We start from the raw sequence: 244,971 nt of genomic DNA, 5'->3' as shown, positions 1-244,971 counted from the left end.
GATGAAAAGAGTTCTGTAGACAGATGGTAGTAAGGTTAGCACAACAGTGTGAATATTCTTTCTTTTTTTTTAAGACTTTATTTTTTCTTTTTCTCCCAAAGCCACTGGGCACATAGTTGTGTATTTTTAGTTGTGGATCCTTCCAGTTGTGGCATGTGGGACGCTGCCTCAGCTTGGCTTGATGAGTGGTGCCATGTCCACGCCCAGGATTCGAACCATTGAAACACTGGGCTGCCGTAGTGGAGCATACAAACTTAACCACTTGGCCATGGGGCCGGCCCCAACAGTATGAATATTCTTAATGCCACTAAACTGTACACTTTAAAAATGGCTAATATGGTAAATTTAATGTAATGTTTATTTTACCACAATTCAAAAAGAATAAACAGGCTGTTAAAACAAAGAACGTGAGTAGCTATGGTAACAAAAACCGAGTGTGATATGGTATCTAGTTATATTTCTTAAAATATATCTATTTTCCCTGACACAATAAAGCACTAGTTAACCAAACAGTGACAGTTCATAATAAATAAGACAAAGTACAGTCTAGATACCCTTGCCTTATTTTAAAAATATGGTAAGTAGTGACTAAAGGAAATAAATGTGTATCCAAGGATAGCATGCTTCAAAATAAGATTTAGAAATTTCATGAATGAGAGGTAAAATTCAGATATTTGCCTTTCATATCTCTTTTATGATGTTAAGAGCTCAGAAGCTACTGAATAGCTCTTTTTTATGTTCAAAGGAAGTATACAAAGTCTAAGATTAAAGAATAATGTTGACAGACACCAATTTCTTTATTAAAGTGTTTTATCTGAGTGCAATTTTTTTTTCTGGCATAATGCCTGCCAATATAGTGGAAAGGATATACATGAACTCTTGAGAAGAACAGACTTTCTTTTAAATTTCACTCAACTTACCAACAAAAGGAACTTAGGTATGTGGCTTATCTTCTCTGAGTCTCAAATTTTCTGCTTCAAATAGGTGTAATAAGTTTGGCCTACCAGTGTTATTAGGAGTATTCAAGGCACATTTAAGTTGCACAGTGCTTGACAATAAAGATAGATACTTTTGTAAATATTCCTCAATTTAGCTAAAAACTAAAACCTGAACATCTCAGAAATTATTCCAAGAATGGTAATGATCATGTACTGGAATATTGGAAGAACCTACATATAGAAGATGCATAATCCAAAGGAGATCTCAACCCACATGGATACTGAATGAATTTTCCTATGAGCAACATAACAAGTTATCCTATTAGTACAGTAAGAAGATAATGCATATCTTTGAGTGGAGAAAAAATAGTTTAAGAAGTAACTATTTGGGTTAAAAAAAAATGGATGTTGACATTTTTGATACCTGTCTTAGTAAAGTTTCTTTCAAGTAGATAGAGAGAATTGCAAGACATTTTGAGTCAACCAAGAAGGTGATGAAGGAGGCTCCTGAGTTCATCTCCTCCCTTGGACATGCTGAAGATATAGCTACACGTGGGGCAATTCCCTCCAAAACAGATAAAGAAACTAGCTGAGTGACCCTTCTATATCAGATGAATGAGAAAATACCCACATCAAAACAAGTAGAAAAGGGTGAGACATACTCTCATCATAACTCCCACCCCTGAGAGAGTGTCATGTCGCTGAGTTAACATCTGCACCAAGCTTCCTCAGTTTTATATGGGATGCCACCACAGCATGGCTTGATGAGCAGTGCTAGGTCCATTCCAGGCATCCAAACCTGTGAACCCCAAGCCTGCCTGAGGGCCAGTCTTCTATTTTAGCAAGCATCTAGGGGCTAGCTGCAATCTTCCTCAGAGACCAGGGAAGCTGGTGGGCACCTTGCATGCCTTCTCCCTCCAGCCTACTCCAATAGTAAAACGAAGTCACCAGTATCTCCATGGAAGGAGCTAGTATACATATCTGGCACCCTAGCTTTTGTGTCAGTCACCTGAGGGATGGGTCCCTGGTTTGCTAGTCTCTAATAGCTTATGGGGCTTGCATTCACAAGTCCCTTAGAATTATAGAAAACAAAAACACAGTTCTTAATGGATGTGGGAGCACCCCCTGTAGCTAGAAACCTAGGCCAAGCACAAAGGGAGCAGCCAAAAATGCCCATCCCCCACTTGCTCACAAAAAGAGACTACATACTTGCCTAGTTGCTGCCTGAGGGTCAAACTTTTAGTCAGCCTGCATCTAGGTTCTGACTTCAATTCTGCCCTTCAGTACACTGACAAGTTTTGGCACACCCCCAACTACTGGAAGCCACTAAGAACAAAGAAGGCAGCTTGAACAATCATAAATGTTTTAGAGACAAATAGGAACATGGACTGAGCAGAGTGATAAAGTATATCTCCTACGTAAGACCACTCTATTAAGACTGGGAGAGGTGGCTGTTTTGTCTAATGTGCAGAAACCTATACAGACAGCTAAGGAAAACAAAGAAACAGAGGGATGTACTTCAAACAAAAGAACAAGATAAAACTCGAGAAACAGATCTTAATGAAACAGAGATAAGAAATTTATCTCATAGAGACTTCAAAATAACAATCATAAAAATTTGCACCAAGGTCAGCAGAGCAATGCATGAACAAAGTGAGAATTTCAACAGAAAGAGAGAAAATATAAAAAAGTGCCAAACAAAAATTACGCAGGTGAAGAATACAATAACTGAACTAAAAGTTTCAATAGAGGACTCAACAGGAGACTAGATCAAATGAATAAAGTATCGGAGAATTCAAAGACATGACAGTGAAATCCATTCAATCAGAGAAGCAAAAAGAAAAAAGAATAAAAAAGAGTGAAGGTAGCTTAAAGGACTAATGGGACATCATCAAACAGATCAGTATATACATTATAAAGGTCCCAGAATGAGAAGAGAGAGAGAAAAGGGCAGAAAGACTATTGAAAGAAAGGATGGCTGAAAAATTCCTAACGTGGAGAAAGAAACGGACATCCAGATCCAGGAAGCACAAAGGACTAAATAGGAGGAATCCAAAAAGACCCACACTGAAACAGATTATAATTAAATTGTCAGAAATTAAAGACAAGAAGACAATCTCAAAAGCAGCATGAGAAAAGCAACTTCTTATGGGAAAGGGAACCACTATAAAACCATCAGCATATTTTTCATCATAAACTTTGTAGACCAGAAGGGAGGGGGGTGATATATTCAAAGTGCTGAAAGAAAAAAAAATGTCAAATAAGACTAATTTACCCAGCAAAATTGTCCTTCAGAATTGAAGGAGAGGTAAAGAGTTTTCCAGACAAACAAAGCTGAGGGAGTTCATCACCAGTCGAGCAGCCTTACAGGAAACGTTAAAGAGATTTCTTCAAGCTGAGTTGAAAGGATGCTAATAAGTAACAGGAAAACATATGAAAGAATAAAATTCATAGGTACAGGTAAATGCATAATTAAATTCAGAATACTTTAATGCTGTAATGAATATGGGCAAATCACTTACAACTCTAGTATAAAGGTGAAAAGACAAAAGTATTAAAAATAATTGTAGCTACAATATTTTGTTAATGGATACACAATGTAAAAAGATGCAAATTGTGACATCAAAGACACATAATTTGGGGATGGGCAAATTTTTGTATGTGTTCAAAGTGACGTTATTATCAGCTTAAAATAGACTGTTATAAATATGATGTTTTACATAAGCCTTATGGTAACCTCAAAACAAAAGCCTAAAGTGGATACACAAAATATAAAGAGAAAGGAATTAAAGAATAACACTACAAAAAATCATCAAATCGCAAAGAAAGAGAGCAGAGAAGAAGAAAGGAACAAAGGAATTACAAAACAACCAAAAAACATTAAGAAAATGGCAAAAGTAAGTCAAAACCTACCAATAATAACTTTAAATGTAAATAGACTAAATTCTCCAATCAAAAGATATAGCGAGGCTGAGTGGATTTAAACAAAAGACCTAACTATATGCTGCTTACAAGAGAATCAGCTCAGCTTTAAGGACGCATATAGACTGAAAATGAATTGATATAAAAAGATATCCCATGCAAAAGGAAATTAAAAGAAAGCAAGGGTAGCTATATTTATATCAGGAAAAATAGACTTTAAGTCAAAGATTGTAATGAGACAAGGGAGGTCACTCAGTAATGATAAAGGTGTTAAATCATAATAAAATAAAATAATTGTAAACATTTATGCACCCACCATAGGAGCACCTAAATACATAAAACAAATATTAACAAATCTGAAGGAAAAAATAGTCAACAATATAATAATAGCAAGGAACCTCAATGTCCTACTTTCAACAATGGATAGATCATCCAGACAGAAAAGCAATAAGGAAACAGTGGATTTGAATAACACTATAGACCAAATGGACCTAACAGACATAGACAAACCATTCCATCTACCAGCAGCAGAATACATATTCTTCTCAAGTGCGTATGGAATATTTCCTGGGATAGATCATATGTGAGGCCAGGAAAAATGTTTTAAGAAATGTAAGGAGATTAAATCATATTAGGTGTATTTTCCAACCACAATGGTATAAAACTAGAAATTAATTATGAGAAGATAACGTGTGTATGATAAGGGATTAATAACTAAAAAAAGAAACTTGCACAATTCAATAATATGAAAACAAAGAATGTAATTAAAAAACTGGCAGTGGACCTAAAATGGCATTTTTCCAAAGAAGATATACAAATGGTCAAAAGGTACATGAAAAGGTGCTCAACATCTCTAATCATCAGGAAAATGCAAATCAAAACCGCAATGAAATATCACCTCATATTTGTCAGAATGGGTATTCTAATATATATAAAGATAATATTATATATTATATATTGTAATATTCCATTGTGTGTGTGTCTATGACACAATGGAATATTACTCAGCCTTAGAAAAGAAGGAAGTCCTATTTGCAACCATATAGATAAACCTGGAGGTCATTATTCTAAGTGAAAGACAAATGCCACATTATATTTCTGGAATCTAAAAAAAATAGTACAAATTTTCTGTTATAAGATGAATAAGATCTAAGGATTTAATGTATAAGACGGTGACTATAGTTGACAACACTGTATTGTATAATTGGAATTTGCTAACAGGGTAGAATTTAAATGTTCTTATCCAAAAAGAAAAAAAGAAGTAAATATGTGAGGTGATGGATGTGTTCACTAACTCGATTGGAATCCTTTCACAATGTATGTGTATATCAAATCATCATCACACTGTACACTTCAAATGTCTTCCAACATTTTTGTCAATTAGACCTCAATAAAGCTGGAAAAAATAGAGAGAATTGCATTGATCTATTTTTAGATTTTGTCTACTTTACTCGGAAAGAAACTATACATGGAAAAGCACTCAAATTCTATTTATAAAGTATACTGCATTTAAGTCTATACAAAATGCTTCCTAAAATGGCTATTTTTGTATGCAGTGTAGACGGAAGCATGGTAAAGTGGAAACATTTGTGAAACGGGAACTATGATACTTGAGTTTAGATCTGACAGAAATGAAATCTCAAGAGATTAATTTATCTCTCTGGACATCAGTCTCTTTATGAATAAAACAATAGCTTTAGCAAAATAATGTCTAAACTTCCTTCCTGAGCAGGGATGAAAATTTAGCCTACCCATTTATACAGAGCTCACCTCTAGTCTCTACTTTTTCTCAGATTGACTCTCTGATCTCTATTTGATAGATTTTCCAGGTGAGTACCAACATGATCAAAATAAAGCAGTGGAAAGAAACTGGATTATAGAATATCTCTCCTCCAATAAATAATTGAACAATTCAAAATACTTTAAAAAAAAGGAAAAGAAAACTTCTAGGAGTTTACTAGCTTACCTAATGAGAAAATAGCTTATAATCTCAGGCCATAAACTACAATGGTGATATCTATGGCTAGAAAGAGAAGATGTGTTTGTGGTTAAACTTTTGTTCTCTCAATTTTGCCCCCATCCCACCTCTATCTCCGGAAGAAGTGCAGAGAAAGAATCTAAGTGGATAACATCCTCAGAATTCATAAATATCCTGCAAATGAAAGAGGTTGTCTGAGTTAGTGTGACTGCAATAACTTTCAGTAAGGTTATAGTAAAACTGCTTATCTTAGAAGTCCTTTAAACCACTCCAGGACTTTAGCACAATCAAGGGCCTTAGGGAGCTTGTAGGGTACGGTGCTGGCTACAGGACCAAGTTGAAGAACAAAGGACTTTATAGCTATATTGGGCAGTGACACAGTTCACTTAAAAAGTCTCTAAGAATAGAGAAAATCTTTCACGTCTCCCATCAAGAGATCCTCAAATAGATTAAAGGCAACTCAAGAAAAAGTATTACCCATCTCTTAAACTATATTTCAAAGAGGAAGATAGAATATTCTAGCTAAAGATAAATTGAAATTTATAAGTGTTGCTCACACAATATCAGAGCAATTAACTCAGCTCATATTAAACATGGGCATACTGGAAAAAAGAAGTTATATTCGTTGTAAAAGGATATTATTTTGAAGTAGCAATAATAACATAATCATGATTAAAGTAGCATAGCATCCTATAAAGATGAAAGAATTGATATGCTTCTATAGCAAATTAACGCAAGAAACAGAAGACAAAGTCCTAGCAGAGCTTTATACTACTGAAGAACTTAGTAAGAATGAAAATTCATCAGAAGTACATTTCAATAATAAGTTATAATAAAAAGTTATAGAATGGGAATTTTTAAGTTTATAACTAGGGAAGTAGAACAACATCACAAAGCTAGAATATTACAGTGGTTATTAGCAGACGCTGTGGAATAACACTTCCTGAATTTGAATCTTAATTCTTTCCCTTAATAATGTGTGACCCTGGGAAAATTACATAACCTCTGGGAAACTTCATTTCCCATTTGTGAAATGTGAGTAAAAATACTGTCTTCTGCATTAGGACTTACGTGCTGACTAATATCAGTATTGTCAAATAAATTGCAAAGAACATGGAATAAAACAGACGCAATGGAAAATCAACTTAGAATTAAGAAAAGACTTGAGATAATTTCGGTAAGTTTTGAGAAAAGGGAACAATTAGTAAAATTAAAAGAAAACAATAGACTTTAAGGGTAAGATGTTGGATTGAATATATACTAAGTTCACTCCATTCTAAAATCCCACTACAACAATAGTAAAGATATTCTTTTGACATAAACACCTAAGAAAGGTGGGCACACAAGAAGTGGAAATAGCAATGACTATTAGAAACTAGAAAACATACTGAGGTGTACTAAACATCCAAGTATATTGAAAAGTCTAGTTCATACTCTAACATCCTCAAAAGGTTCAGGAATTTAGAGGGTTCCACCCGTGTCCCACTATCCTCGCACCAGACACTTCTAGGCAAGAAACTGGAAGAGACCTCTTTAAGGAAGCCCATTAACTCTATAGCAAACATCTAAAGATTCTGACCTTAGGTTCATCAAAGAATAGCCTGACTGATTACCATATAGTAAAGCTCAAGTTTGAGAAGCCCGACTATGTACACAAAAAGAACTTCTAATTAGCCTTTTAACAAATCCCTACACAGATACACATCTTAACCATGAACCTCAAAAGTGAGAATTTCAAGACTTCCAAAGAAAGCTTCTCACATGTAACATGGAGACTCAAACAAGAAAATAGAATAAAAAATAATTTGCAGAAAGAAGACAAAATACAGAGAGAAAATTTTTTTTAAAAAATCCACTATTTATATCCTTTGAGAGGCAAGAACAATTTCATTCATGAAACAAGAACAGAATAAAATAAACCAGGAATATTAAGCAGTAAAGAAAAAGCCTTAGAAATTTAAATATGTCAGTAGTTATTTTAAAAATACCCTTCAATTGGGGCTGGCCCAGTTGCCAAGTGGATAAGTTCGGCATGTTCCACTTTGGTGGCCCGTGTTTGGTTCCTGGGCATGGACCTACACCACTCATCAGTGTCCATGCTGTGGTGATGACCCACATACAAAATAGAGGAAGATTGGCACAGATGTTAGCTCAGGGAAAATCTTCCTCAGAAAGAAAAAAATATCCTTCAATTACAGAAGGGTTGAAGAGTAGGGTTGAAGATCCCTTCCCAAAATAGGGCAAAAAGAAAACAGAAGGTAAACGTTAAGAAAACTGGAGAACTGGTCCAGAAGTTCTAATATCTGAAGGGTAAAAGTTCCCTAAGAGAGAGCAACAGGAAAAAAAATGAAGAGGCAACATCATTCAAGAAATTTTCTCACCAATAGCACATCATTGAGAAACTTCGGGATTCCACGAATAAAGGCAATAGATTTAATAAAGTTTTAAAAATGAAGTCAGGAATCAGGAATCAGAATGACTGAATTTTATCAGCACCACTGGAAGCAAGCAAACTCTACCAAAATGAGGGAGTAAACCAAGAACCGGTGTAAAATGGAACAACAGCAACAAAAAGAGAGAGATCCACACAAGAGAAAAAAGAGAATATCTAGGACAGCAACTACGGGAGAACCTAGGAGGACCACTTCGCGCTGTGTGCAGAGGACAATCACTTGAAATTGGAGCAGTGTGACCCAAAAGATAGGCTTCCGGATGCTCTCTGCTTATTGTAGAGTCTTTTGGCCAGACAAGACTACTGCAGAATGGGCCTGGCCAATAGACAGTAATAGACCAATAAAGAGGATGATGTGAGAGCCACTAATTAGGGACATCAAGACAGAGTACAGCGAATGATGACAGCAAAAGAGGTCTCAAGATGTTACTATGCAGCAGTCCTGGAGAGTAACTAATCCAAATAAAAGGATAATTGATGTTTCCAGGAAAGATAGTTTCACTAAAAATATAAAATTATAGGGGCCAGCCTGGTGGTGTAGTGGTTAAGTTCATGTGCTCCACTTCAGCTGCCGGGGGTTCACAGGTTTGGATCCCCAGCGTGGAACTACACATCACTTATCAAGCCGTGCTGTTGTGGTGTCCTACATACAAAATAGAAGAAGATTGGCACAGATGTTAGCTCAGGGCCAATCTTCCTCACCAAAAAAAAAAGTATATATATATATAAAATTATAGTTTAGCTGATATAATTAATATTGGGGTAAATTATAGCGAGAGACTAAGCTGTGAGAAAATATACAGCAACACTTAATATTGGAAGACAGTGGTTTGGTGTCTACCAAGAAATTCATCCAAGAATACTCATCACTCTGAGTGTGGAAAGATAACAGAGAAACTTACTCAAATAAGAAAAATCTCAGGGACTGTAGTACATGTAAGCCCTTTGAAGACAGTTGGGAAGGGGGAGATGATGAAAATCATCCAACTGATAGCCAAATAAAATATAAAGAACACAGGATTGAGAGGCTGATGGAAAACATGAATCCTTTTAACTACATAATCAGCACGAAACAAGTATAGGAATTATGACAATAGAATAGAATGCAAATTTTATAAACACAAATAGAAAAGTAATTTAAAAATACTAAGTGTAAGACTGCTGATGTCCCATCCTTTAATTTCCTTTCATTTTTACTAAGTAAAACTGAATAATGTCACTTAAAAATAACAGGACTTCAATTTCTTAATGTTTTTCATGATCTTTTACCTTTAGACTTCAGAGAAATAATGTCTCTTGCAACAAAAAGAAAAGGAAAAAATGATTGGAGTTGGGAGATTCCAGCTGTTTTTTTTTTTTTTAAAGATTTTATTTTTTCCTTTTTCTCCCCAAAGCCCCCCGGTACATAGTTGTGTATTCTTCGTTGTGGGTTCTTCTAGTTGTGGCATGTGGGACGCTGCCTCAGCGTGGTCTGATGAGCAGTGCCATGTCCGCGCCCAGGATTCGAACTAACGAAACACTGGGCCGCCTGCAGCGGAGTGCGCGAACTTAACCACTCGGCCACGGGGCCAGCCCCTCCAGCTGTTTTATTATAACATTTTTCTTCTGTTAAAAGGAGGTAAACTGATACACAGCACCTTTTATGTTTTAAAAGTATGTGTAGTATCATTTGTTTTTACAAACTTATTCCTATTTCTCCATCCACCCATCTACTTAGGTAGCAAAATTCTCTCTAGAGAATTGTGTTAAGAGTGGTCACTTCTACAAATTTGAGATAATGTATTGCTTTCTTGGTGTTGTTATTTATTGTTTATTACAGGGATCATGGATCATTGTCACAAAACATTAAGGCACTATTTAAAAAAATTGTCTGAGGTTCTACATGAAGAATATAGGGTAAAAAGTGAACTCAAAATTGAAAGAAAACTCTCATGTACTCCTTCTTTGGAACAGTAATAAAGTTGCGTGGTGCATGACAAGCAGCAGACAATACAGAGTTTCAGTGAAACTGATCGCTTGGGAAAAGAAGTGCCTGTCACAAGGGAGGACTGGAGAACAAGGACACAGCATTGGTTAGGATATTAGTTTTTCTCCAAGCATGCTTTTCTGGAGTGTACGTAAAATCTACACCTTGAGTTATGTTTTGAAATATGCAGAGTTTGATGGAAACTAATTTAATAGGTTCCCACTGACATGAGGAGCTGTCAACACAAAAACCTATTCACTCGTGAGGTAGAATATTTTTGACCTTCTCTCTAGAGAATGAAATGTTTCTGGAACGGCAAAAGGGCACCTATTCTTAGAGAAGCCCTGTCAATTAGAGTTCTCCTCTGACAGCATTGAGAATAGGTGAAATTCAACCAACTTCCTCAAGACTTTGTTCTGAGTGTGTCCATATGGTGAGGTCATATCAGCCACACAGATAAGAGTCATAGCTCCTCATTTCCATATGTTCTGTCAGGGAGAGAAATAAAGTTGACCAACAACCACTGGAATGCCTACATGTCCTTAATTTGAAACAAATTCCACTCCAGTTGATAAGTAATAGGAGAAGTTTGATAAATTGCACAACCGTAAGCAGAAATGCATGAGTGTGCCTGACAGGGCATTGTTTCCAGTTATCGATGCATTGTTTATATTGTTGGGATATTGTGACTTAGCTTATTTGCCTAGCTCAGAGTCTGTAAAATAAAATCAGCCTCTACACTCTTTTTCTGCTGTCGTATCGTGTTGCTCAGATAGCATCGTTCCATTCTCCCAACATGAAATCTACCCCTCCTCTCTGCTGCCTATCTAAATCCTTTCTACCTTCAAGGCTCTGCTTAGCTTCTATGCACTTATGCCATTTTGCCAGTTCCAGCTTAGATTGATGCCTTCCCCTCTCTGATCCCACATTACGTCAGCTGTCAGAAGACGGTTCAGGTTATATGGTTGGGCTCTGTAGTCAAGTGGCCTAGATTTGAATCCCAGCATTATACTTATGATCTTTGTGAGCTTCATCAAGTTGTTTAATGTGTTTGTGCTTGTTTCCTCATCTGTAAAATGTAGCCCAGAACTGTCATGATTAAGTGAGATTGTATATGTAAAGCATTGCTGTGGTTACCACCGCTTTTTTATTGAGGTTGTTTTATTGAGGTCATATTGGTTTATAACATTGTGTAATTTCAGGTGTACTCTATTATATATGAGTTTCTGTATAGACTGCATTGTGCTCACCTCCAATAGTCTAGTTTCTATCCGTCACCATACATATGTGCCCCTTTACCCTTTCACCCTCTCCACCACCCCCTTCCCCTCCGGTAATCACTAATTGTTCTTCTTATCTATGTGTTTGTTTATTTTCCACATATGAGTGAAGTCATATGGTAATTGTCTTTCTCTGTCTGGCTTATTTCACTTAACATAATACCGTCAAGGTCCATCCATGTTTTCACAAATGGCACAATTTTGTCTTTTTTATGGCTGAGTAGTATTCCATCGTATGTATATATATATATATATATATATATATATGTGTGTGTGTGTGTGTGTGTGTGTGTGTGTGTGTGTATGTGTGTCTATATATATGTATATATATAGATAGATGATACCTCATTGTAGTTTTGATTTGCATTTCCCTAATAATTAGTGATGTTTAACATCTTTTCATGTGCCTGTTAGCCATCAGTAAATCTTCTTTGGAAAAATGTCTGTTTATATCCTCTGCCCATTTTTTGATCAGGTTGCTTGCTTTTTTGTTATTGAATTGTATGAGTTCTTTATATTTTGGAAATTAAACCGTTGTTGGATATATGATATGCAAACATTTTCTCCCAGTTGATAGGCTGTCTTTTCATTTTGTTCATGGTTTCCTTTACCATGCAGAAGCCCTTTAGTCTGAAGTAGTCACATCCATTTATTTTGTCTTTTGTTTCACTTGCCGGCCTACCATTTTTTAAAATTCAGATATAATTGACATATAGCATGTGTCAGGTTAAAGTGTACAAGGTGTTGATTTGATAGATTTATATATTGCAATATGGTTACTACTGTAGACTTAGCTAACACCAGCATCATGTCACATAATTATCATTTCTTTTTTGTGAGGAGAACAATTAAGATCTCCACTCTTAGCAACTTTGAAGTTTAAGCTAGAGAATTTTTTACCATGATCACTATGCTGTGTATTAGATCTCCAGAATTTGTTTACCTACTAGTTGCAAGTTTGTACCCTTAACCATGTCCCAGATCCCCGACTCCTCCAGCCCTGGTAACCACCATTCTACTCTCTGTGTCTATGAGTTCAGCTCTTTTAGATTCCACAGATAAGAGATCATACGGTACTTGTGTTTCTCTGCCTGACTCATCTCACTTTGCATAATGTCCTCAAGTTCAACCCATATTGTTGCAAACAGTAACTGAATAATTACTGACTCTCATGGCTGAATAATATTCATTGTATGTTTATATCATGTCTTCTTTATTTATTCACCCATTGATGGACATTTAGGTTGTTTCCATATGTTGGCTATTGTGAATATTACTGCAGTAAACATGGAAGTGCAGATATCTTTTCAATATTCCTTCTTTATTTCTTTTGGATAAATACCCAGGAAAGGGATTGCTGGATCATATGGTAGTTCTATTTTTAATTTTTTGAAGAATCTTCATACTGTTTTTCATAGTGGCTACACCAATTTACATTCCCATCAACAGTGCATGAGGGTTCCCCTTTCTCCACATCCTTGCCAACTCTTGTCTTCTTGATGATAGCCATTCTAACAAATGTGCAGTGATATATGGTTTTGATTTGCATTTCCCTGACTATTTGTGATGTCGAGCATAATTGCATGTGTGCTAGCTTAGTTTTCCAAAAAGGACTGCAGACTTCCTGGTGTCAAAGTCATTTCTGATGTCTAGCACAATGATAGGCACCCAGTAGGTATTCAATAAATATTGGTTTATTTATTTCAAGATCATGTTGCAAAAAAAGACTATTGGATGAGAAAAGGGCAAAACAAGACTTATCTTTCCCCTAGATTGTCACCAAGAATCAGTGATCTTGAAAGTCACTACCTTTCTTGGCTTCAGTGTCCTCACTGATAGAGATAAAGGAAGGCTAAATTTTTAAGGTTGTATACATAGCAAGTCACCTATAAAAAACTATATGATGATAGCTTATATACAGAGGAAAAATACGAAAAAGAAGTCCTTTTGTTATCTCTTTCATCTAAATTTAAAACCAAACCTTTCTTTTTCATAGTAAAAGAAACAAAGTAAACAGTTTTTACCTACTTAATAACAAAGAAAAACCTATCCCCCAAAGTCAGCTCTGTCTCATCAAGCAGAGCTGAGTGTAAAAAATTTAACATATGTCAAACACGTCTTGGAGACTGTCCAGTGCCGTCTGTAAAATTCTGTGAGCTTTCAGACTCCAGGCAGCAGCTTCTAACGTGGTGTGTTCTGGCTATGTGCATCTCATGCATTTTTTAAAGCTCTGCTTTAAATGCAGGTTTATCAATAAAAATGCCACCAGAAAACAGCTTTGAAATTTTAATCTCTTCCTGAAATAAAAGGTTTCCTCAAGGCAGGCCTGAAATTGGTTGTGTCTGAACGCCATCCACTTTCATTATACAAGAAATTTTCTTACAGCTGCTAAATCCTAATTTTGCCCAAGTTAAAAAAAATGCAGTGCTGCATCTTTCATCATCAAAAGCAGCATAATTTAAGCCTTTATTGTGTCCGTCATGAATTGTCTCTCCTGTAAGCTCGCAATGTCATAATATTCTTTGAGATTAATGAGGATCCCTACAATTACAGAGGAGAAACCGTCATGGTACACGGGAGAGTCTCTCTAATGGCAGAAATTGCCGTGAATGCTAATGCGTTCGCCAAGAATTACAAGAGAAATTGCTGCTGTCACCAAATCCAAAGGGCCTTACAACAGAAAGATGGACAGCTTTGGCGTCTCTCAAAGTGATTCTGGGTAGAAGGTGAGCTACCACAGGGGATCATTCTGTTCCTTTTTTACATATTGTGTGTAATACCTTAGACGGCCTAGGGAATTAACAAAGAGGCTTTTTACAAAGGTTTTAATGCTCTACAGAATGCACTGTCTTTACTAACTAGCTTGCATATATAAAATCAAAACATGCACGTGATTCTCTTATATAAACTCAGCACAGTTTCTTCATCTCTCAAGTCTGGATAATTGTAGTGCCTGGCACATACTGTATAGATTCTTAGCAGAGAACTAGAACAAGAAATTCTTCTGGGATCTCCCTACTCCAACTCATCTTCCATTTCTGCTTCCTGACAAGGCTACCTTTTAAAAATAAATATGAACTCACTTATGTGTGGAATTCAAAGTCATACTCATAAAAACAGAAAGTAAAATGGTGGTTGCCAGGGCTGGGAGTAGGAGTAATGGAGAGATGTTGGTCAAAAGGTACAAAGGTTTGGTTATACAAGATGACAAAGTTCTGGAGATCCACCGTACAGCATGTTGACTATAGTTAATAATAGTGTATTGTATGTTTGAAATTTGCTGAGAGAGTAGATCTTAAGCGTTTTCACCACACACACAAAAATAGTAACTATGTGAAGAGATGGATGTGTTAATTATCTGGGTTGTGGTAATCATTTCACAACGTATACGTAGATTAAATCAACATGCTGTACCACTGAAACATAGACCATTTTTATTTGTCAATTACGCCTCAACAAAGCTGGAAAAATCAAAATAAATGTGAACCTTTTCTTCCCCTGTTCCATACCTATGGGCACAGTTCAAACTCTCCAGCATGAAAATTGGGTTCTCTAGAAGTTGCTTCTGCAACCTCACTTGTTTTGATGTTGTCTAACATTTCCTCCTTTTCTTTTTGTGTTCACAAATGTTATTTTGATAACTGAATTAATGTGATTGGTATCTGTCAATTTTTCCCTATAGAACTGCTCTGCCCAATGCAGTAGCTTTCAGACACATCTAACAATTTAAATTTAAATTAAGATGAAATGAATTTAAAAATTCAGTTCCTCAGCGGCACTAGCCATATTTCAACTACCCAATAGTCACACAAGGCTAATGGCACCTTAATTGGACAGTGTGGACAGAAAAGATTTCCTTCAACATAGAAAGTTCTATTGGACAATGCCACTTTAGAAGGTGAGAGCAGGAATTATTCTGTGTCTCTTACAATCTGAACAGGAAAACCTGTAGTCGGTTGAATAGTGGCCCCAGAAAATAGGTCCACGTCCTATCTCCCAATACCTGTGAATGTGCCCTTATTGGGAAATAGGGTCTTTGCTGATGTAATTAAGTTAAAGATCATGAGATAAGATCATCCTGGGCTTATGGTAGACCCTTAATCCAATGAAAACCATTCTTATAAGAGAAAGGAGAGGCAGAATTGAGACCGAGGCTCCCTCAGAGCCTGCAGAAGGAACCAACCCTGCTGACTCTTTGGTTTCCAACTTGTGATGCCTTGAACTGTCAGAGAATAAACACTGGTTGTTTTAAACCACCCAGCTTGTGGCAATTTGTTACAGCAGCCCTAGAAAACTAACACATCCACCCAACGGCCCCTCGTAACAAAGGAGCATTTTAAGGACAGTGCTGTTGCAACAGAGGGAATCGAATGCAGGTAATCAATTACACAGATCATAAGAGTCGCTAAGAATAGAACAAGGAGCAGCGAGATAACTGTAGATTAGCCATAGCAGGAAGCTACCACCACATAAGGCTGGAAAGATGAAGGGGAGAGAAAATTACTGAGAGGTTTCTGGAACCTAGGGGCTACAGGCACTGCCTCAAGTGGGTGCACAGCAAGGCTGAAGCCGTGGAGGAGACATGATGACTTTATTAAACTATGACAAACTCTAGAGAAACTTATGTAGTTACACATTATTTCAGTTGACTCAACACAGAACAGATTATCGTTAGTAAAAATTTACAAATACATTTGTTCTTCTCTTTGTCCTTCCTTCTTAATTCCTCAGCAACTGAGGCTAAAGTATCTTCTTCTTTTCCTCTGATTTCTCCAGATACTTTCTTAGGTCAGATCGGAGTACATCCCCTACCACCATAGAATTTTCAGAGTGTGGCATTCACAACATGATATACTTCTGATATTCTTTTCAAACAATTACTCCAAAAGCAAAGAAACAAACATATTTTACTTTCCTGTACACTCAGTCCCTGGTCTGATTTCATGGCTTTGGAACTTGATGTCCATTGACCATCATTGCCTGTCTACAGTCCTCCAGCCCGTATCAAATCACCGTACTTTTTCCACTTCTATGATCCCCTTTAGATTCCTTTGTATTACCATTTTCACACATGAAAAATGCTTTTTATGTTTTTCTGGCAGGAATCTTTGCCTCTGCTCTGAGATTCTCTTCTCATTATTCACTTCCCCTTGCAACTTTAAACTCCCCAATGTTCTTGTTTCCATTTAAAATGGCTTCTGCGACTGTGGATCAGGGCTTCTTTAGGTAAGCACATGTCTAGGGGAGAGAATGTTTTTCTTCCATCCTTCTATCACCCAATCGATCTCCATTGTCTCACTTTGAGGATCATTTGTCTGTGTAAATAAATTTTAAACTCATGGGATCTTGTGAGATCCTTGAATTGTCTCAGTCTAATGACCACAGAAATAAGTGATGAACACATTTATGAAGAATATGGGGTCTGCAGATTTACTGGCCTGGATTCTAATCCAGCTCTGACATTTACCTGTCAGCGGATCATGGGCAACTCATTAAACTCTCTGTCTTCATGTTCTCACCTCTAAATACGGATAACGAAAGTGCTTGTCAAATAGATTGCTTAGATTAAACTAGACAAGATTTGTACAATACATAGAACATAGTAAGTTTAAAGTCATCCATGGTTCTATTATTCCTATTATTAGTAGGAGCTAGGACAAGAACCATGCATGGCGATGAGAAGAGGTAATTTGTAGAAACCTGATCAGGGTTACAATTTGAAAGCTGGAAAAGTCACAAAAGGTGTGATGGGAAATACCCACAGAATACTTTGCTTCTGAGATTTAGACATCAAAGAGGTTTAGGACATTGAACCTAACAATGTGCAAGGCCCTGTACCAGGTTTAAAATACCTTGTCACATGCATTCCTCACTGCAAGCCCTTGAGATAGTTCTTCACACCCTCATGTCACACATGAAGAGACCGAGGTTCAGAAAAAATAAATATGGCACAACGGAAAACATGAGGGCTTTCCATCCAGGCCAACACAAAATTTTAATTCCACCTCCACACTTACCAGTCATTGGTGATGTGGAATTCACAGTACATTTCAGAGCCACAGACTTTTCATTGTAAGATGGTGATGATGCTACCCATACTACAGAGTTTTGTAAGGATTCCAGCAACGTGTATAGGCCCTTGAACAGTGCTTCATGTATTATAGTCTCTCAATAAATGGGAATTATTTTTGCTGTTGTATTAGTATAACCATTAGTACATAAGCTACTTTACCTGGAGTCTTGGCTAAGGTAGATCACCTAATTACATGCTGCCGTAGAATTTGGAACTTCTCCTTCATGGGATCATACTTACAATCATGTTTCTTCCTTGCCAGAAGAAAAGCTCTATGAGAGCAGGAACCATAATCATCCAACTCACTATCATATCTTCAATGCCCACCTTGCACATTCAGGTGCTGAAAAATTATTGCATGGCCAACTTTCAGAGCAGTGTTGTGAGCAGAGAAGAATGTCAGCTGCCATAGGGCTGTAGAATGAGCTAGCACAGAGCGGTGCTCAGTGTAAGCATCAGCGTTTGGGGAACTGCTGTACATCTTCCACCATGAGCAAAATGTAGAGATTTCCGAGGAAGTAACTGTGCACATAAATGTCAAGGAAACTGGAGCTAAAAGATCCATCTGGAAATGTCAGTGTATATTCTAAGATGATTTTTCGAATTGTTTACAGTCCTTGATTTCTTCCATCTTTCTTCTCCGTGTGTAGGTCTAGCTCAATAGTTTATCACTCTCACCACATCATGTTGCTACTCTCAGGGAGGTCTTCTGTTCCCTTAGGTATAATTAGCAATCCCACACAGGAAATATCTGCTACATAACAAATGCCATCTCTTATGTTTGTGTCCGTAGGGAGCTGACTAAGCGCGAACTGAAATTTAGAGCAGACCATATCCAAGCAGGCTCCACTTTCATTACCTAAACAAAGCCTTTGCAATTTTAACCTATGATTCATTAGTTTCCATGTTTACAAGGAAAAGAAGCACTCCTTGTAAGCAGGTGAGCATATGCCCCAGTTTCACTGGGATAGTCCCAGTTACGCCTGTTGCTCTAGAGTAATTATTAACGGTGCCTCTTTTTACTCTTGAATATCCCAGTTAGCGTGATAAAATTTATGGTCCCCCTATTTCTCAAGAAATTCATAACAGGTTCTTCCAAATTCATTCTAATTTATCTCCTCCACACCCTGATATCAGACCCTGTGATTATCCCTTTTCTGACCTCTGACCCAACTTGTGCTCATCCTTAAATGTGCTACTCATTTGCAGACGTTGGAATACCCATTTTCCTCTGCCATGGCTGCACACCTTCTGTTCATCCTTCATTGTCCTTTTTCCTCCAGTCTTTTCCATGTCTCCCCTGTTTCTACTACACTGACTCTCTTTGACAATGTGTTATTATAGCAGTTTTTGCCGGCACCATACAATTTACTTTTGATTACACATGGTTTTTCATTGTTCTCTAATTGTGTCTCCTCAATCAGCTTGCAAATTTCTCAAAAACTCAGAGTGATTCGTACATTTTGATCTCGTTTCTTCCCTTTGTTTGTCCTTATGAGAGTACTGGTTTCTGAACTAGCATCAGTTTAAAAATCAGAAGGATTGGAAAGGCATTTGAGATTATTTAGTCTAGCTCCTTCAACTGAAGAATGAGGAAATCCATTCAAAGATGCTGAGATTAGCTCAAAGTCTTAGAGTTTACCACGGAAAGAGTTTGCCCTAGAACCCTGTTCTCCCAATTTTTCAGTCCAATATTTTTTCCATTTTATAATTTAGTGTTGTTAATTGATGTAATTATCTCATATATGTTTTTAAAGATGAAAATATGTTTGTCTTTTAGTTTCCCAGAAAGAGACTCAGTGAATCAAACCCAATACAAAAGGGACAATCAGACCAGCCTCACAAGCAAATAAAAAATTACATGGTGTGAGGTTAATAGTTTCAGCTCCCTCTGATGCCAGCTCAGCTCAAGGTTGACATAACGGAAGCCATACTGTAGAAAAGAAGCCATATTGTAGCTTTAAATGACCTCTGATTAACTAGCCCAGACACGCTCTGCAGATTTTGTGGCCCCTCCTGGCTGCTTTAAGATGATAACTTTGTTCTTTTGAGTTCTTTGGGAATGTGATGACTCCAGGGCAGAGAGCCTATACTGGTAGCCATTATCAATGACAGCTGAAAGATCAGGGTATAGGGCATTGCTCCATTCTCTGATGCATATCCACTAAAACAAGGACTATCAGGAACTGGGACCAGATGTCTGCCCCACCCAGAGACCAGCCACCTCCCGCACCTGGAGACCAGCCCTGTATATAACTGGCCTGTAGTTTTTGTTCTGGGAGATGGTTCTTTGGGATATGAGTCAGCCATCTTCCCTCTTGCTAGCAAGCTGTAATAAAGAAATGTTTTCTCTCCTACCACCTTGCCTCCTGATTGTTGACATGTCTTGCAGCGAGCAGAGGACCCCCCTTGAGTGGTAACACCTCCACATAGTCCAAGCACATCCTCAATGGCTTCCTGGCACTTAGAATCCTACAATTTAAATAAGCATTCTTTTGATATAAGACTTACTGTTCAACTAAAATACCCATGAGAAAGATAGCTAATTAAACCCTACTCTGTATTTATACATAGTAGTTTTTATTTATTGCATTCTTTACTGAAACTTGGAAGCTTGGAGAAAGAAGAAATCAAGATAATGTTAGGGGTCTGTGAGAGTAGGAAAAAGACTTCCCTAAAGAATGAAGGGAATCTGAGCACATGGATAACAACTCAAGAAATTTATAATGGGGTCCAACTCTGAAGATAATGATCCATGTTATTTAAAGAGAAACTCTATCCCCTTTGCATTGATTTCTAGGTTGTTCTTGTTTCTCTCTTGTTAGAATGGGTTTTCTTATTTTTCTAAATTTCTTCCTAAAAAGGAAGAACGCATTGCATTTGAAGTATCTTTTAGACCAATTTAGAATTAGCAAAGGGATGACCCAATAACAAAATGCCTGAAGTTAAGTAAATAAGCAAAAATTTTGCACTTCCATATTTAGAAAGTCCTGAAAACCAAATGACTTGGGAAATGACTTGGGAAAGATTAATAACTTTGAGAACAGCAGATTTTTGAGAGGCTTAATAACCAGGAAAGACTGTACAAAGCCACAGAATCAGGATGTGGGGAAAAAAATAAGGAGAGAAAGGCTTAAGTAATAGGCAACTTTAGTTTGTAGCTTTCTCCTTCTATGGAACATATTGGGGCTCTATATCATTTTTCTCTTTTCTTCATCTGTTCGGTAGATACTGGTCTCTCTTTAGATAAATACTGGGTACTGCAGGATGCCTACTCAAAACGTTTTCCTTACAAATGAATCCAAATTTTGTTCAAATATTGGTGGCGGGGGGAGGCATTGTGTTCAAGAAAGGTAGACTCAGCTTCAAGGGATGAATATATTTGATCTAAGTCCGTCATGTGAACCCTGTTCCCTTTTGTCGGCTGTGGGTTTAAAGTGGGCATATGGCCGAGTTTTTACCAACGTGACTTGAGAGTGTATGTAATGAAGGTGCTTTGGGAAAGATTTTCTTCCCCAGTGAAAAGAGAAAAGTACGGGAAGAAGTCTTCGCTTCCCGCCTGCCTTCGGAGCTTGGCACGTGGTGATGATGACCATCACCTGGTGCTTTGGTGACCATCGTGTAATGGTGAGGAGCATGCCAATCAGAATTCTTCCTCAAGAATTTTGACTCTGGATAAAGTAATTCTAGCTCAACTTGGCTAGTCTTTGGTTGAAAAAATATAAACCCTGGAACTGCTGAAAACATTAGGCAAATGCTATTTTTCTGCATAAAATCTTCAGTGGTTTCCTAGCTTATCTGGAGTAAAAACCAAAGTTTCACCATGGCTTGAAAGACTCTAAATGATCTAGCCCCAGTTATCTGTCTAACCTCAGCTCTCATGTGCTTTTCCCTTGCTTGCACTAGTTCAACCATACAGAATTCCTTATGGCTCCAGAGAGCAAGCCTCAATGGTTCTATACTCGTGTTACAGATACCTAGATGGCTTGCGTCCTGACTTACTGCAGTTGAGACCTTTCCCTTAATGATCGTGAATAAATAAATAATTACTTTGTTTTCTATTCTCTTATCCTGATACATTTTTCATTCTAAAACTCACCATCAATTGACATCATATATATTTATTTATTTATTTACTGTTTTTCTCCTCATACTAACACATAAAATCCATAAGATTAAGGCCTTTGTACATAGTTATATTTTTCTCAGTGCCTAGAATAATGCAGGGTTAGGAGTAGCTACCAGTATATTTGTTGAATGAATGAATAAATGGATGAATCAATGAGAATTCCTTGGCCACTCACTTGCTGACTTGAGTCCAGAGTTGCCGGACCCCGTTCTCCCACCACTGACTCCTCCTCCAGCAGACTGCAAGCAGATCGGTAAAAATTGTTGCCCATTCCTCATCTCCCTCCTTTCTGTTCTCCACATCTAAAGAGCAGGAGGGAGAGAAAAGAACAATAAAGCCACTTATATTCATGGACCTCAAGTCTCTACATAATTTTACTTTAGATTCTATTTGTGACTAGCCTCTGGGTCAAAGAATCAACTACAAAGAAAATCTGAGGAAATTTAATTGGTGTTTTGAAATTTTACCCTGAAACCATACAGTTACCACTTCTCCAGGGCATGTGTAAGCCCCTTTGAATCACCACTTGGGCTGCTGTGCCACTCCATGGTCCAATCTGTGGACCCAAAATCGCAAGTGTGGATAACACTCCTCAATCATCCTTGTTACAGGGCTGCAAATTTAAGTCTTCAGTGTTACAGAGAAACTTCAATGGGGCAGTTACTTCAGATTTTACTCATATTGTAATGCTTTCCTTTATCCCTTGCCATCATTAGAATGTTTGTGTCCTTTCAAAATTCATACGCTGAAAACCTAATGCCCAAGGTGAGGGTATTAGCAGGTGAGGCTTTTGGGAGGTGAAGTAGGTTGTGAGTGAGGAACCCCTATGAGTGGATTAATGCCTTATGAAAAAGGCTCCATAGAGAGATCCATAGGCTCTCTAGTCCCTTCTGCCATGTGAAGATATGAGAAGTCTGCGAGCAGAAGATGGACCCCACCCAACCATGCTGGCACCCTGATCTCAGGCTTCTAGCCCTCAGAACTGTGAGAAATCTATTTTTGTTGTTTAAAAGTGACCTGGTCTCTAGTATTTGTGATAACAGTCTGGATGGACTAAGACGGCATTCCGAAAAACTCAAGCAAGAGTTTTTGTGAGTTGGGTTGGAAGAAATGAATGAGAGATTCTGGGCTCAATCACCTCAAAATCATCACTACCCTCTGATTCCAACCCTCTTATTAATGAATGAATTCTGATTAACTTGACTCTATCTTCTTTAAGGCTTCTTAGACCCATATATAAAATCTCTCTGTCTAGCCAATCAATCTTATTTCCAAGACATATCTACATAGCTCTGAATGTTAAAATGAGAACAACAGTGACTCTTAAGCAAGGACCCTTCTTGTAAGGATATGTCAACATCTTCTGAATGCTCAATCATTTGCTAGCAAAATATTAGAAACATTTAGAAGTCATTTTAGCTATTTAGAGTCAACTGGATTCCACTAAAGGGGAAAGCTGCCTTGGAAAACTTAATCAGCATATTCAAGAAATGTGTGGTTTGGGTTAGAAGTTTCAGATTAACCAGGGAATTCAAGCTCTGAGAAGTTCTAAAGATGAAATAAATTTCTATCTCATTTTAATCCACGTCTCCCAAATGTACATGACCACAAAGCACTTTTTTCCTGTCACACATGGGAAATACTGAGTTAGTCCATTTTCCTGCTTCTGTAGGGACATCAAAAATAATTTAGGGGCTGGCCCAGTAGTGTAGTTGCTAAGTTCAGTGCTCTGTTTCGATGGCCTGGTGTTTGCAGGTTCACATCCTAGCACCAAGGCTCATCAGGCCATGCTGTGGTAGCATCCTACATAAAATAGAGGAAGATTGGCAACAGATGTTAGCTCAGGGCCAATCTTCCTCACGCACACAAAAATAATTAATAATAATAATAATAATTTAATCTCTCTTTGACAACTAAAGCCTCCTGATTTGTGGATATTGATAATTATACTATTAAAGAGCTACATATTTTAAAGTTTTGGCGAATGAACAGAATCCATACTCACCTCAGGACATGTTATGAATGCTGCTTTTTAAAATAAACACACAAAATTGATTTGCATATTGATATCTTGCTCATTCTATTTAAAATTAAATTATTAAAATAATTATTAGGATAATAATTAGATTACAATTAATCAAGATTACTCTTTAAATGATATCTTAGTATCCTGCCCCACCATATGTAAAGCGAGATGTTAACATGTGTACAAAATAACACTTTTAGAATGGAAGAATACAAAAGGAAAATAAAGTATATTTATAGATCTCCAAGGGAAGACTAACATAACGGAGAGAAATGTCTGAGGCAAGTATCATAGAGGAAACAACACCATATCCTATAGACACTGTATCAGTAATCATTTCAAGAATAGCCAATGAGACCAGTAACAGTGTGCTTTGCTGATTTTTCTCGAATATATCCTGGAAGAAAGTTAAGTTGTCTCCTTCTAAAACTGCCTATTTTCACACACGCTTAGCCCATTGATTCTTCTCCATAGGGTTTAGAAATGCTATTTCAGAAAACCTGATATATATCCCTGGAGCCACTCATTGAAACGTTGCCCACTTGAATGCTGCTGACTGATCTGATCTTGTAAAGTAGAGTGGATAGATAAGCTCCAGAGGGATGTGATAAATGCTGTTCATTATCTAGATAGGCCTGGGCAAAAATCGTTGATTTTGAAATGCCAAGACTTTTTTTCCTGGTATCCCAAGGAAGTCTTCCAGAACCGATAGAAAACTTGTAGGTGGAAATATAAGGTAAAGAGTCTACTCATTTCTGTGAGTCAGATTAGAGTCAAATTTTCAATCCACCTTTGGTAATTATATAGGATTTCCTGGTAATCATTTGGATTATTAAGCTTATTATTTTATTATTATCCTTTTAGCTTTTACCTAAATCTCTTTACCTCTGTGTTCTATCATATTACATGAGTAGTGTTGTCAAGCTTATCACGTCCCTTTTAATATGATTAGGGAAATAAGTACTCTTATTCATACAAGGCTTTGCTCTATTTTGGTTCTTTTATAGTCAAACAACAGACTTTGTATAAGTGACAAATATTTTAATACAAGTGTTTACTTAATGCTTATGATGCATTCACAAGTTATATTTAGTAATAAAACATTTTTAAAAATTCATCCCTGTTTTAAAAAACTTACATTCTCTTTTGAGAGGATAAGACATTTTTTTATATTCAGCTCAGGAAACATTCTTTATAGATCACTGTAGTAGGCAATCGGGAGAAATATTTTCTAAGCTTGTAATGTATATCAGGTATTTGACATGTTTATTTCATTTAGTATTCAGAACAGCACTTGAAGGTGCATAATGTGCTTTACATTTAAAAAATTAGGAAACAAAATCAGAGAAGTTAAATAATTTTCCAAAATTATTTAGCTCACTTCCGGATTTTAAAAAATTTGGATGGGAACTAGGTGTGTGAACCCGTCACCTCGAGCTCTTTCCCTTACATTCACTGATAACAACACAAGGTGTTCTTTCACTAGATGTGACATTATTTTCTATAGCAATCCATAGAAAATAGTGTGGTCTGACATAGTAGGGACAGACTTCATGCAAGGAGGTGGGATTTGAGTTGAGTTTTAAAGGAAGGATGGCAATTGGGTAGGCCAAAAAAAAGTCAAGAGGACTCAAGGTGAGTGGATCTGCAGAGGCAGACACAGGGAACTGGGAATGAACATAGCACGTTCAGTGGTCAGAGAGTGGCCCATCTTAGTGGGGGGAGGGATTCCATTTTAGGGTCTATATAATGGAGACCTATGTTTCCAGGATTATTTTAATACTCTGTTAATGCACCATCAATTGTAAATGACAGAGATGAGTGAAAACAAAAATGACGATAATAGTAATAGTTGCAGTACACTCCTTGCCAATGAGTACACTAAGCACGTTCACAATTTCATGTAATCTTCACAACAATGGCGAAAGATAGTACTATTATGTATGTCTTACAGTTGAGGAATCTAGGTTCACAAATTAACATCTTAATCAGGATCACATGGAGAGCAAGCCCCCATGCTTACCCACCATATAGAACAGCCTCACAACGTGAGCTGAATTTCGAGAACTACGTCAAAGAGATAGAGCGGGACATAAGTGAAATTCTAGGTGTCAAAACACACCAGAGTTTACAGATTTATTAAATAATACTAGTGAAGAGTATTTTAGAGAACTTTGGTAATGATGTATTAAAAACTAATCTCTCTTATAAATACGAAATTGAGACCCAAAGAGCTTAATCATCCATATCATAGGTGAAGCCAAGAATATAATTCTAACCTCTGGGCTTCCAATATTTTTTCATTGTTTTTATGCTGAGTCAAAATACCATTTTAGACATATTTCTGCTTTCCTCTCTCCCTCTTTTTTGTTTTTTGCTGTTTTTCCAGTCTAAAGTTACAAAGTACAGCAGTGTTGCATCGTTCCTTTGTCAAAATCACCTTTACATTCCAACAAAGAAATGATGCCTTTCCCCATACAGTTAATAATACCTTTTGTGATTATCTGTATTTATTAATAAATCACACTAAGATCTTCATGCCCTTTCCCAGAAGAGACAAATTACACAGATTTTAAAATTGAGATATATTTTACTAGTTTGATGCTTAGAATTTTTAATTAAAAATGGTGAGAACTGCCTAGCGAATTTGCCTCAAGTGAGAAAACTAAATTATGGTTGGATGATGTGATTAATAATAATATTTGGACCAGGGGAGGAAATTATGAGGGTCACAACACCTTTTCCCTTTGAAACAGAAGCCCAGTTGCAGAAAATCTTTTTAATTTTCCTCCCCCCAAAGCAGGAATCCAGACAGCTATTTAGAAGAAAACAAAATATAAATTAATAAAAAAAGATATCTCACAAGTAGATGGGTAAAACTAGTATGGGTTAATATCTGGATTTTTAAATAGTGCTTAGGGAAAAGCAAAGCAAGGAGAAGGAGAAAGAGTGAAGAGAAAGGATAAGAGAAAAAAGAAGAAAAATGTTGACTAATATAAATGTCATTTTAACCTTGATTTATAGACATGTTATTTTTTAGGCGGACTATACTTCTTTTATTCCAGGAAAGTGCCTTTTACATATATTATCTTGGGATAGTTATTATAACATCCCACTTAACTCTTCAGAGCTTATTGGTTTGGGGAATGAATTGTGTGGTTGTTCCTCTTATTTTGAGTGAACTCTAGTTAAGCAGATACTAAATAAAGCAAGCACCTAGAATTTCAAAAGCCACCATCCTTGGGACACAGGGAGATAGATAGCATGCGATTAGGAAAGATGAAGAAGGTGGTAAATCTCTAATCCTCAAGGTTCATTTCAGATAGTGTTACCACTCAGGAGGACCACAGCTACTCCTCAGTTACATGGCCCACGTTTCTCTGTTGCCATCGTTGAGATGAAGAGTTTTGTTTTGGGTCCATAAAGTTGGCAATGAGTAGTTTTCATACTTCTATTTTAGGAACCAGAAAGATCTCATCCAGCTTTGGTTGTTGTAACAGGTCAGGGAAATGGTTTCATTATTCTTTAGCAATTGGCCCTCTTCATACTTTCTGAGGGAGAGGAGAGTAAAGTCAAGTTAGGAAAATGGACATGGATTTAAGTAGGGATGAGATTAGGAGAAGAGATAGAGCTCAGGTAAAAGAGCAGAGTAGGCAGATTAAAAGTTAGAGCAAGGAGTTAAGTAAATGCTGTAGGACCCAAGCCAGAGGGGTCAATATTTTAAACATTTACTAAATCAATAGAGTAACGAGTTCGTATGATATGTTACACTGTGAATAAACCATCTAGCATGAGATCTCTACCCTACATAAAAATAGTGGTGCCCTCGGACAGAGTAAAAGCAAATAATGGGGAGAAATGTTGTTGATAAAGAAGGAAAAGCCACATGGAACAATTTTTAGATTTATGTCCTTTTTTTTTATAAGGTGGAGGGATGTTAGCTGTGAACCAGCTAGGGTGGTCCCATTTCAGGATAGCTCTAGAGGTGCCAGTTAATTATAGATCATTACACAAATAAATTCTAACTGGAGGGAGCTTCCATTTCATTTTTGCTCATGTTAACCAAGCCAAATGGCAGGCACAGCTGAGAGGTGACTGTCATCCAGGAGGGATTCTTTTAGTGGCCTTTCAATGCGACCACAGAAGATTGCTCAAGTAACAGTTACTAGCCACTGTTCTAGAAAATTCCTAGACAGAGGTAGATAGTGCCTGATTCTTCCACCTTCTGAGATATGTGCTAGTGGCCTAACTGAATACATTAGAAAGCATGGAATGTTTAAGAGCATGCCCTTCAGAGATAGAGACTCAAGTTCTAACTTCAGCTCTGTTGATTTCTGGCAACTCGAATTTAGGTAAAATTGCATAAGTTCTCAGATTCACCTTCCCCATTTAGGAAATGATTCTAGAGGTATTTTGAATGTGAATTACGTATAAATAGGACTCTTAGCCCAAAGCCTAATATGTAATAAGCACTCAATGATAGCTATCAGTATGAAAACTAACTTTAATTATAATTTTCCATTATATGAGACATTTCAGTAATTTCATACTTGGGAAATATCCAAAATCCTTAATAAATCCCTTTATACCTGGCACCCCACGTACCTATCACTCCAGCATTATATCTTGCCTCTCTTTCCCTCAGTGAGCCATGTTAATTTCCTTTCTGTTTCTTTGGCGTAAGAACTTCTTTCCCTATTTCAGAGCTTTGCACAGGTCTGTTCTTCCCAGATCAATTCTTTTCTGGAGAGCTGATCCTCATCCTTGAACTTTCATCTAAATGTGCTTCTCCATAGGGGTCTCAATTCCCCCTGCCACACTCTCTCATCACACATCATGGTTCTTCTTCACACCATTTATCAGTTTGCAAAAATCCATGTAATATTTATAGTAGGATTTTTAAAAAATATGTTCCTATCCTGCCAGCCTTTAAGTTCCACGAAATCCAGGACTTTGATCTTCTGAGCACCACTGCATACCCAGTGCCAAGCACAGTGCCTGGAATATAGTAGGCCCTCCACAAAGATTTGCTAAATCAACAAACTCACTGACCTAAGTCACTGGAGTGTAATTCAGGGAGACACTTAGTTCTAACCTTTATGGCATGAAAGGATTACCAGTTTCGGAGTGCCTGAGTATATTATGCACACCCCATCCCCCAAAAATGCATCTGCTGGGTTTTGGACAAAGCACATTCCAAAATTATTAAGACTTTGACCACTCTCACTTTTGTGTGTTTAATAAATTTACCAATTTTCTTATGTTACCATTCAAAAAATATTACAAGTATTTTTATTTTTATATGCTTTACTTAATAGTTTTCCTGTTCAAATAAGTATATGTACCCGTGTGTGTGTGTGTGTGTGTGTGTATAGAGAAAGAGAGAGAGACAAAGAGAGAATGTGTGTGTATAGAAAACTCTTAAGAAGTCACAAAAGTAAACAAGAAAGTTAGTGGTACCTATCTCATTTATTATTATTCTAAAGGGCATGGAAATCTCCTTGCTTTTCTACTCTGCTCAAAGCACACTGTGACTCTTTGTAAACACTCTTTATTCAGTCAGTGTGACACACATATGACACATACCAAGCTATAATGCACTTTCATATAACTTCATTTTCTTTGCTTTGTATAAATGCCCCATGTGGTAGGAGGGTGTTCTTATTTTCCATGAGTAAATGTCACATACATTGTAATGAAGAACACCATTTTGAACACAATTCCAAACAGAACCTCCTATTTCATATTTTTTCTCCTGCTTAGTCAAGCTAAATTGCAGACCTAGTTGAACAGTGTCAGTGGTTCTCATTCTAATTCATTAACAGTGGTAAATCAAAGAGGGAGCAAGATACTTTTCCTTTCAAATAGAGCAGAACCATTCCCAAAGGGTAGAGAGGAAGGCAGACAAGGGACTCTGACAGTGCCCATCCAAAGGCATGTTCACTATGGAGTAGAAATTGCACATGTAGGGATGGTGAATAATAAAGAGCATAGAGCAGTGGTTAGTTCAGAGAAGGGAGTTGAACTAAAAGAATGACACTATTTCGAAGTGTTGTCATAGAATTACTCATTGAAGATTGTCAAAGATACTGGCCAAGAACCCAGAGCTCCCAGCCATGGGGTCACTTCTAATCCTTATCAAAACTGAGAAACAAAAAAAACATTGTATTTGGTGCTTCCCCACCCCACTTCAGTACAGTGAATTAATCCTTCCAGTTAAACCAGTTCTTAAAAATACTTTATTTATCCTAAGGAACAAATGACTTAGCAGCTAAAATGTTATTAGGTGTCACTACCTCTATCACTACTATATTACTAGACTCCTAGCACTGTTGCTACTGTTACTTCTGCTACTGGTATTATAGCTACCAAGTAGTGCTATGGACACAAAGGGTGCTCGGTGTATGGGGGTGATACACATGTGCACACACACACACAAATAAGTCTATGTGTATATAACTAACAGTAGTTTTCACTTCCACTTTCTAAAAAGGCATTTATAAGATCCTCGTAACAACTAGTACCAGCATAATGCTTTACAGAATAGCATAATTATCACCTTCTTTGAGGTAATACTTCATGAAGTAGGCAGTGCTGATTTTGTACACCTTTTATAACAAAGGAAACAGAAAGATATGTCCAAAAACAGAACCAACATCTTCTGCCCCCAAGTCCGCTTCTCTTTTTCTCTTCTAACTGATCCCCTCTTTGCAGAGACCCCCTTATGAAGTAGGGAGGAATTGAGCATATAACATAATACCTTCCCCCTACCAAATGCCTATGAAAGTGTAAACTCAAATGCTCTCAAATGTACCCTTTATCTCCTACTCTAAAATGGCAGAAGTAAATGTCAGCCTGAGATCTGTGTTTCCTAAGATATTGTTGACCTTAGTCAGATAACAAGATTAATAGACAGAATAAATAAGAAATTACACTTTCTTAAGTGCTGAGGGAGAAAAAAAACACAAGTAAGACAAAATATGAAGCAAGGAAATATACCCACTCATGTGAAAACTTAATATATAATAGAAGGGAAATTAGGAAGGAGTAAGAAAAAGATGCCTGTTGCTAGGAGAGTTGTGACAATGACAACTTTATTCCTACCTCACACCATACAAAAACTGAAATATAAGTGGAGATAAAACTTAAATGTTGAAAGCAAAGTCGTTCAGTTTGTATCAGAAAATAGACAAAAAATGTTTTTTTCTATTGAATTTCATGAGTAAACAGAGAAATTGTGTTAGTAACCAGAGAAACGCTAATTGAAATATTGAAACACAATTTAGCATTTATCAGAATGGCAAAAATTGAAAATGTTTGAGAAGATACAGAGAAAAGGAAGTCTTACATGCTGATCGTGAGAGTATATATTATTAGTTTGACTTTCTTAGAGAACAATTTTGCAGTATTTAGCATTATTTAGTAAAGTTAACGATGTGAATAACCTTTGATCCTATAATTCTACGTCTTCATATATATCTTAGAGAAAGGTGTATGTATGCACAAAAACATATGCATGAGAGTATCTGCAGCAGCATTCTTATAATAGGAAAAATAACAGAAATAATTTAAAATGTCAAAAATAATTAAAAAATTTCTGTTACATATACACAGTGAAATGCTAAATAAAGTTAAAATGATTGAAACAGAACTACATATATTAATATGAATAATGTCAAAAATATAATGTTGAGTAAAGAAAGCAAACCAAACAAGAATGCATACTGTGCATATGCATTTTTATAAATTTTAAAATTTGTAAACTGAGCCGTGCATTGTATGTGGATACCTATTTATATGGTAGCAGTTTGTAGAAATCTATGACAGTAATGAGCACCAAATTCAATGTGGTCAATATTCGTGAGTAGGGAAGAAATAGATTTATACTGGGTGTACAGGGATCTTCAAATACTTCTGAAATACTTTGTTTCTTAAAAATATCTGGGGCAACCAGAGCAAAACAGTAGAATTTGATAGATCTGAGTAGTGGGTACATAGATGTCATTTTGTTATTCCCATGCTTTTCTTATATATCAAATATCTCCTAATATAAAATGAAACAAAGGTTAAAAATATTATAAAATAAATTGGATTAATATCACAATAAAATAGAATTTTCTTTTATATTATTAAATATTAAAGTACTTAAATTACACTATGCCTGCCCAATCCCTACATGTTTCATAAGGAAATGCATTGTGTAAATGTGAATTACATTAATGTAGGATTATTTTGCTTCTACGGGGAAAAATACAATTAACTTGATGTAGGAACGTCAGCATGCAAATTAAGGATGTATCCACGGCTTACATTACTTCAGACAAAACCTAATTGCCAAAATGGGCTGGGCCAACCAACGTACCACTTATACGCCAAAACTTGAGTTGGTTAATTGGAAACATATAACTATTCAAATAATCACAGTAACCCTTTCTGGACTAAAAGACAAGCCTACAAATCGTATTGTGCTGCTAGTCTCTTCCCAACTCTGAATTTGGATTGCACCCAGGAACTCCAAATTCTTCATCTTTTCTGTGATGTGGATCTCTTTCCTTTCTCCTGAGCCTTGGAAGTGGTGGTCAGCCTGGCCGGTGGCATCCCACATGGGCTGTCTCAGTGTTTCCAAGCATTTTTAATTTTTTAAAAGTTTTCTAAGATAGATCTTGAAGAAGTATAGTCACGGTTCTTCAAAAAGTAGTTTTTATCTATCTCATTAACAATATACTGGTGTTTAGTTTCCAATTTGATCTTTAAGTCATCTTATCTAATCATTCTCTGAGCAGCATTCTTCGTATTTTTATTACTCTCATTTTATAAATGAGAAATCTGTGGCTCAGCTGTATTACGTGACTTGCTGAAGAAATGACAGAATTTTGATTCAAATGCAGATCTTCTAACATTCAATTACCCAGACACTCTCTTATACCAGACTGTTCGCCTTAAGGGTCAGGGATAAACAAACTGTTACATCAATCTGCTTGGGCTTCGAGGAGACTCATATGCCAAACTCATACAATATTATGTGAGGAGAGACTCTGGGAAATAATCTGTCTTAATTGTCTAGTATTTTTATCATCTTACTTTTATAGCTTTACTTTCGGATTGCAAATATTACACAAAGCTTAATTAAATACAGATGTTACATAAACATAACTTGAAAACAAAAGCCTCTGAAAATTCCACTGATCAAAAGTAACCACTCTAAGTAAATTGGTGCTTATAACTACAATGCTTTTCGTAAGTATTAACATATTTATCACTAATATTGCTATCATCCTTACATATGAATCAAAAATATGTTCCTTGTTTTTCAACTTAATTTTTTTCCACCTAATATATCTAGGGCATATTTCACTTCTTCATACATTACCTACCTCATTATTTTAAGGGTTGTGTAGTTTTCGTTATTTAACCAGTTTCATATTGATGTATATTTAGATTGTTGTTGGTTGCTTTACAAAGAAAGCTACAAGAAATTTTCTTGTAGATGTCTCCTCAAGCACTTGTGGGAATTTTGTGTAGAATAAAAACCAAGATCTAGAAATTCTAAATATAAGGGTATAAATATTTTTTGTTTCTATAAATAGTACTAAATTGCTCTAAGAAAAGACTATCCAATCCCATTAATATTATACTTTTAAGTATATTTTAGCATGCTTCAAATCTGTTGAACTTGAACACCAATTATAAAATGGGAATAACAATGTTTGCTAAATGTATTTCACAGCATTGCTATGAAGATCAACTAGAATACTCTGCATGAAAACATTTTGTAAAAGTTTTTATTCAAAGCCAAATATTTTAATTGGAATTGAGTACCTGAATGTGGTAAAAATGTACGCGCGTATGTGTAAACAGTACAAACGAGTTTTATAGTAAAATGTAAATGTCCCTTCCTCACCAGGTGCCTGGTCCATTTCTGTAAAGGCATAGAAATGTTCTATTTAAACACAGCATAATCATGTGTATGTCTAAGCTTGTGTATATATGTATCTCTCTGTTTATGGATGTGTATACACATACGTATATGTAAAACAAATTAGATGATGTTTTTGATGGTGCGGCAGATTGTGTTCAACATCCATTTTAAACTTCTGATGTGCAGATGTGCAGAAGCTAGAAAGCTAAAGCTCATATTCTGTAGAACTCTTTACACTAGCATTCCAGATGTGTTTTATTCCCCAAGAGGATGATGCAGTGGGGTGTGATTTTCAAGGAGAAAATGGGGCAGAGAGGAGACTTGTGCTTTTGCGTTTGCTGCTGAGGAGCAGAGTCATGGAGGCATTTGGTTTTTCTTAGCAATCTTAGCAGATATCCCAATACCAAGTAACCACCTCATAGTTGTCAAGAGTTAGGGCTTGGGTAAATCCACCCTGTTGATGTGGCCTGGTTCTGGAACCATCCTCTTGGCCTTATCCTGATGATGGAGAGGACAGAGAAATATGGGTGCACCACTGAGTACCAGGTTAACAAGCCAATGGAACTTGCCAAGTCCTGTCTTTTCTTTCCACCATGTGCATCACACATAACCCCACTCAGTGTTTAATGTTGCTCACTGTTCTACATGACGTTTCAGTTTTTTGCACAATTTTAATAGCCTAATCTGACAATTTAATCTGCACTGACGTAACTTTTTCTATCCTTTCATTTTTATAGTTATTGAGTCATTCGGTTGTCAAGAATATATTTTTATAAATACGATATCGCTCCCAACGACTTGTTATTTGAATTATACCTGACATTCACATTCTTTTACCTCTCTTGTTCTCCTCTTCTGCCCATATACTGGTTTTACAAATCAACAGTTACGCTTTATTCTAAGATCTCTAAGACTTGCCAATTTCTTTTCATAGCCATATTTTTTTTACCAAATTCTATTCAGTTATTTATATGCTTTATTATATTTGCAATTTCCCCTTATTTCTGTAAAGTTTGTGTTTGCTTGCTTTTTTGTTGTTGCTTTTACTAAAGTATAATTTGCATACAGTAAAATTGTCCCGTTTTAGTGTGCAATTCTGCAAGATTTGATAAACACTTAATCGTGTAAGATACTCATCACCTCAATTAAGACTCTCATCATCTCAAAAAAAATTCTTCCTATTCTCTTTGAAAACAACTCCTATCTTCACTCCTGTTCCCTGCTGACTACTGATAGTTTTGCCTTTGCAAGAATGTCATATAAATGAAATGGCACATATTTAGCCTTTGGAGTCTGGATTCTTTCACTTGGCATAATGCATTTGAGATCTAGCCATGCTTTTGAGTGTATTAGAGGTTTGTTGCTTTTTATTGCTTAGTAACCATTCATTGTGTGGATGTAGTATAGTTTGTTTACTCAATCCCCAGTCCAAGGATATTGGAATTGTTTCTAGCATGGCTAGTATGGTTAAAACTGCTATTAACATTCAGGTGCAGGTGTCGGTGTGAATATAAATCCCAGTTTCTCTAGGGTAAATGCATAGGATTGAGATTGTTGGGTCATATAGTAAGTGTATGTTTAACTTTATAAGAAACATCAAATGTTTCCCAGTGTTTGTGCCATTTTACATCCCATCAACTACATATGAGAGTTCTAGTTGCTCCTCACTGTTATTAGCTCTTGGTAATGTCAGTTTTGTTTTTATTTGTTTTTTCACCATTTCAAAGTACTGGTCTCATTGTGTTCTTAATTTATATTTTCCTAATGACTAACAATATTGAACATCTTTTTATATGCTTATTTATAACCCACATTAATAATGCTTATTTATAACCCACATTAATAATTAACCCATTAATAAATGTTCAAATCTTTTGTTCATTTTATCATTTGGTTGTTTTTTGCCTTAAGTTTTGGAAGTCCTATATATGTTCTGAATACTAGTCTTTTAATTGATATGTGATTTATATATCTGTGATTTGCCTTTTCTATGATGTGTTTTTTAATTATCTTAGCCGAGTCTTTCAAAGAGCAGACATTCATACATTTGACAAAGTTCATATTAGCATTTTATTTTCCTTTTAGTTTCTGCTTTTGATGTCACACGCAAGAAATCTTTGCATAGCCCCAAATCACATGATTTTCTCTTCTGTATCCTTCTAGAAGTTTTCTAGCTTTAGATTTTACATTTAAGTCTATGATCCACTTCAAGTTAATCATTCACATATGATGCCAGGAATGCCCTGAGTATTGGTTTTCTATGGTTATCCAATCTGTCTACCACCAGTTGTTATTCCTTCTTCATTGAACGTGCATTTATTGAAAATCAGACCCTTCCTTCATGTTTTAAAATTCTGTCCTTATTTTCATAGTAAGTCTTTCCTCAGGTGCAAATCATTGTTTTGAGTGAGTTTGGCATTCTCTGTCTTCGTTCCGGGTTTTCATTAATATTTGGTGAATTTTGATTGCATTTCCATCTTTGCAGTTGAGAGCATTCATTAGATTATTGGCTGCCTTGTTGTTACAGCCTTGTTTGGTGAAGCGAGCAGCTCAGCAGCAGGTCTCCTGGCTATCAATGATTCATCTCAGATATTGCCGTCCTCTTTGGGCATATTCTTTTCCTTTTCTCCACCATGAACACTCTCACCTGAAGATAGACAATCTTATCATTGCTGGTCAGTCTCACTTCATGCTCCTACCACGGCTGGCTTTCCCTGGGCCCCCTCTGAATTCTGGCTTCCACCACCTCTATGCATAGGCAACTCTGATGCTGCTCCCACTTCCATGATCCTGTTGTCCTGTGCCCTCATTGCCACACTTTCTCTCTGTGGCAAGAAAGGTTACTCAGTCTATCCTCTTAAAGCAAACTAATACAAATGAATTAAACTTGGAGAATTTCATGAAGTCCCATAGGCTGGTGCAAATTGATGTGTCTCTAAAAGAGGATGAGGGGTAACTACACAGAGAACTGGAAGAATATCTAACACCAGAAACTCATTCTCGCATACCATTAACTGATAATCTAGAAGCCACAAATCCCTTTTGCTTCATAATTCTCTTCTGGTTTTATTTCTCAAATTTGATGGTACTATATGAAAAGCATATAACTCTAATCACTTTAAGTTGCATGTCAATTTATGTAGTAATTATCAGTGCTTACCTCAATAATTAATAACTATTTATCCTGTTATGTTAAATTACTACATAGATGACATACTTTATAAACTAACCTCTAATAATAAGATTACAATTAAGTGCTTATTGATTATGTAATTTTAAGTTCATTGTTAAAAAACATTGTACATACTTATTGTTTCCAATTTCTCATTGTCTCTAAAAAACCTAATCAAATACTTATTTAGTCAGAAGGCAACTCATTTAAGTGTTTGTTAGAAAGAGAATCAACATATGAAGAAATAAAATTAAATAAAACTATGAGTATTTCTTATAAGTATAATATAATCAAAGTAAAATGCTTATGTTCTGAAACCCTAAGAAAATGTTTGAGAAGGAATTCTCTTCCTTATTGCTGATGGGAAAATTAAAAGTGTTCTGGAGTGACTTACTATTCAAGAGTTATTTAGGCAATGGTAAAAGCATGAGGAAGGTTCATCATGTAAGAAAATGTGATTGCTTTCCATACCATTATGATGTCTGTATATATTAAAATAATTAAACACTAAGGAAATTTTAAAATGTAGAGATTTTTATTTCTACATGGAACTAAACCTTTAGCTAAAAGAAGATCTTTGAATACCTGATTTTTGTGGCTGTTATTTACATGAATGGAGAAAAAAAATTTGTTTGAGTTATCATTTAATAGTTCTGTATAGAAAATGGAATTTTCTCTACCTTACAGCACCCAAAAGAAGACAGTTTTGAGATTTCGGTACAGATCTAACTGGACTTGCCAACATTACCAAACCCATGCATTATATCCTGAGGAGAGAGACACATGAAACACTTCACATTTGCTGAGATGCTTAAGAAAGCTTGCAGAACATATATCAGAGTTTCTGAATTTATTTGCAGAATTTTACTTTTCCAGGCAAATTCCAATCACTTGAATCAAGAAACCAAAATAGAGATCAACTAATATCTCTTCCTGAAAGAGCTCAAAAGTCATCAAGTGCTCAAGTGCGAATAAAGAGGGAATCAGCAAGACCTTGACAGCAAGGCATTGAGATAATGATTTCTCTGTTCTAGTCTGAGGTCTTGACCCAGAAAGCCATGTGTCAAGCACCTCATATTCTAAGTAAGAGATGAGAGAATTCCTCCAACACACCACAAAGGATAAACCTGAATTAGCTTCCCAAGTGCAAAGAGTACATATGAGGAACCTGGAAAAAGAACTCCTAGTCTTGAACTGGAGGGAGAAATTATAGATGCTCTTGTTGGTGATGGAAACATCCCAGACCTCCCAGCTTGATTAATTTCATGTCAGCTACATCCATAAGTGTTTCCCACTTACTTTAAAAATATATCTACTCTTTTATGTCAAAGCAAATTTTATCTCAGCAAAATGCTACTTCCACATTGGGACAAGTTCTGATGTTCTCCAATTATTTGAGATAGCTCCATGTTATATAGAAATGGCTGTCTAAAAATATGAATTAAACACTTCAAAAATGTGTCATTCTGATTCTCAGATCCTCCCTTTTGATTTCTTTTGTCCATGCCTCATACAAGATCATACAAGCAGCAGTAGCTATTAACGCTCTTTGTAGTTAGTTTCTAATGGTAACTATTATTAATGCTTACTATCAATTGCTGGTCTCTCTGCAACTACCTCTTCCTTAAACAAAATTGTCTGCTTAAACTCACATTTAGGTTTACATTTTACAAACGAGTAGTTGTTGCGAAACTTTCTCTCAAAAGATTCTTAATTATTGTTACAATGTTTTAAGATGAAGAAAAATATCAGAACAAGCGGCTGGCCTGGTGGCATAGTGGTTAAGTTCATGTGCTCTGCTTTGGCAACCCGGGGTTCACAGGTTCAGATCCCAGGTTCAGAACTACACACTACTCATCAAGCCGTGCTGTAGCGGCATCCCACATACAAAATAGAGCAAGACTGGCACAAACGTTAGCTCAGCAACAATCTTCCTCATGCAAAAATAGGAAGATTGGCACAGATGTTAGCTCACAGCCAATCTTCACACACACAAAAAAATACTAGAACAAAGAAAAATGTGAGGGGGTTTATATCTGACTTTATATTTCAGTGGATTTGAATCTGCTCATAGTTATGCAGAATTTTTCTAAGATAAGAAGCACTTCCCTGACAGACCCAAACAAGATAAGTTACCAGATTCATAGAATTTTAGGAATTGAAGAACTACATGAATAAATTCAGCCAAGTTCCTTATCTGACTGATGAGGAAATGGGAATTAAGAAGTTATTGAATCGCTGAATGACTAAGGTTATACACCTAGCAAAAGACAATGTCTGAATAGAATGTAAGTTTTGTAATGACCAATACAAGGCTCTTTTCATTACATTATGACCACCTTAACAACATTTTTAATCTCTTGAAAACTTATTAAATAGCTTTCAATTTCCTGGTGCCTACATGTATGTGTATGTATATATGTGTATGTGACCGCCTGTGTGTGTGTCATTTACTTCAAATGTCATGCAATCCTGAAACTTTCCTCTACTCTGTAATGTTTCCTTAGTCTTTGTGGCTTCAAGCAAAGAAAAGGTTAGATCCTGGGTAAACTCATGCCTAATTAGTCACCCTCATTAGTCAAAACCTCTTATTCTACGATTGTTTTCTTTACTCATTTTCAAGCATCCCTTTGCTATGTCAGCTGACATTAAACAATTTTTAAGAAGAATTGCCACTCAATGAGACTTTGCAGTTTAAATATTTCATGTTCATTCCATTTGTGTTATCCCAACTTTTGAGTATTTCCAAGAGAAGTCTTAAGGGCCAGTTAAACTTCAATCTGGGGAATGGAAAAAAGAAATTGGTGTATTTTGAAAAGCATGCAATTAAACTAGTACATGGGTGCATCAACAATATCGCATCTCCTGGAAATTTGGGAAGATTTTGTTTGCCTCTGGTTTCTTAACCAGAACTTTAAGATAGAAAAACTGGCATGATTTTCTTTTTAATTTCCCAAGTAATTTTATTGAGATTGTAATGGTTTATAACATTGTATAATTTGGGGTATACAGTATTGTTTATCAATTTTTGAATATACTTCATCATGCTCACCCCCAGTAGTCTACTGACATAATTTTTTATGTGTCTTTATCAGATACAAAACTATTTCATTTAAAATTGTATTTATTGATTTTTTTGCTTGAGGAAGATTCATCCTGAGCTAACAAGTTTGCCAATCTCCCTCTATTTTATATGTGGGATACCTCCACAGCATGGCTGATGAAAGGAGGTCTGAGCCCAGGATCCGAACCCATGAACCTCAGGCTGCCGAAGCAGAGTGCAGAACTTGAACCACTCAGCCATGGGGCTAGACCCTAAAATTGTATTTTAATGTATTACATTTTCATTAAAATCTAAGAAAAAAGTGGAAAAAAATAAGGATAGCCACATGGTGAAAATTATTATTATGATTGACCCATAGAAAATATTTTCCAATGTAAAAAAGATTCATTGAATTCTATTCTTCAGGTAAACAACCCCAAATCTTAGACAAATATAGTTAACCTTTAGAAAATAATAATGAATAATTTATTAGGATGTATTAATAGTTGAATATTAAATTAAAACTATTTTAGAAACTCTTGAAAGTGATACTTAAAGAAAGTAAATGTTGTGGGGAAAAAGAAACAAATCTCAGAGTCATCACAGAATAATCAGTACTGAGAGGACATTTTTAAAATCAAGACTTGGATAAACACAGGCTCTAGCAACACCTAGAGTCGGCTGGGAAATAAAAACAGCGATTGTTCGTAACGGGCAATCTGATTGTTGCAGATGGACCCCAGACTGTATGCCTCTCATAGGAAGGGAAGGAAATATGTTACCCACGTTGACATTGGGTAGCTGTTCTTACTTTGTGAGGACTTGGTTTATCACAGGACAAAGGGAAAGAATGGAAACCCCAAAAGACCCCCAGTTCCCTGTACAAGGGTGAGAAACAACACCTTGGATGAACTTGCAAAAGAAAAAAGCCACTGGTTGGGGATGGATCTGCAGCATCTTTGAGCTCACAGAGAATGTGCAGAGCCCCTGGGCTTCTTGGCTGAGGAAGAGTTTGTTCCTTCCTGGGACCCCAGGTGGGTAGCCCCCCCGTCTGCACAAACTGGATGGGTTTGGCCAGTGGCTGTAGTGCAAAGACCTGCGATTCTCTAATGTTATCAGGACTGTTACAGAAGGACATCAATTGTGTGACCCTGGCAGCCACCCGGAGATGAGGAGATGGCTGCTATGAACTGCTGCAGGGTTCTGCCCTCCTGTTAAATCAGAAAGAAAAATAGATAGAAATTGCCATTCTAGCCATTCCACTTATTAACTCAACATGGAATGACTTTTGTTACTCTCATACTTCAAAACTAACCCCAGTCTAGGGACATAGCTGCTAAAATATTTAAGAGTACATCATTTTATCTTCCTTTTCAATGTCTTTTGTTTGTGTCTCCACTATTTTATGTTAGGGACAAGTGGGCTCTATATTATTATTACTTTCAAAACAGCAGCCTGATTCTTTATTCAAGTTCATCAGCAGATGGATCCTAAAAATATGTTAGTCTCATAGAATTAGAAAGGAACATGTGTTTTCTCTGCATTTCTATAAAATGAGGATGAACGTATTAATTCTTCAAATAACTGCAACAAATGACTTAGAATTAACAGAAAGATGGATATTCATTTTCTAAGATTTAGGCTCCAATTACTGTTATGCATATGCACTGGTAAATGGGTGAAGAGAGAAGATTCACAGTGACAGACCAGGAAGGGGGAATCATCCTATTCATTCAGAAAACATCTGAGTTATTCAGACAACAACAGCCAACATTTAGAAAATGGGTATTAAATTCTTATGGATTTGTCCAGCTCTATCAGAGTGCACATTTTCCTGAAGACATTTTGAACTTGAATTTTAAACTGTAGACTAAGTTTCTCATGAGTCAAATTCTCTTTGCAATAGACAAAATATTTATGTAGATCACATTTTTTTTTCTTTTTTGAGGAAGATTAGCCCTGAGCTAACATCTACCACCAATCCTCCTCTTTTTGCCGAGGAAGAGTGGCCCAGAGCTAAAATCTGTGCCCATCTTCCTCTATTTTATATGTGGGACGCCTGCCACAGCATGGCTTCATAAGCAGTGCATGGGTCCACACCGAGAATCTGAACCGGCGAACCCCAGACCACCAAAGTGGAACGTGCAAGACTAACTCCTATGCCACCAAGCTGGCCCGCTAGATTAGATTTTTAAAAGTAAGTAAGCAATTATAGAACAAAGATCAACTGGTATTAGAACAGCAAGCAGACTCCTCAAAATATTGTTGAACGTGTATTAATTAAAAACCTGTTATGTACTCTCTCTCTTTAAAATTATATTTAAAGCTAGAATTTTTTTCTCAACAATAAACTGGAAGGTTTTGCTATTGTTTGGAATTCCAAAACATTTGAAAATTAATATACACCATGGATCAAATGACTTAACATTTTGATGAATTTTAGGAGAACATTTAATCTCCCGCCTCATGCAGTATTTATCAAAAGACTGCTCACTAGCCATCCACTACCTTACTTACCTGTCCTCTCCACACCAATGTCGAGGTGGGAGGAGCCCCGAGAAGAAAGAGGCTGTTCTAACGTTCTATTTAGGATCTACTTTTGATTAAAGTATTTCATCCATTGCCAGGAAGTCACAAAGCTTTCCAATTTCTTTCCTCTGTCTTTTCTTTTTTGATTTTTTTAGGTCCAGTTTATTCTTAACATCCCTAGCTAGGTTAATTTAGCTGTCCTGAGTGATTAATTACTGTGCTCAGAAGTAAATATCCTGTGCCACATCAAATTTCTTTATATGTACTGTGTGTGGTCCCTCTGCATTCATCTACAGATATGTGTATGTGGTGATTGAGTAAAAACATACTCTCTCCCACCCCCACTTCTCATTATCACACAAAACAATTCCAAGTGTGGACGTATTCCATATTCAGTATAGCTGCAAAAAGGAGATTCAATGTGCAAAAAGCAAAAGCATCACAATTAATGGCTTTTTATATTCTGCAAAAGTATTTTTACGCAAAACTTTCCTTTTGTGTGTTGTCAAAATACCTTAATTAGAAGAAGTTGAAAATCAGAGAATAACCAGGCAGTCTTTCTTCTCTTTTCATATTTTTAGCCAGCCTATGGAACATTCAGTGACTACCCACAGGTATTTTAAACTAATGGGCAGAATTAGTCCATTGCTAAATATTGTCACCAACACAAATATTGGTCATTATAGTAACATCTGTCCAGCTCATGGGACTATGGTAAACTCAGGAGGACGGGATTATCTTAATGATTCTAGATTGACTCAATGGGGAAGGAAATCAGAGATGGTGTCTTGACCGTAAATTATTGTTTATCATAAAATAGAATAAGTTAAAGACATACAGAAATAATTCTCAATGTATCTAGTTATGGGAGCTAATCTTACTGCTGTGGAGATTGAAATGCATCCGTTTTGTTGCATAGAAAGACTTCTTGTTGGACAATAATTGATGTGACAGCAGCAAGAACACTGAGGATCTTAACCGCTGTTGGATTAAAAAAAAATCATAAAAAAATAATGGCGGGTCCAATTTCTCTCCCAAGTCTACCAAAAAAAAAAACCAATCTAGTCTTCATAAAAAAATAGAAAAGATTTGCCATCGAGAAGTGTTAGCCTATATTTGAAATAAGAGATTCGTAAAATATGAATTTAAACACTTTACAGACTGTATAACAAACAAAATGGAGAGATGGAGAAATTATACTGGGCCTGGAAAATTTTAAGGGTGCAGAATAATCTTTATTAGCTGTCCACAAAGATTACATTCAGCGTTTAAAAACTTGAGGCTCCACTTTATTGGTCTGTAGAGATGATTTTCGTCCAACATTCTAGAGACCACATACAGTAAAAGAACTATGGTAGTAAATTATGCTACCGGATGAAGTTTCACAGGAAAGGCAGAGTTTTTTGGCAATCACTGCCTTTGAAGAAAGGCAGTTATATAAGCCTAAACCTTGTATAAAATGAGCATCCTGAAATACTGAGAGATTGATACAACTGCAGGATCCGCCTTAAACTGTTAAAAAATGATCAGTTAATCTGAAAGAGCTAAAACAGAGCTATGAAGTACCAGAGCTCTAGGGAGGTTGGGGGCGGGGGATATGGATAAATGTGGGGAAGAAGTGAGGAGGACAGGAAGAGGACATATTCAAGCAAATGATCAGATGTGACAGGTTAAATCAGATTATTTTACCAGGATGAATCTCTCTACTCAGAAAGATTTGGAAACCAAGAGCCAACAGACACAGATCTTTTGTGAGATTGGGAGCATAGAGCTTGCAGTGGCAATAGCAGGGCTGTCAGCTTAAGACACACTTTTTTTGTTACTTTTTTCATTTGTTTTTTTCTTTGATGATATAGCGTAAACAGTCAAGTACTATCAACCTATTCCAATAGGAGTAACTAGCCACAAAAACTCAACCACAGTAATCACTTGCTTCTTGATATACGCATGCCAATCTCTCTTTTTACATACCTTCTACATGTTGAGAGTAAAAAAGAAGGCATAACAAAATGGCTACTAGTTGAAAGATGAGCTAGTCTCCTCTTTAGTTATAAATTAACCTTTGCATAAACTTTACACTTTACAAGGAGCTGTAGAAAAAGCATATTGGATTTGAGCTTCATAATAACTCTTTAAAATAAGACAGATTTTGTTATTCCTGTTTCACAGATGAGAAAATTAAGAGTCAGCTAAAGTGAAGGTACCCAAGAGAGCGCTAATCAAATATTTGTTTATTTTCCACTTTCCTGCAATGAAGTTGGAGCCTTGTGACCTATTGTGGTCAACAGATTGTGAGCAGAAGCGACAGGTGTTAACTCTGAGATGGGGCAGTTCCCAGGTAACAAGCCTCGTCACTCTCTCACTTCTCTTGCTGCAGAGGCCTCGATGGCTGTGGGTTTCAGATGGACTACCTGCACAATGGAGGAGGCTGTCCCACACACATTGGACAGCATGAGTGTGACAAATACATCTTTATTATATTAATTACTGGGTTTCAGGGTTTGTACTTGTGGCCCCTAGTGACAAATACCTTGACTAAAGTAGAAACTAGTACTTGAAGTTGGATGTTGCTAGAACAAAAATGCAAAATACATATTGTTAGGTTAGTATTCAAATGTGGCTGGTGAAGTCATTGGTATTAGAGAATAAAAAGATGGTGGTTTAGGTTAGGCTAACACAAGATATTGAGTGACAAATGCCACTTATGATCGTACGGCAGGTGAGCCACATGCCTATTGCTTTCGCAACTTAGGAGAAAAGCCTGGAAAATAGTAATGTGTTTTGTGAGTTGGCTACTACTGGTAATATTTAGCAAGATGCTACAGAGGGAAGTAAAGGAAAAAAGTTACCATCTAGCAAGTAGAAATTAAAATGAATAGATGATGTTCAGAAATTCAGCCAAGTAATAGATGAATCAGATCTGGATAGATCTGGACAGATCAGAAAACCAAGTGATTATAAACCCCAAGCAAGCAAATAAACAAACAAATAAATGGAAATCTAAGTTGGAGAGGGGAATGAACCAAGGGATTAAAAAAGTTTTGAGTGGCAAAAGTTCTGTGAAACTTTGACTACCTGGGAAATGCCTTCACTCAATTGGATAAAACAACTCAGGGAAAAGATCACAATTAAGCTGTCTCCTTCCCACCAGAGAGGCTCCAGCTAGCCACTATCTTATCCTAGGCGTTCCTCAAAAGCAGAGCCTAAGCGCAAGGCCTACGAACAAGTAGTCTACTTGGAAAGTGATTTGAGATAGAATGAAGCATAAGAAGTAAGTCATAGAAAAGGAAAACCTGTATAAAAAATGCATTTTGCTGTCGGCCACTGCTATAGACAAATGACATTGAATTTTGCATGCTTTTCTGAGATTTGCAGAATTCGTCAGAACTGTGCATCCAGGCGATAGAACGGGGGAGGACTTTATCCATTAGCCCTCATTCCCCAGTGGCCAATGGTGGATCCATTTACATTCATTTCTCAGCAATTCCACTTCTGGGGTGTATGAATATGAGTGCTGAGCAGTCCCTGAGGATGTCACATGCTGGGACTTCAGAAAACCCCAGAACTAGAAGCAAAAGATACTTGGTCCTGGTCTGTAGAAAGATATTGCCCAGGATGCTTGCAGGAAAGTGGTCAAAGCCTGCATGGAACCAGATGAGCAGCAGTAGTGGGAAAGAAAATGAGGCCAAGGGTTTGAAATAGTGCCTAAGAGAAGTCCAACGGAAACTCAGCTGAGTCGAGAGAAATTGACCTCTAAGCAAAAATGAAAGGGGAGAAAAAAACAGATTAAGAACCGTTTCAAAAAGAACTTTGTGTAGACTTACTGGCCCATTAAACAGACTGGATGCAAATAGATCAGAGACCTACTAAGGTTCTGGGGGGAAAATATACTATTGTCCCTAAGAAATCACAAGCCTTAACATAAATAAATTAATTACGTAATTAACTAATAAAATCCCTCTGACACTTTGAGAATTGAAACAATCCTCAGGCTTGTCGTATTCCGCATAGACGAAGGAGGCTGAGAACATTGCAACTTGCAAAGCTGTCATATTCCCTAGCATCCGTTTCAGATGTTGCCAAGGAGGGTAATGGGAAAGGAAAAGCATCCAGGAGGATACAGACAGGGTTCCCAGAAAGAAATGGACCAGCAAGAGAGCTATTCTCAGACTGAGGAACGGGACATAATCAAGGTATTTCCCACGCCACGGGGAAGGAGTCTTTACAATTGCTGCCCGATGTGACTTCATAATTGCTATGGAGCACGGACAGCTGCACCTCATTCCTCCTCCTTCCCAGTGGGATTTGTTTTTATTGCATATATCTCATTCCTACATCAACATTATATATATGGGATGTGTGCAAGGGGGAGGAGCACAGATACTCTGCCATGTTTCGCCCACGGGCCTCAGGAGCAAAAGGAGCAACATCTGGATATATTGGAGCAGATATAGGACCACCCAGAAATCTTGGACTTGAGCTAATTGCAGTAACTGGATGGGACTTCGGGTCATCCCCCTCGAGAGGGGTGTGTGTGTTCTATGTGTGGGAAGAAAGAGTGAGTGAATATTGAGTGACCAAAGGATAGACTGGCAGAGGCGTTAAGGCTTATGAACATCTCTATGCTTCTCTATATTCCCCAGGCTTTCTGGAAGTTAGGTTGGAAATATGGAAGTAATTCTGGCCAAGGTAATGCGAAGGAAGTAAGTCTGATTTCTGATCCAGACGGTTGAGACACACCCTGTCACTTCCTCTCTACCTTTTCCTGTGGCAGGGAGTGACTTTAGAGGCTACATGTTCTGCATGATGTGGCCTGAGTCCCTTCTTGAGTGAGAACTACTTTTGGGAGTGGCCCCACCGGAATCAAACTCTGAAATGAATGAGAATTAAACTTTTATTGTGTTAAACTGTGGAGATTTGAGGGCCTGTCTCTTGCGTTAATTACCCTGGCTAATATAATAAAGGGACTCAAACCCCCAAATTTTATTTTATATTCCCTAATTTTTTCAAGCATAGCAAAGCATCACACTTCATAATCGAAATTAGAGATTTTGACATCTACCTATCCATTCTTTTAGGTATCTGCGTGTCAGTCCGACCCTATTCAAAAATCGAATTTGTACTATATCCATACAATCGTGGTCAAACCGTGGAGGGCTGGGGAGGGCAGCTCACCTTTCCAGTCCCAGCTCAATGGTGGCCTCGTATATAACTCCATTCCTGACACCTTCCTTCCCTCAGTAGAACTGATCGCTCTGTCTTGAGTTCCGCATTGAACCATTTAGTCTCCAATAAGAGAAACCAACTCTAAATCTATTCTTTTATTCAAAAGAATCGTTTACTTATTAAAGTATATCAGGTCACTTATGAATCCTTTGGGTTTCAGACAACAATTAGAGAGGCAGCACAGCCAAAACCAATGCCCCAAATCACATGGTAGAGCTGGTTCAATAGAAATATCACTGCTGCTACCCTAAGAACAGACTCTTCAGTTTCTACTGCCAACGCTGACCATGTGGGGCTCTTGAAGGTTCTGCTCCACCCTCTGCTACTCTGGAAATTAGAACTGCCACCACCCACACACAATGCCTGATTCTTTGCTTCACTAGCTTCCTCTTCAAAATGTAGCCTGTATCATACAAGTGAGTAAATGGCTTCTCAAGAGATGAGCAGGAATTTCCCAAACACATGAAAAATGTTCGGGGGCTTGGTGGCCAAAGAAATGGCCAGTTTCCACTAGAGCCCTGTACATACCACTCCTGTGGACTGTAACAGAGATGTAATGGACATTTAATAAGTATCTGTAGAATGGATGAAATAATAAGAATGACCAGGATTGGAGCATTCGGTTATTGCTATTCACACGGCATCATTTTAAACGACACAAGAGCGATTGGACTGAATAGCATGGCTGTACAGCTCCCATGAGTTCAACAGAATTATTATTTCAGTCCCATTCAGTTCAATAGCAATCAAAGCCAAAGGTACAGAGAATGAGCTCCAACTGACACACTCAGCCCCATCCGATGGACTAAGAGGAGCTCAGAGCCTAACAGGACACTGAAGAAAACTGACGAGGCCTCCACTGTCAAAGCAAAGTGGAGAATTAGAGCAATTTTCCTGACACTCCAGGCAAAAGTGAGCAGTTTGCCTGGATTATCTGGGTCACTGCTAGAAACTCTCAGATTCATTTGGCCCATAGAGAACTGTCCTGTTAGCTACAGTTAACACAGAGTAACTGACTGAGAAATATGCTCAGGGTAAAAACAGCCTCATTACTAGGCACCTCCTTTCAACTATGCTTAAATGTCTATGATGTTTGGTCATATTGATCCAGGCTGGATTTAAAAGAGCAGCTCTTTGCAGATGGATTTTAAATGCCACACACTCTTAACTTGCTAGTATGTTTAAAGCAGAACGTGTCAAATCAAATGAGAAAAAATTAGGATCCAATTCTCTTTCAAGCTGACTTGCAGGATTCCCCCATGATTATGACAGGAATAAATCCTCCACAATGATATTTAGATTAGTAATGCCATTATAATAAAGTGTGTAATTTAGGCTATTCTCCATTATGTCAAGAGAATTGCCATATACTCACCTTCCTCTCCGACTTCTCAGTTTCGCCCCTGTGGCTCACTCAGGGCACTGTTAATTGACACAATTAAGAGGGAAGAAGGATTTACAGGGCCCAGAGGAGCAGCTGGGAGAGCGAGGTTTATGTATGCGGGAGATGGTTTTATATACTGTGCAATGACTTCCTTCCTGATACCCCAGTTCTTCTCTCAATCAGTGAAAAACCTAGCGCAAGGGGATAACAACGTCAGTGTTACTGAAACTGGTTTCACTCATTTTATTTTATTTATTTTTCTGTGTGTGAGGAAGATTGGCCCTGAGCTAACATCTGTGCCCATCGTCCTCTATATGGGATGCCGCACAGCACGGCTTGATGAGCAATGGGTAGGTCTGCATCTGGGATCCGAACCTGCAAACCCCAGGCTACTGAAGCAGAGGGCCCAGACTCAACCACTATACCACTGGGCCAGCCCCTCACTCATTTTATTTTTATTTGTTTAAATTAGGCACCATTTTAGGCTCTGGTTTCCTTTTAAAGGGAGAGATGTGTTTTTAGCCCAGTTCTCATCCACTTTCCCGTCAGTTTGGTTTTTACCTCATTATATAAATTATAATAAAGTCTCACCAAAAGCCACAATATTTTTGAAAATAATTTTCCCATGCTGAGAAAGGAAAAAGACACAATGGAATAAATAAATTTTCTTCATTATATAAGGAAAGTTCACGTCCCTTCCGAATAAGTGAATTTAGATTTGAGACACATTAGCACTTTGCCTTAAAACTCACTGTTAAAATTCTTATTTACTGAGCAGCCGCTTGATCCATCCAGCTTAACATCTTAACTAGGGAAATCAAAAAAGCCTGGAATTAAGTGGCTGTTTTTCACATGCAGAGTCAGAGAACAAAAACAGGGACCCACATCTGTACTTATTTTAGTTCTGTGAGTCTTGCATCTCTTCTTAGGAGCTCAGCACTAGCAAACTGCTGTTAACGGGGATAATTATACGGTACTCTGAGCAGCAAGCATAATAACACTGTGAGTGTCCAAGGGTTTGAACAATTTGGACTGATTTTGTATAGTGTATAATTTACAGTAAAGATTCAGAATGTCTTCTATTTTTCTTTTAAGAACAGCTTTCGTCTTTTCCTCTAGATCATTATACATGGAGACACGTATTCGCAGTCCAATTTGATACAGATACATCTAAACATCTGCAAAACTAGAATAATTTTATTGGCATTTACACAGTGCTGTCTCGGGCCATTTCTGTCTGGGATCGGCAGAGCCCTGGAAGTTAGCTGAAGCTCACCCACATCTAAAACTATGACTAAAATGGGTAAACTGACATCAAGACCTTAATATAATTTTTAAGAAATTAGATAATAAGAGGGAGAAATTTCATCTTAAAAAATAGTATGTAGAAACAAAGAAATGCTCAAATTTATAAAATAATTAAATGAATAATACATTGAGCTATACGTAGGATGTGATCAGATTGCAGTAACTGCAAGGCAAATGAATATTTTGAAAATATACTTCAACAAGCTTCACTCACTTCTGCATTCATTCAGTCATTCAACAAACAACTGTTTGGGGAAACAGGAAGTACTCTGAAGAGTGCTGGAGACTACATGGCTGAACCAGACACTCTGTCCTCAAGAAGCTCAAAGATTATCTTCCGGGTAAATATATATAAAAAGCAAATATAGTAGTAATCAATATTTTTAGGAAAATATGGAATTTTACCTCTTTCATAGCTAATCAATTTATATTAATTTTTTTATTAAGTAATGATGTTCAAAGAAATCCAAGTCACATAGAAAGTATAGTATACAGATAAAGAAAACATGCTGCCTGCAATTAATTCACGATACCATTGTTTTGAGCTAATTATAGCAACTGTTTTAATGGCCTATCCCACTTCCTAATGAAAAACTAGCTAGCCAAGAATTTAGGCATACTTATAATAAACTTGCTAAATATTTAGTTACTAAAAAAATATTTTTCACACTGGATTTGTCATTTGAAATTCTCAAGATTAACTTCAAAAGTTGATTTCTTAGAATTATTGTTTGGTGCTTTCTGAATCCAAAAATGAATTTCTGAAAATAAAGCATATAAACAACATTGGAAACTGAGATCAATATTTAATGTTTCCTTTTTCCCAAACTGATTTAAAGATTTAGAGCCTTAAGTGGACTATGACATTAGAACAGAAAAGGTGAAATGGATGGCAGCATTGAATGGACATGAAAAACACTGATAGCACAAGAAAAGGATGAGATGAATATATTTTTAAATATTTTATTAAATATTTCAGATAGGCAAAAAAGGCATGAAGAATTACATAATGAATATTTGTGTATCCACAACTGAACTTAAGAAATATTATAGTTGTAGAAACCCCAGGCATAATAGTCTATGATTGCATTTTCATGCCTTCCTACCAATCACTAACATTTATTTACTTTTTGAAATAAATATACTATTTTTACGGCAGTTTTAGGTTCACAGTAAAACTGGGTGGAAAGCACAGAGAGTTCCAGTATAGTCCCTGTCCCCACACGTGCACAGCCTCTTCTATAATCAACCTCGTGCCCCGGAGTGGTACATTTGTTACAATCAACAAACCCACACTAACGCTTCATTGTCACCCGAAGCCTATAATTCACACTACGCTTCATTCTTCGTTGTACATTCTAAGTGTGTTGGCAAATATATGATGACATGTGTCCACCATTGTAGTGTCACATAGTAGTTTCACTGCTCTTACAATCCTCTGTGTTCTGCCGATTCGTCATCCCCCTGCTTAACCCCGGGCAACTACTGATTTTTTAACTGTCTCATAGTATCACCTTTTCCGAAACATCATATAGTTGAAATCACACAATATGTAGCCTTCTCAGTTTGGCTTTTGTCAATTAGCAATGTGCATTTAAGTTTCCTCCATGTCTTATGGATTTTCTACATAGACAATCATGTCATCTGCGAACAAAGTTTTATTTCTTCATTCCCGATCAGCATACTTCTTATTTCCTTTTTGTCTTATTGCATTAACTTCCAGTAGGATGTTGAAAAAAAGCAGTGAGAGAGGGCATCCTTGTCATTTTCTTATCTTAGCAGGAAAGCTTGGCGTTTCTCGCCATTAAGTATGATGTTGGTTGTACGTTTTTGTCGATGTGCTTTTTCAGGTTGAGGAAGTTGCCCTGCATTCCTAGTTTGCTAAGCGTTATTATCATGAATGGGTGTTGGATTATATCAAATACTTTTTCTGTATCAATAGATAGAATCACTGATTTTTCTTCACTAGCCTATTAATGTGATGAATTAAATTAAATTATTTTTGAATGTCGAGCCAGCCTTGCAGATCTGAAGTAAATCCCACGTGGTCATGGTGCTTAATTCTGGTTATACATCTTTGGATTTGATTTGCTAATATCTTGCTGAAGATTTTTACATCAATGTTCACGGGAGGTACTAGTCTGTAGTTTTCTTTTCATCTAATGTCTTTGTCTGGTTTTGGTATCAGGGTAATTCTGGCCTCACAGAATGAGGTAGGAATATTTCCTCTGCCACTATGTTCTGAAAGAGATTGTAGAGAACTGGAATAATTTCTTCCTTAAATGTTTGGTAGAATTCACCAGTGAACCCATACAGGCCTGAATCTTTTTCTTTTTGAAGGTTACTAATTATTGATTCAACTTCTTTAATCGATATAGCCTCATTCAGATTGTCTATTTCTTCTTGGTAGGTTTTGACAGATTGTGTCTTTTCAAGGAATTGGTGCATTTCCTCTAGGTTATCAAATTTGTGAGCATAGAGTTGTTCATAATATTCCTTTATTATCCTTTTAAAACCCATTGGATCTGTAGTGATGTCCCCTCTTCATTTCTAATATTAGTAATTTGTGTCTTCTCTATTTTCTTCTTAGTTGTCCTGGCTAGGGGTTTATTGATTTTATTGATCTTTTTCAAGAAGTAGCTTTGGGTTTTGTTGGTTTTTTCCTATTGATTTCCTGTTTTCAGTTTCATTGATTTCTGTTTGAATTTTTATTATTTCTTTTCTTCTGCTTAATTTGCATTTAGTTTATTCTTTTTCTAATTTCCTAAGGTGGAAGCTTAGATTACTGGTTTTAGATCTCTCTTCTTCTCTAATAAATGCATTCCATGCTTTGAATTTCTGTGTAAGCACTGCTTTTGCTGCATCCCGCAAATTTTAAGTTATATTTTCACTTTCATTCCGTTCAAAATATTTTTAAATTCCTCTTGAGATTTCTTCTTTGTGTTTGAAGTATGTTTTATAATGTCCAAGTATATTGGGATTTTTCTCCCTATCTTTCTGTTATTAATTTCTAGTGTAACTCCATTGTGTTCTGAGAGCAGATTTTCCATGATTTCTGTTTCTTTAAATGCATTAAGGTGTGTTTTATGGCCAAGAACGTCATCTACCTTGGTGAATGTTTGATACAAGCTTGAGAAGAATGTGTATTCTGCTGCTGTTGGATGAAATAGTCTATAGATCTCAGTTATACCCAGTGGATTGATGGGGTGCTGTTGAGTTCAACTTTGTCCTTATAGATTTTCGGCCTTCTAGATCTGTCCATTTCTGCGAGAGAGTTGTTAAAGTCTCCGACTGTAATAGCAGATTCATCTATTTCTCCTTGCAGTTCTTTCAGATTTTGCCTTGCCTATTCTCAGATTTTGCCTTGCCTATTTTGATGCTCTCTTGTTAGGTGCACACGTGTTAAGGGTTGTTATGCCTTCTTGGAGTATTGACTCCTTTATCAATATGTAATAACCTTCTTTATCCCTGATAACATTCCTTGATCTGAAGTTTGCTCTATCTGAAATCGATATAGCTACTCCAGCTTACTTTTGATTAGTGTTAGCATTGTATAATTTTTCCATCTCCTTAACCTATATACGTCTTTATATTTAAAGTGGGTTTCTTTATAGGCAACATGTAGTTGGTTCTTGCTTTTTGATCTGCTCTGACAATCTATTTTAATTGGTATATTTAGACCACTGATATTTCCCTTGTTCTTTGTTCCTATTTTTGTCTTATATACTTTTTCTGTCTTTGTGGTTTTAATTAAGCATTTTATATGATTTTATTTTCCTCCTTTCTTCGCATATCATTTATAATTTTTTTTTCCTTTTTTCAGTGATTCCTCTAGAGTTTACAATATATGTTTATGACCAATTCAATTCCATTTTCAAATAACATTGTATTTCTTAATGGAGTAAACAAAGCATCCGATATAAACACACATGCACACACACATAGGCATACATAGTCTAATACATTGTTATTATCTTGAACAAAATGTAACTATTAGACCAACTAAGAATAAGAAAAATAAAAGTTTCTATTTTATCTTCACTTGTATATTGCTGGCTCTTCTGTCATGAATTAATTGACCATTTACATGTGGGTTTATTTCTGGGGTTTTGTATTCTTTCCCATTGATCTATATGTCTGTTTTTATGCCAATACCATACTGTTCTGATTACTATAGGTTTATAATACAGATTAAAATCAGGGAGCATTATTCCTCCAGCTTTGTCCTTTCTCCAGATTGCTTTGTCTACTTGGGGTCTTATAGTTTTCAGTGTATAAGTCTTTCATCTCTTTGGTTAAATTTATTCCTGAGTATTTTATTCTTTTTGATGCACTTGTAAATGGGATTGTTTCCTTAATTTCTCTTTCTGATAGTTATTAGTGTATAGAAGCACAACAGATTTTTCCATATTGATTTAGTATCCTCAGCTTTGCTGAATTCATTTATTAGTTCTAACAGTTTTGGGTGGAATCTTTAGAGTTTTCTATGTATAATATCATGTCATCTGCAAATAATGACAGTTCTACTTCTTCCTTCCCTATTTGGCTGCCTTTTATTTCCTTTTCTTGCCTAATTGCTCTGACTAGTACCTCCAATACTATGTTGAATAAAAGTGGCAAGAATGAACATCCTTGCCTTGTTTCTCATCTTAGAGGAAAAGCTTTCAGCTTTTCACCACTAAGCATGATGTTAGCTGTGGGTTTGTCATATATGGCCTCTGTTACACTGAGGCACAGTCCCTCTAAACCCACTTTGTTGAGAGTTTTTATCATAAGTGGATGTTGAATTTTGTCAAATTCTTTTTCTGCATCTATGGAGGTGGTCTCATGATTTTATCCTTCATTTTTTTAATGTAGTGTATTACATTAATTGATTGATATTGAACTATCCTTCCATCCCTGGAATAAATCCTACTTGATCATGGTGTATGACCCTTTTAATACATTGTTGAATTTGGTTTGCTAATATATTGTTGAGGATTTTTTCATCTATGTTCATCAGGGATATTGGCCTGTAATTTTCTTTTCTTGTGACATCCTTGTCTGTTTTTGGTATCAGGGTACTGCTGGCCTCGTAAAATGAGTTTGGAAGTGTTCCCTCCTCTTCTGTTTTCTTGGAAGAGTTTGAAAAGGACTTGCATTAACTCTTTTTGAATGTTTGGTAGAATTCTCCAGAGAAGCCATCTAGTCCTGGACTTTTGTTTGTTGGGAGAATTTTGACTACTAATTCGATCTCCTTACCAGCAAATGGTCTGTTTAGACTTTCTATTTCTTCATGATTCAGTCTTGGTAGGTTGTATGTTTCTAGGAATTTATTTGTTTCTTTTACATTGTCCCCTCTGGAGTTTTTAACTCATCAATTTCAGTCTACATTTTCCTACCCCAGCACTTATTCTGAAGGAGGTTTCTGCTCATGGTTTTCTCCTCTGGTAAGTTGTGATTCTCTGTATCTGCCTGTCTGTTTTTTCATTTTGGGGTCAATGATTTTCCCTGTGATCCCACTTCTCAGCTGAATCTACAAAGAGTTGTTGATTTCCAGTTTGCTCAGCTTTTCATTTGTTGTTAGGACAGAGTAGATACTTCTAATCTCCTTACCTGCTGGACCAGAAACTGGAAGTCACTCATTTATTTTTTTAATTCACACACATGTACTTATATTTTACTATATATATATTTGAATTCCTAAATAATTCATAATATTATCTTTCACATTTTACATATTTTATAATTAGTATGATACTCTACACATTTTTCCATTTTTGTTTAATGTTGTGAAATTCATCCAGACTAAGAAATGTAGCTTTAGATCATTCATTTTCACAGTAGCAGTTTTTTCCATTATATGAATAGACTATAATTTATTTATTTTCTAGTTGATAGACATTCAGGTTATTTTCAGTTTTTTTTCTGTTATGATACTGCAACGATCTTTCTCATCTAAGTATTGTCTAAGTATGAAAGTTTTTCTGTGAGCTGGTCTTTAGACTTTGGAAAAGTCACTCTTAGGAATAGACATAATGTCTCCATGAGACATGAGAGCATAAGTACTTTAAATGAAACCAAGTCATTTCAACCTCCACATTATTTTTTTCCTAAAGTGATCTATCTGAGAAGGTGCTTATGGTTGAGGTGTTGTGCTGTTTCTCCTGTCCCATCTTTCCTTTCAAAATTTCAAAAATCTCTCCTTTTCTCATTTTACATAAAACTATTAGAATTACTAAGATAACAATACTGAAAATATCAAGTGCTAGTGAGATGTGGAACACTGGGAATGCTCATAAATTGATGATAAATGCAAAATTGTATAGCCACTCTGGGAAATGGTTTGACAGATTCTTAAAACATTAAGCATGTACTTAAAATATGACCTAGCAATCTCACTCCTATGTGTTTATCTTAGAGAAAGGAAAACTTGTGTTCACACAAAAAGCTACACAGAAGAGTTTATAGCAGTTCTATTCATGATTTCTCCAAACTGGAAACAACACAAATGTCCTTCAATGGATGAACGGATAAATGACTGTGGTATATCCATACAACGGAATTGAATACAATTGAATACTACTCAGCAATGAAAAGAATGAACTTATATAAATCTCAAAGGCATTTGCTAAGTAAAATAAATATCTCAAATGTTGCATACTATATGAATCCACTTGTATAACATTCTGCAAAAGACAGATATGTGGTGATGGAGAGCAGGTCAGTTTTTGCCCAGGATGAGGTGAGGTGTGGGAGGGAGTTGTGACTACAAAGGTGTCAAGGTAGCACAAAGAAGCTTTTTGGGGAGAAGGGGTTGATGCCAACTATTCTGTTGTCTCACTGTCAGGGTATTTACATGAATTCATACTTGTGTTAGAATTCACAGAGCTGTACACACAGAATAATAAATGTTTCTATATATTAATTTAAAGCAAAATGAAAAATAAAATAAAATGAAAACCTGGAGATCCATTCAGAATTTTACTATGGAACATTTCCCCAAAATATAGAAGTACTTTGAGCACCAAAATGACAGTTTGAAACATTGCAGTTTATTTACACTAAGTCAATAACTCTAATAACTACATAATATAACTTTATGCAAGTCAGGTGGCCCATAATGTTTAACTTTCAACAAAATTTTAGTAGGATCTCATCCTTTCATTAGTTAAATTTATGATTAAAAGATATTAGTGAGGGGCCAGGCTGGTGGTGTAGTGGTTAAGTTCATGCACTCTGCTTCAGTGACCCAGGGTTCGTAGGTTTCAATTCCTGGTGTGGACCTACACTCCACTTGTCAGGCCATACCATGGGAGTGTCCCACATACAAAATAGAGGGAGATTGGCACAGATGTTAGCTCAGCAACAATTTTCCTCGAGCACAAAGAGGAAGATTGGCAACGGACGTTAGGTCAGGGCCAATCTTCCTCACCAAAAAAATAAAGAAAGAAGTAAATTTAGTGATAGACCTCTATGTTTTGTTTTTTTGTTCCCCCAGGGGAAGATTCATCTTAAACAAACATCTGTTGCTAATTTCCCTCCTTTGTTTTTTTAATTCCTTTTTCCCTCCCCAAAGCGCCAGGACATCGTTGTGTATAGTTGTAAGTTCTTCTGGTTCTTCTATGTGAGCTGCCACTACACCATGGCTACTGACAGATGAGTGTTGTGGTTCTGTGCCCAGGAACCGAACCCACGCCACCAGAGCAGAGTGCACCAAACTTTAACTGCTAGCCCATCAGGGTCGGCTCAACCTCTATGTGGTTTTCGATATGTAGCAGAGGGAGTTCAAGTAACAAGAGCTACAAGGAAACTTTGTCCATTCTCATCTACTTATTAACAAAGTTTCTCAGCTCTTAGATCTATGAAAACGAAAAAGAAAAAAAAAACCCACATAGGAACAGAATTGATGCTAGACTCTGGCTCAATTAGAACACTTATTCTTGTTTGTTGACGTCTTCTTATATCTGTCTGAAAATTTGTTTTTTTAATTTCCTTCATCCTGTACATCTGTTTTCTCAAAGTTATTTTCTCAGTCTTTTGGTCTACTTACATCTAAAAGTGAGGCATTAATAAGAAGATCAGAAGTTTTGTGTATGTTCATGGAGCTTGATAGTTTTATTGGTATAATAACAGAGAAAAATTAGAGTTCTAATGCCCAGTACCTCACAATATGATCTTATTTGGAGATAGAGTCTTTATAGAAGTAACCAAGTTAAAATGAGGTCCTTATGGGGCTGGCCCCGTGGTCGAGTGGTTAAGTTCGCGCACTCCACTGCAGGCGGCCCAGTGTTTCGTTGGTTCGAATCCTGGGCGCGGACATGGCACTGTTCATCAGACCACGCTGAGGCAGCGTCCCACATGCCACAACTAAAAGGACCCACAACAAAGAATATACAACTATGTACTGGGGGGCTTTGGGGAGAAAAAGGGGAAAAAATAAAATCTTTAAAAAAAAAAAAATGAGGTCCTTATGGCAGGCCCTAATCCAATATGACTGACTTCCTTATAAAAAGGGGAAATATGGGAGTTGGCCCTGTGGTACAGTGGTTAAATTCACCTGCTCTACCTTGGCAGCCTGGGGTTCGCCAGTTTGGATCCTGGGTGTGGACCTACACACTGCTTATCAAGCCATGCTGTGGCAGGCATCCCATATATAAAGTAGAGGAAGATGGGCACAGATGTTAGCTCAGGGCCAATCTTCCTCAGCAAAAAGAGGAGGATTGGTGGTGGATGTTAGCTCAGGGCTAATCTTCCTCAAAAAAAAAGGGGGGTGGGCAGGGAATATGGACACAGGGACTTGCATAGAAGAAAGAGATATGCAAAGCCATGGGGAAAAGATGACCATCTATCTCTAAGCCCAAGGAGAGAGGCCTGGAATAGATCCTTCTCTCACGGCCCTCAGAAGGAACCAACTCTGCCAACACCTTGATTTTGGATTTCTAGACTCCAGAAATGTGAGACAAAACATGTGTTTTTAAGCCACCAGTTTGTGGTAATTTGTTACAGAAGCACCAGAAACCAATACAACTGGAAGTCCTGCATGTTGGTATCTTTACATTGTTCCTCTTTGTCTGGTTATCTTCTATAAAGTCCTTTCAACACCCTTTTGGAAAGTCATGGGCCTGGCTGCCAGCATTCAGAAAGCCGACTAAGGGAACAATGTTGGGTTCTCAGTATCTCGTGTTTCTCAACACATACCCTAATTACACCTGAGCCTGGTGTTTTCCAAACCAGAGATGCTGTTATAACCTCTCTATAATGTAAACTTCTTGCCTGCTTCCCAAGTGTGGGAAAAAGTTTGGGACTTCTAACCGCTTCTCATACAGATTTCAACAAATCTCTGTTTATTCCCAAATTTCCCCCAGTTATGAGATACCTGGAACAGGATTCTGTGGTATAAATAAAGTCATTTCTTGGCTTTCCCCTAGGCCAGCTTAGAATTGAGTTTTTTTTAGGAGCTGCTAATTCCATTATCACAAGGGTAATTCTTCTTGCCTCCGAAATGCTGATGCTGTTGTTTCCTCTCCCATTTTCGTTATCCTAGTGGGTTTATGCCTTCTTTGAAAATTCATTTTTAGCTAGGAGTCTTAAGTTCCATTATTTCATGTGACCTCAGCTATACATCATATAAGATATTTGATATATTTTGGTACATGTTTGGAGTCAGGAGATATTTTTAGCATGACTACTCAGGCACACGGCTGGAAAAGACATATTGTAACTATAATACTTGCTTACGTTGATGAGAAGGTATTAAATCATCTCTGTTCTAGGATCTGTTCTTTTTTAAGAGGCTAGAGTTTACCTAATGATAATTACATGAACTGGGGCTTGCAATCAGATGGGTGCGTTTTACTCCAATGCAGGTTGAATTATTAGATAGGCGCATATACATCCATATGGAGTTACACTGATATTGTAGAATAGTTTATACTTATATCGTTATGAATAGATAGAAACTAAGTCTTGAAATGAGTTTTCTCCTGCAGACTCTGTCATCTACTAGCTGTGTGCTATTGGATATGTGCAATTTATCTAAAGTCTCAGTTTCTTCTTCCACAAGCTCTGTAAATTAGTCACCAGAGAAAACATTCTGCAATTCTGTACTTTTTTTTTTTAAAAGATTTTATTTTTTCCTTTTTCTCCCCAAAGCCCCTCTGGTACATAGTTGTATATTCTTCGTTGTGGGTCCTTGTAGTTGTGGCATGCGGGACGCCACCTCAGCGTGGTTTGATGAGCTGTGCCATGTCCGCACCCAGGATCCAAACCAACGAAACACTGGGCCGCCTGCAGGGGAGAGCGCGAACTTAATCACTCGACCACGGGGCCAGCCCATGCAATTCTGTACTTTTAATTGAAACAATAGCCATTTTTCTTTGTGCTTAAATTATTCTCTAGTATCTAAAATAGAAACCTATCTATCTATGACAATTAGAAAGTAGCTTCCCGTATAATTCTGGTTAAATGGTTCTCTTGTTTATTTTGTTTTAGAAAAAATAAAACACTTTAGCTCAAGATCCCTTCTTGAATAAAGAGATCGCCTCAATTTTCTTTTTATTTTCATTTTGCAAGAAACCCTTTTCTTGTGGTAACATATAGATAACAAAATTTGTGATTTTATCAATTTTAAAGTATACAATTGAGTGACATTAAGCACATTCACGATGTTGTGCGACAATAACCACTATCTAGTTCTAGAACTTTTTCATCACCCAAACAGATGCTCTATATGTATGAAGTGCTTACTTTCGATTTTCTCCTCCCCCAGACCCTGGCAACCACGAATCTGCTTTCTATCTCTATGGGTTTGCCTATTCTGAATATTTCCTATAAATAGAATCATGCAATAGATGTTTTTGCATCTGCCTTCTTCCATTTAACATATATTTTTTTAAGGTTCATTCATGTTATAGTATGCATCAGTACTTCATTTCTTTTTATGGCTGAGTAATATTCCATCACATGGAGATAACACATCTGGTTTGTCCATTCCTCAGTTGACAGACATTTGAGTTATTTCTATCTTTGGCTATTATGAACAGTGCTACCATGAACATTCATGGACAATTTTTTGTTTGAACTCCTGGTTTCAAATTGTTGGAGTATGTACTTAGGTGTGAAACTGGTAGGTCATATTTTAATTCTATGTTTAATTTATTGAGTATCTATAAAACTGTTTTCAGTGTCTACTGCATTTTATATTCCCACCAGCAAAATGTGTGGGCTAGAATTCTCCACATCTTCACCAACACTGGTTATTTTCTGGCTTTTTTATTATGGCCATCCTAGTGGAGGTGAGTGCTATCTAATTGTGGTTTTGATTTGCATTTTCCTGATGACTAAAATGATGTTGAATATCATTACACATGTTTCTTGGCCATTTGTATATCTTCTTCAGAGAAATATCTATTCAAACTTTTTGCCATTTTTTATTTGGGTTGTCTTTTTGCTGTTGAGTTGTAACTGTTCTTTACATATGCTAGATTCTAAGCCTTTATCAGATATATGATTTGTAAATATTTTCTCCCATTTTTAGATTGTCTTTTCACTGTCTTGCCCAAGATTTCTTCTTAATGACCAGAATAAGTTATAACTTGCAATGTATTTGATGAATCTGCATCATTTATTTAACAAGCTTTTTTTTTTAACACTTACTAAATTTCAGGCATTGTGCTAGGTGCTGGGGAGTAAATTACAATAGAAATGTAAAGAGAAGCAATCAGATAGACAGATAGCCATTGACCTTCAGGAGCTCACAATCTAATAGAAATGACAAAAATGTCAAAAGATCATTAAAATACATTTTGATAAAAGCAAGCATATAATAGTGCCCCTTAACCTAAATTTGGAAAGTTGAGGCAGACATTACTGTGGAAGGGACATGTGCTTGTAGATGAGGCTCAGAGAATCAAGTTGATAACAACACACAGGAAGTAGAAACACTATGTGCAAAGAGATATGTGAGGCTATGGTGCATTTGAGGATCTGTAAGTTGTCTACAGGGAAACTGAGAGAAACCTTTGGTAAGGCAAGAAGGAACTGGATTATGAGAGACTTTGTATGCTAATCTATGAAGATTAGACCTGACCTCTACTGGAGCCTTGAGAGGACTTTTAAGCAACAAGTTCAACCAAATAAGATTTGTATTATAGAAAGATTACAGTGTGATTCCAGAGAATGAATTGAGGGGCACTGAGACTACAGACAAAGAAAGCAGTTACGGATTAAAAATGATGAGAGATGATGACAATCAAGACAAGCTGGTGGCGGTCAGGACTGTCCTTCGATCCAGCCAACAGCTCCAGCTCTCCTTTCTCTTTTCTGATGCATTCCTTCCCACAAGGTGGAGTCCCCAGGGACAAGAAGCCATATGCTGGGAGCCCGCACTCTTCCTTCTAGATCAACACTACTGAAATTCCCAGTCCAAACAGCACAGGCAGGCTTTCAGGGTATAACTATGCAATGAATTAATGCAGCTCCATTCCAGATAACTTAATATTTATTCTTGCTCCTCAAACCTCCAACTTTTCCTCCCGCGTCAGAAGATAACCTTGCTTTTCACCCTTTCTCCTATTGAACTCCATTCGCCTTTTATTTCTCACCATTCCACTGAAATTGCTATTTTCAAGATTACAAGCATATCCCATAGTGTTAAACGCAATGGTAACCTCTTGGTCCTCACATTACTCATACTATCCAAGGACTCTAACATAGCTGATAACTTCTTTCTGGAAGCACTCTTCAATTTGTATACAGAACACTCGCACACGTGTTTTTCACTTAGCCTTACTAGCTTCTTTTTCTTTTGCTGCTTCTTCCTCATATTTCTGATCTTAAAAAATGGGAGTTCTCTGATCTCTTCTTTTTGGGGAGAGTCTGCAGTCACTTCCCAGGTGCTCTCTTTCAATCTTATATGTTTAAATAACAGTTATATGTTGTTAAATCCAAAATTATTTTTTTCAGCTTTGACCCTACTCTAAACTACAGTTTTATATCCAACTATCCAGTAGGTCTGTCTTCTTCGATATATAATAAACCATACGCTTAATAAATCAAAAGCTGAAGGCTTATTAATTATCTCCTGCCACCACCATCTCCCACACAGACCCAAGGCTGGCTTCTTGCTCGGTTTACCCCACCTCATTAATTGGCAAGTTCATTACTCTAGTGACAAAGGCCAGAAACTTCAGAGTCAGCGTGAACGCCTCTTACTCTTTCATAATCAGATCAGATTCATCAATCAATCCTATAGTTAAAATATATCCAAGTTAAATATAGCCAAGTTAAAATATATACAAAAATCTCCATTTATGTGAATTTCAAAAATAGGCAAAATTAAAAGAGAAGTCAGAACAGTGATTAGCACCGGAAGTGGGTATTGACGGGAAGGAAGCATAAGGAAACTATCTGGGGTGATATAAATATTCTTTTCTTAATTCTTGATTTGGGTACGAATTACCTCAATGATGCTTCTGCTAAAATTAATTGAACTGTATACTTCAGATCTGTGGAGTTTGCATAACTCACTATATGAACTTTATACTTTATCAATAAAGTAAAACCAAACTGTACACTAACATGTCCACATATACATATACACATATGTGAGTTTCTACCTGTATCCGGAATCTGATTACTTCTCACTTGTCTTGTCCCACGACAGTCAATTCTCTTGTTTTTTCAGCTTTGTTGAGATACAGTTGACAAATAACATTGTGTAGTTTAAGGTGTACAATGTGATGATTTGATACACATATATATTGTGAAATGATTACGTCAATAGAGTTGATTAACACCTCCATTACCTCACATATATACCATGTTTTTCCTGTGGTGAGAATATTTAAATCTACTCTCCTAGCAACTTTCAAGTGTATAATACAGTATTATTAATTATAGTCATCATGCTGCATATTAGATCCCCAGAACTTATTCGTCTTATAACTGGAAGTTTGTACCCTTTGACCAACTTCTCCCCATTTCTCTCACCCCCTAGTCCCTGGCAATCAGCATTCAACTTTTTGTTTCTATGAGTTTGGCTTTTTTAGATTCCACATATGTGAAAGATCATGCAGTATTTGTCTTTTTCTGTCTGTCTTATTTCACATAGCATAATTCTTTCAAGGTCCATTGTATTGTGGCAAAGGGCAGGCTTTCCTTCTTTCTCATGGATAAATAATATTTCATTGTATGTACATATATGTGTGTGTGTGTGTATGCCACATTTTCTTTATGCACTCATCCATCAATGGACACTTAGGTTGTTTCCCTACTTTGTTATTGTGAATAATACTGCTGTAAACGTGGGAAGGTAGATGTCTTTTTGAGTTAGTGTTTTCATTTCCTTTGGATACATACTCAGGAATAGAATTGATGGATTATGCAGTAGTTCCATTTGTAATTTTTGTGGAACCTCCATACTGTTTTCAATAGTGACTGCACCAGTTTACATTCCCATCAACAGTGGACAGGGGTTCTCTTTTCTCGACATCCTCACGTTATCTCTTATCTTTTTAATAATAGCAGTTCTAACAGATGTGTGGTGATATCTCATTTGGTTTTGATTTGCATTTCCAGATGATTAGTGATGTTGAACACGTGCCTATTGGCCATTTATATATCTTCCTTTGAAAAATGTCTCTTCAGACCCACTGCCCACTTTTTAATTGGATTATTTATTTGCTTGTTTTATCCTTGAGGGATATGTTTCTCGTATTTTGGATATTAACCCCTTATGAGATAGATGGTTTGCAAATATTTTCTCCCATTCTATAAGTTGCTTTTTCATTTTGTCAATCATTTCTTTGCTGTGCAAAATATTTTTAGTTTGATGTAGGCCTACTTGTTTATTTTTGTTTTTGTTGCTTGCGCTTTTGGTGTCATATCTCAAAAATCATTGCCGAGACCAACGTTAAGAAGATTTTCTTTACGTTTTCTTGTAAAAGTTTTATGGTTTCAGGTTTATGTTTAAATCTTTAATTCAATTTGAATTAATTTTTGTGAGTAGTATAAGATAGGGATCCAATTTCATTCTTCCGTATGTGATTATCCAGTTTTCCCAACACCACTTATTGAAAAGACTCTCCTTTCCCCATCAAGTATTCTTAGTTCCCTTGTCAAAAATTAACTGACTGTATATGTGAGGGTTCATTTCTGGGCTGTTGATTCTGTTCCATTTGTCTGTATCAACTTTTAAACACTATACTGTTTTGATTACTATAGCTTCGTAAGGTAGTTTGAAATCAGGAAGTGTGATACCTCCAGCTTTGTTCTTTTTCAGGATTGCTTTGGCTATTTGGGATCTTTTGTGGTTCCATATAAATTTTAGGATTGTTTTTCCTATTTCTATGAAAAATGCCATTGGAATTTGATAAGGATTGCATTAAACCTATAGATACCTTTGGTTAGTGTGGACGTTTTAACAGTTTCATTCTTATGACCTATGAGCACAGGCTATCTTTAACTTTATATCTGTCTTCTTCAACTTCTTTCATCAAAGTCTTATTGCCTTCAATGTACAGATATTTCACCTCCTTGGTTAAATATATTTCTAATTACATTTTTGCTTTTAATGTCTTGTAGATGGAATTATTTCCTTTATTTTTTTTTCAGATAATTTGTCATTGGTATATAGAAATGAAGCTGATTTCTTAATGATGATTTTTGTAATGCTAAAATTTAACTAACAGTTTTTTTGGTGGAGTGTTCGAGTTTTCTATGTGACAGATCATTTCATCTACCAATCGATACAACTTTTTCTTCCTTTCTAATTTCGATGACTTTGATTTCTTTTTCTTGCCTGATTGCTCTGGCCAGGACTTCCAAAACATATTATTTTGAATAAGAATGCTAAGAGTGTGAATCCTTGTCTTGTCCTTGATTTTAGAGGAAAAGCTTTCAACTTTTCATTGTTGAGGATGATGTAAACTGCAAGCTTGTCGTGTATGTTCTTTATTATACAGAAGTATGTTCCTTCCATACCAGGTTTGTTGAGTGCTTTTATCATGAAAAGATGTTGAATCTTATCAGATGCTTTCCTGCATATATTGAGATGATCATATGAGGTTTTTATCTTTCATTCTATTAAACTGATGTATCACATTTATCAATTTGTGTGTGTTCAACCATCCTTGCATCTCAGGGATAAGTCCTACTTGATGTATGTGTGATCCTTTTACTGTGCTATTGAATTCAGTTCGCTGGTATTTTGTTGAGAATTTTTGCATCTATATTCATCAGGGACATTGTCCTCTAAGTTTATTTTCTTCTAGTATTGTTGTCTGGTTTTGGTATCAAGGTAATGCTAGCCTTGTAAAATGAGTTTAGAATTGTTTCCTCCTCTTCAAATTTTTGGAGGAGTTTGAGAAAGGAGTGACATTAATTCTTCTGTAAATAGTTGGTGGAATTCATCACTGAAATTCTCTGGTCTTTGACATTTCTTTGTTGGAAGGTGTTTGACTATTGATTCAATCTCCTTACTTGTTATTGATCTTGTTAGAGTTCTATTTATTCACCATTCAGTTTCTGGAGGTTGTATGTATCTAGGTATTTATCTATTTCTTCTGCATTTTCCAGTCGTTGGTGTATAATTGCTCATAGTAGTCTCTTATGATCCTTTGTATTTCTGTAATATCAGTTGTAATGTCTCTTCTTTCATTTATATTTTTATTTTTTTGAGTCCTTTTTCTTTTTGGCTAGTCTAGCTGAAGGTTTTTCAATTTTGTTTATCTTTTCAACTGTTTTGTTAATTTTTTCTGTTGTTTTCCTAGTCTCTATTTCATTTATTTCTGCTCTAATCTTTAATATTTCCTTTTTTCTTCTAATTTTGTGCTTAGTTTGTTCTTGTTTTTCTAGTTCCTTGATGTGTAATGTTAAGCTGTTTGTTTGAGATTTTTTTTTCTTAGTGTATGTTTATAGCTATAAAATTCTCCTAGAATTGATTTTGCTATATCCCATAAATTTTATGTTTTTATTTTCATCTGTCTCAACATATTTTTTATTTCCCTTTTGATTTCTTCTTTGATCCGTTGGTCGTTAAGGAGTATTTTGTTTAATTTCCATGTATTCATGATTTTTCTAGCTTTTCTTCGTTGTTACCTTCTAGTTTCATACCATTGTAGTCAGAAAAGATACTTGATATAATTTCTTTGTCCTTGAATTTCTTTATACTTGTTTTGTGACCCTTTATATGATCTATCTTAGAAAATATTCTGTGAGCACTTGAGAAGAATGTGTATTCTGTTGCCTTTGGATGAAATGTTCATTATATGTCTGTTAAGTCCATTTGGTCTAGAGTCTTTTTCAAATCCATGTTTCCTTTTTTATTCTATTATGTGATCTATCCATTTTGAGAGTGGGGTATTAAAGTCCCTAACAATTACTGTATTGCTGTTTATTTCTCCTTTTTCTTTTGTTAGTATTTCCATTATATATTTAGGTGCTCTGATGTCGGGTGCACAAATACTTACAATCGTTATACTATCTTGACGACTTGACCCATTTATCATTATATAATGAGCTTCTTGGTCTCTTGTGACAATTTGAAAGCTTTAAAAAATTTTAAGCCTTAATAGCTAAATTTCTATTTTGTCTGATATAAGTATATCTACCCCAGCTTTCTTTTGGTTATCATTTACTTGAACTATCTTTTTCCATCCCTTCATTCTTGGCCTACATGTGTCTTAAAGCCAAACTGAGTCTTTTGTAGGTAGCATTCTATCAAATCTTGGGTTTTATTTATTTATTTACTTATTTTGCTAAGGGAGATTAGCCCTGAGCTAACATATGTTGCCTATCTTCCTCTTTTTTTTCTTTGAGGAAGATTAGCTTTGAGGTAACACCTGTGACAATCTTCCTCTATTTTACATATGGGTCACTGCCACAGCAAGGCTGATGAGTGGTATAGGTCCACATCCGGGACCCAAACCCCGAAACCCAGGTCACAGAAGTGGAGCATGCTGAACTTAACCACTAGGGCATGGGGCCAGCCACTTGGTTTTTATGTTTTAAATCCATTCAGGCATTCTATGTCTTTTGATTAGAGAATTTATTATAGTTATGTTTAAAGTAATTATGGGGCCAGCCTGGTGGCACAGCAGTTAAGTTTGCATGTTCCGCTTCACCAGCCTGAGGTTTGCCAGTTCAGATTTTGGGTGCGGACATGGCACCGCTTGGCAAGCCATGCTGTGGTAGGCGTCCCACATATAAAGTAGAGGAAGATGGGCATGGATGTGAGCTCAGGGCCAGTCTTCCTCAGCAAAAAGAGGAGGCTTGGTAGCAGATGTTAGTTCAGGGCTAATCATCCACAAAAAAAAAAAAAAGGTAACTACTGGTAGGTAAGGATTTATTATTTCCATTTTATTAATTGTTTTCTGATGTCTTTGTAGATTCTTTGTTCCTTGCTTTCTCCCTTGATGTCTCCCTTTGTGATCTGATGACTTTTCATGGTGGTTTGTTTTGAAATTTTATCATAATCTCTGTGTGTCTACTATAGGTTTTCCCATCTAAGTACAATGAAGTTTTCACAAAATATCTTATAATTACAGCATCCTATTTTAAGTTGAGAACAATTTACTTCCATAGCACACAGAAACTTTGTACTTCAACTTCTCCTCTTTCAAATTTTTGTATTGTATATCCATTAACAAATTGTTATAACTATAGTTATTTTGTATATGTTTGCTTTTTAACTTTTAAATCAGAGTTGTAAGTTATGTATGCACCACCATTACACCATTAGACAATCTATCTTTGACTACGTATTTACATTACCAGTGGATTTTGCACATTTATGTGTTTTTATGATGTTAATTAGCATCATTTTATTTTAGCTTGAAGAACGTCCTTTAGCATATCTTGTAAGGCAGGTAAAGTGGTGATGAACTCCCTCAGCTTTTGTGTGTTTGGGAAAATCTTTCTCTGTCCTTATTTCTGAAGAACATCTTTGCCAGGTATAGTATTCTTGGGTGACGGTTTTTTATTTTCTATCAATATTTTGAATATTGATGATATTCAAATTGAATGATATATTTTGAATATATCATCCAACTCTTTCCTGGCCTGCAAAGTTTCTCTGGCGAAATCTACTGACAGTTTTATGGAGGTTCCATTGAATATGATGAGTGCTCTTCTCTTGCTGCTTTCAAAATTATCTCTGTGTTTGACTTTTGACAATTTAATTATGTCTTGGTGGAGCCCTTTTCTGTTTGAGCCTAGTTGGGGGTCCTTGAGCCTCTTGAATCTGGATATTCATTTCTGTCTCCAGGTTTTGGAAGTTTTCAGTTGTTATTTCTTTAAATAGACTTTTCACTTTCTCTTGTCTTTCTCCTTCCAGGATTCCCATAATGTGTTTAATTTTTCTGCTTATAGAATCCTGTAAGTCCCATAGGCTTTCTTCACTCTTTTTCATTCCTTTTTTTTAAATTTGCTTCTCTGAATGGTTAACATCATATGACCTGTTTTTGAATTCACTGATTCTTTCTTCTACTTTGTCAAATATGCTTGATGCTTTCTATTGAATTCTTCAGGTCCATCATTGTATTATTCAGCTCTAAGATTTCCAGGGGTTTTTTTGTGGTTTCTATTTCTTTGCTTAACATCTCATTTTGTTCCTGCATTCTTCTCCTAATTTCATTTGGTTGCCTTTCTGTGTGTTCTTGTAGTTTACTGAATTTCATTGAAAGAGTTATCCCAAATTTTTGTCAGACAGTTCATAGATGTCCATTTGGAATCAGAACTTTATTAATTTTTTTTTACTGTGTCATGCTTACCAGATTCTTTGTGATCCTTGACTCCTTGGGTTAGTATCTGCACATTTGAGTAAGAGGTCTCTTCTTCTAGACTTTCATGTTTGTTTTGGCAGCAAATCAGTTCAGCTTGGGTCCCTGGATGGATTGACTGGTAGCTATTGTGGGCAGGCAAGGCTTGCTATCATGGTCTGTAGTTGGGCAAGGCCTCTGACCATGTGTTAGGTGGCGGGGGTGGCACAGGCTGGTATCTGTCGTTTGTTGGGCTTGTTGGCTGGGCTGCACATTCAAGTGGGGCTGTGAGTGGGCTCCTAGTCAAGTAGGGTTGCTGGCCACGTTCCATGATGAGTTGAGACTGCTAGCTGGGATTTGTAATCACTCCTTGTCAGGTGGGTCCTCAGGCTGTGCTCCCTAACCACATAGAGCCCCTGACTGGACTATATGTTCAGCCAGGGCTGCAAACAGGGCTGTGCAATCAGATAGGGCCTCAGGTTGTGCTCTGTGATCAGGTAGGTCCCCAGGCTGTGCTCAGAAGTTGGATAGAACTACAGGCTGAGCTTTGCTATCAGGTAAGGTCATTGGTTGATACTCTCTGATTGAGCAGAGCCTCCAACTGTATCCTACAGCTGAGTGGAGCTGGAGACTGTGCTGTGTGGCTGCACAGGGCTGTTGTCCATGCTCCTTGGTAGCGTGGGGCCACAGGATATGACATGCAATTGGGCATTGTCACTGGCTGGTTTCTCTGCCTGGGTAAAGGGGCAGACTGTCTTCTGCAGTCAGGCAGGGCTATAGGCTTTTCTCAATTGCTGGATAGAGCTATATGATGGACTTCAAGGCTTCCCAGTGCCACTGTTCAGTCTCCCTGGTTATTTGGGATCAGAGGCTATGCTTAACAGTTGGGCAAGGCTTATCTCCCTGTCCATGAAGACCTGTAGGATGGGCTCTGTAGCTGTCTGGGTATTCTAGCCTGGCTTCCTAGTTGGGCAAGACTAGAGACTATGCTAAGGAGTTGAGTAACTGTGCTACCTTGCTTCCCTGCCTTGTTGGGCCATTGGATGCATTCCAGGGCTGCCCAATGTCTCATCCCAGGTTTCCTTGTCAGGCAAAACTGAAGACTATACTTAGCAGTTGGGTGGAGCTGCAATTTTGCTCCTCTGCCCAGGAGGGCCATAGGATGTGCTTTCCAGCTGCTGAGTGTTTGTGGCTATGCTTCCCAGTGGGGTGGAACCAGAGGTTATACTCGTAGTTGGGCAGGGCTTGGAATTTGTCTTCTTGCCTTGAAGTGGCCATAAATGGTCCCATTGTCTGGGGACCCAATTAAGACAGAACTGCCAACCAAGATCTCTGGCCAGGCAGGGCTAACTCTTTGGCTCTGCAGAGGGGCAGAGCTTCTGGTTGGGACCTCTGCTTGGGCACTGCTGCAAGCAGGAATGCAGTCTGCCAAGATCTAAGCATTGGTAGCTATAAGCCCTGGCCCACTTCTCTGTCTTTATCTGATCCCCAGTGGTTGAGCCTGGCAGATTCCCTCAGTGAACACCATGAGTCTTGACTAGAGTGGGCCTTCCAGGAAGCATCCTGCAGTGCCAGGAAAGTTCATGTCCACCTAGGCTGTCTTTTTCCCACTGTATAAACCATAGGCCCAGGGGAGTCTTCTCAATGCGGGGCTGTGACAACCTGGAGAAGGAGCAATGCAGTCAAAGTGAAACAGCTTCTCTTGCCCTTGTGGTACTTCTCAATCTCTGTGGTCCAGAAAGTTGTTTCAGCTTCATTTGTAGGGTTCCAGGATTTTCATCATGGGGTTTTGTCTACAGATAGTTGCCAGGTGGTCTTGTGAGGGAGACTGAAGTCAGGAACAAGCTATGCCACCATCTTTATTTCGCCACTTCTGCCATAGTCAATTCTCACCACCCTTGCATTGCTACATACTTGTTCTGCCATACTGACTCCCACTATGACCTGTTCTTTCACATGGCTCTTTTTACATTATATACATATATTAAAAAAAATCATATAACCTCTCTGCTCAAAATCCTGAACGGCTTTACACATTATCCTGAGTAAAAATCATGGCCCTTGTAACAGTTTATAGGACCATATATGATCTGACCCACACGACTTCTCTGACCTCACTTCCTGTCACTTGCTTTCTTGATCGCTGTGCTCAGGCACACTTGCCTTCTTGATTTTCCAGCCCAGCTTTTGTCTCTTGGGTTCTCTTCCTCCAGATATCCACATGGCTTACTGATGTAATGCCTTCATGTCTCAACCTGGATATCACTTCATCATAGAGGACGTTACTTAACCAACTTATGCTTCTTCCAACTCCCTTCATCCTCTGTTCCTGCTTTATTCTTCTCATAGTACTTATTGTCTCACATAATATTTGTTTGTTATCCATCTACCTCCTTGAGATTGACTAATCCACGAGAGTAGTCTTCAAAATATATGTCTTGAAGGAATGAATGTAGGAATAGAACATTTGGAAAGAAGATGATAGGTTTAGTTTTGATCGTGATGAAATTAGACATGAGCATTTCATATATATTTTTTGTGGAGCTCAGAGGGAACCAGCTTGATACAGATTTAGAAAACATTAACATAGTTGACAGTGACACCATAAATGTGGATATGGAGTACATAGTTTGTCATTAAAAAAACTATTGGCTCAAAGTTAAAGAATCATAGATCCTAAGCAGTAGGACTCCTCTTATTGACATGCCCAATTAACTTGGTCATTGAGAGAAGAGGTGCTACAGGACCCAGAGTCAAGAGCTCCTGAGATCATTGAGATGGAAGCTCACAAAATGCATATCTTCTTAATGTCTAGTATCAATGACAGAAGACATATAAATTAAGAATTCCCAAGAATGCTAAATAAATGCTGTCTTATCTGGTTCCACCTTCCAAATAAGAAAAAAAGAGATTTTTTAAAAAGAAGAATTGGATCTTATATTTCAGAGATTTCGATCATGCAATTATAGCAAAATGCTGAGTAGATCTTTTCCTGTTGCCCCAGAATTAGTGAATGGTGAAAGATGAACATACAGTGGTGATAATTACTCTTACATTCTAAAAGGAGCCAACATTGAAAGGCTCAGGTAGCTCCCTAGGACTTAAACACAGGCAGTCAAAATTATTCTGCTTTCTCAGCCATTTTCCCGTTAATCTTGTCCAACAAAAGTTATAAAATAGGAGCAGATTCAAGGATATATGTGGAGTGGTGGGTTATTGGCTTAGAGACAGAGTCCTATGGCTTGTCTCTCTTTTCCTGTGTGGTAGTAAGATGGGACATGTTTTTGTCTTCTCTCTCTTTTTTTTTAAAGATTGGCCCTGAGCTAACATCTGTTGTCAATCTTCTTTTGTTTTCTTCTTTGCTCCAAAGCACCCCCAGTGCATAGTTGTATGTTCTAGTTCTAGGTCCTTCTGGTTGTGCTGTGTGGGACGCTGCCTCAGCATGGCTTGATGAGCAGTGCCATGTCTGCACCCAGGATCCGTATCAGTGAAACCCTGGGCCGCAGAAACAGAGCACACAAACTTAACCACTCTGCCACGGGGCAGGCCCCTGGCCTCTCTTTACATCCAAGTAAGAATGCTTAAAAAAAAGACTAGTATCTCATTCCTGATTGTTCACCTACTCAGGAAGAGACTTCTGATCTGTCTTCTGTCCTGGTGAATGGAGGATGGGGTAGAGGATGAGGGTAAATGGCTGAGCAGAGAAATGAGGCGACAGTGAAATGATCTGCAATCCTGAAAGTTTTGAGTAGTCAAGTTGAAAGATTTTCTGTGGCTCAAGTAGACGTAAGGCAGTCTTGAGCAGCCTGGCCAAGTCCACACATGAGCAGTCCTATATTATACAAAACCTGAGCAAAGAGGGTTTTCCAAAAGTATGTGACTGTAGATTCTAGGCTAGACAAGGTAGCTGAGGAGATATTGCTGAATGTCAAAAGTGTAGAGTTTTCCCAAGAGCTCACTACAGAACCAGTTGATGAGATGTACCATGAGATGGCTCACAGGCCCCAAGAAATGGTCAGGCCCTGAATACCTGTGGCACAGGCCACCCAGGACAGGACCAGAGTCTAAACACCTTCAACATAGGCCCTATAATATGCTCAGAGGCTGCACACCTGTGTCATGGGCAACCCAAAAAGGACCATGGCAGCACTTGTTAACACAAAGATATTTGATTTGATGCTTTTACTGAATTTTCCCCTTTTCCTTCAACAGCAGAGAAAGGGACGCAGAAAAGAGGAAGAAAAGGAGCGATAGAATAGGCCATGTATACATCCATTCCTAGTTGTGAGCTAAAATTTGACTGACAGGAGTGGAAGGGGAAGACTAAGCATTATTGCCTATAAAATTAAGAACCCGAGTAGATGGAAAAAACTTTTTGAAATGTTGACAGAGTGAAGAGTCATGGTGGTTGGCTGAGACATCTCAAGGTCAATAGGGTAGATTTTTCCAAGCATGGTCGAAAGCAGCGAAGGGGAAAAAATTAAAACATTTCATTTTTGTGTCTAGTTGCACAGGTTTTTCAAATATTACATTATTGTGGGCTTTTTAAACACATTTTTGGTGGTCTTCATTGCTTCCTGAGAATCAGAGTTTCTATCTGGTATCCTTTCCCTTCAATCTGAACAACTTCCTTTGGAACATCATGTAGTGCAGAACTTCTGCTAACAAATTCTCATAGTTTTTTTTTTTTTAATATGGAAGTGTTTTTACTTTTGTCTTTATTCTTGAGAGATGCTGTCACTTTAAAGATAGTATTTCACTAGTGTCAAGACTCCATTCCTTTGAAAATAAATCAGAGATCATTTGAATCATTGCTTCCTTCTATGTAATGTTTTATTATTCTCTGGATTCTTTCAAGATTTTCTCTTTATCTTTGGTTTTTAGTGGTTGACTGGGATTGCCTAGGTATCATTTTCTTTGGATTGATTCTGCTTGGACTCTGCTGATCTTCTTGAATGCTTAAATTTATGGCTTTCAACATATCAATATCAACAATACCAATATACTTCCCTGATGAGCATTGCCCAGTATGAGTTTTAAAAATTTATTCTTTAAAGTATCCTTGAAAACATCTGTGAGAGCATTGGACCAACAGAAGCTACCTGGACATTTTCTTGACTTTTTACATACTGTCAGTATTATAATATTCTCAAGCTATATCCCAAATAACAAATATTTAGAACTCAATACTGGGCCATGCTCAACAGGGATGTGTATTGGTATTGTGCCTAATAAAGATTATTTCAAAGCTCTCCTTTCAAAATAATGATAATTGCTATAACAATAATTAACTCTCATTTTGTGCTTTGATTTGTCATACTGTATTCTAAATGCTTTGGATGTATTAATTTATTGAATCCATAAAAACCATCACAAACAGTGATACACCTTTATTCACTCGATTTTAGAGACGAGAAAACTAAGGAGAGCCCAGGACCAAGATCCCCAGGAAGCAGCAGAGCAGAGATTTGTACTCAGGTAGTCTAGCTATGTTTACAGGCTCTGTATTTAACCAACAGCTCATGTGGCCCTGATGTTTTTCCAGCACGTAATTAAAACCTCAATAAAAGGAAGTTTCGTTTACATGGTTTCCAGCACAATCTGACAGTTTTAAAGATTGTCTCCCTCAACTTCACTGAGAACACTCTAATCTGAGACAAAGAGAAATACAGGCTCTGTGCAAGTGTATATTTTTCTAACGATGGGATAAATGGCTTGTCAAGAGTTACTAAGAAAATCAGAAAGTTTTTATTTTAAGGATCACCTCCATGACCGTGATTTTATTTTACATGAACATTTGTCCACTGATTTATTCTCTCGAGCCAAGAGAAGAACTGCTTGGACCTCAACAAATGTTGTAAGAGAGCTGTTACAGAACAGAGTGTCCCTAGTGTGGGAAGCCAGTGAATGTGATTGTAAATGGTTATGTGATTTTGGTGACTTATTTTGAAACCCATGCAGTGGTGGTAAGGGAACAAGTTAGTAGAACTCTAACAAAATTAAAACACCATCTTTTGAACTATGTTTTCTCAAATAAGAAATTCAGTCTAGAGGGTAACATAAATATAAGGGCTCTAATTTTGCTTGATATTCAACTCTTTTTCAATCTGAGACTCATGGTAAAATAGTTTGCAGAGAAAAGGGGTCTTTATCTTAAGAATGTAGAAAATACTAGTCGTGGTCATACCCTCATTTCTCCAAAGATGAATAGCCACTGATGAAAAGTGAATGTATACCTTAAATAATGACAAAAAGTAGCCTATTTTGCTCTGCTCTGAAATACTTTGAGATTTAGATTCATAGTAATTTGGGAAAGGGCATGTTTTCAAATCATAGAGCTAGAGTGGAACTTGAACATCACTATATTTGATTTTAGAGATGAGGAAATCTTGACCAAAGTCACACTAAGCATTAATCAAACCATTCAACAAAAGTTGACTAAGCTTCAATTATGCACCAGATACATATAATCATTTATGTTAGACTGTGAATATATGGAAAAAGTAAAAAATGAATTAACAGAATAACACAGAGATAGGCGGAGAATTCAGGTCTGTGGGTGTTTAGTCCAATGCTTTCTCCAGAATGAAAGTGGCTGAGCTAAATGAATGGGTATCATAATCTGAAGAATAATACAATTTAATTGCATTTAATTATGAGGAAAAGGGAATTTAACAACGCAAAGTTTTTCATAGAACACAATCTTGTAGGATTTGATTTGCTTATATCATCTCAATTAAACATCAGTATCACCTTTTGAAAGAAATACAGAGAAAGAAAATCATTTGGCTTTTAGTGAATGCTTCTAGGGTTTCAAATATCCTTGGTTCATAAAAAGCAGTTATTCCTCCCATGTAATCCTTTCTTATTACTTCCATAATTCTGGGGACTTGTATTATCACATTTCGTAAAATTGTTTAGGATGCTAATTGTTGTTTTAAAATTGTTGGATAATCGGCAAATACTGTATATACTCTATGGCACAATAAGAAATAACGTTTTTCCACAGACCAAATGAAAGGTGTTAATTTGAATTAAGTGATCAAATCACAAAAGTCAATAGAGGTTAACTCTGCACAGTGTTTTCCAACACCATTTGAAAGGTAATACAAGTTCAAAAGACCAATTTTAACTTGAAAATGTTCCCAAATACTCCATTCTCCAAATATTTGCACAAAGTTATTGAAATCAAAATAATTATAAATGCTGAAACTTTTTTTAAATGTAAGGAGAGTGATTTATATTTTGTTAATTTTTGTTCAATAGAACCTAAGATTCTTTCATTATTCTATTGTGGTTTATGGCTATGACCAAGTAAGAAAACTAACATTTTGCTCAAAGTTGAAAGAATATGAGAGACCAACATTGAGTGATGTTTTACTACAGAAAGAAGGTACAGAAAGTCACATTGTACTCTCTACTCTCTCAAGTCATGAGTTTTATTTCATGCCATTGGTAACTTAACCTGTATTTATTTATCTCTATCTATAAAATATAGAACAAGGTGCTATGGAGGATAAATTGATACTCAAATATAAATATTTTCTTCAAGGTATTTAGAGATTAATATCAAAGATAGAAAACATATGTAAATTAAAATACAAGTATGCTTGAGGCCCCATAACATGTAAACAACAACAAATCAGTGGTAGCAATTCTGTTAGAATGCCGCCAGGAGCTATCGTTCCTGAATATTTAATGGGCTTCCTGGGAGCTGCTGATAGTTTTAAGTCAAGATGACTTTCAGTCGGGGAGAGGGAACTGTTACCATTTTTTAAAAAAGAAACCTTTGTAGAGGAATAAATTTGAGAGAGAGATAGTAAAACTTACTTGATAGCAGTATATTCAGGTAGCCAAGAGGATGTCTGACCTTCCCTTGCCAAGGACTAGTAGCTTTTGAAAATAACCATCGGCCAACTCTGACATAGGTCTGAAGGATGCCACCAGTGATCTCCATTGAAACCCATCATGGGATAATGAAAGAGGACTCTCTCCAGTGAGGTCTCACTCTAGACTGCCTCAATGCTGAAGAATTATTCTGAGCTCTTGGTTAAAGATTTTCCTAGAAGGATTCTTTCTTTAGTACCAAAAACTCCTTGATTGTACTGAGTATTCTATCTCTTCAGTAATTTTTTCCTACTTGTTGAAGATCTTTATGTTAGTAAGGCCGGAAGAGACTCTTGATTAAATAAGGATTCCAGGATACCCCAGAGTAAGTCTACTATGAGTTGCTCTCAGTTAGCAGCTTACTTGAGTTTGAGAAGGACCATCATCTTCACTACCCCAAAGAGAAAAAAAAAAAAAAAACACTTCTCTTGGCATTCTAGAAACTGACCAAATTATGGATATAAACCAGAAGTTTTAACAGGCTATTCTGTCTAGCATTCTTTCTCTAGACTTTCCTCTCAGGATCAATGTCTCTGCAAAGCCCTCCAGACCAGACCAGAAACAGAGCTAGGAATTCATTCATTACTTTATCTCTTCCTTTATCTCTTCTCTTATTATATAAGCATTTACTAGGCAGCACTTCCCAGAGAAGTCAGCTCTTTGGCTGACTTTTGAAGCATGTGAAAAAGGCAGCTAGATTCTGTGGTGAAGGATTTCATATAGGGGATTATTATGTGCAAAGGCATGATAAGTTTAAGAGACCACAGGTAATTTGATATGTTTGAACCATAGCAATGTTGTGTGTGTGTTGGGGGAGGGGGAACTGGCTATAGCAACACCAAGCCCTGAAGGTCCTTAGCTGCTATATTAGAGCTGGGGCTTTCTCTTGAAAGTTAGAGACTTATTGAAAGATATTAACAAGCGAGAGGTATGAACAACCTTCCATTTTAGAAATAATCCCTCTAGAAAAGCCCAGATGATAATTTGTACTCAATAAATAATTTTTGAGTGAATTAATGAATGATGAGGGCCTTAACTAATCCAAGGATAAATAGATAAGACATTTCTAGAGATAGAAAAATGATATACTCGTTAAAACTTGAAAAATGATTGAGTGTGGATTGAAAAAAGGAGAGAAATCAAGAATACACGTGAAAAAAAAAAGAAAGAAACCATGGGCTTCTTATTTAGGGCTTTCCAATCCTATTCACCCACATTGACAGGACTTATTCTGGATACACAAATTCAGGTGCTATCTATCCATAATCAGCACATATTTAAGCTACAGGAAGATAGTAGGTACTGTGGGACCTATTTAACTTAGCCTAGTTAGCCCTCCTACAACTCTTTGGATGGATTTGCCGTTAAATCATGTCCTCAAAATTTCTAGCAAAATTGGCATATTGTCCCAGTCAAAACAGCGGCTGTGATTCAAACAGCTCGTATAAAAAGAAAAAGCAACACAAACTTAGTAACAGCACCAAATTTTTTTTCAAAAGCCACAAACAACCCACAAATGGTAAACAAGGCTCTTTGTCTATTTTTACCATTTGTTTTAATATCAATAGCAACACATTTTTGAAACAAATAATATTCATTTTTTCCTGTTATTTTCAAATGCAAAGCTCTAAAAACACTCTGAGGCAAGCCTTTGAAATCTTTCAACATAATAAACTTCAGCTGCCTTTAAAAAACGTGATTTAATCTTACACTATTTGTTGAACTTCTTCTGGTTTTAGAAGTAATTGAATTAGTCTAGAGTTATATTACAGAAGAAAAGCTCTAGGAAGATTTTTGGAAAGGGAGATTAAATGTTTAAAATTACTTTTAGTTCTCTTGGAGAACAGCCATATAGATTTTGAAACTGTCATAGCATTGAACTCTGAACAAGTAATCTCTCAGTATATTTGCAAACTTGAAAAAAAATTCCTACTGTAATCCATTTTGAGTTTTGGAAGAGATGGAAAACGATTATGTTTAGTTATCGATCAAACTGTTTTTTAAGCACCCTACCTGGAGATATCAAATGTTATATTCCTAGATTCCTTGTGGCTAGGTTTTATCTATTGTAGTGTAGAATATTCTGAGCATGTATATAGAGTGATTTCAACTAATATTTGGTTAGATAGAAATTTATTACTCACTGATGGATTGCCAGGCCCTTCAGTCATCTTCCTTGTACATTTTGTTAATATTTTGCATTTTTAAAAAAGTTTTATTTTGAAATAATTTTAGAATTACTGAAAAGTTGCAAAGATAATACAGGAAGATCCTGTATATCCCTTAACCTGCTTCGCCTTATGTTGAAATCTTATATAGCCATAGTAAAATTGTCAAGAAAAGGAAATTAGTGCCAATACAACATTATTAACTAAGTCACAAATATTATTGAAATTTCACCAATTTTTCCACTAACGTCCTTTTACTGCTCTAGTACCCTAATTCGTATTTGGTTGTAAACATCATCAGTAATATATGTAGACATCATGTATCCCCTGACACGATGTACTGAGAAGGACACAATTTGATTTTTTGTGGTATTTTTGACAAAAATGCATAAGCTCCATCCAATCATAAGAAAACATGAATCTAACCCCAATTGAGGGACATTTGAAAAAATAACTCCTCAGTGCTCTTCACAAGCAGTAAGGTAATGAAATACTGAGCAGTTGTCATAAACTAGATTAAGAAACACAAGGGAGTCTTAACACAGCAAAACCATTGGTGGAGGAGCATGGGATGGGAGCTCCTCACACATTGGCCTTAATGCTTAGGAATTCGTGATCAGGAGGATTTATACCTTTTATAGAACCCAGAGAGTGTTGCTGGTGGCAGAAGGCATAGGCCTCCTAACATCCATTTCCCTGTCCACAGCTGCTAAGGCTATCATGTCAGTTGAGTGCATGTGTGGCATTGAAGGATACAGATTCCATGAGTTACAGTTGTGTGTGAAGGAAAATATAATCATCATGTGCACCACCAATTTTTGTGCTGGGAATCTTAAAAGGGAAGGAGACTTGGCAGTGAGCTTCAGGATCTGAGATCTAGTTTGTTCAAAAGGATGTGAATCAGGTACACTGGGTCTGGCCAGATAAAAGCAAAAACTAGAGAAATTGGAGAAGAAAAGGCAGAATCCAGAGAAATCAGATGTCTGGGATAGATGGAGTCCAGGATACCAGAGAAAACTTCACCAGCATGCATACAAATCTGTTGAAGATTTCTGTTCTCGTCTGTCCTTTGTGTTCTCTAATAAAAAAATCATGCAGGATTCTTCCTAAATCTACATTTTCTATAACACCACCTTTAGAACACACTGTGAGGTAGAATGCCCTAAAACTAAATGGTTTATGTGTAGATTTTTTGGGTGGGTCTTGAAATCTCAGGTATTTTGTGCTCAGTTTTGTGTCTGGGAGAATGTCCATGCTTCTGGATTTTGATGTATAGTGTCCCCAGATTTTCAGTGAACCAAAAAACAAATGAAAAACCATGTGAATTTCCCAAACCTTGATTGGGAAAGGAACAAGAAGTGTTGGGATTTCCTCAGATGTTTTGTCAGTAATGATAATAACTCACAATTAATTTGGCCACAACCATGCACCAAGTGCCAGGAGTTTTGCAACATTATCTGACCTAACTCCTATAAAAGTCTATGAATGGGGGCCAGCCTGGTGGAGTAGTGGTTAAGTTCACATGTGCTTTGGTGTCTCAGGTTTCATGGGTTTGGGTCTTGGTATGGACCTACACACTGCTTATAAAGCCATACTGTGGCAGCGTCCCACATAAAAAGTAGAGAAAGATTGGCATAGATAGCACAGCAAAAATCTTCCTCAAGCAAAAAGAGGAAGATTGGCAACAGATGTTACCTCAGGGCCAATCTTCTTAACCAAAAAAAAAGTCTACGAGTTCTAACTATTTCTAGTTATAACTTTCATAGCTTTTCACTATGAAAAACTGAGATAAAAAGAGATTAATTTCCTTTCTGGACTACAAAGCTAATAAGAGGTAAAGCCAGGATTAGCATCCAGGTCTATAAGATTCCTAGGCCACTGACTTTTGAATTACATCGAGCTACTCTTTGAGACTTAATATTTTATTGCAAATCTACTTAAATAAAAAGAAAACAGCACACCTCATTTAATACTATAAACCTTTTATTTTTCAGTGGTTCTAGTAAATTTTGGGAAGTTGTCTGGTAACTGTGAATAAAACAAAGGTATTTCAACAGCCAGCTTTAGAGGAAATTGGCCAGTTTTACTCATCTGTTTGGGAATAGGCTGCCCAGTTGCTAATGCCACTGAAGCCTGGGCATTCTTTGACCTAGGAAGTGTTGTGTTCCTGAATTCCAGTAAATCATCCTACTGCATCATTTCGAAGTTTATTTACAGTGAATTGCCTTAAAAATTTACATTCCAAAAAATGATCTAAATTTTGAAAAAAGATCGATTCAATGCTAGATGCAAGGACAGAGAAAAACTGGAATTAAGAGTTTGTAAGCAATTCTTATTCCTAACTCAAACTCTCATTCCTTTACCCTAATCCAATATTAGACCCATGATCATATTTTTTAATTAGTAACTTTACTTTTTAGAGTAGTTTTAGGTTCACAGAAAAATTAAGTGCAAAGTAGAGAGATTTCCTGTGCATGCCCCAACACATGCAAACCTCCCCAACTATTGACATCTCGCATCACAGGGGTACGTTTGTTACAACTGATGAACTCACACTGATACATCATTATTACCTAAAGTCCATACTTTCCATTAGGATTCGCTTTTGGTCTTGTACATTCTATGAGTTTGGACAAATGTATAACGAAATGTATCCACCACTGTAGTATCATACAGAATAGTTTCACTTCCCTACAAATCCTCTGTGTTACACCTGTTCATTCTTCCTGTCAACTACTAATAACCAGTCATCTTTTTACTGTCTCCGTAGTTTTGCCTTTTCCAGAATGTCGTATAGTTCGAATCGTACAGTATGTAGCCTTTTCAGATTGGCTTCTTTCACTTTGAAATATGTATTTAAGGTTGCTTCATGTCTTTTCATGGATTGATAGCTCATTTCTTTTTAGTATTGAATGATATTCCATTATCTGGAGGTAGCATAGTTTATTTAGTCACTCTCCTATCGAAGGACATCTTGGTCACTTCTAAGTTTTAATAATTATGAGTACAGATGTTATAAACATCTATGTGTTGGTTTTTGTATGGACATAAGGTTTTAATTCATTTGGGTAAATACTAAGACGCACTATTGCTAGGTCATATGGTGAGAGTATGTTTAGTTTTGTAAGAAATTGCCAAATTGTCTTCCAAAGTGACTGTGCCACCCATGACCGTATTTTGAAAGACCCAAGAGTTCTCTATGATAATTATTTTCTCGTTCTTAAAACAATCTAAAACTTCACTATAAGTTTACCAGTGGTTTTCCTTTAAAACTGTGAGTTTAAAACATATAAACACTCAGCTCCACTCAAAATCATTTGTATCAGAATCTCTGAAGGGTGACATCCAGGTTCTAACATATATATTGGTAGTTCCTTGATTCTACTAGGCAGCTGCGTTTGACAAACTTTGATGTTGATTATCTGGGCAGCCACCTAATAATCCCACGCCACTACATGAATTCATTGCCGCCATTGCATTTGTATTTGTACTTTTATTTGTGACAATTGATGTAGTAACATGATGGTATTTAACTTTTCATGCATTGGTAAGTGTAACTGACTGTCATTAGGCCGCTCTGTTCAATGATTAAAATGACAATTGCACAAAGGCAGCCATTTACTCATGTTGAATTACTTTTCTAGTGGTAAAAAGAAAGTTTCTTTTGCACTAGTCATTCACAACTAAAACATATTTTCAAAGAAACAGCACTGAGTTTAAGAAATGACTTTTTAAAAAATTAGACTTGTAATCACAAGGACAGCATAAAGTAAACACATGTCTCTTTGTTTCTGGCAACTAAGAAAAGAATAGAGAAAGATTTAATATGAAAATGAAGAAATTTTGGCAAGTGAAGGCCAGACGACCTTTGAATGTGTTGTATCAATAATATTTCACAATATATGAAAGTGGTGGGCGAACTGAATCATGGGGCATCACAAAGGTATATAGGCATCTCCAACGGAAAAGATCTTGTTTGTTAGCTGTTAGTATTATCTAACTTGAATATATCACATTCATGTGAGTCAATGGTATACAATGAAGATACTAGTACAGCAGGTTCTTTCCTGAAACATCAAGAATATTCTGATGACTGACTTTAGCTTGATGACTCCCCAGTGGCCTTAACAAAACTTCCTTAGGCTGCCCAGCAGTCTAGAACACTTCCACCCAACCTTCCTTCCGTCCTTCCTTCACAAGGGGTCAGACTTCCTGGCTCTCTCCCCATTCTTTCTCACAGAAGTTTCTCTTAATAAAATTCTTGAATGTTCATCTCGGCGTCTGCTTCTCAGAGGACCCAGACTAACAGATGGGTCAATAAAACCTTCTAGTTTGGCGGTTGAAAATGACAGTTTTTTTTCCTTCAGCAAACATCATTTATCATATTAAATTGATGATAATGTTGATATCAGGTTGTTGATTTTCTTTGTTTATAAGTAACATTTTTTTAAGAACTGTCTACGTCACTGCTAAGAATAAAGAAGGCTTTTGTGTTTTCTTTAAAACTGGTGTGTATGTCATTCAAGTTTGTAAAGCTGCCCTAACTAAACATGAACTTGCTATGGTTCTCTGTAACAGAGAGGGGTTAGGGAGAGTCATTTCCATGAGATTAGTGTTATCATACTGACTCCAAGCAAATTGTATTTCAGTTCAGCTACACTACCTCCAGAGATTAAGCCACGTATCACGTTGAATTCTCTCTCCAAGCGTTATTCTCAGTTGTGCACGCCCGCCCAAAATCAACTGCTAATGTGCGTTTTCACTAAATGCATCAACTCCACCCAGCCTTGCTCATTCACCACAACCCAGTTTTTAAACACTGCTCAGATTCCTGCTTCAACCATTTGTGCCCATTTTGGCTGCCTTCTCCAACAATTTAGGAAAGCCTAGAGGCCAATAAACAAGTAAACTTGGACAGCCACAAACCACAGTGCCCCAAGTCTAAACTACTGAGTTTGCTTACTTAGCATACCTCAAGCAGGAGCAAAGCCATTGCTGCCTTAACTGGAGGCCAGCAATGAACCTCCTGAGAATGCTAAAAATGTACCACATTAACATATGTAAAAAACAGAGTCCCCTATTCAAGCATCCTGCCGTGAACAGAAGACAAAGTTTCTTTTATTGCTCCATAGCTCTATTGTCGTCACTACCATACTTAAACGTTCCTCAGTACCTTTGGGATCTAACCCACTTTTCCTTTTCTAGGACAAATTGGGGGTGGGGAGATGGATAGGAGGAAACACTCGAGATTCTTGGCATTGCTCTCCTTGATACTTACTTTTAGAGTGAGGCTTTCAACAAATAAGTGATCAGAAGCAGAAAGGCAGACACAGTTTCAGTCTTCTCCATCACTCAAACTCTGAGTGAACAGTGTGGAATGTGCCATCAGGGGACCAGGCTTTTTCAACCTTTACATGCTATGGAATCGCCTGGGGAGCAGGAGGGGGACATCTTGCATAACTAGAGGCCTTATAACAACCAGGAAATTGGAACTGATTCAACCCACATCCCAGCCCAATTAAATGAGCATCTCTGGAAGTACCCAAGCATCAGTCACCTCAGGTGACTTCAATTTTAAGCCATGCTTAAGAACAATTACTCCAGGTCTAAGACATTAGTGATCAAGCTTTATCATGCATCAAAATCACCTGGACGCTTGTTAAGACCAGGATTGCTAGGCCTTATGCCCAGTTTCTGATTAAGCAGTCTAGGTAAAGAATTTGTATTTCTAACAGGTAGAGGGATATGTCCATGCTACTAGTCCAGGGACTTTGAGACCCAATACTCTGGGAAATTCTAGATTTCCCAGAAGGTCCACTTATGCAGACTTCTGCTTACATTTCATTGGCAATGACTATGTCACCTGGACATCACTATCCATGAGGGAACTGGAATGTTAACTTTTCATTGGGGACATCACTGCCCCAAACAAAATCAGCATTCTCTTAAGATAAGAAGGAAAGGGAGAAGAGATACCTAGGAGGTCAGTACTTCACAAAATTTTTAATGTCATATGAACATAAAGAGGATATTATTTTTGTGCCACCCTGGAGTCAACTAAAGGTTTTTGGAGCCTGGATGGCAGCCAGCATCTACTGGCACAGGCATTTCAGCCACCGAGGCTCTGTCCATCCACAAGGGGTCTGAGTTCTGTCCATGGAGATGATAAAGAACTCTGGATTGACAACTAGAAGTGTCTGCTGCAGAAATGTATCAAGGTGAGTTACTATTACCTAATTTGTATGAATTAGAATTTCCTAATGTATTTCCATTCTCTACAGAAAAGAAAAAGGTTCATATTCAGCAACTTTAGCAAATGTCAATTTATGTGGGAGCTGGTATGATGAAGAGTTAACTCCACATGGCCAGACCTCCTCTTGCTTCAGCAAACTTCATTCAGAGGGTCACTAGTGAATTGTCTATACATTAGGAGGAGAGACGATACCTTAGAGCTTCAATTTGACCTGGCTTCAATCATTCTTTATCAAATACCATTTGCTTCAGATTTTTTTTTTCCTATGGAGTATCTCACACAATTTCTGGCTCACACCCTATAGCTTTAGAGTTTTAGAACCATTGCCAGTAGGTTAGCTGAGTGACTGAGGGAGCATATACCAGTAAAAAGGGCCCAAGACCCCTAATTCTCCTCTTACCTCCTGCACACTGTGCCCATTTGGAATGATTGCAATGCTTCCCATTTTCATAATGGTTAAATCTGAAAGGGAAGTGGGCCCTGAAATGTCTTAGTGCAGAGCAATTTTAAAAGATTTGAAAGCTTTTCCCTTCAAGCCACAAAATGTTCTGAAAGCTACTGATCACTTGACTCTATTCTATCCCACCCAGAACCGACCAAGCCTCTATTCCATCAGGCCCCAAATGCACTGAAAAATACCTGTCTTTAATCATTAAGACGTCCCTACTGCTTCAAATGACTCTATTGCTGCTATAAAAGCTAAAATTATTTTCACTTGAGAAGGTTCAGGCCTGTGATTTTCTTGGCCAAAAGAATAGAGTTCATCAGTAAAAATTACATAAAAGCAATGCTTTGCATCCAAAATGTGTCTTTTGTATATAAATAAAATGTAAGGACTTCAATGTATACTGGTCTCCTTGGTTTGAAAAGAAAAAGAAGAGCTAGAGTAGTTGGTACAATCTTGGTGACGTTATTGCTGTTACTCTCTGGGTGACAGTAGAATGCTCATTGCTGGGATGATGGACAATCACAGATCACACATTCAACACCCTTTGGGCTGTGGCTACTGCTGCAATTTCCAAGGCCTAGCATAGGGTAAACTCTGCATCTTTGCTTCTCAGGCTGCTTAAATATTTTCTTAAAATTGGCCACCCTTGCTCTGATCGCCGTCCACTGACAGGGGGCTCCTCCAACTGCTCTGGGCTTTTATAGGGTAGGATGGGCTTTTTTTTTTTTTTAAAGCTTTTATTTATGGCCTTTTTCTCCTCAAAACCCCCCAGTACATAGCTGCATATTCTTCGTTGTGGGTCCTTCTAGTTGTGGTATGTGGGACGCCGCCTCAGCATGGCCTGACGAGCAGCGCCATGTCCGCGCCCAGGATTCGAACCAACGAAACACCGCGCCGCCTGCAGCCGAGCGCACGAACTTAACCACTCGGCCACGGGGCCAGCCCCAGGATGGGCTTTTTAGTAAATGTAATCATAATCAGGAATTAGCAGATTCTGTATTTGATGGGATGCTTAGATCTCCACAACCTCACAAAGTTCTTACTTCTACCTTCTCCAACCGCTAATTTTCAGTATTAAAATGATTTAAAAGTATGGACCCCTCATTCTGTTTCTAATTTCATAAAAGTGAAGTTGTAATGTTCTGTTGTTCATGAATCAGCCTAATTTCTTTTATACACATTGATATATTGATGCATTTCATTTAGTTGATAAAGAAAACATCACACCACTTCAATTAGGACTAATTAGAATTACTTCGAGTTAATCCATCCCATAGCCATTCAGCAAGTATTTATTGAGTGCCCACTGCATGTAGACTCTATGCTAATTGTAGGGGATGGAGCAGTGAGCAAAACAGTCAAGTTCCAGTACTCGATGAGCTCAAATTTATCCGGTAAATTGATTTACAAAGTACACATTTAATCATCTAAGTTTCTTAATTAGGCCCTTGCAAATATGGGATGAACTTGTTCCGGGTAGTTTTCTGATAACTGTGATGGGGAAAAGAAAGCAACTGAAAAGAATCTTTTCCTAGCACATCCAGAATGTACTTTTCTTCTGAATCTTCTTTACTTTGTCCTCATTACGCTCCTTCAGCTTCTGATCCTTGGTCCCCAACCCACAAAGGAAGTTAGTAAAATAATTCCTTATTTATGTCTATCCCCTCACTGAATGGTGGGCTCAGTCCTCGAGCACAGAAAAATGACCTTTCGTGCATAGTTCCCACCCATCCCTGACATTTCTCCCCTCTCACACAGCAAATACAGTAGTCCCTGTCACCATGAGAGCTCAAGACGTGTTGGACAAATGGATGGATGTCCAGCTGTGCCCAAGGAGCGTGTCTGTTAGACTGGTACTTCATTGAAGTCACTACCATGGCTTATTGAGTCCATGTGGCTTCCACGTAAGCCCAAACTTGTTTCTTCAGGTTTTGAAAGATTCTGTCAAAGCAGAGTACACAGGGAAGGGAGATCATATTCGGCAAGAAGAGAAACTCTTCACAGAATCTGGGAAGGCATCTCAGGGAAGACCCAGTTCAGTCCCATCATTTACATATGAGAAAAGGAGCCATGAAAGGCGAAATGTTCTACCTGAGGTCACGTTGCTGGTTAGACGAAAAACAATAACTAGAACCCAGGGTTCTTTTCTTCCAGTCCAGGGCTCTTCCCAGTGCACAAACGGACCACATTTGTAAACAAGACAAAATGAGGCAACATCATGGAAGTCTTGGACAATTCACTATAAATATGAATGGACAGATGGTTCACCAGGCCTCCTGGATGCCAGCCAAAGGTCTGGGCAGAAGGACAGGGCACCTTGAATTTATATTTGTTTAAGAGGCTACAGAATGTTCACCCAAAATGTGTAACAGATGCTGCATCTTTCCATCTGCCTTGGTTATGCAGCTGAGACTGAAATTCTGTGTGGCCATGTTTTATGCAGCAATTCAATTGTGTTTAGTTCCCACCAAAAGAAAATTTAAAAAGACAGACAAAAATAACAACTCTGACAAAAACTGGAGGTTTGAGAGCATAAAGATGTTACTGAAATCATGTTAGATGCTCCTTAATTATAAAATAAGTACAAGCTTTAACATAGTGGGGCACTTGGAAAAAAGAGTAATGGTACAGAAGAGCATTGAGAAGAATTATTGCATATGTTAAAGGAATGGTATTCCCTTTATTATCTAAATTAATGGTAAGATTGTATTGGTTTTCATTCACTCAGTGTGTATCACACACAGATGGAATAGTTTGTATGGTTTGAGAGTCAAATAGAAAACTGCTGGCCTCCAAACTAACTTATACAAATTACAGCATAAGAAAATCACTCCCTTGGGCTTAAAAAGCTGGCCTTAAAAGTGCAAATCATTTGGAAGAGTTACATCATAAAATCACATAATTATACCATCAGGAGTTCAGAACTTACTGCACACACCTTTCATGAGATCACACAAAACAAAATTGCCAATTCTCTCATTGGTGGCGTGGACTTCTTGTTGCTCTGGGTCCAACATCCTCAGCTCAGCGCGTTCTGTATTGCATAATACATTGTAACATACCATTCCTGTTCCCAGATAACTCTTAAGATACTTTCAGTTGTAAGTAAAAGGACATCTAAGTCAAACTGGCTTCTTGCCTCTGTATCCATCTCAGAATTTGGCCTTTTTAACTGAAAGGTGAAGAGGGCAAGCAAGCTTCAAGAGTGAATTGATCATTGCTTTCTTTCTTTCTTTGTTATTTGTGTGGAGATTGGCCCCGAGCTAACATCTGTTGCCAATCTTGCTCTTTTTTTTTTTCTCCCCAAATCCCCAATACATAGTTATATATTCTAGTTGTAGATCCTTCTAGCTCTTCCATGTGTGATGCCACCACAGAATAGCTTGAGGAGTGGTGTATAGGTCTGTGCCCAGGATCCAAAACAGCTAACGCTGGGCCACTGAAGTGGAGTGCGAGAACTTAACCACTCAGCCACAGCGCTAGCCCCCATTGCATTATTTCTATATATTCTCACATCGTCTCCCTGTTCTCCATGTTACTGCTTCCTTAAGATGGCCTCCTTATCACAACAGAACGGCCACGGCCATTCCAGGCCTCATATCTAAATATCACATCATAGTAAGAGATGTCATCTTATCCCATGTTCTATCCTGAACAAAGGAATGAGATTCCCTCTTATTGGACCAAATTCCAATACATACCTTTCCCTAAACCAATCACTGCGGCCAGGAAGATGGACCGTTTTGATTGATTAGGACCAATGTGGCCAACATCTAGAATTGAGGTGTTGTAACTGCATGGGACAGAGATAGATGGTTGCTGGGACAACACAGAGAGCACTATACTAGATGTTGTACAGAAATAGTAATTGTCATGGTTATGGGAGAATAGGAGAAAAGATAATAAGTACAGAACATGAGACAGTGCCTGGAGAGGATGGATAGAAGTGAATCCTAAGATGGGAGTTCTGTGGTGCCAGATTAATATAGCTCTCAGAGGCAGAAGAAGGGTAAATGGCTGCTTTTAGCTGAGAGAGTTTCAGGAGAGTGGACAAGGGCATACATTGTCTTTTATTGCACAAATGCAATAATTTACAGATGCTTTCTACAAATCTCTTGTTCAAAGATATCAGTAGTGAATGGCAAGTACCAAAACATTCACATTTCTCCTTACTTCTTTCTTTCCATATGAAAATGCCTCAATTTGAGTAAAAATGGGATTCTACTGGTTATTCACAGCATTGTGGGTAGGAAAAAGGATAAAGAGAAAGAATTAGACTTCCTTCCAACTTACTGACATTCCTCTGATTCCTATTTTTCTCTTCAGATATGACTGTTTAAGATTATAGCTATGATTTTCATTAAAATTAGAGGTTCATTTGCTTGTTTTGTGTACAAAATCTTTAAAGTGCAAAGGTTGAGCCTAAAAATCACTGCTCCTTTGCTTTCCTGTGGTCCTTTAGGGTGACCATGTACTCTCCCTTCTTAAGTCTTTCCCCAATGGGTCTCTGAATATACCATAACGTAATAGCATTTTATGAGGTTTATTTAGTGTAGTAAATGCTGCAGACAGAAATCAGCAGCACAGAATACTAACAAGTGCATTGCATTTGGAAGATGTAAAACCTAGAATTCTACCACTAACTGGTCAAGTCATCCATTGCTCAGGGCTTCAGCAAAGGTTTCTTTCTAAGATGAAAATATTAATACCTTACCTGTCTAAAAGTAGAGAACTGGACAAGATGATCTCTTGATTTTCCCTTAGAAGGAAAATATCTACGATTCTTTGAGAAAAGTCAACAAATGACACTTGCGAATGACATGGTAATAATCCTATGATATTTTGAAATGTTAGTATTAACATAAATGGGCTATTGGTCTATTCATTGAAAGTAAATAAATTACATACCACCGCAATGTAACTTAGCGAAAGGGCAGCTTTCATTTTGAGATTTCATATCCTGTGTCTCAATCAATCATTCTTCTTCAATTTTGAGATCAGTTTTAGTCGTAACCTTTTTGTGATTTGTCAGTGTATAAGATAAAAAATGTGGTCATTACCAGGACCAAAAAATTACTCTAGACTGATGACTTTTCCTCCACTCCATAAATGCAATGGACATTTAAAATTAGTATGTTAAAGGATATTGCTTTTAGCTTGATTACTCTTTCTAGAAAACTGCTTTTGTATTTAGTTATTTCCTTTATTGTCCTAAAACAGGTGTTTGGTGTTAGGACTTGATGTAGTAACCGTGGTTTTAAACTTTTTTTTTTTTTTTAACAAATTGAGTGGAAAGTTATTTGATGGAGAAATGCTGAGGACAAGGGAACTGAACAACAGGGTTCAGAAAGTTGCATGGATTCACTTGTGAAACTTGTGAATTGTTTCGAATTAACACCAAAATGCCGGGACTAAAAGCTAATTTATAACACACATATATATATGTAGATAAACATTCATTCATGAATGCTTTATTCATATACATGGAATACCCATTACATGCCAGGCTCTGTGCTAGGAGCTAGTTATCAAAGAGTGAGTGAACGAAGGCTTCCCCTGGCTTCATGGGACTATGAGCAAATTTCAACAACAGCACAAACCAGGGTGCAAGGACTCTACCTAGAGAAACCTGAAAGGACTTCACAGATCTAGGCGAGCATCCTCCATATATCCATGATAGCTAGGTGACATTTCCCTGGGAAACAGTGCAGAATTGGAAGATAAAAAAAATACAGTCCAGAATGTTTGGGAAAACCTATGTTGTAAGGAGCTGGTAGAAGAGGAGATTTAGTAAAAACAAAAATGCAATCAGAGAGGTACAAGAAGAATCAGGAGACAGAGTCTCTCAGTAATTGGGGTGGAGAAAGTTTCAGGAAGTTGGTCAATTTCAAATAGTGTAGTAAAGTCCAATAGAATGAGTCATAGAAGAGGCCTTAGGGATTAGCATTCAGCTGGGCATTGGTGATGTCTGGGGGCAGCTTCCACAGATCAGCTATTTCAGTGAAGGTTATTCTGGGCAGCTCTCAGGCAAGGAGACCACATTTATGCCATCAAAACATTTTCAAAAATTGTAGTGCTTAATTTCCCATCACCAGTTGATCCTGTCTGTCTATCTGTGTCATGGGGTCTTGACAGCTTGCTCTAGGTGGTGGAACAATATCTATCTTTCTTTTTAATCTCTTGAATCAGTTGTTTTCTTTTGTTATAAGATGCTGAGGGACACTCAAATTCCCTGACAAGGCCTCCCTGAGATTCCTCTTCATCTTGTACAAAAAGGAAACAGATTGCACCAATCTACCTATTTATTTCTTCATAGGCTTGTGGTTGGTAACTTGTAATCTATTTCCTCTCAGTTTCATCAATTTGTGAGAAGACAACTAAAAATATCGGTTACAATGATATCAAAGAGAGTTTTCTCCTCCATCCCCTGCCAAGGAGAATAACTGTGATCTCATATGTTTTCTTAAGGACCTGAGACTGGGTTGGAGGACACATCTCAGTGTGACAAACAGCATCCAGGACCTGGCTTGAGCATCTTGAAATCTCTTCTGCCTACCAGCTTCCCCTTGTCTCCTCCTTTCTCCCTGATTTTTAAGTAGCAGTCACCTTATTGGGTCCTAGGTTTTGACAATTATTTCTGAAGTCATCTTCTCATAGGAGATCAATCAACCCTTAAAACAAATAGGATTCCTGAGGGTCTGCATGCCAGAGAGGCTATAGTTGATAAGAAAATTATGATCTCCATGAAATTTTCATGATCTGTTTTGCTCTGTTTGAAATTAAGTGATGTATAATTAAAATTGGGATCATTTCTAGTTATATCATGATGGGTTTGGTTAGAACCAACTTTATATTCCCAAATAAGTAGGCATCATGTAATTTTCTCTATTAAAACAAGAAAAATTAACAAATTATATTTTTCTTGGCATTTCCTTTCCTCTCTTTCCCTTTACCTCTATTTTGATAGCAAGGTTTTTCTGTGCTTATTGTGTCAGGAAAGGTGTGCATGATGATGGAACAGAGGAAAATGAAAAAAAAAAAAAGGAAATTTTTCCCTGGGTGAATTTCAAAAGCTTCTGCCCATAGGGTAATTAAAATGTCTCATGGCCTAAACATATGTTTTGGGAGGCAAAACGAGCCAGGTTTTTTTTCTTCAACTATACCCTTCCAAGATTAGGAATGAATTGCTCAGGCTGAGAAGAGTAAGACACTCAAAATGGAAGTAAAGAGAGTGAGGAGGTTGGTGGGTACCCAAGGAAGGGGACTGGTGTTTTACCGCTTCCTAGTCTGAACCCTGGGAAGTCAACACATTCTCAGATAGGTTTTGGGATATGAGAAAAGAAAAGAGCTAAGTCTTGCTTTCTGAATAGAGTCCTAAGAGGTGGTTAGAGCACAGAGACAAGAAGTGCTCCCCTCTTTGTCTGTGTGGAATAATCTTCACACAGCTTTGTTGGTATTTCCAGTGCCTCATGTGTGTAAGGATGTCATAGAAGGGACATCAAGAATCACAACTGCATAGACAGTTGACAGAAGGCCAGACACAGCGATGATTGGCTCAGTGGATATCTGTATTGACAGATGAAGGGTGTGCATGGACTAGAAGCCTGGAAGGGGCACCCTTCACTGCCCACCATGTTCCACTGGGGAGCTCAATCACAGGACCGTAGAGAGCTACAATGAGGGCTGGGATATGTAGTTTAGTTCTACCACTAGGTAAGAAGGGGTTAAAAGATATTTTTTTCTAGAAGATAGCGTTCTCCACCACAGGTTGCCCATCTTGTTACCAAATTTGTACGCAAACTTCTTCCCATACATAAAACACCATCAATCCCACTCGAGGGAAATAACTAAAAATTCCACTCACTTACTTTATCCTATTCAAATTCTATATTCTCTAGGTGGTTTTCTGTCCCCTCTCAGGTCTGAACAAGGCTCCCAGTACACAAAAGTTAATTCAGTAAAACTAACATTCAGAAAGTTGAATTATGGAACAAACACAGTAGACGACGAGCGCTACATTTCTAATCCTGAGGAGCAGGAATTGCAAGGAATCTCTGGGCTGGAAGTGATGACTTACTTTCCTCTTGGCCTATTAGTTAGCCTTGGAGAAAATTCTGAAAAACAATAGCTATGTCCTATTGTTTGGTAAAACAAATCATTGGTTTTTCCAACCTTGTGGGACCCCTGATTTTACATTCTATTTTGTTAGATCTCTTTTTGCAAACCAGCTGGTCATTGCCTGAGTTCATCATTCTTATAATTCTTGACATAATCGGCAAAGAATAGATAACACACACTTACAATATGACATAAAGTGCTTCCTTTAGAGCCATGGGTGCTTAGGCATATTGTTCACCTTCCAGGTTATTGCAGGAGAGAATTCCACTGACTATTTTGCCATAGCATCAGAAAGGTGATCACCTTTGTAGGCTGCAATGTGCCTCTGCCCACTGCAGACTGACCACTAAACTAAGGACACGTGTTTGCGTCTTGTAGCATTATTCAATTCAAGCTATTCATTTCTTTGTTAGGATAAGAATTAACCACTCTAACAAAGAGACTCCAAATTAAATCCATAGCCTAAAGAAGGTAGAAGTTTATTTCTCTCACAATAGCCAAAGGAAAAAGTTCTAGGTGGAGAGTAGGTCTGTTCCACATTGTCAGTCAGGGACCCAGGTCCTTTCCATGTTGTTTCTCTGGATGTGAAAGTGTAAACTATAAGTGTAACTCAGTTTGACAAAACTGAGCCTCAGGTATGTCAAGATTCCAATTCATAGGGAGGGAAAAGGGCATACAAAGTATTAAAGAGCAGATCTATAAAATGAAATAACACATTCAATCCAAATCAATCACCAAAAACTTAGTCATATGATGACTTAGAGCTGCAAGGAGTATCCTAGGCTGGGCAACTATGTTCCTGCTACAATTCTATCACTATGGTAGAAGAGAAGAATGGATTTCTGGGGGTAGTTAGCAATCTATCACTATGAAACAAGAGCAGAATAGATTCTAGATTCTAGTGGGCAATTATCAGCCTCTGCCAAAGTATATTTCTTTCTGTTTATACTTTACAGTTGGAGAAACACAAGGAAATAGGTAATTATAATAGTGTGTTAAAGGCTATGACAGCTGTAAACACAGCAAGTTGTTAAGAACAAAGTAGTGAATCCAATCTGTTCTTTAGGGGTCTGGAAGGCTTCTAAGAGGAGGCATATATAAGAAGAGTCCTAAAGGATAAGTAGTAGTTATTTTAGCTGAGGGCAGTCAAGGCCTTTAGGAAAAGAACTCAGCTTTTACAAAGGCCTGAAGACAAAACAGGATGTGGAACTATGGGAAAACCACAAAGAGTACCATATGACTGATACATAAAATTGTATTTAAAGAATGAATTCCTAGATTTTAGAGAGCATGGGGGACGTGGTATGAAATGAGATTGAGAAGCTAGATTTTAAGGGACCTTATAGTACCTATAACCTTATAACCATGCAGTCAGGGTTAAACCCGAGGCCTATAGGGCGGACAGCCTCCATCCAAGAAGGGAACACAATTTCTTTCTTTTACCTCCAGACTATGGCATCATCCTTCAGGTCTCCTACCTCTGATTAGCCTCAGGTAGCATTCCATGCAAGTAAATCATCTTATTTTCATTGGGCCTAAGTAAAAGGAAATCTGCATATTTACAGCCTTACAGCTCCCTGTTGAAGGAGAGCTCCTGTAATATGATTCCAAGTGGAGTTACAATTAAATCCAGTTCTGCTGGAGCTCCACTTTGAATGATAATGACTACATAATATCTCAGTAAAGTGTATTCCTTTTTTACATTGATATAAAGTTGATATTCATAATCTGAGCAATAAGTATCCTTTGTAAATACCCTTGCTTCTAGCTGCACTCTCCTAAAACCCATTTTAATACATTTCCCTAGGGCTATAGGCAAACAATACAACCACTGCTTTTGTTAGTGATAACAAATTATGCTGTACAAAACCAGAGGGCAAAGTGAAAAGCAGTGGGATTAAAATAAATACTCAGCTGTATAACCATCAAGGTGTCTTTGTTTTGTTGTGTTTTAAACTTTTACTTATCTATTTAGAGAAGAGGGCTGAAGTATTAGACTGGCTTATTCTCCTTTACTATCTTTATTAAAGTATAATATATTTTCCGTTTTTATCTTTACACATACTGGTATGGGGAATGTTGAATGTCACCTTGAATTCTGTTTTGTCCTGTAAGGAGAAATAGTCAACTTCCTGTGGAGGTTTTGTGAACATCAAAGTTTATTTTGGTAACCTACCGGTCTTCACAAATCCACACACATGTGATGCTGGATCTCACTATACCTAACTCACTTACACTCCTTCCACATCTTGGGTACACCCCTCACTTCCTTTTGCTTGCCTCTTGGGCTTCCTTCTCATCAGCTAAGTACCCTTTTGAGCTGTAAGTCAGTCCTTTGACTAGTTCAGGTTCAGGGTGAGGTCTTACGCTCTGGTCTCCCCTGGTACCCTAAACTCAACGCCTGCAGAACTGAGTACATCCTTCCATCCACCACTCCCAGCACACAGTCTATCCTGCTCCTCATCTACTGCTATATTTCATCAAGCCTAAGATGCCCAATTTTCTTATTTAGAATCTCTGAAGTCGGAATCTGCCTTACAATGTATGATATCTGAAAATTGCTGCTGCCAGGCAGAAGTCTTAATAAAGTTGACCTACAAATATGAGAATTTAGTCCTCCATGTTCATATTGTTGAAGAGTCTTAACTGCCATAATATCTCTGTATATAATGTAAATATCTTCTTCAAAAACTAACTAAACTTGAGGGTTATATAGCCCCGTTTTCCTATTCATTTATTCAAAAAACAAGGTCACGTTCAATAATATGTCAAAGTCATTCTAAGTATATTTATAATGCAAAGCTAATTTTAAAATTAAATGTTAACATCTCGGAAGAAGTCAGAAGATAAAAATACTAAAACTAAAAATACGATGATCAACAGATGACGAGGTGGAAGTAACACATCCTAAGCTTTCATGATTTGACTTTAGTTTTTCACCTGCTATAAACCATATTTACACTTCCAATTTTAGTAATTATTTTACATTCTTATTTTTCACTATCTGCTATCATTGCCATTTGACTTTCCTCAGACTATTTTGACCCCAATCAATCAATCCATCAATCAGTAAATGTCTTTAAAAAAAATCTCAACAGCTAATCAGGGCATTGCATAAGAGATCTAAGAAATAAATAAATCTAAGAAACTCTGACTACTCCCACACTTAAGATGTATTTTAGGTTCTTGAGAGATAAGTTACAAACACATCAATGTCTAGTATCCCAGCCCACACGTTGCAGATGCTCAATAAATGTCTATTGCATAATAAAAATATTATTGACAGATAATGGCAGCAACAAATTAATACTAACAATAAAATGCATTATATGATAATGTCTCATAAGCAGTGCAGGTCTTAAGAACTGTAGGTTTTCATACAAGGGGGAAATGTCCATAGGCTGACCTTACCTGAGGTTACTGGGGCTTAAATGTGCAGTGGTGTAGACAGCCCATTTTGTGCTCATTTGGAAAAGGCACCCCTTCCTCTAGGCAGATGCCATCCTAACCTGTATGGCCTTCCACATAAAGCATAGGCTGGATTTTAACTCCTTTCTCATACACTTGTTCAGACCTTCTTGTTCAGTAAGCATCCTGAAAACTGTTCGTGGGAGCTCTGGAAAAAAGACAATTTGTGCCCACAAACTTGTATATTTAACACTTTTCCTTGATTATAATCTGTTTTTCCAAATTCTCTTCTAAAGAAAATTCTATTCTAGAAGAGAATAGACTCTTCTAACAATGGCCATAACCCTATTTACTTAAAAACTTTAGTTTCTGCATGCTTAGATCTATCTTACTCATCACCTAGTGATATGATTTAATTGTTATTTCTACTTTGATGTCATCTTTCGCCCCCCTTTTCTGCCTCTTCAATTTAAAAAGTCATTGTTGTCTCTCCAATGAGAATATAAAACCATAGTATAATATATAATGAAGTATTTAATTAGCACCTTACCATTTACTAACTGCTTTGGCATTCATTATCTGCTTTAATCTTCCTAACCACCTGTAAGGGAGCTATGACTGGGAGTCTCATTTTACAAATGAGGAAGTTGAGGACCTGAGAGGTCTTTGGCCTATTAAGGCTTTTGTAGGAGGTAATGGGGACTGGATTTGAATCCTAAGTTTCTGAATCCAAATTCTTAAATTCTGTGAGAATAGACTCTTTGTCCGTCTTCTTCACTTTCGAATTCCTACTTCCTGAAATATTGATAAAATTGATATTCAATAAAACTGCAGTTCATTCAACACTTATTTTTTGAGGACCTACTATTTGGAAGTTCTAATTTTAGACAGTAGGGATATAGCTGTGAGTAAAACCAATAAAAATTCCTAACCCTCATGCAGCTTTTATTCCAATGGGGAAAATGATAAATAAATTCATAAATAAATTATACCAGATGTCAGATGTTGGCACGTGCCATGAAGATAAAGCAGGGAAGAGGGAAAGAGAGTCCAACATGGAGACAGGAGTTTAAATAAAGTGGTCAGGAAGTGCTGAACTAATTGATCAATATTGGAACGATGATCTGAAGGAGCAGAGGGGTGACCAACATCGTGTTAGAGTTTCTCAGGCAGAGAACAACCAGAGCTGAAGTCCTGATGGAGACTGCTTGTTGAGGATTGCATTTTGCATTTTTGAGTAACAACGAGTGAGGTAATTTTCCAAGAAAGCAGTGAGCAGCAAGAAAGAGAGATAGGAGACAAGGTCATGGTGGTAAAAGGAGTGGGCGAGATACAGATTAGATCATTGTTAGGACTTTGCCTGCTATTCCAAGGGCAATGAGAAGCCACTGGAGGTTTGAAGCAAAGCAGTGACAGAATCTTATTTACATTGAAACAGCATCAATCTGGATGTGTTACCAAACCAAACTGGGTTCACTTCTTGGTGAGTTGAAACCAAAGCCTTCACCAGAAGTAGTTGTCACACAAAGTAAATTTTATTTGCAGCAAATAAGGAGACCATGAGGAATCATTTCCAAAGCTGTGACTCCCCAAGCAAGGGAAATCAGTTGCCTTTTATTTTGAATGGCAAATGAATATTCAAAGGGAAAGTTTCATTATTACATGTAAAGGTGGGCATAATCTTGCAGAGGCATAGTTTGAAAACATATGTTCACATACATCACATGTTATGCTAATAAGGCTTAAGGTCCTCCTTGGGTGGAGATCTTAACATTAAAATAAGCCAAAAGTAACTCTTAAGACACTTCTCATCCCCTCTGCACAGATGTCACTCTTGTGGTGGGATTTGGACCGGTTCAGGGCAGTTGTTAACTGCATCTCTTAACATAAGTGAAAAACAACTTTGAGAAAGAGGTAGGTGCTTCCAGAAACTCTTTTGAGTTACTCAGGGCAGTTGGTTGGTGACAGACGCATGTTTAGAATGGATCTTGAAGGTAACAATGGAAACATACAGATAAGTATAGAAGAGTAATAATGATGATGACATAGACACACTTTGGCGGTAGAGCTGGTGGAATTTGCTGATGAATTGGATGTGGAGTGAGAAAGAGAGGGAAATCAAAGATGACTGTTGAATGAGTGTTCAACTGTGCTCTTTTTTTTTTTTTTTTTGTCTGAGGAAGATTAAGATTGGCCTTGAGCTAACATCTACTGCAAATCTTCCTCTTTTTGCTGAGGAAGACTGGCTCTGAGCTAACAGCCATGCCTATCTTCCTCTACTTTATATGTGGGATGCCTACCACAGCATGGCTTGCCCAGTGGTGCCATGTCTGCACCCAGGATCCCAACTGGCTAATCCTGGGCCATGGAAGTGGCACATGAGCACTTAATTGCTGAGCCACCAGGCTGGCCCCTATATATTATTTTATTGAACCATGAAACAGGGCTCTCAATATATGCCAACTCCTCCTACTTGAGGTTTACAAGTTTCTGGCTTTTGATAGGTTGATTTCCTTAACGATGAATCTTATGTAAATAGAAAGAGAGCAGGCCGGCCCCATGGCCTAGTGGTTAAGTTCACGTGCTCCGCTGTGGTGGCCCAGGGTTTTGCCAGTTCAGATCCTGTGCACGGACATGGCACCACTCATTAGGCCACATTGAGATGGCATCCCACGTGCCACAACTAGAAGGACCTGCAACTAAGATATACAACTATGTACCGCGGGGATTTGGGGAGATAAAGCAGGAAAAAAAAAAAAAGATTCCAACAGTTGTTAGCTCAGGTGCCAATCATTAAAAAAAAAAAAAAAAGAAAGAGAGGAATCAAAAATAAAATAGTGAAACCTCAGAAGATTGGTCTGCAGTTAAACATATAATTCAGATATTTCCCATAGTTGAAGAGAAGATTCAAAATTTTATAGATACAAAATTACCCAATGTTTCATTAATTTATGTCATACTTTATATTTTTTGAAAATTTTTAATTTAATGAAGAGCACATGTATTTATCTTAATTTTGCTTTTCTTTCCCCAGAAAGACCTAATAGTGTTTTTTGAGGTCTATGATCAAGTACATTCCTATTTCTTCAAGAAGTTGGCATGCTTGAGTTTGACATTTTATAGTTTTTGACTTACTTTTATGCTCTATATTATTTACTTAGTTTATTTCAATCAATGCTTCTTAGGAAGAGTTACTGTATTTTTAGATTATTACCTAATTTAAGTCCATGAAATTTTGAAAATATTCCTAGAAACATTGACCTAGAAAGAACATTAGTGAATGCCTGATTCAGTATTTCTCAATTATTCTTCAATTATTTTTAATCCACATAATTTTTAACCTTGTGATAATCTTCAATATCACAAGATTGCCTAAGTCATGATTATGTGACTTTGCATGTGCAGATTTTTCAAGAGCAGGCCTAATCGGAATATATAAAAAGTAAGTCTGGCAAACTGGAAGGGGGCTGTATAAAAATTAAAAGAGTTTATACACATAAACTGCTTAAAACAACAACTAACCATAGTCTGCACTGTAAAAACCTTTGCTGTTATTATGATCTTCTGCAGTTTTCCTCTATTCAAAAAGCTTCTTGGAGCATAATTTTCTATGATTCATAAATGAAAACAATATGTTCCTGAATAAGCTTTTTAAAACCATACATGCCCCACTCCATTCGGAATGTCTTCCTATAATTCTAATATGGAGTGATCGACTTATCCTTGTTTTTCTGGAATTTTCCTAGTTCGAGCATTGAAAGTCCCAAGTCCTGAGAACCCTTTCAGTCCCAGGCAAAGTGGGATACTTGGTCGTCCTGCCTCTCAGATCTCCCTCCCCCATCTGCACAATCACTGCTGTAACCAGATTTCTTTGTTTTCAAAGACACAGAATTTACACCAGATGCAAAATTAGACCCTGGCTCCTCTCACTCATATAGTCAAAAAATTTACAGACTCTTAGAGGTAGATGATAGGAATGTTCAATGAATAAACCTTCATGTTGCCCCATCTTACTTTCGTGCCATTTTATGTATGTGTGGTTTATATGCTTGTGAGCATGCAGAGAGTATTTCAATCACTCTTATGTCTGTATATATAATGAAGGCAAAATGGGAGTCTATCACAGTTCATAATGTAAGGAAATCAGTGCTTAAAAAATTCTTAAGGACTGCTAAAGCTGTTACACACATGTCTATTTTACATTGCTTTTTATCCATGTTTCCAGATAAACATATATAAATAAATTCAACCTGGGAATTACAACTGTAGCACTTCCATACAATGGAATATTGGTCAGCAAAGCAAAGGAACTAACTACTAATTACACAATAACTTGGATGAATCTCAAAGACATTATGCTGAGTGAAAGAAGTCAGTCTCAAAGCATACATATTGTTTGATCATACTTATGTGATATTCTCCGAAACTCACGCTATAGGTATGGAAGATGGATCAGTAGTTACCAGGAGTTGGGAATCAGCGAAGAGGCTAATGATAAAGGGGTGGCATAAGGCAATTTGAGGGGCTGATGGAATTGTTTGTATCCTGTTTCTGTTGACAGCTTCATGAACCTTTGCATGTATTAAAATTCATAGAATTCTACTCCAAAGCAAAAAAGTCAATTTTACTGTATGTTAGTTAAAAACAAAATTAAAAACAAATTAAATATGTAAAACTATAAGTTCAGATTTCTAAAAAGAGGGAAAGAACTATGCCTTTAGATTTTCAGAGAGGAAAGATCTAACTTTCCAGTCCTAAATAGAATATATGGAGAGAACATTCGTCGTTCAAGACTATAATTTCAATAACATCTTGACGGTGACATCACATGATGTGCTTATGAAATATCCACATGGTCATCTACATTTCGCAGCCCCTGTATATTTATGTAGGGTCTAGTGGGTCGTTCTTTTCAATGGTGAATGAGTCAAAATTATGTACGACTTCTGACCCAAGGCTGTTAACGGATGGATTAGGGAATACTCTCTGTATTTCTCTCTTTCTTTCGTGGGTCTCTACGTCTCTGTTCTTTCTCTTTCTGACTCTCTGTCTGTCTGTTTCTCCATTTATCATTCACCCCCTGAAGGACATTTGGGATGTTTCCAGTTTGGGGCAACTATGTTGTAGAACTACTAGAAATACTGTATACAGGTTTTTATGTCAACGTAAGTTTCATTTCTCTAAAGCAGATACACAGAAGTGGGATTGATGGGTCATAGAGCAAGTACATGTTTAACTTTATAAGAAACTGCCAAACCATTTTCCAGTGTGTCTGTGCCATTTTGCATTCCCATAGACAATGTAGGAGAGTTCCAGTTGTTCTGCATTCTCTATAGAAATTCATATTGTCTGTACTTATTTTTTAACTTGGTCATTCTAACAGATGTGTAGCAATATCTTATTATGATTTTATTTTAAATTTCTCTAATGGCTAATGATATTGAAAATCGTTTCATGTGCTTGTATCTCAGTTATATTTTCTTTGATGTAGTGTTTTTTCAAGTCTTTTGCCCATTTTTAAATTGGATTGCTTGTTTTCTTATTCTTAACTATGGAAAGTTACTAATATATCCTGAATATTAGGCCTTTGTCAGAAATGTGCCTTGCAAATATTCTCTTCCCATCTGTAGTTTCTCTTTTTTTATTCTCTTAAGAGCATCTTTCAAAAAAGAAATATTTTAATTCTAATGAAGTTTGAGTTATCATGTTTTTTATGGATCATTCTTTTGGTGCCTTACCCCAGGTCACAAAGGTTTTCTTTTATGTTTTTATCTAGAAGCATTATAGTATTACCTTTTACATTTAGATATGAGTCATTTTAATTTTTTTAATAAACTATGAGGTTAAGTCAAGGTAATTTTTGCATATAGATGTCCAATTGTTCAAACATCATTTGTTAAAATGACTGTGCTTTATTCATTGAAATTCTTTTGCACTTTTGTCAAAAATCAATAGCCATATTTGTGCAGGTTTATTTCTGGACTATTCTGTACCATTAATCTGTGTCTATCCCTTCAGCAATACCTCCCTGTCTTGACTATCACAGCTTTGTAGTAAGTGCTAAAATTCAGTGGTATAATTCCACCAACTATATTCCTCTTTTTCAAAATTGTTTGCCTTTCCTTATAAATCTTAAAATCAGCTTGTCTGTATCTATGAAACATCTTTCTGTGTTTAATTTGCTCTTCTGGTTCTATTTTCTTAAATTAGAAACTTAGCATGCTGATTTAAGACCTCTCTTTGTTTGTAATATAAGCATTTAATGTTCCAAATTTCCCTTTCAGCACTGCTTTAGATGCATCCCACAAATTTTAGTATTTTCATTTTAATTCAGTTTGCAATATTTTATAATTTCCCTTGAGACTTCTTCTTTCACCCTTGGATTATTCAGAAGTTTATTACTTAATTTTCATGTGTTTGCAGATTCCCCTGTTACTTTTTTCTTACTGCTTTCTAGTTTAATTCTGATAGAGCATTAGAACATAGTTGGTATGATTTAAATTTCCTTTACATTTCTTAAGTGTTATTTAGTGACCTAAGATGGGTCTATGTTGGTGTGTGCTCCACACATGCAGTTAAAACTATGTATTCTGATATTTGTGAGTAGTGTCTATAAATGTCAGTTAGATCCAATAGGTTGATGGCGTTGTTCGGTTCTGTATTCTTGCTGATTTTCTGTTTATTGGTTCTGTTATTGAGAAAGGAGTGATGAAGTCTGCAACTGTAATTGTGGATTTGTCTATTTCTGTTTTCAGTTTTGTCGGTTTTTGCCTCAGGCATTTGGAAGGTTTCTTAGGTGCAGACACAAGTAGGATTGCTACCTCTTCTTAGAAAATTGACTCTTTAATTGTTATGTAATATCTACTTTTATCTCTAGCAATGGAGAGCCTAGTGAGGAACAAATGCAACCAGTGACAACCTCGGGTCATCCTCTTAAAGCCACAGCTCTACCCAACAAAGAGGAAGGTTCTCCTTCCTCAGAGTTTTGGTTCTTGAGTTTCTTCTAACTATCAATGCCATTGCTGACACAGGTATCAGAGAAAAGAAATAAAGAAGTGGATTTCTTCACTCTTTGTGAGAGAAATCTCCTCTCACATTTCTTAAGTCACAGCAAGAGGGCTTCTCCTGGAGCTCTGTCTGTTTGTACCAGTGTTAACTTCTAGCTTTCCAGTCGCTTTACCTTTAGGCCAGGGACACCAGAGGGAGAAAAATTGGTACACCCACCGATTTGGTTGCCCTTCAAATTCTGGTATTCTTCTCAATCTGCCTGCTGCTGTTTACTTTACACAGCCCTCAAAAAGCTGTTCCATGCATTTAGTCCATGTCTTCTAGTTGCAAACAGTGGATAAGACAGGAAAAGGGGTGCTTATTCCATCTTACCTGGAATCAGAACCCTACATGTTTCCCTTTCATTTATATAATGTGCTCCTGGAAGGCTGGCACCATGTGTTGTCCCCATTTTGTTCTCCTGTTATCTAGGACAGATCCTGGAACATAGTAGTATTCCCTGTAATATATGTTGAATAAAAAAAATAACATTTCATTAATGGCATATGATTGATAGACTAGAACATCAGGCAAATGCCAGCCCAAATTAAATCTTCCTTGTGAAATTAGGATTTCTTTGAAAAGTCCCCAAACCAGCTTACATATACATTCATTTATTCAAAATGTAAAAATAATGCCTCTTACCTAATGAAAAGGAGAATAGGCAGACTTCCCACAATCTTGGAAGATTAGATTGAAGTCTAAATATGGAAAGTCGAATCTAGGAACTAACATGATTTGAAATTCATAGAGTAACGGTTTTGTCCGAAAGGAAAAAAATGTATTATACCAGAAAAGAAAGAGATTTCTTATATCGCTAGCTAGAATGGGAAAGCCGTGTTAAACCAGGTCACCATAAAGTTGAGAGTCTGTTCTTACTAAGTGTTGTAGAGCAGCATATCATTTTAAATGTGAGTTAACTATCGCTTAACCAAATCATTGAGGCTGCAAACTTTCTGATCGCATAAGAAGCTACATAGGTACAGCTGACCAAGATTTGTGATTATTTCTGTTAACCTATAGTCCAGAAAGAAGTTTCATATTGGGTCATTTAGAATTACACTAAAGTTTACTAAATATCACAGTCATATGGGACATATATTTCAAATTGTCTGAAACTAAAGTCTTGACATACTTCGTTAATTCATATTTAGATTGTGCACATTATTATTGTGTGTCTCTGATGACATTTTTGTTTATCTGAATATAAATACTAAGCTTATAGAATAATTCAGAGTACTTTTTTGATTAAAAATAAAACTCAGGGGCTGGCCCAGTGGTGTAGTGGGTAAGTTCGTGCACTCCACTTTGGTGGCCCAGGGTTCACTGGGTCGGATCCTAGTCACAGACCTACACACTGCCCATCAAGCCATGCTGTGGGGGCATCCCGTGTAAACAGACTAGAAGGACTTACAGCTAGGATATGCAGCTATGTGCTGAGGCTTTAGGGGAGAAAAAAAAAGAGGAAGATGAGTAACAGATGTTAGCTCAGGGCCAATCTTCCTTACCAAAATAAACAAATTTATTAATTAAATAAAATTCAACCATTATTCATCTGTGTGCTAACTGAAAGTTCCAGATTGCACTACGAAAAGCCACTAAAATGAATTAAACAGTCCCTGAAATTGTCTATTTACTTATTCATATGCTCAATAATTTCAAGTACCACACATGTACCAAGAAAAGCATGAGGTATATCCCCCCTTGGAATAACAATAAACAAAACCAAAATATGTTCTTGGACTCTTCTTTCAGAGCGTGTGCCACCTTCCCACAAGTGAGGTATGCAGAATGCAAAGCTGTCACATCCCTTCTCCTTAAGAATGATCACCTGGTAAAGGAGACTGGAACAATATCCACAGCAGCTCATTAAACACGGCCTTTGCTCTTCACTGTCTCTCAGATTAAATAACAAGAAAAAGACACACATCTGTGCGTGTGTATGTGTGTGTACATGTGTGCATATGTGCCTGTGTATGCATGTGCACTTCTAACTCTACTGTTATAATAGGTGCCATGTCAAAGATTCGACTTTGTTGTATAGATCTCATTAGCAGACTGCTTCATTTTTTCTTTTCTCAAACCAAATGTAAGAAAGTTTACACGGAAGGGAAATAAGATTAGAGGTGAGGTTTGGTGGTTTGGAGAGTCAGAATTATTATTTTTTGATGCTTATTCGGTCAGAGATTTAACTGCAATTTCAAGTTTAGCTTTAAAGTACAGCGGCATAAAGGACACAACAGAAGTTTCATATGTTAAACGAAACAAATAGAGGAACATACTGATATTGTCACTGCTCAAACTACTTATCTTATATGTGACAAGAAGAGACCTCATCTAGAGATTGGGAGAATACCTCTGAAAATAACCTAACAAAATTAACTCTGGAAAAAAAATTTGCTGAGTCTAAGTGGTTGTGTCAAGTAATGAAAGAGCAACATTAGGAACAGGTTGGGTTTAAATTCCTGCTTTGCTAACTCATCAGCTCTCTCTTCGGTTTCTTCATAGATAAATTGAGGAAAATCATACCTCTGTCAGCTGCCCTTAAGTCATTGCATAGTTTAAATGAGATAGTGCAAATAAAGACATAGTATGTGTCTCATAAGAGCATTAAGTAAATGTTAATTGTCAGGACAGAGTCTAGGAAAAGAGAGAAAGGAGAGGAAAGGAAGATATTGGCAAAAAAGAAACAAACCCAGAATTAAAATATCCTCGTTTTAAGAGGGTGGAGTGTTAGCCATGCCCGTCTCGGACATGTAAGGTGGCTTAGTCCCTTCTGTTTAAAAATAAATGTGGGTTCAGACTCTAAGAAATGCATTGGAAAGCCCAAAAAGAAGCTCTAACCACAAAAATAAAATTTTTCTCTTCAAGTTAGGGGAATAAGTGGGCTGGCACTGGGAAAGACATATTTTGAAAGTCAGCTTTAAGGCTTAGCTGTAGGATTAGCATTCCTATTTGGGAGCAGATTCAAAGAAGAAAATAATAGCATGGATCTCTGCAGACAGGATGGCTGATAGGGATAGTCCCATTTTTCAATCTAGAAACAGAATTGTGAAAGGCATCTAAATTATTCCACTTTAAATTACTAATTTCAGAGATCAAGTCATTGAACTAAATCCACACCCGCCTCAGGAAAGAGATTTCCATTTCAGAAGTGAATATCTACACAACATGATGCCCTAGAACGCTTCCCTCCCTTGAAATGTCTACTCTTCATCTTTCACAACCACAAATTACTAGAAAAGTTGCCAGCTTTTTCTCTGCAAGATTTTTGGAAGAGTTTGCTGGCACGTTGTGTCCTATCTTGAGGTTTGCAGAAAGGGAAAGGACAGTTTGACAAAGCCATGTCAGGGAAATGTTGTTCCACCAGCAAGCCAAAGGTCACACTGTAATTTAAGCAGCAGTTGGCCTGTCAAGGCTAGAACGCTCCCTGCTCTCATCTCACAAGCAGGGAGAAAATCAACCCGTTAGCAGTCTTCAAATGGAAAGTTTAAGTCAGGACAAAAAAGTAAGCTAGTTTTACTTTTTTTTTTTTTTTTCTGGTCAGCAGACAGTTTTGTAATTGTTTTGTTGATGGCATAAGCCTTTTTTTATAATGTTAGTTTTTTATTAATGTCATAACATTAGACATTTAATATTTTTAATATTCTTTTTCTCTCCTTGATCTCAAAATATTTGGAAAACTGAATGTATACTTAGACCCCAGAAAACTCACTAGCAAGGGCAACCTAGATGTTGATTTTTTTTTAATTAATGAATTTTTTTTCAAGTGTACATCATTATATTTTGATTCCTGTGTAGATTACATCATGTTCACCACCCAAAGGCTAGTTGCAATCCATTACCACACACATGAGCCTAATTACCCCTTTGCCCTCCTCCCTCCCCCCTTCCCCTCTGGTAACCACCAATCCAATCTCTGTCTCTGCGTGATTGTTTGTTGTTGTTTTTATCTTCTACTTATGAGTGAGACCATATGGTATTTGACTTTCTCCCTCTGACTTATTTCACTTAGCGTAATAGCCTCAAGGTCCATCCGTGTTGTCAAAAATGGCCAGATTTCCTCATTTCCTATGGCTGAGTAGTAGTCCATTGTGTATATATACCACATCTTCTTTATCCATTTGTCTCTTATTGGCACCTAGGTTGCCTCCAAGTCTTGGCTATTGTGAACAACGCTGCAATGAACACAGGGGTGCATGTATCCAGGTGTTGATTTTAATGACTCCAAAGTTCAAAAACAACCCAAATGATTTGCATACACAAACAAAGTCTACAATTGTTTGCATAAAGATAACTTTATAGCTAACCACTTGATTTAATTAAGAATCCATGGGCCTTGTTGCAGGTTCTTTGGAAAACTCAGCCGTAATTTCAATGTAACACTTTGAAAGAATTAGGGGGAAAAGAGCTTAGTACTCTGAGACCCATTCCCCAGTCCTAGAATTTGAATTGACCTAACTTTCAATTTTAACCTCACTGAAGAGAGCTGTATAGGCAAAGGCCTATCCTTTCATTATTAGAATTCTGTTTTGACTTACGTGTTTTTGCTGTTGTAGTTGGGGCTGTTATTTTAATATGTTATTAACCTGACTTTGCTGGTCAACTTGGTATTTAGCAACGCAATGGCTTAGGTTTTTTGACCTACATTATGGAAATAATCCATTCCTATTGCAAAGGAAATAATCTAACCATACAGAAAAGTCAAATCCCCAATCAGCAAACCTTAGTCATGCTGAATTCAATCTCATTTTAACCCATCTATCATTAGCACCACCGTCTCTGCCATGACTGCCGCCACAGCTTCCTACCTGTCTTCCTGCCTCCTATCATCGCCTGGACTTTCTATTCTTCACATGGCAGCCAGTGATCCTGTTCAAATCTAAGTCAGATCATGCCACTTTCAAGTTCAAAACACTCCCATTGCCTTGAAATGGACTCTCAAGCTCTTCTTATTACCAACCAATTTTTATATAAACAGCCCCTTACCACTCTCTCCTTTCTCACCTTACTCCAGGCCCGCTCACCTCCTTGCATTTCCTTGAGCTCACCCTCCTTTCCTGGCCCACAGTCTTTGCCCTTGCAAGCCCCTTGCCTGGAGGTTCTTCCAGCAGACATCTGCTTCTCCTCTCACTGCATTTCCTGCTCAGAGTCCTGCTTATCTAAATAGCAACCCTGTCACTCCCTATTCTCTTACCTTGCTTACTGTTTTGCTAATAGCACTCATTACAGATACTGTATTTTACACTTGTTTGTTACTTGCCTCCTTACTAGAATATGAATTCTACAAAGGCCAGGACTTGTTTACAAGTATATTCCCAGTTCTGGACTAGACAGCACCTGACAAGAGAAGCTATTAAATATTTACTGAATGAAACAGTCTGCAAATGTAACCACTATTAACACTTTAGTGTGCATCCCTCTAGATATTTCCTACATACATGCAAACTATTTTTCAAAAACAAATTTTTTCAATGATATTGCTTTTGGAATTTCTGTGTGTACGCATGTATATTTTCAAACATTCTCTTTACCTAGAATTCTAGGAACAGAAGTCACCAAGTCCTCTTCTGGCCTTTTCCAACTAAGCCTCTATCTTTGCCCACGATCCAAACTTTCTACTGTCAGCTTCCTTCAGATCTGCTCTATCTCCTTTTGATATTCAACTTTGTCAATATTCATTATCTCTTTTCTATCTATCTGTTGATATGCTTAGGCTTTCCTTTTCTTTCAAGAAAAAAACATATCTTTTCCCTCAAATTATTTCTCCTTTCTGCTAATTTATCACTTTTCTTCCTATAACTACAAGAACTTGAAACAGTGTAGTCTACATTTTTGGTCTCCTCTTTCCTATAGATCAATTACTCCTAAGTCCCCCTAAAATCTGCCTTCTGCCCATAGGATTCTGATAAAACTGTTTTCCAAGCTCACCATTCTTGTGCAGTTGCATACTGTGTATAATTGCCAAACCCACAAGCTTTTCCCACTATAATTTCCTGGATCTCTGATGAGCACCTGAAAATAGTTACGATGACATCCTCCTCTGGCCTCACGGCATTGCACTGTAGAACTGCCATGATTGAATTAGCCTTCTCACACTCCATCTCTTCGAAATGAGTATTCAATTATCTCCAGGCCATTTAACTGTTTTCCTGGGAAAGTAGTAGAATCCAGCTAATCAGTATATCAAAACCATTTTTCCCATAATTCCCTGGAATTTGGAAATAGTTCTAGTTTGTGTTATACCCAAAAGAACAAGTATCAGGTACTTGAGCAAAACCATACAAGCAGCAATTTTCCCATTTCTAATTAAGTAACCCTGCAGTGAAGACCCATCTAATTGACTCCTCCAGTTCACATCTTTAGGGTTCTCGGTGTTTCTCTGCCCCATCCCATAAACACGATGTCCAATAGTAAGCCCTATCTTGTATCCTAGTCACTTGGACCCTTCTTCCTGCTTTGTTCCTATTGGCCCCTGTTTGCTGTGAAACTGGGTTCTATTTCTCTTCCGGTTCTTTCATTTTAGTGGATTTGACAATTGTACACAGCATGAAACTGATTGTTACACTGAGTCCACGTCCACTAACTATTTCCCCAGATTGGATCCCTTTGACCTTGGCTGCCTGTACACATTTGAATCTCCAACCACTCTGCAAGTTTCTTGGGTGCGTGGAGCTTGTCTATCTCACTCATGGTTGTAACCTTTTGTATCACTAATATCTGAGCTTTAGTAGATGTTAAATAGATAGCTCTAGATGAATAATTAAAGGAATGAACACACTAAAGTGAATCTGCCATATTTCTGTTTGAATTTTGTTTCTATTTTTCAGCCTGCTCCTAGAAAGTAGCACCTCATTCTCAATTTCATTGCACTTCTGCTAGTCTCTGGCTTATTTTCCTCTCCTTGTTTCATTTCTATTTTTGTTCCTTATGTGCAACATGGACAGATTCACTCTGTGAAGTCCTCTCACCCTCTTTGAATGCCGCTTCTCTGTGGATAAGACTGGAAACAATTAGGAAGAGTAGTACCTATTGCTACTGGGGATGTCAGGAAAGAAATGTTTTCTTGAATTATGGGGGAAAATGTATAGTGTTACACTTATGGAAAGCAATCTGACAGCATCCATTAAAATTAAAATACATATACCCTCAAACCGGTGGTTTCAATGTGGGAATCTCTGCTATGGAAATAAAAGTGTCAATATATAAGATATTTATATAAAAGGGTATTTATTGCAGCTTGATTTATAATGGTTTAGAAACTGGAAATAAATGTCCATCAAAGGACAACTGATTTCATAACTGATCATATGCCCACATCATGGTACAACCATGAATTCGTGGTATCCTGGGGCACATGAAGGGATTGGTGAATGAGAGAAGAAAGATGTAGAAAAGCTTGCATGTGATGACATGACTTCTGTAAAATGAAACAATTACCAACTATTCCAAATGCATATGCATGTTCTTTATAGAATTATATGTCCAGAGAAAAATACAGATAAACACGTTACATATGAACACTGAAGCATCGGTTTCCTGAGGTATGAATGAAATTGAGGACAGTGGCATTGATTTGAGGACAAGAGGAAAGATAGAGGAAGGAGAGAACCAGGCCTGCCACCTCCTAAAAAACTACTTTTTAAAAAGCACATAAATGTTTATGTTCATCCATTTTTATAAAAAATAACCAACAGATAGTTCTATCTCTGTATCAGGCATTGTTTTAGTGCTGAGTATATTAAATTATTTAAGCTTCCACTGACTCCATAAGGGAGATACTATTATAAACCCCATTTTTACAGATGATGGAACTGAGGCATAGGGAAATTAAGTTACAGACATTCTGGCTCCAGAGACCATATTCTTAACCATATGCTATGCTGCCTCTTAAGGTGTGTGCACTGTTTAAAGAAAATAAATAAAAACTAATTCTCAAAGATGCACACACAATGTGATAATTAAAAGATTAGTATTCCTTTTAAATTATGCGTTTTACTAAACCAGATTAATCTTTTCCTTTATATGGAGCGGATCAAATTTTTTTTAAGTTTTAGATTCAACTCTGATTAATATGGGCTAATATTACTTTTCTGCTCATGATTGCTGTTCTGAAAGGATTAAATCCTCATGGATGGTATCAGTTACACCTAAAATGATCTTGGTCCCCATAGTCATCAAAAACCTAAGTATCAAGGATCTCATTTCAAGAGCTCTTGATAGGAGAGATTAATGACTAGTTGCCGGTACTTGTGAGATATGAGTCTCTAGCTCAGTGAAACATGGATCATCTAAAAGGTCTTTTTGGCCAGAATGAAAGAAAACTCCCATGATTAGTGTGGGGAGACTACAATGTGTTATCCTTCATTTTGTGGGGAAGGACCAAGGTGAAGGAAATATTACTCTGAAATTGAAATTAGTACATATCAACACAAATGACCATCTGAAGAAATGACTGACTTATTACAAGAAAGGAACTTGGATCTTGAGGCCCACGTTCGCACTTGACTCTAGTTTACTAGGCAGAGCCTGAAGTCTTCCCTGGGGGGAGCTGGGCACCAAGTGATACTTCTCTGGTCCTCATTCAGTCAAGCAACCTTCAGAGCTCTAATGTTTTCTATTGAATCCATGTAAGTTTCTTCTTGACCAGAAGAAATGACTGATTTGGCTCATCTTCTGAGACCTGTCCTCCTCTTTCAATGCATACTCTCACATTCTGGTTTTGAAACTCTCACGTTCTGGTTTCCAAATCAGTTTTTTTTGTGATTTTGCTTGGCCTGAATTTGTCCTCCAAAGTTTAATCATTCCTGGGTAAGCTGATAAATAGAGATTCTGGACTTGCAGACACAAGAAAACTTCATTCCTGTGTCACTTCCCAGGCCTTGTCCTGTATCCAGCCTTTCTCCCACAATTTGACATCTGTGAGCTGCAATGCCTCTCAGCGAAAGGCCTCTGACCATGGCCCTGTCTGTCTTTAAAGATACATCTTGATCTTGACATGCATCAAAATGCATATTCAGGCTTTAGAAGAGTGATGCCTAAGGTGATTCTAAATGATGGGATGGAAGAGGGACAAAATGAAAGATTCTTTCATTCTTAAATAGATTGACTATGCATTTGAATGCCTAGAGGGGAACTCTGATTGACAGAGAAGATATATATTGGGACAGAGGTTAAAGGTGGACAGAGAGGTTTCAGAATTGTCAATGTAGTCATTGTCACTAAAGCATTCAGCCAAAAGAGGCCACTAAGAGATGTGGAGAAAGGGAAGGAAGGTAGTGGGTCAAGGACAGACTCTTCTGAAAGAAGAGGAAAGATTTGGTAAGAGAAAGAAGTAGCATCTGTAATGAATGCTATTGCTAAATAAGAAAGAGTGGGATTTGTAGGGTAATTGAAATAATGAGTGGATTGACATTAAGTGAAAATCAATGGCTCTTAATTAATACCACCCCAAAGAATAAGGATAATGGGGGCAGAGAAATGGAAGAATTATACAAAATAAAGTCAATTCTGGTTAGAATAAATTATATTCCTTGTAGATGGTCAGGGACACTGTGCTATTTTTTTCCTCTGAATTTCTAACTATTGAGTTTATGAGTAGGGCAACATAGAGCACAGAACAGGAGCTATTTACGTCAAACCAACAGCCTGCCTTCATAAATAAAGTAAGCTGCCATTACTAAAACATGGAACAATGGAGAGGTGGCCCTTATGCCCATGAGCCAAAGGTCAACTCACTGAAAGGCTCTTCATATCACAGACATTTACTGCAGCCTGGCCCTGTCCCCTCTGTCATTACTTCATTCCGCACATAGGTTTTCTACTACAACTGGAAAGGACAAATCTGAAAATCTCATTTTAGAAATCCATGGAACAAAAACACAGTAAAGATATAAGTTTAAAGAAGAAAAAGCTTTAGCCTATTTAAGAAGAGAATTAACATAGATGTAAGATGTTTTAAAAAACCCCTCACATTCATAATGGGAAGAACGTTAATTAGCTCTTAATGAAAGAAGAGTAGTGAGAGGTATAAGAAATGGAAAAGAAAACTGAGTTTGAACACAAAGAACTACATAAAAGTAGCAATTTAGGCCCTCAGATAGCAGTATAGAGATAGGATAATGAGGTCATCTGAGGGACCACCACTTGACAGAACAAAGAAAGGAGGGGAAAAAGCACGACATTGCCTCCAGATTATCCGGGGTTTTCCTTTTCTGGTCATCAAAAGAGGAGAAAGAGATGCTGAATATTGAACTCCCTAGGAAAGACAAAGTAAGGTAGAAAAGATACACTCTTAGTGTATTTAGCAACTTTTCAGGGTTTGTCAGTTTTGGGGCAAGCTATTTAGGTATGAAAATGAAAATCAGAATTAGATTAACTCGAATGGTAATTGATGACAAGGGAAGCGGTATTTATTTTGTGCCTTATTAATATATTATTTTATAGCTCACCCTTGATTAGCAGTGAGCTAATCAGTATTTTCTTCACTGTAGTAAACAACCTCAAGAAGAATTTTAATATTTCTATTAGCATTTTGGCAATGTAAGACTGGGTAAAAAAGCACATTGCTGAGAAAGAGATTAGGTTTTTTTTTCATAGATTTATGGTTGGGGTTTTATTGATTTTTTGTCTCCATCTCCAGTAGGATTAAGTTCCTACTTTGCTCAACTCCTCTCCTTCCATATCACCCCTACTACCAATCGTACCTGTTTTCCAAATTTTAGGTGTAGATTTTCAGGATGACTTAACCAAATAATGAGGACTATGTCTAGGAATCCCTATTTCAAAACAATAGAAATTAATATTAAAACTATTTGCTGAAAAAAAACAACTGTGCCTTTACCCATCTAGAGTAGACTATTGTTGCAAGAAAACCACAGTATAAACCGCAAGATAAAAAGGGACAACCAGAAGGGCCTGCCCAATGGGGCAGTGGTAAAGTACACATGTTCTGCTCTGGCGGCCGGGGGTTCACCAGTTCGGATCCTGGGTGCGGACATGGCACCACTGGGCAACCCATGCTGTGGTAGGCGTCCCACATATAAGGTAGGGGAAGATGGGCATGGATGTTAACTCAGGGCCAGTCTTCCTCAGCAAAAAGAGGAGGATTGACAGTAGTTAGCTCAGGGCTAATCCTCCTCAAAAAAAAAAAAAAAAAAGGACAACCAGAGAAAATAAATTATCAGTGACTAATGAAGAACTGGAATTTGTTTCTAGTTGGTTTCCTCAGGAAATAGACTTGGGGATCGGATAACAGGCATACTGGGGGATGCAGTCAGGAATAACAGCTATAAGGGAGTGAGGAAAGAAGGATTAGGAAGAAGGAAAAGATAACTATGATGCAGTTGAATCAGAATCCTCATCTGATCCCACAGGGAACATTAAACTCGGGATAGCCCTTTAAAGATGGTCTGAATTGAGGGAGTAGGGACTTCCGACACTTTGATTGATCAGTCATTGGATGTAAAGTATTCCTGGGAGGGACAAGGCTGCTCACTTTGGACCTAAGGCAATTCCTGAGAGGGACTCAAATGTGAACAGTCTGAAGACAACACTCCCAGCAGCTAAGGAATTGTTCCTCAGTTGTGCATTCATTGGCAGACAGCAATGCTCACTTAGTCCATCCCTGTGCCTCTTGGACCAACCTGCTTGCATAAGTTCAGTGCCGCTTGAAATCACTCCTCCCGAATTTACATTAGTCTCCTTTCCTGGAGATTCTTATGAGAGGGAGTTTAGTAGAATTAAACAAAGTACCTGCTGCTACAGTGAGCACACAGCTATAGTTAGTATGCATTATCCCCCTCCTCTATCGCCCGTTCGACATTCTCCTCCTCTGCTGGTCTAAGATTGTTTGCCTTGTAGGTTGACCCAGAATGTCATCCCTGGCAGGTCTATGACTTTCATCACTACGTCCTTCTCAGTGTGGCTGCTGCAGTATCCATTTACTTTCAAAACTGGTCATGGGGGATATGCTGAGATGCTCCCATAGATTACAGTGATGCCAAACTTAGTCTTTCCTGCCCCCCAGCATGTAGCAGCAGCCCTATCTCTTCCTGATGATTGGGGTCAAGTACTCCTGCCAGGGTAGTAGTTCATTCTCTCACCTGCTGGCCTCTCAGCACAAGGGCCCTGAGTGACAGGAGGCAGCCTAACTCAGAGTTTAATGGAACTGTTGATGCAGTTTCTGGTAGAAGTTCCCTCTCTGGGAATCAGGACCTTTCCCGTGGAGCACAACTGCAAGGAAGGGAAGCACAAATCACCTAAGTGGCTCAGTGAGACTGATGAAAGGCAAAGCCACTCCTACTTCCAAGTCTTGGGTCCTAGACCCATATAATCTACTTACTGGGGACACAGCACCATATAATGCTTGTTGATTTAGTTTGTATACTGGGTGCAGATGGCACTCCATTTCCTTAGGGCATCATCTTATCTCAACTTCATGTCCAAATAGCTGTTACTTCACCCTATCAAGCTAGTGGCTTCTAATTAGTGTGGCATATGATAGAACCAGCGGACCCCATGATCATGTGCCCACTGCTCCACTTCCTTTTCTGTAAAGTGGGTTCCTTAGTCCAGTTTAATATTATGTTGTATCCCATACTAATGAAATAAACACTGGGTAAAGGCCTCGAATAGTACTGCTGAGACCCTATGAGTAGTAAATAAAAATGTGTATTTAGAATATATGTCAATTTCAGTCAAGATGAAACACTTCCCCTTCCAAGATGGAAAGGGTCTAGTGTAATCAACTTGCCACCAAGTGGCTGATTGGTCTCCTCAACAGATGATGCCATATTAGGGACTCAAAGTTACTGAAATATGGAACATTCAGCAATAGGATTAACTAGATCAGCCTTAATGAGTGGCAATCCATGCTATTGGGCTCAGGCACAGCCTTGATCTCTGTTGCCCAAAGTACTCTGTTCATGCACTCATGCGCCAGCATTTGCGTAGCCAGTGAGAAAGCTTGGCTAATATCAATTGGCTGAGTCACTTTGTCTACCTGCTCGCATAGTGCCTCTTTAACAGTGGAGGAGCTCTGTTGGGTGTTATCATATGATACAAAGATTTTCACACATCCTGCCCCTCTTTCATAGATTCATGCACATGTCTCTTCCTCAGACATTCTTATCCCTAGTCTTTCGCTTTTGAAGCTTCTGACCAACTGATGAAACTATTTACCATTGCCTATGAATCCATGTATGTGCTTCCCTCATACATACTACTTCTCTTTTTACAAAAAGTGGAGGACTATATAAACTGTTCAAAGCTTTTCTCTTCACCACTGTCTTTCTGGGACACCTCTGAGTGGAGCTTTAGCACAGAAGCTGTCTATTTTTGGCTTGGACCTATATACCAAGTAAATCCATTTGTGACACACCTTGGCCTTCTTCTCCTCCATCATCCGGTTATGAGGGACCCGGCATATGGCTCATAGGTACTAGCTGATGGAGAGGTGCCCATGCAATATTAGGGGATGGTGTGGGAGTATGTGTTACCTGCTCGTGCAGCTTACTTGTACCCACTTTGCCTGCTCACGCCCAAACTTGAATTAGAGCTATCTGTGCTAGGAGATCATAATATCTTCCATATTAGATGGATCGCTGATGGTTCCATCTAATCCTGCGATTTCGTGGATCTAAATGTCCATATTGTAGTTTTCCTAAATGACCTTCCCAGAAACTCAACATGATGTGTTTTCTCCTCCCAGCACCGATGTCTCCAATGCCATAGGGTTTTCTAGATCTTATTGCCCACCTGGTAAGCTGTATATATCATAGCTTGCTCCTGCTGCAGAGCCCTTTCCTACTCTAGGCTCCACTCGACTTGGGAACCTTCTGTGCCACTTGGTAAACTGGTTGGGGAAGTACCCACAAGTGTAAAATATGCTGCCTCTATAACTTGAAGAGGCCTATCAAGCATTATCTTTCCCTCTTGGTTGTGACAAGTGTGATATAAACCTGATAAATACACTATATCCGGCTGGCTGCAAATGGACCAATTTTTGGAGTGGTGTTAGTCCACTGTGATCTTCTGAGATCTTTCAGACTTTTCTAAGGGCCAGAGCAGTGAGTTAAAGGTGGATATGGTAGAGGCAACAGTCTTCAAATCCTTCAGGTCACTAAGTGTGACAATAATCTCTGCTGATACATGATGTGGCTTTATATTTATTAACTTGACTTGGGTGGGCAAAGGGGAATAGTGTTAGAGCTTTAGCTTGGTCTTTCCCACTTTGGCAGCTTTTACTCCACAGACCAAAAATTCAACACAATGGTTCTGCCAACTCCAACTATAAACATGCCTATTATAAATTTGTGTGCTGGGAAAATAAACACTGGGTGTATTTGTGAACCCAGTGAACTCCTGTGACCTGAACATGAGCCAGGATTCCACTTATTACCTAGCCCTCCCCCTTGACCCATAATTCACCATTTCTCAAAATATTGAGGTATTTCCCTTTCCGCTGTGTATTGTTACTTGAGTATATATGGCCATAGGTAACTTAAGGAAGATCTGGAAAAATTGGTACTGTGTTCATAAGCTGAGATTTTGCAGGGCCCCTCTTCCTGGGAATCTGGCCTCTCTTTCAGTTGATGGGCTCTGGATTTAAAAATTGGCTAAGTTATAGAAGGCAAGGGATCTTGACTTTTGATTGGAATGGTTGCCTTCAGTCTCCTGATCATCCTTTCTTTAGTTTCTGGATTGTATATGCTGAGCAATACTCCTGCTGGCTGACCATCTATTTTGCCCTCAGAAAGGCTTTTTCTACTAACCTTCTCTATAGCTTTCCACAGGTCAGTTATCCACGGCTGCCACTCCAGCCTCACTGCTTTTTATGGTAATTGCGTCCACCGTACTGATAATAGTTAAGCACTGCCACCTGGCCTCTTATTTCAGGATTCCGTCATCCACCATTGCTATCGGGAAGCCCACTTCTTTAACAGTATCTCCTATTATACCAGCCCCATGAACAGCCACCACTGGGCTTCTCAATGATGCTGATGTTTCTCTCAGAAGCTCATTTTTTGTGGTTTTGGAACATAGCTCTTCCATGGAACACAGTCAACTGCTGGTTTTCTGGTCTTACATATTACGTACTTTCTAGAACACCCACTATTGTGTGCCTTTTGATCCCTTCTTCTACTCTCTGCCACAGAGGTCCTGGAGCTTTTATTTTACTTCCTTAAATCATCGTTTCTCAAATCTTCTAAAATCCATTCTAGCAGCATGTTTGCACTGTCCCCTGGGACCCCTGTCTCTAGGGAAAGTGCTCACTTTGATCAAATACCCTCAGAATACAATCCTATATGCATCCTTCTGGCTTGTCCTGGTATATGCCAGCTCCATTGTGCAGTTCCTTCTGAGTATGGACCACTTAGCAGATCAGCATTTTCCCAGTCAGGGAACATTTGACTTAGCCCTAGTTAATTGTCTGGTGGCCAAGAGGAACTGTGTGGGCAGATGCTGATGGAGGCACGCCTTGTCTTGAAAGGCAGAAGTCTTTTCATTGTCTTCAAGCAAAAAGGGAGAGGCACTAGTCTTGAACAAGAGGAAATGGGCCACTTCTGCAGGCCCAGGGGATTCAGAAGTATCTAAAGATTCAGGAGTCTGAGTGCATTCACTCATCTGTTCCCATCCCAAGTCTCAGGTTGCTGCTCCCTCCCAGTCAGGGCCCTAACCTTGGCAAAGCAGACCTCTTGGGATTTAAAATACAATTTTCTCTATGACACATTCTTCTAATTGCATCCTGGACCTGATCTTCAGTTTTTTCTGCCTCTTTCTGTGGAAGATGAGAACCTTTTTATATACTGCCAAGGAGGTCCTCTAGCTATCACTCTTTGCCTTAAATTGATTAATCTCCCTCATCCTTGCTTCTTCAGTGCATTGATAGCCCCCAGTTACATCATCTCTTATAATTCCTACCTCCCTGGAACCTCTCAAATACCTGGGATATTTCACATGCTTATACATCCCTTCCACTGGTATCCCATCCCAGTTCACCAGTCAGCATTGGTGAAAGTTTTTATAATACACCACTACTTTTCAGGAATTATTAATATTCTATTTACCTGAACTAATAGAGTCCCTGTTGTCAGCAGGCTGGCCGATGATACAGCTCCACAATCACTTTTAGAGTCTGTTTCCTCAGACCGCTCCTGGCACTAAGTGTCTTAAATTGAGAAACAAACACTGAGATAGAGATTTACATTCAGATGGTTTATTGGGGTGTGCTCTCAGAAACACCCGTAACAGAAAGAGGGAAGTAGGATTGCCCAGAAAGAGATGTTGCACTTAGAAGCAGTTGCCACAGAGGCCTCAGATGATCTCACAGAAAGCTCTGAAGCTGAGACGGTCCTATGGAGATGTTCCTAATGGAGGCAAGGGGGCCCAGAATTTCAGTCCTACATGGACCAGTTGTTGAATGCTGCCTGCCTCTTGAGTGAGGGTGCAATATGAGGCAAGAATGCTTCTTTTGGCTGAGGACAATTCCTGGGATAGGAGACAGCTGTGAACTGTCAGCAGGCACCATTCTCCAGCCACTAGGGAAATGAATGCCTCCTCCCTCAAGAGTGAATCTTGGCAGCGCAGCAGTGTCCACTACGGCATCAAGCAACAGGCTACATTTTGCGGCAAGGAAACCAGGTAACCTATGCTAACTGTGCCTCAGGCCGATAGCTGTAGCCCAAAGGGACTTTCACACTCCAATCCCATATGAGATCCCTTATAGTCAATCAAGCAGGGAAAGCTGCCTTGACCTTCATCTTTTCAAAGGAAAGAGTGCCAAGCTTGCCAGAGCAGGGTATATTTTCTTCTGTAGCAAAGTTCTTCCATAATAATTAGAGTCAGAATGGCATAAATCACCTCCAAACAATGGTTATGAACAAACCTTTATATACTATGAGTAACTACCCAGTATATTGCAGTCCTAGTTAACATCCATGATTCCTCTGATCTGGGAGACATAATGGATTCCAGGGGGTTCTGGTAGAGTTGTAAGCCTTTAGCAAGCCAAATGCTCCACATAATTAAATGTAGACTGGGGAGAGTTCTGCCTGCAAATCAGAGTGAAACAGCATAACATATGGTCCGGGTGTCAAATTTAAAAGGATATTTGTGGAAAGAAGTGTGCCTATCTGGAGGCAATTGGCCATAAAGCCCATGAAAAAGAAAATTCTGGAAGAGTTTCAAGGGTAAAACTCAGTGCTGCATAGAAGCAGAGTATTATCCTGAAATTTCCGTCTTCCTCTTCTATCACCTTTTACTCTTCCTTTGCAAATCTATGTAAGCTTCATATGTCTATTCTGTGAGTTTAAATTTTGAAATTTGGAATGTGTACTCCATAATGAAAGGGGAAGAAGAGCCAAGTTTTCAACTCAAGGTTGAGTATGTGCTTATTTGCAATGCAAAATAACTGATAACAGAAGACAGAGAAGGGAAGAGAAAAACAAAAGTTTCCCACTTAGATTTAGTGCAGATATTTTCACTCATAAAAGTGTGCGTATCATTGATTTGAAAAACACACAAACAATTAGAAAAACAAAAAGGTTCAAAACTTTAAGTGAAAACCCTCAAGAACAAAGGGGTTTTGCTCATTCATTGCAAACAAGGTTAACCCTCTTGCAGTGGAAAATGGGAGACCACTGTCTTCCCAAGCATGAAAACTCTGAATTTCCTACTTCCTTCTTCACTCTCAGAAAATGACATGAAGCTTATACAGAATTTTTCAGGAAAAAAATGAAGCTACTGGCTGGAATTTTCTCAACTTCTTGTCTCTAAACCTTTTTCCCACCTGTTATCACAACGGAGAGTTTCTCCATCCAATAACCAATCTTTCAGCCTGTGGTCCATTTCCCATCCCCTACAAAATTCTCAGAAATTTGGTACTAGTAATTATGCTTTTTCTTTGCTGTGCTCTTGTTTTCCTTCTCTCCCCACTAGAAGCTTTCAATCAGCAAGTGAATGTGTTACTTGCTCTGCACTAGCTGTTTCTATATTTTCATCTTACACTGACTCTCCAGCTTACACCCACATACTTTCCTATCTCAGGGCTGAAAGGGCTCTTGCTGAGATCATCAATAATTTTTATGTTGCTAAATTATCTTTTCTGAGCTTGTAGTAGATTTTTTTCCCTGTTGACTCATCCCTACCTCTTTGATTTTCTTGTCATTAAGAGCTCTTGATCTTTCCCTTTCTTCTTTGGCCACTTATCCTCTACTCAACTTTTTTTTGTTTGTGTGAGGACGATTAGCCCTGAGCTAACATCTGTTGCCAGTCTTCCTCTTTTTGCTTGAGGATGATGGTCCCTGAGCTAACATCCATGCCAATCTTCCTCTACTTTGTATGTGGGACGCTGCCACAGCACGGCTTGATGAGTGGTGCTAGGTCCACGCCCAAGATCCAAACCTGTGAACTCCTGGCCACTAAAGCAGAATGTGCAAACTTAACCACTATGCCACCATGCTGGCCCTCTACTCAACTTTTAAATGTTGTCATTCCTCAAGATTTGACCCTAGTCTCTCTTCCCATCTTCCTTTTTTCCTGTCTCCTTAAGTCAGCTCATTGTTAAGTCTTCGATAGCTATTGCTGCATAAAATATAGCAATGAAATATCAGTGGCATACACATTGCCAGCGCATCTGTAGGTCACTCAGACTCCAGCTAGTCTGGACTGGACTGGACTCGATTTGTCTTCAAGTTGCAAGTTGGCTCCAGGTCTGCTGACATCTTTCATACTCCTTGGAGCAACAGCTCACCAAGATTGGTGAAAGGCTGTAGTGCAATAAGACAAGCCCAATTGCATAAGCTCATTTCAAGCCTCTGACTATGTTGCATATGCTAACATGCCATTGGCCAAAGCAAGTCACATGGCAAGCCCTAAGACTAGGAACCAGGAAGTAATTCCTTTCATGGTGGAGGGGAGGAAGTGGATGTTTTATGAATAGTGATCTAATCTTCTATATTAGTTATATATTTACAACTAATGACTCTCAATATTTATATCTCCATCTTAGAATTTCCTCTTAACTCTTGACCTATATATGCAGTCGTCTACTTGATGTCTCCAATTGTTTTTCACAGATACTTCAACATTAACATATTCAAACTTCATCATCTTCTTTGTCAGATTTCCTCTTCCTTCATGATTCCCTAGCTCAATGAATAACATGACCATTCACCAAGTTGTATGATGCAGCCAGCTAGGAATATCCTCAATATCTTCTTCTCCTTAACTAGGCCCAAGAAAATATGATTAATCAACAATTTACATCCTCTTTAAACCCAAAAATATCTTCTCTTTAATCTCCAGACCCACATACAACTTCAAGCAACCATCATTTCTTGGCTGGATTAGAGCAATTGCCTCCTGACTACTAACCCCACATCAACATTGTTCCAACAAAGCCAAATCCATTCTCAACAATGTGCCCTGACATATCTTCAAACAGGAGCTATTTTCATTGATTCTGCCCACTGACTCTACATACACAGATACACACACACACACACGCAAATCCTTTCAATAACTTCAACAGCCTCCTTTTGCGTCTCTTCCTTTGTTTTACTTTGTGTTCCACTGTACTCATCCTTCTTCTGCTTCTAGAAAAGTTCATGTTTTTTCTTGCTCAGGGCCTTCACCTATGCTGTTCCATCTTTTATTTTATTATTATTTATTTTTGAGGAAGATTTGAGCTAACTACTGCCAATCCTCCTCTTTTTACTGAGGAGCACTGGCCCTGAGCTAACATCCATGCCCATCTTCCTCTACTTTATACATGTGACACCTACCACAGCATGGCTTTTGCCAAGTGGTGCCATGTCCGCACCCAGGATCCGAACCGGCGAAACCCAGGCCGCTGAGAAGTGGAACGTGTGAACTTAACCGCTATGCCACTGGGTCAGCCCTATTTTTTTTTTTATTACTGTTATTTTTTAAGATGGCCTTCAGCTAACAAGTTGCAAATCTTCCTCTTTTTTTCTTTTCTTTTTCTCCCCAAAGCCCCAGTACATAGTTGTACATCATGGTTGCAAGTCATTCTAGTTCTTCCATGTGGGATGCCACCACAGCATGGCCTGGTGATCAGTCTTAGGTCTGCACCAAGAATCCTAACCAGCAAACCCCATGCCACTGAAGTGGAGCATGTGAACTTAACCACTCAGCCACAGGGCCGGCCCCTGTTCCATTTTTTAGAATGACTATTTTCTCCTGTTTCACCAAGCTGTTTGTTTATCCTTCAAAGGTCACCTCATAAGTTATTCTACTTACTGTGTAATCTCATTGCATTCTGCACTTCTTCTAGACTCTTAGGAAAATTGTGACTAAATTATCAATTGTGTTGTTTATTCCACCCCTACCCATCTGCACTCTTCTTCTAGAAATAGAATGCAAGGCTCATGTGAGCAAATACCATGTCTCTCTTGTTCATTCTGTATCTCTAGCACCTGGTGCCTAAAGCAGTTCCTGGTACCTAATAAATAATTGATTAATAGTATTTATTGATTTATTGAACAAATGAATAAATCCTTGATTATCACTGAGCCTTAGTGTTAAAATGATCCTTAAAGGGACCTTGAAGTAATCTCCTGTATTCCTTAGTCTTATGTCTAAATTTTCTCTGGATCCTTCCTCCATGTAATTCTAAGGAAATTAAAGCAATTTCCTGATATTATTAAATCAGCTAGTTTTGGCACAGTTGGAGTCCAGAACTCCTGGTTTATTTATACATGCTATCTATAGAAATTCAAAACCCATGCTTCCTTAGAACTTAAAGGTTAAAATCAACATTATAAATACAAGTCTTTAAGTTCACAATATCCTTAGAGTAAGCAGTATTGTATAAATTAAATGAAAAAGTAATATCATTAAAGGAATCAAAAGACAAGCCACAGACTAGGAGAAAAATATTCCAAAATATGCTACAGATAAAGGAACGTATCCATAATATACAAAGAACTCTTAAAACTCAATAATAAGAAAACAAACAACCCTGTTAAAAAGTGGGCAAAGGACCTGAACAGATACCTCACCAAAAAAGATATACAGATGGAAATAAGTGTATTACAAGATGCTCAACATCATACGTCATCAGGGTTTTGCAAATTAAAATGCCAGTGAGATATCACTACACGCCTATTAGAATGGCCAAAATCCAAAACATTGACAGTAGCGAATGTAGGCAATAATGTGGAACAACAGGAACCCCCATTCATTGCTGCTGGGAGTGCAAAATGCTACAGCCACTTTGGAAAACAGTTGGCATTTTTTTATGGAATTGAACATATGTGTACCATACAATCCAGCAATCATGCTATGTGATATTTAATCAAATGAGTTTAAAACTTATGTCCACACAAGGGCCGGCCCCGTGGCCAAGCGGTTAAGTCCGCACGCTCTGATTCTGCGGCCCAGGGTTTCACCAGTTCAGATCCTGGGCACGAACATAGCACCACTCATCAAGCCATGTTAAGGCAGCATCCCACATGCCACAACTAGAAGGACCCATAATTAAAAATATACAACTATGTACCAGGGGTCTTTGGGGAGAAAAAGGAAAAATAAAATCTTAAAAAAAAAAAAAATGTCCACACAAAAACCTGCGCACAAATGCTTATAGCAGCTTTACTCATAATTGCCAGAATTTGGAAGGTTTCAATTAGTGAATGGATGAACTGTGGCACATCCATAAAATGAAATGTTATTCAGTGATAAAAACATATAACTATCAAGCCACAGAAAAAAATGGAGCAAACTTAAATGGATATTGCTAAGTGAAAAAAGCCAACCGGAAAGCTTACATACTTTATGATTCCAACTATGTGACATTCTGGAAAAGGCAAAACTATGGAGACAGTAAAAAGATGAGTGGTTGCCAGGGATTCTCAGAAAGGGGGAGAGGAATGAATAGGCGAAGCGTAAGGGATTTTTAGGGTGGTGAAATTATTCTGTAGGATACTATAATGGTGGATGTATGCTGTTATACATTTTTCAAAACCTACAGATTGTACAATACTGAGTCAACCCTTTTGTAAATTATGAACTTTAGTTAACAATAATGTATCAGTATTGGCTCATCAATTGTAACGATGTGCCGCATTAGATGTTAATAACAAGGAAAAACCGTGCGGAGGGTGGCAATGAAAGAGAATATTGGAACTCTTTCAGCCCAGTTTTTCTATAAACTTAAAAATGCTCTGAAAAATTGTCTATTAATAACAAAAAAAGACGTAGGAAACACTCATATTGTAAATAGTCTGTAGTTAACACAGGGGGAAGAAAAGAAATTCTTTACCACCTAGCACAGAGGTTGCTGTGGTCCAAATGGGCTTCATAAATTAGCAGCGTATTGAGCTGGAATCACAAACAATGGATGTGGAAGTAGCCTGGAGAAAACAAAGTGTGATAAAAACGGTTGGTTAAAAATAAAAGTAATATAATCATCATTCTCTACGGTTTGTAAATAAATTAAAGATAAGATACTGAGAATTTTGTCATCAATTTACTTTCAAGACGACTGTTCAGTTTCCAAGTGGCGGTCCTTAACTAATTTTTTCTTGCTCTCATTGAATTCTTTTGTAAGACGGTGGACAGATGCTTAGCAGCTGTTGCTGTATGTCAGGAAGCAGCTTTATAACTCTGTCTCCCAATGAAATAAATACAAACTGTAGGTAATAGAAGTTCCAGTTCTCCCGTCAGTGGTATGTACTGGGAATGTTATAATGGCTACCACCTGATATATGTAGAAAGGAAGCAAGTACGAAAATGTTCCATGCACCTCATGCCTTTCTGAAAAATGATCGCTTTCCCCCAAGACATATGGGGGAAACAACTGCTTTCCTGAATGTGTAATGTCTCAGGGTACAGACGAAGCCAGTCGGCTTGACAGATAACAGCAAGGAGAGAAATATATGAACATTTCTCTTTGGGCCAAGAAGCAATAATGTGTCTTACTAGAGTTACTGCCTCTATTAAAACTAGATACATGATATTAATTGTGTTACTACAGGAGAGAGAAACAAGGGCTGGAGCACAGCTCCAAAACAGCATGGCAACTGTCACTTCCCAGTTCAGCCTTTTCTAATTAAGTCCCAATGGGGTCTCCTGTTCTTTTCAGTAATGTGCACTTCTCAGGATAAATGATATTTAAACACGTGGAAATATCCCTGCCTCCAAATTGGTCACCAGTTCAAATTCTTGCTAGATGGTAGTGACGGCAAATTAGTGCACACTTCTCTGAGGTCTGTTTGTTTCCCAGTGAGTGATTGTGAGTTAATAGGTTCTCTCTGCCTCATCAGAGCAGACCATGGCTATAGGTAAGACCCAAGTCAACAGAGGGCAAGACAGAACAACACCAGCCATACGGAGTGACATAGAAAATTCAATCTGGGAGGAACCAACATCACAGCCAGAAGGGTAGCTGTCTGTTTGCCATTTTTGTAGTTTTCAGTTTAGCTGGTTTGAGGGCAAGGGGTTCTCTATACCTTGAAAACCTCCAGCCAAGTCTAATATTTTTTATGCGAGGTCTCAGAATATTGAGAGGGAATATGCGTCTGTCTATTCTGTTGGCTTCCCTCCGTGGCTGTGCCTCTTCGCTCAGCTGTGTCTACCTTGTGTGTTTACAGTTCTTTATTTGCTTCCAGTGTCAATCTAGTCTTCTCAGCCCTAGTACTCAAACACCTTTTAGTACTCATTTCTCTTTTCCTGGACTTTCTCTGAGCTTATTACATTTCCGAAGACAGAAAACAAACAAAATTGTATCTGAAACTGAAAACCACAAAAACTGGTAAAACATATCACAATAGATACTTTCTTTGTACCTTTTTCTCAAGCTTTGAGTTTCTAAAGATAAAAATTGCACTTTTGAAAAGGAAAAGTCTATGAGTTTATAAATATGGAATTAAAGTTAACCAATTAGATTATAAAGAAAAGCTGCCAGTTCCAGCAGAAAACAATCTATGAGGATTGATTTAATAATTGTTATGTCCAATTGGGGACATATCTGATTTGAGCCAGAGGTGAATTGCTGATCTAGAAGGAAAAGCCGCATGCCTCATTCACCTGGCCGTGTTCATTCCCCAGAGCCTTGCTCACTTCCCTGTGCACTGTTAATAAAAGAAGTGAGCCCTGGGAGGACATCTATTTTACTACGCTATTATTCCATAGGGTAGTGTCCTAGGTTAGTTAATAAAGCTTCATTAACAATTGCTAGCAGAGCCCCTCAAGCTTTCCAAGAATTCATTTTACAAGAATGGAAAGAATATCACAATTTCCCCCCATATCCAATTTCAAATACCCTAAAGCAAAGAATAAGAAGTTGGAAACACGAAAAGGTATATGCTGTCTTTTGCAATGTCAAAAACAGTCCTTCTAGGGGGTCACCGTTAGTTACCGAACAACCAGTGTGGGATTAAAAGTGCTGCCATTTGAAAAGTGCGTCTTTGTCCTGTGGAGCACAGCACTCGATCACACAGCTTATGGGAAGCATCCACAGTTTTCGCCCTGGATGTTCTTAATGTCACACAAAGGTAGTAAGGAATTTTTCTTAAAGCCCCTGATATAAGCACAATGGGGTTGTTGTGCCCCACTTTATTGTCGCCATTTATTTAATGCAGGCACCGTATTTGCTAGGGTGAATACAATGCATACTTGCTTGGCACGTGTTTGAAACTTTCATTCAGAGAGGCTGATGATTATTAACACATGTTGTCTCAATAATTAAGAGGTAACTAGGTCATTAAGAACTCATTAATCTTCAGAATTTTTTATCCCACAGGATCATGTGAGAAGGTAGAACAGGAAAAAATATTCTTTACTTTTCCACTGGAAATGAAATAAAAGCCATATGATAATGGATTTGGAAGGTAGACCTATGCTTCATTCAGTTTATATTTCATCTGAAGAGTTCCTTAGTATTTTAGAGTATGGTCTTTCATTTTGTTTATAAAGATGTATCTTCTAACAACCACCCAGATATAAATGTTTCTGTTAAATACGTATTGGAGTTGGCAAAAAAAGTTATAATTTTTTCACTTTAGCTTTGTCTACACTGGAGCGATAAAAACATTAGGTATTCCTTGTCAACTCCGTGTCCTTCTCCCAATGCTCCTCATCCTTGCATGCCTTCTTGCCTCTTTTCCTTTTTACGGATTTCCTTTCCTTCCACCAATCTCTCTCTCTCTCTTTTTTCTCCTGACTATCTCCAACTTCTCCACCAAGATGCAAGGCCATTACACTGCTTTAAAGTATAAGATCTTATTTCCTGAAGCATTGCACAACTGGAAGTCTAAGATTTCTTAGCATCAAGAACAAAGACTTTCATTTTGTAAAATACTTAGTCCTAAGTGATCCTCTCTCTTATTGAGCTGAGAATTTCAGCGTCTTGCTGAAGGCTTAAAGCCGTTCAGACCAGGCAGTGCAGTAGAAAGAAAAATTCACAATATTTTCCTGTAGAAGGTTTTTAATGAAATAATGATCTTCGAAGATGTGAGCCTGACAGCTCGGGAGACAGAGATACTCTCATTAGCCAAAGGGCCAGCATAGCGTGGGTCAGCAGCAGGACACCAGCCTGTACTTCTGGCTTGAGGCAAATCAGCTCCAGTGAAAGTTCAGTCTTGCTCTTCACCCCGTCTGCTGAGCCCAGGCAGCAGAGCCCCGATTAGTACCAGCTGTGAGGGCGAGCTTTCTGATGGAGAGATGGTTCAACTCAAAGCTGAGCTGACTGTCCAGCCTGATGCAACAAAGCATCATTAGGCTATAAAGTCTCCGTGCTCCCACCATCCTAATCAAGCCCCAATCAAAGATACACCCAGTAGCCCATTACTTACTTCTTTGTCATCTCTTTTGCCCAACATCAATAATGAAACTACAAATCAAGTCAGCCCGGTGTGCTATTCTGACGAAGCAAAAAGAAAAAAGCTTGTCCTCTTATACTTCATAGTTCAAATTTGATTTTTGAAGGAGATAGTTTTCTCTAATAAACACATATGATTTTACAAAAGTCATTAAGAAACAAGTGCCTGATGCTTTCTTAGTTCACACATTAGACAGTAGTATTTGGAAAATAATTCACTTTTACAGAAAATTTACTAAAATTCGCTGTATTTCACACCTCTATTTCTGAACTTCCAGGGAAAGCCGATAAAAAGACACACAATGACAGTCAAATAGAAGATCATCATTCTACTACAACGTGGATCACGCCACCTGCACAACCATATGCCTCAGTAGCAGTCAACTTTCCAAAACGAGGCCAAGATTGGTATCACCATTGTTTCCTTAGGCTATTGGTATTAGTGTTAAATAACTAATGAGCATATCTCATTTGGAAGAAAACCTGAGGCTGTGTCAGGATGTCTAGTAGTAACTTCAGTGTACATGAAAGTGATTGCAAACCACATAAATATAGCTCAAGAAATCCACCACAAATGTATTCCTAAATTAACTGCTTATCTAGATCCTTCCAAAATGCTCACAGCCACCTCAGCACCAGCCAACGTGAGGGGAAATGTAGTGGAAGGGGACTCAGAATGGAATATTTCACTTTTCAAATTTTATGACTATATGACCATGTTAAATATCTAAGGTCTTGGAAGGGTCTGATGTAAGAGTAGGCACTAAAGCCTAAGCTTCTTAATTTTATAGCAGATTTGCTTCTGATATTTTGGTATATTTGGAAGCTCTATACTGTGGTCATTCCAGAAATTTCAATTTAAATGTGACAGATCTGTTGACTTTTCAAGTATGCCAAGCATTCTTGTTGATAAGTACTCGTTTCTCATCTCAAAAATTGAAATTTGTGGAGGCACTGATGCCAAGGTTCCAAAAAATAGACTTCTCAGGCCAATTCTAATCCTGTCAGGGGGAATTTGGGAAGCCATGTGTCATTACCATGTAGATAACACCAGACTGACCTGTAACCTCGAAAACTAGCTAGATCTTCTGGGGCGTCTTGTGGGAAAAACTATAGACGGTACATAGAAGGAGGAAGATCTTGCCAGGGGAGATTCATCAACACTTAGAAGCCAGCAGTAGGCAGAAGTCCTCGAAGATGGAATGGTATCCAGGAGGTCTCAGAGGGCCTGGGAGTGAGTTGTCAGTGTCTGGGCAGCACAATAGAGCATGGAATCAGGTGAGTCTTGTAGGAGAACAAAGAATTGGGCACATGAAGTCGGAACTAGTAAACAAGTATGACCTCTGGTCCCCAAAGATTCTCCTCCCAAGACAAGAACTCTGCCACAGGAAAGTAGACAGGACCCTATTAACAGAACTGGAATTACAACACAAACGTGGGACTCGATTTTACTCCGGGTTCAGTCGCTGTCTCCCTATTTGAGTCTCCTATGCCTGAATCTCTGCCGTATGAGCCCACATAGCATCCCATTTCTACAACGCCACTGGACAGGGGTTCTGACCTTTTCCTATTAATTCATTTATTAATCAATAAGGATGTATTTAAATGCTTGTTATGCCAGGCTCAGTTTTAGTTACAAAACCCTAACACTTGGAGTTTATAATCTAGTGAAAAGGCATGAAAATAAGAATAAGATAAATAAATCATTTCAGATGTTGGTAAGTGCTATGAGGAAAATAGCAGTAAAGGCATAAGGTACATCCATGGTGGGGGAATTACTTTCTCTAGGGTGATGACGAGGAAAGATGTCCATGAGGAAGTGAAATTTAAGCCAAGACCTGAGTGATGAGAGTCAGCTACACAATGGTCTGAGGGAAGAGTGTTTCAGACAAGAGAATCAACAAATGCAAAATCTCTGGCCCTTGGCATGTTTCAGAGACAGAAAGACTAAATATATAGCAAACGATGCATAAAGTGATGGGAGATAAGTGTAGAGAAGGAGGCACGGCATCAAATTATCTAGATACCAAGTTAAGAAATAGACACTTTATTTTAACTGACTAGGGAGTCATTGAATGTTTTAAAGCAGGAATGTAATGGAAACCTATTTATTCTTCAAAATGATTGCTCTAACTTCCACAAGAAAAATGTCAACATTCCTCTCTCTATTTCCCATGTCTGGGTGTTCCCCTTGAGTTCTCCTTAAATCCTTCTAGATAACCTCCCTCAACCTGATGAACCCACTCAGCCCAGTTCTCTCTGGTTTGGATTTTGTCCTATTGCAAACCAGGCCCAGTTCTGATACTGTAAAGAAATTCCTGAGTGGCCAGAGAACCAGTAGATGAAGAAGGACCCAGCCCAGTACAGTGCTGGATGGCATCTGTTTTCCACTGAGAATTTTGGCAAACCCAAATTTCTTTGGAGGGAAAATACAGTAATTTCTTGTTTGGATTTCCAAACAAATTTGACATACCCAGAGATCTTTATCTAACACTAAAGTAGGGGGTCACTGGCTGCCATATATAAATTTTTTATTAAAAAATTAAAATGTAACAAAATCCACAGAACACAGCAACTGTAATAAACATCATTTAATATTCTTTATTTTAAGGGATGTCTCAGAATCTTGCAATAGCACATAGTTATAATTATGAACATCACTGTCAACTAAAATAAGACTGGATTCATGGAAACGCATAGAGTTTATAATCTCAGCGATAACAATAATGACGAAAACCCAAAAACTCCCTAGATCTTTGTGTGAATAAATCAAGTTTTTCAAAACTTATTCCTTTGGGATTCATAGGATGTCAAAAGCTCTGTTGATAAGTACAAAGGGAGCAGAAAATGAAGCGTTTTAATCTGCCAATTTCATATGAAAATAAAATAGATTCTGAAACTTTAAAATGCCTAGATTTTTTGGGTAATGATGATGGGGCATGGTTTAGTCTTAACAAATTAATAACAATAATAGAAAAGGAAAAATGACAGTGAATATATATTAACAAGATGTCAAATTTTTTCAGGGTTAGAATATTGAGCTCAAGCCAACAAAAACCCAAAGCCAAATTAGAGGAAGACCAAAAAGGTAAAATGCAGCCTCCCTAAAGCCAGAATGGAGTATTGGGTTGAACAATATGTATAAAGAATTGATGTTTTATACTCTCTGAACAGCAGGCTAATCCTATCAGGAACAAGTATTGATTTACATTTCACATCTAACTTTCTTAGCTTCTGTCAAATTTAATGAATGTTGATGCAGATATTGATTTCCCCAGCAAAAGGAAATTAACAGGACATTGTCCAATTTTGACCTTTACTTAATGAACCATGTATACATCAAAAGCCTTTTAGAACATGTTGTTGATCGGCCACCAAGCTTCAAAAGCAGTGTTAGATACTAAAAAAAAGAAATCAGACTTTTAATGATCCCCCAAACTCATAATTACTATAGAAACAGGGCTCAACAGAAATAAAAAGGAAGCAGTTCCCTTGCCACAATCTAAGCAATGAGAAATCTTCAGTGGCTTGCAGAATGTGGAAAATAGGATATGTCTACTTATAATTCAAATACCATCTTTTACAAGCCCCTAAGGGAAGTTTATTTAATAGCAAGCCTAAATAAAAACTCTGGCTGTGTACCTTTATGTCTAAAAATAAGTTCCAGCACATGTTTGTTTAAATCGGTGCTACTGGAAAAAGCTTGACTTTAATTGCGATGTCCTTTTGGGCAAAAATTCAGCTCCAGGTCATCGAAAGAAATCACATGCATTTCTGTTGAGCTGCTGCTTCTAATTATTTCATTTCTTTGTTCTCCAATGTGCACTTTGTCTTGAGGATCAAAATGCATGGAAATCATCAAATGAATGTCTGGATCCTCTGAATAAATGTCCTTATAATCTAAACTAAGTACAGAAGGTAAAGAGTTGAAATCAAATGTTCCATTTCAGGTCACATCTTGTTAGTATAAACTCCAAGAAGCTTCCAAATTTTGTGGTATATTGTATCATTATAGTTTTTTATATCAAAGTGCTCAAAGCAGTAGCTATTACTAAAGCTTGAATATAAATGAGTGATAATGATATTTGTTGTAACAAGATTCTGATAGCCCAAAGTGTAAGTTGTTGATACAGGACTTTCTATAATTTTTGTTGAATTAATAAACTTTGAAGCTCTTTGCAACTGTCTGCTCGACATCTCCCCTTGTTTAAATTGTGGATTTCTCAAACTGAAGAGGTCCAAGGGCAAATGGAGTTCAGAGGCATTATGAAACTGACCAAAGAAAAGAGAAATAGAAAGTGGTAGAAAGGAGACCAGATCCAAGTGACAGGTCATACGTAATGCAGGGACACATCAAGAGTCATAATAGGACAGAGGCCATTATCTACTTTGCAGAAATGTTCAAATGAGTTCCATGACTACTGAACAACGCTAGTTTCTTTAAAATTTATGAAAAAATATTCAAGTCATATATGGTTTTCAGACATATATCACCTGAAATAATCTATACCTGTAAATTAAATTTGGTGTAAACATGTCCTTTCCCTAAATAAATCTATTTGGTGGGTGTATATATTATTCTGCATCCCAAGCTACAGTAGAAAGTGGCCTAGTGAGACTTTTATAAATATTTCTGATTATACTATAATCCTGACTATAAGAAAATATTGAGGAAATGTCAGCTTTCTTAGGTTCTCTTAAGTATTTTTTTTTCTGCTAATTTTATAGCTTAAGTCCAATCATGACTTTTATTTTTTTGTTTGCTGAGGAAGATTTGCCCTAAGCTATCATCTGTTGCCAATTTTCCTCTTTTTACTTGAAGAAGATTTGCCCTGAGCTAACATTTGTGCCAATCTTCCTCTATTTTGTATTTGGGTCGCTGCCACATCATGGCCACCAAAGAGTAGGGTAGGTCCACGCCTGGGAACCAAACCTGGGCTACAAAGGCAGAGTGTGCCAAACTTAACCACTAGGCCAAGGGGCCAGCCCATATGACTTCTTCTTAAAGTCTGATTTATAATCTAAAATCCATATAATAAATGTAGATACACTTGAAAACAGAAGGGAGGAGATGGATATCTTTTACAACTTCATATAGCAAACAGATTCTTAAAATTTTATCAGAAAATTCTTTTAAATAAAAGATTTATAATCAAGACATTAGCCTGATTTCGGGGTCAAATCCCATCTCTGCCTTCTCCCTTTATCTAATACTTACTTCAGCTGTGTGAAAATAGTTGAGGTCAGTGATTCGTAGCTAAGAAATTCCAGTCTGTATCTTGAACCATATTCCCTTCAATTAGATTCCATTACATTTCCTAAAAAGTAGATAAAAAGAGTATTTCTATGTGGGTGAGAGATATTAAGCAATAGAGACAAATCATCAAATGAAGTTTTGGAATATTTCTCTTTAAAAGTCTTAAAAATAGGTTAGGAAGTCACACGGGATGGTAAAATGGTGGTCTCTCCCAAAGAAAGGAGTGGGCTTCTTGAGATTCTTTCCGGTTAAGTGAGACTATAATTTTATTTCTTAAATGCCCTAGCAATGTGTAAAGACCCTTTAAGAGCTGTGGGGTTGGGAATGATTTTATTTTTATACTAATAATACATTGTAGTCACATGATGTTCTTCCCTCTAAGGATCTTGGAGAGCTTTCTTGACATTTTCTGCTTAGCTTTCCTTGCATTTCTCAGAAGCACGCATAAGGCACATGCTATTATCCACATTGTAGGCACAGCAAAGTAGAGTGCCTAGGGATTAAAAATAAAATGAATGGATTTATACTATAAAGCTTGAATATTCAAATTAACAAAAGATCTGTTGTACTTCTACTAAGGCAGAATTTACACAGAAGGTAGCTGCACATAATCCTAGGTCTTTGAGAGGAAAAGAGAAAAAACTCACATTTTTGGAGAGAGTTGTCTAGAATCTTATATATGGTACTGGCTCACTATGGGTAGCTCATGGATCCCAGGGTGATTCTGAAGGCAGCTTTCAGGGAAAAAACCCAAATCAAAACCCATGGATGGTCCAAGTTCTGTGTAGTATAGATTCCGTTTATCCCAACTAGTTATTTTGTTGTATACATAAAACTGTAATTTTTTAAGTCCCACAAAAATGTATTAAGCAGAAAAGAAGGCATGGAAAAAATATGACTGACAACATAAGGCCAAATTCTGGTGAAGAAGATCTATTTTTGCTTGGATGTGCCACACATTATAACTCAAATGATGCATTACATCCTCACAATGACCCTCATATAGATGTAGAAATTGAGGTTCAAACAGTCAGAGAATTCTACAAAAATCATGAGCATTTATAGACAGAGAAGGTTTTTGCCTAGTTTTCTTTCTCTCTTCCAAATCAAACATAAAATTTTCAAAGTTTGGGGTTTTTTGGGGGGATGGGTAGCATGTAGTCATTAAGAAATATGTGTATTTTTTAGTTATATTCCATCATCTTTTTTAAAATTTGAGGTAAAAATGCCACAAAAAATATAAGGCAAACAGAAAAGCATCCCACTTTTCCATTTCATTTTTTTGTCTAATTTTTAAATTTATTTTTTCTTAAAGAATGGAACAAACTTGTGATCTATTAGGAGGTATATAATAAGCAGCTAAGAATTGTCTGGGCTTACAGCCAATGGAATGACAAATTTTCTATCTAAAATTACAAGAGACTGGATTTTTTATTTGGTGGTAGTGAAAGAGGTGAAAGAGGGAACACACACAGAGCAACTGAGACAGAAAGAAAGAAAGGAAGGAAGGAAGGAAAGAAAGAAAGAAGGAAGGAAAGAAGGAAAGAAAGAAAGAAAGAAAGAAAGAAAGAAAGAAAGAGGGAGGGAGGGAGGGAGGGAAGGAAGGAAGGAAGGAAGGAAGGAAGGAAGGAAGGAAAGAAAGGAAGAAAGAAAGAAAAAAAGAAAGAGAAAGAAAAAGAAAGGAAGAAAGGAAAGAAAGAAAGGAAAAGACGCAGCTGTGAGGGAGGGAAGTTCTACTTCAAGTATAGCCCAATACTTCCTATAAAAGCAACCCAGCTAGAGATAACAACTATAAATTCTGGAAAAAATAGAAATCAACTACTTGAAGGTACCAGAAAGTGAATGAAAAGAGACAGAGAGTGGAGGAGGAACATTTGGAAGAAGAGATTTGTAGTCCGTAGAATTTTTTCCCCCAAAAGGTATATGCAAGTTCTAATCTACAGTAACTGTGAATGTGACCTTATTTGGAAATAGGGTCTATGCAAATATAATCAAGTTCAGATAAGGTCATGCTGCAGTGACTGATTTCCTTGAAAGAATTGGGTAATTTAGACAAGAAGACACATAAGGAGAATGACGTGATGATGGAAGCAGAGTTTGGAGTGATCTGTACAAGCCAAAGATTGCTACATCAAAGATTGCTGGCAACCACCAGAAGCTAGGAAAAGGCAAGGAAGAATCCTCCCTTAGAACCTTCGGAGAGAGCAAGGCCCTACTGACACCTAGATTTCAGACTTCTAGCCTCCAGAACTGTGAGAGAATAAGTGTCTTTTTTAAGCTGCTATGTTCAAGGTAATTTGTATGGCAATACTAAGACACTAATATAGCAATGACGCTGTCTGGGTTTACTATTTTACAGTTTTTATACTGAATGTAGTCCTCCGTATTCAATGTAGGACAGCTAGAATTCCAGTAGAAAAACCTCAACATTGCTGAATTGGTGAATCAGAGCAGAGTTTGGGGCGACCACATCCCTTGGAAAGTGAAGGCATAAATTCCAGAAAGGAAAGAGTCAGAGAAGGGGAGCCTCAGGTTCTATATATACACTCTCCCTGTCTCTGGCTGACATTTGTATGATGCGTGTATGATTCAATATGTGCATCGTGTAAAGCACAGGCAAATCTGACAAGACTAAAAAGACTGAACTCCAAGGGAAACAATACAGAATTTTCAGTTTGAGTTAAGTCAAGTTAACAGCCTACAAAAACAAATACAGAACTCTTCAGAGAAACATTGTCGGCCCAGAGTTTCAATGAGATATCATTCACAATGTCCAGAATACAATCCAAAATGACTCAACATAAGAAGAAATGGGAAAACATAAGTCATTCTATGCAGAAAAGACAATGAGTAGAGCAGAACTCTACTCATGGATGTTGGAATTAGGACATAAACAGTTATTATTAATATGCCTAAAACTATAAAAGAAAATCTGCTCAGTTGACAGAGAATCTCAGCAGAGTAATAGAAATTATAAAAAGGAATCTGATGGACATTACAGAACTGAGAAATATGCTTAAAATAAAACAATTCACTGGATGTGATTAATAGCAGAATGGAGATAGCATAGGAAAGATACCATGAATTTAAATGTAGTTCATTAGAAATGAAAAACATAAAGGAAAAAAAAAGACCCAAAATGAGCAGCACCTCAGGGACCCGTGTGTGATTCAAAAGATCTAATAAATATGTATCTGGAATGCCAGAAGGAGAGGAGAGAAATAGTGGAGCAAAGAATATATTAGAAAAAATAATGGCTGGAAATTTACCAAATTCAATGAAAGACATGAAATTACAGATTCAAAAAGCTCAGCAAACACCAAACAGAATTAACACCAAGAAAATCCCAGACACATCATGGTCAAACTGCTGCATTTATTTTCATATAAATTTGAAAGTAAAACTATCAATTTCTACGAAAAATATCTGCCTGGATTTTGATTGGGGTCACTTTGAATCTTCAGAGAAAATTAAGAAGAAATTAAATTATAACAGTTTTGAGACTCTCAATACACAAAGTACACAACTCCAATTATTTAGATTTTCTTTAATTTCTCTCAACAATATTTTGTAGTTTTCCATGTACAGGTCTTCCGTGTATTTTGTTAAATTTAGTCTTAAATACTTCATGTTTTTGATATATTTAAATGTTTTCATTTTGTTTTGCATTTCCAATTGGACATCACTAGCATTTAGAAATATGGTTTATTTTTGTGTTCTGAACTGATATCCTGTCACCTTGCTGAAATCATATATTACTTCAAGGAAATTTTTTATAGATTCTTTAGGATTTTTCTAATTAGAGAATAATATTTCCACAAACAAAATGTTTTATTTCTCTTTTCCGAACTGAGTGCCTTTTATTTCTTTTTCTTGCTTTGTAGAACTAGCTAAGATCTCGAATACAATGTTGAATACAAATGGTGAGTGATATTTCCTTACTTTGCTCCTGATATTAAGGTGAAAGCTTCTGTCTTTCACCTTTAAGTATGATGTTAGCTCTATATTATCATAGATGCAGTTATTCAAATTAAGGAAGTTCTCTTCTATTTCTTGTCTGCTGAGAGTTATTTTTTTAATCACAAATGTATGTTGAATTTTGTCAAATATTTTTTCTGTGTCTACAGTAATTTTTCTTTTTTAGTCTGTGAATATAATGAATTAAATTGATTGATTTTCGCATGTAGAACTAACTTTGCACTTGTGGGATAAATCCAATTTGGACATAAAGGGTTATCATTTTTATATATGATTTGATAACTCTTTGTTAGAAAACTTTTAATCTTTCTACTTGTGGGATATTGGTCTGTAGTTTTCTTGTAATGTCTTTTTTCTCATTTTGTTATCTGGGTAATTCTAGCCTCATAAAATGAGTTGGAAAGTTTACCACTGTCTTTTATATTCTGGAAAAATTTGTGGGGAACCGTAATTATTTATTCCTTAAATATTCAATAGAAGTCCACAGTAATATTACACAGGTTTCAAATTTTCTTTCTTAAAAAGTTTAAATTACAAATTCAGTTTAGTTAATTGATGTAGAGCTATTTGGGCTATTTCTTCTTAGTAAATATTTTTAGTATGTGTCTTTCAATTAATTTGTCCTTTTCATCTAAATTGTGAAATTTATTAGCAAAATATTGCTTATAATACTCCAGTATCATCCTGTTAATGTTTGTATTTTCTGTAACTATTCCTTTTTTTCCTGATATTGGACGGTTTTGTCTTCTCCTTGTTTTTTTCTTGATTAGTCTGGATAAAGGTTTGCAATTGTATTGATATTTTCAAGGAAACAGCTTTGCTTGCTTTGATTTTTCTCTATTGTTTTTCTGAATTCCATTTCATTGATTTTTTTGCTGTTACCTGTGTTATTGCCTTCCTTCTGCTTATTTTGGATTAATTGTTCTTCCTTTGTTGATTTCTAAAGGTATTATCTTAAGTAATTGTTTTTAAATCTTTCTTCTTTTCTCATGCAAGCACTTAATCCTATAAATTTCCCTCTAATCACTGCTTTAGTTATATTTCACAAATTTGAACATGTTGAATTTTCTTTTGGTTCAAAGCATTTTCTATTTTCCCTTGCGGTGTGATTGTGTCAGTGTATAGCCATGGATTGTTTTAGCATCTTTATGGTTTTGCTTTTAAGTTTTATTTCTCTGAGTTCAAAAAACATGTTTTGTATGATTTCAATCGTTTTCAATTTATTGAGTTTTGTTTTATTTTCCACAAAATGATACCACTTTGTAAATACTCCATTTTATTTAAAATGAATTTGTCTTCACTACTGTTGGGTAGAGTGTTTTATAAATGTTAGAAAGGTCAACTTTGTTGACGGTGTTTTTGAAGTTTACATTCTTGCTGAGTTTTGTTTTCTTATTCCACCAATTACTGAGATATGTTTGTTGAAATCTCTAACCACATTTGAGGATTTTTCTATTTCTTATTTCATTTCTGTTAGATTTTTTTCTGTTTTAAGGCACTTTTGTTAGAAGCATACACACTTTGAATTATTATAACTTCTCAATATTGACGTCTTTATCATTATGTACTGTCCCTTATTAACTGGGTGTTTTTTCTTGTTATTATATCAAATTTTTTGATGTTAATATAGTTACTTCAGTTTTTTTATTAGTAATTATATGGTGTCCTATGCTAAGCCTCCACAGATATCATGAGCTAATTTCTGAAACCAGTACATGTCACTTTATATGGCAAAAATTTTAGAGATGGAATTAAGTTAAGAATCTTGAGAAAAGGAGATATCCTGGATTATCTGAGTGAGTCCTAAATGCAATCACATTTGTCCTTATGAGGGAGAGAGACAGAGGGAGATTTGACACAGACAGAAAAGGTGAAGGCACTATGACCTGGAGGCAGAGATCAGAGTAATGCAGCCACAAATTTCAATGGATGCTGGAAGTCACTAGAGGCTGAAAGAGGCAAGAAGCAGATTCTCCTCTCAAGCTTCTTGAGGGGCTGCACTGATGCTGACGTTAATTCTGGTTCAGTGATACTGACTTAAGACTTGTGGCCTCCAGAACTTTGAGATCATAAATTTCTATTCTTTTAAGCCACCTAGTTTGTGGTAATTTGTTACAGCAGTCACGGGAAGCTAATACACATTGTATCTTTTTTCATTTTATTTGTTATTTATTTCCGTCTTTTTATTTTACCTGGGTTCCCACTGGGTAACATAGAGTACAATCTTTATTATTCATCTATTCCTGCCTATTAATTCTGTTGTTTAGGACATTTATGTTTAATGTAATTGCAAATATAGTTGGTTTAAATCTACCATATGCTGTTTTCTATTTGTCCCACTTATTCCTTATCCTTGTTTTCCTCTCTCATGTCTTCTTTTGGATAGAGTATTTTTATGATTCTATTTTTTTCTACTACTTGTTTATAAACTCTATCCTTTTGCTTCATTGTCTTCAGTAGTTGCTCTAGAAATGTACAATGTATCATTTTAATTTTTTACAAACTAATTTCAAGTAATGTTATTTTATGTTATTTCACATATGATGTCTGACTTCACATATGATGTCTGACCATTACTGACTTCCATTCTTTGTGAGATTGTTGTCACATATTTTAAAAGCTTATAAAGTTTCATTGTTATTAATTTTACCTTGGGTTATTAACTGTCTTTTTAAAAAGATGAAAAATTAGGGGCTGGCCCCATGGCCGAGTGGTTAAGTTCGCACACTCCGCTGCAGGCGGCCCAGTGTTTCGTTGGTTCGAATCCTGGGCGCGAACATGGCACTGTTCATCAAACCACGCTGAGGCAGCGTCCCACATGCCACAACTAGGAGGACCCACAACGAAATATACAACTATGTACTGGGGGGCTTTGGGGAGAAAAAAGGAAAAATAAAAAATCTTAAAAAAAAAGATTAAAAATTAAAACTAATTTATTTATATTTACCCACAGTTTTACTATTTCTAGTGCACTTCAGTTTATTGTGTACACTGAAATTTTCATCTGGATATCATTTTCCTTCTACTGAACAAATTTCTTTAACATTTTTTGTAGATCAAGACTGCTGGTAATGAATCCTCTCAGCTTATGTTTTCCAAAGAGATTTTATTTTGTCCTAAATTATAAAACGTATTTTCTCCAGATATAGTTTATAAGTTGATTTTTTATTTTAGTAATGTTATTATATTGTTCTATTGTATTACAGCTTAAGAAGACTGCTATGATTCCTATCTTTTATATTGTATATGTAATCTCTCTTTTTTCTTTGGCCACTTTCATGATTTTCTCTTTATCTTTGGGCTTTCTTCTTTCCAATTCTCTTCATCTTCTCCCTTTTGCAACTTCAATTTCAAGTCTGTAAGTTTGTTCACTATTCTATAGCTCTTGGAAGCTCTGCTCTATTTTTTTTTTTACCATTCGCTTTTCCTTTGTGTTACAGTTGTTATAATTTCTATTTAACCATCTTCAAGTTCACAGATTTGTTATACTGTACCATCTCCAGTCTACTTGGAAGTTATTTGATGAAATTATTCATCTCTGATATTATGTTTTTCATTTCTAGCATTTCTATTTGACTCCTTTGTACAGTTGTAATCTCTCTGCCAAAATTCCCAATCTGTTGGTGTATGCTGTTTATCTTTTCTACTATATCATTTAACATATTAATTATAGTTAGTTTCACATTTCTGTTCCAACAACTTGGGTCATTTCTAAATCTGTTTCTTTTGATGGCTTTCACCTCTTGACAATGAGTTCTTTTTTTCTTGCCTTTTATTTTTGTTTGTAGTTTTTCATAAGGTCTTGTTGGAAGCTAGATATGGTGTGTAGAACAGTAGCAGTGACTGAGGTAAGTAGTATTTATTCTTGGAAATGGATATGCCTCTTCCATCAAGCCATCAGTGTGCTGGGTTCAATCATTCTAGTCTGTAGTTGGACTGTGTTTGGTTTTATTGTTGCTCTAGTTCCTTTCAGTCTACTATAGATGTCAAATTCCTCCAGTGGTAGACTACTGCTACTTTTGATTACTGTGAGGCCTGAAGTGCTAAAAAATTTTCTTTGTATTCCTGCTCCACCCCCAGATTTCAGCAAGGTCTCTCTCCACACTCTTGCCCTTTCCTTCGGGTATATTTCTGTTTACTTTTACTTGGTGCAGGGCTTCTGGTAGGGGTAGGGTATTTTTCCATTCTTCTGTTCTACTTTTGGTCTTCAGCATGCCATATGCACCTGAGCATTAAAGGAGGAGCTTTCTCAGCATTTCTTTCCTTCTCTACTGGCAAATAACCTCTGCCTTCTGCTCAAATGCAGGATCTAGAAAGTGGCCACTCCACTCCCATCCTAAGTCAGTCAAACTCTGCCCTGTATTGGTGGGAATCTTACTGAGAGTGATTTTCCTGCCCCTCTTCTAGCAACAAAAGATTTCCACATTGTATCAGTGCAGGATCCTGGGTACCAGCTGTTTTCCTGTCCTTTCATAGAAGCAGATGTTTTTGCATCATATCAGTGCACTGTGGAGGTTGGTATCCTACATTTTCCTCAATGACAGAATATATACCTAAAATTGAGGTAGGACTGGGAAGGTAAGAGGACAATCTTTCCCTTCTCCAACAGCAGATGGCATTTTTCTCATGTCCAGGAAGAGTCTAGGGATGGGTAGCAGCAGCTGATCATCATCTTGTAATCATGTAAGGCTTGGAGAATGGGCAAGCTTCTCCAGGTAGTCCCTCCCCTCCTTTAGTATAGGACCTGTACACTTGTGCTACAAAGGATGTTTCTTTCAGGTCTCTTGACTTTATCATCTTTTATATGAGCACCCAGGGGAAGCCGGTACAGATGTCCCTTTTGAGTGGTACTTCTGGAGATTTTAAACTAAACTTTTAACTCATTATCAGTCTTTAATAACTAGTTAATATTTTATTCATAGTTTCCTTGTCCACGTTTATGGCAGCTGCCTCATCTTCCCATGCTTGCCCAAGGTAAATTATTCATGTGACCCATCTCTCCTTGGAGGGTCTTATCACCTTTGAGAATTTAGTTTACTGGTTTCCTTGTGATTTGAGCTCATTATGGATGGACTGAAAAATATGAATGCTTAAGATTAGAGAGATTTTTCTTATCATTAGGATAGAAGTGATGCTCTCTTGTGGCTTTCTATACCCTTGGTGTAAATGGGAATCTGTGTAAATTTTTGACATAACATTTAAACTTATTTATTTTTTTGTTTGCATCAAAATTAATCCATATCTGTATCAGTAAGGATGGGCTATAAACCTCAAATTTCACTGTCTTTAAACAACACTCCCACTACAGGTCCATTTTAGGAGGATAACAGATTTATTTTCACACTGGGATCAAGGCTGGCAGAGCAATTTCATGTGGAATTTTTTGATTTATTGTGATACACAAATTTGAATTGAATGTGAATAGTAAGGTGAACACAATTTTCATCACCAGAGAATGCACTCAATCATTTTTTTAACTCCTGTTATTATCCTCATAAATTTCTAAGTTCTTTTGAGCCTATAGCTGAAATCCATAGTCAAGGTTTTGGTATTTAGAAGGGATTAAACCAGATTAGCACCATTTCTTTTTACAAATTTGGTCTAAAATCAAGACTCATTCTTGTTTGGTTATGTATTATAAACCCAACTATATTTTTGAGTTTACTAATAGAAGTAATGAGCTCTAGATCCAATCAGATGATTTTTTAACCAAATACTTATTTGGCTATGTATTGGGTTCAGTTCTTTTTTGAGGATAAAGTAGAGTGGGGGAATCATAAGAATCAAGAAGATTCTTAGGATGTAAAATAGGACTTATGGAAAAAAAATGTAAATTTTAAATTTATAATTTTACTTGGAAAAGAAAATACTGAGGCCAGACTTAGTAAAAATCACTTCCGGATCAGAAGAGTCTTTATTCACCTTTTTTCCCATTTCTAGGAAGGAAACTACTCTATGGAAAGATAAAATAGGCTGCTAATGAAAAATCAGAAATTTAGGGTAGAAGTAAGAAAAATCTGGCAGCAAAGGCTACTAAACCTTGCAGTGAATCCCCAAAGAAGCATTTGAATCCCATTTCTGAAGTTTTTAATACTAAGATAATGTCTCATCCATTTCAGTTTTTTATAGTATTGTCTGGAGGGGTGGATTCTAACCTTATAAAATTCTCTTCTATTCAAACATTTTATTTTATTACTGGAGAACATTAATAATGCATAGCTTGCTTCTTAATAACACTGTAAACTGTTTTCAAAATTTTTAACATTCATGTTCTGATTCGGTTATTACAAACTCAATCCAAGAGGTCTAGAAGATATTCCTTCTCCCCTTTCACAGATAAGGAAACATAAACACAGAGATTACACAACCAGTAATTGGCATAAATGGGACCAGAATATGCTGTCTTTGAACACTACAACCCTGACTGAATTCTTTACTGTAGTCCTTTTACTGTTTGATGTTAAATTTTGGAAACAAGAATGCTACCTAGATGAAGAAATCTAGTAGAGTATGTGTGTATTTTGAACAAAAGAAATATCACTTATTAGACAGAATTTATACCTTAAGAAATGTGAATCTACAGAATGTTATCCAGATATCCCTCTTTCCATCTCATAGACTCTACTGTGAAATGTATCTCAGATTCTGTGTTCAAGACTCTTCCATTCCAGCCTCACAGATTTCCATCCCAGGCATTTGAATGAAACACTAGACGTTAAACTTGAAAGTTGGACACCACCGTTGCTAATATTTTACTCAAAATTTAATCAGATAATTTTCATGGATCAGGCAGGCCTTGAAAGTCTACAAACTCTTAAAAATTTCAGCGTTTTACTTTAAATTCATCCTGTTATTTATATATTTGCAACCTCCTAAACCAAAATATCCCTGAATTAAACCACAGGAGATCAAGATATGCAGTATTCTGCCAAAAGCATTTTAAGTTTTTTCCATTTTTCCACAGAGTTTACAACTTTCAAAATAGCAACTGCCCCTCCTTTTTTTTTTCTTTACCTATAAACAAGAAACTTACAGCAAAACGCTTGAACATAAGACATCGTGTACTAGCAGTGATTGAGTGTGGTTGGACTGGAAATATTGCCTTTGCTGTTATGGTGTTTGTGTATGGAGTTCCTGGCAGGATAATGCTGGCATTAGAATAAAAGAATTCCATCTATAGAGTATTTTTTTCAGGATTTATCAGTGCCAGGCATGGTTTTAAGTTACATTTTAACAGTGAGGTGGGGAGACATTGCCCCAGATGGTGGATGTAAAATGTGCCATAAATTTTAATGAAGCAAATAAGTCACTAATAACCCTACTGCTAACACTGCTATGGTTGGGACCGACCTTAATAAAGGAAAATTAAAAAGGCACATGCAGCCCTTAAACAAGTGCCTAAGAAGCCTAATATGATTTACTAATTCAGCTATTCACACTCTGAATGCACGGCCCCTGGTCATCTGCTCAAGGACAGCTGCTTCATGTAAAATAAATAAATAAATAAGTAAGTTTATTGACCACCAGATGTCCCAGCCTGTAATGTGTGCTGGTAGATTTCAGGTCACCCAAAGTTCAGGCAGATTTCCTAAATATATATACATTTTTGGTAGCAACATGATCTTGGAAACCATATATGTGTAATTTTTTTCAGCCAGAGCCCGGAAATAACTTTGCGCTCCCTTTAAGTTATAAGATCTCCACCAATGGATTTCATTTTGTGAAGCAAAGTCTAACAGATAGGCTATTGGTTAAGGATTCCAGGAAAGAGCCTATGGGACTTTTTCCACTTTTCATTAAAACCCTGGCAGAAGATTCCTGAGGCTAAGCATCATTAAGTCCTCACCATCCCAAACAATTAACTTGGACATGGTAACTGAGCACCATTTTCTAGTTGAGGTAACTGGTGTCCAGGGAGGTTATATGACTCAGCCAACAACACGTACAGCATAGAAAAGAACCAACAATCAAATGTAAGTCTCTTAGACCAGGTAACGTAATAATGTACATATGTAGTATATGGGTGTAATAATGTATCTATGCATTATTATATGCACACAAAAGTAGAAAAATTTAAAAGGTGAGATAAAAATTAAATGAACTTTTTTTATTGAGGTCATAATAGTTTATAACATTGTGAAATTTCACTTGTGCATTATTATTTGTAGTCAACATATGTATGTGCCCCTTTCCCCTTTATGACCACCCCCAAATCCCTTTCCCTCTGGTAACCACTAGTCTGTTCTCTTTGTCCAGGTGTTTGTGTATCTTACACATATGAGTGAAATCATATGTTATTTGTTTTTGTCTGGCTTATTTCGCTTGACATAATACCCTCAAGGTCCATCCATGTTGTTGTGAATGGGACAATTTTGTCTTTTTTATGGCTGAATAGTATTCCATTATATATATATATATATATATATTATTTTTTCACCTCCTGAAGCAGTTGATGAAGAGCTCACATGAAGTAGATAAGTGCCAGCTCTGCCATCTCTAATATATATATACATATATATACATATATATATACACCACATCTTCTTTATCAATTCATCACTCAATGGACACCTGTCTTGCTTCCACTTCTTGGCTATTGTGAATAATGCTGCAATAAACACGAGGGTACATAAGTCTCTTTGAGTTGTTGATTTCAAGTTCTTTGGATAAATACACAGTAGTGGGATAGCTGGGTTTTATGGTATTTCTATTTTTAATTTTTTGAGAGATCTCCATACTGTTTTCCATAGAGGCTGCAGCAGTTTGCGTTCCTACCAGCAGTGTATGAGGGTTCCCTTTTCTCCACATCCTCTCCAACATTTGTTATTTTTTTTCTTGTTGATTTATAGCCATTCTAACGGGAGTCAGGTGGTATCTTAGTGTAGTTTGGATTTGTATTTCCCTGATGATTAGTGATGTTGAACACATTTTCATGTACCTTTTCATTTATTCTTTGGAAAAATGTCTGTTCAGATCCTCTGCCCACTATTTGATCAGGTCGTTTGTTTTTTTGTTGTTGAATTGTATGAGTTATTTATATGTTTTGGAGATTAATCCCTTGTCATATATATGATTTGCAAATATTTTCTCCCAGTTGCTGGGTTGTCTTTTCATTTTTTCCCTGGTTTCCTTTGCCTTGCAGAAGCTCTTTAGTCTGATGTAGTCCCATTTGGGTATTTTTTCTTTTGTTTCCTTTGTCCAAGTAGACACGGTATTCTAGAAGATCCTTCTAAGACTGATGTCAAAGAGTATACTGCCTGTATTTTCTTCTAGGAGTTTTATGGTTTCAAGTCTTACCTTCAAATATTTAATCCATTCTGAGTTAATTTTTGTGAATGGAGTAAGATAATGGTCTACTTTCATTCTTTTGCATGTGTCTATCCAGTTGAAATGAATAATATTTTAAAGTATATTGCTAAGTGTGATAGTGTCACTATTCTTCGTTGAAATCTCAAGTCAGGATATATAGTTAAAGCAAGGCTCATCATTAACCCACACAAATCTATATTTCAAATAATCTTTTTTCTAATATTAATTCTAGGGCACCAATTTCTCATCAGATCTGATTATATTATTTTTTCACCTCCTGAAGCAGTTGATGAAGAGCTCACATGAAGTAGATAAGTGCCAGCTCTGCCATCTCTAATTGTTTGCTACAGTGACATGATTTGCATAATCTTTGACCCAGACTTATTCCTCAGCACTCTTTTTAAACCACTTGCCCATTTCATAAGGATTTAATGCAGTTAAAAGAAGACAATGTCATTTAAAATCCAAGTTAACTGGGGGCATGCAAATTGCAATATATTGCACAATTTTGAAAGCCGACACCTGTGTGAAGACACCACAGGCGGCCCCACTATGGGGTGGATGTTTCCTCCTGATACCTCACCTACTCTGCAGTACACAGGGTACTCAGCAGATGGATGGAATGAGGGTTCCAGAGTAAATCACTTCATATATTGTGTACATTTCCCTCATTACATCTTCTTCTTTTCTTATTTTTAGATAAAAATGAATATACATACACGTTCTATTTTTTCTCATACCCAACTTTAGAGATTATAATCTCAAATCATAAATTATCTCAAGGTAGAGTTAATATCAAAACAACCACAGTCCTTAACACAATGCCTCAAAACTAATGCCCTGCCTCTTCCAATAAAATATTCTTGTCAACATGGTCCAGTTACTCTCCCAGAATAACCTAAAATTTCATGTGATGTTGAATTGCATATTTCTGAACTACTCGATACAGATTAGAAACCACATGCATCCACGGATAACATGAGCAATATTATGGCAGATTTATATAGAGTTTGGTCATTGATGTAATTTATGTAGCTCTATGTAGACTTTTAAGATTTTAGTCAAATATAATGAAAGAGAAAGCTCAAATGCCTAAATGCATATGTTTGCATGGCTTTTCAACTTGAAAAATTGCATGACAATTATTGGTTATATACCAGGGGACTTCAATAGCATGTTTGTTTGATTTTTAAGCAGGATTTTTTTAAGCCCCTATGATTTGGTATTTTGACTGTAAATTTGTTTATATGTTTAGATTGTTCTTCCTTTGCTTTTGATGCTAAACAAGAAAAAAGATGTCCTTTCATCCGCACAAGAGGACGATCCAAACTGATGGTCTACTCTACCCTTGTCTACCCGCAAACGGAGACTAGAGAAAGCTTGCTTCTGCCAGGGACCAGGAAGAGTTTTAATGCAAAATTATTTAATATTAAAACCATATTTTAATGTTTAGTGAGAACCATGTTGCATGGAACTTAATGTTTCTTGCTTCAGATTTCTGTCAGAGTTATATTGATAAATTAAACCTCAGGGTAGAGAGGGACAAGAAATTTCTATTGTTTGCTAAGTATTTTGTATATTAAGATATTATTTTAAATTATTTACAATCTTTCACATTCTACAACCAGTCTCAAAACTTCTCTTCTCTGAAATCTTTGAGTTAAATTTCACCGAGGCACCTATGTCCCACGATCCTTTCATTTCAATCCTTTAATTAAATGAAAACATTATCTGCTTCGGTTTAGCACGCTGATGAAAATTCAGAACAAACTATTCAGTTTCCTAAAATGTTTCATTTCAAATACGGATGTTTCAGAGGATAATAGACTAAAATTTATGCTACTTCTTCAATGTAAAATTAATTTATACTTTAAAGTTTATTTTTAAATAATTCTTATAAAATTAACTTTAAATCTGAGAGGTTTAAAATAAGGAGATGTGGGAAACATGTTAAAGGGAAAACGCTCCTATTTTGAGATATGAAACTTTCAAGTATATTTCAATAACAAATGATCTGGTCTATCAGTGACTTGTCTTATCCCCCAGTCAAGAAAGTGAGGAATTCAATGTTTTCCTAATAAAAGTGAAAATCCAAATATCACAGGAGATCTAAGTGCAACTGCTATCAGAAGCTTCAGGGATGGAAAATTTTAAATATGATTTAGATATTTTTCTGAATTTGGAGCCAGGTGAAGATGACCCCGCAGAATTCTAGGAGCGCGTGCACTCAGAGTCTTATTCATGGGGGTTTCCCACACCTTCCCTTTAGACATATTTAATTAGCCAGGGCCTGTTGTGTTTATTTGGTAGATTTGGATACAAATGGAAAAAAGGTCTTTTCATCTCTTTTTATCAGTAGTCCCCCAAAGCCAAAGCAGGTGCTGTGGGATTAAACATAATTACAAAGGGAGAGGGGGAGAGAAGAAGGGAGCTAGATAATAATTCCCAACAGAGCTGGAATTTGAGAACAGGAGCAGGTGCTGCAAGAGGCCCCATGTATCCGACTAATTTAAGCCACGATGTTGTGTAAAGGCCCACATATTCATCCTTTCAATGGGGAGGGCACTGGCAGTCTGTGCGGACAAAGACAACCCAGTCGGAGTGATGCCAGCGTGGCCAGCTTCAGCACCACGGCTACCAGGGAAACCAGACCCTGCTTCTCACTGCTGCCTTTGTTGGGTGGCAGCACAGGAACAAAGTGCCACTTCTTAGCATTGTACAGCCACATGCATAATCATCCTCCTTTTGGCTTATCGTCATGAATTAGCAATTACTCCATTATTAGATGGGAGAGCGGCAGCAGGTGACAAAAGGCATCACAACTTCTAGTTTATATTTCTGAGTCCCTTCATTTAGTTTTTCGGTTTTGGATTGACCTCTTCAGCTAGTGTATTCCTATTGTGCAGAAAATTCTATGATCCCATAGAAAAGCGGTTTTCTTTCTCAATTTGGAGGGTCAGACCCATGGTTCAACTGGAGGGGGGGAAGAAAGCACTGAAAGAAATATGGACAAAAAGGTCCTTCTTCCACTCAGAGAACACCTGGACTATACAAAGGAGACACAAACCTTCAAGCTCTCACCCACCCACTGTGCCAAAGCAGCTTCCCATCGCAGGCCGGCTCTTCTAAGCCACTGGGACTCTGTCTGGACTCTTCATTTAAGATCCATTATTTACTGAAAGTTTTACGATAATGCCACTTTTTATCTAGCCATACCCACAGTTCTCTAGTATTTAAAGAATGAGAGGAGAACTGGGGCATTTTAGGTCTTATGACCCTGTGCTTTCTAAAAGCGACGAATGGAGAAGAATTTTAATAGTAACAGATAAATTATTTTGATGAGTCTTGAAAGAAGGCAGTTTTTCGTAGGCCTCAGAAAGAAGAAAGCCCTGTTTTTAAAGCTGGGTTCCAAGTTTTTTTTTCAGTCCTTGGAGGAAAACTTGGATGTCAGTGTTCCAAATTGTCAGAATAAGGCAGAGGGAATAAAAGTTATTTTTCCAACATGTCATAGGGTACCACTTATTTTATAGTGGTGTATATTACTATATTATAGGAATATTTTACATATACAAGTAAAATATCTGCTTTGATATCTTCTGTCCCATTAACTAGGAAAAATGAAATGAAAGGATTGACATTGTCAATATATAAAATTATAAAATGACTTTATGGTCTAATTATACATTTCATGAAGCCATGTACATTTCGTACAGCCTTTTCCGCTCTCTGTGTCGTCAAGTACATTGTAACGTAACTGGAAACACAGTACCTGGGTGCTCCAAGCAGCCAATGGTAATATGTTGGTAAAGTTAGAACTAATAGTCTGATGAACATACATATTTAGGACACCAGAAGAGAATCTTAATCTGGATGGGTTATTAGCACTTTGGTATTTCAAGATATGTCAGGCATGCGAGGGAAAATGAGAATAAATCTTTGAAGAATTGAAGAGCATTTTTTTTTTAGGATAACAAATAAAGGTAGACCAAAGGGAATATGGAGTCAATTAAGGGTATCTTTGCACTTCTGAAACAACAAACTGAATGGAGAAAAAAATTCACTCTGAGGACACTGTTAGAGTGAACTGATTCTATTCAGAGATACTAATTGGATATCGGGGGAAGAAATGGGGACAGAGAGGAGATTATCACCAAGGAAATTGTTTTCCAAATTAGTCCCTGGGGGTTTTGGAACAAGGTTCTAAGAAAGACTCTATGCAATAGAATTAAAATTAGTCAACTGATAGAGCTAAGCAACAACTTGCAGATCTATAAGAAATAGAGTGAAAAGCATCTCTGTTTAGGCCCTGAGAAAACATTGTGATAATGATGGAGAGAGGGCCCTTCTGCTATTTCAGTGATGCCATCACTGGAGGCTGGACCAGGCCATCTGTGATGAGGCTAACAGCAGCAGTGAAGAGAAGGGTGAAATCGGAAGGCAGTGTGACAGGAGGAGCAGCCATGATTGTGAAAGGCCAATCAACAAAATGCCTGGAGAAGCTCCATGAAAAACTCAAGCAGCAACATAGAAGAAAATATCAGAAACCTGGTACAAGGGGACTAGCCACCTTGGGATTCTTTCAGGAAGTGTAGGCTTAAGGTTCCAGCAATTAATCTAGAGGGGCTTGAAGACAGGGCAATTTTTATCATTTCTGTTATTCATTTTACCTCAATTGTACCTACATCCTGGTCGGATCTGAGAAACTCTGGTTACCTATAATTGCAATATACATGGCTTGTTTATGCTTATATAAAGTATGAAATATTTTTGATGCTTTCAAAAAAGAAAAGGAAAACTTTGACAGAATGAGCCCTGTCTTATTCTAGTAGAAATGATTTGATGCTTAATGTTTAAGTATCAGGAACTACGATCATTTTCTTTAGAATCTCTGTAAAGCATTTATCTCAACCTGGAGAATAGAGTGAGGAATCTTCAGAGAGCATCTTGGGGAAGGAGGTGACATTGGTTAAATTATTTCAACCTGATCATGGAGGTGATCTGGGATCTGGGAGTGAGTCTCAGGCTGGAAACAGCTTTGGCAGGTAGCCAAAGAGAAGTATGGACTTTGAAACAAGAGGAGAGGAGGATTTTTAGAGGTATTTAGCTACCCTCAATTCACCCACCTAAATCAGAACCTTGAAGTCAGCAACAATTTCAGGCTTCTTGGCTATGTGGTTACCATGCCTAAGTATGGAAAGCAGAGCAATGACAAGAAGTAGAGAAGAATTACCAGGGGCCAAGGCTGTGGGACTTATCTCTAGGCACACCCTAAAACAAGTCTGTTCATTTGAAGTACCTCAGAGTTCAGGGATCTGGTCATAAATGTGTGCATCTGTGTGCATCTGTGAAGTACGATGGGGCTTGCAGAGACAGCAGAGGAGTGAAGCATATCTGGTCACCAAAAGGGATCATGAAAGGGGATTAATGGAGTGGTGTATGCAAAGGTTTTGTCACTGAATAGTTCCACCTGTATGTTTCTGCAGCCAGGTATCTAGTGGTGGACCTAGGGCTGCCATTACACAGCGAAACTCACAGACAGGAAGATGATCTAGACATGAAACAGAGAACACTGAAGACAAGCTGGGGTCTGCTGTCTACCTCCCACCTGCTCAACACTGAGTATCAATGAAATAACCTCAGTTGAGTAATGGCTGCTTCCAAATCTTGTGTAGCATTCTCTTTTCACTTCTAACCTAGAACCATGCAGGGAAAAGGATTCTGGAAAATGTAGCTCACAGGCAAACCACGTCAACATACCACAATCTGGCAGAGTTCACCTCCTGTCAGCCTGACACCCACACACATCTCTTTTATTCATATTTTACTTACAAATAAAGAGAATTGACAAAACCCATATAACATGTTGTCATCCTAGTATAACCAAAACACATTTACCTTCTACCCAAAAGAGGACAGACAAAGTCAATTTACCCATCTTTGGGTGATGCTTGTTTCTCTTCTAGCTGAGTCACACAACAGATTTGACATTTTGTAAATTAAATATTGAGATCAATATTAATTGCTAACCTACCTTAAATAGTCGTCACTGCTGCCATTGACCACGTGGTCATATTTGGTATTGATGATATTCTTCTTCCAGTCCTCATTCCTTACTCTCTTTGCCTTCGGAAAGTAACTTAGCTAGTCAAGTTTTCTTTGCTGAGTGAGATTGTCTAAATCTTCATTCTTGAAATATCTGGCCGTTTGCAGCACTGCCTGCATTGGGTTGCAGTTTATGATGAAGTTTTATCACACAACATGGTAGTAATAAGAGGTATACTAGAAGGATTTTCCTGTTGCAAACATACTCCTCCCTATGTCTATTGTGTAATAGCAATGGAATTCCCCCTTAACAAGATCGATTGTCTTGCCTCATGCTTCAGGATTTAGTGGTATGAGGAGCCCAAAATATCCAGGTGGCAGATTCAGCTTCGTTTAATGGAAACAGTATACGCCCTCTGGTGAAAGCATTTCTTCCTTGAAAACTAAGACCTCTAAACCAGCAGAGCCCAAAATTGTGGGAACAGGAGGCAAACATTTTGCTAGTGAATAATTAAGGGTAACAGTGAGAGGAATCACTCACATTCCGTTTCTTGATTCCCAGACTTATGCCTACTGGCTATGGTAGAAACAGCGCCATAAATAGGTTGCTGATTCAGAACATCCACTGCAGCCTTGAGGACATTACCCAGAACAGCTGGCACTGCAACTGAGTCTTTAAAAGGTCGTTTCATAATTTTAACTTTTCAGCTGATCTGGTGATGGAAGACATGGTAAAATCGATGCATTCCATCAACATAAACCCATTGCAGCTCTTTAGTATTGTGGCTGGTCAGAGTCAATCTATGTGAAATATGACTGTGAATAAGGTATTCTGGAAGTCCACAAATAGTTGCTTTAGAAGCAGTATTTTGAACAAGAAAGGCAAATCCATACCCAGAGTAAGGTTCTATTCTAGCGAGAATGAATGCTGCCCCTTCCATGATGGAAATCATCCAAAATAACCGACCTGCAAACAGATGGCTGGCTCTTACTCCATGTGCCAGACTGTGGGCTCGGGGTTGATCTTCGCTGTTGGCAGCTGGGAACTCATCAATACCTGTAACCAGAACAGCATTGTTGAATAAATGTTTATGTTGCTGAGTTCATGCATAATCTCCATTCCTGCTTCCATGGCCACTTTTTTCACAAGCTTAGTGTGCAAGAATAGAGGTGACAGGGGAAAGAGGCTGACTGACATTCACAAAATGAGTCATCTTGTGCAAGATGTCCATATATGTTCTGTTGGTGTTTCTATTTATGAGCATTTACAATGGGCATAAATATCTTCACACTGTGTGTCCATATGAAGAGATCTATTCATATACTTTTTCCCTAGACCTCCTTGTTACCTATTTTCCAATCATATTCTTTCCTAATCTTGTTTACCATTCAGCCAAATTGTTAACTACTGCCCATGAATTAACGTAGATCTGTGTATCTGGACATCTGCCCTTACAAGTAAAGTGAGAAACCATGTTCAATGCTAAAAATGTTCCAATTGGAAACATTCATGTGTCCATATTGCTTCAGACACCTACTTTTGGATATTTTCAGCAAATCATGAAGAATCATCTGTAAATCAAGACCCAATATCTTCCTTCCAGTTAATTCATCCCTGGGAGCTATCCATGAGGCCATTGGTCATTGTTGAAAGACATAAAGGAATGAAGCAAGAATAGGAGCCAGGGGAATTTGAATCACTTTCTCATGTAACATATTTGTGCCGTCAGTGACTGCTCAAGCCCCGTTTCACATATACCACTTCAACTTGATGATAGAACACTGCTGGGCACACTCAACTCTATACTTGGTGGGTTACCTAATACCCAGTTCATTATGGATGTCTAGGTTACAGGGAAACTTAAGGACCCATGGACAAATGTTCCTTCTCTACTAGATCGTGGTGATAAGCCAGAAGCTGTTTCTCAAAAAGGCAGTAGTTATTTCTGAAGATGACATGGTTTTGTCCTAAAATCTTAAGTCTGTACAGTGATTCAGCTAAAGGGTTTAACAAGAGCTCCATAAGCATACCTGTCAGCCACAGACACTGAAGAACCATTGAGTCAGCTGGGCGACACAGGCCAAGTGATAGAGCAGCTTGCATGGCAAGTTGGACCTGTGTCAAAGCCCTCTCTTGCTTTAAGTCACATTCAAAACTGGCATTCTTTCATATTCTTCCAAAAATGGGTATACGTGGCTTTCAAAATCCAAAGAGGCTCACCAGGCATTACATTTCTTTCTCGTAATTTGAAGGGTCAGATATAGTAACTTTTCCTTCATCTTGGAAAGGATATTATAATGTGCCCTAGATATTTCACCAAGCTTCTAGGCCGTTGAATTTTAGTGAAATTTATTTCTCAGCTTCTGGCATACATGTTTCTTTCTTTCCAAAATATTCAAGACAGTTGCTGCTTCCTGTTCCTGATTCCTGTGAGCCTGATATCAATGGAGGGTCTGATATGAAGTCTTATTGAACGGAGAGGTGATCAATGCTCCTGTGGATGAGATTATAACAGAGGGCTGGAGTGTTGATATAGCCCTAAGACTGAACAGTAAAAGTATATTTCAGGCTTTGTAAACTAAAAGCAATATGCTTTTTGTGGTCTTTTACTAACATATAAAAAAAATCCAACAAATCGGTAATTAGCAGCCAGATATCAGAGGATATGTTCCTTTGCTCCAGTAAAGAAATCACATCTGGAACAACAGCTGGAATTGGAGTCACAGCTTAATTACATTTAAAACAATCCACTGTAAGTCTCTAAGATCTGTCTGGGTTTTGCTCAAGACAAATAGCTAAGGTTCAATGGGGACATGGTAGGAGTCACGACCTCTGCATTCTTTATCTTTGAAGATAACACCTTTGGGAAAAACATCTCCAAGTCCTGATTTGTAAACTCAAGTTTTGTATCTGCCTTCACACCCTCTACTGCTACCTCTCTTGTGTATACTCATTCTAACACAGCTCATCCATTGCAAATATGCCCCTGATTTCTCTAACCACTGACCCAGCTGCCTGAGCATGACCTTCTGCATACCTCTTGTACTCAGTCTTCTGTGACTCTTCTCAGGGAGCAGAGGATTTAAATTATTACCTTCCAGGTCTACCACCATCTACTATGTATGTAACTTGCTTGAATTTGTTTGGATTGTGTTAGTTTCTCTTAAAAGAAAAATGTTCCTTCTGCAGTATTAAATCTCATTGTGGCACCTGCAACATAATAGATGTTCAATAAATATTTGTTAAATTAAATTACATAGACATTTGTGGAAGGGAAGGATAAGGTGTGTCTGTATTGGGGAAAATTTAGAGAGTAGATCAAAACTCACTGATGGTTGCTCACTTACTAAAACACACTTAGACAGGGTCAGCTCCAGAGACAAGGTCGATGGTTAAAAGCCAAAGAAAGACAAGGCTATATCAGCTTTATGGGCTCCAGCCCCTTTCTATCTGGGTCCTTCCTTCTTGAGGGTACATAGGAGTGACAAAGATGTGAGAAACACAATGAGATCAAGTAGTAAGATAAAACAATATTTTCAGAGATTAACATATCTTCTACTTGTTTCCTCACACACATGTACAGATACACTAAACAACGTAAAAAGTAACGAAGCATGTACAGACTAATATAATTTATTATCAAGACACTTTTAAGAGTGACAGGATATGTTATTAATAATTATGTTGGGACAGCATACATAAACACAGGCTGCCCAGGTAACCAGGACATACAATCATGGGGCAACAGTGACCTGTGATCACCTAGCATTCTCAGAGCTCATCAGGTTATATTTACAGGATAAGCCCTGAGGGCTCAGAGGCAGGAAATAACCATGGGATCCACACACTTACTCACATCCCTGAAGACATACTTGCCTGTATTGTGTCAGAAAATGACACTTTTTTTCCCCCTTACTTTTCTCCATCACTTTCATATGTATCTCCCTTAATTTACTTCTTATTAATTCTCCTTTATTCACTATTGTTTCATTTTGCTTCTCTCACTCCTCTACTTCCACAAACCCAATTTACTCCTCCATCCCTCCTGGTATTCTTTAGAGCTAGGACTGAGAGTCTTGGGCTAGAACTTCTTATCATTTGAAGTATAAATTTGCGTCTTAAAAAGCAAACATAAATTCAGGATCTTTTATTTCCCAAGTAAAAGATTATGAAGAAGTAGAATAAGTTCTCCAGTTATACAAAAAAGAAATATTAAAACTACCAGACATCTTGAGCAAGCTGGGTTTCTTAAGGAAAAATACTTTTAGAGCTAAGATGGTCTTAGAAATCACCTCGTACAGCTTACTTTTTAAAAATTTCACCCGCTTCTGGGATCTTGTCTTGGAAAAGTCATTCAAAAAGGAACCACAATTTAAAAGAACAGCTTTTAACTGCTATATCATCTTTGGAGGAATTGCTGAGCTCTGTAACATGGACTGTTTGCTTCAAGATTGCCTGTTGTTTCATTGCCAACGGCTGGAGATTCAGACCAGACTTGAGCACAAAAAATAGCAGAATCCTACCATGATGGGGAGGCAACCAGTCACTTAAGGGAATGTGCAAAGGTAAAATTTAGTTCAGGGAATCTCTGCATATCAATCACATTCTGCTGTCATTCTGCTACTGAGCCTGGGCTGATCGCTTAATTTTCTAATTGAGAACTAGTAGTGATGCGGCAGTGGCAGAGCTAAATGTAGATGTATGAGCGTGCAAAGCCTCAAAAAATGCATCATTCCATCTTCTCTATTACTGAAAATTTTTCTTGCAGGATATTTTAACAACTCTATGGTATGTAATCATCAATGTCTGAAAGATGCCTTTTATTTTTTTAAAGATTTTATTTTTTCCTTTTTCTCCCCAAAGACCCCCAGTACATAGTTGTATATTTCTCGTTGTGGGTTCTTCTAGTTGTGGCATGTGGGACGCCGCCCCAGCGTGGTCCGACGAGCAGTGCCATGTCCGCGCCCAGGATTCGAACCAACGAAACACTGGGACGCCTGCAGCGGAGCGCGCGAACTCAACCACTCGGCCACAGGGCCAGCCCCTGAAAGATGCCTTTTTAGTTAAAGTCATCACCAAAGACACAAGCAAGCTCCAATTAGTAAAATTCCCTTTTAAAGTAAAGAATATTATAGGTTTTTCCCCAAGTCTTTGTGGATGCCTTTTTTTTGTACTTTTTGGTCAATTTGCTTTATCTATTATGGTTTAAGGTGTTCTATGAATAGGCAAATATTCAATAACCTACTCCATTTGCCTAATCACTCTGATACTCGCAACTATGATAGGTCATTACCTATAAATGTAACATTCAAAATCAGCTTCTGTTTTTCTTGACATATAGATTTTTTTCCACACTTATGGTAATAAAACCAGAAGTTTTTGTGAAGTGTCAGAGCATTTGAATTGGGTTTGATTCTCTGAGATCAATGGATGTCTTTTCATTACTTATAAGTCTCCACTGAAAGCCCTGGCAGAAGTCTTAGCATGCCCCACTATTTCCCAGCTAAGAAATAGAGATGCTGCAATGAACCTCATCCCCGATATTGAAAAATCAACTCACAATACATGTTCTCCTAATATTGTGTTATTGGCACCTTATTCTTCAAGGAGCAGTATGATTCTTCTAAACAGTTGAATCTGCTCCTAGATTTTGTTCTGTTCCATCAATGTAGTCCTATGCCAAAATCATAACCATTTTGATTTACAGTATATTTTTAAATTAGGTTATAAGAAGTATACAATAAATCAAGTATATTATCAAGTTCTATAAGTTCTTATAGATACATGTATTCTTCCATATCTGAAGAAAATTCCTTAGAATCTGCGACTTAACCAGCTATTGTATATAAGATATCAAAACAATCTGATGCTTGGAGTACAGCTAATCTATTGTTCTCTATCATTGTCTTAAAAAATTTTCCCAGCAAAAGAGAAATCTTTAATTTGAAAAGCTATATTGAAAAATAATATTAATTGGTCATAATTTTAGAGCTAAACTAAGTAAACCATTTGAATGTTTAACCATTTAATTGAGACCATACTTTTGAAGAATGTTTTATTATTAAAATTTCAAACATATGCCAAAGTAAATAGAATAGTATAAAGAACTTTCTGGCATACTAAATATCCCATGCTCATATTGTACCACTCCTGCCCCAGCCCGGAAATAAGCCTTTTCTGCAAGGAGCCTGGTTCTTTTTATTTCTTTTATTGTAGAATATAACTTAGAAATCAAGACACTGTGTTTCGTATGCAAATGGGGCTATTTCTAGATGGTCTATTCTGATCCAATGGTTTCTCTGTCTGTTCCTACACCAATACCAAACTGTTTAATTACAGAGGCTTTATTGTGTGTTTTAGCTTCTGTTAGTTCTAGCTGCGCCCCTATCATTAGCTCTTCTTTTTAAAGGTTTCCCCAGATAGTCTTGCTTGTTTGCTTTTCTGAATAAATTTTACAATTAACTTTTCCATCTCCAGAAAATAAGAGTGGCATTTTTATGGACATTACATTCAATTAATTCATTAATTTATACAGAGAAACAGGCATCTCCATTATGTTGTATGTTCCCATATTCCATATATTCCTGTCGTATATATTCTGTTACTCTTATATTTCACATTTATATTGTCATTCCCAAGGCAAGAGTCATGTGGCATCCATAATGTTCTATTTTAATCATATATTGGAAACTTTTCCTTAATTAAATTCTTATTTATAGGTGTTACTTGCCCCCAAGAAGTAATCAATGTCTTGCTAAACTTGGTAATTTAACCTTGTTAAACCCATCTTCATTTTTCTAAGCTTGCATTTTATTTCTATTGCTAGAAATAAAGTTAGTCTTTCCATATTTTGAAAATATTAATGAGGCAAGGTATTGATATTGTTTATGCATGTCTGGCACCAGTGAGCTCTCATTCCTTATTTCTTGGCAGCTCAGCCCTTATATAAACGATAGTTATTTTCTCTTTGACAAGAAAAGCATTTCTATAACAAGAATGGCAAGATCCAAAAGGAAATCAAAACTAAAAAGAGAAATGCATTTTCCTTTATTAAGTTTATTAAAATCTAAGAATGAATCAGCTTTCATCTCCCCTTTTCCATTTTATAGTAAATAATGCCAAAGAACTTTTTGAATTGGGTACATCAGCTGCATGGTTTTTCCTAACTGTCGCCACAAACACAAAGTTTGTTGCTGTTTACTTGTTTCTATAAAATCATCACGTCCTTCTCTATTCCAACGGACCACACATTAGTGTGTGACAAGTAAACTCAATAAGGTCACTACATATTTTATAATTTTGTGATTTGTACCTACCTGTATACAGGAGGTCTCAAGGTGGCCTACAATGGTTACCATATGAAATTGCCAATACTTTACCATGTGAATTTACTATTAGACAATTTTTTTACCTAAAAACATGGAAATTTCATAGGGTTCAGATTAATATAGATAGATAAATAGGTAGATATAAATAGATGGATAGATAGATAGATAGATAGATGAGTTTATAAAATACGTAAAAGGGAACTATGAAGTTATCTGGAAAAGAAGCGAGTTAATTGTTCCAGGAACCAGAGCTAAGTTAATTATTGAAATGGAGTTCCCAGTTTGCCTCTGAACTTCCATGAAGCTAAAGCAAACAGAAAAAAAAAAAAGATTAACCATCCCCCCCAAAAAAACCCTCATTGTGAGAACTCTGAACTACACATTTTCGGACGCCCTTTGCTACACTCATCAGCACAGAAATTTTTCATTAATCAGAATGTTCAGTAAGATGATCTATCTTGTTTAACTCTATTTTTTAACAGAGGAGTGGAAGCGATAAAAAAGTGTTAGTTATTATTCTTGAACATATTTCTAAACCATTTTACCTCCTTGACCTAAAATTAAATACTTTGAAAAATTTAAATCTTTGACAAATTACTGATGGTCCCGTATAAACACCAATTCTCTTTGTAGAGTAATGAGTTTATGGAAAGACTTCTGTCAAAACACTATTTCATCTTTATTATTAAAAAGCATAATTACTACTTGTAAACAAATGTTGCATGAAAATTGCACTTTAATTTTAACCCTCAAAACTAAAACACTATTATTGGGGTCTCCAACATGTGTATCAGTGCAGCTTATAGCGAGTTTATAGGGCTTTGGGGAGTTTCTAGAACGTAAGTGAACCTACAGCAACTTCTTCCAGCATGGTCCACATTGCTGGTTTCATTTACATTTTCTTCCACATCTCACAATATCTCTGTAGTTGAGGTTTCTGATTAATTTATTCTGATTATTTGGTGTCTTAGGAGATATTTCATGAAGATAGGATAATGACTTGTCTTCCTCTAAGTCCTATCTTGCAGTAATTCTTGGCAAACTTATGGTAACAATAGAGCATTCATGTCCATCCCACCCTACATAATAAACTCAGATTAGCTTTTAATTTATGCCAAACACATTTAGTTTTTATGTATGTACATATGCTGCACCATGAGAACATACTGATGAGAAAGCCGCAGTTCCTGCCATAAAAGAGCTTCTTTTCTTCTGGGACAAACAGTCCTATAAACATTAGTCACAATACAAAAGTGTCTGGCATTTTAATAAAAACAACAATAATAGCCTTGCTTCCAGGAGTGAAGCGAACTTCCCAGAGTTGGGGACGTTTGAGCTGTTCTAATAGGATTATTGGAAATTTACGAGGTGGAAAAGCATGGGGAAAGACATTTGAATTGGCAGTAATGGAAAACAAAAAGAAGTGGGGATACGAAAGAGTATGAGTTGGGGTGAACCACAAGCAGTGTGGTTGCTTCTCAGATATGAAGTTTAAGGCAACATGGAAAATGAGTCCCAAAACATCATCATTACGGCCAGTGTTAGCTTTGCACTGTTTTAACTGAACTAGACTGGAACAGCATTTGCTAGAATTCCCCTCTCTGATGGCTGTGGGTTAAGACGGACCACAAGGGAAATGTGCATGAGATTTGAAATGCAAAAGTGAGGAGGAGAACATCACTTTCTGAAGTTGGGCTGGGGTGAGAACTGCTTCAGCGGCCCAAGAGCAAAGTTGCTGATTCGTTTGCTCATCTAACTGCCATGGGGCAGGATCCATGTCTGCAGTTCCCACAAGATCTCCTCTTTTATCCTCAAGCCCTGAAGCAGGCCCATGTGCAAAGGGGATCAGCCTCTTTCTGGAGACCACCTTTGTTGTTGGGCCTGGATGCAGTGAGAAACACATGCAAGTTCCGGTTTCTCTTTGTGAATCCCAGCTTTATCTACCCCAGCTTTTCTTCCACTGCTGGCTCCATTGACCTATAGCAACTTAAGCCCCACCACTGCATGCAGAGGCAACAGCTTTCTATCAACTTCTTCACCAGCTCCCAGCATTATGTCAGATCTAAAATAAATCCTTTATACCACATTGCTCATAGCAATTTTCCCTCCCTGGTTGAACTACAAGTGATACACAGCACTTTCTGTTATTTAAGATTTACAAATAAGGTACAGAACAATCCTTTTTTTTAGGAATAAGTCACATAAATCAGAGTGATTTTTTTTTGGTGTATATTTACCAGTCTGTGGGAGGCAGGGGAAGTAGTGAAGAGAGATCAGAGCTCATTCTAGTTAGGGAAGTAAAGTGTTTGACTACAACTAGGAGAACATTGCCACAAAAAAACTCATTGCTCCTTGAAAAGAAAGCAAAGGGCAACAGCTTGTATTCAGAGTTGTTCACATAGATTTAGGCTGGAAATCCTGTCTTCATTCTGGGGTTAATATGGAATTAATTCTCTTTTCATGGGTATATCTCTTTGCAGGTATAAAATAATAAATAATGCTGTTAATGATGCTGTTAAAGGTTCTTCCCTTGATCCCGTCTTCTGTGAGGTCCCACAATATCCTGCCATACTTGTTGCCTCATTCCAAGTGTAACAAGCAAACTGCTATGCACACAGTTTAATAAATTTGATAAATGAGTTTATCTAATACAGCAGTCACGTATTGAGGATTGGATACCTTTGATATTGACTCAAAACATCTGCCTTTCTGGTACATAAGCTCAGCTAATAGTTCACTTCAAACTCTATCTTTCTATTTCTTTGGTTTACAGTTATGCACCGCGTAAGGACATTTCAGTCAACGACAGCCCGCAAAAACAATGGTGGTCCGGTAAGGTTACTACTATACAGCCTGGGTGTGTAGTAGGCTGTGCCATCTAGGTTTGTGTAAGTACACTCTATGGTGTTCACACAGCAATGAAATTGCCTAATGACACATTTCTCAGAACATGTCCCCCTCGTTAAGTGACACATGCTGCATTTAGACAAAGAGTAAAAGATGAGACACTACTTTAAGATATCTGTTTCAAATCTAGAAAAGTATTTACCCACAGTTGTTCTTTTATATCTTGGAAAATAAATAGCTAGTTGAACTAGGAAAAGACAGAAGATTGGCTAACCATTCCTGATAAGGTCTTCCGATCTTATGTGTGTGTGTCTGTTTCTGTGTGTGTGCGTCTGTGTGTGTGTGTAGGAAAGGGGCAGTGGCTGACAATCTCAGGATGTTGAATTATTTGTCCTTGGCTTGCAAATTGGAGAGGAAGAAACAACTTGTATTGACAATAAGCATACAGACAACCTAGCTATAATGATTCCAATCAAATTTGCTGCCCTATTTTGCTAAGAAAATCAAGAACACAATTAAGAAATCAATGATGATTATTGTGTGACAAAACACAGTCTCTGGCAGAAAAAGAACTCTGAGAAAAGAAAAACTTAATTTAGGAATGGCCATAACTCCCCTAAAGCTAAATAACTTAACAAAATATAATTTTAAGGCTTCTCTTACAAATAACCAGACAATTTCACTCATTCCCAGCAGAATAATAACTCTGCTGTGGAGATAACAACATCTAGCTTCTTTTAAGATAAACATTTCCAAGCAGAAAACAGGGAATTCCAATATTAAATGATGTGCCCAAGACTTTTTTCATCAGCAGTCTATACATTATCCCCCAAATGAATGGGATCCACAACAGATAAGGTTTTGACTCCCAACTATGGGGATAACATTGAACTAATCATGAAACAAAGGAAAGAGAGGTAGAAATATATGTTGAATATGTGAATATATTCCAACATAAGCACATCAAAGCATTTTCTTATTTGTGCTCTCTATGCATAATAGCTTAAATTAAGGAGAGGTTGATGAAGTTGCATTAGAACTAATAGAATGCAGGAATAGTTCTGATCCTTCAAAGTCGACTCCTTGAAGAATATGTGGATGGAGTGCTTTACAAAAGAGATTTATATGAAAGAGGAATCATTTTCTTGAATCACAATAAACATCAAAATATTTAGAAATGTACATTGTTTTTTACTTAAAAATTCCACTTCTAGTTATTTGCCATAAAAATTAGAGATGTAGTTACAAAGATTTCTACTACAAAGTTATTTAGACTATCTAAAAAATTTGACATACAGAAAGATCAACTATGGAGGATTGTTTAAATAAATTATGGCATATCCGTATAAAATTCCAGCCAGATATTAAATTAATATCTGTTACTAATAAAATATTTCCTAAATATATTATTATAGAAAAATACAATCATTTACCAAGTAAACTTTATTTTGTGTGTGTGTATGAGTATGTGTGAGAGATAGAGGGAGAGAAATCTTGTGTTATACACCCCCAAATTGTGGGATTTTTCATTTTCTCCTTTGTAGTCTTTAAAAAATTTTATTATAATAAATGTATTGCTTTCATAATTAGAAATGTTATTCTAGTTGTTTTTAAAACTCCAATGACAAGAATAAAAGATGCAGAATTTTAGATTTGGGAGGAATTTCATATCAACGGTTACCAAAGGCCATCTCAGTGTCCTTTCTTTTAAGAGAATGCCTCCCAGTAATGCCTCCTCAATTTATTTTCCCCTTTCTCCTCTCCATAGCATTCTTCAATTTGTTCATGCCCTGGTATCATGTTTCATAGTGATTATATGCTTCTTATTGTCCCATATAATGATGTGCCTCTGGGATGGATATCTAACAGAATCTAGGCTGGTGCAGACTAGTGACATCTTGGTCAAAAGTAACATGGCCTGACTAGGTGGAAAAAGCAGCTGGTTTAGGTAAGGGGGCTGGGGATGTGGGGTGAAATGGAAAGCAACCACTTGAGGGCTTGGAAAGAAGCAAAACAAGAAAAAGGATACATCTGAAATTTACAAAAAATGAAGGATAGAGGAAACCTGATTTCAAAGAATATCCTCGCTTAGCTCAGCCTCATGCGTACTGGTATTCTGTGTGGCACTCTCATCCATCCAAGAGGGGACGGGGGTTCAAGGAGCAATCAGATTTAAGACAATTGGCTTTCAGCCTTGGCAAGGAGCAAGGACAGAAGGCCCTTTGTTGAATCAGGCAGCCAGAGAGGACCTTGTGCTGAGCAAGATCTGGATTAAGAGCCTGCATGCTCGCTTGTCACAAATGTTTTATTGTGCGTCTGGGCAAGTCATTCTCACTTGTTAAGGAACAGCAAGGGTTTTGTTCTGCATGGGCTTAAAATAAACCAGAAAAATCAGAGGGGCTTAGGGTGGGGGATGCAGGAGGAGGAAGAGTTCATGTTTATGGTTTATTTTTGTTTGGCTAGCTCTTTAGCTTTTTGAATAGGCAACTTCCTGGAGATTTTAAGTCTTGCAGGCTTCATTAGCTCTAATTTTAAAGCGCTTTTTATGCTGATAATTAAAAAACCTAAATTGAAATAAGAAATTTACTTGTTATCGCAGTATAAATGTCATCTGGGTAAACTGCATTATATACAATCAATGTGTCTTAACCCTGGCATACTATATGAGCCGAGTAAATACACCAGGACTAGTGAAGGAGAGTATTTTGAGTGTATTTTTCCTTAGTCTTTTGTTGCCCGTGCCCTCTTTGGAAAATATAAAATCTCACAGACTCCTTTATTTGAAATACCATAAATGCAAGGAAAGCATATCAAAACATTGGGAAAATGTGCTTTTTTTCCCCCAAACTTCATATTCCCCTTCCTCTATTCCTCTATTGTTTTCCTCACATCCACCACCTCCACCCAGGGCTGTGTGATCTCTGCTGAACACTGTTCCCTGTTTGCACATAATCAGAAAACCCGGTTTCCAGCCCCAGCCCTGCTTTAACTTCAGTGTCATGTGTATTTGTGCAAGTTACTTATTTCTCTGGACCCCAATTTCCTCATCTGTCAACTGTGGAAACTATAACCTGCCTTCCTATCTAAAAGCATTACTGAGGTTCAAAGATAATAAATTTTAAGATACTTTGTAAATAAAGAATAAGCAGTAGTAGTTATTATGTAAGGCCTTCAACTTTGTTATTGAAGTTTAGCTAACACACAAAAAAGTGCACATGTCGTAAAAAGATGTCAGGGAGAAGGATTTTTGAAGGTAATTACGTTAGGAGACAACGTTTGCTTTGCTGTGAGTCCACCTCCCATCCCAAGGAGCAGCAGTGGGCAGGTGAGAAGAACATCCGGGAGACAACCCAGAACAACTTAAATGTGTCCATTACTTTTAGGAGAATTACAGAATCTGGTGCCTGGCTTAAGCCTAAGAAAACTAAAGCAGGTTATGGAAGAGGCTAGAGATGAGTGCATTGGATTTAGCAAAAGATGGCCAGGTGTTTGCAATGAACAGATGTAGGTTGGCTGTGAAAGGGAGAAAGACAAGGTTGGCTACTCTTGCTTCCAATATAATAGGACCACTTAGAGGGATGGCATGCAGGAGGATATGCTAAATAACTGAAGGTATATGCTAAATTTCTAGGAGCTGCTGGAAGAACCAAAGGAACCACCAGAATAGAGATGCACTCTCCTAATCGAGGCTCTCCTTGAATTGCAAGGCTCCCAGCAATGACCATCACCAACAACCAAGGAAAGTGCCCCAAGAGGGAAAGGGCCAGTTTTAACCATCTATGAGACCCAGAGAAAAGAAAGCCCACTACCCAAGTAAGATTGCCCTATTCCCATCCCAATTCTCTTACCAAATTTGACACTGGAGGGATCTCTAACTTCTGCCGGCCAGAGCAGAAGAAGGGGAGTGGGAGAGGGAGCAGAAAGCAGAAATCTACCCCAGCGCCTTTTCCAAGGCCAGCCAGCCACCAACAAAAGTTGACAGAGGGGAGAAATATTTTTTTAAAAAATAAAGATTGAAGCATTTATTAAGATTTTGGCCTTGACACATTCCGCTTACTGAAGCAATGCTGTATTTAGTGACCTAACATGAGTATCGATCTATCTACCTAACAGCAAGTAGACAAGTCATAGGCTTTGTCCAAGTTTCCATCCAGGGGCAGTGGATAATCACTTCTCTGCCCATCTCACCTTGAATAAATTTTAAAGGGACAAGGAAGACAAAATAAATTTGTATCAATTATACTTCTAAGTATCTGTATTCAATGTGTTCGTTATAATGTTATCTTCCAGTACATCAAGTACTAATAGTATTTTTTAATAAACTGTGAACCCCAAGAAACTTAGTCTGGGCCAAATATCAACCTCTCAAGCTCAAAACTATTAATAAGCAGTCATTGAGCACGTGTATTATATAAAGAACTCTATTAAATATTGTCAGGAAGCAAGAAAAGAAAGGAGAAGACAAATCCTTTGTCCTTGGATTGGTTCACAACGCAGTTACATTGTTAAAACATATAACAATATTGTAAGTTGTGAACAATTGCACAGTGACTTATTAGTTTTCTCAAAATAATAGAGTTCAGTATATCTGTTGTAAAATCAATCAGTGAAATGAACTTGGTGTACCCTGGAAGGCCCGTATTTGACTTTTCCATCCTCTCCACATCAGAGAATAAGGATCCTGGGGCAGCAGTATATCCACTTTTTATTTGACCCTTTTATTTCAGGCACACTTAACATGCAATCCTGAAACTAAACCCCTGCTTCCCAGGAGTTGTCTCATGCAATTCCCAGAGCTGTTCCAGGAAATGAAGATGGACATCCTGAGAGTCACGAAAGGTAGACAAGTAAGAGCAGGAAAATGGAAAATACAGACCCTCTCTTTGTCAACAGACCTTTTCTAGAATCAGTATCACAATGCGTCTTTGTAAGGAATGCTAGTTAGGCATCTCATACAGAAAGATGGTGTAAATGTTGGACCCACTTAGGACAATGGGGAACCAATTCAAAGAAGAGTTCTCCAGAATTGCCAGTATATCAGAGAAGAAATGATATCCTTGTTAGAGGTTGTATTGTGTCCCACTAAAAATTCCGTATGTTGAAATCCTAACGCCCAGTACCTCAGAATATGACCTTATTTGCAAATAGGGTCATTGAAGATGCAATCAGTTAAGTTAAAATGAGGTCATATTAGAGTAGGATGCCTAATCCAACATGACTGCTATCCTCATTAAAAGGAGAAATCTCGACACAGAGACACATGGTTGGGGAGAATGCCATGAGAAGATTGGAGTTATGCTGCCAGAAGCAGAATTACCAGAAGCTCGGAGAGAGTCCTGCAGCAGATCTTTTCCTGGAGCCTTCAGAGGCAGCACAGCCTTTCCGATGCCTTGGTCTTAGACTCCTTGCCCCCAGAACGGTGACACCACGCATTTCTGTTGTTTAAGCTATCCAGTGTGTGGTACTTTGTTACAGCAGCCCTGACAAACTAATGCACCCTTTCTTAGAATGAGCTCACGAAAAATAATGAAAGTACTCCAACATATACTTTCTAAAGGTATAAAAATAATACCTTACAATAACACGATAATAGAATCTAATCCATAGGAAAAAGGCAGACATATTTAACATATATGAGTACTTTAAACCCAGATGTCAATAGAAACTAAAATAAAAAGGATAAGTGTTCAGCTCTGAAGTCTTTACTTTTGTGCTTATGACATCACATTTTAACATTCTACTCACATAACTGTCTTCCCCACTAGTCTGAATGTGCCTTAATAGGAACTCTGCCTTATTTATCTTTACAATCTTTGTACCTTGCACAGCACCCAAAATGGTTCCTTGAGAATTGAACTAAAGAGCATCATCATTATCAGGAACCTGACCAACAAGAAGGAATGATTATTTCAGTCCTTCTGTGACCCTAAACCATGCCTGTGTATGTATTTCCTTGTTGTTATTTAAATTCTAAACATGTGTGATGGGTATGGATTTTACTCTACCACGCTCAGGTGCAGAAAGATTATCACATTATTTTCTAAGTAAATTTATTTTTGACTCTAAGACCTTGTTTCAGTGGTGGAGAGAAATTCAATCACATTCAGATTGGAAGAATGCTTCCTCTGTCCTAGGATCACCAAAGATGGGGCTGAGTGTTGCCCTACAAAGAGCAAGAACCCCCTGGCATCTGTCTGTTATGGTTGACTTTGTGCTCCTCATTGCCTCTCCCTAAGGTTTTCTTAGAAGAGGGCAGCTCTGCATCAGTGTCAGTGTCGAAAACCAGAAAACTGTCAGGCTGGGAGTCCAGAGGCTTGGGATCCAATCTCCAGGAGTGTATCCCAAACATCCCCTGTCTGGGGGGCCTGAGCAGGAGCAGGGTGCCAGGCTTCCTTATATGTCCCTGTCAGAAAAACCCTCCTCAGTCTTCAGCACTCTCCCTTCCTCCAGGGCTGGGCAGCTGCCTCTGCTCCCACCGCCAAGCACTTTCCCATCTTTGCCCTAAATAGACAATCCCACAGAATCTCTCTCCCAGACTCATAAAAGCTGAACCAAGGTCAGACTCACTTTCTCTCAGAGGGAAATCAGAAGGAAAGACTGGGTCTCACCAATTAGTCTCATCTGAATTCATCCAGTGACATACTTTGTATATATATATTCAGCTCTCACCACTACACAAACCAACATTTTCACAGACATTAAAGTGCTTATCAGTTGGTGAGACTCTCATATAAATATCCTTGTTTAATGCATTCTCCTCGCCTCCAAAACAAAAAAAAAAAGTGTCAACTTTTCCTGAGCATGCGGTGGTGGCCACAAAAGAAATGACACCATAACTATTGTACTGGCTGGTGAGATGGATTTACCTTGGGATGCAAGGTAAATCCATCAGAGTACCCTCCTCAGCTATCTTGGTTTCCAATTTCCCTGAACCATGCCTGTATTTCTTTGTTGTTGTCACACACTTGTGGAGGAAGGTCGATGCGTGGAGGTTGGGGACACACATTGGGAACATCTTTCACGGCCCACACCAAAAGCTGCTCACCAAATGGGTGCAGCTCTGCCGACACCACATCCATGAACACGCCCCATATAAATCGCAGCTGCCTCGCATTCCCATTAAGTAGGAAAACAAATTAGAGGAAAGCGAAAGCATAACTTGGGGAAAACCCTCCAGTCTCCATTTAATATTTCTACACTTTTCCTTTCACTTTAATCAAACTTTGATGAATCTAGCTAACTTTTGCAGACCACTCACTGTCCCTGCTCATTTGGTCAAACCAGGAGAAAAAAAAAAAACAAACAATCTCTTCGTTGTTTCATTTCTCAAATGAGTCCAGTATTCCAGCATTGTTAATTACACCTTGACAAATTGCCCCTAATATACATCTATGACCCATTAGAAATAGAGGGACTTCAAGAATTATCTCTGGACTCTTCTTGAAATCTGTGAAATTGTGTGGGTGTGTATATGTGTGTGTGTGCATACACATGCATTCACACCAATACACACACGCACACAGACTTTGTTTCAGGAGTGGTGTGCAAAGAATCGACCCCCATCAACCATTTTATTACTGTTTGCACATTTGGTGCAGAGCAGCAGTGAAGGCCCCAGTGTCTGCAGCAGCTCCGGCAATTAGCTCCGAATGAAACAGTCATAAATAGTAATTAGCCATTCCCTCAGTCATGTCCCAAAGCCTTTAAAAAATCCACAGAGAAATCAATGCGTTCTTTTCTAAAGACCTATTGTAGGCGCACCACCCACTCCACCATCATTTCACAGAAGCTAAGAGCAAGAACAGCATGCCTGCCACTCCCCAGATGCCTCTCTGTGAGCTCCTGATGGGGATAAGCGAGGGAAGGCGAGCGAACAGGGGCGGAGAGAGAAGTTGTTACGTAACTAAAGGTCAGAAGAACATTTATCAAAGGAGGGAGATATGGGTCTGAACGAACCGAGAATATTCAACTCAGGAGGACACTGAGATAGCATCCCAATTAAAATAGAATTACCTCCTCCTATGGCTCTGTGAGCCAAGGTGCTGCAGAAGAACCTCATGAATTCTCCCTTCACTCAGCAGTGAAGGGTCTCGGCCGGTGTCGCATCACTCCTTCAGTGGATACACTAGAGCAGACAAGCTAGACGAGCTGTCATATTAATGAAGCTCCATCCTCTGTCTTAAAAAAGGGGGTTCTGAGGCCCTGACAGGCATATCCGTGCATTGTTAGGGAGTTTGTGATAGTGACAATTAAGCCCTGTCATCCAATAAACACACACAGTCCATTCTGTGATATGCTGAGCGGCCTTGATGTGATTGTTCTAATTCTCACAGTTGGAGGTCTCGAATAGGCCTTGAAAGCTTATGTGGCATATTCCCTTGGCTTCACTTATGTCTCTTCTATTCCATTTCAAACAGATTTATGGACAGCAAAACCCTGAGCTCAGCCTTTTAGTATCAGCCATCTAGATGCTGGACTAATCATTCACGGAGTACTTAATCAGTGTTCTCAGAACAGTGGTCCAGGCGTTCCCAGTGGCCTGAACAAAGACTGGCAGTGTTTCTTCCTTTTCTGAGGTGCTATAGTGGTGTCTAGCATATGGCATCTGGCGTGTAGACCTAAGCATCTTTCCCAGCCTTGTCTCCCACCTGACACCATTAGTTCTCCAGTTAGCCAAACTGTGGTACTCAGTATCCTCTGAACGCACCTTTTCTGTGTGTCCCTCCACACACATACACATCCCTTGTTAATAGTGCTGTCTGCCATTAAGCTACTCCATCCTTCTAGGGCCAGCCTGATGTAATGATAAAGGTTCAAATAGATCCCCTGACCTTGCCCCTTATTAGTTGTATGAACCTGGAACTGCTCCTTGGTCCCTCTAAGCCAGGAATTCTCAGCCCTCGCTGCACGTTTATATCACCCAGGAGGTTTAAGCAAGCATAATCATAACCACATCCACTCTTCAATACTCAGACCCTACCACACACTCCAGAAATCAGAACCTGCAGGGGTGGCTTCTGGTGCAGATACTTTTAAATAAGTGCTTCACATGATTCTCTTCCTAGGTGTATTTAAGGTTCTGACCATAGTTTGAAACCTCAATTTTGCTCGCCTGCAAATGATTGATAATAATGACCTACTTCTAAGGGTTATTGTGAATTTTTAATTCTACAACATGGGTAAGATGCCTGGAAAATATTAAATACATAATCGATTAGCTGTGATGTTACTATTATCTGTCTTGCTTCCAATGCGTTTTATCCAGGCCCCCTGAAGTCTCTGTCTTGGTGCGGTGTGTTATTGACACTCTTGATTTTGAACTCCTCAAAGCATATCTGCCAGCCTGGTGTTAGGCCAGTATCTGGCACAGGAGAGCAGCAGCGCCATGAATGAACTATTCCTCTACCAGGAATATTCCCTACCTTTGCTCCAAACATCCATATCAACCCATCCCTCAAGGTCTGTGTCAAATTTCCACTTCTCCCCTCGGCAAACTGTTTCCGAACTCAGAGATCTTACGGTGTAGATCATTCACTTGGCAACTAGTTATAACTGACCTGGCAACTGGTTATAACTACCCTTTCCTCATGATCTTAGATTATTTTAACTTGTTTGACTATTTTTTGTTTATATGTTTTTTTCTACAAATAGATATTATATTTTATCTTTTTTATATCCCTCACAGAGCCTAACATGGTATATAATGCATGGCACATATTAAGAAAAGTAGATAAATCCTCTGAGAAGGAGAGGAAAAAGAATCCTACCTTAGTTTTAGTGCATATTAAAATAGAATAAAGTGGCCAGCCCTATTGCCAACTGGTTAAGTTTGTGTGCTCCCCTTTGGCGGCCAGGGTTTCGCCAGTTTGGATCCTGGGCGCAGGCATGGCACTGCTCATCAGGCCCTGCTGAGGTGGCGTCCCACATAGCATAATCAGTATGACCTACAACTAGAATATACAACTATGTACTAGGGGGCTTTAGGGAGAAGAAGAAGGGAAAAAAAAAAAGATTGGCAACAGATGTTAGCTCAGGTGCCAATCTTTAAATAAATAAATAAGTAAAATGAGATAGAAATGGCAATATTAAAAAAACTTGAGCAAACATTTTCGTTTTATAATAATAAATTGCACTTTCTTTGAGTTCCTCATTGCCCAATCCCTAAGTTTTTCTTTGTTGGTAAACCCACTGTGGGTGCCAGCTGCCAAAAAGACTGTAAATCATACAGCACAAGCTACGGAGTTCAGAGACGTGGATTCTAGTCCCAGTGCTGTTACTATCCAACTTGAGACCTTGAACAAGTCAAGCCACTTTATGGTTTTCAGATCCAAGAGGCAAGGGTTATGCGCTGATCTGTAAGGTAGCTTTCAGCCCTTGCATTCTAGATTTGTGACTCTAAGATTTTTAAATATAAGTGTGCTAAGTTACAGACATTGAGGACTTCCCAATAGATAACATAATTCCCCTGAGAATGGAAGATAGAATTATGCAAAAGTGAGAATTTAGGGAAAGAAGGAAAACCCAGCATGAATAATGAAAGGGAAACAAAGGGCTTGGAAGGAAGCATGATTTGTGGGCCTCTACTGCCCTCCTCAGAGAAAAGAGGGGCAATGAGGCTGCAGCACTTCAGTGAGGGGAGGAGAAAGAGGCCTTTTCTGCCGCCAAGATACACTGAACAATACTTTCCTAGGAAAACAGAACTCCGTGTGGATTAAGCTCTTTCTCAGATAACAATATGCCTCTGAGAATCAGATGTGCTAATTTGAAAGCTAATGAAATCATCATGATAATTATTCAAACTAACATTGATGAAGCAATTGCTATGCCTCAGTCAAAAGTAAAAGGGACTCTATTTAGGGACATTATGAAACCTTATTTCCCACCCTCAGATAAGCTGTTCCACTTCTCTATCTGGTGACTCTTATAATAAGTGCTTTAAATTTTTGATAAAAGCCATCGTTGGCTCCTCACATTTTGCTAGGTCATTAAAGGCCCTTCTTGGTGAAACCCTGCCCACAAGGGCATCTTGATCTCCAGGAGTCTCCCCTTCTCCTACAAAGGACAAGGACAGGCTAGGCCCTTTCCTCCATCCTGCCTTTGTGTCTCAAAGAGAGGATTTCCTTCTCATCGCACCTCTCTATACAAATATAAATCATCTACAAAGGCCCACTCTTAAGTCACTACTCTGTGAAAGCTTCTCCAACTCTTCCTGTCAAAATCAGCTTTAAAAATGTTCAATCAAAACACTAAATGTGGAGGACTGAGTATAAATATTCACCTTTCAAGCACTATCCCCAAAGCATATTAAAATGAGAAGAAAGGAATAAAAAGTCAAAACCCAAAAGAAGAAAGAGAACAGGACAGAAGATAGCATCAATGGAGAAATTTTGTCTTCCATAAAAAGAAGGGACAGTGCTGGCAGAGTTTAGGAGAAGAAACAGTGCTAAGGAGGGCATTAAAAAAAGGGAGGGTTGTTCTCTACAGGAAAAAAAAAATAGAGAGAAATTAAATGTAACAAGAGAATACGTTAAGTGGTGGTAGCATGTGAGAATGTAAGAATAATAAATCCCAAGAATAGTTGGCTTAAATTTAAAAAGTAAGTCAAGAAACAGCTGTATACACATATTTTCAAGATACGAAATAAGTGCCAGAAAATAATAGCTAATAAAATTAAAAGTGATTGCTTTTGGGGAGCCAAATATTGATGCTGTTGTTTTTGTTGTATGTCTTTATATTAGATTGTATTCGACTATCTGCCTGTAATATCTAAAAGAATAATATCTAAAAACACAAATTCATTTTAAAAGACAGGTAGAAAATCAACTCATCACTGCCTTCTACCCTATTAGGTCCTACCAGACCTCTGCCTGTATCATCCTTATCATATTACATTTTGTACTATAACTGTCTACTTGTCTCACTAAATGATCATAAGCTTCTTGAAGGGAAATGCCATGCCTTTTATTTTTATATTTCTTCCATGCCTACCCACAAAGGCTATAGAAATATGAGCATACATTTTGCAGAGTTGTCATGTTGGGAATGTACCTGTTATTGAAGGTGTCACTATTCTACACATTCTGCAATATGTGGAATACTCCTATACAACAATAATTGTCCTGCTCAAAACACTTTGAGAAACAGCAGGTAGTATGGTGTTAGACTTCATTTCTTGCCAACATGCCAAGGATGCCGAAAGGATTAAGATTTGTAAGCCAATAGCTGTCATCTACAACTAGGTGTGAATGTTAGACAAGGTGATACATTGATTTTGTTGGAACTCAAAATAAAAAGAAAATAATGAAAATACTCTGTAATAATTTCACTCCTGCTTCCAAAATATTCCGAGTCAGTAGTCCTAAGTTATGACCACCGAATCCATATTTGTGTAAAGCTCATCAGAATATTCTAGTGCTACCAATATGGAAATTACTGAAAGTTTAGAATTCACTACTAGAGAAGATTAAGAATAGGAAATGGAATAAAGAAGAAAATGTAGAGGTCCTAAAAGAGAAACTTCCATCCTATTCCATTTGTCTAGAGGTAATGTCGACACAAATAATCCATAACCAATCTATAAATGAAAACTGGAGTGAGTTTATTCTGGGCCAATATGTGAGGACCACATAGCCCCAGGCCTTCCCTCCCCAAGGATAGAAGGGCACCAAAGAAGTAGGGTGTACAGAGCGGGTATATACCCTCAAATAGCATGTTTCGCACATAATTGAAATGTCCCTTTTACAATAGTCACGAGACTGCTCTGTCACCACAGAGATTGATGGACACAGCAGGTAGTAGGTCTGTTGTCTCAGTAGACACAGCAGGGTGACAGGTCTGTTGTCTCGAGCTGGGTGGTCACCAGGGAGCACAGCAATCAGTTCCTAGCCTAGGGAGAGATGCTTATCCTTAAGGAAATGCCAATGTGAGGAGTAACTTGTACCTTTATCTTAAGGCCATTTGTTCTTGCCATAGGAAACGCTTAAAGCGGATATACAACACATGCTCGACAGCCATATCAGGCCCTCTTGGAAAAACAAAGTCAGGCCGAATTAGGTTTACACCAAATGGCTTCCTCCTATACTCCAATATCCTATTGCTTGCCATTTTTGTTTGTCAGTAATAATCACTGTCAACTGAATTTGCCAAAAGACATTTTTTTCAGCATTTGAGTTTTGCTCTGTGAAACTCAGAACAGTTGTCACTCGAGGAGGGCGCATAGTAGGTTTCACAGTTGAACTTTGCTAGAGCAATATCTGATATCAACACACCCCATCTATCAAGACAGTAAATTTACTCTCGGATTGCTAAGACAACATGGGTTTTGCCCCTAGCCTAGAGATTTTACAGGCATTTTGGGACATGGACGCTGTAATTTCTTTCTTAATCCATGAATAATTACAACTGTCTTTTAAACAAGCTGTTCCTAAGAGTCCTATAATAAAATCTGTAACTTCCAGCCCTAAAGCATTTGCCCACAGGTAATATTTAAACACAACTCAAAATGAACTCCAGCCTCAGATGTAAGGATTTATGTGGTATTATTAAATATCATGCCGTCTAGTCACCAAACAACTGGATGGCCAGACAAATACTTCAATAACTTCTCCATTGCTCTATCAATCAAACTAACAAAAGTTAAAACAGAAACATAAGAAATTTACCTACCAAAATAGCAAATATTATTAAATTTATAATTTATAATACCTTGTGTCAATTCCATGCACAAAAATTTAAGCAAAAGGATTTTTGCTATAAGCAATCTAAATATCCCACAACAGGAAGATGATTCATTAAACAGACAGACAATTATTTAGCCATTAAAACCATGTTTTCATGGACTGTATAAAGACATGGGGAAATAGTCATTATAAAATAATTTTATAGGGCAAAATATAAAAATCTATATACAGTATAGTTAGTTTCATTAAACATTCATATAGATAAACATTTATATATGTATAAATGTACATATATTACAATATAGAGCAGTATTTCTGGATGATGAGATTATGGACAATTTTCATTTTCTTTATACCTTCTTATAGTTTTTCGAGTTTTACACCATGAAAATGTGGTATATGTTTTTTTCAATTGGAAAAGGTAAACTTATTAGGGTTTCCTGCTAGCAACACTCACGACCTCCTGGACAACACTGACCAAGTGAGGAACACAGTTGCTCGGGGCCATGGCTGCAACTCCAGAGAGACTGAAAGGGTTGATCCAACTAGGGGAAAAAAATCATTACCTTTTCTTTTCCTCCCTCGATGTTTTTTACATGTTGCCAGAGTTGGGGTATATAGAGTAAAATATACCGCATGGAATACTAAATCAAGAAGAAATAGATCCATTTTACAAAGGCGCATTTTGAAATTGTTATTATAAGTGAACTTATTCACAGTGCATTAGGCTTTCGCAAGGAAACAGCACCCTTCTCTCTCAGTCTCGTGGTTCCCCCGCCCTGTCTCCACACTTCTGAACAGTCAAATAAATCAAATTACCCCAACAAAAAGCATAGTATTCTCCAAAGAGAGGCCCAGTGTCTCTCCCTTTATTCTATATTGTGTTCAAGTAAAGCGCATGAGACCCTCTCATTGAATCGGTCTAAATATAAAGCCTTTGGAAATACCAGGCATCCTCCCCCTTTCCGAACTCACGTACAATTCCCATTAATGTTAATAAGAGCTATGTGGAGGGCTGAGGACAGCCCACTCCCATTATGTTTTATTACATTTTTATTTTATGAACTGGTCTCTTGGATGATAAATCAGTGCTACTGCAAAACCATAATTCTTTGGGGAAAACCTTCATGAGGTTTCCCTTCTTTGTGCTATTCTGATGCTGTCAAAAAGACAAATCCAAAAGACGAAACACAAGCTGAATGTTGTTGACCTGTAGTGACTATTGTCATGTGGATGATGCCCCAATAAAATACCAACTGCGTCATTCATAATTAGTAACAACTGCAGTTTTGCTAAAAAAAAAAAAAAGAAAAATCTGCCTTAGGTAATTATTGCATTTTATAAATATCCACTCAGCAGCTGGCAATTAGACAACCTACGATTGAACCATGCCCACGGGTGAATAAGTTTCAGGCACCCAAATTATTCAGAGTCAGCACTTGGCATAACTCTAGTTATGATGACATGGCCCAGCCCTGTGCCTGGCCACACTGGCATGGCCTTCTTTGTCCTTGGCCCAAGACTGGGGGAGGGGTACAGGATTCATATCTCAGTTCTCCAATCTCTACCATTTCCATATGGCAGGTATTCCATGGTGAATCTGTCCTTTGCTGTATATTCCTTTTTTTTTTTAATTGGTGAGGAAGATTCGCTCTGAGCCAATCCTCTTCTTTTTTTGTCTGAGGAAAATTAGCCCTGAACTAACATCCGTGCCCATCTTCCTCCGCTTTACACGTGGGTCACCACCACAGCATGGCTTGAGGAGTGGTTTAGGTCCGCACCCTGAATCCGAACCCACAAACCTGGGCAGCAAAAGCAGAGTGCACCAGACTCAACCACTAGGCCACTGGGCTAGCCCCTGCATATTCCTTTTCATTTCATGCCCAGCCTTACCTGCATTCCTCTGCTCAGGTAGCTGCCTAAACTGAAAATATCTTCCCTTCTTTCTCACTCTGGCCCCTGTTCTCTATGAACTTCTTTTGCCCAAAGTTCTGGTCTGCATTGTTCTATTTCCTTAAAAAAAAAAAAAGAACACACTTGATTTTTTAGAGTAGTTTTGGATTCACAGCAAAACTGAGTGGAAAGTACAGAGTTCCCACATACCCTCTGTCTGGCATGGTCTCTCCTGCACCGCAGTGGTACATTTGTAATAATTGATGAACCTACGTTGACACATCATTGTCACCCAACATCTATAGTTTACGTTAGGGTTCACGCTTGGTGTTGTACATTCTATGGGTTTTGACAAATGTGCAATAACATGTGTCCACCATTATAGTCTTACAGAGAACAGTTTCAGTGTTCCCAAAATTTTCTTTGCTCTGCCTATCCATCCCTCCCTGTCTCTTAAACTGGAGCAAACATTGATGTTTTAACCATTTCCATAGCATTGCTTTCTCCAGAATGTCATATAGCTGGAATCACACAGTGTAGCCTGCACACAGACTTCTTTCACTTAGTAACACCCATTTTTTTTCTCTGTGTTGGTTCACAGATTAATAGGTTATTTCTTTTTACTATGGAATGGTATTCCATTGTCTGGTTTTTTCTGGAAAATTTTATCACTCTTAATTCTTTTTTTTTCATGCTTTATTGAGAGATAGTTGACATAATATTTTGTAAGTTTAAGGTGTACAACATGATTTAATACACATAAATATTGCAAGATGACTCATTGCTGCTGGATCTGTTATTTTCTGATAAAGGGTGTCCAATTATACTAATAAAGTGATAAAGAGTGATAAAGAGTCTCCAATTATACTAATATATTCATCTATTTCTCCTTGTAATTCTGTCAGTTTTTGCCTCATCTTCTTTTGGACGCTCCGGTTTAGGTAGGTATGCACTACGGATTGTTGTGTCTTCTTGGAGAATTAGCCTCTTTATTATTATGTAATGGCCCTTTGTATCCCTGGTAACTTTCCTTGCTGTGTAATCTGCTGTCTGAAATTAATATAGCTCCTCCTGCTTTCTTGTAACTTGATTTAGTATTTTATATTTTTCTCTATTGACTTATTTTTAATCTTTGTATTTAAAGTGGGTTTCTTGTAGACAATATATAATAAGGTCTTGTTTTTTGATCCACTCTGACCATCTCTGTCTTTTGATAGGTGCACTTAGGCCATTGATGTTCAAAGCAATAATTGATATAGTTGGATTAATATCTCCTATATTCGTTACTGTTTTTTAATTGCTGCCCTTGTTCTTTGCTTCTATTTTTGTCTTCCACTATTTTTTCTGCCTTTTATGGTCTTAATTGAGCATTTTACATGATTTCATTTTTCTTTCTTTCTTAGCACATGAGTTATACTTCTTTTGAAGATTTTTTTAGGGGTTGTTCTAGAGTTTGAAATATACATTTATAACTAATCCAAGTTCACTTTCAAATAACTCTATCCCACTTCATGGATAGTTCAAGCACCTCATGCAAAGAAAATAGTCCTAAATCCTCCCTCCTCCACTGCTCCTATATTGTGGTTATTCATTTCACTTATACATGAGCAATATATATATATATATATATCTTTATATATATATACACACACACACACATATATACGTAATAGAATATTATGTTTATTTTATTATTATTATTTTGAAGAAATTATCTGCTAGATTAAGAATATGAAAATTAAAAGTTTCTATTTTATCTTCACTCACTCTTTCTCCAGTGCACTTTCTTTCTTTATATAGATCCAAATTTCTGACCTATATCATATTCCTCTCTCTGAAGAACTTTGTTTAACATCTTTTAGAAGGTAGATCTACTGGAAATAAATTCCTTCAACTTTTATTTGTTTGGCAAAGTCTTTCTCTCTCCTTCACTTCAGAAGCGTAATTTCACAGGGTACAGAATTCTGGATTGGTGGTTTTTTTCTTTAACACTGTGAATATTTCTCTCCACTTTCCTCTTGCTTGTATGATTTCTGAGGAAATGTCAGGCATAATTATTATCTTTCTTCATCTACTGGCAAGTTATTTTATCCCTCTGGCTTCTTTCAAATTTCTTTTCTTTCAATCTTTGATTTTCTGAAGTTTGTACATGATATGCTTAGGTGTAGTTTTTTTGCATTTATCTGACTTGATGTTCTCTGAACTTCCTGAATCTGTGGTTTGGTGTCTGAGTTAATTTACATAAATTCCCATTCATTATTGCTTCAAATATTCCTTCTGCTCCTTCCTGTCTTTCTTCTTATTCTGATATTTTCATTATGTGTATGTTATACTTTGTGTAACTATCTCACAGGACTTGGTTATTCTGTTTAATTTTTTTCAGTCTTTTTTTCTCTCTGCTTTTTAGTTTTGGAGGTTTCTATTGAGATATTCTCAAGCTCAGAGAGTCTTCTCCAGACATGTCAAGTCTGCTAGTGAGCCCATCTAAGACATTCTTCACTTCTGTTACAGTGTTTTTGATCTCTAGCATTGACTTTCAATTCTTTCTTAGAGTTTCCATCTCTCTTCTTACATTATCCATCTGTTCTTGCATGTTGTCTTCTGTCCCCACTAAAACCTTTAGCATATTAATTAGAGCTTTTAAGATTCTTGGTCTGATAATTTGCAACATTCCTGTCCTGTCTGACTCCGGCTCTGAGGCTGGTTCAACCTCTGTGAACTGTGCTTTTTCTTTTTAGTATGCCTTGGAATTTTTGTTGAAACGTTCGCGTGATGTACTGGGTAAAAGAAACTGTGGGAAATGGACCTTTAGTAATGTAGTGCTAATATGTTAGGGTAGGGAAAGCATTCCGTATTCCTATGATTAGCTCTTGGTCTTTTGGTGAATCTGCACCCCTAGACTATGAACTTCATCAGAACTTCCCAGTTCCCCCCCCCCCCTTTAGCTGAAACAGTAACCACAGAGAGATAGAGTTGGGTGTTTCCCTTCTCACATGTGTAAGGCTAGAGCCAGCTGAGGTTGAATATTTTTCTTCCCCCAGATTGGTTAGGTTCCGAAAAAACCTCAGCAGATTGGTCTGTAGTAAAATTGTTTCTCCTCAGGGCAAGTCTTGTTAACAACAGAAAGTTCTAGAGTATTTCAAAATGGTTACTTTTCTCCTCCTCCTGCCAGAAGCACATGGGTATTTTTCACTGGTATTCACTCCAAGAATCGTTTAGAGCTCCTGGAGGAAAACCTCACAAGCCTGTAGGGGCCACCTATCACTGACAACCTTTGAAATTTCTAACTCTCAGACTTATCTATACTGAGCCTCTAGCAACTTGTCAATAACAGTTCAGATTCTCGTAGCCCAGCACTGGTTCCCCCTGAGGTGTCTGCTCAGGTAAATTGTCATTCTCCATAACTGCCTCTTTCTCTTCAATTTTGGGGGCAGCAGTTTGCCCTGTGATCTCATTTCTATGGCAGGTCTGAGAAGAGTTGTTGATTTTTCAGTCTGCTCAGCTTTTTACTTGTTGTTAGGACAAAGTGGCCACTTCTAAGCTCCTTACATGCCGGACCTGAAAGCAGAAGCCCTGTTCTCCTCCTTGTTCACATTTTTATTGAACTTTTGATAAGTACCACACAGTTTATATTGATTGTATGTTTTCTGATATTGATCTCTAAATTGTTTATGTATATTAACAACTAGATGTTAAACTTCCCTTGTTGAGGAAATATGTCTTCTATAGTCTTTATTCTACTTTGCCCACATCATTCAATAAGTGTCTGATAAATGGTCAATACTTAATTAATGTTTGTGAATAGTTTATAGTCTATGAGCACTCCTTTGGTGCATCATAAAGTCTTACGACCCTCTACACAGCTGAAAGTGTATGTTGAATACCCTTGATTGTAAAAATGTACAAGAATAAAAAATATACTAGAAATCAATAATGCATCTAAAGAATATGCATTTTGTTAACCCAAACAGCATGAAAAATAGCACAGACATTTGCAAGACATAAAATTTATTTTGTACTTCAATAGAAAATTCTTTTGAGCAAATTGATTATATAGAGGACTCCTTGAAAAACTCCTCAGCTCCTAACTACCTCCCCTTCTTTCCATCACTCACCTGAGACCAGTGGAGTCCAAATCTTGGCCTTGCCACTTATTAGTGATGGGGATTAGTAGGCATTTAGGAGGAGTAACTGGCAATTAATTTAACCTCTCTGAGGGTCAGTTTCCTCATCTATTAAACTGTGATTATACTTACCTTGTGGGGAGTTTATGAAAGTTAAATGAGGTGGCATAGGTAGAGTAGCTCATACAATCCCTTAGAGATAGTATGTGCTCAGAAAATATTAATTTTCTTCCCACGTTTTTCATAGCTTTCACTTAGAATTCACTTTCAGGAAAATAAATTGTTTCTGAAGATGAATATGTAAGTTCTCTGTTGTCAGAAAACACACTCTGAAATCCAATATACTTTCCCTTTCAGCTTTAGCTGCCAGTAGACTCCAAGTCAAATCTATGGCCCAAGTATTTTAATCTACTCAATTCTTACTTCTGCAAGACTCCACTTTCTTCTGCATCTTTTATATGGATGAGGATCAGTTTCAATTAAGTAATCTCAATCATCTCAAAATGTTAAATACATAAATACACATATCAATTTAGGTACAAGTCATACATAGTGGAGAAAACACTGCATTAAAGGATAAGAAAGTTTGACATTTACTCCCAGCTCTAACTAGCTTATATGCTTAGGCATGTAATTTAATATTAATAGGCTTTAGTAAAATTAAATGATTTGTGTGATCATTTTAAATTATAATACAAAATTATTCTGATCTTTAAATAGAGACACATTCAGAATAGACACTATGCTCTATATAATTTTCTTAGTGCATCAAATTTTGAAGACAGAAATGTAATGTACATCTCAAGAAAAATGTCTACTAATATTTCTCTCTTGAGCATGCCTCTGGATAGCTGAAACTAGGGTAGAAAAGGCATGTAAGTCTCCAGAGCTAATAGGATTTGATCTTTTAGTAAAGAAAAATCACTCTTAAAAGTCCCTTGAGAAGATTTAAACTTCCATTCGGCCCACCCAAAATCTGTTTTTTCAAACACATTGCCCAGTGGAAGGAACATTGGATTAAGGGGCAAATTAAAAAGCACTCTGGCTAAATACTTGTAGTTAAAACAAAAAGAGCTACATAAGGCTAAGATGTTATTTTTATAATTCTCTAATAAACTGCCAAACATTTTTATATACTTAAATAATTAAATATTTTAATCAATTATTTAAATCTTAATTTATAAGACTACTTTTCATTATCTTATGGAAACAAATAATTATGTTTCACAAAAATGATAGTAAAATGAATCCACTTTAGCATTAATTGATGTGTTGCTCATAGCAGTGATAAATTCATGACAGTTTATCCATATGCATGTATATGTATATTCACGTATAGACAGTTTACCTAGACATTTACTTTCCAATCTTGTCAATATATGTCTGTTTGACTTGACAATGGATCCTTAAGTCACTTTCCTTCGTTATTGCTGTTGGTAATTATGCAGAGAAAAATGAAATAAGCTTATCAGAGTAAAAATGCATTTATTTATTCAATTCTCTACGTCAGCTCCCCTAACTTACTCAGAAAAGGAAGCATTTCCATTTGTTCTATCTTAAAATGAAGATTTTTTATTTGCTTATAATCGAAGACTCTACTATGAACCAGTGTAATGCTAAATGTTCCCACATCCTTTCTTCCCTTTAAACCAAGGCCAATACATTGTAATCCTTTAAACAGACCATCCGTCTGATAATCTGACTCTTATGACCCTTTCTAGTAGAGTTTCTTAGCTAGAGAAGCAAAGTCTATCTATCCATGACTACAGAACACTTTCTCTTATTGGAAACTATGTATCATTATGAAGCTTCTTGCAGGGACTGAAATGTGTTCAATAACCAGAGAGTCCTCATAAATACTTCAAGACTATGGCTTTTCTAATATGCCACCCTTAACTACATAACTGTCCTTTTTCAATCATTGTACATGTTTCATTCACTCAAAATGGCCTCTAATACCTTTAAAACAGGTTTGGCAGATTAAGTGGAGTTATAAACACAGAAAACATCATACACCACATCATGCTTTACCAGAAGAGGCTCATCTCAAATCTGACTTTCTCAGAGGAAAAAAAAAGATAGAACATATTTTAAAAAATACTTTCTTTTTCTCAGATATGTATTATGCTAACAATATTTCAAGATCACATGAAATGTTCCAGATATAAATGAAATGCTGGCAACTTTAAAGTATGTAAATTAAGGAAAGGGAAAACCCAAGGTTAATTCATAAACCACCCCAAAATAATGTTTTCAAGGGTTCCATATGCTATTTCCTATGCTAGATGTCTTCCTTTCACATGTGTTAACATACTGTATTCATTGCAGGATATCAAATGCAGGAAGTGAATTGTATCCATTTTCTTCATAATTTGATATTAAGAAGTTAGGAGGAGCATATTGAACACTGGCTTAGAGAGCCAGAAACTCAGTTTTACCCTTGACTCTGGCGTTGACTGGCTTTATAACGTTAACACATGACTCCTCTTTTCTGGACAATTATAATTTACTCAACGTGCTGTGTTTGCAAAATATAGTCATTGCTTGAAAAAAGTAAAGGACAAACTGGATAATTTCTTCCAGATAAGAAAGAAAAGCTCTAAAGAATAACTCCTTCAGTTACGTAGTTTTTTGGAAGACCAAAGGCCCTCACAGTAAAGGAAGACAACCCTAAAAAAATCCTTAGTACGATTCTCAGCACAGATGGCAAATCACAAGATTCTAGACTGCCACAGGCCTTGCAGGGAAACTTCAGATCTGAGTGTTTCCCTCAAGTTGATGTTCTTAACCCAACGAGTATAACTGAATGTTCTTTGTTTTTCACAGAATCAGGGAACTTTAGAAACTGGAGTTTATTGGGAAGTTATGGAAGACTTGGTTATGAGAAGGGAGAACAATTTGTCCCAGTTTGGCAGTGACCTTCCTGCTTTTTAGACTGAAAGACTTATATTTCAGAAATTTGACTATCTGTTGTTTTTTGTATTTTACTAGGTAACTCAGAGGAGTAAGGATCAGATCATTTAAATTCTATTGTTAATCTGCATATCAGCATGCAATCCTGTATGTGTTATTGTCATGTGGCTCAATCAAGGCTCAATGCCTAACTTTCTGCCTTTAACAATACCCTGCCCCATCCTACTCATCCCCCCAAATACACACATCACAACCCAGCATGTGCACTCCTAGCTGGGCATAAATACACAAAAAAGCAAGAATTACAACTGAGAAGGAAACCAGCACAATAATTGAATTTGCTGGACCTAATTTTCAGTATTAGATAATAATGGAGTGAGGAATAAAAACATTGGAGAGGTAGCATTCATTACTTTAACTTTTTGAACCCTATTCTCGTCCATTTTGTAACTATAAGACATTACATCTGAGAACAGATCAAAATAGATGGCTGTACATACGATGAAAAGGAGAAATGAAGACATCATCGTCAATTTTTACTACCGCAAGTTTGTCTTATTATGGTAGGTTTTCATTTCTGGTTAGGGCAGAGCAAACTGAAAGGACTGCTAACAACTGTAGCAACAGGAGGAAGAACTGGAACTATTGATATGGTAAGTGAACGATGGCCCCCCGTAATATCCAGGTCCTACGCCCTAGAAACTGTAAATGTTACCTTATATGGCAAAAGGGGCTTTGCAGATGTGAATAAGTTAAGAATTTTGAGGTGGGGAGATTATCCTGGTTTACCCAGGTGAACCTTAAATGCAATAATAAATGTATTTGTAAGAAAGAGATAGTGAGAGATTTGACACAGAGGAAGGCAATGTGACATTTGTGGCTTGGAAGATGGAGAAATGTGTCAGGGACAAGAAATACAAGGAATGCAGCTCTAGAAGATGGAAAAAGCAAGATAACAGAATCTCCTCTAGAACTTCCAAGGGAGTGCCTTACTCTTAGCTCAGGGAAACTGATTTCAAATTTCTGTCCTCTAGAGCTGTAAGACAACAAATGTGTGTTGTCTTAAACAACCAAGTTGGTAGCAATTTGTAACAGCAGTGGTAGGAAATTAATACAGAACAGGTAATTAAAGAAGCTCAAAATATGACCGGGCTAGGGAGAAGGCAATTGAAAAAGGCCGAGAGTTTTCAGACTGAATAAAAGTAAGACGCTAAAATTCATTTTCTGAACAATGGTAGAGTGATATTGAATACAACACTAAAGTGAATAAATCCACTTCCAGTTGATTCCTTTGGGCAAAGACATTAGCAGCAGAAAATCAATAATCCTCGCCACAAAAATATTGGCAGTTAGATTTTATTTGAAAGTATCTACAACGTCCAAACCATGAAAATAAATGAGTCAACGCATATTATAGAAAATATATATCACAATTGAAATAAGTGATTTGCAGAAAATCATTAAAGACTAGGAAAAACCATCTGAGTTCTCATAGATTCTGGGTAAATCCTCTGTGAAAATAAATTAAACAAACAAATAGCAGAGTTCTTTTTTCACTGAAGTGCTCACCAAAAACAAAGCACACACACAAAAATATTAAGAATTATAGAAACAACAGACATTCTGACAATAAATTCATCTTTATTGGCAGTACTGCACTATATTGGCTGAAACTGTTGCCCTTTTCCAGAAGGTTTGCAATATTTTGACAGATGGATCAAAAGCAAACATGAGGAAAAATAAAAGTCAACTTGGGCTATATGTACACTTAATAGAACGAAACAGGTTTTGAACAAGAAATTTAAGAAAAGTCTTCGATATTGCTGGCCAATATTGATGAAGGATACGTTTTGCCTAGGGCCACTTTTGTGCTAATGAAAATGCTTCAATAATCAATTATGTATGATAATGCAGATTAAGAAGAGAAAAGACCTGACTGAAATCCCCAGTGAAATGCAGATTTTCATTTTAGGAAATGGCACTTTTTTATCCTCTACCCCTCTCTTTCTCAGCCTTGTCTGTTACAATGTGAATGGTTAGAGACACTCTCCTGCTAAAGACAATAAAAATCCCAGATTAAATAATATATATATGATTTCTTTTCAAAGCATAAAGTGCTGCCAAAAATAAGGAATTACTAGTATAATATGTAAGCAAAGCTGAAAATTTAGCGAAATAAACAGATTTCTGAAGTCAAATATATTCTAAAAGGATTTTTCAAATCTAAATAAATTTAGTTTATATTTCATACTTTTTCCAAGTACTTGAGAGAGAAGACAAAGCTTAGTGCACCCCTAGTGGTGGTCCTAATAGGACATCCACCAGTATAAAGCTGAGATACCAAGTGACTGTACCTTCAATGTAAATGTGAAGCAGAAGTAAACCCAGGTACCATTCCATTTCCAGTAAACAACAAAGAAAATTGCCTTGGCAGTAGAACATGGAGTGGGGTCTGGGAGATAAGTTTTAACCTGAAAAGTTGTAACTATAAGCTGACCCTCAAAAAGATTTGGAGTTTCAAACCATATTACCTATATCATCCAAAATAATCTCAAGTCACTAAGTAAGTCAAAGATATCCTACAAATTTCACTGCCCCAAAGTGCCAAGCAGAAACAACTGCAGTAGCATCTGCAGAAAATACTTTACCTTAGGTCCCAAAAAGACTCAAAAGTATTTGTCCAAGAAAAATGAGTACTTCTTAATTAAAAGTCAGAAAGCAAAGAAGAAAACGTCACCTTGACTGAAAGCCAACAAAAACAATAGGCAAAAGAATTGCCTGGAAAGATTTTGAATATGGAAATAATCAAACATAAAATACAAAATTATTTTACTTGATAATCGTTAAAAGAGTAAAAGGCAAGTTTAAAATAATGTTTAGAGAATAAAAAATACATAAAACATAACAAAATAGATCCTCTAGAAAGGAAAAGTATAACTATAATTTAAAGTTAAGTGGATAAATTTAAAACAGATTAGATACAGTTGAAGAGAGAATCAATTAATTGAGAGGTGGGCTTAGTAGAAAGCTATCCAATAAGCAACATTAGAAGAACAAAGAAAACGAAAAAGAGGATAGGAGTTAAGACACAAAAATTGAAGGACAAAGATGTAGCATATATTTAATGGAAGTCTAGGTGGAAATGAACAGTAAGTACAGCATAGGCAAAATCTGAAGAAATATTGGGTACTAATCTGGGAAAGATGTTAATCCATAGATTCAGAGAAAATAATGATCTCAAGCAGAATATTTAAAAAGAAATCCACATCGAGAGTTATTATCATGAAACTGAAGAACACCACAGATGATGAGAAAATCTGAAAAATTCCCGAGTGGACAGATTACCTTAAAAATCTGGCAGATATACAACTGTCTTTACAGTAGTAATACAATATATTAGAGAGAGTGTATTGATCTTCAATATGAAATGAAGTAGCTGCCAACCAAAAATTTTATACCCAGAAATATTGATTTCAAGAATGAAACAAATATAATTTCCATAAAAGAAAAACAAATAATTTACCACCAGCAGACTCTCACTAAAGGAAATTATCAAAGATAAATCAAGCAGATGGCAAGTCATACCGGATACAAAGATGAATGAGAAGCAAATAAAATCTAAAGTAACATGGCATAAAAATTATAACCTAGTTTGAGTTTAAAAGCAACAAGATACATATAAAATACATGAAGGCAATAACATATAATATGGGAAGAGGTAAATAGATTCACTGTGTAATAAGGTCTTTCTTATTATTAAGTTTAGACTGAAATGTTCAGTTTGTGTGTGTAATTTTTGGATAACCACTTAAAGGAGAGAAAGTGCATAAAATCTCCAAACTAATAGAGGAGAGAATAATCAATTCACAGAAAGGGAAAGAACGGAGAAAAAAAGAACCATAATATATCTGAATAAAGAGAAAGGTATATATGATGGAATACAGAGTAAGATCTTATATAGGACTCTAAATAAATTAGTAATTATATCAATATAAGTAGACTAAATGCTCCAATTAAAAGACAAAGATTATCTGACTAAATTTTAAAAATCCAACTATAGGCTGTTATGAGGGATAATTTTAAAACTTAAGAAAACGGAGAGTTGAAAATAGAAGGCCAGAAAAATATACACCAGACAAATTTTAACCAAAAGAATATTAGTGCAGCAATTTGGGTACTTTTACCAGATGGAAAAAAAAAAAAAAACATTTTGAAAAGCAGTAAGCATTACTACAGGTAAAGATATTCACTAAATAATAAAATGTTCAATTCACCAGAAAGATAGAACAATTATAAATGTGTATGCACTCAATAATGTTACCTAAAAGTATACAGAGAAAAAAATTGACAGAGTCCAAGGAGAAGAGGAAAATCCACAGTCATAATTAATAAGAAAATTTAACATATTTCTCTCAGTAATTGGTCAAATAAGGAGGAAAGAAGTCAGTAAGGATATAGAAGATTTAGAAGCACGATCACTGAATTTGATTCAATGTAATTGGTACTTAAGTAGACAGTATTAAGTAGAAAAAAAGAGCTAGAGCTATAATACGGGAGAAATTTTGGCTACACATGAAATCAATAGAGAATTAATATCCATATTATTGAAGGTCTTGTACAAATAAATTTTTGAAAGAAATAAAGAGAATACAATAGAAAAATAGGCAAAAGCCTTCAACAGTTATCTTACAAAAGTAGTGGTTACAATGGTGGTGCCACAGAAGCAATTCTGGTACCTGCTTCAGGCACTGTTCCTGTTGGCATAGACTCCAAGCCAGCTTCTCTGGCATTACTGGAGATTTTATGAACCTAATATTCTTTAATAAATTCTTCTCATGCTTATACCAGCCAAAGTAGGTATCTGTTTTGATTTTTGTTTGTCTGTTTGAACACAAACTCTGAGTGGCACAGATGCCAACATGAGGCCTATATAGCAAAGCTTAGTCATCATTGATTTTCAATAAACTTACTTAAGGTGCAGGTTTTACCCTGCCACCACCAGCTGATAGCCACCTTGCCATCTCCTTTCCGGGTGCCAGCAGGTGCCAGTTCCATCACTCCGTTCTTTCATCTGATTTGACTCTCCCCTTGCCACTCTTTCTATCATTAGTACTCTGGTTTCTCCAGCATGCCAACAAATTCAGAGTTGGCTAACTTTACACGTCACTTTGTGGCAGCATTAACCCCTGGTCAAGCAACGATTGTATTTTCTAAATCCCTCTGATCAGCCTTCATGGTGGCCAGAAAGGCATCAAGCCGTGGGCAAAGGAACTGGTAAGACCTATCAAGCAGAGACCACTACAGAATAGAAACACATCTAAAAAAACTACATCTTCCCCACAGAATTATATTTATATTTCCTGAAGGACAGGAACTATAACAGTCATCATTCTTCTCAGCTTCTTTTCCTAATGACTCCTTCTGACCAGATACGAACTTGACCTCTTGCTCCAAAATTTATGCTCCAAAGAAATGCTATAAATGGCTTTAATGCTAGAATGGTGTAACTACAAATTCCATTCACTACCCTATGGCCTATTTTGTGCAACCCAGAAAGCCTACAATCTAGCTTACAAATGAAGCTCATTGTATATGAGAACAGTAGGTTCTCTAACAATAATGAAAGAATATTTTTAAAATCGTAGTTAAATTGACCCACCAGAGGAAACAGATTCTCACTATAGAGTGAGGTAGGCAGATCTAAATACACATACTACAGACCCCTCACTCAGTGATGTTTTTCCTACCTCCAAGGTTATGGGGGCAATTTGTGTCCACACAAATTGTGCTCCCAGCCTCCTTCCATTCATTTTCCATTACATATATGAACCCTCTTCCCAATGCCTTCAGCATGCTGCCCTAATTGCTGTCAGCTAATTCAAATCATGATACATGCATTAACTCCCTATCATATACACGGCATATTCTTTCTGGAAGCTTTGAAGTTAAGGAGGAGATAGTTTCTGCATACTCTGTATCCTCTCCTCACGAAAGTCTCTGGAAGATTCAGGGCTACTGGACAAAAGCAGGCTGCTATCATACCTCCTGTCCTGAATCAAGTGAGTGAGCAGATATCTTGTTTCCTCAGTGCACCTTTCTTTCCAGGGATAGATGATGGTGAGTAGAAGAGGTGAAACAATGTGACTTCACAGGTACATGGGGATTTTGACCTAGTCTGTGAGGGACAACAGGTATTTATGTAGAGTCAAGTTACACACTTGGATTACCTTCACGACAGCACCCTTTGCCTGTGGCACAAATCCTTCCCAAACACCAACTTGGATTTTGGCTCAGGTGGGTTTCAGGAAACAATTTGGGGCTCCACCTCTAATTAGTGTTTGCATATGGCTTTCCTCATTATAATGGTACCACAAGGAAGACTCCTGTTGCCTCGATGACAGTCCTGTGGGTCCTGCCCAGTGCAGTCACTACTGAAAGCTTCATCTTACTAAACTTTCTGTTTTTAGATTCATAAAATGTTGTGATTGAAAAAATGGAAATAGTCTATCCTTGCTACCTGGATTCTCTCCTTGTTTTTTTGTTGTCATTGTTGATGTTGTGTTTTTTGGTTCTTGTTGTTACTTGGTCTTTTTCTCCCCTCTCTATTTTTCCTCAAGGTGGGGTTGAACTATATAGTTCCCCTGAATTTGTTATTGATCCTTCAACTTTTTTATTTCCACTAGCTAATCTCCATGCCTTTGATTCTCCCTGCAAAATATATTCCTCTTCTGAATTTCATTTCTGATCAATACTCCCAAGTCAACATGCCTCAACCTCTGAAAGCTTCCTTTTATTCTTTATCATCTCTTCATAAAAAAGAGAATATTGTGATTTTTCTCTGCATGTCTTTGCTTCATTTCTTTTTTCGAAATATGATTTTGTAATATTAGCTCAATCCTAATAGAAAAAACATACTCTATTATTATAATCCTCTTATTAAACGACATAAAATATCAATTCCCCAATTAATTATTCTGAAGTCTAGTATACTCTTAACAAGGCTCATATGTTTCATTTGGAAGCAATACTTTTTTTTTTTTTTAAAGATTTTATTTTTTCCTTTTTCTCCCCAAAGCCCCCCAGTACATAGTTGTATCTTCTTCGTTGTGGGTCCTTCTAGCTGTGGCATGTGGGACGCTGCCTCAACGTGGTTTGATGAGCAGTGCCATGTCTGCACCCAGGATTCGAACCAAGAAACACTGGGCCGCCTGCAGCGGAGCGCGCGAACTCAACCACTCGGCCACGGGGCCAGCCCCTGGAAGCAATACTTTTTAAACCCCATAGATCTGACTTACTCTTTCTCAGTTCTAATTGTGCCACATTCCTTCCAGTGTTTCCCAATGTATTTTTCATTGCTGTTTCAGAATCATTCAAGCTTTCTAGCTATTTGGTGGCAGAAATGCAGTTCCTATTTGGGGATGTTCTCTGGGTAGAAATAAAAATATCCTGCAGGTTAATCCACTTTGGCTTCCCTTATTAGCATACATGTTGGACTCTTCAGGGCCCCAGCAAACAGCAGCCTTTTTTCCTATCCAGGATCTGAAAAAATTATGAAATAAGACAAAGAAGTGGTAGATGAAAGAACAAAATATTATATTTCCAAAAATCTAAAACAATGGATTGTAAGGCATTTTGCAGTTTCGGAAATGATAAATGTGAGAAGTCCATCCTCGCTGTTGACAGGTGCTAGCACATGTATTCCTGATAAAGGTTTGGCTGTGGAATGTGATTTCTGTCTTTGGGAGGCTGTCCCTACTAATAATGAATCATAGAATTAGATCCTCCTGCTGCAATAGGCAAGGTTGGTCTGGAGCAGGCCTCTCCTGTGGGCAAGGAGGGTTGGTGCAGGTCAGGCAAGATTTGTGCATCAAGGAGCAGAAAACACCATACTTTACTGGCAATCTACACCTTAGAGTAGAATGCAAGAGGAGGAGGAGACTGAGATACACTACTCATTTTCTCCTTCCAATCTCAGGAGTCTAACTCATTCCTTCCCTCCCCACCCAAGGCAAAGAATGAATGAAGTGCAAAGAGAGGCCAGGAATATTCCAGCAAGAGTTGCTCCATCCATACAGAATGGAAATATAACCTTCCAAATATCAGGAATGAGGAATAAATATTTCCTCTCTGTCCTACTACAGTCCTCTCCCCTTAAAAAAAGAAAAGACCCTGTAATTTTCCATAGGAATTGCCCTGGAAGAATCTCAGCTACAAGGCATACATGAACCAAACAAGCCCCTAAAACAAGTCTTGAGGTTGCAAGAGATCGTTATTTAGGGGCACTACTCCAACTCTCCTTAGCAATGTATGAAAGGCAGTTACTCTTTCCCCCACAAAAGGGGTGGGAGCTACAAACCCCGTCCCTGATTATTGTGCTCTTGCCACACCACAAGCTTGGTCCCAGTTCTCTATATAAACTTTCATTTCCAGACAACCACATGACATTTCACAATACTGTTAAATTTTGTCTCATAGAGGACTACCACAATCTTACAGGCTGAGTAACAAAAGTATAAGTTACTATATTAGTCCACAAAAAGAGCCGTGATGGTTTGGTTACAGAAAACACAGAGAGAGCCAAACACTTGATGCAAAATTCCCATACCGTACATGTCTTTCTACGTTTCCATTTTCTATTTAAAAATCCATCTACGTATTTTGTGATCTTTTGATTGGCTAAAACCACAGTGTAGGATGCATGTTGTTTGGATTATACAACAACCAGCATCTTTTATAGATGACTTAGAAACTTAAGTAGATTACAAATACTTGTTAGCGTTTTTATTAGTTTCCCTATTTTAGTGAAATTGTGGACACATAGCTTCTTTAACATCCTCATCTGTACCAATTGGCTATAAGTTTTATCTTTCTGATGCTCAGATTTTAACAGCTTCGCCATGCAGGGGATCAGAATTTTCTACCCTAAAATGTACTTCTTTGGCTTGATTATTTTTAAGAACAAAAGACTCAAGAAGAAACTTTGACTTTCCCCATAACTGCCTGAAAGATAGAAGGCCTTTTCCAGGAAGGATAACTATAGAACAATATACACTTGGTGTGTTAGGCGGGAAGGAACCCAGCAAGGCCCATTTGATCAAAGTCCTCCCCACGTCTCATTGTCTTTGCAAGGCATGATAAACATTTGTTTACCAAACATTTGTTTTTTATCTCTATGTGAATTGCCTTCTTCTCCTTTGAATTCCCAAACCACTACCCCCAACATCCTCCTTTGTCTTTAGCTGAAGATGGTATTTAAGGTGGTGGCTTCAGCCATTTTCATGAGTTACTCAGTTTTCTTGGGTTTCTCCCACATATACATGTTATTAAACTTTGTTTTGATTTTCTCCTGTTATTCTGTCCCATATTACTTTAATTCTTAGGCCAGCCAGAATAACCTAGAAGGTAGAGAAACAGTTCTTCCTCCTCTACAGCTACTAACAAACTTCTTTTTATGCTGCCCTCTTTGTCCTTTTCAACACAACCCCAAATATCTCTGAAAATATCTTTGCTTTCTTGAAATAAGATGTTTCATGTCAATATTCATTTATTCTGCCTCAAAATATGGTAATAGCTACTCTCCCAGAAGTTGTACTTTCCTTAGTAAATGATACTAGAGCTCAAAAACGGAGTCAAGAGTGACATGAGAATAATTTCCACTGGGTACTTGCAGTAGACAGGGTAACTCCAAAAAGTGATAAGGGCAGTATTTTCTTTATGTTATGAATTTATAGTGACAGTTTCAAATTACCTCTATCTTCACTTAGTTTGTTTTCTTATTTAACTTGCTCTGATATAAAAGCTTAATAATTCAATTTTTCTATCCTTTTACTACCAATTCTTCCCCCTTTTGCCCACTATTCTTAATGTGCATTATATACACTGTGTCACACCAAGCCCCTTTCTCATTAAAAAGGATACATATTCCCATCTTCCTCATTGACTCTCAGCCAACACATACTCAAATTGACTCCAAAGTGTACAAATCCAGATGATTCTGTGTGTTACTAGTATCTGAAAACACTTCTTGTGGTTTATAAAAGAAATGAAAATGGGGACATCAGATAATTTGAAACCAAATGTGCCTAACACTGTACATGAAATTCCTCTATTTACTTAATGAAAGACATCAAGGAAACTTAGAATATACCACAATACCAGCTCTCGAGTTTTTCCCCATGAAGCTCCACTGTCTTTCCCCCATTTTTTTCTTCTTTTATACTTCATCAGTGACATTTTTATTATTGAGGTCAGTCCAGTTACAATTCCATATTTGTGTTTTATTTAGATATCTGCCATTTCCATTAAAGTATCCTCAGGTTATTTTTAATGCATCCCAGAAGTTTTCTTTCTACATTTCTATGAGAAAAAAGATATCAGAATGTTATAGAAGTATAATTATAGTGTAAATATATAAAGTTTTTAATGGGTTAAAACATGCCAAATCTGGGGTTACTGTGTACTTGCTGCAGAAATAAAACATACGGTCATCTCAGAAAAGTTAGAACTATTGAAATATAACCTAACATATCAGGAAAAATCCACACATTCTGAACTATAGCATCAGATAAAGAAGTGTGATGTTCTCTCTTAAGTAAACACTGACATCTCTGAAAGCTAATTATTTTTACACCAAGTGACTTGAATATATTTGGAAAAATCATAGCACCTCCAGGTCAGAATATATTACCGTAAGGAAAATGACTTGGCACGCACATTTCAAAACAGAGATACTTGGATCCAAGCCTCCTCTTGGTGTGGAAAAGGGCCAGTGTTGTGAGTCAGGCCTAAAAGAAGAGTGTTTCATGTCAGGTATGTTTTCTCACATGTGCAATTTTTTCAGTGGCCTCTGCCCTGGGAGTGAGTAGTAACTCAGTTCCCCATGCATCGCACATTATGACAGATGTGGTGACTGGGACATGTTCCAGAGTTATATGTGTTGAGTATGTGTGGTGATTTAGCACTTAGCTATTTCTTTTCAGCTTCTGCTTATCAGCAGAGCAAAGTTGATTGGCTGCTATGATCTCTCGTCTCTGCAATGCTGACAGCCCTCTATTCTGGGGGAATGGCATGCCCTTCTCTCATTCAGCTTCACCACTCCTAACATGGTCTGTATGTAGGAAGGTTCAGTATACTTTGGGAGCCAGTATAAACCTTGCCACTTTGAAGAAAAGGTAATCTATTAGGGTCTTCAAATTCCTGTCACCTAGTTTTGGTGAAGCCTGTGTGCTGCATGTATGAACATTTGTCCACCCTTGTTGTATTTCAGAGTGGTGTCTCTGCTTAAGTGGGGTTGGGTGTTAAACTCAGCATATCAGGCGAAAATTGGATATCATCTAAATGACCCTTCAGAAATCTCCATTAACATCCTTGAGTCATCAAGACATGTGCTCTTGGACTCTTAAAAGAGTATAATTGACTTTGTGTTTGTGTCTCTCTGCATTTTGGATTTGTACTTCTTTCCCCTTGGAAAGCGGAGACTAAGAGATGTAGTTTGAAGAGAAAAGCAAAGGAATAAGAAAAATGATTTTTCTCCTACTTAGCTGAATGCAATTAGGTTAAAAGGGTATACGATACTACTCCAAACTATAGTCCATTCATTTGACAGATGTTTGCTGATCGCTTTCTAGATTCTGGGGACACACTGCTTAGCCAAACAAGTGAAAATCTCTCCCCTTATAAAACTTCCATTCTACAATGGCAACTATAGCTCATGATTTCCTAATTTTGTTGAAGGAAAAGGTTTTTTTGTGATTTCTTTTTACTCTTTTTAGCTTGTTTCAGAAAGAAGACAAGGTAGAAATATTGTTATTTTGTCTTTAACTAGTCACTTGCGTTGTCTTTGTCTTTAGGCTCTGTTATGATGCAATTGTCCTGCGGAGTGGTTTATGAGGCAGTCCATCTTATCTGGGTTACATTAGCAGATTGTGTTCCTTGCACAGGCAAGTGTCCCTGAGTGTTCACTTGTTTACTGCATTCCACCACCAACTCTCGCATATGCACACCTCCATATGCATGCACACAATACCAAGGACTTGTCTGGGAAAATATTACGACTTGTCTAGTATAAATTGCTAGACTTGATAAAATTAGTATATTGTCTCTGGACTAAATTTTTCTATTACCTACAGTTCTTTTCCATAATTCCTTAAGTCTATTCAGGTTGCCAAATCACAAAAAAGAATTATTACCAGGATTTTTATTAATATAGTACCTGCCCTCACGGTCTCTATCACTTCTCTGATGCAAAAAAATAAAAAAGAGCTATTATAGTTTTACTATCAGAATTCCTCTAACTCATCATCCATTTCTAAAATTACTCTGAGACCTGATTTCTGGGCAGAAAGCTAGCAGCTCACCGTGAGTAACAGCACCTGTCATTTATTATATTCTCTGAGGTTAACTACACACGCCCCTTCTTTATCAGAATAGTAGCCATTTCCACTATAACCTTCTCATGGTCCTTGTCCATTTCTGCCCAGATTGTTTTGGACAGCAATATGTGCTCTGCTTCTGCCACCATTTCCTATGACTGTACCACACCCAAACTTTGAATTGCCGTGCTGAACAAGCACAAGCCTGTATTTCTTTCATAATTGCCTTTCATTCAGGAAATCGTGAGATAGGCAAGACGACCATAGCTCATAAAGAATATTTAGGACCCCTACTGAGATAAAACATTTCTGATAAGAACCTATTTTGCATTCTCTCCACTTACACCGTGAATTACTCTGAATACATTCTGTGTTACTGAAGTAATTGATTTACAAAATAGCTTTTATGTAGCCCATACAAAATCACTCTTTTGCCAAATATGAAAGATTTTCAAATGCAACAGTTTGGTGGAGCAGAGAGCCTGCTGAGCTGAAAAGCAAATAAGCTATCTGATTAATTGATTCTGACCTCATAAATATTATACTGTGGGGGCTCTAATGGAACTTCCTGAGGGTAAATTGTATGGTTCACCTCATTCATTTATATCTCTGGCTGACAGATGTACATTATAAAATGTCACTGAATACTCTGGCAACAAATGAGGTATAACATTAGCATCTTGATTCTGTGGTGGGATTTTTATGGAACACTTTTGTTAAATGATTCCAATGGCAGTAAAAATGTTACAGTATTATTCAATGTACATCATCCTTTCTATGTTAATGTGTCCCAGCTATTCACATCCTTCTTCTTTACTTATAACTAAAACTTCTGCTTTATAAAGAAGGTTTCTCTTTTATTGTGTCCCATCTCTCCCCAAGAATTAACAATTGTCGACTATTGGTAGCAAGAAATTTGGGGTGTTCCAGTTGTTGTGTTATCAATATTCTTTATTTACACAAATAAAGAATACGATGTAAAATTTCAAACTTCAATATGTAGCAAAACTCAAAAAATATGTCACAAATTGATAGTCTTGTTTAGGATTTAAAATTTCAGTCTCATAATAATTATGAAGTTATCATTTCATTTAAAGAATCGTCTATAAACACTAAAAATCTAGATAAAAACACAAGGCAATTTTACACAAGAATCCAACGTATTTAACACATAGTATATTTTACGTTATTGTACTAACATTTCCCTGAGAAAAATGTATTTTGCATATGCTGTGAGTCTATTAAGTATGCAAATTTCAGTGAACATTAATCTTGCCAATGAAAGGATGATTATTTTAAAGACAACTTCGCTTCAGGAAAAGGCTAAAAAGGGAATCTGCAAATGGAGCAATTTAATAAGTTATTTGAGGTGCCATTATTCTTTTTTGTTTGGGGATCCTGGAACTCTGCAAAATAAAAGAAAATTCATTTTCCTAAAGTTAAATTAGAAAAGACATTCAGTTCCTTTCATGAGTAAAAGATCTGTGGATTTGAATATTATAGACAAAATTTCCTATTGGTAATAAGGTTATCACCATTCTTATAAAGCCTCAATTTTCTTTATTTTGTGAAAATTACCTATATATTCTCATTTCATTATTTTTACAAATCTGGAAGGAAAATATATTTAATCCTATTTTTCAAGTGAGAGGCAGGAATATAGGAAAGTAATGAAGTTTGAGTATCATTTAAAGAAATCAGTCATCAAGCTGGTTATTATCAAATTTCAGGATCTAATTCAGTCAAATGGATATCTTAAGTCCACCCTTTCATGTTAACTAAAGCCAAGCTAAACAAGTTAGTGCAAGCCTCTGAAAAATCTACAAGCTGAAATGCAAATAATTTCTAGCAATATCACTAGTGAATTTACATATTAGGATCCTGGGGAAAAAGAAGATGAAAAAGTAGGTGATATTGATGAGGATTATTTTGGGCTCCTTACTTTTAAAAACTGCAGACAGGAAGGAGGCTCTGAGGAGTGGAATTTGCTTGCCCTTTGTTGGGAGACATTTACATTTGTAAGGGAGATCTCCATCTATAGTGCTGTCTCCCTCTCTGCACCAGGAGGAAGGAGGGATGACCTTATCTCTAGAAACTCTTAATGGGGAAGGCAAGGACTGCAGTCTGCATAGTGATCTTGTTCTTGTTTATTGTGCTTGTCTGGTAACCTCAGGTAACTGACCCCCCCCCCCCAACCAAAATATTCCTTTGTCTTTAGCTGAAGATAATATTTAAGGTGGTAGCTTCAGCCATCTACTTAATCCAATCTGATTCTTATCTAAAGTTATAGGACCACCCAATAACCAGACCCCACCTGCACTGATACCATTTTAATGACGTTTTTTACATATTCTTTCCTTTGTCTTGTAAAGAGATAACTCACATATCTATGCCTTATAAATTTAGCTCTGACCCTCAACACATTGCAGCTCTTACTGCCCATGGGTCCTGTCCCCATGCCAGCAGCTCTTTACTGCCCACAGGTCCTGTGCCCATGCTACTCCATACTATTCTCTAAATAAAACAGCACTACTGCCAGACCTTGAGAGTCCAAGAAATCTTTCTTTAGACTCCTCAATACTGAGCCCACATCAGTATTGGCCACAGTAGAAAGAGCTATATTCATTACATATATAAATAAATGTGACAGCAAAGCTCCCAGACCCTGCTAATGCAAAGGATTAAAAAGTAACTAAAAGTTATGCTACGGATATATTTCCAGACTTCCTCGATTAATGTTTACACTCCTGTTGACAAAAATAATCCATAACCAATCTATAAATGAAAATTTGGGTGAGTTTATTGTGAGCTGAAATCTGAGGACCATGGTCCAGGGCCTTTCTTCCCAAAGGAAGAAAGGGCATCAAAGAAGTGGGGTGCACAGAGTGGTTATATACCCCCATACAGGACGTTTCACATATGATTGAAATGTCCCTCCCACAGTAGTCACAAGATTGCCCTGTGGCACAGCACTTGATGGACACAGCAGGTAGTGGTCTGCTATCTCAGAGGGCGTAGCAGGAGGCAAGTCTATTGTCTTGAGCTGGGTGGTCACAGGTGAGCACAGCAATCAGTTTCTAGCCTAAGGAAAGATGCTTAATCCTCAAAGAAATGCCAACGTTGGGAGGGGGAGGGAAGTTGCACCTTTATCTCAAGGGCCTTTGTTCTTGCCATAGGGAATATCTAAAGCAGATATACAATGCATGCTCAATGACTATGGTCAGGCCCTTTTGGAAAGACAAGGTAAGGCCAAAATAGGTTTACACCAAATGGCTTCCTCATATTCTCCAATATAGCCTATTGCTTGCCATTTTTATTTGTCACTCCCTTCAGATCTTCACTCCTGTCTCTTCTGCAGAGAAATCTCCCTTGACCCTCTTTTCTCTTTGGGTTTCTGTTATTTCTTCATTGCCATTTATGCTTTTACATTCATGACTGTGACTATTCGATTAGGAGCTGTCTTTCCCACTAGTCTGCTAGACTACGAAAGGGAATAAGTCTGTTTATTGTATTTCCAGAGTACTGGGCTAATCTGTTGAAAATTTAGATTTCCATTACATTTAAGCAAAAATTCTGATTTCTTTCAGATATTTGTGAATATAAATTCTGTACTCTATAATTATATTAGGTTTTAATTTGCTAGAAATAGTTCAAATATTTCCATTCCCTATAAGTGTTGAATTCCAGGTGGGGAAAATAACATTAGATGTGGTAAATTTTTACTTTTTGTGGAATTTTGTTACACGGATATGTTCACATTGTTTTTACGATCCTTTGATTCCTCTCATAACATATAAGCATCATTTTTGTTAATGTTTAAAAACTGTATTTTATATTCTGAGTTCACGCCTTTTAAAGCTTTTAGGTCAAAAGCACAATTGATATATTTTGATAAAAATCAGCAAATTCATCATTTGGCAAATTGATGTTCAATGAATCGATTTGAAGCAAAATTAACCTGCTTCTTATTTCTAGTGTCTAATACAAATTTTAGCAAAATAACTGTGCTTGGTTTTGTTTTGACTTATACTCTGTAAAGTTATACACAATCAATAGTTATTATATAGGAGAGATTCTTGTTGAGCTCCTTTAGATAGGTACTAGATGAATTACTTTAGAAAGATTTATTAACCTCCCTCAATCTCTCCTTCTTCATTTGAAAAGAAGATACCAATAACTCCTGCATCTCTCTTGGGAATTTTAGGGGGTTAAATAATGTATATGTAGGTCTTTTGTAAACTGTAGAGTACTCTAAACATGTAAGGCAGTAACAAAGCGGCTCCATCTGAAGGGTCATTTGGTATGACCCATTTATCTTTGTGAAATGTTTCCACACTTGAGTTATCTGGAAGCCTGAATGGCACATTCATTCTTGGGGGCTTTCGGAGCTAATCCACCGGAGGTCCAAGGTTATAACAGTTTCATGGTTATTTCCAGGGCATTTGTCAAATCGCTTTTTTCAGAAAAGCAAACATATTATTTCTTTCTGGAATTCCTCTAGGATTGTAACCCGCAGAGGGTATGTGCTGCCGATCAGGACCAGCTGATTTGCAATCAGGAGGAATCAATTTGTCAAGCATTAGGAGTGTGAAGAGCCGAGTTCACTAGAGGAGTTCAGCTCAAGGGGGAAAAAAAGGGTTTTTTTCTTCTTATTCCTCTTTTTCACTAATCACAAGGAGAAAAGGCATCTAAGGATTCCTCTCATTCAAAAAACTGTGGACACCTTGCTTTCCCTTTTTTAGGCCTCTTAATTGGCCAAGAGATTTAGTCTTAAACAGCAAGAGAACAGTTATTTTCCTACCTCGAAATTTGGCCATGAAATATGAAACGTTTCAATTCTTTGATCCCCTATGTGGGCCGGTGTTGGTGGCCTTACAGCAAAAAAAACAGAAAACAGACAATTTAGTCCACTTAATCCCCATTTTACAGATGAAAACAAATGAAGCTTAGTGAGTTTAAGTAGTTGGTCAATGGATGAACAGCTGGTTGAATGCTGAAGCATGGATTCAGCCCCAGGGCTATGTGGATTAGAAGGCTGCAGCCTAACTCACTGTGCAAGGTAGTGGCCAGCAGCAACCCCCATAAACTCTTTCCTCTTCAATAAAATAATTTTTAAACCATTAATTCACATGTAACTTATCTCAATATACTTCCAAATTATTCTTTTCTATTAATCGCTACCCATAAAAGGTAAAATTTACTCCTCCTTTCCAGATAACACAAAGAGATATACCCGAAAGTCAAATGTCAGTTACAAAATTGACTCATGGTTTAGGAAAGTTAGAGTTCATCCCAGCTCCATGTTTTGATTCCTGCTATGACTTACTAAGTCATGTGGAAGGGGAAGCAAGGAAGAAAGAAGAATGGTTTTGTATCCCAAAGGCAAATTTTCTGCTGTCACGGCCCCCCACCTTCCTAAAGTTCTTCAGTCACCTAGGCCTCTTTACCTGATTTCTGATGCTCCTCACCTAATTTCTGGCATCTCCTAACACTTGGATCTGCTCCCTGATTACTCATTTCTACTCCTTATTAGCTCTGTGTCCTGGGGACTCTGGTTCCTCACATATAAAATGAGAGTAATAATATTGCATAATGTTCAGGATCATGGCAAGGATTAAATGTGATGAGATGATGGTGATTGACATTTAGAAAGAACCCACATGAAAGCTATGGCTAATATTATTGTCATTCTTAGTAACCTAATTATTATAATTGATCAAAAGAGAGAGAAAAGAGAAGATGGAAAAGGAAAAAAAATGAGACCAACTGAAAGGAAGAGAAAGAAATTGGTGTGTTTTTATATGTAAATAAGACAGAGAAGATACAAGATTGATGGGTGTGCTAGGGGCTGCCCCTTGCCAATGCCTTCTCCCGCCATTTTCTTCTTGGATCCCTATACTCTAGCCATACCGATCTACCTACCTTTTCCAAATACACCTTGGTTTCTAACACTACTCATTCTTTGCACATTCCACTCCTTCTCGAAATAGCATAATTGTCCATTTTATAATTCATAGAATGATTATTGACAGGCTTGACAAAGTTCTCATGAAAGTGTAGCTATTTCTGTGCACATTTTATCTACTCTGGTAAATTTTAAGTTCCTTAAGGAAAGAGTGTCTTCTTCGTTTTTGTATCCTCTATGGCACCTACAAATGTTTATAGAATTGAATCAAATTTCCACAGTCTTGCTTTATTTATTTTGTGGGGAGGCAACTAACTAATATATCATGGTTTTCCAAAATTTCTCCTAGAGTTTAAGACAAATACAATCTTTTCGCATTTTTTTGCCTGATTTTTATTTGCCAATATAGTTGCTTTGGAATAAGACAAGGCACTTAGTTCTATGATGGAACGCTCAGTTTTCAAGCCAGGATGCATTTTAGAATCATGTAGGAAACTTAAAATAAAAAATACTGATGCCCAGGACATACCCCAGAATAAATAAATTGGAATCTTTCTTGGTGTCTGTCTGGAGGCACTGGAAGATGGCAGACATGGATTTTTTTTTCTTCCAGTTTAACAGGTCAGGGTTGAAACGTTGGTTTGTGTCCATAATCTTGTAGTTTGATGAAAAACAGGTCACCAAGCATTGCCAATCTGTGTTTCGTATCATCTGAAAGCCAGCTTCTTTAACATCACCCAAGGAATGACTTGGAGGCTTTCCCATCAGAGTAGGGCAGGATAGTAGAGCCAATAGGCTGGACACTGTTGTGATTAATAATTGGTAGACTTTGTGGTCAATGACACATTTCCCCCAGACACAGAGATTACCATTGAAACCAGAGTAAGTGACTTGAGGGACAAATCCCTTTTAGCCAAATAATGACTAACAGTGCGGTATAAAGAGTTTGGCTTTGAGGTCAGATGGAAGAGGAATTGAATTCTAGACCTACAACTTATTTACTGTGGGCAAGTCTCTTTGCCTATATGACCCTTAATTTTATCACATATAAAATGAGAACAATAATACCAACCTTAAAGAATGTATAATTAAGAAAGTACATACAGTTTGGCTGTCGAGTCCTAGCACATTAATTCCCCAAAAACTCTGGCCATGATCTCTGAGAATCATCTTCTTTAAAATCCCAAAACATAGGAGATGATTCTTAAGAAATACACTTACTCAGGGCTACAGTGCAATCATGCTGACCTTATTCTATAAAGAGAACAAATCATGGCTTGCTATTTGTGAGTTTCATCCTTGAGTTCTAGTTATATCTGTCAGCCAGAAACTCCTGTGTTTATAGGTTGCCCTTTAAAAGACACAGAATTACTCACGTCCTTAAAAATCCTGGACTTGCAGCAGCCAGAAACTTGGAGATTCGCTCCTTCCCACCCACACACCCGTCTTCATTTTCAGTCTTTCATCCCTTATACATGACACCTCTGGCAGGATGCCCGGAAGGAAACTCATGACCCATAAAGTTAACTTACCTCAGGAGTAGTAGACAAACAGGCTTAATTTAACCCAGAAGACACCAAGAAATAATAACTTGGAAATGGGGACCAGGCTGAGCCAACACACAGACAGTCTCGAGAACTATCATTTATAGCAGTGTATGCAGCATTCAAGCACAGATTGGCTCACTCTGAAGGCAATGAGCCAGAAACCAAGTTTCAATGTGAATTATAAGATAACCGGTGGGTCTCTGCTGTACATATTCCAGGGAATTTGGTCAGACGAAAGAGGGTATATCCATCTTGCTCCCACGCAAGCCACCATGAGCAAATTTGTGACTCAGACAGACGTAACGTAATATCTTCAGCGATACTTCCAACCCCTCCGCACTAACGCCTGCCAAAGGAAAAAATTATATAATTTTATCACCTTTACATAAGTTTGAATCCTTAATTACCTCCAATCTAGACAATTATTTTGGTGTGTGTGAGTACCTCTGAATGTATTTTTAAGAAAGTAGGGAGGGAATCGGGTTCTTTCCCAAACATTTTGCTCCAATGACTTATTTCTGCTGTCCAATTTAACACATCTGAAATAGAAAGTGAGAAAATTAAGAAATACGAGGGAAGTGGAATCTAAGAGAAACCACGGAATCTAGTGTTACTATCAGGCTGTCTTTTTCAAGTATTTTCGTGTCACAAATCTGCATCTACTGCAGAGCTGGAAGGGAATTACTATGAGGAAGAAACACTTGGAAATTTTACTTTGTTAGTTTAACAGGCTAACCCAGTGTCTTGTCATAAGCACTATCATACTTGACTTCTTTCTTTCTTTCTTCTTCCTCTTTAAACATCCTTGTATAGGGATTGAATTTTCTTTGATTCCTTCTTGCTCTTAAATAGTTCCTTGGGCAGGAGTGAAGTAATGATGGACGCATAACCACTTTGAATGGAAAACGTCCTGTCCTAAACCAAAAGGATCTGCCATAGGGCTAGAGAAGGGCAGGGATGGGAAGAGGAGGACACATCATTTCCCCATAGTACTGTTAACCACGCTTAACTATCATTTTTCAGAAACAGACGTATCTCATTTTGATAACTTCGCTGGATCTAAGATGAATCACAGCCCATAAATACATAACAGTTTTCAACTGTGAGTTGTAACTGTAGGCAGGGACGGATGGTGGTCACTTATTCTTGGTGGTCACTTATTCTTTCATTTAGCAAATATTTATTCAGTCCCTGCCTTGTGCCATGGATTCTGCTAGATGCTAGCAAGATAAAAATATAAAACATGTAGACTCCTGAAGAGCTCATAGTTCAGAATAGAATGTAGATGTGCATAAAAATAATTTCAACATCACGTCATATTTTTATAGTGGTGTGACGCTATGTACAATTTCATGAGGACCACAGTAAAATAGAAGAGAATGTAAGTCTATCTACAGGCATGAGGGACTTCAAATATGAACGTTAAATATATTGAGCACTTGAACTGAGATTTGAAACATAATAGGAATTGGCTGGACAGAACAAGGGGAAGGTAACGCAGGCCAGCAAAGAGTAGAGAAAGGAGTAGATGAGGAGTAGCGGCAAGATAAAATTTGAGGGTTAAAAGGTGAGGCTAACAGCAGGGATGGGGCCAAGATTTGAATTTTCTTCTCCAGATGATGGAGTGTCACAGAAGACTTTGAAGCAAGGAAATAACAAAGGCAGGTTCAAGGGTGGACATGTTGAGCTGGAAGCAGAGGAGGGTGTGGATTGGAGGGGAGCAAAATGGAGGCAGGGAGACTGTTGCAATGGTCCAGATGAGGGAATGATGGCAGTGCCATTGGAGATGGAGAAGAGGGTAGGAATAAGAAGGAACACAAGAAATATTTGGATTTGGCGGTTGGAGGGGGGACTTGATTTGGTTAAAACTAAAAGAAGCACATTAATACAGGAAAATTCATTAAATGGTTTCCCGGAGTGTGTGGTGCAACTATTGACTAGTACTAATTTGAATAATACAAGACATCCTACATTTGACGTGATGGTATTATGATATATAGACACAGTTGTGCATCGCTTGAGGGTGGGGATATGTTCTGAGAAATGCATCGTTAGTTGATTTCGTCGTTGTGTGAACATCATAGAGTATACTTACACAAACCTAGATGGTTATAGCGTACTACCTACCTAAACTGTATGGTACTAATCTATGGGATCACTGTAATATATGTGGTCTGTTGTTAACCAAAATGGCGTTATGCAGTGCATGACTGTGCGTGTATGTATATATATCCAAATATATAATTTAAATATTAAATTCTCTCATCACTTAAATTGCAAATGATGAGAGAATTCCAGAGGTATTTGAGTTGAAGGGAATGGAGTAAAGGGAGGTGTGAAAATGTAAGGATGGGGGGACTCTTCCCGTTTTTCCCCTGTAGCCCCTGATATTCCTTGTTATAGAGAGTGTTGGTGGGTGGGGAGACACAATCAGAAAACTTGAGTCTAGGGTATAACTTTGTACAAATTAGCTCTCTTCTTCCTACACATACTTTATAAACTTTATAATCAAGTGAATGTGTCTCCCTCTCAAGAAAGAACTGGTCAACAAACTGTCAAACACTGTAAATTATAATAGACTCAAAATGTAACCAACATGTATTTATTGAGTACCTACCACATGCCAATAATCTTCTAGGCCCTGTGGAAAGAAAAACAATATGTTACCACTAGCATTAAAAACATAAAAGACACCAGAGTTCTAAGTAAAATATAGTACTTAAGGGACTGGCCCAGCAGTGTAGTGATTAAGTTCACTTCGGCAGCCTGGGGTTCATAGATTCAGATCCTGGGTGTAGACCTAGTGCTGCTCATCAGGCCACACTGTGGCAGCATCCCACATAAAACAGAGGAAGGTTGACACAGATGTTAGCTCAGCAACAACCTTCCTCAAGCAAAAAGAGGAAGATTGGCAACTGATGTTGTTTCAGGGCCAATCTTCCTCACCAAAAAAAAAAAAAAAAAAGCAGATAGCATTTGAGAGACCTTGAAGAGAGCTTGTATCATATATGGAGAATTTCACAAGGTACTGATATGCTTGTTAAAATTTTCTGCCATAGTCAGGACTGTGCTTCATCGAACCAAAATGTTTTCCTTATAGCCCAGCCATAGGACACATGTTCCTATTCCCAAGATATGCATCATTCTTCCTGGAACCTAAAATAATATCCATTTCTATTTTGTTATTCCTCCCTGCCTGTAATGGTTAATTTTTATGTGTTAAGTTGGAGGATGTTTTTGAATGAGGTCTACATTCAAATTGGTAAACTCTGAGTAAAGCAGATTGCCCTTCATAATGTGGGTGGGCCTCATCCAATCAGTTGAAGGCCTAAATAGAACAAAAAGAATGGCCTCCCTGAGAAAGAAGCATTTCTCCAGAAGACTGCCTTCAGAGTTTATCTGCACCACTGGCTCTCCTGGGTCTGAGCCTGCTGGCCTGCACTGCAGATTTTGGACTTGCCAGCTTCCATAATTGCATGAGCCAATTCTTATAATAAATCTCTTTCCATATATAGATACAGCCTATTTTTTTCTGTTTCTCTGGAGAAACCTGACTAATATACCTCCCCAAATTCATTATTCTCCCTAAAACCTCCATTTTCTCTTTTTTTTAACACATGGTCAGCAAGATCTACCTACATCACAAGAATGGTAAATAGCATGTAATAAAAGTCGTAATAAATACACAAACACACATTTATACATGATGAAGTATCTGAATATCTGACCCATTTAACTTGTAATCGGATTACTGATATTGCATATGAAAGGCAAAGTCATTCCTAGTCAGAACTGTAAAATAAAGTTTTCTCAACTTTTTCTTTCTTCTCCTTTAGCCTGTCCTTGTTAACCACAGCTGTGCCTGCCTTTAAGCTCCTACCAGCCCCTATCTGTAAAACTCCAGCAGTTCCCCCTATAATAAAGACTCTTCATCCTGCCTTCCTACTCCATAACCCGGGGTTGTCTTTGCCTCCCCACTCTACATCCAACAAGCCATCAACTGCCGTTGATTCTCCTCCTTCTCTGATTGCCTCTATCTGCACAGCACTGGAAATCCAGCAACATTTCATTCCGGGCCCTGAGTCCATCACTAAATGTGATACTAATTTTGATAAACCTGAAGACCCTTTAAGACCTGGGCACCCAGGTTAGGTTTTAGTAGTGCGTGCATAGGAATATGTATATGAGGAAGAGTGTGTGTTTTTGTATTTGGTATATACACGGTGGACTTGAACTTTATTTCATGAGTGGGAAAGGAAGGAGTTTTATGGCATGGATGGTTCAGATAAAGCAAAGATGAAAACATTTATATAATTCTGTTAAGGGTTTCTTGTACCGAAGAGGAACCCATGAAGGATTCGAGCAAAAGTGAGAAGAACTTTGCTCAGGACTGTGAACGTTCTCTCACAGGTTGTTGTTATTATGGCTGAAAGGGAAACGCTTTAGATCCTGGGGGACTTTCTCAGCTTCACACCGAAAAACCCCACAAAAGGCCCCCTGGTGTCTTTTCATAGCACAGCAATAGCGGTATATGAGTCCATGCCTTGCTTTAGGCACCACCATAAATCAATGTCAACTTTAGGAAAATAAAACCAAAGAAGCATCTTGCCTCCCTGTCCCCAGCCTGTTTTCTTAACAATGCCACCTGCACTGCTTCCCTAACTAGAGCCGACCTCAGGGATCCAAGCTGCATAGAACACAATTACCTAATGTGGAGCCAATGCAGGGAGGGAGGCCCGACTAAATTCCTGAAAAATAAAGCTGGCAACAGTCTTTGTACTGTGAAATGCAGAGCACCGCTTTTCTCAGACCTCCCGAGTCCCGCTCACGTTCCAGGGGAAGACGTGGGGGCAGGCTGAGTGGAGGCCCAGGCCCTCCCCCGACATCCAACCATCACAGCTCCACTCCTTCTCTTTTTAAATATTGTGATCTCATTAAACTTTTATCTGAGGAAGAGATTCCATCCAATTTTTAAAAATTGACAATATCGTTATAGGGTAACATACTCTATTAAGAATCAGGACAGCTGGGTTCTGAGATCCATCTTTCGGTACCACGATTTCTCATTTGTAGACGGAGATGACGTTAGGGTCCTTGCCCTCCATGAAGGTCAAATGAGCCAATGAGCATTAAGATCTTTGCAAAACTGGAAAACACTAGACCAATATAAATGCGGTATTTACGCCATTGAGGCTGACTACATGTCGCTTTTTTAACAAAAACTATTCCATAGTGAAGCTGAAAACTAACTCTTACCTCATTTCCTCCACAGCATCAGGGACGTTGTAGACAATGCAGACTCCATGGCTGGGATGTTGTTCTTTTGTTCTGTAGTATTGAAAAAGTTGCTTTGTTGTTGTTGTTCCTGTATGCTTGTTTTAGCAGTTGAACTGCTTCCTAAAAAAGTGAAGCTTATGTGGAATGTCATTATATGAAAAAAGAATAAAGCAGACTGAGCCAGATAGGAGGGGAGACCCAGAGGTCTGAGCTCACCCTCCTGCCCCAGCCACCCCTGGGTACCTCTGAGGAATCCTAGAGCTCAGCTAGTCAGAGCAGAATGACTCCCTTGGTTCATATTTGTGATGTCGCTACCACCTCCAGTTCTCTAATTTGATGGTTGTTCCCTAAAGAATTTTATTAAATCTTTTTCCATTTTGTTCAAAAGGCAGTATGGGTCAGTTGGAAATTTGTAGTGACAATTTTATTTTCATTCATTAATTTTGATTTTAACATTTAATTGTCATTTTAATCAGTTAATTAATTTCAATTTTGCCTTCTTAATATTGTAATAAGTAATATTGACAGGGTCAAAAACTGAGTAATAAGTAATATTGGAAAAGCCAAAAATTGAGATGCCCGACTCCTACAGATAAAAGATGGTCACGGGTTCATCCCTGTGGCCAAGTGCTTAAGTTTGCATGCTCTGTTTAGGCGGCCTGGGGTTCACCGATTCAGATCCTGGGCATGGACCTACGCACCACTCATCAAGCCACGTGGTGGCAGCATCCCACATAGAGGAACCAAAATGATTTACAACTAGGATATATATCTACATACTGGGACTTTGTGGGGAGGAAAAAAACAAAGTAGGAGGATTGGCAACAGATGGTAGCTCAGGGCCAATCTTCCTCACACATATACACACACAGACAAAAGATAGTCAGGTGACTCAAGCAAAGGCGATCAGACCTTTTCTCTTGAATCTCCAAATTTTGCGCTGAGTTGCATGGGATAGAAAAAAATAATGGTAAAGTGCCTTCGTCTGGGTGTTGGGATCCAAACGACTCTCTTGAGTCTCAGACTCTTGAGACCAATAATCTTGAGCCACATTTTTATTTTTATTATTTATTTAATACTTTGTGTATTCATTTATATTATTTATTAATTTAAGTTAATTATTTTAATATTTCCAAGCCTGTTTCTCCAACATTCTTATCTATTCTCTAAGCTGCACTTTATCCTTCTGGGTAAACTTCTTTTGTTGAACTTAATCAGATTTTTTTGACTTGCAAAACAAGTAAGCAAAGACAAAAAAGATTCTAGCTAAGTTCTTATCCTTAGTAACCTTCCAATTATACTAGACTGCATTTAACTAGACAAAATCTTAAAAAACTAACCATGCACCTATAATACTCTGCCATGTGCCTATTATATGTGGAGGGTGCACAGGCTACTTTGTATATGTTTTCTAACATAGCTGCCACACGATACAATGAACAGATACTATTTTCTCAGTTTTACAGATGAACAAAGTCAAGTTTAGACAAGTCATATAACTTTTCTAAGCTTAGACAGCTAGTGAGTGGCCTAGCAGTTCACAGACAGATTTATTTGGCTTCTAAACCTTGGTTCTTCCAACTTACACACTCTATCATGAGTTGAGTTATTTGGCTAAAGGGATGCTTTACTTCGTGCCTTGAGTATAATTTGGGGGTTTTATCCTATCTTCTCTAGCTATTGGAATAATAAAATATTAATTAGAAGATACATTTATTTTCTATGTTGAGAGGGATGTATTAATATAAACACATATTTCAAATGTTGGTGTTGATAGGATAAGTATAACAGCTAGGAGATGCCACATTTTACATTATTTTATATAGATATTCCCAGCCAAACCCTGCTTCAGCTAAACACTTGCTGATTAAGCACCGTTCACCACTCCTGGAGGTCAGGAAGCACCTTGATGTTTCATTAGTAATTCCACTGATGCAGATGAGATCATGTTTGGTCCCAGCCTTCAGACAGGAATATTCCACTGATTTCCTAGAGGTTTTGGCATATATTTGACATTTTAGGTCCTCTTTAATCTTAGCTCCTGATCTTTTCTTTAATTATTGTGATTTAGGAAATGTAAGACTATGGGCAGAAAGAAGTAATCAAAAATGTTAAGGAATCTATCTTCCTTTTGAGACCTTTGAGAGCTGCAATGACATGTATTGAAATTTGATCTGAAATTTCTCTAATTTACTGTCTTAGCTCACAGACAAATCATGCCATATGTCATTCATCTTCCAAACATAAAAAAAAAAAAAAAAACATTTTTGCCAGACCCATGGCTGAGTGATTAAGTTCACGAGCTCCGCTTCAGCAGCTTGGGCTTCGCTGGTTCAAATCCTGGGCTCAGACCTAGCACTGCTCATCCAGCCGCGCTGAGGCAGCGTCCCACACGGAAGAAGTAGGAGACCTACAACCAGGATGCACACTGTGTACTGGGGGGCTTTGGGGAGAAGAAGGAAAAAAGAAAAAAAGAAGAAGATTGGCAACAGTTGTTAGCTCAGGGCAACTCTTCCAGGAAAAAAATAAAAAGCATGTATATATATAAAAAATAGTGAATCTTTAAAAAAAGATCCCCATTTTGTGAAAATTGCATCTGCATATGACATTCTAAAATTAAATCTGTTAGAATTACCTCCATATATATAAAACATAACATAGAATATTTGTGTGTCTGTGTGTCTGTATCCACTCATATAGTTTCAGGAATCTCAATTCATTGAAAATATTCCAACGCTCTGTTAATAAGAACATATTTCTTTCTTTACTCATTAATTTGTTCATTTTTCCCAATCATTATTTACTTGAAGTTCACCTACTGTGTGCCAAGAATTGTATTAGGTGCCAGGTAATGAGTAAGAGAGATACCGTCTGTGGATTCTAAAGCTTGTAATCCAGTGGCAGAACAGGAAATGCATAAACCAAGTAAAACAGGATTTGCAGATAGTTGACGTGTCCTGTGAAGGAAACAAAGTGATAGAGAACACTGGAAGCGAGGCCAGTTCAGCTAGGTCGCTAGCTTTGCATTACTTGTTCCCTATTATATTTGTTCTACAAATTGTTGCCTAATATTTCAGGAACACAATGTTTAGACAGAGAACTGCACTGAAATGAACTAGCAAAGGGTGCAAAGAGGAGCATTCCAGGAGAGACAGAAAAGAGCTCAGCATTCTCAAAAATCCTTTTAGTCAGCATTGCTGGAATAGTGGACAAATGGAAAGAGCAGTCTGAGGTGGGTTAGGCAGGGGCCAGATCGTCCAGGGTAGTGGTAAAGTACTCAGGTTTTATTCTACATGCAAGGGAAGACTAACCGGGAGAGTGAGAAGGTGTTTACATTTACTCTAGCTGCTGGGTGGAGAATGAGTTGGAAAAGATGCCAGGCTATCGAAGTAGCACTGACAAAATTAGTGCTGCCTTGACCAAGGTGGGAGGGATAGACATGGAGGAAAGTGGAAGGAGGGATGGAGAGAGGGAGGGTGATAAGAGGAGAAGGAGAGAGGCTTTTCTTGTTTCTCTCTCTTCTTTGCTGAGAAAGATTTGCCCTGAGCTAAGACCCACTGTCAATCTTCCTCTTTTTGTATGTGAGCTTCCACCACAGCTTGGCCAATGACAGACAAGTGGTGTAGGTCCACGCCTGGGAACCGAACCTGGGCCACCGAAGTGGAGCTTGTTGAAATCCACCACTAGGCCACTGGGGCTGGCCCGAAAGAGACTTTTCTGTTTTTTTCATAAATAAAAGAGCTTTTGTGCAAATTTATGTGAATAATTCATTCTTGTGTATGTGCGTAGCAGATAAAAGAATAAGGAACTAGAAACATACTCCAAATTCTACCACCCTGAATCACATACATTTCTTTCTCTGTTCTCAAACATCACGTAGAAACATTCACAAGCACACACAAAGACACACAAGATAACATTAGATAGACCTTTTCCCATCTTGCTTTGTTCATTGTGGAAATCCCTCTAAATTACCTTGCATAAATTTCACTCATTTGTTAACTGGGTATATGATAATTTTATGAATTGGTTGTATTACAGTTGATTCATTCCTTCCCCATAGATGGGTTTTAACTTTATTGCCAGTTTTTTTGCCACTATAAAAAATGCTGTTTTAAATATCTTTATTGTATACTGGTGTGTTTTTATTTCTATGTTAGAGGTTCTCAGGAGTGTAACTGATGAGTAAATAATTTCATATTGCCTTCCAAAATGCTATTAAAATTCCCATTTCTATCAGGAATATATGAGAATAAACTTCTCTCCACATCACCACCGTCACTATTATTTACTATTCCTTCTGACCGCCTTCACCTTCTTCCATGTGGAAAACCTTTATATAACAGCCTCTGTACACCAAATACCCCCAAGCCGGATTTTCAATGAGAAGCTCGTGGCCTAAAGACTAGATGATGTAAAGAATCCATTCTGGCAGGGGTGGGAAGAGTTCTATCTCATTTTGACAGGGAGTAACGGGAACAAAATCCAGTGAAACTAGCGTCTGCTTTTGGACCTGTTGAGTTTCAGATGCCTACACCACTCCCAAGTAGAGATTACCAGTAGGCCGTTGGCTATATGTCTAGAGCTCAGAGAAAAGGTGTGGGGAAGGTGTGGGCTGGAAGAGAGAAAGCCAGCATATAGATGAGATCTAAAGCCATAATAATTGAGGATATCATTAAATGAGAAAGTGTAGGGAAAAGAGAAGAGGCAGATTTCAAGTCGGAACCTTGAGAAACTCCAAATTTAGAAATTGATGGAGAGAATGTGAAGTGAGATTTGCAAGAGCCACCAGGGAGGTATGAGGTCAAGAAGGCCCCTTTGGAATTAGGAGAGATAACTGGTTCCAATTCTTTTAACAGATCCCGTGAAATAGAGACAGAGCAGTGTCCACTGCCTGTGGCAGAGGGAAGATCTTGGAGTCATTGGCAAGAGCAGGTTGAGGTGAATGTTGCAGTAGAAAATAGATTGAGGTGTGCTGAGCAGGGAATGGGGAAGGGAAGAAAGTGAAACACTGAAGGGAGGACACGTTGAAGGCATGCCCCTTTATCTGCTCACCCTGATTCTTCAATGTCCGTGAGGGAGGGTGCACAAAGAATGAGTTTAGAGGAAGGCTCAGGGTAGAGGAACTCTTATTCTGACTTGTGTGGGTTCTTGGAGAAGCCACTGTGACAGGTGGCCCTGCACCATCTCCGTGGTCACAGTTAATGGTGTTGTGACACAGAGAGGGTCTAGTTGGCCTCCTGGGCATTTTTCAGCCCCGAGATGGTGGACAAAATGAGCTCAGGGCCTACAAACCTGCCGTGGAGTCAGAGAGGTTGAAAAGGAACAGAGAAGCGTGGAGGGTCAAACGTCTAGACCAGGATTTGGATAAAAGATGAGGCAGAAACTGTAAGTGACTTGTAGCCTCAATGAAAGCTGGAAGGATGCAAGTCAGAAGGAGAGGTCAGCTGGACCCTGACCTGACCTAAAGGATTTATATAGTCAGCTCGGCTATACCAGACATATGTGTTCTTAAAAACATTATGCTAGGCAAGATGGTGCAATAAAAATCTCAGGGCTTACTGGAAAAATGAGGTTTTGGCATAACACTCAAAAATTTTACCAGTGACACATTAACAGAATACGGTACCCTAATAAAAATGGAAGCACAGTGTACACAAGTTAAATGATTAAAAAATACATAACTACTACAATAAATATGGCAGTTCATCTTGAATAAAACTTGAAGTTTTCAGGTGGAACTGGGCATTGGAAGGGCTGTGGCTTGCGTGTTACTGGGAGGTTATGGAAGGATAGAAAGTCACACCACCAGATGAGGATGGGAGTTGTTCATAGCACAGGGGACAAACTGAGGCAGTTGGGAGATGCTTGAGGGTGTGCATGTGTGTGTTTTGCATATTCCTACAAGAGTTCAGTTCTGCGGGGTGCACTTTTCAGCATTCCCCTAGTGTTTCCTGCTCAAGAAATTGAGCATAAGCAAATGGAAGCAGGATTTATGCTCAAATTATTCCATAATATATCAATCATGCTTTCAAAACAAGTATTATAGCAGAACTGAGTGGACCATGAATTCATCAGCTGCAGACAGTAGCAGATGTCAGCAAAACAGAGACAGAAATGGCTTAACCATGCCTTAGCCATTGTCAGGCAGCCACATTCAAGGACTAACATTAGGGCCTGGCGGCCTTTACCCACCGAGGCCATACAGATTGGTTGGTTGGTTGGTTTTTTCAGGGGTATAAGATTTATTGTTATATTTTTCAATTTTTCTACAATGATCCCAATATATATAAAAAATTTTTATTTATTTTTGCTAGCTTTATTGAGATGTAACAGACATATAACATTGTCTAAGTTTAAGGTGTACACATAATGATTTGATATATGTATATATCGCAAAATTATTACCACAATTAGGTTAGTTATTACATCCATCACCACCTTACAGACTTACAATTGTATGTGTCAGGGGGGAGGGTAAGATCATTTAAGATCTACTTTCTTCACAATCTTCAAACATACAATAGAGTACTGTTAACTCTAGTAGCCATGCTGTATATTACGTCCCCAGAACTTATTCATTTTATAACTAGAAGTTTCTACCCTTTGACCACATTCACCCATTTCCCCCCTAACAGCCACCATTTTACTCTCTGTTTCTATGAGTTCCTTTTTTTTAATTTTTGGTGGGGAAGATTGGCCCTCAGCTAACACCTGTTGCCAATCCTCCTATTTTTGCTTGAAGAAGATTTTCTCTGAGGTAACATCTGTGCCAATCTTCCTCTATTTTGTTTGTGGGTCACTGCCACAGCATGGCTTGATGAGTGGTGTGTACGTCTGCACCTGGGATCCAAACCCGCGAACCTGGGCCACCCTAGTGAATCACATGATCTTAACCACTATGCCACCAGGCTGGAGTGAGTTCAGGTTTTTTTAGATTCCAGATATGAGTGACGTCATACAGTATTTGTCTTACAAGTCATGCAGACTTGTAAGGACCTTCATACAACCTTTTCCTATCTTAGAGAGGAGCAGGAAAAAGGGGGGAATTAGAAATTTGAGAAATTATGCAAAGAGACTAAAGAAAACCCAAAGTGACTGTGGTAGAATTCACTAGATCATTTTTAGTTTTGGTCCAAATTTAATCTCACCACCCCACTCACAGGGGAATCAGTGTTGGGGCATGAATAAGACTAGATCAATTTATGGAGAAATAAAGGAGCTACAATATTGCTGTGCTCTTTCTTTCTCTCAAAAAGCATGAATGGGGGTAATTAAGTGAAGATGTATATAGACAGCCATTTTGACAAGTTTACTATAAAGAGGAGTTGAGAAATGAGCAGATGACTGAAATGAAATATGCATTCTACAGTAGGTTTTTTTGGTAGTTGTTTGTACTTTTTTAAGGGAAGACAGTCCACTTGACTGTTCTTTTCTTATTCAGCAATTCCAATGCAAGCAAAGGAATGATTTCCAAGCAGCAGTAGATTTTGAGACCGAATCCTACCCCACTTTCTGGTCATAACAGATATGAGATGTGAAAAAACAAATGGCTGCCCTTTGAGAGGACTCAGAGAACAGCAAAGAGAAAGGGAATGTTTCAAGAAGTAAATGACCATAAAGAGGACTTTGCTCATTGAGAGAGGGCCATGGAGAAGATGGTCAAGGAGTGGAGGGGATGGGCAGAGAATCGCCCCAGATTCTGTCATTCAGAACTGTAGAAGGGAGAGTGTGCAGGAGATAGTCAGTAGTCAGGAAGCCTGGCACTTCTGGTGGTGATTAAGGTAAACACGGGTCCAAGACCTCATGACAGATGCTGTTTTAAGGTACTGCAGTTCTAAATGCTTTGCTCAGTGGTATAGCAGCATCTGGGGTGTGACAGCTTCCATCAAGGAAAGGGAAAGAACTAACATGTATTGAACACCTCTGTACTCAGGTCATGTTCTAGGTTTGTTATCTATTTCTCCAATTCTAACATCTTTATGAAGATGGGGTTATTTCCAACTTACCAAATGAGACAAGCGAGACTTAGAAAATTCAAATAACTTGTCCTGATTCACACAATTAATAAATGGAAGACCCAGTATTCAGTTTCTACTCTAATACCAAAGTCCATGTTATTTCTTTAACACCCATTGTGCCCTTTGTCCCTCCTACGTCACATAACCTCCGTTAACAATGACCTTGTTAAACATGTAAATTGTTGCAAACTCATGGAAGAAAAAAAATCAGCGGAAACATAGTTCTTGTTTTGATACAGTATTTAACACTATATTTTATACATAGAAAGCAGTTCAGGGGCCAGCCCTGTGGCATAGTGGTTGAGTTCAACACACTCCACTTCAGCGGCCCAGGGTTTGCAGGTTTGAATTCTGGGTACAGACCTACACCAGCCATCAAAAAGCCATGCCATGGCAGTAACCCACATACAAAATAGAGGACGATTAGGACAGATGTTAACTCAGGGAAAATCTCCCTCAAGCAAAAAGAGAATTGGCAACAGGTGTTAGCTCAGGGCCAATCTTCCTCACCAAAAAAAGAAGAAAAGCAGTTCGTTTGTTTTTTTCCTTTTGGTAAATGAACAACTGAATAATATGAAAAAATAATTTTATTAATTCATTCAGTCATCGTAGATTAGAATGCATATGACTGCATCAAGAAGAATGAGAACAAATTACTAATGACAGAATCATAAAATGGCTGCCATGAGCAGCTGAATTCTAGAGAATCTTTATGGTTAATGAGTAAGAAGCGAGCCATGCCCTCTCACAGCTAGAAAATTCTTACTGGGCAGACCACGATCCATTTTGGTGCATTTTGGGAACATGGTGTAATGAGAATTTTTACAGTCACTAAAGCATAAGCTGCCAGTGCCCAAAACAGTAGCTGTGATACAGCTGATTCTTAAATACTATTCACTGAGTCAGTGAATTAATGAACTGATAAATAAACAAGCTTGAGCCCAGCTATCCCTCCACACTGATTATTACACCTTGGACAAATTAGACATTTAGGCTCTCTGAACCTTTTACTTTCTTATATTTGTAAAATAAAGATAATGACTGGCCTACCTATACTCAAGTACATTCTAAAAAACAGATGAAGAAGGGAAAGATAAAAACTAGCATTTACTGAATTGATAACAGACTCTTTCGTAGGCAATTTCCCCCACCTTATATCAATGAGGTATGAATATGAAAGAGTTTTTGGAAGTTTTTACAAGCAATAATTTATTAAACAATTTGTAGAAGAGCTTCTATTGAATAGTTTTTTGCCTGAATGACACGAGACGGTACTCTTGGAAATTGAATGACTTATTTAGGATGGGTAAGAGAAAGTGTCATAAAAAATAAATCATGGAACGTATTATCCACATCAGGAAGTGGAATAAGCAGGTCATATGACAGCATTAAGAAGAGTGAGAACAAATTACTAATGACAGAATCATAAAACGGCTGCCATGAGTCACGGAATTCTAGAAAATCTTTATGGTTAGCGAGAAAGAAGAGAGCCATGCCTTCTCACAGCTATTCGAGCAATGGAATCCTGGGTTTGATAACCAGAAGTCTGAACCAGTGTGGCACTACAGCATAGAATACAGGTAATTTTTTCTAAAGTTGTGCAGAAAGTCAAAGATGAAACAAGAAATGCAGTTTAGCCTTTCTTAGCGACAATCTAATTTTATATCCTTCAATATACATTTCCAAGTTCATGTTCTCCTGGGAGGTTTTGGGTTATTTCTATCCCGCATTCCTGTTTCTAGCATTCACTTTTGCTAGAATTCTATAACAAGCACATGAAAGTAGGACAAACTGTGCCCAAACAAGGAATTACTCTTGTTCCAATAAGTATATCACCTAAAGGCACAAATAATGCAGGGAAAGAAAAATGAAACAGCTATGTAGTAGCAAATAGTATAAATATAATTATTTTCAGACTAGGCACTTGGAACACAATTTCTCAGTAAGGAAAGTAAACGATGAGCGACTACTAACTGGAGACTGTTGTCATGTCTAAAGGGTGGTACTCACATGTCTGGGGAAATTAGAAAGATGATCGTAGCATCACAGAATCAGCGCTCCTTTTCTCTTTCCCTTTTTCCCTAACACTGGAACATTCAGCTTGAGTCTGGTTCCTGCCATTTCCAGGTACTGATATTGATTGCCACCCCAAGAGCGTTTAACGTTTGTGCCCTCTCATGGTTTCTGTACCTGTTGATAGGGGACTCATCAATATTAATAATATTCAAGATTCAAGGTCATTATCATTACTTGTATAAATGCCACTGAAAATGATGATAATCTTTAACATTTGCATCATACTTTACCTTTTCAAGATTTTCTTAGCTCCATTTTTTAGTGTGAGCTTCACAAAAACATTGGGAGTTAGACAAGGTATAGTACATAGCTTGCCCAAAAAGACATTGAGATTTTCCTCTAGTTACTGAATTCTGAGTTGCATAGCTGGATCTTAATTCTAGAAGTCCTTGCCAATCCCTTCTCACCTTTCAAACCACACAACCCACGTGACTATTCATGGAACTTATCTTACATAGTCACCTGCTCAGCATCCATCTGAATTTATAAACCCTCCACCCTACACAACTATTACCTTTTGTATGGCCTTCTACTATAACTATTTATTTTATGCAGTTGTAATTTTATATATATATTCTACTGCATTTGAAGTTTTACCTAGTACACTGCATGCATTTTCCATGTACTACACAGTATTCATAGTTATCTAACATCTTCATAACATTGAAGGTAGCATATTTTCTTGCATATTTCTCTAATGTTAAACATTATGGCTACTTCCATTCGTTACAGCTTTTTTGTTTTTTCATTTTCAACAGCTTTAGTGAAGAATTTCATAATAGTACATTTTCCTCTTTTTTATTATTTCCTTAGGACGAATATGTAGACTTTGGATTTTAATAACTTAAAAACAGCATTTGTAATTTTACAGCTATGGTTTCATTGCCAAGTCTTTCCAAAAGTATTGAACCAAATTACATCATGAACAGCAATATATGAAAAAGGCAAATATATTGTTCATTGTGTGTGCCTTTCTTCCATAACCCAATAGACAAAAATTAACTTAATCCAATTAATCAAACATTTATTCAAAACTATTAGCCATTGGGGCCGGCTCTGTGGCCGAGTGGTTAAGTTCGCGCGCTCCGCTGCGGCGGCCCAGGGTTCAGATCCTGGGCGCGGACATGGCACTGCTCATCAGGCCACACTGAGGTGGCGTCCCACATCCCACAACTAGAAGGACCAGCAACTAGGATATACAACTGTGTACGGGGGGTGGTTTGGGGAGATAAAGCAGAAAAAAAAAGCAAAAGAAGAAGAAAAAGATTGGCAACAGTTGTTAAGTTGTTAGCCCAGGTGCCAATCTTTAAAAAACAACAACAAAAAAAAACTATTAACCAAATGTTTTGTTAGACCTAGAAATGCAAAGGTCAATAAGAAAGACACACAGCCTACTCTCAAAGAGCTCTGGATAATTTTGCCACAGATAATTCCAGAGACTCAGAAGGCAGGAATTATGTGCAACCAGAAGACATATGTGTTTTGTGAACAAATTATTTTAATAGGATTTGAGTGGTGATGTATCTTCCTGCTTTGTGCGATTCCACCGTGAGTATGTCATTCTTACTCAGTTGTCAACACTCTCATGAATAGGCCATAATCATGTGTTTATGTTCTACATCAAACCCGAAAAAAACAGATTCATCAGCTCATTGTGTATTTCCCAGATGAATCCATTGAATCAGAGCCCAGGCAATATTTCTTTTCAAATTTTCAGGTAAGACATGTCATAACTCTTTTACGGCTCTTCCTTGGCACCAGAAAAAGTGTGTCTAGGAGGAAGAAATACTGGAGCAGAATTAGAAAACTTTACTTTAGTCCTGTATCTACCACTGAGTATGTGGCCTATAACAAGGTATTTAATTAGTTTGTATCTCATGAATAAAGTGGATAAAAATACTTTTCCTGTCTACCTTGTGGCTGTTCTAATTTGACTAATTCCCGTCACAAGCTCGCTCTCTGCTGGAAGCTGGCCCATGTTCACATTCCTCTAATATCCCATCTTAATCCAGGCTGAATCCCAATTACAGAGCCCCAGTTCTTCTGCCAAGACTCAGCTCAGTTAGCATCCCCTCCAAGAAGTCCAGCATCTATAATTCCAGCCCACGTTGAACTTTTCCCCCTTCCATCCCACCCCCAGCGTTTGGTAATGTTAAATTCAGCATTTTATCATGAACAATTTTAAATCAGTCCTAAATTGCTTACTAGCTTTAAATCTTATCTCCCTTGTTCTTGTCTATTCACTCTACCCAGAAGATCCAAGCAGAACCTCAAATTTTTTAATCCTACAGGTCTTGTCACAGTACCAGAAACATAATAGGTACTCCAACAGCGTTTGTTTAAAAGTGATTAAAAGCAACCAAAGGAGTCAAAATTTAAAGAAACTTGATGCTGGGGAAGAAAGAGGCTAAGATAAGGGAGGCTAAGATTCTGCCTACAATCTCGCATCATGGCATTTTGAGATTCTCGAGCTGTGCATACATGACAGAAGCATAGAGAATCAAGCAACAAGCATCACAGGGAGAATCAAGAGCTGAGTAGCAATTTGGACAGTGCTGCAGAGATAGAGGTTGGAATTCTGGACCAGCCAAAGCGAAGGATAAACACCTAGGGCTCTAAGTCGAAACATCTCAAAAGGGCAACAAAGTAGAATTAAGAACTATTTTTGAGGAGTAAGGGCAGACTAGAGAAATGATAGCCATGACAAATTGTGAAACAGCTTTGGCTGGATTACAGTGATCTTGTACCAGAACTAGAGTGCTGGAAGAGACAATGAAAAGAATATTATAATACTTCTTGAGAAGGATGACATTATCTACGGCCACTAGCGATGTCTTATTTTTTTTCAAAAATCCAGTCATTGATAATTAAATAATTAAATTAAACTTAAATAATTGAAGTCTAATTTATATAGCAATAAAATGTGCGATTTAAATGATACAATTTGATGAGTTTACAAATGCATATTCCCATACAAACATTTTGACAATCATGAAAGAGAACATTCTATTTTTCATCTATTTCCTATTTCATTAAGTTATGCTCTTTAGTATTTCCTGTCTTTATTAACATTGGCTTTAATTTTCTCTTCTAGTTCTATCTTCTCAATGAGGAAAGATAGATCATTGACTTTTATAGCTTCTGATTTCTTTTCTAATGTAAGAATTTAAACGAGAAATTTTCCTCTAAGTACTGCTCTAAATGCATACCACAAATTCTATATTGTTGTTTAATTTTTGTTCAATTTAAAATATTTTCTAGTTGCCCTTGTGATTTCTTTTTTGATGTGTAGTTTACTTGAAGAGAATTGGCTGTCAAACATGGGTGAATTTTTCATTTGTTACTATTTTTTTAGGTTAATTTCCTTGCCATCAGATAAAACAATCTATATAAATTCAATTTTATTTTTTAATATTTGTTGTGCCTTGAATAGCTCTTTTGTTCCTTTTCATGCAATGTTCTGTAGATATCAACTAGATCAAATTAATTGATACTACTGTTCGAGATTAATGTATCCTTATTAATTTTCTATCTGTTTGTTCTGTCAATTACTGAAAGAGAAATGCTGAATCTTTTTAATTGCGTTTTTCTCTCTGTAGTTTCAGTTCTTTAATTTTTCTTCGCGCATGTAGAAGCTCTGTTAATAGTGCATACACCAGTATACTGACATGTCACTTTAATGAATTGACTTGTAATGTCTATGAAAGGACCTCTTTTTCCTCTGGTAATACTCTTTCTCCTACGATTGCTATGGTTTGAAATTAACATATACCTTCCTGCTTTCTTAGAACTCATGTTTACATAATATAATTCTTCAATATTTCACATTTAACTTATCTGAATCATTATACACAAAATGTTGTTCCTGTAGACAACACAGAGTTGGACCTTAAAATTTTATCCAATTGGAAAGTGTCTACATTTTAATTAGATGATTTAGAACATACACATTTAATGTGTTTATAAACATAATCAGTTTTCAATATGCTACATTGCTATTGGTTTTTCATTTGCTCCATCAGTTCTTTATGCCATTTTCCTTCTTTTTCTGTCTTTTGGGGTTAATTGAGTACTTTTGGTACTCTGCTTTATCTCCTTTTTTGAGAGTTTATCTCCTTTTGAGAGTTTTTTCCTCTTTTTTAAGAAGTTGTTATAGGGTTTACAATATGCATAATTTAATCATTACCATCCACCTTCAAATAATATTATACCACTTCACGGCTAACATAAGAACGTTACAAACAAATACTTTTATTTCTTCCCATCTCTCCTTTGTGGTATTTTTATCATACATTTTACTTCTGTGAATGTTATTAATGCCACAATATCTTGTTTTTATTTTTAATTAGAAATTAATAATTTTGCAAAGAAACTAAGTATGGGAAAACACATTTTAAATATATTTTCACACACAGTTAACATTTCCAGAGCTATTCATTCATCTGTTTGATCCAAGTTTCTATTTGTTATAATTTTCCTTCAGGCTGAAGAAGTTTCTTTAACATTTCACATTACACAGGTCCGCTACTTTTTTAGTATTCTCACCTATATTTGTTGTTGGTTTTGCTTGAAAATGTATTTAAATTGCCTTTATTTTTGAAGAGTAGTTTTACTAGACATCAAATTCTATATAGACAGTTCTGTTTTCAGCACTTTAAAGGTATCATTCCACTTTCCTCTGACCAGAATTCTTTCTGAACAAAGTCATCAATATTTTTTTTTCTGTGATTGGCACCTGAGCTAACATCTGTTGCCAATCTTTTTTCTTTTCTTCTTCTTCTTCTCCCCAAAACCCCCAAGTACATAGTTGTATATTCTAGCTGTAGATCCTTCTGGTTATGCTACGTGGGACACCACCTCAGCATGGCTTGATGAGCAGTGCTAGGTGCCCAGGATCTGAACAGGCACAACCCTGGGCCACCGAAGTGGAGCGTGTGAACTTAACCTCTCAGCCATGGGGCCGGCCCCAATAATTATCATTATCTTTGTAATTGTTCATGTAATATGTCTTTTCTTCTTTTTCTCTGCTTTTAAGATTTTTAATTTACCATTTATTTTTTGGCAATTTCATTCTAGTATGTTGCGTTGTGGTTTCCTTTATTTTTACCTGTTTGGGATTCATTGAGATTCTTGGCCTATAGGTTTATAGTTTTTAAGCCCATTCAGGTTATTTTTTAACATTAAATGTATTTTGCACCTTCAAAAATTTGACATGGTTGTCTCTAATACTTTCCATTTTTCTTCTCATTACATTCGTATTTCCCTTTACATCTTTAAACATATTTATAATAAACAATTTAAAGTTCCTGTCTCTAAATACCATAATCTTTGTCCTCATTGTTGGAAATTGAATTTGTCTCCCAGTTTTGTGTGAGCCTCCTGCTAGTTCTTTTTGGCTTGGTCTTACGCAGTTTCAACCTACATATATGCAGCCTAGTATTCGGTCAAAATGTCAAGAGGACATCTACGCATGAGCCTAGAATATTTTCTCTTGATAGCCCCCTTCTTTAGAGCACTCTGCTCTGCAAATATCAGCTGCTACACTCTCCCCAAAATCTAATCTCTGTCTCAACTAAGTAAGGCCACCGCGGTCCGTTTGGCTTATTTTTCTCCATTCTGTTATGCAATGATGCCTCCAAGCAGGAAGCCACATGATTTAAGAGCTCATTTTGTTTGCTTTTATTTTCTCAAAGATCACAGTCTTGTCTTGCTTGTGTCCAATGTCAGAAAACATTTTTTTCGTGTATTTTGTCTTGATTTCTGATTGCTCCATCAGGGCTGGAAGAATTTGGTCTATAATTTTTCTGAACAATGTTTGGCATTCAATAAAAAAAAAAGTACCACTTATGCCAAGAAACAAGAAAAAGACCAAAAAGGACCGAAAAGCCCAGAATAAAAGGCAATGGGAACAGAACTACTTGTGATCAAAATATTAGATACTACAGATAAACACTTTAAAACAACTATAATTAAATTGTTCATGATAATTTAAGAGAAATGGATTATTTTACCAAAAAAAATAATGATATGAAAAGTGTCAAATAAGTTCTAGAGCTGAAAAATGAAAAACCTGAAATTAGTATTGAACATATAAATTTAATAGTGTTTAATAGATAAACATACAAGAACAGAAAAATGCTATGTATATGTGTTACGTGTGAACTGCAAGAGAGTTGTGTTAGTTTTGTATTGTTACATAACAAATGAGCACAAATTTTGGGGTTAGAACAACATACATTTATGAGGCCTGCCCAGTGGCACAGCAGTTAAGTTCATGCGCTCTGCTTTGGTGGCCTGGGGTTCGCTGGTTCATATCCCCGGCACGGACCTACGCACTGCTCATCAAGCCATGCTGTGGCAGGTGTCCCACATATAAAATAGAGGAAGATGGGCACAGATGTTAGCTCAGGGCCAGTCTTCCTCATCAAAAAGAAGAGGATTGGTGGCAGATGTTAGCACAGGGCTAATCTCCCTTTAAAAAAAAAAACCACACATTTATTATCTGACAGTTTCAGTGCATGAAAAGCTTAGGCACAGCTTAGTTGGCTCTTCTACTCAGTCTCCTAAGGCTGCAATCCAAGCGACAGCTGGAGCTCTGGTCTCATCAAAGGCTTGATTAGGGAAATGTCTGCTTCCTAGTTCCCTCGGGGCTGTTGGAAGAATTCGTGCTCTTAAAGTTGTGGGTTTAGATCCCTATTTTCTTGCTGACTGTTGGTCAGGGAGCATTCTAGCTCCTGCAGTTCATGACAGTTCCATGCCATGTGACTCTCTCACAACGTGGCAGCTTACTTCTTCAAAACCAGCAAGATCTCTCTCTCTCTCAGTCAGTTCTGTTAAGACAGTCTTATCTAACATAACTTCCTCAAGGGAATGGCATCCCCTCATCTTTGCCTATTCTGTTGGTTAGGAGCAAGTCTCAGGTTCTGTCCACACTCAAAGGTAGGGGATTACACAAGAGTGTGACTCATTGAAGGTTCATCCTAGCATGTGTCTGCCACAAGAGTCAAGAAATTATCCCAGATCATAAAAGAGTACTATGAACAATTATACGTCAATAAATTGGACAACCTAGAAGAAATGGATAAATTCTTAGAAACATACAACCTATCAAGATTGAATCATGAAGAAACAGAAAATTTAAACAGACCAATTGCTAGTAAAGAGATCGAATCAGTAATGAAGAATATCCCTACAAACAAAAGTTCAGGATCAGATGGCTTCACTGGTGAATTCTACCAAACATTTAAAAAAGAATTAATGCCTACTCTTCTCAAGTTCTTCCAAAAAAGTAAAAGGGAGGGAAAGACTTCCAAGCTCATTTTACAAGGCAAACATTAACCTGATACGAAAACCAGACCAAAACGCTACAAGAAAATACAGTTACAGTCCAATAACTCTGATGAACATAGATGCAAAAATCCTCAACAAAACATTAGCAAATTAAATTCAACAATACATTAAAAGGATCATACAACCTGATCAAGTAAGATTCACCCCAGAAATGCAATGATGGTTTAACATCTACTAATCAATGTAATACATCACATTAACAAAAGAAGAGTGAAAATCATATGATCAGCTCAACAGATGCAGAAAAAGCATTTGACAAAATTCAACATTCATTCATGATAAAAACCCTGTGAAAACTAGGTAAAGAAGGAATGTACCTCAACATAATAAAGCCCATATAATGCGAGCCCACTGCTAACATCACACTCAATGGGGAAAAGCTGAAAGCTTTTCCTCTCAGATCAGGAACACTACCAGGATGCCTACACTCACCACTTCCATTTAACATAGTGTTGGATGTTCTGGCTAATGCAATTAGGTAACAAAAAGAAATAAAAGGCTTCCAAATCAGAAAAGAAAAAAATAAAACTGTCCCTCTTTGAAAATGACATGATATTATATGTATAAAACATAAAGATTCCACCAAAAAAATTGTCATAACTAATACACAAATTCAAAGTTGCAGGATACAAAAATCAATATATAAAAACCAGTTACATTTTCATACACTACAATGAAATGTTGAAAAAGAAATTAAGAAAACAATCCCATTTACAATAGCATCAAAAAGAATCAAATACCTAGGAATAAATTGAACCAAAGAGGTGAAAGTTCTGTACATTGAAAACTATAAGAACTTGATGGAAAAAATGAAGATGCCACAAATAAAATGAAAAGGTATTCCATGTTCTTGGATCAGAAGAATGGAAAATGTTAAAATGGCAACACTACCCAAAACAAGCTACAAATTCAGTGTAATCCCTATCAAAATTCCAATGACATTTTTCATGGAAATAGAACAAATAATCCTAAAATTAGTAAGGAACCACAAAAGTCCCTGAATAGCCAAAGCAATCCTGAGAAAGAAGAACAAAGCTCTAGACATCACATTACCTGATTTCAGACTATATTACAAAGCTATAATAATCAAAACAGTATGGTATTGGCATAAAAACAAACACATAGGTCAATGAAACAGAATAGAGAGCCCAGAAATAAACTCATGCATTATGGTTAATTAATTTACAACAAAGGAGCCAAGGATATACAATGGGAAAGGATAGTCTCTTCAATAAATGGTGACAGGAAAACTGGACAGCCACATGCAAAAGAATGAAACTGGACCCCTATCTTACACCATACACATAAATCAACTCAGAATGAGTTAAACTTGAATGTAGGCATGAAATCATAAAACTTCTAGAAGAAAACATTAGGGGTAAACTCCTTGACATCAATCTTGGCAGTAATTGTTTGGACTTGACAATAGCAAAGGCAATACAAGCAATATAAATAAGCAGAACTACATCCAACTAAAAAGTTTCTGCACAGCAAAGAAAATCATCAACAAAATGGAAAAGCAATTTATAGAATAGAATAAAATATGTGTGCAAATCATATATCTGATAAGGGGTTGGTATTTAAAATATATAAAAATTTCATACAACTCAATAGCAAAAAAAAATATCTGATTTAAAAATGGGCAGAGGAACTGAATAAACATTTTCTCAAAGAAGACATACAAATGGCCAAGAGGTAGATGAAAAGATGCTCAACATCACTAATCATCAGGGAAATGCAAATCAAAACCACAATGAGATACCACCTCACACCTGTTAGAATGGCTATTATCAAAAAAGCAAGAAATAATAATTGCTGGTGAGGATGTGGAGAAAAGAAAACCCTTGTGCACTGTTAGTAGGAATGTAAATTGGTGCACCTGCTATAGAAAACAATATGGAACTTCCTCAAAAAATTAAAAATAAAACTACCATATGAGCCAGCAATTCTCTTTCTTGGAATTTATCCAAAGGAAATGAAAACATTAAAAATTAACCCCAAAAGATATATGCACCCCTATATTCATTGCAGCATTATTTATAATAGCCAAGACAGGAAATAATGGATTAAAAAAATGTGTTTTATATATATATATATATATATATATATATATATATATGTTTGCATGTGAGTGTACATGAAAGGAATATTATTCAGCCTTAAATAAAAAGAAGGAAATCCTATCATTTGTGACAACAAGGTGATCTTCGAGGGTATTATGCTAAGTGAAGTAAGTCAGATAGAGAAAGCTAAGGACTGTATTACATGTAGAATCTAAAAAATACTAAATGCATAGATACAGAGAAGAGATTACTGATTGCTAGAGGTGAGGGGTAGGGGATAGGCAAAACGAGTGAAGGTGGTCAGAAGGTACAAATTCATAGTTATAAGATAAACAGATTCTGGTAATGTAACATGCAGCATGTGACTATAGTTAACAGTACTGTATTGTATATTTGATAGTTGCTAGGAGAGTAGATCTTAAAAGTTCCCATCACAACAAAAAAATGTTTAACTGTGCTGTGATGGACGATAACTAGCTTATTGTGGTAATCACTTCACAATATACACATTTATCAAATCATTACGTTGTACACCTTAAACTAACACAATGTTACATGTCAATTATGTCTCAATAAACTGGAGAAAAATAAAATATTCATTTAAAGCACAAAAATTTTAAAATAGCAACAGAGAGATAGAGATCTGGATGACATACATGATATAGATGATATAGATTAGAAAACATACGTGTGAGTATAAAAGACATGAGGAACATGGGAAAATATCTATGTTTAATTGAAGTGGTAAAAGACACCAATATATGGAGAAATACTAGCTGGCAATTTTTCAAACCATCTAAAGACATCAAGTCACAACTTGAGAAATCTTTATAAATCTCAAGCAGGAAAAATACAAGGGGAACCATATCTAGGCACATCACAATCAGACAGATGAAAAATAAAAGAGAAAAAATTAAAGCACAACCAGAGATAAAGGAAACATTTCTTTCAAAGGAGTACTTATTAGGCACAGAGTGGACTTTTCATCCCAAACTATGGAAACAAAAGACGGTAGAATGGCATTTGTTGAAAGTGCCGTAATAAAATGTCACCAAATGAGAATTCTATACCAGCTAATATATATCCACTAAAAGAGAGGAAATGTGAAGGGTAAAACAAAGTTTATAAAATAAAACATAAGAAAATCATCATATTCTTGGGGTAAAGATTCCTTAAACAGGGCTACGAAGCACTAACCATAAATAAAAGGACTATGAATTGGACCACATTAAAATGAAGACTTCTGTTCATCACAAGACACCATTAATGAGTAAAAATGAAAGACACAGACGGGAGAAGGTATTTCCAACACATTTACCCAACTAACATTTACATCCAAAGTAGGTAAAACTCTGAAATTAACAATAAAAAGACAGGCAAATCAATTTTTAAAAATTTTCAAAGGATTTCAATAGGTACTTCAATAAAGAGAATATAGGAATTTCCAATGACTATAAGAAAATATCATCCTCACCATTAGTCACCATTAGTCATATTTAGAAAATGCAAATTTAAACCACAGTATGATACCACTACACACTCATCAGAATCCTTGAATGGATAAATAAATTGTGGCATACTTCTGCAACAAAATTATTACGCAGCAACTAAAATGAGCAATGCACTGCTACTTATAACAATCTGGATAACTCTCACAGGCATAATGTTGAGCAAAAGAAGCCAAACAAAAAGAGAGTTAATGATTCCATATACAAACAAAAAATAGGCAAAGCCAATCCATAATAATGTCAGTCAGATACATGGTGGTATATGGTGGAGGGGAGTACTGATTGGGTACTGGAACTAGTTGGACTTCTGGGGATCTGGTCTTGTTCTATAGTCTTATCTGGATGTTAATTACGCGAGTGTGTACATATGCAAAATTTAGTCAAGCTGTACACTTAAGGTCTGTTCACATCATATGTGTGATGTTTTAATAAAAATGGCACCAGGAAAGCAAGACTAACCTATATAAAATAATTTTAATATACTGTAATCCAACACAGACATGTACAAGGGAAAGATTGAAAGAAGTAAAAGGAATTTGTTAAGCACACATTTATTTTCTCTCTGAGATAAAATGGAGAAAATGTATCATAATAACAGAAAAGAATGTGGTGAGAATAATTTGAAAAATATTTCAAATTGCTTGTGAATACCATCTATTATCACTGTTATCACAATGCAAATGTTATTTCTATTAGGAAGATAATTCTTCATCCTCCCAAGCGCCATCTAAATTTTCTGAAACTAATGTTGATATATTGAGTGTTTAGTATATGTCAGACTCTATGATAAACATTTTCAGTGTGTTACCTCAATTTAGAGTCTCAAAAACCTCATGAAGTAGGTACAGGTACTATGATTCCTGCCATTTTATACACGAGGAAATTGAAGTCTACGCAGGCTTGGTAACTTGGGCAAAGTCATGCATTAATATGTGGCGGGACAGGGTGCTAACGTTGTGCTTGTCATGGAGTGTGTTGAAAGCACTCAACCAATAGTGGCTGAACAAATGAAGGTTTCTAACTCTCTTCATCTCTGTCTGCATTTATAACAAACCTTCTTGCCTCTCAAAGAGAACTCTTAAAAAACTAATGCAAAGCCGGGCTGAACTTGAAATTGAGGATTACTATCAGATAGTGTATTATTTATTAATACAGTACTTGTTTGCATATTGATCTTAGTAAGTGTTTTGAGTTCACTATCTGTTGACTCCTTCATTCAGCAACTATTTATGGAGCATCTACCATGTACCAGAGCAGGGAATACGACAGAGACAAACAACAGAGGCAAAATTCCTCCTCTCACGGAGCTCACCATCTGTGGGAGAAGACAAATAAGTAAGTAAATAAATAAGTAAGTTTAGAGAGGGATAAATGCCATTAGTAGGGTAAAGTGTTGGAGTCTCCAGCACTATTTTAATGAGGGTGCCTAAGGAAAACCGCTCCATTGAGGCGACTTAAAAGACAAGACAGAAGCAGCCAAGCAAAGAACGGGAGGAAGCGCATTCCATGAAGAGGAAGTAGCAAGTGCAAAGGGCCCCAGCTGTGCTGGGTAAGCTGCAGGACTCTGAGAGAGTCAGTATGCCTAATCCACAAGGAGCAAAGGAGCCCTGTAATATTCACATTTTTAAAATGTCTGTTTTGAATCGTACATGGGATGTTGTCTGTGCTCCTTCTGACTTGAAAGTCAAGTTTGTTAGCACAGTCACACATCACTTAATAACGGGGACGTGTTTTGAGAAACGCATTGCTAAGTGATTTTGTTGTTGTGTGAACATCAGAGTGTACTTACACAAACCTAGATGGTAGAGCCTACTACACATCTAAGCTGTATGGTATGGCCTATTGCTCCTAGGCTACACACCTGTACAGCAGATTACTGTACCGTAGGCAATTGTAACACAATGGTAAGTATTTGTGTATCTAAAACATACCTAAACATAGAAAAGGTACAGTAAAAATACAGTTTAAAAGGGGCTGGCCCAGTGATCCAGCAGTTCAGTGCGCACGTTCTGCTTTGGCAGCCCGGGGTTCGCTGGTTCAAATCCGGGGTGCGGACATGGCACCACTTGGCAAGCCATGCTGTGGCAGGCGTCCCACAAAGACAGTAGAGGAAGATGGGCACGGATGTTAGCTCAGGGCCAGTCTTCTTCAGCAAAAAGAGGAGGATTGGCAGCAGATGTTAGCTCAGTGCAAATCATCCGCAAAATAAAAAAAAAATACAGTATAAAAGATAAACAATGGTACATCTGTATAGGGCACTTACCTTGACTGGAGCTGGCAGGACTGGAAGTTGCTCTGGGTGAGTCAGTGAGTGAGTGGTGAGCGAACTTGAAGGTCTAGAACATTACTGGCCACTGCTCTAGAGCTTATAAACACTGTACACTTAGGCTACACTAAACTTATAAAAAATATTTTTCTTTCTTCAATAATAAGTTAACCTCAGCTTACTAGAACTATTTTACTTCATAAATTGAAAAAAATTTTTAACTTTCTTGCTCTTTCATTTTAATTGACACTTAGCTTGAAGCGCCAACACATTGTACAGTTGTACAAAAATGTTTCCTTTCTTTATATCCTTATTATATAAGCTTTATTCCATTTACTTTTTTTTAATTTTTAAACTTTTTTGGTTAAAAACTAAGGCACAGGGGCTGGCCTGGTGGTGCAGCAATTAAGTGCACGTGTTCCGCTTTGGCACCCCTGGGTTCGCCAGTTCGGGTCCCTGGTGTGGACATGGCACCGCTTGGCAAGCCATGCTGTGGCAGGCGTCCCACATATAAAGTAAAGGAAGATGGGCACAGGTGTCAGCTCAGGGTCAGTCTTCCTCAGCAAAAAAGAGGAGGATTGGCAGCAGTTAGTTCAGGGCTAATCTTCCTCAAAAAAAAAAAAAATACTAAGACACAAACACACACATTAGCCCAGGCCTACACAGGGTCAGGATCATCAACATCACTGTCTTCCACCTCCACATTTTGTCCCACTGGAAGGTCTGCAGGGGCAATAGCATGCATGGAGCTCTCATCTCCTGTGGTAAAATGCCTTCTTCTGGAATACTTCCTGAAGGACCTGCCTGAGGCCCTTCACGAGAAGGTGTTGCTCTTTTCAGAAATATGTCCACGGTAGTTTTCTTGGCTGGTTTTTTTTTTTGTTAATCATAGATTTGCTTGTCAGCAGATAGCACACCATGAACAGTCCTCTCCATCAATGCAAATCTTTCAGACTTGAGGTCTATGTTTTAAAACTGTTTAAGGAGCTTGCTCAGGTCTGCAAAAGCTTCTGTAAAATTCCTCAATACTAATTTTCTTAGAGGTTTTTCTTTTTTTCTTTCCCTGTAGTTTCCTTTTTTTCTCTTGCTATGGCATCACTAAGCAACAGGACTTTTTCAGCTCCTTTATAATCTCATGGGACCACCATCCTATATGTGGTCTATTGTTGACCAAAACATTACATGGCGCATGATTGTATTAGTTGCAATCCTCAGGTTCTTCTATATAATGAGCCATTTAACTCTGGCCCTAAATTCACATTGCTTTGCAAAGCAAAAGCCTAAAATTTGCTAGACTCATTGATCCAAAGAGTCAGTTTAATGAGAAATAATGAGCAACTTTTATTTTTTGCTGGGCAAGATTCACCCTGAGCTAACATATGTCACCAATCTTCCTCTCGTTTTATTTTTCCTCCCCAAAGCCCCAGTACATAGCTGTATGTTCTAGTTATAAGTTCTTCTAGTTCTTTTATGTGAGCCACTACCACAGCACGGCTACTGACAGATGAGCGGTATGATTCTGTGCCCGGAAACCAAACCCAGGACCCTGAAGTGGAGTGTGCCAAACTTTAACCACTAGGCCATAAGGGCTGGCTCAATGAGCAACTATTTTGATTTCAGCATGTCTCTTAGCATATAACTCCCCTAAGAAGTTTATAAAATAATACCCTTAACCACATAAATACTATTCTTAAGACTATTTTTCAAATTTCATTGTGGTACTTGGTATCTCGTTAAAATGCAAGTAAACTCTAGCAGGTCTAGGTGAATCCTGAAATTTTGCATTTCTGACAAACTCCCAGATGGTGCCTGCAGCGCTGGGTTTTGAATCACACTTTGAGTAACAAGACCTTAGAAGACTTCTAATACATAAAAATTTCTTTGTCTTCTAGATATTTAAGTGCCCATAGATTTTTAGTGCCTATCAAAATGGCACTCTGGGCAATGGCACAGATGGTCTCCTTCTTAATCTGGCTCTGATTGTGATAATTAAGTTAAATACCATATGTGAAAACACTCTACACATAATAAGTGCACAATTAATGTTATTTTTATCCAGTGGAAAGTTAACTGCCTCAAATAAAAACTGAATTACTGATGATGGAACTATTAAAATCATGTCTTAGTAAAATATGCTTTTAAACACACCGGACTTCTCATGTCTTTATGTACAAAATGGGATCAGTTAACATATGGCACACTTTCTTTGTGTTTAGCATTATGTTAAGCACTGAAAGAACGAAAATAGTCCTGCAGAATAGTCTCTGCCCTCAAGGACCTCCAATACAGTTGAAAGAGTGAGAAAAATAATTAAAGAGAGAATATAATTAGCTGCTAATTAGGATGATAGCACGTTAATTACTATAGGGGATCAGAGACAAGTGAGATCAATGAGGCCTGGGGTTGGCTCCCTGTTCCACATCCCACTATGGGCAGGCCTGACGAGGGCAAGAAGACCGAGCAAAGCCACTGTCTACCTTGATTTCTCTATTTCCAGGCCAACTCCCAGAGCATAAGGACCATGACCTTTCGTCTTTTCCCAGTGTGTTGTTTCCTGCTTGCAGCAAGGTCTGGGGAATCGATGAGGCCGTGTAGGTATGCAATGACATGATTTATTGACTGTTTAGACCTGTCAAAAGGCAATGGAAGAAGCTACAGGGCTGCTTCTCCAGAAGTCCTTAAATATGCATGCTTGGGTATATCTATTTTAGAACTCTCCATTCTTTATTTCCCTTCCTGCTTCCACCAAGGTTTCCACTCAGGACTCATCTGGGGGAGCTTTCAGTGCTTCATATTCCTCTTTTAGTAAAAAAAGAAGCTTGATAGCCGCGTCTACCTTGTTTGGCATCTCTAGAGTCCTTTGATGATAATGCAAATACTAATTGGTTTCCTTCTAAGGGTAAGCAAACTGTAATATTGTCAAAATTATGCAAAAAGAAAAGCCTGATGTTTACTTTTTATCTATTGGCTGATTTAAACTGGTCTTTCTAGTGTTCTTTCACTTTTATGGGAAGTGTGTGTGTGTGTGTGTGTGCATGTGCAAAAATTCCAATGGATGTTTTAGATGCAAGTCTACCTATTTCTAGAATACTATTTGAACTTGAATATAATCATCTGTTTTATCAACAATGTTACTGCTCATCATTTCCAACACCTGGATCAGTCCAGAAAGGCTTCATGAAAGAGACAGATGTTAGGCTAAGCCTTGAAAAATATATAAGACTTCAGAGGGCCATATTGGCGGAGGGCGTGTGAGAATATTCCAGGTAAGTGGGACAGCAGGACTGCTCAGGTAGAAAAGGACATCTAATTAAAGCAGATAGCACATATTGAGAAGAAATAAAGAATAGTTTTAATAAAATAAGTGAAGCCATGTAGGGCAAGATTTTAATTGCCAGCAACAGTTTGGACTTGAGTCAGGAAAAAAGAATATCCTGAGTGTTTGATTTCAGGGAATGACATGACATAAGTTTATGGAAGATGAAATCTGAATTTATGGAAATTTAAATTTATTGGGATAATTTAGGCATAACATAACTTTAACCCACAATAGAGCTTAAAATTAGATAAGGGGACAATAAAGAGGAAGGAAATGAATTACTGTTCCTCTTTATGGACTTCATTCAGCTAGTATGCAAAGCTGCCACATGGATGACAGATGCCACTTGAGACATCCAGCAACTTCATGGGTGCTTCTAGGATACTTTATTTTCCATAATTCCAGGGACTATGCAACCTTCCATCTCCCACTCCTAAAAGACCCTCTGCAAGAATCCTGAGGTTTTTTTGCACTACGTTTAAATCTAAGATTTTGTGCTTTAATAAAAGTCTTAGAAAGGTGTTTCCAATTCAGCATTTACTTGCCAAAAGTGAATGCTGAATCTAAACTACTGCCATTTCCTACCTTAAAATTTTCATGTAACACCACCAAACCACCTGTAATTCACTATATACTCTTCTGACTCTTTCTCCTCCATACATTCTATCCTGCTCGCCATTTGCCTGGAATTTCCTTCCCCATTGATTTTCTTTATGTCTCTAGTTCCTACTGAACAATTCATTTTTCCTAAAATATAAGATACTCATTCTTATCTCTTTATTTTTTACCTCTCTGTTATCAATGAATTCACCCTTTAGGATTCATCTTAGCCCTGGCATCCCTTGACCTTCCCCACTGCATTCTGGACTGCAATTAGATGTTGCTCTCTCACATCTATGCATGCCAGCTTTATATATATATATATATATATATATATATATATATATATTTATATACACACACACGCACGTGTACTCATATACATATACGTATATATATACCCGTGAAAGCATCTAACTACAATGTATTGCAATTACTCCTGTGTGAGTCTCCTCCATTGTGAATTCCTTAAGGGAAAAGATCTTTTGTATTCCCTAATAGAGTACCTAGAAAACAGTCGGTACTGAATAAAGATTTGCTAATTGAATGACTGAATGAGTGTATGTGTTCATTGCTGTTACTAAAATCATGACCATTGTAAATGTGGATAGCAGTCCCATCTAGCCTCTTGAGTCAAAATTTGGAACTCCAATATTGTAGTGAAATTTCTTCAGTTCTTATCACACTTTGGTATACAAGCTGTCAAGTTCTAGCAGAAACGTCATCTACAGGCATTTTGGAAACAACTCTGTAGGACAGGGTAATCAAAGCATGAATTTTTCCCTAGGAAAACTTTCCAATGATCTATGCACAGATATCAACCACCAAGAATAATTTCAGAAAAACCAGAAACTCTAGATAGGTATATAAAATAGCAACATACATTTCTGAAGGTACCAAGGAGGCAGTACCGTGCAGTGGTTAAGATTCACACTTAGATTCAGACTGTCGTGATTGGAATTCTCATTCTGACAATCACTAGCTAATATAACCAACAAGTAACTTAACTAGTCTACGTCTCAGTTTTCTCTTCTCTAAAATGGAAGTAATAATAATACCTAACTCCTGGGATTATTATGATTGAATGAGTTAATGCCTATCCAAAGCATTTAGAATATCATCTGACCAACAGTGATCATTCCGTCAATATTTTGAGGAGAGATGTGGTGGGAGCAGTACTACTATTCTTCACGTGGAAAACGTATATTGAAATCCCAGCAAGTTAGCAAAGCAGAGTTTTCCTGGGGGCCCAGGGACAAAAAGAAATGAAGTTAAATTTGCTAACATTCAATTATCTTAAGATCCTTGAGACTATATTTTGACAGGTAATTGATGGTCATTGTTATTGATTATTTTGTTATAGATAAGAGTGAAATGAGAGAAGCAGGCATTGTGCCTAATGGGAACATATTTTTAATGTATCCAAAGGTTATGAAATGCAAGTAAAAATATATAAATACAATCTTAAATGCTATGGATCATTTTCAAAGTTTGGAGTCAGAAGAATGGCAATACCATGAATCGATGAGCTCTCAGAGCAAACAAAGTGTTGTATTACGTTGTAAATGAGATATTTGAAACAATTGTGAAATAGGACAATAGTGGGAGTACAGGTAACAAACAACCGTAGAGAACCAAATTTCCCCAGGACTTGCCTTCTTGACCTTTCTGCACTTCACCAAAAGGCTTGTTCTCCACTTGTCCTTGGTGTGCTGAAAGCGGCTTGTGGTCAGCCCAGCGTTTCCCAGACATGTCTTACTCACATTCCCCTTCTGTCTACCTGAGCCATGCACAGTCTCAGGACACACTGATTTTCCTGAATTCTTTTACCAAATATTGAACTCTCTGAGGTCAAGGACCTTGTCATAATTGCTTTGCATCTTCAACTACTAGAAAGATTTAAAAATTATGTCCTTGTAGTTACAGTTTTCCCATTTAGGATTATATTTCACACGACTTTTTATACACTTTAATTGATTTGGCTTAGTTGTGTGGTGTTATCATCACGTATCTATTGAAAATCTATATTGATCTTTGTGCTATAATTAATGATCTTTTCCCTTGAGGCTCTTAAAATAATTGAAAAGACAGAACATATGTAGAAAAATATTTTTGGATCTTCACATAAGAGTTCTAATTATATGATGGTCATTTAGTAAGTCATTGATTCATCCAATGAAAAACTTAGAAAATACTAACCATTTGCCTAGTACTGTGGGATCCGAGAATAAAAAATGACAAACAGGATTCCTATCTTCGTCGAAGTTACATCCCAGGGAGGGAGAAAAATGATGAAATGATAAATTTCCATAAAACGTGAAAAGTACCACAATAGGGAAAGTACAGTGTGCTGAGAAGACACATAGAAGGCAGAATTAACCAAAGCTATAGGCTTAAGGGCAGATCCTGTTTCAGTTAGGATTAAGTTGGCTGCATGTAATGGAGACCTAAAAGAATAGTGATTTAAACAAGATAGAAATGTATTTCTCTCTCATGTAAACATTTGAGGGGAGGCAGTGGCTCAGCAATGCTATATGAATCCATCAGGGAATCAGGCTCTCTTAACTTGCTACCATATCATTCTTAGTGTGCTCTCTCAAGGACCAAGATGGCTGCTCAGGTTACAGCAATAATATACACATTCCAGTCAATGAGAAGGATGAAGGGAATAAAGGGCGCTTTCTAGAAGTCACACAACACCTCCAGTTACATCCCATTGTGCAATAACCTGACCCCGTCTAGCTCCAAGGGAAGCTTACAAGTATAAGTTCAGTTTTTACCAGTTAAAATTAGAGTTTCTATCAAAAGGTACAGTCAAGATAAATGTGATTTGAGTGAGACCTAAAATACATTTGGAGAGTAAAGAAATAAATACACTATCTCAGAATACAATCTGCAAGAAAACATTATCTCTTTTAGTTGAAAATTTTAAATATGAAAATTCAACAATAAGAAAACAAACAACCCAATTAAAAAGCAGGTACAAGATTAAACAAATACTTTACCAAACAAGATATACAGATGGTAAATAAGCATATTAATGTATACTCAACATTATTTTTCCTTAGGGAAATGCAAAGTAAGACAGTGAGATACCAGGACACACTATTAGAATGGCTACAATCCAAAAGTACGACAATATTGATTACTGGCAAGGATGCAGAGCAACAAAACTCTCATTTATTGCTAGTAGAACTGCAAAATGATACAGCCACTTGGGAGGAGAGCTTGGTAATTTCCTATAAAGCTACACAGTCTTACAATATGACCCAACAATCACACTCCAAGACTGATTGAAAATTTATGTAAAACAGAAATCTGCATGTAAAAGTGTATAGCCACTTTCTTCATAATCACCAAAAACAGGAAGCAAGTAAATGTACTTCAAAAAGTAAATGAATAAACCAAATGTAGTGCATGCATACAAAGAAATATTACTCAGTGATACCAAAAATTGCACCATAAAACTATGCAAAGACATGGATGAATCTTAAATGCTTGTTTCTACGTGAGCGAAGCCAGTCTGAAAAAGCTACGCACTCTATGAGTTCATGTATACGGCAGTCTGGAAAAGATAAAGCCGTAGAGATGGTAAACAGATCAGTGATTGCACGGAATTTTGGGTGGTGGCATTGAGGTGTTAAGAGGTGAGGCATGGGGAATTTTTTAGCTATTCTGTATGATACTATAATGATGAACGGAAAATACTACTTATTTATCAAAACTCACAGAAATATATGGCACAAAGAGTGAATATTAATGTGTGCAAATTAAAAAAAATAAATTATTTAAGAGGTCAGGGGATCCCAAGATGGAAAGCAGAATGTGACATTGTTGTGTATTATAAGTGCACGAAGCAACCTCATTGAAAAACATGGGGTAAAATGTGCTGATTCAAGTAACTTAGGAATGAGTGGAGTCTCTAAGACTAAAGGCAAAAGGAACTGAACATAAGCACTACTCTAGTTGATAACATTTCCCAACAGGTTAACAGTTCTGAAACCACAATATGCATATCCCAGAATTCAACCATTTAGT

The 244,971-nt window shown here is 37.4% G+C and overlaps 1 long non-coding RNA gene across 4 annotated transcripts; it reads right to left on the bottom strand.

Annotated features, from left to right (window-relative positions):
- Nucleotides 1–21,857: 21,857 nt before the first annotated feature.
- On the bottom strand, nt 21,858–156,118 carry LOC139046085 (uncharacterized). Of its 4 annotated transcripts, none has more exons than XR_011505635.1 (4): nt 155,835–156,118; nt 127,705–127,792; nt 105,747–105,873; nt 21,858–22,040 (listed from the first exon to the last, which is right to left on the bottom strand). It is a non-coding gene; the product is annotated as an uncharacterized lncRNA (long non-coding RNA). The 4 variants fall into 4 exon arrangements; XR_011505634.1 differs by lacking the exon at nt 21,858–22,040 and adding an exon at nt 60,466–60,614; XR_011505637.1 differs by lacking the exon at nt 105,747–105,873.
- Between the last annotated feature and the right edge of the window lie 88,853 nt (nt 156,119–244,971).

Source organism: Equus asinus, chromosome 8 (assembly GCF_041296235.1).
Source record: "Equus asinus isolate D_3611 breed Donkey chromosome 8, EquAss-T2T_v2, whole genome shotgun sequence".
Classification (NCBI taxonomy): domain Eukaryota; kingdom Metazoa; phylum Chordata; class Mammalia; order Perissodactyla; family Equidae; genus Equus; species Equus asinus.
This window is presented reverse-complemented; position numbering and strand designations above follow the sequence as displayed.